The 278907-nt window shown below is 36.0% G+C and overlaps 36 protein-coding genes, 3 long non-coding RNA genes and 1 pseudogene across 69 annotated transcripts; 20 read left to right on the top strand and 20 right to left on the bottom strand.

Annotated features, from left to right (window-relative positions):
* The first annotated feature begins 191 nt into the window (after positions 1 to 191).
* Positions 192 to 17314, top strand: LOC111805123 (MUS308 and mammalian DNA polymerase-like protein). 8 transcript variants are annotated; one of them, XM_023690027.2, is made up of 27 exons: positions 192 to 347; positions 878 to 1314; positions 1408 to 1612; positions 1721 to 2608; positions 2848 to 2912; positions 4296 to 4401; positions 4515 to 4715; positions 5016 to 5216; positions 6229 to 6390; positions 6470 to 6709; positions 6787 to 6999; positions 7192 to 7542; positions 7724 to 7876; positions 9320 to 9538; positions 9818 to 10036; positions 10111 to 10228; positions 11096 to 12210; positions 12367 to 12564; positions 12709 to 12968; positions 13405 to 13594; positions 13687 to 13776; positions 14530 to 14882; positions 15444 to 15552; positions 15659 to 15793; positions 15905 to 16001; positions 16091 to 16225; positions 16376 to 17314. In XM_023690027.2, exons 1-26 carry the CDS (start codon positions 312 to 314, stop codon positions 16189 to 16191), a joined length of 6462 nt encoding a protein of 2153 aa, XP_023545795.2. In that variant the 5' UTR covers positions 192 to 311; the 3' UTR covers positions 16192 to 16225; positions 16376 to 17314. The 8 variants fall into 8 exon arrangements, with proteins under 8 accessions (XP_023545795.2, XP_023545793.2, XP_023545794.2 ...); XM_023690025.2 differs by having other exon boundaries at positions 1405 to 1612; positions 16413 to 17314; XM_023690026.2 differs by having other exon boundaries at positions 1405 to 1612; positions 16410 to 17314.
* Positions 17315 to 26030: 8716 nt separating this feature from the next.
* Positions 26031 to 29004, top strand: LOC111805964 (indole-3-pyruvate monooxygenase YUCCA6-like). The gene is made up of 4 exons (XM_023691275.2): positions 26031 to 26759; positions 27110 to 27358; positions 27688 to 27810; positions 28323 to 29004. The coding sequence occupies exons 1-4, from the start codon at positions 26031 to 26033 to the stop codon at positions 28530 to 28532; spliced, it is 1311 nt and encodes a 436-aa protein (XP_023547043.2). The 3' UTR covers positions 28533 to 29004.
* Positions 29005 to 29640: 636 nt separating this feature from the next.
* LA1 (La protein 1) lies at positions 29641 to 34352 on the top strand. The gene is made up of 10 exons (XM_087128532.1): positions 29641 to 29783; positions 29867 to 29945; positions 30088 to 30240; positions 30685 to 30827; positions 31452 to 31600; positions 32273 to 32374; positions 32468 to 32879; positions 33112 to 33259; positions 33912 to 33993; positions 34105 to 34352. The coding sequence occupies exons 1-10, from the start codon at positions 29733 to 29735 to the stop codon at positions 34196 to 34198; spliced, it is 1413 nt and encodes a 470-aa protein (XP_086984658.1). The 5' UTR covers positions 29641 to 29732; the 3' UTR covers positions 34199 to 34352.
* A 1308-nt stretch (positions 34353 to 35660) lies between these two features.
* Positions 35661 to 42605, top strand: PC-MYB1 (Homeodomain-like protein). 4 transcript variants are annotated; one of them, XM_023689778.2, is made up of 12 exons: positions 35661 to 35851; positions 36370 to 36538; positions 36692 to 36749; positions 37056 to 37113; positions 37575 to 37669; positions 37785 to 37888; positions 38105 to 38233; positions 38433 to 40014; positions 40107 to 40357; positions 40505 to 40619; positions 40998 to 41234; positions 42331 to 42605. In XM_023689778.2, exons 2-12 carry the CDS (start codon positions 36462 to 36464, stop codon positions 42460 to 42462), a joined length of 2838 nt encoding a protein of 945 aa, XP_023545546.2. In that variant the 5' UTR covers positions 35661 to 35851; positions 36370 to 36461; the 3' UTR covers positions 42463 to 42605. The 4 variants fall into 4 exon arrangements, with proteins under 4 accessions (XP_023545546.2, XP_023545544.2, XP_023545545.2 ...); XM_023689776.2 differs by having other exon boundaries at positions 36326 to 36538; XM_023689777.2 differs by having other exon boundaries at positions 36281 to 36538.
* Positions 42606 to 42933: 328 nt separating this feature from the next.
* LOC111806114 (uncharacterized) lies at positions 42934 to 45295 on the bottom strand. Its single transcript, XR_002816739.2, has 4 exons — positions 45101 to 45295; positions 44290 to 44391; positions 44133 to 44218; positions 42934 to 43106 (listed from the first exon to the last, which is right to left on the bottom strand). It is a non-coding gene; the product is annotated as an uncharacterized LOC111806114 (long non-coding RNA).
* A 755-nt stretch (positions 45296 to 46050) lies between these two features.
* Positions 46051 to 50537, bottom strand: LOC111806085 (uncharacterized). Its single transcript, XM_087128084.1, has 3 exons — positions 49666 to 50537; positions 47845 to 47925; positions 46051 to 46792 (listed from the first exon to the last, which is right to left on the bottom strand). The coding sequence occupies exons 1-3, from the start codon at positions 50039 to 50041 to the stop codon at positions 46371 to 46373; spliced, it is 879 nt and encodes a 292-aa protein (XP_086984210.1). The 5' UTR covers positions 50042 to 50537; the 3' UTR covers positions 46051 to 46370.
* A 2145-nt stretch (positions 50538 to 52682) lies between these two features.
* Positions 52683 to 57764, top strand: LOC111805411 (ENTH/VHS/GAT family protein). The gene is made up of 10 exons (XM_023690495.2): positions 52683 to 53015; positions 53530 to 53608; positions 53968 to 54066; positions 54160 to 54273; positions 54463 to 54626; positions 54736 to 54817; positions 54991 to 55076; positions 55644 to 55832; positions 56023 to 56540; positions 56802 to 57764. The coding sequence occupies exons 1-10, from the start codon at positions 52915 to 52917 to the stop codon at positions 57440 to 57442; spliced, it is 2073 nt and encodes a 690-aa protein (XP_023546263.2). The 5' UTR covers positions 52683 to 52914; the 3' UTR covers positions 57443 to 57764.
* Positions 57765 to 58872: 1108 nt separating this feature from the next.
* LOC111804967 (ubiquitin-conjugating enzyme E2 PEX4) lies at positions 58873 to 63160 on the top strand. Its single transcript, XM_023689814.2, has 6 exons — positions 58873 to 59031; positions 59252 to 59356; positions 60375 to 60494; positions 60601 to 60729; positions 61887 to 62016; positions 62906 to 63160. The coding sequence occupies exons 2-6, from the start codon at positions 59351 to 59353 to the stop codon at positions 62992 to 62994; spliced, it is 474 nt and encodes a 157-aa protein (XP_023545582.1). The 5' UTR covers positions 58873 to 59031; positions 59252 to 59350; the 3' UTR covers positions 62995 to 63160.
* A 2533-nt stretch (positions 63161 to 65693) lies between these two features.
* LOC111805734 (uncharacterized) lies at positions 65694 to 69965 on the top strand. Of its 5 annotated transcripts, XM_087128544.1 has the most exons (4): positions 65694 to 65830; positions 65954 to 66085; positions 66948 to 67246; positions 68365 to 69965. In XM_087128544.1, exons 2-4 carry the CDS (start codon positions 66081 to 66083, stop codon positions 69687 to 69689), a joined length of 1629 nt encoding a protein of 542 aa, XP_086984670.1. In that variant the 5' UTR covers positions 65694 to 65830; positions 65954 to 66080; the 3' UTR covers positions 69690 to 69965. The 5 variants fall into 5 exon arrangements, with proteins under 5 accessions (XP_086984670.1, XP_086984673.1, XP_086984671.1 ...); XM_087128547.1 differs by lacking the exon at positions 65694 to 65830 and having other exon boundaries at positions 65857 to 66085; positions 66948 to 67180; XM_087128545.1 differs by lacking the exon at positions 65694 to 65830 and having other exon boundaries at positions 65859 to 66085; positions 66976 to 67246.
* Positions 69966 to 70306: 341 nt separating this feature from the next.
* LOC111804985 (protein NRT1/ PTR FAMILY 1.2) lies at positions 70307 to 75023 on the bottom strand. The gene is given in 5 exon segments (XM_023689835.2): positions 70307 to 72311; positions 73315 to 73428; positions 73430 to 73860; positions 74394 to 74611; positions 74712 to 75023. Coding segments are annotated over 5 exon segments (1755 nt in total). The 5' UTR covers positions 74827 to 75023; the 3' UTR covers positions 70307 to 71434.
* Positions 75024 to 76123: 1100 nt separating this feature from the next.
* Positions 76124 to 80062, bottom strand: LOC111805699 (protein NRT1/ PTR FAMILY 1.2). Its single transcript, XM_023690879.2, has 4 exons — positions 79620 to 80062; positions 79327 to 79544; positions 78286 to 78824; positions 76124 to 77202 (listed from the first exon to the last, which is right to left on the bottom strand). Exons 1-4 carry the CDS (start codon positions 79720 to 79722, stop codon positions 76326 to 76328), a joined length of 1737 nt encoding a protein of 578 aa, XP_023546647.1. The 5' UTR covers positions 79723 to 80062; the 3' UTR covers positions 76124 to 76325.
* Positions 80063 to 84410: 4348 nt separating this feature from the next.
* On the top strand, positions 84411 to 88897 carry LOC111805687 (uncharacterized). Of its 2 annotated transcripts, none has more exons than XM_023690855.2 (4): positions 84411 to 84708; positions 85000 to 85128; positions 85214 to 85289; positions 88464 to 88603. In XM_023690855.2, the coding sequence occupies exons 1-4, from the start codon at positions 84586 to 84588 to the stop codon at positions 88466 to 88468; spliced, it is 333 nt and encodes a 110-aa protein (XP_023546623.1). In that variant the 5' UTR covers positions 84411 to 84585; the 3' UTR covers positions 88469 to 88603. The 2 variants fall into 2 exon arrangements, with proteins under 2 accessions (XP_023546623.1, XP_023546622.2); XM_023690854.2 differs by having other exon boundaries at positions 84412 to 84708; positions 85214 to 85284; positions 88464 to 88897.
* A 6682-nt stretch (positions 88898 to 95579) lies between these two features.
* LOC111805495 (uncharacterized) lies at positions 95580 to 96560 on the top strand. Its single transcript, XM_087128555.1, has one exon. The coding sequence runs from the start codon at positions 95652 to 95654 to the stop codon at positions 96273 to 96275; it is 624 nt and encodes a 207-aa protein (XP_086984681.1). The 5' UTR covers positions 95580 to 95651; the 3' UTR covers positions 96276 to 96560.
* Positions 96561 to 112993: 16433 nt separating this feature from the next.
* On the top strand, positions 112994 to 116704 carry LOC111805686 (carotenoid cleavage dioxygenase 8 homolog B, chloroplastic-like). Its single transcript, XM_023690853.2, has 6 exons — positions 112994 to 113271; positions 113794 to 114537; positions 114663 to 114856; positions 115721 to 115910; positions 116013 to 116115; positions 116303 to 116704. The coding sequence occupies exons 1-6, from the start codon at positions 113014 to 113016 to the stop codon at positions 116446 to 116448; spliced, it is 1635 nt and encodes a 544-aa protein (XP_023546621.2). The 5' UTR covers positions 112994 to 113013; the 3' UTR covers positions 116449 to 116704.
* A 752-nt stretch (positions 116705 to 117456) lies between these two features.
* On the bottom strand, positions 117457 to 122091 carry LOC111805004 (YebC-like protein). Its single transcript, XM_087128607.1, has 7 exons — positions 121909 to 122091; positions 121669 to 121814; positions 121498 to 121559; positions 121057 to 121213; positions 120695 to 120972; positions 120393 to 120513; positions 117457 to 117932 (listed from the first exon to the last, which is right to left on the bottom strand). Exons 1-7 carry the CDS (start codon positions 121997 to 121999, stop codon positions 117840 to 117842), a joined length of 948 nt encoding a protein of 315 aa, XP_086984733.1. The 5' UTR covers positions 122000 to 122091; the 3' UTR covers positions 117457 to 117839.
* Positions 122092 to 123798: 1707 nt separating this feature from the next.
* LOC111805587 (protein unc-13 homolog) lies at positions 123799 to 129253 on the top strand. Its single transcript, XM_087128150.1, has 5 exons — positions 123799 to 124366; positions 124819 to 125688; positions 125980 to 126435; positions 127555 to 127741; positions 127823 to 129253. The coding sequence occupies exons 1-5, from the start codon at positions 123854 to 123856 to the stop codon at positions 128755 to 128757; spliced, it is 2961 nt and encodes a 986-aa protein (XP_086984276.1). The 5' UTR covers positions 123799 to 123853; the 3' UTR covers positions 128758 to 129253.
* Positions 129254 to 130894: 1641 nt separating this feature from the next.
* Positions 130895 to 133077, bottom strand: LOC111785706 (SWIM zinc finger family protein / mitogen-activated protein kinase kinase kinase (MAPKKK)-like protein). The gene is made up of 2 exons (XM_087128152.1): positions 132965 to 133077; positions 130895 to 131734 (listed from the first exon to the last, which is right to left on the bottom strand). Exon 2 carries the CDS (start codon positions 131725 to 131727, stop codon positions 131038 to 131040), a length of 690 nt encoding a protein of 229 aa, XP_086984278.1. The 5' UTR covers positions 131728 to 131734; positions 132965 to 133077; the 3' UTR covers positions 130895 to 131037.
* Positions 133078 to 134050: 973 nt separating this feature from the next.
* Positions 134051 to 139016, bottom strand: LOC111805850 (casein kinase 1-like protein HD16). The gene is made up of 16 exons (XM_087128151.1): positions 138412 to 139016; positions 137348 to 137479; positions 137194 to 137267; positions 137034 to 137103; positions 136774 to 136829; positions 136591 to 136662; positions 136213 to 136307; positions 136050 to 136116; positions 135833 to 135962; positions 135523 to 135741; positions 135289 to 135431; positions 135044 to 135218; positions 134798 to 134888; positions 134545 to 134702; positions 134276 to 134464; positions 134051 to 134190 (listed from the first exon to the last, which is right to left on the bottom strand). Exons 1-16 carry the CDS (start codon positions 138775 to 138777, stop codon positions 134131 to 134133), a joined length of 2097 nt encoding a protein of 698 aa, XP_086984277.1. The 5' UTR covers positions 138778 to 139016; the 3' UTR covers positions 134051 to 134130.
* A 1999-nt stretch (positions 139017 to 141015) lies between these two features.
* On the top strand, positions 141016 to 141701 carry LOC111785704 (lachrymatory-factor synthase). The gene has a single exon (XM_023666086.2). It carries the CDS (start codon positions 141075 to 141077, stop codon positions 141573 to 141575), a length of 501 nt encoding a protein of 166 aa, XP_023521854.1. The 5' UTR covers positions 141016 to 141074; the 3' UTR covers positions 141576 to 141701.
* A 246-nt stretch (positions 141702 to 141947) lies between these two features.
* On the bottom strand, positions 141948 to 144961 carry LOC111806160 (uncharacterized). The gene is made up of 7 exons (XM_087128574.1): positions 144495 to 144961; positions 144202 to 144240; positions 144014 to 144084; positions 143413 to 143477; positions 142803 to 142892; positions 142628 to 142720; positions 141948 to 142531 (listed from the first exon to the last, which is right to left on the bottom strand). The coding sequence occupies exons 1-7, from the start codon at positions 144869 to 144871 to the stop codon at positions 142106 to 142108; spliced, it is 1161 nt and encodes a 386-aa protein (XP_086984700.1). The 5' UTR covers positions 144872 to 144961; the 3' UTR covers positions 141948 to 142105.
* A 2304-nt stretch (positions 144962 to 147265) lies between these two features.
* LOC111805983 (uncharacterized) lies at positions 147266 to 148066 on the top strand. Its single transcript, XM_023691295.2, has 2 exons — positions 147266 to 147560; positions 147635 to 148066. The coding sequence occupies exons 1-2, from the start codon at positions 147273 to 147275 to the stop codon at positions 147887 to 147889; spliced, it is 543 nt and encodes a 180-aa protein (XP_023547063.2). The 5' UTR covers positions 147266 to 147272; the 3' UTR covers positions 147890 to 148066.
* Positions 148067 to 151589: 3523 nt separating this feature from the next.
* LOC111805925 (GATA transcription factor 12-like) lies at positions 151590 to 152836 on the top strand. Its single transcript, XM_023691222.2, has 2 exons — positions 151590 to 152008; positions 152123 to 152836. Exons 1-2 carry the CDS (start codon positions 151688 to 151690, stop codon positions 152834 to 152836), a joined length of 1035 nt encoding a protein of 344 aa, XP_023546990.2. The 5' UTR covers positions 151590 to 151687.
* A 6328-nt stretch (positions 152837 to 159164) lies between these two features.
* Positions 159165 to 163904, top strand: LOC111805606 (NADP-dependent malic enzyme). The gene is made up of 19 exons (XM_023690737.2): positions 159165 to 159310; positions 159404 to 159524; positions 159606 to 159680; positions 160731 to 160882; positions 160963 to 161068; positions 161150 to 161215; positions 161340 to 161435; positions 161515 to 161586; positions 161659 to 161742; positions 161835 to 161933; positions 162122 to 162169; positions 162264 to 162317; positions 162404 to 162502; positions 162592 to 162681; positions 162770 to 162847; positions 162952 to 163026; positions 163129 to 163219; positions 163391 to 163519; positions 163621 to 163904. The coding sequence occupies exons 1-19, from the start codon at positions 159165 to 159167 to the stop codon at positions 163707 to 163709; spliced, it is 1770 nt and encodes a 589-aa protein (XP_023546505.1). The 3' UTR covers positions 163710 to 163904.
* On the bottom strand, positions 159808 to 163457 carry LOC111805607 (uncharacterized). The gene is made up of 4 exons (XR_015422887.1): positions 163317 to 163457; positions 162946 to 163217; positions 161610 to 162861; positions 159808 to 161504 (listed from the first exon to the last, which is right to left on the bottom strand). It is a non-coding gene; the product is annotated as an uncharacterized LOC111805607 (long non-coding RNA).
* A 429-nt stretch (positions 163905 to 164333) lies between the features above and the next one.
* On the bottom strand, positions 164334 to 170127 carry LOC111805705 (uncharacterized). 2 transcript variants are annotated; one of them, XM_023690892.2, is made up of 11 exons: positions 169773 to 170127; positions 168911 to 168990; positions 168736 to 168813; positions 167941 to 168053; positions 167782 to 167847; positions 167492 to 167593; positions 166856 to 167411; positions 166414 to 166619; positions 166101 to 166264; positions 165236 to 165385; positions 164334 to 164526 (listed from the first exon to the last, which is right to left on the bottom strand). In XM_023690892.2, exons 1-10 carry the CDS (start codon positions 169898 to 169900, stop codon positions 165250 to 165252), a joined length of 1629 nt encoding a protein of 542 aa, XP_023546660.2. In that variant the 5' UTR covers positions 169901 to 170127; the 3' UTR covers positions 164334 to 164526; positions 165236 to 165249. The 2 variants fall into 2 exon arrangements, with proteins under 2 accessions (XP_023546660.2, XP_023546658.2); XM_023690890.2 differs by lacking the exon at positions 164334 to 164526 and having other exon boundaries at positions 164914 to 165385.
* A 1273-nt stretch (positions 170128 to 171400) lies between these two features.
* LOC111805703 (nuclear poly(A) polymerase 4) lies at positions 171401 to 177552 on the bottom strand. Of its 2 annotated transcripts, XM_023690885.2 has the most exons (13): positions 176988 to 177551; positions 176792 to 176869; positions 176492 to 176599; positions 176196 to 176258; positions 175922 to 176080; positions 174937 to 175050; positions 174792 to 174854; positions 174353 to 174682; positions 174100 to 174264; positions 173075 to 174013; positions 172884 to 172979; positions 172289 to 172382; positions 171401 to 172144 (listed from the first exon to the last, which is right to left on the bottom strand). In XM_023690885.2, the coding sequence occupies exons 1-12, from the start codon at positions 177117 to 177119 to the stop codon at positions 172344 to 172346; spliced, it is 2286 nt and encodes a 761-aa protein (XP_023546653.2). In that variant the 5' UTR covers positions 177120 to 177551; the 3' UTR covers positions 171401 to 172144; positions 172289 to 172343. The 2 variants fall into 2 exon arrangements, with proteins under 2 accessions (XP_023546653.2, XP_023546657.2); XM_023690889.2 differs by lacking the exon at positions 176492 to 176599 and having other exon boundaries at positions 176988 to 177552.
* A 3980-nt stretch (positions 177553 to 181532) lies between these two features.
* LOC111805707 (early nodulin-93-like) lies at positions 181533 to 184055 on the bottom strand. The gene is made up of 4 exons (XM_023690900.2): positions 183814 to 184055; positions 183303 to 183364; positions 182092 to 182167; positions 181533 to 181852 (listed from the first exon to the last, which is right to left on the bottom strand). Exons 1-4 carry the CDS (start codon positions 183923 to 183925, stop codon positions 181752 to 181754), a joined length of 351 nt encoding a protein of 116 aa, XP_023546668.1. The 5' UTR covers positions 183926 to 184055; the 3' UTR covers positions 181533 to 181751.
* Positions 184056 to 185736: 1681 nt separating this feature from the next.
* On the bottom strand, positions 185737 to 200865 carry LOC111805058 (uncharacterized). Its single transcript, XM_023689925.2, has 22 exons — positions 199800 to 200865; positions 199430 to 199545; positions 198103 to 198311; positions 196782 to 196901; positions 195896 to 196024; positions 195686 to 195811; positions 195372 to 195427; positions 195191 to 195290; positions 194997 to 195114; positions 194314 to 194523; positions 193853 to 194189; positions 193019 to 193112; positions 191634 to 191742; positions 191138 to 191409; positions 190915 to 191042; positions 190510 to 190744; positions 187825 to 188013; positions 187433 to 187716; positions 187066 to 187279; positions 186703 to 186945; positions 186498 to 186580; positions 185737 to 186392 (listed from the first exon to the last, which is right to left on the bottom strand). Exons 1-22 carry the CDS (start codon positions 200624 to 200626, stop codon positions 186245 to 186247), a joined length of 4347 nt encoding a protein of 1448 aa, XP_023545693.1. The 5' UTR covers positions 200627 to 200865; the 3' UTR covers positions 185737 to 186244.
* Positions 200866 to 202875: 2010 nt separating this feature from the next.
* On the bottom strand, positions 202876 to 206875 carry LOC111805404 (RNA polymerase sigma factor sigC). The gene is made up of 7 exons (XM_023690487.2): positions 206603 to 206875; positions 205922 to 206091; positions 205261 to 205824; positions 204958 to 205188; positions 204604 to 204744; positions 204320 to 204517; positions 202876 to 203631 (listed from the first exon to the last, which is right to left on the bottom strand). Exons 1-7 carry the CDS (start codon positions 206694 to 206696, stop codon positions 203353 to 203355), a joined length of 1677 nt encoding a protein of 558 aa, XP_023546255.2. The 5' UTR covers positions 206697 to 206875; the 3' UTR covers positions 202876 to 203352.
* A 3027-nt stretch (positions 206876 to 209902) lies between these two features.
* Positions 209903 to 210421, top strand: LOC111805406 (EPIDERMAL PATTERNING FACTOR-like protein 2). Its single transcript, XM_023690490.2, has 2 exons — positions 209903 to 210042; positions 210120 to 210421. The coding sequence occupies exons 1-2, from the start codon at positions 209946 to 209948 to the stop codon at positions 210377 to 210379; spliced, it is 357 nt and encodes a 118-aa protein (XP_023546258.2). The 5' UTR covers positions 209903 to 209945; the 3' UTR covers positions 210380 to 210421.
* Positions 210422 to 212013: 1592 nt separating this feature from the next.
* LOC111805405 (inositol-tetrakisphosphate 1-kinase 3) lies at positions 212014 to 216104 on the bottom strand. The gene is made up of 10 exons (XM_023690488.2): positions 215712 to 216104; positions 215113 to 215194; positions 214845 to 214877; positions 213711 to 213831; positions 213524 to 213616; positions 213255 to 213374; positions 212984 to 213160; positions 212805 to 212860; positions 212624 to 212708; positions 212014 to 212552 (listed from the first exon to the last, which is right to left on the bottom strand). The coding sequence occupies exons 1-10, from the start codon at positions 215891 to 215893 to the stop codon at positions 212461 to 212463; spliced, it is 1041 nt and encodes a 346-aa protein (XP_023546256.1). The 5' UTR covers positions 215894 to 216104; the 3' UTR covers positions 212014 to 212460.
* Positions 216105 to 226424: 10320 nt separating this feature from the next.
* Positions 226425 to 229437, bottom strand: LOC111805477 (receptor protein-tyrosine kinase CEPR1-like). Its single transcript, XM_023690585.2, has 2 exons — positions 227004 to 229437; positions 226425 to 226927 (listed from the first exon to the last, which is right to left on the bottom strand). The coding sequence occupies exons 1-2, from the start codon at positions 229435 to 229437 to the stop codon at positions 226572 to 226574; spliced, it is 2790 nt and encodes a 929-aa protein (XP_023546353.2). The 3' UTR covers positions 226425 to 226571.
* On the top strand, positions 228292 to 229645 carry LOC111805479 (uncharacterized). The gene is made up of 3 exons (XR_002816675.2): positions 228292 to 228431; positions 228718 to 228887; positions 228992 to 229645. It is a non-coding gene; the product is annotated as an uncharacterized LOC111805479 (long non-coding RNA).
* Positions 229646 to 230528: 883 nt separating this feature from the next.
* On the bottom strand, positions 230529 to 231719 carry LOC111805819 (protein ZW2). The gene has a single exon (XM_023691054.2). It carries the CDS (start codon positions 231551 to 231553, stop codon positions 230840 to 230842), a length of 714 nt encoding a protein of 237 aa, XP_023546822.2. The 5' UTR covers positions 231554 to 231719; the 3' UTR covers positions 230529 to 230839.
* A 1564-nt stretch (positions 231720 to 233283) lies between these two features.
* Positions 233284 to 234887, bottom strand: LOC111805981 (protein ZW2). The gene has a single exon (XM_023691292.2). The coding sequence runs from the start codon at positions 234674 to 234676 to the stop codon at positions 233996 to 233998; it is 681 nt and encodes a 226-aa protein (XP_023547060.2). The 5' UTR covers positions 234677 to 234887; the 3' UTR covers positions 233284 to 233995.
* LOC111805494 (sucrose transport protein SUC4-like) lies at positions 234675 to 238836 on the top strand (annotated as a pseudogene).
* Positions 237270 to 246469, top strand: LOC111804914 (protein DETOXIFICATION 48). Of its 9 annotated transcripts, XM_087128698.1 has the most exons (6): positions 237270 to 237405; positions 238843 to 240819; positions 241079 to 241180; positions 241282 to 241416; positions 242589 to 244595; positions 244707 to 246469. In XM_087128698.1, the coding sequence occupies exons 5-6, from the start codon at positions 244422 to 244424 to the stop codon at positions 246243 to 246245; spliced, it is 1713 nt and encodes a 570-aa protein (XP_086984824.1). In that variant the 5' UTR covers positions 237270 to 237405; positions 238843 to 240819; positions 241079 to 241180; positions 241282 to 241416; positions 242589 to 244421; the 3' UTR covers positions 246246 to 246469. The 9 variants fall into 9 exon arrangements, with proteins under 9 accessions (XP_086984824.1, XP_086984821.1, XP_086984822.1 ...); XM_087128695.1 differs by having other exon boundaries at positions 238843 to 239153; positions 239262 to 241416; XM_087128696.1 differs by having other exon boundaries at positions 238843 to 240567; positions 240660 to 241416.
* Positions 246470 to 256330: 9861 nt separating this feature from the next.
* LOC111804915 (glutamyl-tRNA reductase 1, chloroplastic) lies at positions 256331 to 259086 on the top strand. Its single transcript, XM_023689745.2, has 3 exons — positions 256331 to 256932; positions 257121 to 257362; positions 257723 to 259086. Exons 1-3 carry the CDS (start codon positions 256674 to 256676, stop codon positions 258851 to 258853), a joined length of 1632 nt encoding a protein of 543 aa, XP_023545513.2. The 5' UTR covers positions 256331 to 256673; the 3' UTR covers positions 258854 to 259086.
* A 2448-nt stretch (positions 259087 to 261534) lies between these two features.
* Positions 261535 to 264400, bottom strand: LOC111805015 (E3 ubiquitin-protein ligase WAV3). The gene is made up of 2 exons (XM_023689872.2): positions 263713 to 264400; positions 261535 to 263607 (listed from the first exon to the last, which is right to left on the bottom strand). The coding sequence occupies exons 1-2, from the start codon at positions 264076 to 264078 to the stop codon at positions 261763 to 261765; spliced, it is 2211 nt and encodes a 736-aa protein (XP_023545640.1). The 5' UTR covers positions 264079 to 264400; the 3' UTR covers positions 261535 to 261762.
* Positions 264401 to 274115: 9715 nt separating this feature from the next.
* On the bottom strand, positions 274116 to 278707 carry LOC111805370 (auxin-responsive protein IAA8). Of its 6 annotated transcripts, none has more exons than XR_015422869.1 (8): positions 278558 to 278707; positions 276979 to 277428; positions 276687 to 276871; positions 276383 to 276609; positions 276105 to 276246; positions 275866 to 275977; positions 275042 to 275103; positions 274116 to 274581 (listed from the first exon to the last, which is right to left on the bottom strand). XR_015422869.1 is itself a non-coding variant. In XM_023690427.2 (8 exons), the coding sequence occupies exons 3-8, from the start codon at positions 277390 to 277392 to the stop codon at positions 274544 to 274546; spliced, it is 1068 nt and encodes a 355-aa protein (XP_023546195.2). In that variant the 5' UTR covers positions 277393 to 277428; positions 278301 to 278376; positions 278558 to 278630; the 3' UTR covers positions 274116 to 274543. The 6 variants fall into 6 exon arrangements, 2 of the variants coding, with proteins under 2 accessions (XP_023546195.2, XP_023546196.2); XM_023690427.2 differs by lacking the exon at positions 275866 to 275977 and adding an exon at positions 278301 to 278376 and having other exon boundaries at positions 278558 to 278630; XM_023690428.2 differs by lacking the exon at positions 275866 to 275977 and having other exon boundaries at positions 278558 to 278706.
* Between the last annotated feature and the right edge of the window lie 200 nt (positions 278708 to 278907).

Below are 278907 nucleotides of genomic sequence, written 5' to 3'. Positions count from 1 at the left end.
GCTTCAAACGCCCCGAATAGGGTTTATTGTTCGGGTTTGGATGGTAAAATTTTGTACACATCACTACAACTTTTCTTGGAGGGGTATGCCGTTGTAATTTGGAGTACATAGTTAATTAACTGCAGCAACCTCCCTGCCGGTTAAAGTTTTACCATTGCTGCACTGTGCGTTATTTAACATTTCGCACATCGGCTTTGGCGGCACGCCCGAGAATTTTAAAACTTCATTCGAATTCCGTCTTTTTTTTTGGCGCGGAGACGCTGTCTAGATCATAGCTGGAATTTCGCCAAGGTTTTCTCGATTGCTCATGAATGGCGTCCGGCTCTCCTCCTTCGCGCATCGACCAGGTATTCTTCCACTTCAATCTGTATAGAAAATACCCTAGAGGCTAGAAGTACTCACGAACACGAATTTCATTTGACTATTTCGTAATGTTTCTCTCAAAGCATGTCGAATCTTTGTGGCAAAAAATGGATGTGCATGTTCTTCTCGATGATTCAGAGGGAATCTTTTTGGTCATTCCTTTCCTCCTTCCTGTATTGGTTGTTTTCTGGTTTTCTACTGGGGAAAAGGCATGGGGAGGATTATACTGCGATATGTTTGTGCTTTGGATCTATGAATAGGGGAAATATCTACTTGGCTTCTGAGAAAATTAATAAGAGGACCAAGACGGTTCTATTTACTAATTTTTGTTTTCAATTTAGATTGATTAGAGGTCGATTGCAAACTTGTTGTCGATTATTGATGGGATGTGATACTATCTGTGTTTCTGAACATATTAATTTGATCATTTGGGCCTATCATTTTATTTGAATTTTAATTGATGGGTGACATCTAAGTGATTCTTATGCGAATGGGGTTCCTCTACTGCGTACAGTTTTATGCTTCAAAGAAAAGGAAACCTCTTACTCCCAGTCTGAAGTCAGGGAGTTACGACAAGGATGGAAAAAGGTCATTTGAAGGGTCGCCTGGTACCAAAGGTACGTTGGACAATTACCTGGTGACCTCACAGGACCTTGGCAACGATAACCCATCACATTCAGTTCGGGAAAACTTGTCTGGGCAAGACCCAGTAAAGCGAAACCTATTGTTGAAAATTAATAGCTCCTCTAGAAATGAACATGAAGAACCCACTTTGTCGAGAGGACACACTTCTGAAGCAACTGAAGGAATCAAGAAAAGAACTCTGGAAGACTCATACGAGACCAGAAGTTCAGCAGTCAAATCTATGGCAAGTGACTGGGGTGTCACACCGTGCATGGAGAAACCAGAGCTTAAACAGTTTGCAGCTGATTTCTTGTCTCTGTACTGCAGGTATATGTAAACTCTAGTTCGTTAAAATAACAAAGTCTTTTTCGTTTTTAATGTTCAACTAATAGTATAATGTTATGGCCCTATTTGTAGCAGTGAACTACAGACGACTGTTAGTTCGCCAGTAGAGCAAAAAGTAACTTTTAAGAGGCACTCCAGTCCATCTCTACTAGAGGGAGAGGCTAAATTACCGAAGAAGTTGCATTTGATGGCGGGTCCATCAAATGCCAAAGGTGAAACCGATTCCTCAAGTGCATTGAGTGATGGAAACAAGCAGTCCAATTTTTTGGTAGAAACTGGGGTATATTTTTTGGCTTCTTCTGCAAAGTTGTGATTCAGCCTTCTTTTATGGACTTATATATTTATTTGAAAAATCTGATATCCTTTCTCTGTATGTCTATTATGGCAGGATACTGACAATCACCATCCTGTTGCGCTTAAGGCATGCCTGCAGAAATGCAATAAAGCACCTATATCACCTTATTGTTTGACTGAATGCAGAACACCAGGCTTGTCGACCGCCAATGCATGTTTTCGTGAGACGCCCAAGTCTGGAAGCTCGTCATTTTCTCCTGGAGAAGCTTTTTGGAAAGAAGCAATTGTGTTTGCAGATGGTTTATGTGCTCCTAGCATTGACCTTACCAGTTACGATGCTGAAGGATCTAATCCTGCAGAGGGCCAGAGTAATACGAAGAAGCTCCTAATACCAGGGGAACCCACTCAGAAAAGGTTAAAAGGACAGTTTGGTGGAGGTAGTGGTGGAGTCCGGCTTGGGGAACCTGGTGCTTCCATAGTTTCACTGAGGAGTGATTTGAAAGAGTTAAATAGAGAAGTGTCTTCACTTCCTGTTAAGCATTTTGACTTCTCGGCTGATGATAAAAACTTGGTTGAAAGTACATCACCTTCTTGTGCTTCAAATGAATCTAAAGTTCATGCATATGAACTTAATGAGCAGTCTGATTGTCGTTATACAACTCATGACAGTCCACCAAAGCATGATGAAAAGATCTGTGACAGAGATTCTCTTACAAAAGAGAAGATACATGAAACGAAAGTAACTTCGTCTGTTCCAATAGTGACTGAAGCGAAATTAAATATATTTAGTCCCTCTGATAGTATCACATCAGACACAGTGGTTCATGAACTTAGGACTTCTACTGTTCAGGATTTTAAAGAGGGAATGACACCTTCAAGTTCAATAAGACATAAAGATTGGCTGGATCTAAGTTACTGGCTGCCTCGTGAAATTTGCAGCATTTATAAAGAGAAAGGAATCACAAAACTGCATCCTTGGCAGGTAGTGTAAAGTATTAAAAAAATTTATAGTGCTTCCTTCGCAAGTGTATAAAGATGTTTGGAGTACGTGGAATCCCTTAAGTTCTTGTTTTGGACTCCATAAAGTTTATCATTTTATACCTCAAACTTTTGTTTGTTTTTAGTGGACTCTATGAAAATAGTACATTGTTATAGATGGTACTTTTTGCTGTATGTCTGTATATTGGTAGCATTACTTTTAATTCTGCTTCACTTTTACAGGTTGAATGTCTTAATGTAGATGGTGTCTTGCAGAGAAGAAATCTTGTTTATTGTGCATCTACCAGGTATTGTAATTTAGCGTTGACTTTTTCCTTTTTCTAGAGTGTGTTATTATTTTGATTAAAAAATTTATAGTATCCAACAATGGCAGAATAGCTATTGCAGGCTAGCTTGTAGTTTAAGGATCTTGTAGGGGTGTCATTTTCATAACCGATATAATTTCTAAGGTAAGCTTTTTGAAACCTTAGTTTTGGAGTTTTTCCCAACCTATATACCTTACTAATAGACAAAAGGAAGCTTATATTTTTCAGCTGCATTACACAGTTTCATTTTGCATAGAAATTATTTGCTTTTTGGCAGTTATTTTGGAATATATATATATATTAAATTTTTTAAAACAAATGTTCAGTGAAAATATTTTGCATAAGCATAACTCATTTAGTTTAGTTTTTTTTTTTTTTTTTTTTTTTGGGTGCTCTTTTGGGATGATTTATACTTAGTAGGGATTGCAAGCTAATGATGGAAGGAGGCTCTTCCACGTCTCCCCTTGTGTGGAAAGGGATGCTTTCGTAGCAAGTTAGCTTCTTTGAATTTTTGGGTTTGGAGGAATTAGATGGTCCTTTAGGGTGTAAAGGGTTTGGAGCACTACTCATTTCGATATCTTCTTTTGAGTTTCAAAGAATAGACAATCTTGTAGGAGTATCCTTCATTTGAATCGTTAACAATGTATGTCACTTCCATTCTCCTCCACAAAATTCGGTTGTTGATTTTTTTTAAAATTGAATTAATCATAAAATTAATCTTTAAATTTTTATTAAATTGTGTAAATGTTCTTTATTCTCTTGTTTTATTTAATTTATGTATGCGAACCTTTTGTTTTTAGAAACAATTCAAGTAGTTTTCATTTGTAAACTATTGGCTTGTATATGGTAAGTTCAAGTGCTTATAATCTCAACACTTACAAGCCATTCAATTTCATTTTTAAAAGAAGTTTTAGAATAAAAGCATAAAGTTATTTGTAAACAAGTTTCCCTTACATGAGTCGTTAACGATATGTTCTTTGTAAGTGCGCGGCAAAGGAGTTGGATTCTCTGTTGTGGAGATATGAGTTCACTCTGTTAGTTTGAAATTATTTTTGGTTACTTTATCATAAGTAGTTTTAAAGAACTCGGCAGTGAGCTGCATCATCTTGGGAGTATGTGTAAGCCTCAGCCCACTCTAATGCCTTTTTGGCTGCCTACCTATTGTTAAACCTTTCTTTTTATCTAGTTTACTTTGTTGTTCTTTCACTTTTCTGAATGAAAGTTCGGTTTCTCATCAAGAAAATCATTATACACACATTTTTATGATAAGGTAATTATAATTAAAATACTTATAATAACAAATGCTAACAACAATACTTCTGATCTTACCCTATGTGTTTCTTAATTTGTCTGTATCTTCTGCAGTGCTGGAAAAAGTTTTGTTGCTGAGATTTTAATGTTAAGGCGGGTAATTTCAACTGGAAAGATGGCACTTCTTGTACTTCCATATGTATCAATTTGTGTAGAAAAGGTGATCTATGACGTTCAAATTCAATAAACTATGCAGATAAAATGATTCTGTCAATATTTTTATTCTTAAATTTGATAACTAAATGTTTTATTTGCAATTTCTAATTGTTCTAGGCCGCGCATCTTGATGTTCTTCTTGAACCTCTGGATAAGCATGTGCGTAGTTATTATGGAAATCAAGGTGGTGGAACGCTTCCCAAGGATACTTCAGTGGCTGTTTGCACAATTGAGAAGGCAAACTCTTTGATAAACAGATTGTTGGAAGAGGGTCGTTTGTCAGAAATTGGAATTATTGTGATAGATGAATTGCACATGGTAACTAAGAAAATCAATATGAAATTACAAATTCTCGATGAAAAATTTGGTATGTGGAACAGAAATAGAGGAAGACTGTTCTTATGTATAGCATGCCTGTGGCAATTCCTTTGGTGGATTTTTTAATATTTTTCTTCTTACTATCTGGCCTGTAAGTAAGTGATTATCGATATGCTAGCCTGCTAGCTCAATATTTCATGGGTACATGACTTTCCAACTTTCTTTAAGAGACCAATTTGTAGTTAAGCTATACCTTTCCACTCAGGGCATTCACCTGGATGACTCTTGTTTTGTTGATAGGTTGGGGATCAGACGAGGGGTTATCTTTTGGAACTATTGTTGACAAAACTTCGTTATGCTGGTGGTGAAGGTAATTCAGATTCTAGCAGTGGTGAGAGTTCTGGGACAAGCAGTGGTAAGTCAGACCCTGCTCATGGTATTCAAATAGTTGGCATGAGTGCAACCATGCCAAACGTGGCAGCTGTTGCAGATTGGCTTCAGGTTAGTGAAATAGTAACCCTTTTATTAGAAAAAAGCTAATATGAAATATGATTATTGTAGAGGAAACATGCACGAGTATTGTTTTTGCTGTTGTTTAGACTCGTGTAGATGCTGGTTGTTCAAATGAGAAATATCACGTGACCTTTTGTGATGTGTCTGCGAGTGCTTTTGATTAAAAAATGCTTCTATTACAAGAACCGAAAATTTTATTTTATTGTTTGGTATTAATAATTTAAAATTATTTTTTATCTTTGAAGTTCTTTTTGATTGATTAATATGAGTTATATTTTTTCCTTTAAAAAAATGAGAAATGGCTAAAAGGGATGCAATTAAAAAAAATGATATAAGTAAGAGAAAATGTGTTCGATAAGTTAGTGAGAAAATATTTGCATCAATTATTGAATGAAGCCAGAGGGAGAAAATGATTAAAAAGAGAGATTGGCAAAAGAGTGTATTTAGAAGAGAGATAGTAGGAGAAAAATTTATTGAGAAAAGTTAACAAGTACAAGTATGGATGTAGAAAGAACCCTGTGGGAGATGGTATATGATGTAGACTATAGAGAGATTAGCAAGGGAAAGATACATTCGCATATTTCTTCCTAAATAAGTAGAGAAACCTTAAGGAAGAAGAGAGGGTGAAAACCCACTCGTATTAATCCTTGCATTTCAAGAAGTCTTGTACATGTGTGAAAATTATGCATTAATAGTTTTATAATAAAATCCTAATAGAGAATCTAAATTGATTTAGAGTTTTAGTTGACTCAGTTATTAATGGGATTTGAAGTGATACAATCTCTAAAGTTTAGGTACATCTATCACTTTTTTTTTTCCCAAATAAAATATTTTCAAATTTTACTACAAGAAACACTTTACAATTTATATACAAAATTTCAGTTCTTAAGTGGTTTGGGGATTGACTGCAACAGTTATACCTTGTGAAAAATCTAAAGGCTTGGCTCTTGCATCTTATATGTCAGACTACTCCATTGTTACTTTGAAAATTTGCATGCAGGCAGCCTTGTACCATACTGATTTTCGACCTGTTCCTCTAGAGGAGTACATTAAAGTTGGGAATACCATTTATAATAAAAGTTTGGACATTGTTAGAACAATCTCAAAAACAGCTAATCTCGGCGGTAAGGATCCAGATCACATTGTAGAATTATGTAATGAGGTATGTTTTCTTTTGATTTGTTCAGTAGTACTTGTTCCTAAATTTATATTCAATAATTAATTTTTAAACTGTATTTTAGGTAGTTGACGAGGGTCACTCAGTATTGATCTTTTGCTGTAGTCGGAAAGGATGTGAATCAACAGCAAAACATGTGGCAAAATTCCTCAAGAAGTTTTCTGTCAAACTTCACAATGAGAACAGTGAGTTTGCAGACATTTCTTCGGCAATCGATGCGCTGCGAAGATGTCCTGCTGGGCTGGATCCTATATTAGAGGAAACCTTTCCATCTGGCGTTGCCTACCACCATGCTGGCCTTACTGTATATTCATCATCTCTTGTACCTACAATTACATCGTATTGTTGATCATCCTTTAATTACTCATTATTTTTCAATAGGTAGAGGAAAGGGAAATTGTTGAAACATGCTACCGCAAGGGTCTTTTGCGTGTTTTAACTGCTACATCTACCTTAGCTGCTGGAGTTAACCTGCCAGCTCGAAGGGTCATTTTCCGACAACCCAGGATTGGACGAGACTTTATTGATGGTACAAGGTATAAGCAGATGGCTGGTCGGGCTGGCCGGACTGGTATTGATACCAAGGGGGAAAGTGTAAGTATTCATTCTTAACTGAAGCGCCAGTTTCTATTGATATGCTGATTTATGAACGTATTGTATCAACCGACCTACTCTACCCTACCTCTTCTTTTTTTATTCGTTGTATTGAAACATTTTCCTTATTCTTTCACTATGACGGACCATTTTCTTTTTTCCTGACATTTTTCTTCATTTCCATCTGAGCAGGTACTCATCTGCAGACCAGAAGAGATTAAGAGAATTAATGAACTTCTTAATGAGAGCTGTCCACCACTGCAATCATGTTTGTCTGAAGATAAGAATGGAATGACTCATGCAATTTTAGAAGTTGTGGCTGGTGGGATTGTTCAAACTGCTACTGATATTCACCGATATGTAAGGTGTACTCTTCTGAATTCTACAAAACCATTTCAAGACGTGGTTAAATCAGCACAGGAATCTCTTCGGTGGTTATGCCATGGAAAATTTCTTGAATGGAACGGAGATACCAAGTTGTATAGTACCACGCCTCTTGGACGTGCATCATTTGGAAGCTCTCTTAGTCCAGAAGAATCACTAGTAATAAATCTCTCCTATAATTCCACCACCAGTTCCTATCGTGAATACACGTGTTACAAAATTACCATTTACTGTTAAGTTTTCATTTGATTCTATCAGTCAATTACTATGTAGCCCAAATGGTAATTAAGTGGACTAGAAGGCTTTCTAACTGATTATTTTATTTTGAATCTTTCCTTAGATTGTGTTGGATGATCTTTCAAGGGCCAGAGAAGGATTTGTGCTTGCATCTGATCTGCATTTGGTGTACCTAGTCACGCCGATCAATGTTGATGTTGAGCCAGATTGGGAGTTATATTATGAACGGTTTATGGGCCTGTCTTCTCTTGACCAGGTAAGGTTGGTTACTTTGCTAGTTTAGATCCCTCTCAAGTCATCAGAAATTTACAATTAGAGTCTAGTTTTTGGATCAGATTAGGTTCTTAATCCTCTCTACAATTAAGTTCTAAGATATAAGTTAATTAAATGCAAAGTAACATCAATATTTTAGGCCACATTTCAGTGACATTACCACTACCAGAAAATTTAGATGTTTGGTGCTAAACTTAGATCTCTTTTTTCTTTTGTTATCTTTGCCAACTGGAGATGTTAGATTTTGTTTCCTGGCAATGAGAGAAGATTTGTTCTCCCCTTAAATATCTCATTTTAGACCAAGTGACGTTTAGTGTCCTACAAAAATAAATACTAAAATTAGATTCAAATTTAATTACTCTCTCTGGTGCCTATTTTAGCTCTATTAACGCTTTCCCCACTTCCATCTCTCTTAAATTCTTTCTTTTGTAACGCGTCCTTCATTCCTTTCGGTAGAGTTGCCAAGTGCTTTGCTATTGAATAGATGATTGTTCACACGTGAAATTTCTTTCGCCAACAGTGAACTCTGCCAACTTTTCTTCCACTGCTTCCAATCTGTTTTCCATTTTCTTTTAATGCAATTATTCCCTCGTAGATGGAACTGCTCTAATACTACCTGTGTTGCTTCCCCTTGGTAAGCATTGGGTACGAAACTTCAATGGTCAACAGCCAAAAGAAATTCAATTTAGGAGGATTCTGCTGCAAAATTCCACTTGGATACTGCTCTCGCTCTCTCTCTTTCTGTTATGTTTTGCTAATTTACATGCCCGCAGACTCCTGTCTCTCCCCAGTTAATAGTTTATTAACCCTTATCTGCATGTGAAACTACATGTACTACTTACCTCTGTAGTCTGTCAGACCTCTTGAGATCTCACTTTTTGGTTGCCCAACTTAGAGTGTTGAAAATTTCAAAATTCTTCTTTACTATTTTTTAAAACTAGAAACAACTTCTTATTGATATAATGGAAAGGAATAAATGTTCCAGGAATACAAACTCTCAAAGGGAGTGAAAAATAAATAGTACTTACAGCAAATACAACCAAATAAAGATTAGCCATGAAAATAAACAAACCTTTAAAGAACAAAAAACTTTCCCCAAATTTCAATTAAATGACTTAAAGAGCTTGCAAATGAATGATGAAACTATAAATAAGGCCTCCACCAAACGCTGAGAACCCGATAGCATCTTCAAATCTTCCAAAGAAAACCAAGAACTGACCACCAACCAACAAAAACCTTTTAAAATCCATTGTAAAACAACCAATTGAAAGAAGCTTTCCAAGAACTATTAACCAATTGAAAGAAGCTTTGCAAGAACCATCAGTAGCAAAGAAATAAAAAATCTCCTCATGCAAGTTTGTTGAACTCTCTTCCTCATATTTTACTTTATACTTCTCTTCTAATAATTATGTGAAATGAAATGCAGTCTGTTGGGAATCGAGTTGGAGTTACAGAACCATTTTTGATGCATATGGCACATGGTGCACCAGTTCGACGTGCAAACTTATCACGAAATGGTGTCAAGGGTTTACGTACAAAGCGTGATGAACATGGGTGTATGTATGGTGACAGACCTTCAGAGGAGCAAACTATTCGAGTGTGTAAACGGTTTTATGTGGCTCTCATCTTGTCAAGACTTGTTCAGGTGTGTGGACGTGCAGTTAATCTTGCATTTATATCTACATGATTGGTAACTTTAATGCTTTGCTGTTCCCTACATTATAAAAATAAAAAACACGAATACCTCTTTTCTAAATCACCTATATATACAGAAACAATAACATTCTTTTATTTGTTCTTCATCTCAACAGCTGAGCCAATAAATTATATTCCTTCGCTTTGGTTATTCATCTTTCAATTTAGCCCAGTAATTGAACAGTTTTTGAAAGATTTCCACCTAATTTAATTCGTGCTGGTTCTGAAGGAAACTCCCATTCCTGAAGTTTGTGAAGCCTTTAAAGTTGCTAGAGGGATGGTTCAAGCATTACAAGAGAGTGCCGGAAGGTTTGCATCTATGGTCTCCGTATTTTGTGAGAGACTTGGATGGCATGATCTGGAAGGTTTGGTAGCCAAGTTCCAAAATCGTGTATCATTTGGAGTTAGAGCAGAGATTGTAGAACTTACTAGTATTCCATTTGTTAAGGTATTTTTCTGTTCCTTTGAATTTTCTTGTCACCAGCAGTGTAATGTTATTTACTTCAAGCAATTTGTTTCCAGGGTTCTCGTGCCAGAGCATTCTACAAAGCTGGTTTGCGGACACCTTTAGCAATTGCAGAAGCCTCTGATGCTGAAATAGTTAAAGCTCTTTTTGAGTCTGCATCATGGACTGCAGAAGGTGAGCTTAACGAGACACTATTATTTGTTTGTGCTGATTCTGGTTAGCAGGTAAAATTATTCTTGATATGACGCAATTTTCTCACCCAAGGAGTTTGTTCAAATTTTGTTGTTGATTTCAATGGGAGGGCGTAATGACTGTATGAGGCAATCTAGTATCAAGGAGAGTATTCTGATTGACCTTCTATTTATTGAAGATATTAACCTACCAAGTAAACTAACGGAACAACAAACCAAGATCAACAATGAAAACAAACGCAAATCAAAATTACAAATTAACTCCTAGTTACAGTACACCAGCCTTCCTGTCTATGAACTTGGGTTTAGTCATAGTTGTTCTCAACCCATTACTAATTAGTTATGACATGATCTTGGTAATATGCTGTCTTCAACACATGCTGCAAAACAACCATTATTTTTTTCTGATAGAACACAGAAGTATACTGAATAAAAAGATTATATAGCAAACATGAAGATATGGGGAGTGACATGACCTGAGAGAACTCCATGTAATACATAAGGTAAACTCACAAGCTAGATATTTTACATTCTTCACCCACCAAATGTGAAAAAAGTCCACCTTATCCAAAACAACAGTTTAAGCAGCAATCGATCAAGTAACAATTAGCTCCATGAACTGTACTTAAATATGCGCACTTGATACTCTAATGATTTCACACTTAGTTGTAGTGATTATTTGTTGAGTCATTAGGATTGCGTAGTGTGAATTCCTTCTCTATTCTCTTACTTTTCCTTTATTTTCAGATTCAAATGACTTTATTCTTGGAGATTAAATGATTTTTGGTTACTGTTATAAATGTTATCTTCCTCCACCTCCAAAATTTTAATATTGAAGTTGACTGTATAGAGAGTACAGCACAAAAACGGATGCATGTTGGAATAGCAAGGAAGATTAAGCTTGGTGCTCGTAAAGTTGTCCTGGACAAAGCTGAAGAGGCAAGGATTGCAGCATTCTCGGCTTTTAAATCATTGGGGTTTATTGTGCCACAAATTTCTCGTCCCTTGTCAGCAAGTGCAGTTGGAAATATAAGAGCACAAGTGGCTGCAATTGTTCCCTCTGAAATTGATACTTTTAACAGAGTTGTTAGCACAACTAAGTCTTGTGTTGGAGGAACTTCCAGTTCTGAAAAAATAGGTGGAAAGAACCTGAGTGAAACAGGAGCAATTTCTGTTGAAGCAAAACGGCCCACTTTTGCTGTTGAAAATGCAATGGTGAAGGTTGAAGGGTCAGCAATCCAGGAGGCAAACAGTGTTGTTGACTATGCAGGAAAGGTAGATGTTGCAATCGCTAATCAAGTGGAAAAAATTAATGATAAAGATTCTCAGAGGGAACAGTGTAGTATTAAAGTTTTGCATCCTCCCAAAAGAGACGGTCTTTCTATGAAAGGTCCTATCCATGCAGTTAGTACATCTGGCGGATTTGAATCTTTCTTGGACTTGTGGGATGCTACCCAAGAATTTTATTTTGATCTCTATTACACCAAACGATCTGAAGTGAACTCTGTTGTCCCGTTTGAATTACATGGAATAGCAATCTGTTGGGAAAATTCTCCGGTCTATTATTTGAACCTCCCAAAGGATTTGTTGTGGCCCAAGACTGGAAAAGGTTTTTATCCGGATGACAGCACACCTGGTGACCAGTTAGATGTTTCGCAATATGAACATTGGTTTGAGATTGTAGAAAAGAGATGGAAAAAGATCAATGAAATTTTTGTGAAAGAGAATGTCAGAAAGTTCGCGTGGAATTTGAAAGTTCAGATTCAGGTACTTAAATGTCCAGGAGTTTCCATCCAGAAATTGGGTTTATTGAATTCTGCTCGACGTAATATGGATCATAAACTTGTAGACGGTTCATACCTACTGCTATCCAGTGTTCACATCAGCAATGGAATTGATATGTGCATTGTAGCTTGGATTCTTTGGCCAGATGACGAGAGAAATTCAACCCCTAACCTAGAGAAGGTATGACAATCAAATCAACTAAAGCAAAAACATAACTGAAAAATAAAATTTTCCTTTTGGTGTCTATCATTTTTCAATCAAGATTACAACATGATGAATTGTCTAATATTTGATGATCTTTAATCTTCAATTGAAATTGTAATGGTGACGAAATAGGAAGTCAAGAAAAGATTATCTAGTGAAGCTGCTGCTGCTGCTAACCGAAGTGGCCAATGGAGGAATCAGATGAGAAGAGTAGCCCATAATGGTTGCTGTCGGCGTGCTGCACAGACACGAGCTCTATGTTCCGTTCTCTGGAAGTTAATAATTTCTGAAGAGCTCTTGGAAGCTCTCAACAAAATAGAGATTCCATTGGTAAATCTTGTTTTTTGTTTTGTGGGCATTTTCCTGAAGGGAAGATGACATTAAGAGTTGATTCTTCAAATGCCAATAAAAATTTGAGACAGAAGCTGTTAGTGGGTTTAGACAGAACTTGTTTAACCATTGAAATTTTTGTAGGTAAGTATTCTTGCTGATATGGAAACCTGGGGTATAGGTGTTGACATGGAGGGATGCATTCGGGCCCGTAATTTACTGGGGAAAAAACTCAGATGCCTTGAGAAGGAAGCTTATAGGCTAGCTGGCATGACCTTCTCTCTGTACGCAGCAGCAGATATTGCTAATGTTCTATATGGACATTTGAAGCTCTCTATTCCAGAGAGGTTCAACAAAGGCAAACAACATCCAAGTACTGACAAGCAATGTTTGGACTTGCTGAGGTACTAAATTGATTCTTATAATTTTTATGCTTGCATGTGAAATTGATAATAAATTCCTGGATGCAAGTTATGGTTGCTATCATTGTTTTGCACAGAAGTAAGCTCTGATTATCTACTGATATAGAACAATAAACTTTGATGTTGTTCAACCTCTCCGTTTTTCCTTCTAACTCTAAGCTAACAGGAAGAGACCTCTAATATTGTTGTGCCTTCAAATATGACTTCCCCTTAACAATACAACATAAGAGGCTCTAGGCTTAGCATTCGAATTCTGAATTCCAGGTCCTTGAATTGTGGGTTCCATCGGATTTCTTTCCTCATTTCAACTAGTAATTTTTTACCATATCCCGCAAAGTTGAACATCCTCTTTTATAGGCTAGCTGCCATCCTCTTGTGTCTAGTTTGCCAAGCATTTGATACAGATCTTATATTTCAGGAACGAACACCCTATTGTTCCAGTCATTAAAGAGCACCGGACATTGGCGAAGCTTTTTAACTGTACTTTGGGATCCATTTGCTCACTAGCCAAGCTCTCTGCGAGGACACAGAAATACACGCTACATGGACATTGGCTCCAAACATCCACAGCAACTGGTCGGCTTTCCATGGAGGAGCCTAACCTTCAGGTATGGGGTCTTTATTCCTCCTTTCCATGTATTGTTGATGAAATTAAAAATGAAACCACATGCTGAAGTTTGGATTAATTCTTGGAGTGCAGTGTGTTGAGCATGCGGTAGATTTCAAAGTGAATGAAGATGATGTTGATCATTGTAAAATTAATGCTCGTGATTTTTTCGTCTCTACTCAGGTATTTCCGTTAAATTCTGTTTACTAACCTCTTCTTAAGCATTTATGGTGGATGGGAGTTTTGTCTCCTTTTTTATTTTATTCATCAATGAATTTTGTTGTTTCTCTCTAAAAAAAAAAAAAAAAAACTCTTCTTGAGCATTATGGTTCTTTTTGGGGGGCCATGCTTCACATACATTATACATAGCATTCTGTAACAAGAAACTATACCAAGAATCCTTGTTCACTTTTTTCTGTCCAACACTTTTGATAATCCTGAGTGTGGACAGATACACGACCCAGTTTCCTTCTAAGTGGGTGTCTTTTGAGTTTGTCGCTTAGTCCTTTTTAGTTTTGTATCGTTCTGAATAGATCTATGATCTATAAGAAGATGGAAAAGTATTTTATAGAAATATGACATTGAGGATAAGATTGCTTCAATGTTTACTTTACGATTGCAATTTGGGGTCTGGCAATTTTGTATGAAAGTGTCCCATCGGTCTTTCTATGAGCAAAATGTATTTATCATAATTTACTCCTTAAAAACCGTACTTGGTTTTAATCTTGTAATAATGATATAAAATGGTCTTCGTGGTCCATGATATTTTGATACCATTTTGCCTATTAGCTACTAGCCCAACCTGGTTAAATTATGAATAATGTACAAAATACAATTTACTTAATGTTTGTGCATGAAATAGTGATGATTGTGAATTAAAGGTCCTCTATTCTCTGTGCAACCTTGGTTGAGTAAGATTTTTAATATACATTGTAGGAAAATTGGCTGCTCTTATCGGCAGATTATTCTCAGATAGAGTTGCGGCTGATGGCACATCTTTCAAAAGACCCCTCACTGATTGAACTTCTCAGCAAGCCTCATGGAGATGTGTTTACCATGATTGCTGCTAGATGGACAGGGAAGACAGAAGACTCTATTGGATCTCATGAGCGAGATCAGACCAAAAGGTTGGTATATGGAATCCTTTATGGAATGGGCGCCAAATCACTTGCATTACAACTGGAATGTAGCAGAGATGAGGCTGTGGAGAAAATTCAAAGCTTCAAAAGTTCTTTCCCTGGCGTGGCTTCCTGGCTTCATGAGGCAGTTGCATTTTGCCGTCAGAAGGGGTAAATCTTATTGTTCTCTTTGGTGTTTTTCTATTTTCATTTGTTTAGATAAGTGCTCATTCTAAATACTAGGAGGTTGCCTGTGAGATCCCATATCGGTTGGAGAGAAGCACTCTTTATAAGGGTATAGAAGCCTCTCCCTAGCAAATGTGTTTTAAAACCTTGAGGGGAAGCTTAGAAGGAAAAGCCTAAATAGGACAATATCTGTCATCAGTGGGCATGGACTGTTATAAAATTGGGGGGTCCTACATCGATTGGAGAGATGAATGAGTGTCAGCGAGGACGCTGGGCTCCGGGGGGTGGATTGTGAGATCCCACATCGGTTGGAGAAGTGTGAAACCTCTCCCTAGCAGACGCGTTTTAAAAATTTGAGGGGAAGTCCAGAAGAGAAAGCTCAAAGAGGACAATATGTGCTAGCGGTGGACTTCGGTTGCCTGTAAATGGATCCTCAACTTATGTACTTGTAAATTTGTACATGAGAGTGTATACTGAAACATGTACACTTGCTCTCGATTTCCTCTCGCTTTTGTGCACCATATTTTATATTACTCTTTATTTCAGGTATGTTCAAACTCTTAAAGGAAGAAGACGCTTCTTGTCAAAAATTAACTCTACCAATAGCAAAGAAAAATCAAAAGCACAGAGACAAGCTGTGAATTCAATTTGCCAGGTATTTCTACCGCCATTTCTCGTGTGATTACTATTATTCTGTTCTGGGGTGGCTTGATTTAAAAAGGATTCTGCATTTATGTGCTACTAGTTTTGCTTTTTACTAGGGTTCAGCGGCTGACATAATCAAAGTGGCTATGATCAACCTTTACTACGTAATCAGATCCGACGCTCCAGATCTTACAGAGTCACCTGCAGCTAACAATAATATACTGAGGGGTCATTGTCGAATTGTATTACAGGTTCATATGCAGTTTCCATTTTCAAACTAAACTTTTTCAGTTGCCATGTTCGTTACTGCTATTCCACTTCATGTAGAATCAGTTTCAGTAATTGCGAAGATTTTTACTCAGGTGCATGATGAGTTAGTGCTGGAAGTGGACCCTTCCGTCGTTAAGGAGGCAGCAACTTTGTTACAGAAGAGCATGGAAAATGCTGCCTCCCTTCTGGGTAAAATAAATATGTAGCCGCCCTTGCATTTCTCCTTTTTCTGCATTCAAAATGTTTATCACAAGATCTTTAAATGTGATTCTTTTCAGTTCCTTTGCAAGTCAAACTGAAAGTTGGACGAACATGGGGTTCTTTGGAGCCATTCTTGCTTGATCACTTCAAGATTGATGATCTTGTAACTGGATCTTGACCACGCAAAGGAATTTCCAGATAAATGGACCAAGGTCTGTTTGTTATAACCATATAAAATTCATCTATTCCAGCAAATTCACCAGAATTGAACATTAATTATATCATCTGATAGAACTTTTCTCTTGGTTTCTTGGTTCAAATTAATGATTCTTTTTTTCTTGTTGGACTGAAAATGTTCTTAGTCTGATTGAACTTGAAGGCTTTCAGTTTCTCCAGCAGAATGCTTTGTGGAAGCAGTAGAAGACCTGGTCTCAAGAAGGAAAAGTGCTTGCCATGATTCTGAGACCTTTTATCCAATGCTTCATCCACAGTTTCTTTTTAGTCAGCAGCCACCAAATCAACCGATCAATTCACTGAAAAATCTGTTGTATGGTTGCTAAGTAAATGGATGGTCTGCCTTCGACACACGATCGAGTTAACACCTCACATCGTTCTTCTGCCGCTGTTGCCTTTCCTTGAAGTCATCTTTCAGCTTCTGAGTTACTTGAGTTGATTGTGGGTCGAGGGAAGAAGCATTGTTCCTACCATCTTCTAATGATATCTTGCCCATTTGAGACTGTATTGGTAATATCCTCTCCACACAGCGGTAAGAATTATGCAAACAACATACGCAAAGAGGAGCTGCTACAGAGTGACAGCAAGAACCCGGGGGCACCATACTTTTTAAGGTACACATATCTATCTTTCCAAGAAACAGCCGCATTTGGTTCCTCATTTGATACTTCATTTCATTGAGCAAAGCGATCCAAGTCGAACATTTCGATTTGAACGGTTCACTTTTACCATTTCCAGTACCTGCTCAGTCAGTCATTCTCATGTTGTTGCTGCCAAATTTTTGGCATCCTTGTTTGCCAAGGTAATGCAGTTTGCCACCATTTCCATAAACTTATAAATTCAAAATGGGAACGTTTCGCTGTTGCATTTGGAGATGAGTTTTTTCAGTGAACTCCAATGCTTGTCTCTCTCTGCCCCCCTTTGAGTTCTCTTCCTTTTTTCTTTTGTTTCAAATTGTACATATTCATAGTGTTCTTTTTCAATTATTTAATAACATCTCATTCTTGTAATGTGCCTTTTTGTTAATCATTGAGCTATTAATGCACCTTCCCTTTGTTCATTTCCAACTGTATTGCTTTGTTTTGCCAGTAAAATGTTATTATTATGTACGATAAATAATAATATAGAAGGGAGGCGCGGGTGTAACTCCATTGTTTGAGGTTTTTTTAGCTCAATTGCTAGAACATGGATCGAACCATCAACTTGATAATAGAAATATTTGTTTTCCTGATTTTTTAGATTTGTTTTCCTGATTTTTTTAATTGGTTAGAGCATCGTCCTGTCGAGGCGTAAGTTGCAGCTGCCTGTCACACCCTGGGAATGGGTTTCGCCTGCCTGTCACACCCCCCTGGGAATGGTTTTCGCCTAAAGGATGTATAATTCAATTTCGATAGTAATATTCCCCCCTCCTGTCAAAAAAAAAAAAAAAACTGTACGTGAGAGTTTGTATGTTCTGAGAAATATTTACCATCTGAAAAGAGGAAAAAACGGAGTCAAATTGGGTACTCGATAGAAGGTCAGGAAGCATTCACTCGAGACATCCGTAAATCCAAACCTAAAATAATCGGGTTCAAAAGAAATACATGCCTCTTGTGAGTGAGTGACCATCTTTATAGGCAAGATTTAAAAGATTTGATCATTTTCCAAATTTAGGCTGCGTGGCTGATACGTAGAGCAAAAGAAGGCCCAATAACCATCCTTCTTCGCCCTTCATTTTTCTGGGCCTTTTGCTCTATCTGGATTTAAGTTACAATTATAATATGAAATAAAACCTTGCAATTTATATTTGAAAATTGAAATTATAATATTGAAATCATGTCCTTTTTTTCATTTTTTATTTTATTTTATTATTATAGAACAGAGTTTTGAGATATGTATTTGGTTAACTACAATTCATTTAAAAGTTCATTATTAATATTTTTATCTTAATTAAGCTTAATACATAAAATTATTGTTCAATTTAAATATAGCTCAATGACTCGATCCTTAGATTTATAAATGTTGAACTCAAAATATATATAATCTTTAGGGTTTCTGCAGGTAACTTCAATAAAAGTCCATATCAATAGAAATTTCAAGATCCCAGTATAAATTTTATAAAAATATTGATGAAAAATATGGTAAATTTTGATATCAAATTATAAATATAAAAATTCATAATTTTTTTCAAATGCCATTTTAAACCATTTTTTTTAATAATATAATAAAATTGGTGTTTAGTTATTAAATAAAACATTTTCTAACAGTAAATACTTGATTGGACAAGACTTTAAAGAGAAGGATAATATATATTTTTTTTAAAATGATTAAAAATGAAATAAAAAAATGACAAATTATTTGAGGTGATACTATATTTAACCTTTAAATCTATGAGCAGCATTTTTGAATAAAAATATCCGACCATATCGCTGAAACTATATTATATATCAAATATATATTAATATATCTTTTTTTTGGGAAGATTCTCATGATATATTTAATATGGTGTAAACTTTATTGTATAATCGTATATTATAAAGTTTGATTATTCTAACAAAAGAAGGGGCAAAAGGGGCTTGTAAAAATGCACTTTAAGCATGAAATTATTATCATTATTTATTATATATACGCACGAATGTCTAATCAAACTTTATGGTAAGTGAATAATACACTAATTTAAATTAATATGCTTGGAAGCTCTCCTTTGAAATTTTAAATTAATCAAAGGAGCTGAGGAAAATTATATTTTATTTTAATACATACTTTATCCTTAGGCCAAATATATTAATATTAGTGAGAGTGAAGAGAAAGTGATTCTATAATAATAATAATTATTATTATTATTAAAATAATATATATTTTTTTAGGATTTTCATTGATAATTTGAAATTTTATTCTTACTCTTTTAAATTTAAATTTTATTTTTTAAATTTTATTTTTTTATTTTTTAGTGATATATATTTAAATTAGCTAGCGAAAACTTTTACGGTATTTATTAATTTTCGTTTATAAATTTAATAAAAATTGAGATATGTTTCAAAATATTATAATAATTAATATGTGACAAATACCTAAAATAAACATTATTTTTTAAAAAAATATGAAGAGTTTCGTTATTTATTTTATAAGTAAATAAAAGTAAATACTATATAAGAAAATATCGAATTAAATAAATATAAAAGATTTAAGAATGAAAAAAAAAATTAAAATTTATAATTATTTTTGTCTTTTTTATGGGAATATAAAATGATGCTCAAAAGGGCTATTAAAAAGCTCTCTTTTGAATTTATTTGAAATTTCAACTTCAAACTCTCGACATATTTTATATGGAAGGACGAGGACGATTGTCTCTTTTTTATGCAAAAAACATATGTAATAATGAAAGACCGAAACTTTATTTTTAAGAAAGCTAATACACGTGCTTTCACTTTCACTTGTGTGGAATTCAAGCTTGTTCGACCACACACGCTGTTTGCGTGTGCATGTTCAATCATCCGTAACACAACCAACTTGCCTCTACACTAGCTAAGTCATTCGGCTCGACCTTGTCTTTACTCGAGTAACTTAGTATCTTTAGTTCAATATCATGCTCGTGGTAACATAGTAACGCACACACATACTCAAAACTACGTCATTAACAGATTAAATTTTTTAAACCTAAACGACGGCTATAAAATAGAGCAGACTTAAACGTGTAGCGACTAAAATAGAATTAAGAACTGAATGATTAGCACTAAGAAGCAAAGCCATATGATTAAAACAAACCCATTTTCTAATCGCTTCATTACCAAGTTAATTATAATTACTTTTAAATCTTTGAACCACCTTCACGTTTGTCTTTTTCACACGTGTAACATTTTAATTATTATTATCGATTCAAATGTTTAAGTATCTATATGTAACGGCTCATGTCCAGGATTTGTATCACTATCCTCACAACTAACACGAGTTCTTCCAACATGTTTTGTCATTACTCACATACATCCTAAGAAACCTCGTACGAGATCACCCAACATAGAATTGTTCAGTTTTAGAAAACGGGGGCAGAGAGATTTTGAAACAGAGTTTTGAAAGGAAGATTTGAGAAATTGAAATTTGTGTTATATGGGAATGTAAGCAAGAGGCAACAACAACGGTTTACTGCATATAACTGTCGGTAGGGAGAAGTTGACAACTAGTCATATCCCCCTATAGTACATTGTGGAGCATTTTAGCCCTTATAGGTGTAGACACAATTTTGGTGAACGGTCATACACCCTCATACTGACCAAATATGGAATGGTAAAGACCTATCTAGGATGAAAGCATGTAAAATGGGTTTGGAATGGGCATGCAACCATGGACAACACGTCCTGGACAAGCAAGACCAGGATATCTGTCATGCAACCATTGACAACACGTCTTGGACATGCATGACTGTGACATCAAGTAAAGCATATTTAATTTTGAAGTTCCTACGATTGAGCCACCGAAAAGGAAGGTACATGTCCTAGGAATTTTCCTAAGATGCGATGACAAAACATGCTAGAAAGACTTCTGTTGGTCTGTAAGAATAGTCTTCAATCTTAGAAATAAGAAGTAATTTGACCATGTTGTAGAGGACATAAGGAAATGTTGAGGTCATCAGGTGCCGAATTCGGATTCTGAATCCTAATTCGAATCGAGCCAACAATCATTATGATTTGCTCGTTCCGAAAAAATACCTTATCTCCTAGAAGATGAAGAGAATAAAGAGTCAACAGAGCAAGGAAGCAGACGAGGCAAGAGATTGGGGTGGGGTTGAGGTGTAGAACGGGAACGGGAATCTCCGTTCTCAACTCTATTTAGTTCACAGAAAGAAATCTCTTTCTACTCTCTCTCTCATTTCCCATTTAAACGACGATTTCTCACCTTATTCGAGACGGATCTCCACAAAACCTCACATCGAGAGTTCAGAATTTTAATTTATTTCAATTCTAAAATAAAAATAAATAAATAAAGTTCGAGACTTGCTAAGTACTTCTTCCGAAAGTGTTACGGGTTTGGTGTTAGAATTAATTCTATTTACTTAGGTCCCACTTTGATTCATTATGGTACATTGACTTTGTTTAATATCATATCTAAATATAGTACATTTTAACCGTATAATATATAGTTTCATTTAATAATATATTTTATGGGACAATTCCATAATTACTTTATTTATTCAATAATTAACGTCAAATCAAAATATAATAATTATGCCCATAATTAAAATTCAAATGTCAACCCCAACAAATAACACCAATATCACTTTTTATTTCGTTAAAAAAAAAAAAAAAACATATCCACGTCATCCTAATTTTTTCTTGGATAATTATACTCTTAATCCATCTAATTAAACCTATAACTATCATAATTTAATCTTATAATTACATCAATTCATTTAAATTTTTATTATTATTATTATTTTATTTATTTATTTATTTTATGAATGAACTAAAAAGCAATATATAAAAGTGAAATAATGCTCGAAGGGGATAGGCTAACAACAATTTGTCGTTTAGCACCACATTATATATTAATCATGCAAACCTAGGGAAAACGTTCCATTAATTCACTTATAAACATCCATTTATGACTTATTGGATGTTAAATTAATAAGCTTTAAACATAATTAATTAATTAAATTAGATATTAAATTGATAATTCAATAATCCAAGTCACCAATTTTATATAAACCACGTATGCTAGCCAGTGATGGTTTGAAATGACTTTATAAGTTTTAAAAAACCGTTTTAAGTTAGACCTAGATGGAGGTACTCGAGAGCCATAAATTCAAAGTTAGACCTAATTGTCTTAGAAACGAGCATGTACAGTAAAGAGGATGAGAATTTGTTCCTAGATGGAGATACTCGAGAGCCATAAATCCAAGTTAGACCTAATTGTTTTACAAACGAGCATGTATGGTAAAGAGGATGAGAATTCGACCCAGATGGAGGTACTCGAAAGCCATAAATTCAAGTTAGACCTAATTGTCTTACAAACGAGCACGTAAGGCAAAGAGGATGAAAATTTAACCCTAAATGGAGATATTCGAGAGCCATAACTTTAAGTTAGACCTAATTGTTTTACAAACGAGCATGTAAGGTAAAAAGGATGAGAATTTGACCCTCGAGTCGACAGTCACACTCAATATAAAAAGATAGATATCTTAACTGTATGCTCGTTCTAAAAATAAAATAAATGTTACGAAGGTAAGATTTGGTCATTATTTTTCTCGAGTTAATGTATCGAAACATGAAAATAATTAAATAATTTTTTTAAAAAAAATAATAAAAGAGATTAAATGGGGGCATGTATGTTTTGACTTAGTTGTTGCAAGCCTATCATTAATAGTTCTTAATTATTTATAATTGTTTTGATTTTGGCATTTTGATATCAAATCCATTTTATTATATAGTTTTTAATTAAACAAACTTTATAATAAGATCTCACATATATCCTTAATCATCATTAATCCACCACCTAAATAAATTAATGGCCCCACTAATCATATTAGCATCATTTAATTGAAGAAAAAACGATAAAAATATTCCAATAAAATTATAAATTGTATAGTCGACTAAAATAGAATAAAAAATTCATCTAAATGTAAAAAGTCTATCGGGAATTTTCTGACCTAAAAATCATTCAAACTCAATTAAAATTGAAATTTACGTGACAAAAAAAAAATACAAATGAACAGAAAATGATTATATATATACAAATTTTTCAAGTGCGGTTAGAGCTTCCTGAATATTGTAACATAAAGTTATCCGACATCAATTATGTTTATTAGGTAAAGTAGGCAAATACAATTATTATAATATTATTATTTATTTAATTATTTTTTATTTTATTTATTTAATTTGGATAGAAGTGCTACACTAGGATGAAAAAGATGAGAAAAAAAAAAGGAATTATTATACTTTTGGAATAGTTATATTTTAATTAAATGCGTTCCTAGGGACAAATAGAGGCCCACATATGTAGGCCCTGTTTTCGAGTGCCGGGCAAGCGAGCGTGCTCAGAAAAGCCCATTGGGCTTTGCCACCAACCTATGGGCCCATCTTAATATTTATTTAAAATTAAAAAATAAAACAAGCTTAGGTAACCATCTTAGTTCCCATGGAGAGGGACTGAAAATGTTGTTAAATAAGCCAACAACTTTGGGTCCCAAACTCTCTATTTTAAAAAACAAAATAAAATATATTAAATTTATTTATTAATTTATTTATTTGGAAGGTTTTTGGATCCCTAGCCTAGTAAGGCTACAACCCTATTCCCTCTAATTTGGAGTAGGCTTTTAACTTTAAAAATTTGTGAAAAAAACACAATATATTAAATTAATTATTATTTAACACTTTTATTTTTCTAATATATTATTGGTGGAATTTTTAGATTTTGTATAATATTATAATAATATTTCATTTTTTTGAAATATATTTTTTTAATTTGGTAATTATATAAATTAAGTTTATCTCCCACGTTGCTTTTGAATGTTAACGAGTCTCTATTTAGATAGCAATAAATGTATTTTTTTAATTTTTTTTAATTAAGGTTAATTTTCGAAGTTTAATATTTTACCGAAAGTATAGAGTTAATAGAATTTTTATTAATTTAGCCTATCTATCATTAATTAGTTAATGACAGTTCATGACCACATTTATTATTTATCTTGTATTTTTTTAAATATTGAAAAATCACTTTTGCTCTCTAGTTTGTGTAAATTTATATAAAAGAAGAGATTTTAATAAATAAAAATAGTTGTCAAAATATTGTTTTATTTTATTTATTTATAAAAATAAGAAGTATTGAAATGGAAATTTTGTTGGAAAAAAATATTTTGTCAAATAAATTTTTTAAATAAAACAAAATTACGGATAAAGGTTAAATATATATAACAATTATCCATAAAAAAAACAAACGGTACAAAAACTCTTTTAAAAAAACCTTATTTCAAATTAAAAATGATATAATATTATTATTTATAATATTTAAAAAAAGATTATTCATAAAAATAATAATAAAGAGGGGAAAATAAATAAATTATGTCCGTAGAATGTGCTCCCGGCACTCCTCCTCTACCCAAACCCCTATTTTTGTGTTCCCAATTTTCTCGGCAGATTTAGAGTAGTTTGTTATCTATTTTAATTTTTAGGTCCAGAAACTTTTTAAAAGTTTGTTATCTATTTTAATTTTTAGGTCCAGAAACTTTTTAAAATATTTTTAATTATAAAATTAGGTGATATATATTTCTTTTTTTAATTATAAAATTAGGTGATATATTTTTTTTAATTAAAAATATAAATTTTTATAGTCCATTTTAATTTCTTTTAAATTTTTTTTCCATATTTTCGGGAATAAAATAGTCATGATTTTATAAGGTTAAAATTTGAACAAAATATATATAAATGGGCACTATAATGTTTAACCATGACAATAATATGATTGTATTTGTAATCCTAGCCTATTTAATTTCTTATATATATATATATATATAATTTTAACATAAAGGTGCATTTAATTAATTTAAAATAAAATTTGGTGTAGTGTTATTTTAAAAAATATTTTTCATATTTTTTAAAAATAAATAAGGTCAGCACTTGAACAATTACGTAACTAAATGAATGTACATTAAATAATATTGGTATAATTATGTTCTGTCCTTTTTGGTACGGTTTTTTTTCCATCAAATTTAACACAGTACCATGTCAATCCCAATAATATATAAGGTTCAATGTACGGAAAATCCATCACATTAAATATATATATATATATATATATATACCATTTAAAAAAATTTAAAGAGTAAACCCGAAAAATCTTCAATTTGTTTTAATTAAATTATTAGATTAATAATATGAAATTAGTGTTGTTGATTACCTCATAATTCATATTTACGGATATTTTTCTTTTACAGGTATTTAAGATAAGTAGACAAATTAAACTAATTAAATTAATAATATGAAATTAGTGTTGTTGATTACGTACAAATTCATATTTAACTTGTAATAATACAGTATTAGTGTTACTTAGGTCAGATTCATTTCATAATTTATCAAAATAGTTTTCGTTCTTACCAGTATTTAAGATAAATTGACAAATTACATTCGTCAAATTCAGATAAAATTAGTGTTGTTCATTAAGTAAATATATTTACCTTGTAATAATACAATATTAGTGTTCATTACATAATTAACCTTTGGTTCTTACAAGCATTTAAGATAAGTAGACTAATTACCATGTCAGATTCGTCAAATTCGGATGATTTACAGAGATAGTTTCCTTTTTACCCGCAGTTTTTAGATAAGTAGATAAATTATTTACCATAAAACGAGGAAGATAAGTAGATAAATTACCCAGTTTGTTATAACCGTAAAATTAGGAAGATTTGTAGGGATAATTTTCCTTTTTTAAATGATAAGTGGTTAACTTATCCATGTGGTGAAGAATGTCAGATCACTCCTCTTCTCTCCAAAAAAAACAAAAATTAAAATAATAATAAAAAAAAAAACAAAAAAATAAAGAAAGTTATGGATTTTGTTATAAATATATATATATATAGAATAAAGTTGTATATATTTATATAAATTAATTATATGAACAAAAGGAATATATATATACATAATTTCTCTTTCTCTTGGTTGAATGCCCGAAATTGTTGTTCGAAATATAAATTAGAAAATTAAATTAAATTAAATTAAATTAAAAATTACTCATTCTTCTAAACGGATAAGACTCTCTTAATCCACTCCAAGATTCAAGGGATATTAGTTTCGGGGTGGACGGGGGAGGGGGGTGATGGCTTCTTATGTAAAGGAAATCGGAGGGAAGCTTTCAAACGACCCATTTCTTACAGAGGAGATAGGCGGCGGCGGAGGAGGAGGAGAAGAAGACAAGATGCGGCGAGTTTGGGTACCGGGACCGGTGATAGTGGGTGCAGGGCCGTCGGGGCTAGCGGCGGCGGTATGTTTGAAACAAAAAGGGGTACCGAGTATTGTACTGGAGAGATCCAACTGTATAGCGTCGTTATGGCAGTTGAAAACGTATGATCGCCTACGGTTGCATCTACCGAAGCAATTCTGCGAGCTGCCGTTTATGAGTTTTCCGGCGGAATTTCCGACGTACCCTTCCAAGAATCAATTCGTGAGTTATTTGGAGGTTTACGCTGAGAGATTCGATATACGGCCGAGATTCAACGAGACAGTAGCGGAGGCGGAGTACGATCACACGCTCGGGTTTTGGCGCGTGAGGAGTAAGCATGGTAATACCGACGAGATCGCGACGGTGACGGAGTACGTTTCACGGTGGTTGATTGTCGCCACCGGTGAAAATGCGGAGGCGGTGGTGCCGAAACTCGACGGAATGGACGTATTTGATGGCCCGATTAAGCACGCGAGTTTGTACAAAAGCGGCGAAGAATTTGGCGGGAAGAAAGTTTTGGTCGTCGGCTGTGGGAATTCCGGCATGGAAGTTAGTTTGGATCTCTGTGAACACAGAGCCAGCCCTTCCCTCGTCGTCAGAGACGCAGTAAGAACATAATTCTCTAATTTTCCTTATTTTTTTTCTTTTTATGTTATTAATTTTGGGTATTTATTTTCAATGGAAAATCAATAAATAACCAATATATATATATATATATATATATATATATATATATATATATATATATTGTCGTAATCAGAAATCATTTGAAATCCAATTAAAAAGTGCACTAAAAAAGGACAAAAACAAAACAGGAAACCTTAAAAACAACGAGTGGACAGTGGACACTCCACTCGATTATGGGTCGATTTGCAATTTAGGGAGAGATGAGGGGGGGAATTTGGAAGGGGGATAAAATTGGAGGGGTTGGATTGTTAATTTGTAAAATATTGAAGGTTCACGTGCTGCCACGAGAGATGCTGGGAAAATCGACGTTTGGCCTGTCCATATGGTTGCTAAAGTGGCTGCCCGTACGTCTTGTCGATGGGTTCCTGCTGATGGTGTCCAGGCTGATTCTTGGGGACACTGCCAAATTCGGATTGGACCGGCCCATTATCGGCCCACTTCGTCTCAAGAACCTGTCCGGCAAGACACCCGTCTTGGATGTTGGTACCCTTGCCAAGATCAAAACGGGACATATTAAGGTACTTGTCTGTAATATCTTAATTATAATATATATGAGATGAATTTGATATATTAATATATTAATATATTAAAGATATCTGTCTATAATAATATCTTATTTTATGAGCTGAAAATGTCTAATACATCTATAAGTGGGTATAAAATATTAATCTACAATATTTTAATTTATTTTATAAATGAAAAATGTCAAATAGATCTCTAAAATGATGTGATAAATAAAAATGTTATATAATAAATTTGTAAATTTAAAATATATTGAATAAGTTATTGGTTTATTATTTGATTATTGGCATTTGTGTGAAAAATTGTGGACCGTTGATGTGTGTAGGTACGTCCAAGCATCAAGCGGCTGAGACGTCATGCAGTGGAGTTTGTTGATGGAAGAATAGAAAGATATGATTCCGTTATAATGGCTACTGGTTATAGAAGCAATGTGCCCTCTTGGCTAAAGGTAAGCTTTCTACCTTCCACAATTTTTTATTTTTATTTATTTTTAATATTTTTTTTTCGAATTTTTAATTCAACAAATAATGCATTTTGAGGCTTAATTACAAAAAAAAAAAAAAAAAAAAAAAGTTTTAAAAATTAAAAATGACCATATTGCCCTTAATTTAGAATGGGATTGATTAGTTGTTTTGGATTCTAATTTGTAATTTTATTTTGAAATAACTTGGGTATTTTGGTAATTTAGTTTTTTTTTTTATATTGATGTAGCAAATAGTACCTATAAATTGAGGCTAAATTACAAAAGAATTACCTTTAAATTTGTCCTTCTAGTTAAAATTACCATATTGCCCTTAATCTAGAATGTGATTGATTAGTTGTTTTGTATGATAATTTCTAATTTTATTTTGAAATAACCTCGGGTATTTTGGTAATTTAGTTTTTTATATTTATGCAACCATTAAGATTAAAAGCATGTTTTTTTAATTATTACTATTATTATTATTATTATTATTTTAGGAGGGAGAAATGTTTGGGAAAGAAGATGGGTTGCCAAGGAAGCCGTTTGGGTGGAAAGGGAAAAACGGGCTATATGCTGCGGGGTTCACAAATCGTGGATTACTCGGCTCGTCAATGGATGCCAAGAGAATCGCCGAGGACATCGAACGGTGTTGGAAAGCCGACGCCAAGTTTTGTACTCCCTTCACGCAATCTCTACCCTCCACGTAGACGACTCTGACTCTACTCTTTGCAAAAAAAAAAAAAAAAAAAAAAAAAAGCCCCCAAAAAATTTTCAAAAAATCGCAGAAGTTCCATTTAATCGCTTATTCAAGAATCATCGCCTCCGCTTCTTCTTCTTCTTCAAGGAACCAGCTGGGTTATGGAGAGAATTAGCAGAGAGGAAATTACCATTCTAGCCCTCGGGAAGGAGGAAGAAACTGAAGAGTTTTTGTTCTCGTGAAGGGCAGCTAATTTTTTTTTTAATCATTTTTTTTTTGTCTCTGGTTAGAGAGAGAAAAGGGGTGTTTGGAAACGGGAGATTGTAGGGAGGAGAGAGAAAAACAAATAAACGGTGAGAGATCTGAAATAATGTGACCGACACTTGATAACCGTTAGATCGTTTAGAGAAAGATCGAATACCTTTTTTTTGTTTTCGATCCAAATTAACTGTTGTTGAGTGACAGTGACATTGTGTTTTTTATTTTTTTTATTTTTTTATTTTTTATTTAATGAAATTGTAGTTTGCTATTGTTTTTTTTAATGCTAAATTTAATATTCATTTGTGGAAAATTTCAAATTACCCATTTATTTTGTTGGAATAATTTCTACTTTAGAACAAAAAAAAAAAAAAAAAGCAATTATTTTAATTATCAAACTAACTTTAAAATATATTCAAAATCATAAATATTAATTAATTTCTTATTTTTTTTTATATAACAAATTCTTTAGAAATTATTGGTTAAGGCATATTAATTACCATTCTAAAAATAAAAAATGAAGATTTTATTTTTAAAAAAAGATGAAATATATTGTTATTTTTATGTTTGAAAATAATAAAATAGATAAAGTAATTTTCCCCTTTAATTAAGAAATATAAGAGAAATAATTAATTAAGAAAAACAAGAAAATTGGTCTAAGTATTTTTGTCGATATTGAGTATTAAATTAACTAAATGTAATTGTCAAATAAAGTTTTTGAGTTGAACGATAATTTAGCTTGATATCAAAACACGAGGTCTCGGAGGTCTCGCGTTCGAACCAATGTAATTAACATTATTTTGACAATTTACATGAAATTTTGATGTTATTAATATGCAACACCAAATGCGGCTATTATATTCCAAGCATAATAAACGAAACCCTACTCTCTGCTTCTTTTCTCTTACCGCGCGCGTTTTTTCTCCGGCTCGAACTTTTTTTCTTCCCAATCATGGAGAATTCTTCTCTCGATCAAGAGACCGCGAAGAAAGTTCTTCGTCAGGTTAAATGCGTTCAAAATCTATATTTGTTCGAGTTATAGTCGATCCTTTTCAAATGCTGACCGGTTTTATGTTTATTTTGCAGGTCGAGTTCTATTTCAGTGACAGTAATCTTCCTAGAGATGGTTTTCTTAAGAAAACTATTAGCGGAATCGCCGATGGAAGTATCCTTCACGTTCTGATCATATGTGTTTTTGCATTTTTCATCTTTGGTTCTGTTTTGTTTTAAAATGTAATTTGGATTAGTGTTATTTTTTGGATACTCCTTTCGAAGGTCTTTCGTTGTTCTTAACTGTGCAATTACAGTGGTCGATTTGTCTTTGATTTGTACGTTTTCTCGGATGAAAGGACATCTTAAATTGAAGCAGGACGTGAAACCAGAGGAGATTCCAGAAGATACTCTGAAGGCCGTCGCTGAAACTCTAAGAAGCTCCTCAACTATCAAAGTTTCTGAAGATGGTTAGTTCTTTCACAAATAAGTGATGTATTTCGACATTTATCTGAATGCTGAGTAGTTGTGGAATTTTCATTTGTTATTGTGTAGCATGAAATGCGTAGTTTGGAGTTATGGAAAAACCATTGCATTTTCTGGCCATTAGTGCATCGTTATGAATTTATCTATTGCATTGCAAAATTTCATGAGAGAAGAAGAAAACTACTTAGCAGGAGTAAAAGTTAAGGTTTCAATTTCGTGGACAGGCTGGTCTAAATGTTGGTGTCATCCATCCCGACATAATCATGAAAATAAAATAAATTAATATATTAAAAATGTTAAATGTCGAAAGTTTTCATAGAATTTCAGATTAGCACCTGCTCTATAATTACCTGTTTTATATGATTCCAATTTACAGATTGTTCTGGACTATATTATCATTATTTTGAGTTCGGGTTTGTATGGTCCAGGGAAGAAGATTGGTAGAACTACTGAACTCCCAAAGCCTGAAGAGTTAATAGAACAATTGGATGATAAAACCATAGCTGCATCACCGTTTGAATATGATGTCAAGCTAGAAGATGTAGAAGCTTTCTTTAATCAAAGTGCAAAGGTAAATATTTGTTTTTCATTGGTCATTTCTATATTTTATTCCCAATGTCATTGTCGGTATTGGTATTATTTAATGCAATGTTTTCGTTTCATTATTCGCTCCCGAATGTCCTTAGTTTTAGCTAGATTATCCAAATAGCTGTCTCTCTTCTAAACCATAAACCCTTCCTACTTAGGTTGTAATATTATCTCCCAATTAATCTAGTTATCGTCCTCGATGAATTTCTTGGGGGCACAATTGCATCATGGATTGTGATACTCTTTCCCACTTAATCTCGGTATCGTCCTGATGACGAACCGAACTTTGGACAGACTGGTAACTGATCTTCTTGAAATAATCATGCTTCAAACGAATATGGAAACTGCGCACTACTTATATGTTATACCACTAACTAACGATTTGTGGAAGTTTTAAGATATGAAATGCAATTCTATGATTCCTCCCATTTTCCTGGATCTTCAGACTTTAACCTGACTCTTTAGTTATTTTTGTTTTTCATAATACTCAAAATCCTGTTCTAACGGTTCGAATTGGGTCATTATCACGGCCCTTTGTTGGATTCCTATTTATTTATTTATTTTCACTTATATTGCTGAATGTAAGAATTTTCCTACTGTTTTTTAGGTCAACAGTGTGAGGCTGCCGCGCCATGTTGCAGATAAACGGGTTTTCTGTGGAACTGCCTTGGTAGAATTTTCTACCGAGGAAGATACAGAAAAAGTTTTGAAGGAGAGCTTGCTATATGATGGTGCCAAGTTAGAATTGAAACCAAAGTAAGTGTGTTTTGAAATACAATAAGCACGCACATCTACATTTTCTTCCTACTCTTTTGCTTCTCAATCGAACGATGAACCTCTGGGTGTATCAGTCATAAACCTCAATTTAAATAAGAACCAATAGTCATAACTTTAAAACCATGCATTATGAATTGTAAGAATTATAATTACAATATTAAAACCTTATATCCACAAACTGTTGCAATCTTAGCTTTAGATTAGTTTGTAGATTCTAAACGTTGTAGCCAATCATCAATAGGATTTGTGTATTCTTTAACCTTTTCTTCTGACCTTTTTAAAAGGCTTAATGGTAAAATAGTTATAGCCTTATAGGCTGGCAAAATGATTAATGCCAGATTCCATACTATGTTTTGGTTATATCCTTAGTTTACTTCTGTATGTTGAAAATTAGTTGTTTTTCTTTTCTTTTTTGCTTCTAGCCATCGTTGAAGTTTATCTGAACCTTAATATCTTCTTATGAGGTGCAAACCTCGAGGCTAAAAAAATGTGCCTTTTCTTAAGACTTGCCTTTTAAGCGCTGTTTTTTGTGAACTTTGATGCTATATATGTGTTTGATTACCCAAGCTTCTTTGACAATTTTAAACATGGATTTAATATTCCCTTTGACATATCATTCAATTGCGTTTGTAAAGATTATTTCCATTTCAGGAGGGATTTTGATGAGGAGAGAGCAAAAGAGACAGAGGAGTTCGAAAGTGCACGCGCAAACTCGAGTGCAAACCGCAAGAATAATATTCCCCCAGAATCAAAGTATGTAGTATAGGCTTGTAGCAAGATCCAATATTCTTAGCCATGCACACCTCCTTTTTGCACATCACATGATCTTACTCATTGTTATTGCAGCTACCCTAAAGGCTTAATTGTCGCCTTTACATTGAAAAATGTGTCATCTGGAAGTTCTGCTGAGGAAAATGGATCTCATGGTGTAGCCGCTGATAAGACCGAATGCAAACCAGACGAAAGATTAGATTCCTCAAAGAATGACTCTGAGAAAACGGAGCAAATAGGGGAAGAAGCAAATATGAGTAAAGATGAAGAGATTAAGAGTGCTGATGATAACAATGGAGAGGCTAATAAAAAAAATGGCTTAGGCAATGAAGAAAAACCCGAAGTGGAAGAGCGGACTACGAATGATACCGTCAATGAACATGAAGAGGACGAAGAAAAACCCACAGCTGCTAAATTCACAAACAACATGAATGTGGTTTCGCGCGAGGATTTGAAGGTTATTTTTCAGAAGTTTGGAAGTGTCAAGGTATCTCATAGATTCTTCTTCATATATTATGCTTAACAGAATGTTTCAATAATACTTATCTTAAATTTTTTGTTCTCTACTTTTTCTAGTTCAAAGACTGTTTGGACTTTGATCCATGCTCATGACGTTTGTATCACTTTTCTGCTTTCAATTCTCATATAAAGTTAATTTGTTCTGACACATCTGGGTTTTCCTATTTTTCCCCCTCTCTTCTTTGATTGGGATTGTCAAGTTCATCGATTTTAAGATTGGAGATGAGTCAGGCTATATCAGATTTGAAGAGCCTGAAGCTGCCCAGAAAGCTCGTGCGGCTGCAGTACTTGCCGAACAAGGGGGGCTGGCTGTGAAGAGTTTTATGGCCACTTTAGAGCCAGTGTCAGGTACCATACAAAGTTTCAATGTTCTCTTAAGTAAAGTAATGTCTATAGTTACTGGCAATGGTTTCTTTCTCTTGTTAATCATGATTGCAAGGAAGATATCTATTAGCAATATCACTTGGCGTAGTTTCTTTTAAAGCTTCTCTAAAGCACAAACTAAAATCATCAATGCCGATGAATGTCTTTTCGTCATTCAATGTTAGTATGGTCAATTCATTGCTTGTTTCTGATGTAAATTGTCATAAGTTTAGATTTGGTTTGGTTATTTGGACTAGATTTGATTTGGTTATTTGAATTAGATTTAGTCATACTAGATTAAGTTATATATCGGGATTTGGGAGAGTTCGGGTGTCACATTGTATTTGTTGAGTTACATATTGGTGAGAGTCTTTGTAGTGTGAAAGTGAGGTATTCACTTGTAACATTTGTTTATTAGTGATTGGTTGCTACCCGTGGATGTAGGGGAACTTCTTCTCTTCGAACCACGTAAATATCTTGGTGTCTCTTTGTGTAATTTCGTTTGTTGGTGTTGTGAGTACATTTGTTCCGCTATCGGCGCACAACAGTTTCCATATCCAATTGAGCTTTTTAAACTTGGTATAATTGAATTGGAGGGAGGAGGGATGGTTGTAAAGTTAAATTCCTTTGATATCAGGTGAGGCTGAGAAGGAGTATTGGAGGCTACTCCGCAGCAATCAAGAAAAGCATCATCGCGACTTTAAGGGCAACCGTGGAAGGTTTGCTTTGCTTTGCTTTATAAACAACTGTACTGAAAACTGATAATGGATGTTCGCTTGGTCTCTTACATAATCTTCCATGGTTATCTGCTGCTTGCTTTTTTTCTATAGGGGTGGTAAATTCAATAGAGGAGGTGGCAAGCATGCTCGGTCAAGAGGGGACGGCAACGACCGAGGTCGCCCGAATAAAGCACAGAAGGTGTGAGATGCTTGGAAGGGTGAAAGCTTGTGTCTTTAATGGCCGCCGGCTCTGCTACAATGAAACACTTCCTATCCGGATCTATCGGTCTTTTACTTCACTTATCAGCCTCATGCTTAGTTTAGGTTTTAATTATTTTTAATATATATATATATATATATTTAAAAAATTCCTAGTCTATATCAGTTGAACATAAAAAAGCTAACCAAAAATTTTCTCGAATATTCATAGATATTTCTAAATTTTGATCTGAAAATGTATATATAAGAATGAATCCTTTTTAAATTTGTATGCCAGTTTTTTAGTAAATGCCCGATTGAAGTGAATAAAATCATCATATCAACAAATTACATTTCTTTTATTTATCTAAACTGTTATAAAATGTAAATTATTTAAAATATATATATTTTTTCGAGTTATATATATGTATATATAGTAGCTTTAGTCTTTTTTTTATTTTATTTTATTTTTTTTATTTTTATGTATATATGTTTATAGTAACTTTAGTAAGAAAAATAAACCAATTTTTCTTACTAAAGTATCAATATTTTAGTTTACATTTAAAATATAATAGTGAAAATTACTATGCATAACTTATTCTCTATCCAACTATTTAAATATATATATATATATATATATATATATATATATGATTATGCATCGAAAATTAATATAGTAATTAAAATTTCATTATTTTTCTTAGATTAATTTTGCCAAGTTGTAATAACATCAATAATCAAGTTTTTAAGAGCTTCTATATTATTCGTTGATGTGATATGTTTGTTGACGTAAGCTAATAACTTTCTTTTATATATTATAAGAATTTAAATATGTAGACAGGAATATGACATGTTTTGAGTAAAAGAGGGGATATCTCGATCGAAAGGTTATCGGAAAACAAGAGAACCAGGAACGAAGAGCTTTCTCTCCTTTTCTACCGACTCTTTGATTTTAAGAATGTAATTTTTTTTTCGTGTGTTATGAAAATTGAATATTTGACGCTAAAAGAAAAAAAAATCAATTATTATCAAATTACAGGTAATTATTCTTTTTTTTTTTACAATAAAAATTATATAAAATATTACTTCGAATTTAACAAATGCAGTAAAAAAATTTAAAATTTGAGGACAAAATAGATTATTACCATCGCCCTTCACGGACGCATAATGTTGTGTTTAATTTTTAAATAATAAGGCAATTAACAGTTTTGCGACGGTAATGAACACACGTTTTTCAAAAGTTTGGACAAAATTAGAAATAGATGATTATTGTTTTTTAATTGGAAAAAGAAAAAGAAAAAAAAGAAAGATAATTATTAAAATGCCCGTTGAACTTGAACTTTTCGAAAAGAACCGATTGGATTTTAGGTACAAAAATGGCTATTTCTCTCATAGGCGTTATATTGAGTACCGTCCAGCATTTCAAAAAAAACTTTCATTGACTTTATAACTATAGGGTTTGAATCTCCCTGACCGCCCTCTTCGTTTTTGAATTTGGCTTCACTCTGATCTCTCTCTCTCTCTCTAGCTTGCGTCTTCTCTCTCGGATCTGCTTGTGCTTGAGGTCTGATCGATTGCCAGGTCGAGGATTTGAACATCTTCATCTTGTTCATCTGCATTTCTTTGTTAGTGAAGTAGGCGAAGAAGTTTCTATAAGTTTGTAAGTGAACATTCTTCATCTTTCTACTGAATTTTCAAGTTCGATTTACTTACGATTTTGAATTCTGTTCAATTGGCGATTTGTATCTACTTCTTTTCGTTTTTTTGATTCAATTATGATTTAGATGATAGTTTGAAAGTGGATTTCTGGAGTATTTCGTTAGTTTAATCTCTAGTTTAGCTCTAATTCGTATCCGTTGGAGCTTTAACGATTTGGTTCCTTCTGATTTTGAATTTGTTAGAGTAACTCCTTTCGAGTTTAGTTTGTACTTTGTCTTGGCGGAAATTTGTTTTTGAAACCTAGAAGCCATGGCGTCTTGTGGTTCCTTGCTCATCTTTGAATTTGAAACTCCAGATTTCCGATTGTAATGGTTTGAGACGACGATTCCGATATAGAGATTTTATAATATTTTCTGTTACTACGCCTCAGGAATTGTGTCTGACGAATTCCATCCTATATGTTCGGTTTCTGCAGTCCATCGGATTTTCGAATGAAAACTAACTGCTGGCTCTTCTTAGGAAGAGTAGAATGATTTGGAGGAAATATTCGGGCGAGAGTTGCAGTGGAGTTGGAGTTAGGCTAGGCAGCCTTACCTGCCTGAGGAAAAACTATGGAAAGGGATCCTCCGGTTTGTACTCCTTCCGATGTGCCTGGCGACAGTGGTCGGAGTATTCAAGCTCTGCACAGGTAATTTTCCTTTCTCTCTTCTAGTTTCGCGACTTCTTCTCCAGTCATTATAGTCCGTTTATCAACACTCCTTGTGTTATAATTTGCTTTGATTGAGAGGTTTAGAGCCATATTACTTATCCAAATCTGTACTCATGATTGAACGATTTTTAGCCGAAGGACAAGTGGCCCTACAAGACGTTCCACCAAAGGCCAATGGACAGCTGAAGAGGTAACCTACTATTTTCATTTTCCTCTTTAAAGTGTCTTCTTTTCATTATGATGCAGAAAAACATTTATTCATTTTGATTCTTCACAACTATTTTCTTGCTAAAGAAATTTTCTTAATCGTTTTAGGTTTTCTTCATATTCTCATCATTCCTTTCATCTCTATGAAGAGCTAAACCTTCTTCTCTAAATACCATAATTAGTTATTTACGATCTGTAGTGGGTTTTATCTTATTCCTTTGTCTTATCAGTGTTCAAATTCGCTTCCTTATATATCTTAGTCTGTATGATAAACTTCTTTCTTCATTAGGATGAAATCTTGAGGAAGGCTGTCCAACGTTTCAAAGGCAAGAACTGGAAGAAAATTGGTAATGGTTATTTTTTTTTCCTTGTACAATTATTGTTGCCTATACTTTAAACACTCCTCTTACTAATTAATCATTTGTACGTTGTGGAATTCACATATTGGTGAAGTTATCAAACTTGTTTAGATCCTTCAGCGAAGTGTCACTCTACCTAATATTAGAGAACCATTAATTACCTGTAAGAAAACCTGCTCATTGCACTACTAGCAGTAATGAGGAAGCTAAAAAGTATTTGATATAGTATTTTAGTCTTACTCAGCAAATTCATGGGTCGTCTGTAGCATGCAATTGTTATAGGATATTGATATTTGAATCTTGATAGTTGATATTTGTCGAAACCATACCTGCTCATGATCGTTTGCATCGACACTTTCTCTCTCTTGCCATTCAATGGCTATTTATTGATCCTAGCAGTTTGATGTCCTATAAGCCAGATGCCTAATCTCATATTTGATTGTATGTAGCGGAATGCTTCAAAGATCGAACTGATGTGCAATGTCTACATAGATGGCAGAAGGTTTTGAATCCAGAACTTGTCAAAGGTCCATGGTCTAAAGAGGTTGTCTGTCCATTACAGTAATTATTGTTTGTATTTATCTCTTTATAATAAACATGTCAGTTGATGCATAATTTTCTTTCATGAACTGATTAATTTATTTTGGGAATTGTTTTAGGAAGATGAAACAATTGTTGAATTGGTGCAAAAGTATGGACCTAAGAAATGGTCCACCATAGCACAGCACTTACCTGGACGTATTGGTAAGCAATGTAGGGAAAGGTATGATTAGAAGCACCTTTATTCTTACTTCCTGAAGTTAACCGTGGTGGAATGTTTCACTACTAAACTCTGAAGTCCTTTTCTGTTCTAACTCTAAAGTTCTTGTTTTACATATATAGTAATTTGTTTTGTGGGGCCCATTTATCGCTTAACTTTGTCTAGGCATTCTTTTTTTGGTAAAATCTTTACATTAACTCAAACTTTTCAATTAATCAGGTGGCACAATCACCTAAATCCAGCCATAAACAAGGAGGCGTGGACACAGGAAGAGGAGTTGGCACTCATTCGTGCTCATCAAATATATGGAAATAGATGGGCAGAGCTAACGAAATTCTTGCCTGGCAGGTTAGCAAATAGATGCTCAGATTTTCAGTATATTTCTTTCACAAAGAGCGCTTCTGTGTTATGAAATGTTACCTGCATGTTGCTTATAACTCCCTTTGAGATTCTTCATGTTCATTGATGTAATGTTTTGCTTTAGTGCATTTCATCTTCAGCACTGCTGAAATAACCATCAGAGTGATATATACTTGATTGTCAACAGGACAGACAATGCTATAAAGAACCACTGGAATAGTTCTGTGAAAAAGAAGTTGGATTCTTATTTGGCCTCCGGTTTACTTGAACAGTATCAACCCCTGCATCATCATGCACTGCAATCAAGCCTACCCATTCTTTCATCTTCAAGGGTGCAGAGCAGTATAGATGATAGCTGTCTCAGAGGGACAGAAACAGAGGACATATCTGAAGTCACTCAAACTTCAGCTACTGTTCCACGCACGAAAGAGGAATGCCAATTGGCTGAAGATGTTCTTATAAAAGAGGAAACAAACTCAACACCACATTGTCTAGAGCAATATCATGGTTCTTTGGATGACATCACGTTTTCGATTCCTGAAATGCTCCGCGAATTGGGTTGCTATGCGAAACCCCCTAACCAAAATTTGTCACAGGATTGCAGAACTTCATCAACTGGAGATAACCAATATAATTTGTACGAGTTGCCAAATATTTCTTCACTGGAATTAGGTCAAGAGTTGTCACAGTTTCAAGCAATTGGATCTCAGGAAGTAGAGAATACATCCCATCAAACTTCTGCTGGATTGAGTGCATCTACTGTCGAAAATATGGCCAGGGCTTCAGATAAACCTGAACATATGCTGATATCTGATTATGAATGTTGCAGGGTCCTTTTTTCAGATGCAATAAACAATGAATCTTTTCTTTCAGAAAGTACAACGGATGCCCGAGACATGGTTGAACCGAGTGGATATGCACATCCTTTGCAGTGCCGATCATCGAGCACCGAAATGCCAGAAAGTAATAGAAACTTATCATTGCAATCAGAGGTTCTGGATAACTCATGCTCTCAACGTTTTCTAGCTCCTCTCTTGGTTTCTGCTAATGATGATACTTATGTATATACCAGTGAAACCAGTCATTTATTTGAATCTCTCGAACAAGAGCTTGTAGGTGATGGACAAAATGGCTTTATCTACACCAATGAATCTGCCAACTCTCCTCCGAACGACGGTTTAAAGAACACAGAACTCCAAAAGCAGCAGGGTTCAAAGGATTCATCAAAGCTTGTTCCTGTAGATACTTTTAGTTCAGAACCAAAAACTGCAGAAAGTTTTCCTTCATTTAGTGGAAGAGAGAATACTCATTCAGATCAACAGGACCTTCGAGCTCTTTGTTATGAGCCTCCTCGGTTTCCACGCCTGGATGTTCCATTCCTTAGCTGTGATCTTGCACCATCCGCCAGTGATATGCAGCAAGAATATAGTCCACTTGGTATTCGTCAACTTATGATGTCTTCTATGAACTGTCTTACGCCATTTAAGCCATGGAACTCACCATCCCGTGATGATAGTCCCGTTGCTGTGCTGAAAAGTGCTGCTAAAACATTCACTAACACTCCATCGATTTTGAAGAAACGCCACAGAGAGCTCTTATCTCCTCTATCCGATAAACGATGCGACAAAAAGCAAGAAATTGATGTTGGCATTAGTAGAACATCGCAGAGTAACCCAATCAATTCTAGAAACTCCGAAGGCAAGGAAAATATCAGTCCAGATAGCTGCAGTTTCCAGGAGAACAAAATGCAAGAACTGGTTGGCCAAATAGTGAGTTGTGTTCTATGTTTTCTTCTCAAACTATCTTTGATTGACTCATAAAATCACCACAAGAGAGTCACCCTTCAAATCCCATTACGCAGGTCCAACAGCCTTCACGTATTCTTGTTGAATGTGATTCAAATGACGAAATTTCTGAAATTCCGTGTAGTAGAACCTCAACAGCTTTACAAGATCAAGAGTTCCCGAAATTCTCTAACGACCATTGTGCAGTTGCAAACTGTTCTGTTGCCAGTGGAACGAGCCACGGAAGCCGTCCTCCAACCGCAACGGTGCCCCCTGAGGTTATTGGTGATAATGCCTCGAAGGAGTCCTCTATTGAACCCGCAACCATGTAAGATTTACTTTATAACAGTTTTAATTGCTTCATCTTTCAAAACAATTATACTTTATGATGCCATCTTGCATAAATCCTTTTATCCATGGCGTTTTAAGTTGGAGTTTACTATATGGCCTCTCAGTTGACGATGTTTGTTTCTAGATTCGGTGGAACTCCATTCAATAGAAGCATTGAATCTCCTTCAGCATGGAAGTCTCCCTGGTTCATCAACTCTTTTCTATTTGGTTCAAGAATGGACACTGATGTACCAATGGAGGTATCACTATTGTCTATAATAATAATTATTATTTTTTCTTAAATTACAAAATTAGTTTTGAATTTTACATAATTACGTGTACGATAGATTCCTAAACTTACAAGTTTTTTGTCTAAAAATGTCGAATAGATCCTAAAAGACATTTAACTTTCAATTTTGTATCCAATAGATGGAGAGTTCATTAGGGTGCACACAACGGAATGCTCGAAAATCTAATAAGACATCAATTTTGTGTAAAATAGATGTCCTCTACGTGCTCAAATGATCAGAAACCTATTCATTTTGTAAAATTAATGAATAGATAAAGGCTTATTTGACACAATTATATTTTTATTTGTTTTAAGAGTCTCCTATTTTATGTTTGGAATGTATTTGCAGGATGTTGGATACTTGATGAGCCCAGGGGATAGGAGCTACGATGCAATTGGGCTGATGAAACAGGTAGGCGAACACACTGCCGCTGCGTGTGCGAATGCTCAGGAGGTTCTGGGAAATGAAACGCCACAATCCTTATTGAAAGGAAGACGTAGGAAATATGAGAACCAGACCAAGGAAAAGAGTCATTTAAGCAACTCACTACAAGGGGTCCGTTCCACTTTGACGCTGGATATTATGGTACGTTCTCTCTCTCGTTTATCAACCCATTCTGCCTATTATTTCAAATTTTCAATTAATTTAGATGTTTACAAATTAGTTAATGATAAAGTTTCATGACAAAATAGAAATTTAGCAAAGTAAAAAAACACATGTAGGAGAGAGTAATTCTTTTTTTCTATTTTTTAAAAGCGAAGTTTATAAACCAAGACATTTTGTTTTTTTTTTTTTTGGCTTTCTTACCTATTTTGTAAAAAGATTTTAAAAAACCAAGACAAATTTTCAAAACTAAATACAATTACTATGTTTGATAATTAAAATTATCCACTATTTCAATGTGTTAGTTTCTTTTTTTGTTATCCACTTTTTAAATGTGTTTTAAAAATTAATAAAAAAAACTAAGTTAAAACAAGTTTATTTATTGTATTTTAAAAAACAAAATCAAAGTTTTGAGAACTTTTTAAAAAAAAAAAGTTTTAAAAACCAAGTTAAAACAAGTTTATTTATAAATTTAGTGTTTAGTTCGAACAAAAGAAAAGAGCATAATTTTCAAACATAAACGATTAAATGTATACCTTTTCAAATCGTTAGCTTTTAAATTTTTTATTTTGTTTTCGAAATTTGATATAGAATTTATCTGTGCTTTATAAAAAAGGTTTAAGCTTAGTTATAATAAAACCAAAATAGTTATCAAATGAGACGTGAGACCTAAGAAATGAAGAGAAAAATTTTCTCTTAGGTTTTAGATGGAAATATTTTAAAATAAGATTAAATTAGAAACCAAAACATGTCATTAACTATAATTGTCAAACTAAAATTAAAAAGACTTAATAAACGACTTCTAAGTTGATTGTTTGATTTTTCATCTCTGTAATTGTCAAACTAAAATTAAAAAGAACATAAAGTCTTTACTTGCCCTATCGGTATGTATGTGTGCGAGAGTATAAAATGTCTCCTGGTAAAAAAATAATAATAATAATAATAATAATAATTTTAGAAAATCGTGTCGTAGAATTAAGAAACAGAAGGTTGTGATAAAATTTTGTGCAAAATTATTACTTTAAGTGAGGAATAAATTTGACATTACGAAAGATGGAGTAACCCCGAATTTGTGCAGACGGAGCGACGGATTCTGGACTTCAGCGAATGTGGGACACCTGGCAAAGCGACCGAAAACGGAAAATCCTCTACGTCAACGGCTAGGAGCTTCTCGAGCCCCTCTTCTTACTTACTAAAGGGCTGCAGATAGAAATTTCAAAAGGCTTAATTTATTCCATCAAATGTATGTTGTTGTTTATGATTTGTGTTTGTATGTGTCTTTTAAACGGGGAAAGGACAAACATATTGTATTCTTTATTACATATCATAATAGATAAAAATATATGTTTACTATTCTCACTCACTTCACCATTTACCATTTTTATAACTACTCTGATGTGTGAATTAACAAACAAGAAAATATAAAACAAAAAAAAATTATAAAATAAATAAAATTAATGTTTATAAACTTAATTAAAAGAAACAATAAACTTTTTTACAATCTTTTACACTTAAATCTTTGGATTTTAAAAAATAAATTATCTAATAAACCTTAAATTTCATTTTTGTATCTAAATCTATAAATTTTTTAGAAATATTATAGTCACATGTGATTTTCATGTCAGAGATTTTTAAATTTAAAGATAAAAAAAATAATGTTGACTTTTAGTTGCACATTTAGCCCTTAGCCCTTTCGTGTGTCATGTATTCCAGCGATTGTGGTTTTGTTTAATATTGTCGGTGTGCTCGTACCTCGTAAGATGACTATCGTGACCATTATTGCAACTCTTTGCTCACTTTGTTGGTGCCCATAAGAATTCAGCTCCTTCGTAAGTACCAGTCATCGAGTGCTCTCTGATCAAATTAATCATGGAGTACATAAAACTTATCAATTACACAAAGGAGGTTCAACTTTGTGTCTAATTAATCTTAGTCTCACTAGGTATTGTATCGAAAGGTTAGAAGACCTATTAGAGATAAATTAAAAAATTTTAATATGTATTAGACACTTTAAAATTTCTATGAAACAAAGACGGTTAAAAATTTAATTTTAGACCTTTTTTTTTTAATAAGGTAACCTTAAATTCTTTGTAAGAGGATTATTTTTTTATAGCTTACCAGAGATTTCAACATTACAAGAGAAAATTCAAGAATTCAATGAAAGGGAATCAGTTCACTTGGGGTTAAACTAGATTTTCTGTTTTATACAAAAGTCAATTCATTGGATATAGTTCTTCAGAATTAAATAGTAAAAAAAAATGTTAAAATTCAATAGCTCTAGATTCCATCTATGAAAAAATCACATTTTTATAGGTTTGAAATTGATCAATTCCATGAATTTGTAAATGACATCAAACCATACTCATTTAATCTATTGATTCAACTTCATCAACAACTAATAAAGAAGATGACATTTATGTAATTAAATGCATATATAATAGGCACGTTTTAAGTTTGAATTTTATAAAATAACTTTTCTTAACCATTTCAAATTTATTGAGTGTTTCCCTTTTTATATATATATATATAAATTAGTGTATCTAAGTTTTTTAATTTAATTGTGGGATAAAACAATCAAATAAAATGTTAAAAAAGTTTGATTAATACAACATATCTAAGAATAAAATTGAAGCAAACAAGGTTAGAAAAAAAAAATTCATATTTTGTAGTTTTTATTAATACAACACTTTTCAACTTTATCTTTCTTTTTTACAATGATATTTCATATTTTGTAGTTTTTTTTAATTATTATTATTTAGCAACAAAAAAAAGAGGAATAAAATTGATTTTATATTTGAGGCTTATGGCCAAAGAAATAAATAATTGTTCATATCATAAAAGAAGTGTAAAAAGGAAAAATACTTGGTTGAAGTTCATTACCTGTTAAATTTTCACCAGTTCTCCACCGGGCAGCCCTAACGGAGTATGACTTTCAGTTCGTTTCCTTTAGCTGAAATTTCGAATGGCTGTTGCTGCATTATTATAACATTTGATAGAATTAAAAATATAGCTATATCATTCAGTTCATTAGGCTTACCTTCTTGCAAGTAATGCCACCAAAATTGAGGTCAATTGGATCCAGACAATGAGATCTGTCATAAACGGCCGCCAGTACTAAAAATGAAAACCTATTAACGAACTACAAAAAGTGAATTAGTTGTGATAAATTCGTGTAGTATACCGCAAAAGAGCACAGTTATGATTTCATGGAGAAATCGAAAGAGCAGTAGAAGTTATTAATTCTGGAAAATTCGCATCTCATAAACTGTTTTTGACTTCGGCAGATTTTACGTACTCTTAAATAAAAGTATTGATATGGACATTGACCGAAAGATGCTGGTAGAAACACTAACATTTTGCCTCTTCTTCTACATTCGGATTAACGAAACTAGTAACGATTTGAAGAGAGAATATCGAGATCATCCACCTAAATATACAGTAAAAAACCTTTCGGTTTTTCTGCCGTTTTATTGTTGTTTTCAGATGAGGCAAACTTTAGATCAAGCAGCTAGAACCGGAGAAAAGAACAGAGAAATCAATCCGATAAGGATCATGCACTCAATAATCTTGGTAGAATAATAAAGAAAGATGACTACGATCGTCTTCCATCAAATTTAAGGCACAAGAAATCCACATTATCTCACTTATTATTCAATTTCCACTGATTCGGAGTTGAAAATAGGAAAATAAATCAAGAACCGAGACAGGAAAGGGAAAACGAAAACGATTTAGGTAAGAAAGGAAAAAAAAAAAATCTAAACTCCTATAGTCCTATTCGAGGAGTGTGTTCATAATCGAGCAGAGGAGACATATTTGATCAGAGTTAGAGATAGCGAAATACTGCAAACCTGCATCACGAAGATGAACTCGTACGAACAAAGAAAGCAGAGATTGAAATTGAAACTGCAAAAATTCCAGAAATCTGCATCGAGAGAAGTAGAGACGAAATCTTGTGAAAACGTCCATCAGAGAACCTCCCGTTTCCACCAATGCGTTCCGAATACTCTCCGTCTTTTGACAACCCACACTCACAACGATTCGGAAACGGCAGTTCATCTCAAGTTAAAACACGCCTTTTATACTCACTTTTTTTAGCGAAATATCTCAGTTTATTTCAAATTTCCGAAAGTGTATTAAAATAATACTCATATAATTCATACTATGATTTTAATTTTGATTATATACATATTTTATTAATACTCCCCACCGCACAATAATTTTAAGTATCTACTAAACAACCTTATAAAGTCTATGAATTAAATTTGTAATTAAAACAATCGAAATCCATTAATAAAGCTTAGAAAATGTCAATTGAATTTCGTGAATTTCGTCGAGCTAAAAAAAACAATAAACTTTAGGCGATAATCAGTAGCTGGTTCAAGAGGATAATCAGCCACACTGGGACCAAGACACGGCCCAAACTCCTACGAGAGACAGCAGTGGAAAATTTTCTGCAATGGACAAAAACCCAACAAAGCAATGCCACGTGGAGGTAGAAGGCCTACAGGTGGCGAACTTCTTTTCCCGAAGAGTCTGTCGGAAGCCAAAACTTGTTGTGTGAGACCAAGAGAAAGAAAGGACGGGGCACAACCATGCATGATACTTCTCGACCATGTCTCAAAAGGGATAATCAACTCGAATGCTACCGGATATTTTAAATAAATTCCAAAGCATCAAAGGAATACATTATGATAAAAATAATCTTGTAAGGGATGAGATTAAAAAAGAAAAATAGTAAAAAAAAAAAAAAAAAAAAAAAATCCGTTTTTTAATGGGAGTTAGGAAAGGTCCGGGGCGATAGAAACAAAGCCATAAAAAGATGGTTACAGAGAAAAGTTAAATAAAACCTAAAAGGAGAAAATTTCAACAAGTTCTTTCATCACTCTGCTCCTCAAAAGAGTGCTGCAAGGAGAGAATCGAGCAATTCTATAGACTATTCACAAGTTATCAAGATTATGGAAACAGATGATGAAACCAAATCTCAACAAAAACAGCCACTCCCTCCCTCCCTCCCATCCAATCCCCGTAATCGGTATCGAGTATATCTTTATATGGCTGCAACGGATCCTCAACGAACCGAAATTTACCTGTCGTTTCCTGTATCGAAGGAAAATTTTATCACACAATGTGCCTGTTTGAGTTAGCATGGTTCATATGGGATGCTACTTCATCGTAGCTATCGGGTTCATCTTCTTCATCAGAGGATAAGAGAGAAGATCCCATCCAAGCTTTGAATCCTTCATTGACACGCCTTTCGACATCCGGGGAGATTTCCAAAGGATTTGCTACCAACATTTCCAGGCCGAGGTTTCTTCCACCGAGGTCTCCCTCGCCGAGAATTGTAGCTGCTTTTCGTCTTAAGAAAAAGGCAGTTCCTCCATAGAGAATAACTAGACCCCATGATGAGATCTCATAGCACCAAAACAGGGGCACAGAGCAGCTGCCACCCAAGGTGAGAAGACTTGAACCAAGAAATAGTGCCAAGAGGCCAAATATGATGGCGAAAATAACATTTAGGATGGTAAGACAGCGAACGCCACCTACAAATAGCCACATAAAATAAATCTATAAATGAAAATCTGAACATGTACAGACTAACTAAGTACGACATTTGTTTTGAGGTATGAAGATTTAATCCTCAAACTTCGAGGAAAAAGTATATGTAACGGTCCAAGTCCACCGTTAGCAGATATTGTTCTCTTTGGACTTTCCCTTTCGGGTCTCCCCTCAAGGTTTTTAAAACACGTCTGCTAGGGAGAGGTTTCCACACCCTTATAAAGAATGCTCCGTTCTCCTCCCCAACCAATGTAGGGATCTCACAACAATCTACCCCCTTCGGGACCCAGTATCCTCGATGACACTCGTTCCTCTTTCCAATCGATGTGAGACCCCCCAGGGCTCAACCTCCTTGTGCTGGCACATCGCCCGATATTTGGCTCTGATACCATTTGTAACAGCCTAAATCCACCGCTAACAGACATTGTCTTCTTTGGGTTTTCTCTTTCAGGCCTCCCCTCAAGGTTTTTAAAACGCATCTACTAGGAAGAGGTTTTCACACTCTTATAAAGGATGCTTCGTTCTCCTCCCCAACCGAGGTGAGATCTCACAGTATATGTCAATCACCATTGAGCTAGGCTCACATTGACAATCACGTGGGACACTTTTTATCATATTATATTTAACAAGAAAATAAGTTGCGGATGAAATGGAAGGGTTGCTTTTGCCCCTACACCAAGAAGAGGGGAGACAATAGAGAAACCGGAAAACTGAAAAGCATCAAGCCCTCAAATTAACCAAAACTAAAAGAAGACGGAATAAAATAAGCCAGCCAAGCAGGGGACAAGACAATGCATTTTCACACCAAAAGGCAGTATGAAATCTCATATTATTTCAAAAAATAACTACATAAACCAAATAGAAAAATAAAATTTCTTTAGGCATTGAAAATTCAATAAAGCAGCAGCAAAGCAAAATCCAAACTCGAAAAGCTTTTAAACTAACATAATTCCTTCTATTATAACATCCATAATTAATGATAATAAATGACATGTTGACTTACAAAAGCTGATAAGGAGATAAGATAGGGCTTTACCTCTCCTCGATGCACAGTAGCTATTCTCAACTACCTTCAAGCAACCGTGTCTAGTTGGAGCAGAATAAGCAACAGCTATGCCTGCAATATAAGTTAATTGATTCAGAAGATGGTAGAAAGTAACCCAACACCTTTAGTGATAATTGCACTCTTAAAACAAAATAAATTTGTAGATTTCAAACAAAGGAAGGTGTGAAGTCTGATTGTGTACATCATGATAACAAATATATGGTACCCACGGATCAACACCGACTTCCATTAGCCCGTCTCTGACTGCCGTAATCGGCAAGTCATCTAAAAATTAAGAATATAACATTTCCAGAGCTTTGTTTCTAAGGTAGAATGTAGCACAAACCAATACGCAAACAATCTAAACTCTCCAAACAAAGTTTCAGTACAAACATTTGAGTAGTGACTCGGAACACAAGAGGCTCGATTATTTAGAAAAAATGAAACAAAAAACTCTTTGATGGGAGGTGGGAAAGGGGTAAGCTAAGAAATAAAATGGCACGATTCCTATACAGACAAAGGATTATCCTCAAGTTCGCATTTCACAGAGATGACAACTCATCTTGTATTATTTTTTTTTATTCAGTATTTTTCCCGTTAAAAATATCCCCCCAACACAGCACACGATGCGAATGAAACAACACAGATTGCATTCTCTATTTCTTTCTTTGGGACCCTTGCATGTTGTCATCTCCTTTGGCATTATAAGAATGCATAATAAAATTAACAATGAGAGAACTCTAAACGGCTAAGACCAAAGATAAAGGAAAAGCTAGGCAGACTTATATTTATAGCACCAATATAACAACCCAAGTCCATCACTGGCAGATATTGTTCACTTTGGCCTGTTACGTATTGTTGTCGGTCTCACGATTTTAAAACATGTCTACTAGAGAGAGGTTTCCACACCCTAATAAGGAATGTTTCATTCCCCTCTCCAACCGATATCGGATCTCACAATCCACCCCCTTCGGGGCCCAACGTCCTTGCTGGCACACTGCCCGGTGTCTAACTCTAATACCATCTGTAACAGCCCAAGCCCACTACTAGCAAATATTGTCCGCTTTGGCCCATTACGTATCGCCGTAAGCCTCACGGTTTTAATACGTGTCTACTAGGAAGAGGTTTCCACATCCTTATAAGGAATGTTTCGTTCCCTCTCCAACCGATGTTGGATCTCACAACCAATGCTCACCCTACTATTAAAGTAATTGCATATTTCTCCCCCAGCAGGTGTAAGGAAAAGCCACCAACACAACAGAAGTTCATATCTAAAATATAGATGATGGTTCTATCAAATGGAAGTTTATATGTAATTAGGGTACAGGATTGGTGCAGAGCTGGGTAACCATTGATGTAAAGATACAAATAAACAGTCAAAGAATTCTAATTCAAATAGCTAAAAAGAAACGTTAATACTAAAATAATTGCAAATCAATAGTCCTTAGTCATCAGCAATCACATGGTGATGACTAAGTTTTTTCACGACATATTGCCTTAAAGGAAATCATCCAGCCTTTCTCCCATAAGCTTCCTCGAAGGTAAGAACTGTTAATTTATCCTATATGATAACAAGTCATTGGATCTCTTAGCCAAGTTTCAATCTTAACCCATTACAGAAACTAATCAAATTTTAGTCCCTAATTCTTCAACTAACGAGAAACAAGTCAAAATCAATCATAATCAAGAACAAGTCCTCTGTTGTCCAATTCACTCGCAACGAGTCAAATCTTACTGATTGAACAAAAGAATCTAAAAATCTCGGAATCAAAATTTTCTGCTAACGCTTAAAACGTAGAAAGACTTTCTTACCTGCAATAAGATAGACAACCGATGCAAGAAATGCGAATGCTGAGGGGATGAACACGAGCATCCAAAAATAGTCCACGATTTCTTGATTGGTAAGGTAAAAAGCTCCAACAAAATGATCAGAATCGCCTCCTTTCCCGTTCATAGGGAGAGGCTGAAGCCTCCTGTCACTGCAGAACGGTCTATTTCCAATGTCGCCGGGGAAGACTATTTTCAAACTGATAGTAGTGCATACAATGATTGCGAACCCTATCAAAACCACAAAAGCCATTACCAGCGGTTTCTGAATCTTGCCCCAAGCTTTTTCTTCTTCGCGAAGATTCTCATACTCGTGCTTCGGCATGAACGCCTGGCGAAGCGCGTCTCCAATAATTGCCATTCGAGCCAGAAAGAAAAATCTTCGTCGCGAAAAATCGAACTCAACACCGATCAGGAAAAAACCTAACTGAACAGAAATCTACTTTTCAGAACCCTAAATCTTCACATTTCGCATATAAAATGGATCACACGAACCATCGATGTACATCCAGCCAGAATAAGTACCGTAATTACAACTACTTAGCAGAAAGCTTTGGCGAAATACCAATAAATTGTGGTTTCCCGAAAAGAAAATTGAAATTCAATCTTGGTTCAAGAACCTTCTGATGATCTCCGATGGACCCTAATTGAAATGGCGGTGGACGAGGAAATGCTTGCTTGCTGGAGAGATTGAAAGAGAGAAAGTGGTGAACTGGTAGCGTAGCTTACAGGTTAGATCTGCAATTTACAATCGCCAACAAATGTGGCACGATATTCGGGATTTGGCGGTTCTGTGTGCAATGATCGGCGACTTCCGGCAACCCCATCGTTAATGTTTTATTATCATTATTATTTTTTTTTTCTTCACTATGGAAATTACCCTTTTTATTAAAATAAATAAATTAAAAAAAATACTCTTATCATTAATATATTTACTGTTCATAAAGCAAAGACAGGTGGAGACTTTGAATCAGATGTTTCTTGTGGCCAAAATTAGTCGTTTTTGTTGACTTTTGATTTTTTTTTTTTAATTTTAATTTTAGAGCTTCTATGTAATTTTTTGAGTTCTACTCTAAATTTAAGTTCTTGGTCCAAAAAAATTAGTGTAAAAATTGTGGCAAAATGGTGAGTTGTTTCACGATATGTAATGAGTCATACAGGACAACATCTACTAACGATAACTTGAGCTATTACAAACGGTATCAGAGCCAAACACTAGGCGATGAGCCAGCGATGACGTTGATCCCTAAAGGGGTAGATTGTGAGATCCTACATCTGTTGGAGAGGGAAACAATATTTTTTTTATAGTAGTGGAAAAGCTTTTTTGTAACCGTCGCGTTTATAAACCCGTGAGACTGATGGTGATATATAACAAGCCAAAGTGAACAATATTTGCTAACAGTAGACTTAGATAACTTCAGAAACATTGATTATTTTAATGTTGAAATTAGTAATAGACTATATATAACGCATATGAGAGAAAAAAATAGAAGAGGAGACCATGAAATACATATAAATGGTGTTGTTTATATACGAACTATTAAGAACATTTTTTTTAAATATTTTTTGAAATATCAAGGCTATTAATACAGCATTACTGAAACGAGATATAAAGTTCAAGAGTACATACGAGTGAGGTTTAGGAAATTTTGGGGTTCTTCATTTTATCCGTAGAATCGGGATTCTCCATTTAGACTAGGAATGGAGGAGGGAGTGGGAAACATTTTTTCTGTTATATAAATGGAGTTGGGGACGAGATTATATTCCATGTTCCTGCCCCTTCCCAATTCTCCATCCCATGCTTTTATATATATATATATATAATTCTTTTTCTTCGATTAAAAACCCTACTTTAAAAATTATTAAAAATACGAAAAATAAATTTAAATACTTGAAAGGACAACAACTGATTGCTTCATGGATTTCGATAATAAGGATTTATTTATTTATTTATTAATAAGATAAATAAATTTCCATAATAAGATTTGGAATTTCGGGATATGAATTAGTGCGTGGCCTAGTTGTTGTCATTTTCATTAAAGTTTAAAAGTATGTTACTAAACCAACCCACCAATGAAAAATAGCCACGTGGAGAGCAAACTTAATGGAGTAGATTATTTACGTTGACCATCAAGTTTTTTTTTTATTATTTTTTTTAGGAGTTTCAAACCTAAAAGCGCAAGAAAATATAGAAACTGTTAAAATATTAATCCCTTTAAAAAAGGACCTTCATTAATATTTTAAAAATTAAAAAATTAAAAAATACTCTTAAAACCTTTTGTGGATTTTTAAAATAGTAACTTTTATAACAGCATTAAAAATACTTTTTATTACTATTCTCAAATTTTTTTAAATTTAAAAAATATATTTACCAGTCGAATTTTAAAAATATTTATAAACTTTAAATAATAACATTAAGATGATATATAAGATGTAGATAAATGATTTTCGTACATATATTGACAGTGTAAACTTTTTTATAAAGGTTAAAAATATTAATGCTACCTCCAAGGGATATTTTTTTAAAAAATGTAAAGTATATTCATAATATTTTTTAAAGTTTAATAGTAAGTATTTAATATATATATATTAATAGTTTAAAATTATTTTTGAGATAAAATAAACCAGTTTAAAAATATTTTTATTAATTTAACCAATTTATAATAAAAAAAAAAACTTGAAAAACTGTTTGAAATAAAAATTAAATTAATTCCGACCGTTACCTGCTAACCCAGATACCGAAAAATGTTGAGCAATGATTGGCCAGGTTCATGGTCGTGCGTCGCAGTGGATACTTTCCTGGAAAAAAGCCGGCGATCCATGTAGTGGTTAAACAAAGAACCGGAACTGCTTGATGGAGAAAAGGTCGGTCGAGCCGAAGGAATGAAAGTCTTCCACCTCAGTACTACACAACGAAAGTGGATCGTTTTATTACACGTGGCGCAATGTCACTGGCCTTCTGTTTAAGTTCCATCTAAGCCCATGGGGAGGCAAACTAAAATGCGTCGAGAAAAAAAAGAAAAAAATAAGAAAAAGGGGAAAGTTTTGTTTGTTTATCGAGAGAAAGGGGGGTTACTGGCGATCTCGCGGCCGGAGAGCGTTTTTTGAGAGAGTGGACGGTGTATTCAGCTATTTAGCCGGAAAATTATTTGCCGTCGACGGTGGAGATTTGTACGGTTGACGGAATAGGAATTTTTTCTTCCGATCCGGCAGTGTTATTTGCGCGGAAGAGAGATGGTGAATTCTGTGGTGGCGCGTGCTACGAGCGATATGTTGATTGGTCCAGATTGGGCTATGAACATCGAGATCTGTGATATGCTGAACCATGACCCTGGGTACGCATTGCATACGATTGATTGCTTCATCGTTTTTCGTTTTTCTTTCTTGTTTTTTTATAATAATTTATCAGTTTGAAGAAGCTGCGTTATCTGTTCTTATTTTCGTGTTTGGTTGCTGAGAATCTGTTCGGCACAAAAATAAATGAGTACTGGAATTCTGCTTTTGGAATTTTGAATTTGTATTTTCAAACGGAAGGTTGAAGACAAGCCGAATAGAAATTGGCATCTTCCCCGTGTTATTTTTCTGCATTCAAATGGAAATTATAATTTGCGACTCAGCCACTGACCGTTCATGCATCCCGATAAATAAATGAGTAATTTCAGCCGGTTTTGCTCCTGACTAAGGCTGAGGATTTTCTATTAGGTTTTCGTTTAATTTGATTCCTTGACGAGGAAGAATCTGACGGTGCTTCCGTTTTTTCATTGGACAATGGGCTGGATTTATCATATCTCTCTTCCAAGTTTCTAACCTTTAGGCTTGGAGTTCACTATTTCATTGGCAAATTTTCAGGCAAGCGAGGGATGTTGTTAAAGGTATAAAGAAGCGCCTTGGAAGCAAGAACGCAAAAGTTCAACTTCTTGCCCTGACGGTAATTCCTAAGTTCTGACTAATTTGTAATTTTATGCAATCGGTGGCTATTGCCTTTATTGGCATTATTTACTCTATTAATTACTTAATTTTTTTAGAGGTATCTGCTAGAGGTTTCGGTAAAAGAAACATTCTCTTTGCATAAAAACAGAACAAGTTCTTTGATAGTTGAGTACCACGCATATAGATTCAAAAGTAATGCAGGGAGTTCCTAATTTGAGTTTATTGTTCTTGCTGATCCACTTATTAAGCTTGCGTTACCTTGTTTCCTGAAGCAATGTTCAGTTAACTTAATCTTGGTATTCTATGTTTTTAGATGATTAAGTTGATTTTTGATTTTGTCATATCTCTACATTCTAGCTGTTGGAAACAATCATTAAGAATTGTGGGGACATTGTTCATATGCATGTGGCAGAGAAGGGTCTTCTTCATGAGATGGTAAAAATGGTGAAGAAGAAGGTAGGATTTTATCTAGAATGTTTTTGTTGCTTTCTTGCGTCACCCATCGTTCTTTCCTCGAATAACATCTCAGCAATTCTGAGCATGATATAGCCTGATTTTCGCGTCAAAGAGAAGATATTGACTCTGATAGATACTTGGCAAGAAGCTTTTGGAGGAGCTAGGGCGAGATATCCACAATATTATGCTGCATACCATGAATTGTTGGTAAGTGTTGAAAAACATTCTTTTAAGCCCAATGATGCTGATTGAATTCATTAGAAACACTTCATTCTTTGAACTTCTGGCATCTTCGCAAAAGTGTGCGCATCATCTCGTTCTATTTTCTCATGGATGCACCATCTTCTGCTAGTTATCATGACATGAGTATGCGAGTCGATACCTTCTTTGTTTCAGCGTGCTGGGGCAGTTTTCCCCCAGAGATCTGAGAGCTCTGGGCCTGTATTCACCCCCCCACAAACACAACCGTTGTCATCTTTTCCTCCTAGTCTGCGGAACCCCGATCGTAATCAGCAAGATGATGCTGAGACCTCAACGGAGTCCGAGTTTCCGACCTTGAGGTGGGCAAACTTCTTTTACTATCATTTTTCATCATCACATTATTCTTGTCTGTTTTATGATTATAGTTAATATGGAACTTTGAAACTGATTTTGGTTTCATTTTTTCAGCCTGACTGAAATTCAAAATGCCCGTGGCATTATGGATGTCCTTTCAGAAATGGTTAATGCATTAGAACCAGGGAATAAAGAGGTACTTTATCAGTTTAAAACGAAAGCAAAACTATGTTTTATCTCATGACATATTTGGGATGTTTTCTTTATTCTTCTGTTAATCCACATGTTCCGTGGATTTCGACTCTAAAGATGTTGGATTTCTTCTGGCCAAAAAAAAAATAAAAAATGTTGGGGTTTCGCATCTTGCAGGCTATCAGGCAGGAGGTTATTGTTGACTTGGTTGAACAGTGCCGTACTTACAAGCAGAGGGTGGTTCACCTTGTTAACTCAACCGCGTAAGACCTCATATCGCACTTATAGTTGCTGCTATTGATAGAAGAAATGTTCTACATTTTTTTTCGGCTTCACGACATTATATTAATTTTGTTGGCAAAGAGCATTAGGGACTTGTCGTCTAAATTCTTTCTGCTGTATCCTTGTCCTTTTCATATTCCCGTCCACATTTCCTTACTCATCCGTACGTTGGGAGTTTTCCAAGTTAAAACAGAGGAATCCAACAAGAAAGCTCTCAATCTCGAAGCAACGGCCTTCTTCCATCGTCCCTTTTAGTGGCACTTTATTTCACCCAGGATTTCTAGTATATGCTCCCAAAATCCTCCATCTCCTTGCCTTTTAGATTTCTTCTGACGTTTAATTTTCAGTATTAATTGGGGTTTTGTTGAGTGAGTTCGCTTGAAGTATTATGGGGTAATTCAAGTAGAGCAAGCGTTGTATGTTGCTTTCAGCTGTACTTCTTCTTGAACAACTAGTCTATGAAATCTACACTACATTAATGAATGCCAACTGGAGAGTCACATTTTATGTATGCGTGTATTTGTGTTTATTTCGTAATGCTGGTGCAGAGATGAGTCACTACTTTGCCAAGGACTTGCACTTAATGATGATCTTCAGAGGCTACTTGCGAGGCATGAATCGATTTCTTCTGGGAAACCTGTTGCTCAGAACCCAAAGTCTGGATCTGCTACAGCACACGTTGGTGGAGACCAGCCCCTTATTGACACTGGAGATAACAGCAAACAGCCTGAGACAAAGTAATTATGTCTTTTGGAGTTGATTTCTTTTTGCAGTATGCTAATTCATGGTATATTGCATGTATTTGATTTTTGAATGTCAAGATTGATGCTTGTAAAGTTTCATCGGATGCTTAAATATTTGATTCTGGTCATTTAAGTCACGACTGCCTTATGTTTGGTTGTGCATTGACGTTTAATTGTTATGCAGAGCTGCCTCAAATGCCGGTGAAGGTTCTCAAATCCTGAACCAGGGGTTGCTTCCGGCACCTGCTTCAACTAATGGTCCAGCTCCTCCAGGTAGGGTTGAACCCAGTGTGGACCTGCTAAGCGGTGACTTCAATTCACCAAAGGCAGAGACTTCATTGGCTCTTGTTCCTGTTGGAGAGCAACAACCTAATAATCCTCCTGCATCCGATCAAAATGCTCTTGTTCTTTTTGACATGTTCTCTGATGGTAACAATGCCTCTAATCCTGCAAATCCCCCTCCTATCAGTCCCGGTGGGCAATCCCCCCACCCACATGCTTCCCAATTTCAACAGCAACAGCAGCAGCAGCAGCAGCCAAATGTTCACTCCCCGCAGGCTGGATTTTATCCAAATGGGAACGTTACGAACATGGGTTCGCCTAATTATGAGCAATCGATGTACATGCAGGGCCCAGGTTCACCCTGGAATGGTCCAATTCCTCAGCAGCAGCAACTGCAGCAGCCCCCTTCACCTGGCTATGGTACTTTCATCTCATGCTCTTGCATTATTGGCTCTGATTGAAAGGCTAGATCATGATTAGAACATGGCAGAACTCTCCATCTTTGTGTTTCCATATGTGCTCAATCCTGGGAGTGACAAGTTCTCTATTTTCTTTCTGCTAATGTTCTGTTGCTTCTCTTAGTTATTGCATGAATTTCACGTACCATTTGCTTGGAATTTTTTGTTGTTCAGGGTTCGACATGAACATATGCAAGGCTTACATGATGTTTGGTTGTGACAGGTTCGCAAACAACCGGTGCATTGCCACCTCCTCCCTGGGAAGCTCAGTCTCCTGATGGTGGCAGCCCAGTATCAGGTTCTCATTACTCTCAACCAATGCAGGTTACTACTCAGGTTATTGTCTCACACGGACTCGGTGGACATCCCCAGGGACCTCAATCCATGGGGAACGAGGTTGTAGGCATAGGTATGTACATCCAGTCCATGACGAGTGGTCAAATGTCTAACGTCACTAGCCATGTTAATCCGAGCCATCAGTTGTTGCACCCACAGCAGATCCCAGGCATGCAAAATATGGTCATGGCAATGCCTCCACAGCATCCGCAAGCTAACCAGATGACACAACCTTATTACCCTCAACAGCAGATGTATGGCAACCACAACAACCAATACAACAACCCCGGCTATGGCTATGGTCATGGTCAATCACAAGTGCCCCAATATCTTGAGCAGCAAATGTATGGCCTATCAGTTGGAGACGACATGAGTATGAGCAGTTCGTCTTCTCAGACTTCTGCTTTATCCTATGTGCCTCCCATGAAGCCGGTCACTAAGCCAGAGGACAAACTTTTCGGGGATCTCGTCGACATTGCGAAATTCAAACCCGCGACGTCCGCTCCTGGCAGAGCTGGTAGCATGTGAAATCATTGCTGCACCTTTTTCCTCTGGTTATTTTATACCTCCCCCTGTTTCACATTGCATACATATAGTAGTGTTTTTGCCTTTGGCGCCCCTCATTCTTGTTGCCTGTTTGAGTATTATTGAAATCGTGTATATTTCTTGTAGAGGGATGGAAAAAGGAAAAGAGAAAAGGAAAAGGAAAAGGCCTTGGGAGACCACTTGCCTTAAAAGTGGACTTTTGTTGATTTATTTTCCCCTTCATTTTTTTTGAAATAAAAACTGTAGTGTAAAGTTCATCTCTGATTCATTTTTAGTAATTTGAGCAATAAATTTTTTTGCTTGATCTGTTATAATCATTTGTATCTTTCATTGTTTTTCTAAGAGTTCTTATCAGTTTGTGAAATATTTACATAAAACTAAGCTGTTTTCAGATTTGAATCGAAAAGACGAAATTTTTGGCGGCATTTACTTAGATGAAAATTATAATGTGAACCTTTAACATTTGAGTTGAGGTATGAATTAATTTATCTAAAAAATTAAGAATCGATAGTTAGATAAGAGAAAAAATTATCGGTGCATATATTAAACACAACATTTTCATTGGTACGAAACTTTTTTGGTGAAGTTGAAAGAGAAGTCTTGAGAGCTTGTACCCAATCTAAACGATATTATACAATTATGAAGATATGTATGTTCAATGTCTCTAATAATTGCTACTAAATTGTATCTTAAATTTTATTTTTGTCCTTGAAATCCTCAATGAATAGGAGTCTAATATGAATAAGTAGTAAATGTAACCGCCCAAACCCATTGCTAGCATATCTTGTTCGCTTTGACCCCTTACATAACGGATCAAAGCGGACAATATCTGCTAACGGTGGACTTGGGTTGTTATAAATGGTATTAGAGTCGGTCACTGGACGGTGCAAGACACTGATCGGAGTAAGGGTGTAGGCGCAAGGTACTCGTTGGAGTAAGGGTCTAGGTGCAAGGCACTAGTTAGAGTAAGAACGGGTTGGAGTAGGTCCCTTTCCATAATAAACACGTTTTAAGACTATGAGACTGACGACGATACGTAACATGTCAAAGTAGACAATATCTGTTAGTGGTGGACTTGAGCTGTTATTAGTAAAATTGTGGGTGAATTCTTAATCTCATACATGAAACTAATGTTCTTCAATTTTTTTTTAGAATATTACAAATATAAAGGTGCAAAATTTAAACTTACAAAAAAAAAAAAAAAAAAAAAATTGCCTTGACTATCATGATAGGGTGAATTATTAATTATTTTATTATTTTAATATATTATATTCGTTAAAAAAAAAAAAACTTATTTATGAGATTAGTCTTCAAATTTGTTATTATTTATCAGGCACATGGAAATATTAATGGAGAATTGGCCGAGTGCTATTAAAAACAAAAAAGAATTAAAAAATAAAATAGAAAACTAATTAAATTCCGGAGATTCGTCACCACGAGGCTACGAATTACCAAAGAAAGGCGGCCGGTAGTCTTGAAAAAGGTTGCTGATACGATACACCGCTGAGTAAGGCTTCGGCGCTTCTCCCTTTGCGCATCTCCGAGTTACCTCGAGCTGGTTTCCATTGATCGTGAGTGTTCTTGTTGTTCTGTTTTGTATGAACTCCGATTTGTTCGAATTCTTGGTTCTTCTGCTTCTCGATGTCTAGTTGCTATCGATTTCTATCAATTTTGTCTATGAATTTCTCTTTCTTCATTTCTTTTCACCTCGAGTTTCTTCGCTAGGGTTTGATATTATGCATATTACAAATCCTTACGATTTTACTAATTATGATTTATTCTTGTATGGAGTTTTCTTTTTTCGTACCGGTTGCAGTTTATCGGCCGGTAATTTTGCTGGTTTGAGAATTCTAGGCTTGAAGCAGCTTGTCTCGTCTGGGAGAATCTATAATGCAGGTTAGCCACTATACTTAGTTATGTATATAATGAGTCCACACGAAGGGATCTGACTACGAGTATGTTGAGAATTGGCCAATTTAGGGAATGATCATGTATTTATAAGCAAAATACCTCTTTATTGGTACGAGGCCTTTTGGGGAAGCCCAAAACAAAGCCATGAGAGCTTATGCTCAAAGTGGACAATATCATACCATCGTGGAGAGTTGTGATTCCTAACATGGTATCAAGCCATGCCCTAAACTTAGCCATGACAATAGAATCCTCAAATATCGAACAAAGAATTGTGAGCCTTGAAGGTGTAGTCAAAAGTGACTAAAGTGTCGAACAAAGGGTGTACTTTGTTCGAGGACTCCAAAGAAAGGAGTCGAGTCTCGATTAAGGGGAGACTTATAGTGTACTTTGTTCGAGTTGAAGATTGTTGGGAGTGAGTCCCACGTTGGCTAATTTAGGGAATGATCATGTGTTTATAAGCAAAATACCTATTGGTATGAGGCCTTTTGGGGAAGCCCAAAGCAAAGCCATGAGAGCTTATGCTCATAGTAGTCAATATCATACCATTGTGGAGAGTCATGATTCCTAACATGGTATCAGAGCCCTGCTCTAAATTTAGCCATAATAATAGAATCCTCAAATATCCAACGAAGAATTGTGAGCCTTGAAGGTGTAGTCAAAAGTGACTAAAGTGTTGAACAAAAGGTGTACTTTGTTCGAGGGCTCCAGAGAAAGGAGTCGAGCCTCGATTAAGGGGAGACTTATAGTGTACTTTGTTCGAGTTGAGGATTGTTGGGAGTGAGTTCCACATTGGCTAATTTAGAGAATGATCATGGATTTATAAGTAAAGAAATATCTCTCCATTGGTATGAAGCCTTTTTGGGAAGCCCAAAACAAAGCCAGGAGAGCTTATGCTCAAAGTGGACAATATCATACTATTGTGGAGAGTCGTGATTCCTAACAGAGTAGGGCTGAGTCAAGTAAAGTTTCCACCGATCACGCCTAAGCTTTTGTTTTTGTGTAGGCGTCAAGAGCAAGGTTGTTCAAGGAGTACAAAGAGGTTCAAAGAGAAAAGGTAGCAGATCCAGATATTCAGTTGGTTTGTGACGATTCCAATATTTTTAAATGGATAGCGCTAATCAAGGTAATCCTCTCAATGATCCAGATGAAATATGTGGTTTCAGAGTTTTTTTTTTTTTTTTTTTTTTTTTTTTTTTTGCTTACCATGATTGATATGCATTTTTATTTAGGGACCATCTGAGACTCCTTTTGAAGGTGGTGTCTTCCAGCTTGCCTTATCCGTACCTGAGCAATACCCTTTGCAACCTCCTCAAGTGCGGTTCTTAACGAAAATTTTCCATCCAAATGTTCATTTTAAGGTAGAAGTTACCCAGGTCCTTTTTCTAGATCCTATGCTGACTATGAGCCTTTAGAAAGAAAGAAGAATACACCAAAATGTAGGTGCGATACCGTGCGTTTGTGGTTTTTTCTTGTTGTAAGTGAATGCAATGAAAAGACAGATGTAAGCCACGAGAGCGGTACCAAATCGAGGCTAACTCTGAATACTAGATATGATCTCAAAATAATAGGGGTTAAGGTTGACCGGTGACATGTGGGGGATAAGCTTGATCATGGGGGAGGAAAGGGCAACGCTAGGGGAGGGGGTACCGTTGTCCAAGGGAGAGTAGTGAGCAGCAGTATTTAGGTCGTTTTTTAATTAGTTAACAAATACCGTTGAGCATCTATGCATGGAGGGGAATATGGTGGAGAATATATCGGAGAGGTAGTATGTGAGATCCCACAGAGGAATGAGTGTCAGCGAGGATGTCGAGCCCTGAAGGGATGGATTGCGAGATCCCATATCGGTTGGAGAGGGCAACGAAACATTCTTTCTAAGGGTGTGGAAACCTCTCCCTAGTTGATGCGTTTTAAAACTTCGAGGGGAAGCCCCGAAGGAAAAGCCCAAAGAGGACAATATCTGCTAGCGGTGGAGGTATATGGGAGTTGCAATGATACTAGCGGTGAAGGTACCACGGGAGAAGAGTTTACGACAAGCAACGGGGTAAAAAGGAAGTGAACTCAATAGAAAGGAAGCGACCGGGATTAGGAGTAGGAAGCTAGATATTTCGTGGACTGCTTTGTTCATATGAGAGGAGTTCTTGTTGCAGAGCAATTCGGTGCATTAGTGAGCGGCAGTCTAAAGGGAGAGGGAGAGGTTCGGTGTGATTTTGATGGGAGGCTTGGATCCCGAAAGAGGGTGATCCGGTCACGGGACGAGTTGAGAACCCGAATATTCCTTATTCCAACTTTTGCAGAAGGCCATACTCAGTGAAAATTCATGGCTCTCCGGCCACTGGCATATGAAGTGCTTGTGTAACGCCATTGATTGAAATAGTATAAGTTGCATTCTTTGCTATGAACTATATTGATGAATGGTGATCATTCAACTTCGCCGATCCCTTTTGTGATTGTCGTCTTATTTTTAATACACGAATCGAACCACACTTATACTTATCGATGTACGTCGTTCCTGCAGACGGGTGAGATCTGCCTAGACATATTGAAGAACGCATGGAGCCCAGCATGGACTCTGCAATCTGTTTGTAGGGCTATAATCGCTTTGATGGCTCATCCCGAACCTGATAGCCCGCTAAACTGCGATTCTGGTGAGTTTTCATGGATTCCTTATGATGAATTTTCCTGATTTATATGTTCATTTATTTGAATCTTTGTGATGGCGTGATAATGTAGCAAAGTGGTTAATTGATCTGAAACCTGCTTCTGGTTGGCGATTGAATTAGTTCATCATTCCTAAACCATTCTTTTAGAGAATGATTTGCATAATAGTTAGAATAGATGCAAAAATTATGAGAAGAACACCGAGCTAATCGCTTGAGTCTATAGGCTACCTCTCCTCGATCAAACAAACTCTGAATTTCATAAGAGAATTAAGATCGTAGTTGCATCAGTTTGGCTCGGGTCTAGGCCGATACTGATGTAAACTAGCTTATCGATTTATGAATATAAAAACCCAATAGGACTAAACCAAGTTGATCAGCTAATGTTTAGTTGTATATTTTTAAATTGAATCGATTGATAATGCTCGAGATATTGGAGAATTTCATTCCTTAGGAAGGTGTTGTGCATTGTAAGCCAGCTTCAAGGAGGCAACTAGAATTCGATTTATAATAATCAAGGCTCCGTTCGATAACTATTTAGTTTTTAGTTTCTAAAAAGTGTGCTTATTTTCTTCTAATTTCTTTAGAATGATTTTCGTCTTTCTAAATGCAATATTTTGGTGAAAGTTGTGTTTATAAGCTAAATTTCCAAAAATAAAAAATCGAAAAGGCTCGAACTTAGGTCTTGGGTGATTCAACTTAAGACCTTGGAGAGAACCTCCGAACATTCCAAGTACAACGGTATCATTTGGAGGTGAAATAACTAATGTGTGTTGCTCGGTTTCATAACCTTTATTCGGGATCGAACTCCGGTAACACATATAAAGCAACGCGAGTGATCTTCAATTCTTCTAACTGATTATTTGGGTGTTTACAGGAAATCTTCTGCGTTCGGGCGATGTCCGAGGTTATCAATCAATGGCAAGGATGTACACAAGGCTGGCTGCCATGCCCAAAAAGGGCTGACTTTCCATTGCTTCTTCTTAGTCAAACATTTGAATTTGAGGTTAGCTGTTGTCATCAAGGAGACCGTAGTATGTGTTAATGGCCATACCTACAAATTTGATAATCCAGACATCTTATGTAAAGTAAAGCACATTCCATCTTTTATTTTATTTTATTTTTATTTTTATTTTTATTTTTATAGTTCACTATAATGTGTTTTAATATAAGAAATCAATACTTAATTAATAAAAAAATATAAGTGAATTGGTTGTTTACCTAATTAATAAAAGTGATGAGTATAATTAAATAATGTCCATATAAAAATATTATTCTCTATTATTTAAAGTATTTATTATCAATCAAGAAAATCAATTTTGGAATGAAGACCAAAATTAAATGAATTTCTAAATTGATTATCTTAATTTTAATTTCAAACAAAGCTTAGATTGTGACCAGATATTCGTATCGTCGTTAGTTTCATAGTTTTAAAATGCATTTCTATTAAGGAGAGGTAACGCGTCTCTATTAGGAAGGGGTGGCTCTATTAGGAAGAGGTTTTCACCCATTTGGGGCCCAACATCCTCGCGCCTCTCTATTAGGGAGAGGTAAGCAAAACGTCTATTAGGGAGAGGTTTCCACCCATTAGAGGCCCAACATTGCTTGGTGTTTGGCTTTGATATCATTTATAATAGCCCAAGTGGTTTCCACCCTTTGGGGGCATTTGGGGCCCAACATCATTGTTGGCTAACTACTTACCAACATCATTGTTGGCTAACTACTTAGTGTCTGACTTTGATATTATTTATAATAGTTCAAGTCCACTGCTAACAGTAATTGTCTGTTTTAGCTCGTTACGCATTGTCGTCAGCCTCACGATTTTAAAACGCATCTACTAGGGAGAAGTTTTTCACACCCAATGTTTTATTACCTTCTCCAACCGATATGAGATCTCACAAAACAAATGAGTTTTTGTGTTCGAACAGGTAAAAATCAATCTACCCGTCAATTTTAGAAATTATACTCAAATCAGCAAGTGATTTTGGTTCAAACAGTGGTTAGTAGTTTGTGATATGGGCGATAAATTTTAACTCGAAAAATAATAATTTAGCCACATTTGGGGGAGGATTCGACTCCGATTTACCCATTTTAAAAGTTTATATGAATTTTGTATCGTACCTTTTATCTTATTTATTTTCTTTCTATTTTCAAGTTCGATTTGATTTAGGTGATTCTATTTTTGTTTTTATATGCATGGGCCTGTGCAACATCTCTACGATAGCGTTACGACCAATTAATGGCACTTCCCTAAAACAACCAATTGAATTTGTCCAAATCAAAGAAAGGCGATCTATCGCTTACATTCATCTCATAAATGAAAACTAAGCTACACGACACCAACATAACTCCTAACGTAAAAGAGTAGCCAATGCGGTGCCTACACTATTTTTATTCCTATAAAGCTTGGACCCACAACAAACTCCTATAACGCTCGGAGCCAGAACGAATATATTTTGCTTGAAGACAAAAATTTAGATCAAAGTTTACCGAGTAAAATTTATTTTGTATTGTCCAAATTCTCGATATACATGCTTCTCGAAAACGTCCAAAATCGAGCTTAATCAATTAGACCCAATATGCAATTCCTTCCATCCCCATTAATTATTTTTTTATATATTTTGAAGTATTGTTTAAATTTTAGTTAAATTTTTAAAAATAAATTTTTTTAATGCAATATTTATAGAATGTTGGTGAGGTTAATATAACGGTTAACTTATTTATTTATAATTTCTTTATAAAATATAAAATTTTTAAATAAAAACACAATTCAGCAATTAAAAAAATCAAAATTAAACTAAAATTAATGAAAAAGAGCTCCTTTACCCGATTATTCGGCTAAAAACGGAAAAAGAAAAAAGAAAAAACAGAAAACTAGGGCTTCAATAGTTGAATTCCACGGCCATTCGCAACCATATCGCGTGTTGAACACGAACCAATTACATCCCCTCCCGTATGCACCAAGGCATCATTCTTTATCGTTTATAAGACCGGCACATGGTTAAAAAGAACAACCCCCACGCTCGTCAACCCGAGCGTGTAACACACTCTTGACTTTTAGGGTTTTGTTTTCCGATGTGATAACTGTTAAGGGATCCCCCAATTTTGCTTTCCACGTGGCGAAACATTATTGGCCACCGACCTCTTCTTTCTCATGTAAGTGATCTGGCATCCGGCATGGGAAGTTTTCTTACCGGAAAACATATAAATATAAATACATATAAATAAATAAATAAATATATATATATATACACAAAATAGCCGTCCAAATACATTTTTATTAAAAATGGTAATATTTCAAAATTATTATAATTAATTTTTAAAAAAACTTGAAGGATGACCCACATTTCTATTCTAGCCGACAATCGCACAATTTTACGTCTCGGTCTTTGTTCAAAATTAACCGTTTTGAAACGTTTATAATGACTTAAATAGAGATGTTCCCGCTCTCGCCTCCAATCTCAATTTCGACAAATTATTAATCTATTTAAGTAGGATGAAAATATAAATTCCTAAATATATATATATATTAATTTAAAATAATTTTTAATAGATAATTTTTCATTTTTTGTCAGTATATAATAAATAAAAATATAATATAATATTCCATACACACATGTATAAGGTGAGGTGAGGAGGACAGAACAAATATCTGAGGATAGAGACGGAAACAGAGATTATAATCTTGGTCCGTCATGGGTTTCGTGTAGCTAACACAATCTCTCCTTACTCTCTCCCAATCCTCTATTCAAACGAGAATTCTGTTCGAGGGGTCCGGAATTTGGTGACGAAAAGGAAGATGGTAATGAGAATAAAAACCCCCACCAACATTCTTTCTCTGCAAAACAAAAAAAAACTTGTCTTGTTTTTTTGTTTCTCTCTCTTTCTCTCTCTCTCTCCCCTCAATGGGTTTTCTCTTTGATAGAGCTTCGAGCTTGAATTCTTCAATGGCGGCTGTCTAATTCCACCCTTCATTTCCGACAAAGCTTTCTTTCTCTCATAGTTTCATGGAGGATTGAATCAGAGCTCACGCCAAACGACGCCGTTTTCCGATGCAGTTCAGTAACCTCTTCGCTTCTTCTCTCTAATTTATATATATATATATATATATTCTCATCGTTTATGTTGTTTTTTTTTTTTTTTTTTGGTCTTTTAATTTTAAATTCATTTATTTATGGCTGATTTTTTAGTTCTTAAATGTTCTTAATTTTTTAATCTCGCAAAACCCTTGTTCTATTATTAGCTTATAAATTGTTAATTTACACTTAAATCAAATAATAATAATTATATATATATATATATATATATATATATATATATATATATATATATATATATATATATATTTAAATTAGGGTTTTCTTTTGTTCTACAGTATAAGAGACTGTTATTTTATGTGTCAAAGCCTGTTCTTATATATCTAATCTCTATTTTTCTTTGTTAATTTAATGAATTTGACTATATATATATATATATATATATATATATATATATATATATATATGTATGTATGTATGCATGCATGTATAGGTAGTCTTATAGTTCTTCAATTCATACATAGAATTGATGGGAGAGAATCATGATCATCATGGAACTGATTCCAAGCCTGCAAAAAAAATCCATTAAGATTGACTCTATATTAATCGATCTATTTAGCTCGGATTATAAATGCGATGATCAAAAGAGTGAAATTTTCTCCATTTGGTAAGCGTTTTACAGCTTATTTAGAGAAAATAGAGATGTCTTAATTATTGAGCTATATTTGTTCCGTGTTTTACGAGCTTTTGGGGTTAATGGGTATTTTTCGTTTTTTGGATATGTTGCGTTATAAGGGAGGGAGCTCGAGATGCGTGGTAGGGATAGCCTATAACTTAGTTAAAAGGTTAAAGATTCGAATTTTGACTGAATGTATCTAACAGTGGTTATGTATCTGATATGCACAAAAAGGATTTGAAGATGTGTTTGCCATTTGCTGATATTGATGATCTTCGTAAGATGGATGAACGCATACTCTCGGTCCCGCCGGTGTATGATTCGAGTTTCGACGAGCAGCGAGGTGAAAGACGTTGGCAAGAGAGTTCTGATATGGCTGCAGATCAAGGTTTTATCTTTGATGGCTGTCAAGATGTAATCAATGGAAGAACAATGGCTGGTAATGCTTCTAATTCCAGTTGTGATCGGAAGGGAAAGAAACTTGAAGTTGCAGATAACTGTAATGGTTGGTTCTACTTGAATTTTCGTTTGACTAGACTTCTCTCTCGTCTCTTAGTATCTGTGAGATCCCATCTCGGTTCGAGAGGGAACGAAACATTCCTTATAAGGGTGTGGAAACCTCTCCATAGCTGACGCGTTTTAAAACCGTGAGGCTGATGGCGATACGTAATGAGCTAAAACGGACAATATTTGCTAGTAGTAGGCTTGGGGTGTTATAAATGGTATAGAGCTAGACACCGAGCAGTTTGCCAGCGAGGACGCTGGCCCCCAAGGGGGTGGATTGTGAGATCCCACGTCGGTTGGAGACGGGAACGAAGCATTACTTATAAGAGTGTGGAAACCTCTCCCTAATAGACGCGTTTAAAAATCATGAGGCTGACGACAATACGTAACGGGCCGAAGTGGAAATTATCTATTAGCGGTGGGCTTGGGCTGTTACAAATGGTATCAGAGTCAGACACCGAATGGTTTGCCAGCGAAGACGCTGGCCCCCAAGGGGGATGGATTGTGAGATCCCACATCGGTTGGAGAGGAGAAGGAAACATTCCTTATAAGGATGTGGAAACCTGTAACACTCCAAGCCCACTTTAACAGATATTGTCCTCTTTCAGCTTTCCCTCTCGGGCTTCCTCTCAAAGTTTTTAAAACGCGTCTGCTAGGAAGAGATTTTCACACCCTTATGAAAAATGTTTCGTTCTCCTCCCCAACCGACATGGGATCTTACAATCCACCCTCCTTCGGAGCCCAGCGTTCTCGCTGACACTCATTCCCTTCTCCATTGAATGTGGGACTTTCAATCCACCCCACCGCTGGCAGATATTGTCCTCTTTAGACTTTCCCTTTCGAGCTTCCCCTCAAGGTTTTTAAAACGCATCTGCTTGGGAAAGATTTCCACCACCTTAGTGGGATCTCACAAAACCTCTCCCCCATAGCAGACGTGTTTTAAAACCATGAGGCTGACAGCGATACGTAACGAGCCAAAACAAACAATATCTGCTAGCGGTGGGCTTGGCCTAGCTCCTCGACATATGCTGCAAAATATGTGTCTTTCATATTGTATTTGTACCTATTAGTTACTTTTGTGTTTTGCCATAACCAAACTATTTTTGGTATCTGAAACAGTTGCTCTGATATCACAAACCGAGCCAGGTTGTGCAAGTCCTGAAGTTCATGATATTGAGCCTGAGAAAAGCCTTGCAGCTCATCTAAATGGACACTTAAACATAGACCAAGAACATCATACTGCTAAACTTCAAGAAACTGGAGATGCTTCCATGGAATCCTTTGAAAGCAAAGTTTCATCATCCGAAAGTGCTGAATCAGTCGGAAACAGTCTTCATCGTCGTCGTTATCAAGGAACGTCGCATCGTCGACGAGCCCCAAAGTTTCGTCTATTGACCGAATTGCTAGCAGAAAGTGAAAACAAGAAAGCTAAACAACCTGAAAGTTCTCCATCCAATGTCACTCCCAAGGCATCACGGCAGGCAGCTCCGAAGTCCATAAAGCCATCTCGAACAAGTAAGTATGCAGCCGATCGTGCTGCTATCTTAGCACACGACAACGAGTTTTCGAGCCGAAATTCACGGTCCACGTCGTTGAATGCCATGGAATCTAAATCTAGTACATCTAAGAATCCAAATTCAAGCAAGGAGTCTCTCAATAACTATGCCAATCTACAAAGGAACCACAAACGAATCCGTCGTGGTCGTCGTCGAGGAGAAAATGAGCAGCCATCCGACCGTGGGTCGTCCGATGACATCCCGATGGAAATCGTCGAACTAATGGCGAAGAATCAATACGAAAGACGTATTTCTGATGCAGAGAATCATATGCTTTGGCATAATGCTTCTATTCATTCTCAAGAGGAATCATCAAATGGTTATGATATACAATCTTCTGAAGGATTCATAGATCATTTACCTGTTTCAGAACAGAATAAAGAACAAGCTTGTTCATGGTCTTCTTTTGAAGCACATAGCCACAAACTTGCAGAGAGTTCATTTCCTAGCCGTCCTAACGTGGTTGAGCGTCATCAAGATCGTGTCGATTCGAACGAGTTGTACTCGGACGAAACCATATCAGCAATGCACTTGCTTAGCCTCATGGATGCCAGGACTCCATCTAATGCACCCTTCCAGCTTAGTACAGGATTTGAAACCGATACCAATTTCTCTGGTCGGGCTGTCTCTAAGTCTCGAAATGGATCGAAAATGAAATGCTCAGCTCCATCTGCGTCGAGCAACGACCGAAAGCCGTTAACAGGAACTCCGAAGAACAAGACAAGCATTTCTGAGACTGAAACATGTAGTGTCAACAAAAATCCTGCAGATTTTAGCTTTTCTGAAGCAGAAAATACATACATGATTGGAGGTAGAAGTCCTGTTTCTAAGAACAGATCTAGCTCTGTTCGTTCCGATGATCGGTCGAAACGGCCGAGGATCGTGTAGCACGATACCGAAAGGCTACATGGATCAAATAGACACAGATAAATCTGGTGCAATCCTTCCTGGAAGGATGTTTGGACATATTAAGCTTGTTTTGAGCAAATTTCTGCTAACTGAGCCATCCTTAGCATAGCAACAAGATCTTCGTGTCTTCATGGGCTATGGGGAAGGTTGCTAGAAATTCTGGCTTTTGTACTTCTAGTTTTTTATTTATAATATGTTCAGAGCATATTTGTAACAGCTTAGCTACTGCTCGTATATATTATCTGCATTGGCCTATTACGTATTATCGTTATCCTTACGGTTTTAAAACGTATCTGCTAGGAAGAGGTTTCCACACCCTTATGAAGAATGTTTCGTTTCCCTCTCTAACTGATGTGCGATCTCAAAATCCATGTCTTTTGAGATCCAATATTCTCGCTGGCACACTTTTTGGTGCCTAGCTCTAATATCATTTGTAACAGCTCAAGCCCACTGTTAGTTGATATTGTCCGCTTTGGCCCGTTACATAGTATCATCAGCCTCACGATTTTAAAAAGTATCTGCTACGAAAGGAGTTTTCACACTCTTAAAAAGAGAATGCTCCGTTTCTTCTCAAACTGATGTGGAATCTCACAATATCAAACATAAATTTATGTCGTAAGTTTTTTATTGAATATTCGATAATTAATAACATGCGATAAATAATCGATATGATACATTACAAAATTTATGCACACGGAGTGGATCTCTTCAATTCTAGCGAATGCAAAGGTTGTTGACTCCACATCGCGATATTATACATTTCTGATACACACGTTGTGACTATACGTCCTTGAGGGTTGTTGACTCCAATGTGGCTGGTATAGTCATGATGCCTCGAAGACCTTCGACTTGAAGCGCATGCGTCGCGTAGGTCTGCATGAACACAACCCAGTTAAGAACCAAGAGTGTCTGACCTTAGGCTAAAAACACTATAAAGCTACCATGACTAGTCTACATTGGTGTCGAATTCGAGGATGTCTATCGTCTAGTTAAAACGCTAACAACCAAATGCTATTTACTAATTCTAACATAGTTTATGAATTTAGCGTTATCTCATCACTCCCGAGATTTGAATTGTTAATGTAACAACTTAAACCCACCGCTAGCAAATATTGTCCTGTTTGGGTTTGGATTCCCTTCAAGGTTTTAAAATGCGTCGACTAGAAAGAGATTTCCACACCTTTATAAGGAATGATTCGTTCCCCTCTCCAACCGATATGGGATCTCACAATCCACCTCCCTTGAGGGCCCAACATCCTCGCTGGCACATCGCCTGGTGCCTAGCTCTAATACCATTTGTAACGGGCCAAGCCCACCGCTAGTAGATATTGTTCTCTTTGGGCTTGATTTCCTCTCAAGGTTTTAAAACGCGTCTACTAGAGAGAAGTTTTCACACCCTTGTAAGGAATGTTTTGTTCCCCTCTCCAACCGATATGGGATCTCACAATCCACCCCTCTTGAGGGCCCAGCGTCCTCGCTGGCATATCGCTCGGTGCCTAGCTCTAGTACCATTTGTAACAGCCAAAGCCCACCGCTAACAGATATTATCCTCTTTGGGCCTGATTTCCCCTCAAAGTTTTAAATTGTGTCTGCTAAGGAGAGGTTTCATATACTTATAAGAAATAAAAAAGGTGTATACACTCACGTGTAACCTTCACTCATCAAAATCAATAACCATCAAGGGAAAAGACAATGAAAAGATGCTAAAAAGATTGCTCCCATTCTTATGATGAAGGCAAGTTCCTATATTCAAAGTCTTCCATCTCATTTGGTTCCTTGTCTTGTCTCCCAAGAGCCCAACAACAAACAAGATATCCAAAAAAGTTTATCAAAGCCAATGCAGCACATAGCCAGTAAAAGTAGTCCAAGTGACCCTTGTTGACATTGTTATCCAACCAGCTTGTCTTATTTCCTTCTCCTGTTATGCTATTTACCATCTGCACAATGATGCTTCCCACCAAGTTAGCTACAGCCATCTCAAAAGAGTATAGAGCAACCGCGACACTCGACAACGTCTTCGGCATCTGCGAGTAGAAATACTCGACCTGTCCGACCGAGTTCAAAGCTTCAGCAACTCCCAGGACTACACATTGAGGCACCATCCATAGAGCTGACATGTTAATGACAGCATTGGGTTGGTCTTCAAAGCCTTGTTCTATGGCAACTCGACGCCTTATATATGCAACGCCTGCTGAAATTGCCATTGCGAAGAACGATAGAAGCAGACCGATTCCAATTCTTAATTTGGGACTGAGTCCACCAGCATGGCCATGTCTTGCAAGTAAAGGCACAAGTATTCTGTCATAGAACATGATCCATGAAAATAAAGAAAGGACCATGAAAATGGTGATGAATCCTGCAGGGATTTCGAAAGTACGGGTTATGTGTCTGTTCATCGTCTTGGCTTGGATCGTTCCGAATGAATTTTGGTTTAAGCAGACAAGCATGAGAATGCCTGTTGACCACATTGGGATGATTCGCAGAAAAGCTTTCAGCGACTCAACTTGATCCACAGAACATAGGTTCCATGGATTGGACACTGAGCCATCTGGGTTTAAATTGTTCTTACCGTCTTTTATAAGACAGGCCTTATTCAGACACCTACACGGGAAGAACACTACTAAATCAGATATTTCATACTCTCAGGAACAAAACTAGAAATTGTAAAATATCAAAGGGTATATGCAATGAACCAACAGTCATCAATCAAGCTTGCTTAATGTTTTAGTGTTTGTTTTAAAAACTGGTTTCAACAGCTTTCAAATAGCTTGTAAAAGTTAATATTACAGTGCATTTGAGACACTATTCACAAACCTAAGATTTTTTTAACGAAAAAACATACTATAACCGCCTAAATCCACCGCTAGCAGATATTGTCCTCTTTAGGGTTTCCCCTCAAGGTTTAAAACGCGTCTACTAGGGAGAGATTTCCACACCCTTATAAGAAATGTTTCGTTCCCCTCTCCAACCGACGTGGGATCTCACAATTCACCCTCTTGAGAGCCCAACGTCCTCGCTAGCGCCCAGTGTCTAGCTCTGATACCATTTGTAACAGCCTAAACCCACCACTAGCAGATGTTAGTCCTCTTTAGACTTTTCCTTTCGAGCTTCCCCTCAAGGTTTTAAAACGCGTCTACTAGGGAGAAGTTTCCACACCCTGATAAGAAATGCTTCGTTCCCCTCTCCAACCAACGTGGGATCTCCCAATCCACCCTCTTGAGAGCCTAGCGTCTTCACTAGCACACTGCCCGGTGTCTGGCTCTAATACCATTTGTAACAGCCTAAACCCACCGCTAGCAGATATTGTTCTCCTTAGGGTTTTCCTTTCGGTTTCCCCTCAAGGTTTAAAACGTGTCTACTAGGGAGAGGTTTCCACACTCTTATAAGGAATGTTTCGTTCCCCTCTAAAACCGATGTGGGATCTCACACAAACTCTAAGTTATTTTAACAAAGTAACAATTCATTGAAAATGACAAAGTATAAAACGGGCAGCCCAATTCCAAGGCAATGCATTAGATACCAGGACATAATTCTGAGCAGAAGAGTAATATGGATATTCATAAGATCATAATAACAGTGATAAGCATCATCCCGACTTACGTACCTCATCGAATCGGTCGGAATGGGACACTTCGGATCACGACCAAGGTAATACTGATCAAAGTTACTAAAAGGAAGCGACAATTTTCGGTTCTTAAATGCCACCACAATTACTCTAAAACCCAGTCAACAAACTCTGTGTTGGCTTCACTTTCACGTACAGAGAAGAACCCACTAGGAATATTAGAACAGAAAAAAGCATGAGAACTGCAGGAACTGCAAATCCAATTCCCCATCCAAATTGATCTTGAATGAACACAATTAGAGATAATGCAATAATCGTAGCTACTCCAATCGATGCATAATACCAATTGAAGTAGGAATCCAAGACACTATCGTTGTTGGGCTTTTCCTCCTTGGTGAGTTGGTCTGCACCAAAGGCTACAGAACATGGCCTAATGCAACCAGCTCCAATGGATATGAACACCAACGAAGAGAACAGGACAGCGAGCTGGTAAGGATTAGCAGAGTCGCATAATATACCAGAGGGGCTACAAGATGCAGGTCTCAGTTGTGGGATTATTGCTGTTAACCACAAAAGAATCATCCCCTGAAGAAATAAGTAAACTGTAAACACTATAATATACACCACATCGGTTGGGGAGGAGAACAAAACGAAGCATTGTTTATAATGGTGTGGAAACCTCTCCCTAGCAGACGCGTTTTAAAAACCTTGAGCATAAGTCCAAAAAGGACAATATCTCCTAGCGGTGAGCTTTGGTTGTTACAAATGGTATCAAAGCCAGAGACTGAGTGATGTGCCAGCGAGGAGGCTGAGCCCTGAAGCGGGTGGACACGAGGCGGTGCGCCAGTAAGGATGCCAGGGGGGTGGATTGGGGGATTCTACATTGATTGGAGAAAGGCTTTGGCTCTTATAGATCAATGACACAAGCAAGATCAATGACACAATCAAGGGGATTAAGGCCCTGAGAATCGTTACTATTCATTAGGGTTTCTCTTCAATAAGGCATCTTTCAGTATATCACCAAAGGATTCGATTCTATACTATAACAATACCACACGACAGACTACAACATCAATGGAATTGGAAACAGTTAATTTTCGATAATCAACGAGTCTTACAAGAAGGCTACTGCAGGATCCGAGAATTATAACACAGAAACGCCCCAAGTAAGAATCAGCAAGAACAGCGCCAACAATGGCTAAAGCATTGGAAGCAGCAGACCACAGAGACAGAATGATAGAAGCATCGGCGATTTGGAATCCGAAAACGTCCCTTAAGTAGAACACCATGTTAGGAGTTAGCCCCAAACTTGCAACCCTCTCAAATGTCTCATTAACTGCCACAAACAGAAGTAATCCAAAACCAAGGACACAGAGAGTTCGTCACAAATTACAAAGAACTCGATTAAATCGGCAGTTGAAAATCGAAATGAGTACCGATTATGAAGGGCATGGTTTTCAAACCACCATTTGTGTAATTTGAAGCTTGCTCGGCTCCCTCGCTGCCGCTTACGGCGATTCCGGTCTTCTCCCCATCTTCCAGAACCTCCATTAATTCGAACAATCTCGACGACCTTCTGTGATTCCTCGCCGGAACTTCCACAGATACTTACCGATGATTGGGAAGCAAACCAGTCCGATTAAACTCTAAATAAATAATGCATCGAATGAAATAATAAATAATTACCGGTTGATTTTTTTTTTTTCAGGTGACGGAGATATTCTTCCGGATGAAGCACGCCAAACACGTTTTTCACAACTGCGATATTTTTTTGGTTTTATTTATTTATTTTATTATTTCTTTTATTGAGTAATTTATTTGCTTTTAACCGTGTATCCTTTTGTTCAAAGTCGGCAAAGTCTAGCATAGTAAAAAAAAAATTAAATTAAAAAATAATCTTAAAAATATTTCTAATTTTTTTAATACTTAATTTTGAATGAAAATAGTTAATATTTTATTTTAAAAAATACTCTTACACCATTATAAAATTTTATTAATGTACTTAATTTTATTTAAAAGGTTCGAAAATACTCGGGTGTGAATAAACCTTAATTAAACAAAATTTAAAAGTTCTTACGACTCAAATTACTTATTTTTTTATTATTAGGGTGTGAATAAACCTTAAATAAACAAAGTTTAAAAGTTCTTAAGACTTAAACTACTTATTTTTTTTTATTATTAGTGTTACTGTTTGAAATATAATACTAACGTTTTTTTTATTATTATTAGTGTTACTGTTTGAAATATAATACCAACGTCCCGTTTATATACTATTTTTGAATTTTTTTTAAGTTTTAAAAGTGTTTTTTTTTTTTAAATTGAGGGTATTAATGATATTTTTTTACAAGTTCTTTTCGAACAAAGTATTGAAGATTTTCACTCAAAACTAATCGTGAAGATATATGAATGTAGCAGGTAACTAACTATCATGGTGTTAAGGTATTTTAACTACAATTTACCTATTAACTCTATTCATGTTTACTATAAATTTCAAACTCGTAGGTAAGAATCACGTTTGGCGGCCAAACACGACTCATCTATAAAACTCTTTGACAGCCATAAAGTAGCACACAACTCAACGATCAAGAATACTCATTGTCCTTAATTGAGGACACAATGAATTTGGTAGACTAATTAAGAGACATCTCGGTGACTTTTCTCTTGGATTTTAGACTCGTCTGTAAGATTTACTCTCCATCAAATACGACTCGTTTACTCAATTGCAGCCTAAAGTAACACATAGCTCAATGGTCAGAAATACTCATGATCTCTAACTTAGCACACAACGGAGTTCCAAAAGAATTAATAGACTAAATAAACTCATATACATCCCATGCTAGAATAAACTCATAAACATAGCAACAAACATACGATGAATTCTAACAAATATTACAGGTACATCTAATATACTTCAAATCTAAAGTGACATAAAACTGTACCATCAGCCTAAGCCGATGCGACCCCGGATTTTGTTGGTCTAAGAAAAAAAAAAAAAAAAAAAAAAAAACTTCCCAAATACACTTCACGCTTCACAGAAAGAAAGAAGGAAACTAATTTACATTATTGAGATCATCTTCAGCATTAGATCCACCTCTTGCTTCTTCCTTGGAAGGACCATAAGACTTGCTACAGGCAAGAAAATACAAAAAATTAGCGAACAGCAAACCAAAAAGCAGCCAATAATAATAGTCACTGTGGCCCTGGTTGATGTTGCTGGAAACCCAACTCTTTACGCCTGCTGCTTTAGTGAAATTATCGACGATAGTCACTATAAAACTAGCAGCCAAGTTGCCTACAGACATGCTCAGCCCAAAAAGAGAGGTTGCTACACTGGACATGGCTTTTGGAAGCTCATAGTAGAAGAATTCGATTTGCCCGATCACGTTGAAAGCCTCGGCCATACCTAATAAGATGTAGCGTGGTAGGGTCCAAAATGCAGACATGTTTACCACAGCATCTGGGTCGTCGGAGAAGCCTTCCTTTATGGCTAAAGCACGTCGATTACTCTCGACGACTGCCGTTACTGCCAAACTGAAGGTGCACAAAAGAATCCCAATTCCCATTCTGGTTTTCCCACTGAGACGAGTTGGTTTCCCCCTGCAACTGGATACCAGAGGGAGGATCAAGCGATCATATAACATAATCCATAATATTAGAGAAACAACAAACACTGCACCAAACGAGCCTGCAGGAACTTCGAAAGTCGGGGTAAGGTGTCGATCCATAGATGCAACCTGGAGAACATAAAATGGTTGACTCAAAGCTGCACAAACAAGGATCCCAGTAGACCACAATGCCATTATCCGGATGAGTGTTTTCAGGTCTTCAACTTGTTCCACAGTGCATAGGATCCAAGGATTTGAAGCCCTCCCGTCTGAAGCTAGCTCGTCCTCGGAATTTCTAATGATGCACGCTTTGTTCAGAAACCTTGGAATCAAACAAGGTAAAGTTGGTCTTTATCAAAATCCGAGTAAAATAGCTAATTCCTACGGTTCTATAACAGCCCAAGCGGGCTGCAAGTAGATATTGTCCACTTTGGCCCATTACATATCACTATCCGCCTCACAGTTTTAAAACACGTCTTCTAGGGAGAGGTTTCCACACCCTTGTAAGGAATGCTTCGTTCCCCTCTTCAATCAATATGAGATCTCACAATCCACCCCCTTGGGGGCCAGCGTCCTCACTGGCACATCGCCCGGTGTTTGACTGTGAATGATCCAAGCTCACCGCTAGCAGATAGTGTTCTCTAGCCCGTTACATATCGTCGTCAACCTCACGGTTTTGAAACACGTTTATAAGGAGAGGTTTCCACACTTTTATAAGGAATGCTTTGTCTCCTCTCCAATCAATGTGAGATCTCACAATCCACCCCCCTTGGGGGCCAGCGTCCTCGCTGGCACATCGCCCGGTGTTCAGCTCTGATACCATTTGTAACCGCCCAAGCTCACCGCTAGCAGATATTGTCCGCTTTGGCCCGTTACGTATCGCCGTCAACCTCACGATTTTAAAACGCGTCTATAAGGAGAGGTTTCCACATCCTTATAAGTAACGCTTTGTTCCCTTCTCCAATCAATGTGGGATCTCACAATCCACCCCCTCACGCTGGCCACATCGCCTGTGTTTGGTTCTGATACCATTTGTAACAGCCCAAGGCCATCGCTAGCAGATATTGTCTGTTTTGGCCTGTTACGTATTGTCGTCAATCTCACAGTTTTAAAAGACGTCTATAAGAGGAGGTTTCCACACTCTTATAAGGAATGTTTCGTTCCCCTCTCCGATCAATATGGGATCTCACAAGTTCCTCCTCAATGGTACCATGTATCACTTGTTAAAGTGAGTTAATTTCAAGAGCAAAATAGACGGCAGTCTAATGAACAGAAGCAAACAAAAACTCAAGTAGAATTTGGCATTATTAAAAGAACAGTTGTAAGCATCCTTAATGCGAAGTAACATGTCAGAGCATTTAACCATTGGCATTATGAATGAGACAAAAGGGCATGCACTTTGTACCTTAACTTGTCACTTGGCATGGCAAGCGGTGATCCATTTTTGTGGTGGTACATTTCAGATGTGCCAGTAGATGATACTTGCATATGCCTCTTCTTATAAGCAGCAACGAAAACTTGCACAAGCCCAGCACACCAACTACTGCTAGGCATCGGCTTCAAATATAAGGGAGAGGCCAAGAGAAAAATCACCGTAGATAATAACATGAGTGCAACAGGAACTCCAAAGCCCACCCTCCATCCCATACGATCTTGAATATACACAATACATGACACTCCTATAAGTGATCCACTAGCAGATGAAACATAATATAAGTCGAAATAACGATCCAAAATGCCTGAATTGGATTTGTTTCTCCTGTGCAATTGATCTGCGCCAAAGGCGAGGTTGGATGATTGAAGGCAGCCAGATCCCATCGACATTAGTGCATAAGACGAATATAGAAACAATAGTTGAGCTATCGATGGGGTATCACAAATGGCACCATCACAGAAAGGCCTTGCTTGGGGAATCATTGCAGTTAGCCATAAAACAAACATCCCCTGTTACAAAAATTAACAAATAAACGATACAGCATTGTCAAACCAGAAGATCAAAGCGGGGAAAAAGATAAAGAACAAGAAGTTCAGACAGAGATTCTTTCCTATGGGCAGTTACACATCCGTTTCATTTATACAGTGTTCATCATCATCTCATGGGGGGTTCTAATATCGAAAAATGCCCAAATCAGAGTTTGAATGCTTGTCTCGTGAAAGAAACTCATAGGAATCAGAGCAATTTTTTTCTTTGTGCATGCAAAATCTTCTCTACATTGAAACATAAGATGATTATGTCGCTTCAAATTCAAAGTGAGGAATGAAAATTTCCCAACCTCTCTAACTGGATCATGCTTTTAGCTAATTAATTTGAGTTGGAATGGAACATCACAATAAATCGAACAATTCGAAGTGTAGAAAATCATCAGGTCTTACAAAATCGCCGAAAATAGAGAAATGGAACTATAAATTAGGGCAAATCGGTGCAAGACAGACGAGAAAAAAGTACCAAACAGCTGATGATACAGCCAGCCGCGATCGTCCGAAACCGACCAAAATAGGAATCAGCGAGAAAAGCACAAATGATCGGAGTAAAATTTGAGGCGGCAGACCAGAGGAAGATGACATTGGAAGCATTGGCGGAGTTCATTCCATAAACCCTAGTCAAATAGAGTATCATACTCGGCGATAAACCCTGACTCGCGAGCCTCTCAAGTGCTCCATTAGCTGATAACGAAGAACGCTTAGCTAATTTAGCAACAAACACAAGAATATAAAATCAGTTCTACTACAGTTGATTACCGATAATGAAAGGCAAAGCTCTCAAGCCTCCTTTGCGATCAGAGTTGCTCAACAATGGCTCTTCCATGTCTCTATCTTCATCGGCAGCCAATGGACCTTCCATTACAGAACCAGAAACAAAATGGCGGTTAAATCATATAGAATAGTTGCAAAGTGATCAATAAATCGGACGAACAGTTCGTAATCTCCCGAAATCAGAGGAAGAAACAAGAGAAATTCATCGATTTGAATCTTCAATTCTGGCCTGCAATATTAACTTCCAATGTATCACACTCCCACAACTGATAGCGCAAATGAGAACACAAGAATTGAGCTTCTGTTTCAGACCATGATTCAAAATTCATTGAAGCAATTACGGTGAGCGTTCGCTGTCCACGTTTGGATACTCTATAGGTGTCACGACGACGATGACGAGGATGGCGGAGATTCAAGCACTACCTTCTCGGTTCATAACTGTTTTTTTTTTGTTTTCTATTTCAAAAAACTTGTACGTTTTTTAAAGCTTTATTTATTTATTTATTTATTTTTTTATACATTTAAATTCTTACCAAATTTAAAAAAAATAAAAACCAAGATTTTAAAACTATTTTTTTTAATTTCCAAATTTAGCTTTGTTTTCTAAAATATATTTTTTTTAAATTAGGTAATAAAATAGTAAACTTAATGTAATTTGGTTAAATTATAAATTTAATTTCCTTTTATGAATTTTAATTATATGTGGATAAAATTTTTTAAAAAAATTAATATAAAATTAAAATTATAAAACCTATTAAGACTAAATATGTTAAATGTATTTTTTTATACATTTAAATTCTTACCAAATTTAAAAAAAATAAAAACCAAGATTTTAAAACTATTTTTTTTAATTTCCAAATTTAGCTTTGTTTTCTAAAATATATTTTTTTTAAATTAGGTAATAAAATAGTAAACTTAATGTAATTTGGTTAAATTATAAATTTAATTTCCTTTTATGAATTTTAATTATATGTGGATAAAATTTTTTAAAAAAATTAATATAAAATTAAAATTATAAAACCTATTAAGACTAAATATGTTAAATGTTTTACGATAAAATTTCAGATTTTTAATCCAAAATATAAGGAAAATAAATATGGAGAATAATGAGTGTAAATCATTTGCTCACGAGGATTCTAGTTTAGGGCATGACTCTAATACCATGCTAGAAATCACGACTCTACACAATGATATAATATTATCTATTTTGAACATAAGAAGATAGTATTAATCACTTATAAACTCATGATCTTCCACTAAATTAATCAATGTGGGACTTAACTCCCAACAATACTCACTAGTTTTGAAAAAAAAAAAAAAAAAAAAAAAAAAAAAAACTAAAACTTTAAATTTTAAGGAACACTTCTAAATTTGGGTGTATAATTGAAATCAATTCAACTTTTAATCAATATGGCAATAACTTAATTAATTGAAATATATTTGAATTCAAATATTAAATATATGTTATATTTGTCAACTTTAAAGTAGAGATTTTTATGAGATAAGGATGCCTTCCTCCTATTTGATTTCCCACGAGAAACTCCAATAAATTTAGTATTTTTAATATTCGAGTAAATGACTGTTATAATTTTATTACGTCATTTAACTATTTTTAATTTAGTGGTTGAATCTAAAAAAATAAAATTAAATAATTTAGTTTTTTTTTTTTTTTTTTTTGTGAATTTAATAATTTAGATTAACAATCGATACATGCATGGAAAAAAAGAATATTTTATTGTGGACCAAAAGATACGGATTCAAACCAAGTTGGAATCCACGTGGCGTGGGACTGGTTGCACACGTGTCATCGCGGCGTGGGGTTGGCTGCATGACGTGCATTAGGTTTTAAAGCATAGGTCAAAAGTGGGTAATTAAATAAGTTTTGTGAAGTTCTAAAATATTTGACATATTCAATGAATATATTTATACCGAAGTTTAAATTTTGTATTTAATAAATTATTAATATTTCAATTTTATTTTTAATAAATTTGTTCAATTAAAAGTTGAAAAGTTTATCTATAATTAATATTTTATTTAAAAACTATAATGAAAAAATATCTTATATACTTTCTAAATTCTTTCTAAATTTTTTATTTTTTTCTAAACATTTAATGATAATAATATCATTTTTTAAAGTTTACGAGTATATTTTTAATGAAATAAATATCTTCTATACTTCATAAATTATCTCTAAATTTTTAATTTTTTTCTAACAATTTAATAGTATTAATATGATGTGTTAAACTTCACGACTATATTTTTAAACGTAGTATTCGTTCATATACTATCAGAATATTTTTGAATTTTTTAAAAACATTTAAGGGTGCTTCTAAAATTTAAAAAGCTTCTCAAAAAATAAAATATTTATAAATTATTTTTATTTTAACAAATTTTTGAAAATGTAAAAATAATCTTGAAGTAGTTTAAAGTTATTTTTATTAATTTGACGTTATTGTTAATTAAAAACCGGTGTATTTCATAAAATCCAGAAAAAGCCATGTGGGATATTCGTTTAATCATCGTTGTTGTTCGTTCAAATTCGACGCTCAGCGTATGAGAAGGTGTTAAGAATATTTAGTTCATAATTATAGTTTACCATATATATATCATATTTGATCTTTTGTTAAAAGCAAATATATTGTATCCATTTATTGTTATTTCCATAAAGATCATAGAGAATTTTAACACTATTCAAATATAATGGTTTTAGCAAATATTCTCAATCGGTCCCGTTTTTAGTGGTCATGTGACGGTAATCTATTCTGTTGACGACCTGACAGGAGATGATTCGGGCCGGCTTTGGTGGCCGGAGACTGGACTAATGATCATTGGGTTTAATGAATAAGGCTCTTATTGGTGGTGGGCTTGTTGGATTCTATCTATGAAAATTTCTTCACCCACAGATCTCATGTCCCTCTACAAATGGGGGAAGATGGCTATAAGATTACATTTTTAAGTTTTGAGGATGGTTGGGAGACCCGTTGACGTTGGCTAATTAAGAGAAAAATCATGAGTTTATAAGTAAGGAATACATTCATCGGTACGAGTCATTTTGAGAAAATCAAGAATAAAGTCACGAAAGCTTATACTCAAAGTGAACAATATCATACAATTGTGGAAATTCGTGGTTGATATGGTATCAGAGTCATATTTGAGAGCTCTAGATAAAGGAGTCGAGACTCAATTAAGGGAAGAGGGTTGTTCTAAGACTTCATAGGTCTCAAGGGAAGCTCTATAGTGTACTTTGTTGAAGCAGAGGATCGTTGAAAATTGTTGAGAGAGAGTCCTACATTGGCTAATTAAAGAAATGATCATAAGTTTATAAGTAAATAATACATTTTCACACGAAGTCTTTTAGGGAAACCAAATGTAAAGCGATGAGAGCTGGAATAAAAATGTAAACGTTGGATGCCACCAAGAGACATGGTGCGAGAAGTGTGTCATAACCATGGTCAATAATGTAATAGTCTAAGCTCACTGCTAACGGATATTGTCTTTTTGGACTTTCTCTCAAGGTTAAGATCTTATAAAGCGTGCCCGAACAATTGCTAATAAATTTATGAATTGTGAGATTCCACTCGGTGTCGGGCTCTAGTACGAACTGTAACAACCCAAAACCACCGCTAACAGATATTGTCTATTTTGGCGCGTTACGTATCGTTATCAGCCTCACGATTTTAAAACACGTCTACTAAGGAGCGGTTTCCATACCCTTATACATAATGTTTCGTTTCTCTCTACAATCGATGTAAGATCTCACAATCCACTCCCCCCCCCCTTCAGGGTTAGCATCTTCACTGGCACACCGCTTAGTGCCGAGCTCTAATACCAACTATAACCGCCCAAAACCATTGCTAACAGATATTGTTCACTTTGGCCCGTTACGTATCACTGTAGCCTCACGGTTTTAAAACGCATCTATTAGTGAGAGGTTTTTACACCCTTATAAGAAATGTTTCGTTCCCCTCTCCAACCGATGTGAGATCTCACAATAAACATGACAAGGAGTGATTATAGGACGGGAATGTTGAACACAACTATCTGTAGAAAATATTCGCACACTTTATTAAGATCAATCGAGAAGAGATTTACAAAACACTCTGTAGAAACTATTTTGTATTACTTGTGATTTCTTGGGATGATGAACTACTAGGATAGGGATATTTATATGGAGAACAGTCAATCTATTTCTAAAATTTCTCGACTTTTTTTTCCTAAAATACCTAAATCATTTTTCCTAAATTTATTCCTATAATCCTTAAATCATTTTCCTAAATTTATTTCTAAAATCATAAATATAATTATGGGCTTAACCCTTAGGGTAGTGATGACATTTTATCACGAACAAAGAAATAAGAACATGTAGCATATCAAATGCATTTTGCTTACAACAAAGTAAAAATATTAGACTCACACGAAGTTAGAACTCAAAAAATAATGTACCACGTATTATGAATAAATAATTTTTTTTAAAAAAAACAACAAAACCATGACTTATATTCAGGTGATTCGGGTTACCAACCTGACAAGCTAGAACTCAAAAAAAATGTCTTAATTCAATTCAATCCATATACACGGTCTATCTAGAATATTATCTCATTTCTCTAATTTTCTTATTTAAGAAAATAATAATAATAAATTAGGAGGAGACCGGACTCGACCCAACCCGACCCGACTCAGCCCACGAGACTATCGAGGTGAGTAAAATTCACCTGAGATTGTAGTTAAAAAGGAAACATGAGCATATTAATTGGCGAAATTGTGATGCTTTAAATTTATTTATGTTATTCCTATTCTGAAGCAGTTCGAACTGTAGAGATAATTCTTCAGCTTGGGAAGGAAGGAGTGTTAAGAACAAGGAGACGGGAGGAAGAAGGTTGTTTCTTCTGATACAGATCTTCTGATATATAGCCTAATCAATAGGCAAAAAACCTAAAACCTAAAACCAATTATGGTTTCAGAGCCCAAATCCACTGTTTCGAAGCAAAAACCTGGTAATCAAGATGGCGGCTCCATCAAGAACTCAAATCCATCTTCCAAACACAAATCCGTCTCTGTTGTCACTAAATCCGAGGTACTAATTTTGGAAATCTGTCGCGAATTGTTTGTTCTTTTTTTGTCTGAATTGTTTTGATGTTTTGAAACGCATCTAAGATCGGTAAGAGTAACGGATTTGGGGTAATTGAAATTTGGAGTTTGTGAGGGTTCTTTCAGTTACTTCCGATGTTCTAATTTCGTATTTCATTGGGGGATTCACCTCATTGGGCGGGCTGCTGTTCTTGGTGGCTTTGGAATTTTTTTGAATCCTTCCTTTTCTCTGATCGTTGATTTTGAATTTGGGTTTCAATTGATTTGTTTATGGAAGGTGAAGTCAAAGACAAGTTCGAGTTCTTCAAGGGCGACAACAAAAACTACTACAACTGTTACTACTGCTAAAGTGAGAGAAAAGAAAGTGTATAATTTGCCTGGTCAGAAATGTGATCCACCTGAAGAGGTTTGTACTTTAATCCTTGATGGTTTTTTGTTGTTGATATGATTGATGAACTCATCATTCTTGCTCTTTTGTATGCTATGAACAGAGAGAGCCCCTTCGGATATTTTACGAGTCCTTGTCGAAACAGATACCAGCAAGTGAAATGGCAGAGTTTTGGTGCGGTTTGTTTTCTGATATTCTTTTGAGCATTCTTTGAGGTCTTTATAAAACCATGAATATAGTATTGATTTGACCCAATCCATATGCTCCCATTTTTAATAAGATTTTGACTTAGAAGCATACAAGTCCTGTAATGTGCCTCTCTATAGATATCTGGTAATCATGTATGTAAGGGTATAATCGGTGATGAGAGCAAAAGCAATAAGAACTCCGACATAGAATGTTATTTCTAGTGCTATAGGATACGATTGATGATTGATTAGCTGATGTTTTGAAATTTGAAGTTGGTTTATTAGAACCATATAAACCGATACCAAGAGCATGAGCTTTAGGCCTATGATAATCCGTGATCGTCTCAATCAGTGAAGTTGGATGATGATTATCATCCACATAATGTACTACTACTTTAGGTTTTCTATTCGAATTGTAGGGACTAAGTGCAGTCGAAATTGTACACGAGAGGCTGCCTTTTAGGGACAGATAAGCTCTGTCAAACAACTTTACCACCAAGTGTTTCCTTTGTGTTTTGGTTATTCCAGTTTTCATGTGACACTTGCTCAGTATTTTGGTTACTCAGACAAGATGAACCATTGGGTTATGACTGAAACTTTTCATGTCTGATCCAATATTGATGATAGAAACGATAGATTGGATAAGTTGCTAGCTCTTCATATGAAAACAAATCCAACTTTATGCAAATGTCTTCCGCTGGAAGCTTATGCTTATATTCATGATGGAGTATATCAGAATTGAGTATAATAGCCTGCATTTGATCCTTCTATGTTCTTTCTACTTTCTGAATTTGTTCATTTTGTAACTTGAGTTTATGGATAAGGTATAAAGTGTGCAATGTGAGTTATTTACATGTGACTGACGTGTAGAGAGTGTGAGATCTTCATATGAAAACAAATCCAACTTGATGATAGAAACGATAGATTGGATAAGTTGCTAGCTCTTCATATGAAAACAAATCCAACTTTATGCAAATGTCTTCCGCTGGAAGCTTATGCTTATATTCATGATGGAGTATATCAGAATTGAGTATAATAGCCTGCATTTGATCCTTCTATGTTCTTTCTACTTTCTGAATTTGTTCATTTTGTAACTTGAGTTTATGGATAAGGTATAAAGTGTGCAATGTGAGTTATTTACATGTGACTGACGTGTAGAGAGTGTAAGATCCCACATCGGTTGGAGAGGGGAACGAAACATTCCTAATAAGGGTGTGGAAGACTGTTATAGTTGGTTTCAGAGCCAAACACTGGGTGATGTGCCAGTGAGGAGGCCGAGCCCCAAAGGGGGTTGGAGACGAGGCGGTATACTAGAAAGGACATTGGGCCCCAAAGGGGGGTGGATTATGAGATCTATCATCAGTCGGAGAGGAGAACGAAGCATTCTTTATAAAGGTGTGGAAACCTCTCCCTAGCAGACGCATTTTAAAAACTTGAGGGGAAGCCCAGCCTAGGACGTTTGAGGAAATTTCTCAACAAAGGTCTTGGATTCAAACCACCCAATAGGATCTTAATTAACGAAAACCTTTGAACTCTCAATGTGCTATCGTTTGGGCGGGAGAAGTCTCTCCATGGAGTCTTAGGGTTGGAATGAATTCCACATATATCTTGAAATAAACAATTAAACAAAAGTCTTCTTTTTTTTTTTTTTTTTATCATCTGTTACTGGTTTTAATGGATATATTGCGGGGCAACTGTAACGAGCTCAAGGAACTATGTTTAGGTGGAAGAGTATATTTTTCCGCCCCCAACAAGATTGCAGTTCAAAGACAATTATCTTGTTTTAGGATTGTTAAGTTACATGAGAAATGGCTGGATCATGGACTGAGTCATTTGTTTGCCAGAATGAGAATTCTTTCCCTGAGTGAAGGTCTGGTGTGATTTGTTGGCTTTTAGGAACAATGCACCAAAAATTGGTGTCTCCTGCTGGATTACTGGTTGATATTAAGGAGCGTTAACATTAAAATAAAGGTTGTATGAAGTTGATCTTCTAGGAGAGTTGAGAACAAGTTTTTTCTTTTGGTTTGAAATTCATGTGTTACTTTGGCAGTTCTTCATGCAAAAGTACTTCTAACTTACAATGGATTAAAAAAGTTGTGAGATCCCACATCGGTTCGGGAGGAGAACGAAACATTCTTTAAAGGGGGTGGAAATCAGGGTGACGCATTTTAAAAACCCTGAGGGAAAGCCCGAAAGAGAAAACCCAAAAAGGACAGTATCTGCTAGCGGTGGGCTTGGGCCGTTACAAATGGTATCAGAGCCAGACACCGGGCGATGTGCTAGCGAGGAGGCTGAACACTGAAGGGGGGTGGACACGAGATTGTGTGCCAACAAGGACATTGGGCTCCGAAGGGGGTGGATTGGGTGGGAGTTCCCACATCGATTGGAGAAAGGAACGAGTGCTAACAAGGACACTAGGTCCCGAAGGGGGGTGGATTATGAGATCCCACATCGGTTGAGAAGGAGAATGAAGCATTCTTTAAAGGATGTGGAAACCTATCCCTAGTAGGCGCGTTTTAAAAACCTTGAGAGGAAGCCCGAAAGGGAAAACCCAAAGAGGACAATATCGGCTAGCCGTGGACTTGGACTTGTTAAAAGATGAATTTGCACTTGAAGAAGATTCCAAAATTATAATGTATAAGACAGGACATAGGACCTTCTGTAGCGAAAAAACTAATTAGCTCTTGTATAGTTAAGATCAAAGCAAGGTGCTGTGGGTTTACGAATTATAAACACAAAGGTTTCGTGTTTTTTGGTACGAACAGGATTCAATCAGTGGTCTTATGTACTTAAATATCGATTTAGGGTGCTCAAATTTAGAGCTAAAAAGAAAGCTAGTAACAATCATTTGCATGTCTTGTGAAAAATATCCGAATATTTCAGGTCTTGTGAGAACTGAATTGACCCGAGTTTATGATTATGATTTTTGAAGCATGCCATTATATTTATTGATATATTCGTCGTTAACATGAGACTGTTAGCCCTTCGTTATCTCATATCAAATATTCGAATCGTGTATCCTTTTCGTTGTTTTGTTATGTCAAAACGAGATTGCTAGCACCCTTATTGTCTTTGGTTGAGAATGCATCTCTTTTCAACATTTTTATGGTTTCTGTGCATTACTCTGTTGAGAAGCCAAATGGGATAACCAGTCTAAATTTCTAGGATGATGGAACATGGCATGTTATCACCCGAAAAGGCGAAAAAGGCATACGAGAAGAAACTGAGAAGACAAAAGGAACAGAGATCCGGGACTCCGATTAAATCACCTAAACAGCCGAGCAAACCAGAGAGTTCACAGAGGCCACAACAACCCTCTAAGAATGGCGATCTAAAAGCAAAGCAAAAGGTCACGAACGATAGCGACGACGACAACTTCATTCTAAGTCCCAAGAGAAGGAAAATGTAGGGAAAACACACCCGCCCTGCTTTCGTTCTTTATTATCATACTTTTCGAGGAATTACTTATTAAAATTTCCTTAGAGTTGATGATTATAACCCAACAGTATTTACCTGGACATTCTTTTATACTCCACAGCCGTGTATGAACAATAATTTTAGAAGAGACGAGTCTTATGGTTCAAGTCCTTTTCATAGAATGTGTCATTTATCTCCTTTTCCCTAAGAGGACCTAGTCTGAAATCCAAGCCTAATTTGCCAAGAAATCTAGAACGACGGAGACATTGTGAGATCCAAATTGGTTAGAGAGGTCTCGTAAGGGTGTGGAAACCTCTCACTAGTAGACGTGTTCTAAAACAATGAGGGAAGGCGATACGTAACGGATCAAAGCGGACAATATCTGCAATTAGTGGGCTTGGGCTATTATAGATATATACTCCCATTTGCTTCATTTTAACACACGATCGAGGACATCCCATTTAAACGGTAGTTAGAACGAGCCGAGATGAATTTCACAGTCGTGACTGATGCAGCAGAGGATAACACACAGAGATCATGTTATTTGTTTGAAAGATGATGAGAGGGAACCCATTTGGGGAGGTAGAAAAGAAAGTATGGGAAGTGAGGCAGAGGGCTGTTGGAATCCATTTCTCTTTCTTTTTTTTTACCAAAAGGAAGGGACCAATTTTCCGAAAGGTAACCATCACATACACATGTCTGACAACATGTTTCATGGAGCTTGTCACTCTCTGTCTTTATTACACAAACAGCGACACGTTCTTGAAAGCTACTGCATTCAATGGAGTTTTACTTCCTCTCCATTCCCATTCCCTTCCGTTTATCAACGGGTTCGTTTGAAGATCAATAATAATAGTTCAAGCCTACTACTAGTAGATATGATCCATTTTAGCTTATTACATATCGCCGTTAACCTCACGGTTTTAAAACACGTCTACTAAAGAGAGGTTTCTGCGCCCTTATAAGGAATGTTTCATTCCCAGTGAGATCTTACAATCCACCCTTTTTTGGAGTCAGCATCCTTGCTGGCACACCTCCCGGTGCCTGGCTTTTGTACCATTTGTAATAATAGCCTAAACTCACCGCTAGTAGATATTGTCCGCTTTAGCCTGTTACATATTGCTGTCAACCTTATGGTTTTAAAACGCGTCTACTAGGGAGAAGTTTCCACACTCTTATAAGAAATGTTTCATTCCCTTCTCCAACCAAAGTGGGATCACACAATCCACCCCTCTTGGGAGCCATCGTCTTCACTGGCACACCGCCCAATGTCTGGCTCTGATACCATTTGTAACAGCTCAAATCCACCGCTAGCAAATATTGTCTACTTTAGCCTGTCACGTACCGCGTCAGCCTCATAGTTTTAAGACACGTCTACTAAAGAAAGGTTTCCACACTTTTATAAGAAATGTTTCGTTCCCCTCTTCAACCAATGTGGGATCTCACAATCAATGACCACTCTTCTTAGTTTTACAGCAGAAACAAAACATCACGACACGACACGACACGACACGGAACCCACTTGGATTCATTTAGTTGATTGTGGAGGGAGGCAATGCATGTGACAGAACCAGGAGGAACTGAGCTGCATGTTATGGCTAGCTTTGTTTTTGACCTTTCTTCATCAGTTGAGTCCCATCTGGATCTTAAGATCAAATAAGTGGCCTGAAACTACTGCTGCAATGCAAAGATGAAATATCTTGCATGTCTTGGTTCTGCATTTCAAACCTTTAGTCCTTTTGAGCTTATTAAATACACATCCAAAAGTTGGAGAACTTAGGAATTTTGCAGGCCATCAGGGAGAGGTTTGGTGTACCTAACCATATAGGAATTCATTGTGCTTTGCCCCAGTCTTCAATCCCCTTCTTCACCTCAACATTCGACCCGTTCCACAATCGATTAAAACTCGTATGGACTTTGAACTGTGTTATCCATGTCAACGACTATCCCGTTCCCTAATCAGCGTGATCTTTTTTCATTTTTGCTCAAACTTGGGTAGGATTTAAAATTCCGTTACTCAAATCAACACCCACCCTGTTTCACATTCCCATCGGGTGAAGATTTGAACCTACGACCTCATGGGAATGTTACGTTCCTTAAGATAGTACCATTATAAATCTCGGGTAGGTTTCAAGACTCGTTATCCAAATCAACAACTTTCTCGCTTCACGACTTCATGGAATTGTTTTATTGCATAGATCTGTTAAAAACTTATTCTCCAACCTCCGAATAAGATAGATGTAGGAAGTTTGTTTTGTTCCTGAGAATGTTTGCTTAATCCACTACACCAAAATGGCGTGAAAGTTATCCATTTATAATAAAATAAGGGAAAAGTAATAAATAGAAAGATACTTAAAAAGATAAATATCTAGATATTTGCCTATAATAAAATATCAACTATAATATAGATATAAATTATAATTTATTACTAAATATCTTCAACCGTTTCTCTACGTAAAAACGAGTGAACGAAGCTTTCTGGAAACAAAAGGACGAAAGATAAAAACAAACAAAAAGAGATGGGAAAAGAGTTGCATAAAATCCTTAAAACACCCAATGAATTAAGGACCAATTTGGTCCGAAAAACACAACAATTTGGTCTCATTCTCACATGGGATGACGACAAATGTGTCATCTCCTTTGGCCATTTCATTAACGCAGTCCTCGAGCTGTTGCTGTTTGGGCAGCTAAAGTGAGCTTGTTCCGGTGGAATATATATATATACTCTCTATTACCGTGTTAAATTATCAGATTAGTTTCTGAACTGTCGTGTTAAATTACCAGAGTAGTTTCTGAATTGTCGTAAAATTTTTAAATAAGTTTGACTAAATTACAAAAATACCCTTAAAAATTTTCATCGGTTTACATAAATACCCCAATTCTTTTAGACAATATATTACTTTCGACCTAATGAAAATTAAGACGTAGAACGATGTGGTAGTATTTGCGTTCCAACTTTTATTTTACGTGGTTGCCACATCATTCTATGTCTCAATTATTTTCGTCTAATATTTTAATAAATTTATATTTTAAATGTAGTTTTAAGACGTTTATAAAAAGTCGCACAAATTTTGTAAGAATGTGAATATTTTTTATAACTAAACCAATAATTATATTTGATCGAACAAAAAAAAAAATAATAATAATAATAATTAGAAAGATGAATGGGATTGAGCATCTTCTAGAATAATGAATAAAAAGATAAAATCTTTTTTATTTTGAACTCATAAAAAGAAATCTTTATTATTAAATTATCATTATTTTTTTAAAAAAAATATTAAATTATCATTATTGTACAATCATAGGCCCAGTCATTATATTTGATTAGCAAAGCTTACATTATAATCTTTATTACTCTTTTTTTTTTTTTTGTTTAATATTTTTTTACTTCAAAAAAAGTTTATCACATAAATGGCATACAAAATGACCAAATTATTTAATTTGATACACTTATAACAATTTAAGAAATTAATTGAAATAATTATATATCTCACACCATATTTGTCGAATAAAATCTAAATGAGACTTACAAAAATTTCACGTTTAAATTGATACAGTTTTAATGGATACCTTACTCAGTTTATGGGTATAAATTAATTTTTTTTTTCTCTGTATATTGTGGGTTCTTTGCTAAAATTAGTGATCTCGAATGATTTTTGTACTTTGATTATTCTCTTTTGTCGTATTTTGTGTCGACTCGCAATGATATATTTGAAAATGTTGAAAATAAAATAGGCTCGACAAAATGACCCTATAACATTAAGTTCAAAAAAGGGTATTATTATTTTCGAGAGAATGATAAAGACGGTATAAAGTTGACCCGAGATGTCACGCTACCACGACCACATAAAAACACATGGAGGGATGGTTTCAACTAGAGCTATATAAAACTGCAAATTCCCAGATATTATGAACGGTCACTAAAAATTTAAAATAACATAATTTTTTAATTAAAAAAAAAAAACATATATTTATTTCATTTTATCGCCCAAATTAAATTTCAATTGAGAAATTAAAAAATAATTTCTGAATAATAATTAATTCTATGAAGTTTTATATATTTAAAAAAAAAAAAACAAAAAAAAAAAAAAAAAAAAACAACTAGGGCGGGTCCTATAATTTGATTTTAAGTTCGTAAGGTTAGCTCGTTTTTTCAACTTTGAAGTGGGGTCGGGAATGGGGAGGGAGGGAGAAAGAAGATTTTATTTGTTCGATGAAAAATGAAATGTAATGTAAAATTCTCGACAGAGACGATGGCTATTAGCCGGACAATGAAGACGAGGACGACGACGTCTCTTTACTTCCACCCTAGCACTGCGCCCTACCACGGTGTCATCTCGAGTCGAGCACCACAAAAATATAAAGGGTGTAGAAGGAAGGTTAGAAGGTAACGTATGAATGACATTAAAAAGATTGATATATAACTCAATGGGGACCCAAAATGAGTTATGAATAATGTTTGGTATGGCTGAAAAATTTTGGTGTTCAATCCAACTACTACCATACCCCATTCTTAGATCTTCAAACATCAATAATCCGTCCCGTTTTCTTCTCGGGAAAGATAACAAGTCTATATTTTAATCTCGGGTAATAATATATGTTGGTCGATTGCAATTAGGTCTAAACTTGTGGGTTTTTGCGTCGTCTAAACGTTTTGCCAGAACTAGAACGTGTAGTTTTGTTTCGAGTTCAACCACTTTAAGAATTGGAGATTATAAATTTCGCTTTGGCTCGTTACATATCGCCATCAACCTTACACTTTTAAAACACGTCTAATAGGGAGAAGCTACTACACCCTTACAATGTTTGCTTCGTTCTCCTCTCCAATCGATGTGCGATCTCACAATCCACCCCACTTGAAAGCCAGCGTCCTTCCTGGCACACCGCTCAGTCTCTAGCTCTAATAACATTTGTAACAACTCAAACCTACCGCTAGCAGACATTGTTCATTGCATAACAAGACACATTTTAAAACAATGAAACTGACGACGATACATAATGAGCTAAAGCGACAATATCTATTAGTGATGGATTTGGACTGTTACACAAATGATTATGATTATCGATCTATCAACATTAATTATATCACTAATTAAATGGTGTGATGTCATAAGCAAACTATCATAAATCCTCCAACTTTTTTGGAGACAACAAGATAGACAATAAATTCTCCGCTCTAATTATTAATATATATTTATTACGACCTATTAGAACATCAGAGGACTAGTTTAATAATAAAATACTCTTAGTTCCGTTCGAAAAAAAATAACATAAAATACTATTTTTAACCTAAATTTTTATTTTTGTAATATTGCATAATTTTAGAAATTAAGTATATATGAAAATGATTCTTAAAAATTGTAAGCTTATATAGTAATTCAAACATAATTTTCAATTGGTATATTATAATTAAAATAAGGCATTTTTAAATATAAAGATTAGATTTTTTTAAAAAAAAAAAAGATATATATATATATATATATATATATATATATATATATATATATATAACAAAAAATGATTAAAAAAATATTAAAACTAGGTCGGTAGGTGTCATGAATATGAGGGCAATTATGATGAGCAAAAATAATGAAATAATTGGTCAATGCAATTTTGTAACGCTATAATATCTCAAGCCTTAATTTTACTTGTATTATCATTCTGATAATATTATAGTTTTTTAAAAAAATAAAAAATAAATAAATCCGTACACAGATTGAATTGGATAAATCCTTCTGAATTAACCCAAAATTTCAGGTTGGTTGGGTTAGTGGCCAAACAACACGAACAAAGTTCGCAACTAACCTAACCCAATCCTCTGTTCTTGAGTTAGGTTGGGTTGAGTTAGATTGGATTGTCGAATTTTTTTTATTATTTAAAAAAAAATCATATTTATCTACTACATATGTTACAAATGTCAAATATTCTTCATTTTCATAATAATCTTACAAGTGGAGTAGAGTTGGATTACTTCAGTGTCGTAGCGCTTGGTACTCGAACATTGGCTCGATGTATTTTCTCTACCCCTTCTTACTCTGAAAAAACAGAGGCATCTTGCGTCCTTGAACTGATAACCATCGTTCGGCTAACCTAGCCTCCTCCGTCCCTCGGGACCAACAAGGGGTAGTATAGGAATATTCACCTGTTGTCCATCGACTACGCCTTTCGGCCTGATCTTAGGCCCTGACTCACCCTCCGTGGACGAACCTCGTGAAGGAACCCTTAGGTTTTCGGGGCATTGGATTCTCACCAATGTTTACATTACTCAAGCCGACATTCTCGCTTCCGGTTGCTTCCCTCTAAGGCGGAACGCTCCCCTACCGATGCATTTTTACATCCCACAGCTTCAGCAGATCGCTTAGCCCTGTTCATCTTTAGTGCAAGAGCGCTCGATCAATGAGCCATTAAGCACTCTTTCAAGGGTGGCTGCTTCTAGGCAAAGTTGGTGACTGTCTCTGCACCCCCTACCTCCTTTTATCACTAATTGGTAAGTTGACCGGTTTAATAAAATACTAACCCACTAACCAACTTAAAATTTTCAATTTTCCAAAAATTCAAAATAACCCAAACTAAAAGAAATATAACCAATAATCTAGATTAATTAGATACTCGAGTCATACGAACAGAACTACCAAATCGTCCATAAAATAAAATAATCATCGTTATAATGTAGCCGACACCGTTATGAGAGAAGCCATCAAACTATCCGGACCGTTATTTAAAATCAAGTATCGAATTCACATCGAACGATTATTATTACCGCTACACACGAGTCGACGTCATCCTCCCCATTCTAGAGGGGGTCCCACATTGTGTATAAGAATTCTCCTTTCAAAGCTTTCTCTCTATTATAAGTGTGATTTGTAAAGCACGAGAACAAACAAATTCCAAAATCCAAAATCTCGGCTCCCTTTTTATCTCTCCCTGTCTCAAAAAATGAGCATAAACGAAAACGCCACAACAACGTGTTCATCTCCGGAGCCGAACAAGAAGCCGAAACGCATCAGAGACACAGAGGACTCGAAGCACCCACTTTACAGAGGTGTCCGAATGAGAAATTGGGGGAAATGGGTGTCCGAAATTCGTGAGCCAAGAAAGAAATCACGCATTTGGTTAGGCACTTTCCCCAGCCCTGAAATGGCTGCACGAGCCCACGATGTAGCCGCCTTAAGCATAAAAGGAAAAGCCGCAATCCTTAATTTCCCCGACCTGGTACACCTCCTTCCTCGCCCTGTTTCACTCGCCCCTCGTGACGTTCAGGCCGCCGCCGCTAAAGCCGCTCATATGCATCATTTCTCCTCTACTCATACTAATAACAACAATTCCTCCTCCTCCTCCTCCGATGCCACCGATGAGCTCACGGAAATCGTCCAGCTACCGACTCTCGGAACGAGTTACGACGGCGGCGACGGCGGATTCGGTGGTGAGTTTGTGTTTTTTGACTCGGGGCAGGAATTGGAATCTGGGTGTTGGATGTACGCGCCGCCATGGGTGCACAGCTTGGGGGATTGTGATAATGATGATTATGGTAAGTTCGAAGGATTGCTGTGGGATTATTGAAAATCAAATCAAATCAAATTAAATCAAATAAATTCATATGGTTCTTGTTGTTCTTGAGTTCTTAAGGTTAATTTCTCAAAATGTTGGGTTTTTTTTTTTGTTTTTTGTTTTTTTTTTTTTTTTAGCCTTTTTGGTTTTTTTTTTGTTCTTTGAAAGGGCTTAAAAAACTCTGTTTTCTTCTCTTTGTTTGCTTTGTTCATCTCTCTTCAATGCATACAACTGTACAGTCTTGACTGTTGAAACGAAATGAAGTGAAATCAATTTCCTTATTTATTTATTTATTTATTTTTGTCTCTTTCTATATTAAATTAGTTGGAAAATTAAAATCCCCAATTAAAATTTTAAAAAAGAAAATACGAAAATTTGTCTCATAAAATAATTTCTTTTAATTTTTATTCAATTTGGATTAAAGGAGGGGATTTTAAAATATGTTTTTATTAATTTTTTGTTTGGATTTAATAAATTAAAATAGGGTGACTGAATCAAATTCTAATGAGTGAACTGGATTAAAATTAGTTTAATAAAAATTAAATAATTTTTTAATTTTTGAATATAACTTATTAAAATCTAATGCAATCTAGCTATTTTGTTTTAATTTTAATTGTTTTCTTTGAATTAAAATAATACATATATTAAATTTACGACGTTTCTAAATTGAATTTCACATACTTATAAACGAATATAAATTAATGATTATATGTTTGAAAATCGGATAATTTTCTTTTAATGAGGTCATTTTATACCATTTTAATTAAAACTTTACCGTTACATGTTTTCCAGTAAAATTTATTCAATAAGATTGTCCTAATATAACTATTTTATAGTCATGGTTAGAGGGCGTGGTTGTGACACTCAAGTAAATGAGAGATACAAACAGTAGAAGATATGATGACTAAAAAAAGTTTAAATTAAATAAAAGTTATTACCTATACTAACAAAACGCACTTTCCCGTGTCTCAATCATATGAATTTCATCGTTAAATGTATTTTGTTTAGAATAATTCTATATTAAGCGACTTATAGTAATAATTAAATTTTTTTTTTTTTTTTTTTGGAGAACGGGAAGTTTGAGAATTCTAGTTATAGTAATAATTATTTTCATTATTATTTAAATAAATATAGTTTGCAAATACACATTATTTGTCTAAGCATGTTTTTCTAAGTTTTAAAATTCATTAATCTAAATTAAAAATGGGGGACAAAATTTAACCATAGGGTAACTTTTAATTAACTAAGATGCAAACCAGTATTAAAATTTAAACCAAAAGGGTAAAAATTGCATATACTTTACTCATTTAAACTAATATTTTGTATATTTTTTAAAAATAGAAAGAGCGTGAACTATCACAAATTTATTAAACATAAAATTAAAGTTTAATAAAAAAAATTTAAAAATTTAGAAATGAATCAGACACAAACTTAAAATTGTATGCGTCAAATAGTCGAGAAAATTTATATAATTATTTAATTTATATATATTTATTTATTTTAATGAAACCACGATTTTGCAAGATTTGGTTGGCCACACCCAATATTCTCTTCATCCACAAATAACAAATCTCACAATTAAATGTCAAAATCAACTTCCCTATCCTTGTCCAAAAATAAATAATAAATAATCTAAATTAAACATATTTACCCGACACCTCTATCACTTTTGAACGACATGATACATTATTTAAAATACTGATATCCTATATGAAATGATTTTCCAAGTTTTTAAATCGTGTTTTCAAAAACTTAATAGTTAACCATTTGATTGAATATATCAAGATACGAGCTGACGACAACTATACAACGCCTAGATAAAAGTCGGTATCATCCCGTTAAGAACAGATTTGGTTGTTTATAAAAGGAACGACAAGAGTTAATGATTTAGACTAAAAAAAAACCCAATTCGAAAGTATTAAGAGTGAAAAGAGACATTCAAACTAATTCTTTACTACCAACGGATCCCGATCACGACGTTCTTTTCACCAAAAATTCTCACGAATATATAAAGAAAAGAATATGAAACGCATAAACCTGTTAAACACAAAATTAAAATTCTTAATTTTTTTGGTACAAAAATAAATTTAGAAAATTATTAAATTTGTGTTGAGCAAGGTAAATTTTTAATTAATTTTTAAAATTAATTATTAATAAACTATCTTTATTTAATTAAAACCATATATTCGTAATAATATATGGTTGGGAAGTGGGGAAGAGTTGCCAATTTGGGAGCAATAATCAAAGTTTTATCCTCTTTTAGAATCTTCTTTAATTAAATATAAATTAAATTAAATAATATAAAAATAGGAAAAACTAATAATAGCAACAAATAACTTTTATTTAATTAGGATGATGTTTCCCACTTTCATTTAAATTTAATTATAAAACACAAGACTTTATTATATATATATATATATATATATATATATATATATATATCAAAGCAAATAAATAGTTACATATTTGATCCCTTATACCTTTTTAGTAGATTATAAAATATTTTTAAAATTATAATTAAAATAATATTTCATATAATTATATGTTGAAATGTAAAGTGTTCTTGGACTTTTCTAGACCTTTGATTTTCCCATTTTAACCCCATCTTCAAATCTCACTTACTAATTTGATTTTAGTGAGTACGTTCTAATTTTACATCACATCGTCCTTTTATACATAACATAATCATATCATATCATAACTTGTCACATAACACAATACACGTCATATAATCATTAAATATGACATGTGCTCAAATTAAGGTCAGAGAGCACGTGTCATTCATACAATATAAGCACGTCAGGGTTCAAAAGTAAAACCACGTACTTAATTGCCCTAGACCAAAGTCGTTATTATTATTATTTATTTATTTATTTTTGCCAATTTTGAAAAAAAAAACCATTAAATTGAGCAAAAATGATTGCATTGGAGAAATTAATTTAAGGTTGGCTTCGTGGAAAGTGGGACCACAACAAAAGGTTAAGTGAAGTAATGAAGCATCTAATCACGTGTTTAATCAAATTTATGTTAATCTTTTTTTCTAATAACTTTATTTTTGTATAATTTAGGATTTTTTTTAGTTAACTCTAAATTAATTCTAAAAATAATACATCCATTCACCAAATATATAAATAATATTTAAAATTAATACAATATCTACCAACCACACATTTTTATTTTTTTACTTTTTTATAATTGGTGAATATATATTTTAATATGCATAAATTTATGTAATTTTTTCGATTAATATAAAGAGTTTAAAAATTAAAATATAAAATATAATAATAGAAAAAAGACGAAAATAGGATTTTTGGGAAATTGGAAGAATATTCATTTAGGACGATTGGAATGGACGTATTTGCAAGTTGCCAAATTGGGATATTAAAATAAAATAAAAAAACAAACAATAAATAATAATAATAATAATAATCATAATAAATTGAAATACAATTTTTTTTTAAATAAATATTTAAATTTTCATTCGGTTTAAAACATAAAATTTTAATTTATATAATATATATAATAAAATTTTAATTTAATTCAATATTTTTATTGTCTTTATCCAATAAATAAATAAATATATATATTAATTAGGTAAAATAAAGTGTGACAAAATTTGTTGGCATGTAGGGATTTTGGACCTATTTTGATGCATACATAAAACCCATATGACAATAATCATAATCATATCTTCATCTTTATTAATATTATCAAAACCATATAAATAAAAATGATAATAATCAAACGTTCCATTTTATTCTAGATTCTCCTAGTCTCCTCCACCTTCGTTATGCAATTATTTCATATATATTCAATTAAATATCGCTAGCAAATATTGTCTGCTTTGACTTATTACGTATCATTGTCAACTTAACGGGAATGTCTACTATAGAGAGAGTCTAGTCCTATTCCAACCAGTGTCTCATACTGTCTACTGACTGACTCTGGTACCATTTTTAACAGCTCAAGTCCACCACTATCAGATACTACTAGAAACGGATTATTATTGTTATTATTAAAAGGGGGTGTTGTAAAGGGGAAGCCAAACAAAAATTAAAGCAATGAACTCCTTTTAAGATACAAGGCTCCACCTTTATTTAATTATTTAGATTGTGACAAATTTATCAAAATTAAAAATAAATAAATAGTATTTTATTATATATTGAATTTAGTGCCCTCGCTTCACCTCATAGATTTTATTAAATAACTTTTATAAAAAATAATAAAATTACTAAAATAATTTATTACACGTCATTGAAAATTTTGAAATTTTAGACTCTACTTTTAAAATTCTACAGACATCGAGCAGTGTACCAGTGATGATGTTAGGCCCGTAAAGAGGGTAGATTGTGAAATCCCACATTGGTTGGGGAGGAGAACAGAACATTTCTTTGAAAGGTGCGGAAACATCTCTCTAGCAAAAGCATTTTAAAACAGTTAGTGAATAAGACACCGCCGATGATTTAATCTCGGTCCAATAATTATTAAATACTAGCGATTATGGAGGCATCGAGGACCGCTATATTGACCATTTGAGACGTTGCATTTAGAAACCCTAAAAGAAATTAGACATCACTTTCAGGGTATGCTTTTTAACAACACCACCATATAATATATACACAAATATCATCAGAATCTTTCTAATTAAATCACTTTTTTTATATTAAAAAAAAATCAATTGATTTATTGTTCCCCACTTCCTTTAAATTAATTTTCCTAAAATAAAAGCTTTTAAATAAATTATGAATTTAAATAAATTAATTAAATAGAAACTAAAAAAAAAAAATAGAGCAAGTTCAGATTTATTTATTTATTATTTTTTTTTTATATACTTTTGGAAATAAAACAAAGAGGAGATTATGAAAAGATTCATTCTTTCTATCCTTTAATTACTTTTTTTTTAATATCTTTTTTCAACTTTAAAAAAAGGTTTTTGTGTACTAAAATCACACTTTTTGAGTGGTTTTTCTTTAAAAAAAAATTATCTTTCTTTCATAGGTGCTCACTACTAGTAAGTATTGTCCGTTTTGACCTATTATGTATCGTTATCAGCCTCATAATTTTAAAACGTGTATACTATGTAAATATTTTCACACTCTTAAAACATGTTTCGTTTCCTTCTCCAACAAATATGGTATCTTACATTTACGTTAAATAAATTAAAGAATTTCTCATTTTATACACAAATAAATTCAAAATTTTAAATTGAAATATAAACAATATTAAAAATATTTATCGTCTATATATTTAGGGTTAAAATATTAAGAATATAGGTGGATGTTTATACAAATAGTTGACATAATTTGTATTTGTAATATAATTAAAAGAACAATAATAAATAAATAAATAAATAATTAATTAATTGTAGAGTGAGGTGGAAATGGAAAATGGTGGCACTATCACGTAAGCAGTTGATTACTTGAAAGAAAAAGATATGTGAGAGAGACGATTACGAAGGCATTGAAAGCGACTGTCGGCACCTCCATTGCTCGACACGTGTCCCGACATTAACTATTTAATTCGTGCACTGTCAGCCTGTTATCACCACACTGTCAAATTCCCCCGTGGGTCCCACTTTTTCCCTCCCTTTTTTTAATTTAATTTTTATTTTGCATGGCCTTCTCATTATACGTCAATTCTCCACCTAATTTCATTTCATTTATCCTAAATTCCACGTACGTATGTATATATATATACACACACATATACATACATACATACATACATACACGAGCATGAAGTCTTTTTAAACTCGTTCATTCAACTTTTTATACCCACATTTGTTCCATTTACGTTAACGGATTCAATATGAGATCCCACATCGATTGAACTGGAAAACAAAGTATTCTATATAAAAGCATGAAAACCTCTCCTTAGCAGACACTTTTTAAAATCGTGAGACTGATGACGAGACGTAATAGGTTGAAGCTAACAATATTTGCTAGTGTTTGACTTATAAAGTAGATTTGCAAGATGATATTCAAATAGAATCTAATCGGAAAAATATATATATTAAAAATAAATTAATTAAATCATTAGCAAAATTGATAATGATTAAGATATGGAAGTTGTTAATAATTAAGATTCTCTATGAATTATTGTTTTGGAAATAAATATTAATTTCATATTATAAAGAAAAAGAAAAATCAGGGAAAGGCTGAATTTCAAAGATGTGATTGTGAAATTATTATTTATTTATTAATTAATGGTTGGTGTTATGATTGTGATGTCATGAGATGCCTATAAATTAATTAATTAAAAAAACCCCTAATTAATTAATTTATATATAATAATAATATCTTAAAGCAGCCAAAAATGTTTAATTTCAATAAATTAATAAAAACAACATTCTTTCTTCTTACTAATAGTGACACCTAATTTCCTAATCTAGAAACCTTTTTTAGGTCAAATATATAATATTTTCTATTTTCTTAATTAAAAAAATCTAGTATTTTGTCCGATCGCAAAAGAGTATTAGCTGATAGGATTAAAGTCGGGTATAACTCGAACGGGTAAAAAAGATAATAATATTTTTAATGTTATATTATTAATATTGTCGAGAAAAATAAATGTCCTAAAAACATGCATGGATGGATTGATTGTTGACATGGAGCTTTCGTTCCAATTTTCAACCATTTATATGATTTTCGGTGGTTGGATGCTTCCATAAAATAATAAAATAATAGTTTGATTAAACCTCCGTTCAGACTTTTAGACACTCATTTTTTTATATAATAAAATGAGCGTGAAAATTTTATAATAATTTAATTGTTGAGCTATGCTCATGTTTACGTGGTATCAGATATTAAAATTTAAATAGTAACTTTAAAGAAAATGGAAGAAGAGGGACTAAATTGAAAAGAAGTCGAAGATGAGGGACTTATTAGCAATTTTTTTTTTTTTTTTTTTTTTTTTTTATAGTTGGGGAAATTAGGGGTACTTGTTACCCTAGGGTGCAGATAATAAATATTGTCTGATCACCACACACGCATATCAAAATGTCTCGACCCATAACAAATTATTGTTCAAAAGGGACGTATCCATTTCAGAAATAATTTTTAACAATGTAAAATTACCAATTTCTCCTTATAACTGATTCTCGTAAATTCAAGATTCATAAATTTGTCGGATTCTAAAATTAGATAAACTATGAGATCCCCATTGGTTAGGGAGGAGAACGAAACACTCTTTAGCAGTCTTGTTTCAAAAACCTGGAGGGTAAGCCCGAAAGGGAATTCCCAAAGAGGAAAATATCTGCTAGCGGTGAGCTTGAGCCGTTGCAAATGGTATCAGAGTCAAACACTAGGCAATGTGCCAGTGAGGAGGTTGTTCTTGAAGGGGGTAGACACAAGGCAGTGTGCTAGCAAGGATGTTAGGTCTCGAAGGGGATTTGGTGGGATTCTTACATTGATTGGACAAAAGAACAAGTGCTAGCGAGGAGGTTGGGATGTGAGATCCCACATCGGTTGGGGAGGAGAACAAAACAATATTTATAAGGGTGTGAAAATCTCTCCCTAGCAAACGCGTTTTAAAAATCTTAAGGGTAAGCTTGAAAGGAAACGCTCAAAGAAGACAAAAAATTTTGTCGACATCCAAAAGAAAGTCCAATATTACTAAAACTTTTCCACCCATTCGCCTTTTGACTTAATGCATCAGCCTTTCACTAAAGTTGAGGGTCCATACAGAAGAGGCCACCCCTCCCTCCACTTGTAGGACACTCGCTGTGGTTGGGACAGGTTACCCTACAGAGGGCCCACCAATGTCTGGACCAATCAAAATCAGCCACGATGGTGGTAAAGAACAAAAAAACAAAAAAAAAACAAGATAATGGCGTCATATTATCCCTTTTCTGTGACAGCGACCTCCACTTTTCTTCAGGGTTTTGTCCGTACTCTCATTTAACCCATACACCAAATTTTTTTAATTTTGTATTCAGATATGTTTTAAAATCGTGAAGTTGACGACGATATGTAATCAGTCAGAGCAAAAAGCATCTGCTACTGATGAATTTGGGCTATTACAAATCGTATTAGAGCTAGATAACGGACAATATGCCAATGAGGATGTTGGATCCCAAGGAGGATGGATAGCAAGATTCCACATCGATTGGAGAAGATAATAAAATATAAATTATAAAGATGTAGAAACCGTGAGGTTGGTAGCGATACGTAACAGGCCAAAGCAGATATATCTGCTACCGATGGGTGAGCTTATACTGTTACAAATAGTATTATAGTCAGACACCGGGCGATATGCCAACGAAGACACTGCCCCCAAAGGAGGTGGATTGTGAGATCCCACATAGATTCGAGAGGAGAATAAAATATTTTTTATAAAGGTGTGAAAACTTTTGCCTAATATACCGTTTTAAAACTATGAGATTTACGACGGTACGTAATAGGCAGTATTTATTAGAAATTGACGACGATACATAATAGGCAATATCTACTAACAGTATTGATGAAATTTTATTTTAATTTTCTATATAGTTAAAAATGAAAATGAAAATTTTAAAATTTTAATGATATAATTGAAATATTCAAACTATATATTTTTCTTTTTTTTCAACGGCATAAAATATAAAATAATATTTTAATGATTACAATTTGATTTAAAATAAGAAAAGAAAAAAAAAAAAAACAAAAAATTTATTTAAAAATAAAATTAAAAATTTAAAGAATCTATTAAATATATATTTTTAAAATTTATAGATTAAATACCTCGACCAAATTTATAATTTAATAAAAGAAAATGTGTGAGTTGGAGAGAGGTGATTGGTAGGTGAGAAGTTTAATTGTCAACGACACGTTCATGAGGTACCCCGTTGAAAGGCACGTGTTCGCCCCCACTTCTTTCATAATTCTTCATATCTACGTCGTCTCAATTTTCAATTTATGTAGCTTATTTTTTACATTTAAAATTTTTTTTTGTTGGATTTTGACAATTTAAGTATGATTCAAATTTTTTATTTAATGTTAATGTCTCGGTGTAATATATTACTAACGAGCGAGATATAGATCCTTTTTACTCTATTAAAACGACGAAGGAGTGACCGAATTTGATTAAAAAACATTTATTATGATCATTAGACCGTAAAATAAATAGTGATATTTAACACATTTTTTAAAATTTAAATTGTTAAAATATTACAAAAATTCCGATAAAATATAAGAAAAAAAAAAAAAAGTCCAAAATCATAGAGTAAAAAACATATAAATCCAATCGAAAGAGACGTTTCAATAAAATATTTACGAAATGTTCATAGCCGGTTACAAATCTAGCTAGCAAACAACGAAAGGATAATAATTTCACTTTTTTCTTTTTTTGGGAAGTTGAAGCTGCAACATTAAATTCCACTGGTACGCCATAAAGAATTGAAACAATTTTAATAATGAATAACGGTTCATTTTTTTAGAATCTAGGAATATTAAAGCATGCAATTAAAGTAAGCCGAGTCTAAGCTGACCAACCTAAACATCTAGCCAACAAAATCTAGACCCCAATTGACTCTCGATAACTCATTTTATATTCCAAAATCCAATTTGGCAACCACGGTCACGAGCAAGGTGGCCTAAACTGTCTCGAGAGAGTGTATCTTACACACCCTCAAGAGACGCTATAGATCTAATTCAAACATTTTCGATTCAATCTAAATGAGAACGGGAAATATAAAGTCATTTTTAGCATAATTACACTAAATTTTCTGTTAAATATAAACTTTTATTAATTAATTTATTATGAACATACTTTATATTACAAAAAAAAAAAAATAATAATAATAATAAATAATAATAATTAGAAATTGTGGGAAAATGGAAAGACAATGATTGATATTAGGCATTTTGTCGGGTAGCTTTGTCTATTACGGGCAAAGCCAATGACTCTCCAAACACTTTCTTTTCACAGCTACCAACCATTGCACACCTTTTTTTTTTCTTTTTTTTTAATATGTTTTTTATCTTAAAAATTTTCTAGTCACCCGACATAAAGTTGCTTCAAGCTAAACACAATTAATTTTGAAGTTCTTAATGATTGAACTGTCGAAAAGGAATGTGTATCTTATTGGTATAAGTTATGAGTATCGATTCAAATAAATGTTTATTAATCATCATATTCTCAAACTCACTCTCATTTCTGTATGGTATCGATTGATTCATGTATATGTTCTTTACTCGAACGTCACAATATAGAATTGGGTAAAAAAGTTTTCTATCTTTTTCGACATGTATTTATAAAATAAACTAAAATAATTAAAATTGGATATTATACTCGTTCAAATTTTCAATTTCTATTTTTTTATTCAATTTTTGTTAATTAGTTAAAAAAAATGAAAATTTTAAGATGGCTAAAATTGGATAAAATTGAAAGTTTATGATTAAAAAAAATTAATTAAAAACTAAAATTTTATATATATATTTTTTTCAAATATATTTATAAAAAAATTATTTTTTATTTTTTTAAAAAGTATTCCGTATTGACATTTTATTTTCAAATTTTCCAATATAGAGTGCGAAGGACTTCTTTTCCTAAGCGCTAAATGATGGGCTGATTTGCGGCCCATTTAGATTTGGGCCATTTGGGCTATTCTAGACCACCCGGCCCACTTTATATATATAAAGGCACAAAAATAATTTATTATATATTTATATTATATAGAAACATATAAAAGTGTAAAAAACTAAAATTTGCGTTTGAAAAAAATTCTCCGATCCCCGAACAAAATAAATGAGAAATTTCGCAAAAATTAAAATTGAAATAAGAGGCAGAATAGAGACGAGGAAGGCTTTCCCGTCTCCACCTACCTTATCCACATCTCTAATCACAAATTCACGAAGATCGATGTCTTTAAAATATTAGGATGGTAATCAAGGGGTTCGTTTCCTCGTTTTATTATTTATTTAAAAAAAAATTCAAAAATACACTAATAATAAATTTTTTTTATATAGTTTTTTCCCCACAAAAAGACAAAAAAAACGTCTAATAGGCATGAAAGAAACTTTTCGGATATAACTAGGAGTGTTTAAAGGATCAAATGATCCGAATAATTCCGTTATTCCAACCCAAACGAACATAAATTGGATTAAATTCAAATAAATAACAATGGGAGAGTTAGTTTAATTCAACTCGAACTTTAAAAAAAAAAAAAAAAAATCTTCTATATATATTTTTTATTTGTATAAATTTTAAATCTTATTTAATTAAACGTTTGAAGATAAATAACAATATGTTTTATATATTAACACTTTGCTTTTTTTTCTAATTTTTTAAATAAATGAGTTGAATAATTTAGTGTAACAATTATTTTTGTTCTCTATCGTTCTAAAAAACGCATAGAATTTATTTCCATCGAATATTCTTTTTTCCTATTTTTTTTCTTTAATTACAAAAAAAGGCATATTCTGATCTTGTTTTTGAGTATGTCTGTTTCTAAATATTTTTTAATCACTTTATTATTAAATAATTACACTACATGCAAATTTATATTACAAAAAATACCCCTAAATGGTTCGTTTCGATTATACTCCGAATTTTTTAAAGTTTAATTTTAATACAAAAAAAGGTCTACGTCTACTTATAGGGAATTCATATCGAACAAATCTATATACATACGGAAAATAAATCTGGTGGAATAAAGGATTATTCCGAACCTACCGAGTTGTTTAGAAATAAGTTTCGAAAAATTTTACTGTTCGAGATTTAACTAAAACTCACATCTAAGCAACGAATAATTTAGGGTTTAAATTTATATAATTACTAGCTACGTTAGCTTCACACCCTTGTAAGGAACGCTTTGTTCCCCTCTCCAATCGATGTGGGATCTCACAATTCACTCCCTTTGTGAGTCCAGCACAACGTTACGCTGTTATAAGGAATGTTTTGATCCCCTCACCAATCGATATGGGTCAAGCGTTTTCATTAGCACACCACTCGATACCTAGCTCTGATACCATTTGTAACAACTCAACCCCACCGCTAACAGATATTATCCACTTTAGCCCATTACGTATTACGCTAGTCTCACGATTCTAACACGTGTCCACTGAGAAAATATTTTCACACCCTTATAAGGAATGCTTCGTACATATCTCTAACCACCGTGAGATCTCACAAATTTGGAGCTAAACTGTAATTTATATTCTACTTAAAAAGGACTAAACGGTAATTTAACTTTTTTTTTTTTTTTTTTTTTTTTTGTAAAATTAAGCACATGATTATGAAATAAAAACTTGGTTGAATTATAATATAATTGGATAATTGTGTAATGAAATTAAAAAGAAAAAAACATATAAAATGGATATGAAATTACGAATTGAGACATGAGAATAGAATAGTCAAAGTCAAACAAATTGTTGAAAGCATTCAACTCCTAATCATTTAATCCATTAAACCACTCACCCATTTTTCTTTCTAAAACAATTATATATATATATAAAATAATTCCCATTATAATTTTTCTATCGAATTTAATCATTTATATATCATACCTAATTTCATACATTCCCTTTTTCTCATTAAAATCCTTTTCAATCTTTACTTATTCTTCAACTTAGCTAACCAAATTCTTATGAATCAAATCAATATGTTATATCGATCATACTATACTTTCGTGTTAAGTTAGTCGACAAAACTAAAGTAATCGATCATTCAATTTGATATCAGTATATTGCCTCGAACCAATTCTTGATTTTGTTGGATACCCATGTTAGACAACATGTTGAATTAGTGGGCTAATGTCGAATCGAAATTAACTATTCTTTTAAAACTGTCTAATTTTGATTAGAGGTGGTCATATCACCTGATAACTTGACTTATCTAAACTACTAATACTAAATCATATCGGTTGGATTAGATTGGTTGACTTTTTGAAAATTGATTTAATTTATTGGTTGACATTTTTTTGTCAAGTCAACCTGATCACCATGGAAGTAGGGTTATAACTCAAGCTAACTCTACTTTACTTGTAAAAAGATTTAAGAATAATATTTAATGTTTAAAACCAATGTTAATGATGTTGTGTGACGTGTAAATGTTTTATATTTGAACTTTATAAGATTTTAGTTAATAATATAAAATGTACTGTGAATAAGTATGATTTTTATGAAAAAGAACAACTCGATAACCCAACTCAACCCAACCCGAAAATAGAGGGGCTAGTTGGGTTGGGTTGGGTTAGGTTAGGAACTCTATTCGGGTTGCTCAAATTACCAACCTAACTAACCTGAAATTTCAAAATGGTTCAAAAGATTTTTTTTCAACTCATCCCGTGTACTCCCCTAATTTTGATCAACAACCATTTATATTATAACAATCTGGTTTGTACATTGTACCTCTCCCTAGTAGACGTGTTTTAAAATCATGAGGCTGACAACGATACGTAACGAGCAAAAGCAGACAACAAGAACGCAGGACCCCTAAAGAAGGTGGATTTTGAGACCCTATATTGGTTGGAGAGGGAAATTAAACATTCCTCATAAGGGTATGGAAACCTCTCCCTAGTAAACACGTTTTAAAACTGTGAAGCTGAGAGTGATACGTAACAGACTAAAACAGACAATATCTACTAGTGGTGAGCTTGTACTGTTACATCTTCAAATCCATATAAGAAGAGATACCAAAGATCAACCAAGAACTCAACGTGTGAGTACTGTCGTAAACAATATATAAAAAATAGAGTGAGTGGAGATTAGAATAAATATAAAAAGGAGGGATTTTGGAGGCTCCACTATAATGGAGTAATTAGGAGTAATTAAGGATGTGATTAAGGGAGGTTAATTAGAGTTGTTGGGTGTCGTGGGGGTTTGTTAATTTTGTCTGCCACAAATTAAATTAAAATAAAAACAAAATAAAAACAAGAGAGAGTTGGAAATTATTCGTGTGGGAATCAAAGAGAGCATTGCGGAGACAACGCCCACACAACTACTCCTCCAATACCCAATTTTTTATTTATTTATTTTAATTATTTATTATTAGCCTTTCATTATCATATAATATAATACAATATTACTTTTTTTTTTTTTTAATACCAAAAATAATAATTATAATAATAATTCTCTAATCTTTCATTATTATTTCATTTGTATGCTCCCCATTTTCTACCTCTTTTCATCATGAATTTATTTATTTTTTTATTTATTTTAATATTCACCATCATATTTCATTTAACGTTCCTCTCATTTTAAATATAGATTTTAATATTATAATATAGTATATATATATATATTGTAATATTAAAATATTATTGAATTTATTACGATATTTTACATTTTTAATAGAATTTACGTAGAAAAATGAAAATTCTTTAAAATAAAAAATATTATTATTAAGTTATATATATATATATATATATATATATATATAGTCAAAAACTCTATGATTTTATTTATTAATTTTAATTTTATAATTAAAAATTGAAGAATTATTAGGTTCCATTTAATTATTATTGGTGATTAAATAAAATATTAAAAATAAATAAAGAAATAGTTGTATACGTGGGAATAGAAATTTCCCATAATATTATATAGTCAAAATGGAAAATGATTGTAATTATATATATATATATATATATATATTAATTTAATTTGTATTTGAAAATATAATTTTCCAAGGTAATGGCAACAATAACAATGATTGAAATAAACTGTGTGTTTTATGAATGAGAAGCCAATTAAAATAAAAGCTACAAACTTTTGTTTGCCATGTGGAAGCAAAATGTTTCGATCCATTAAAACGTTTTTTTTTTTTATAGTTAAATTACGAATTTAGTCTCATCAACTTTTAAAAAATATATGATAATTAAGTTTATGAACGACGTGTTTTAAAATCGTAAGGCTGATGATGATAACGGGCAAGAGCGAACAATATCTACTAATAGTGAGTTTGGGTTGTTAAATAGTTTTAGAGCTAGATACTGAGTGGTGGGTCTACGAGAGCGTTGGTTTCTCAAGTTATAAGGTAGCGTTTTTCATATTTGGAAGTTATAAGGTGGCGTTTTTCGTATTTGGCCATGGCAAACACAAGGACCCCAAAAATATAACATGTGTTGAACCCACTTTTCCATAAGAGGTATGGACTATAATAATAAAAAAAAAGTATATGGGTTTGTTTGATGGAAAACATCATAATTTAGGGTTTGTTTCATCTCCTCCACTTTGGATGGTCAAATATTCCATTCCATCCCATCTCTCTCCCATACCTACCATTATTTTATTTTTCTCGAGAAAATTGATATGTGAGATCCCACATCGGTTGAACAGGTGAACGAATCATTCCTTACAGTGGTGGTCGACGATATGTAACGGGTCAAAGTAGACAATATTTGCTAGTGGTGGGCTTGGGCTATTACAAATGATATCAAAACCAGACACTAGACAGTGTGCTAGTGAGGATGTTGGGCCCCAAGTGGGTTGGATTTTGAGATCCCACGTCGACTGGAGAGGGAACGAAGCATTCCTTATAGTGGTGTGGAAATCTCTCTCTAATAGATGCGTTTTTAAAATCATGAAGCTGACGACGACGATACGTAATGGACCGAAGAATTTTGTGTATAGTTTAATGTAATTATTTAGAATAAGGTATTTGAGTAAAACCCTAATTTTATTGGAAGTTTGGGATTTTCAAAGGTTAATTATCATGGTTGTGATGATGTAAAGGGTGATTATAAATTGAAAGTTGGAAACTTTAATTGCCAAATGGCGTCATAATCAATTACACCCTTAATTATTGTTTATTAATACTGTTATTTTTCATATTAATACTGAAGATTTCACTATAATTACTATTTTCTTAATTATTTATTATTATTATTAGTACTATAATTTCTTCATTAGTGCGCAACAATAAGTGTGTTATGGCTATCATCGGACTAAACCTAATTGTTTGGGTTGTAAATTTTTTTAATAGTCGAGACGGTGCTATAGGACATAACGTCATTCGTAAGTTGGGTTGGACCGGGTTAAAACATGTTTCAGACCAAACCCAGTTGTTGGATTGTAAATTTTTTCAACCAAAACAACTCTTATTAAATAATTTGTTTAGTTTAGGTGGTTCGATTATCCTTAAAACATGTATTTATTTATTTCCAGACGTTTAATTAAGATTTGCAACTGAATTTCAATATATATTTAGAAAACTTATCTTTCGAACAGGGAGAGGCTTCCACACTCTTATAAGTAATGTTTCGTTCTCCTCTCCAACCACTGTGAGATCTCACAACAGATCATCAATTCTCATTTGACAAGCATGCATGCATGAGAGACAACTCGTGTGGATCAATTAACCCACACTTCGACTAATCATACGAGACAATTCGTCTGATCATATAATATTTTGGTGTAAAAAAACTCGATATTATCATAGATTGTTTAGGGTTTAGAGTTTAGGGTTAGGGTTTTTATTCCTATGATTTTTTTATTTTTTATTTTTTAAGAATTTCACATTTTTTAAAAAAATATTTAAATTTTGCAAAATGAAAGTCAAATATATATATATATATATAACACCTTGCATGAGGGAGAGAGAAATTAAGAAATTAATTAATTTTTTTAAAAAAATAAAATTAAAAGACCAATGTCTTCTTGTGAAATGGAACTCCACCAATGAAGATTCCAATATGCAAAATAATAATAATAATAATAATAATAATAATTATTATTATTATTATTATTATTTTCTCTTATAAATACCTCTATTTCAACTCCTTGTCTCGTCACCATCTCTCTCTCTCTCCCAAATCATAAGCAATTCTCTCAAGATGGCTTCCATGGCCGCCGGAAGCTGCATCAACTTCAAACCCTATAATCCATGTCTTCCCCTCCACCCTCCAAAACGCACCGTTTCCAACTTCACCATCAGAAGCATAGCCAGTCCCATCCGCCCCTCGCCACCCGTCGTCGTTCCATTGCCTGATATCGACACCTCCACCCCCCCGACTCACGTTGCATGGACCAGCATTCGACAAGACCGATGGGAAGGACAACTCTCCGTCCAAGGCCAATTGCCTCGTTGGCTGGTTCGTTTCTTAACCATTGAATTAAAACGGATACGGTTTCGTGTCATGCTTAAAATCAACCTCAAACATGTTTTAAATCAATTTGTATGATACGAAAATTTTCGATCTTAAAGCTTGCATGCATATGATCAGAAAAAATTCCGTTCATATGGTGATTAATCGTTACCGGAAAATAGCTTTTTTTTTAATAATTTAAACAAATAAAAATTATTATTTTTAAAATATACGGAGGGATATTCTTTGGTTTAATTGATTTATGTTTGTTGACCGGGACACAAATACTATAAAAAAAAATATTCATAACCTAAACAATTCTTTCCGTTGTCTTTTTCAAACAAGACATAACATCGAATGAATCGTTAGATGTTGGTTAGTGTTTCATTCAAACTTTAATTGCATTAATTAATGTTAATTGTTGTACCTACATGCTTAATGAATTTCATGACATTTTTTATACTATAGATTTTAACGTTTTATTAGATGATTGTCGTATTGATTAAATTGAATCATTTTTTCATGTAGAATGGAACGTATTTGAGAAATGGACCTGGAATATGGAATATTGGAAATTATAACTTTCGCCACCTTTTTGATGGTTATGCTACCATTGTTAAGCTTCACTTTGAAGATGGTCGGTTAATTGCTGGCCACCGTCAAATTGAATCGAATGCTTATATGGCTGCCATGAAGAATCAAAAGGTTTGTTATCGTGAATTCTCTGAAGTCCCCAAGACGGATAACTTTCTTGCATATGTTGGAGAGCTTGCAAACCTTTTCTCTGGTGTATCGTTGACTGATAATGCAAACACTGGAGTCGTGAAGCTTGGCGACGGTCGAGTTGTTTGTCTTACAGAGACGCAAAAAGGGTCTATAATAATCAACCCGAGTACGTTAGAGACCATTGGGAAGTTTGAGTATAGTGACTCGCTCGGCGGTTTGATTCACTCGGCTCATCCAATTGTTACGGACTCGGAGTTTTTGACGTTGTTACCAGATCTTTTAAACCCAGGTTACTTGGTGGTTCGGATGGAACCGGGCTCAAACGAGCGAAAGGTGATCGGTCGGGTCAACTGCAAGGGCGGACCGGCCCCAGGTTGGGTCCACTCGTTTCCAGTGACGGAGAATTATGTGGTGGTGCCGGAGATGCCATTGAGATATTGTGCCCAAAACTTGCTGAGAGCAGAGCCGACGCCGTTGTATAAGTTTGAGTGGCGGCCGGAGTCTAAGGCCTTTATGCATGTCATGTGCAAAGCTAGTGGAAGTATTGTACGTCTTCCCTTTCTATCTTGTTTTGCATTATTGCTGATACCTGTACACAAATTGCAAACAAGCTTATATGATATCAAATATGACATTATTACTTATAATGCATACTTTTCAATGAAATGCAGGTTGCAAGCGTAGAAGTACCATTATTCATTACATTTCATTTCATAAATGCATATGAAGAGAGAGATGCAAAGGGAAGGATTACCGCTGTGATCGCCGACTGTTGCGAACATAATGCCAATCCTTTAATCTTAGATCGACTTAGGCTTCATAATTTGCGACGCTTCACGCTCAAACATGCTCTTCCGGATGCTAGGTTTGTTTGATCTTTTTATCATTATTATCCAAACTGTTTGGAGTTTTTACTTTCATTCTTTATTGTGTTTATTTGTAACGTCTCAAACCCACTGCTAACCGATATTGTCATCTTTGGGCTTTCCTTTTAGGCTTCCCTTCAAGGTTTTTAAAACGTGTCTGTTAGGGAGAGGTTTCCACATCCTTATAAATAATGCTTCGTTCCCCTCTCCAACCGATGTGGGATCTCACAATTCACTCCCTTTCAGATCCCAGCGTCATCGCTGGCACTCGTTCCCTTCTCCAATCGATGTGGGACCCCCAATCCACTCACCCCCCTTCAGGGCTCAGTCTCTTCGCTGACACATCGCCCGATATCTGGCTTTGGTACAGTTTGTAACGGCCCAAGTTCACCACTGGCAAATATTGTCCTCTTCGGGTTTTTCCCTTCAAGCTTCCCCTTAAGATTTTTAAAATGCGTTGGCTAGGGAGAGGTTTCTACACCCTTATAAAAAATGTTTTGTTCTCTCGGATCTTATGTATGCATGCATGCATGCAAAGGGGGCATCGTGAGCTGATGAGCTGACCAAAGCAAAAAGATATATATATATATATATATATATATATATATAACGAGGAAAGTTAATGGGATACAATGAATTGCAAAGCCGGAATTGTTGAATTTAAGAAAGAACAAAATAAACATACTCACAGCCGGAATGGTTGAATTCTTTTGAGAAAACTACTGGCTTTGGCTTTGGCTTTGGCCTTTTCTTTTGCTTTGACTTGTTTGGATTTATACTCCTCAAAGCATGCCATCAGATAACACTTAAATTCACAGAGATTAGAAGAAATGGGATGAATAATTGGAAATGGAATTGTGTAGGGTTGGAAGGTTCAGAATACCATTGGATGGGAGTGGACATGGGAAGCTGGAGGCAGCATTGGACCCAGATGAACATGGCAGAGGAATGGACATGTGCAGCTTCAACCCTGCTTACTTAGGCAAGAAATATAGATATGCTTATGCTTGTGGAGCCAAAAGACCCTGCAATTTCCCCAACACACTCACTAAGGTAACACTTCCACAACCATTTTCCCTAACCTCTGCTTCCTCTTGTCTCTGGATCTTCCACCTCAATTCACTTTTGTGCTTGTTATGAATTTGTTTGTTTCAGATTGATTTGGTGAAGAAGAAGGCCAAGAATTGGTATGAAAGCGGTGCTATTCCTTCCGAGCCCTTCTTCGTGGCTCGACCTGGTGCAACCGAAGAGGACGACGGTAAGTCATTATATCATCTTCTAAGTGAACAAATTGAATAAACATACAACCTGAAAGTTCTCGAACTCGGAATCTTTTTCACCTTCTAACTAATGTAAGACGATTTCGGAGGTAAACTATGAAATCATATCATTAGTGAAAAAGGGATGGAATGGAATGTGTCTAAAATGTATTTATGTGAATGCAGGAGTGGTGATCTCTATGGTCAGTGGGAAAAATGGAGAAGGGTATGCTTTGCTACTAGATGGATCCACATTTGAAGAGATAGCCAGAGCAAAATTTCCCTATGGTCTTCCTTATGGGCTACATGGTTGCTGGATTCCCAAGAATTAGTATCATTTCAATACCAAACTATAGCTTGTTCAATTAATCAGTATCAGAAAACACACATATATACATCATAGGCACGAGTAGAAAATACGTACATGTGGTGACTAACGATGCACCGTAGCTCTACTGAGTATTAGCATATAGCTGGAGTAGATTATAGGTACCTTGTACAGAATTTAGGTCCCTTTTTCCTCATGTATTCATCAGTTTCTCTTCCACTTTGGACCTGTGAAATTAATATATACAGCTTTTCTTTGTACACTGGCCATGAATCCATATATTGGATTCAACAGAGAGTAAATTGACAGCATAAGTTTAACAATGACAAAATGTTATGTATCATCATACACAATTTTCTTTCTGAATTCACCTTTTTAAGAAAAATGGCGTTTGAATTTGAATGTGATTTTCTATAATTTCAATTTTGAGTCGACCTACTACTTCAGAACATTTAATTTAACTAGTAGGCGCTTAAAAGCATTTTTCAAGAGGAGGAACTTTTAAAGAAGAATTATAAGTACTTTTCTAATACATGTAAAGTAATAAAAAAAAAAAAAAAAAAAAAGGAAACAGAAGAATAAAGCAAAATTCTCAGATATTATTCCTAGAAACAGTTTCCAAAAGCAAAGTCCAGTGGTCAAGAGATTTCACACGTGTGCCTCGTATTAGTCCAATCAAGTATGAATCTCATGTAATGATTGGATATTGGAAAAGAATAATGGCTGAGTTGAATGAATTCAAGGTCAACAATCTTAAATGTTTATACCTTGGGAGGACAGGCGGGGAACGCATCTGTTTTTTAGATTATAAATATATTGAAACTTCACATCACTTCACCTCCATAGATTGGCCAAACAGTAAAAGAGACAGCAATAATCTCAAGCATTAGAAATAGTAAGTATAAGTCATGGGAATCATATCAAATATCATATAACTTTTCTGACTTCAAGAGTGCGTGATTTTATTTTCCATATAATCAATGATGATGCACGACTACAATTATTCACCTCGTGGAGTAAGATCATTTTCCAATAGAACCAAGAAACAATCCTTGAATTTACTTTATATCAGAAGAATCATCCCCTCACCCACCTAAAATTTATGAAAAAGATAAAATTTGAATAATTGACATCGGAATCACTCTTGTAGGAGTATTATTCTACAATGATTTCTAAGGTCTTGAAACTAGAGGGGAAGTAAAAGGAAATCCCTGCCTCATAATGCAGTAAAAGAAAGTTCATAGCCCTTACAAACTTAAGATAACTCTCATCTGAGAAAGATCTATCAGCTTTCAAGGTGACTAGACCGAATTAAGATCGCAACCACAGATCCAATATATGGGAGAGTAAAGTACCTCTCTCCATGTTGACAGGATATTACAGAAGAAAAAATATTCACTTCTGGTCTGTATAAACAGCATCGACATCATCGAGTTCAAGCAACTTGTCCATTAGTTCTTTATTCAAGTCCATAGCTTCATCATCCACCTGAAACTCAATAATGTCACAACTTGGCAGAGCATTGAGACCCTACTGAAAAAAACACTATTTATTTGAAAGAAGGAGAATTTGTGTATAATTTAGTAATCCCCCACCCACGGACGCCAAAAAACCAAAAGAAAAAAAAAAAAGTCTGGATTGGGTTTTGACTTCTTGAACTTATATTTCAGAACTTGACTAGTGTATTTTTGAGGTTTCAAAAAATCGTCCGATTAGATTCCCATTGAACAGCTGAGGTCTTTTTCATACTGACGTATCTAGATCAATGTCTTCCGATAATAGATGCGAAGTTTCCTTATAGACTCCAAGTTGATGTATATAAATTTCCTTTTAGCAATTATAGTCTATCTTCTCTTCTCTTATATCAAATTGGAGATCTTTCTTGTAATACACCGATGGGTGGTTGGGAGTCTATTAGCTCCTTTTATTTAATTCATCAATGAAATTTGTTTCTCTTTTAGCCATTCTATGTGTTGACCTATCAAATGGGTGAAGTCCATTTTCATGGTGCCTTTCAAAGTTTTTGTGCAAGGAAGTATGTCATTCCTTTTTGTAGGCTATATTTTTCTCTTATCTTGAATAAAGATGGGCGGCACTAGATTATCTTTATCATCTGTAGGCAAGATTGAGGTCTATGAAACAGCACTCAATGGGCTTAGCCGATCTATAGTAATTATTGAGCTATTCTTTCTTTCTTAAGTAGAATTGACTAGCTAACACTCTTTTGATATTCTATCCAAAGTAGATAACTCTTAATAAAGGGCCTCGAAGAAAAATCAAGATCGACTCATTAACTCAGAAATAATCTTTGTGAACAAGTAGTCTCCAATGCAATGTTTCTCATTAATACTTTCAACAATGACAAGTCTAAATCAAGTTTATAAATCCGCTTCCTTTAGCAAACCATTGTCGGAACATTGACCACCCTATCTTCCCCTTTTATTTGATTTTAAGGGATTTGACCTTACTTAGTTTTGTCCCATTCTCTTATCCTTTACTTATTACACCAATTTATAATATAAGAAGTTCCAACAGCATTAAAAGTCAATCCTATTCAGCTCGTAGAAGGGCATTGAGAAATCAAAGAATCTAGTTTCTAAACGCGTATCTGGTAAAGTTGGTAGAGGAGACAATACTCTGCTTTGGACAGATTGTTTGATGGGTCAGTCAATTCTAAAACAGGACTTCCCCTCTTTATTTGCTCTCACACTCAACAAGGAAGCTTCCATTTCTGATTTATGGTCCACCCAAACTGCCTCTTGGAAACTCCATCAGAGAAGAGGTCTTAAGAAGATGAAATGAAGGAATGGGCTTGCCTATCCGACCTACTATCTTCAATCATCCTCACTAACCAAGAGGACACTTCGGTTTAGAACATTGATAAAGATGGAATATTCACCTCAAAGTCATTGACAAGGGCGTCATTGACAAGGGCTCTTGCTACAGCTAGAACTAGTGACAAAGAACAATTATATCAATCTATTTGGAAGGGAAAATATCCAAAAAATATCAAATTCATTATATGGGAGCTTAGTCTCTTATGTATCCTGTGACAAGCTCCACGAAGATCCCCCTGGATTACCATCTCCCCTAACTGTTGCATCATTTGTAAAAAGGCCTAAGAGACTACCATTCACCAGTCCAGCACTTATACCCATGCTACAGCTTTTTGGAATTTTAACACTTATGCTTTTGGATGGTTTATAGTTCTGCCGGGGTACATCTCTTCCTTCCTATCTCTCACTTTCACCGGCTATATTTTCAAGAACAAGAAAAAGATCTTATGGCTCCGTGTTATCTGTGCTCATTTTCGGACTATGTGGTTAGAGAGAAACTCTCATATCTTCTCAGACAAACAATAGGGCATCAAATCTTTTATTGACTCTACTACTTTTTTAGTTCTCTATTGGTGGAAATTGTTTCCACCTTTTCATAGTTGTAGTCTTGCATCTCTTATATCCCATTGGAAAAAAAAAATTGTAATCTTCCTATAGATAGGATCCTACATCTTTTGTAATTTCATTTATCAATGAAATAATTTGTTTCTTATAAAAAGAAGTAATAATAAAGAGTCAATCCTATTATCACTGATACCACAATGACTGCTAAGGTTTTGACTTTTGTCCTCTTGTTTATTCCATAATAGAGACCCCGACTTCCCCGAAGTGTCATGCATATGTACAGAAATTCTAAATTTTGAGCTTAGAAAACTTTATCAACAGTAACAAATAATTGACTGAAAAACTAATGCAAGACTTCGTTTTCTTCTTCTCTAATAATTCATTTCAAGTTGTTGTCTCGTGTTCAAAAAATTCATGTCGAGTTGAAATTTGTGATTTTAAAGTATTAATAGCCTTCCAACAAAGTGTAAATTAAGGATAAGAAGAAACTTGAAGTAACTTAAAGTGATGAGACATGAAGAAACCACATATACGTTAAAATACATACCTCAATCGAGCTTATAGGAAGTAGCTCAGAACCACTGTCAGGTTCGAACTTTATGTTTTCTTCCCGTAACTTGGATAGTATTCCCGAGTAGTTCTCGGTGGAAGTCACAATCTTGTAATATCTGCAGGAAAAACAAACGGAGATAAAATTTCTTTCAAAATAATCCTAATATTGGATATATCAAAAAAGTTTTGCTCTTCAATAATACTAAATTTCAAGTTTCATTATTGATAAAAGCATAACAACAACCGTTATGTATTGAAGAAGCAAGCAAAACTACTGATAACATGTAGAGACGCTACCTTTCCGACCTCTCTTCTTCTGTATCATCTTCATATTCCGGAGGTTCAATAACATCTTCTGCGCCAGCATCTAGAGATATGGTGAGAAGCTGGTCTTTGTCAACATCAGAGGCCTTAACATTCACAACTCGAGCACGTCTGAACTTGAACATAACAGATCCTGGATCTGCCATCTTTCCACCATAGTCCTTCACTACTTCTCTAACTGCTGCAACTGAGCGGTTTATCTTATCTGTTGAGACCTCAACAACCATACTAGCACCACCATAACCATATACCTGTAGAGATGCGGCGTTTTACAGCTAATAATCACTTCTTTTCAACACAAAGTATGAAGATAATATCACTGGCTAATTAAAAACCTCGTATATTTTCTCAATGTAAGCCTCTTGTCCTTTCTCGGAAGCCCTTTTAATGTTGCGATCAAGAATTTCTTTTGGAACATCAAGCTCCTTGGCTTTCTCAAGAAGGGCTGCCAAAAGGGTATTGGATATGGGGCTCGTTCCTCCCTTTTTAACACTATATAGTGAAGAAGATGCAAACAGATCAATGTATCATGTCATGAGTGAGGCAATGAAAAAGAGCCAAGTTCAAGCTCCTAGAGGCTCATGTTACCATATTGGCTAACATTTTACATGGCACAGATTCAAACACGGTTCAACAGTACAACCTCAAATCTCTTAACTATTTTGAATGCCATCACCAAACATTTGTCAAGAACAATAAAGAGAATTATTCTACAGCATAAGCAGCTATTAGCACAATGAAAATCATTACCGAAAGGCGAAAAAATAGCTACTTACGCAGAAACAACCTCCTTCCCAATCCTAGAGTAAAGCTTTGCCTTCTTTGCATCTTGAGCTCCCTACATGTAGTTAAGCACTCTAATAAACTTATCTATAAAGTCAATAGCACCAACAAAACATACATAAGATTTGAAAGCAATATCACATAAGATATTGAAAGGAATGTACCTTCCTACCAGCAATTTTGCTGGAACGCCTGCCCATACAGACCGGAGACATCCATATCCTTCGCATTTGATTGCCACGACATTTCATCTTACTTTCTGAACTCGATGCTTCGGCAGCCAATGATGATAATGAACACAAGCCATTTCCTAAATTTTCAAAAAAAAAAAAAAAAATCAGGAATCAGCTCAAATGGCCATGGACTCTAATTCAATACGTGCAGAGCGAGAGAGAGAGTGATACTCTGAAGATGGAAGAGACGGGGGCAGTTGTGAGTGACCGAATTTGGGGATAATTTTTGAAGGATTACTCCAAATGCTCGGAGCGAAGCCATAGTGCACCAGCTTCGGCTTTAACACAGAGCGAAGCTTTCTCGCACCCGATTGGACATGGCGGCCTCTGCAATTTTGCACCGAGCTTGATTCCATTTCGCCATCTTAAACGATGTGTAGTTTGAATTTGAAATCCAAACGACATGTCGACGTATCATTTTTTGCGTTTTCTGGGCCTTGTCTTTTTGGACCAGTACCGGCATTTAGTGGACCAGTCAGCCCAATGCTACCAATTATTATTTTTTAAATAATAATAATAAATAAATAAATAAAATTGTAAAATCTTGCCCAAATTCGTGTTATTTAAGTTAGTATTGTGAAAATGGATAAAAATATTTTTAAAATATTTTTTTAAATTTAAATTTATAACATTTTAATCGAAAATATATTTTTTAATTTTTTTTTTTTTTGTTTTTTTTTTTTTATAGTCTTGTGAGGATGACGTGGATTTTTATGGTAATTAAAATGAAAATGATGGTTTAATGAAAGTATGAAAGCTTCAATTTGAAGCACCGAAATAAATGAAAATGATGGTTGCTTGTAATTGGGATTTGCCGACAAACCTTTTGCTTTATTTATTTATTTATTTATTTATTTTAATTATTATTTTCTTTTTCTCATTTTCAAAATTATTATTATTCTATTTCTTTATATATATATATATATATAATATCGCGACTCTATACTAGTTAGTATTTATGTAGTATTATAAAATTTATGTCGTTCATGAATTATGTATTTTTTATATCTTTAAAATTATCGGTAATATATTTGATCTACAAATTATCAATAACTTAATTAATTAAAAAATTAAAAGATCAGGAACGAATTAGAAACAAAGGTAAATGATCGGAGACCAATTAAATACTTTTGAAAACGATCAAAAAAACATAAATTTCGAAGTTTAAATACTAAGATACAGTGTGTAGATTATTAGCATCAATTGTAAAGAAATTAGGAACGGACAAACTTTGGGCTAATATGTTAGAGGGATTTTGGAACATGTCGAGTTTGAAGAAAACTGTTATGATATTGATGTAATGGGTAGTTTTGGACTAAAGGGCATAATCGAGATTGAACCAGTTCAGAGACAACAATATTAAAAGATTGATGAAAACTGGGCCGAACGTAAACCCTTGAGTTGTGGTTGAGTCAACCATTTTCATGTCCAATGCATGTCATGACTCAATTGTTTCATGGTTTAGGACGATTTGAACCTCAAACTCTCATTTGTGGCTTTTAGTGTAAGTCCACCACTAGGGCTAGTGGCTTGAGGCTCAATCGAGCATCGATTCACTTTCATTTTGGACTTCTTTTCGTCTAGGTTTGATCTAGCTCAAGATTGGACCAAACTTTGAGCAACTTAGCATTTGGGGCTTTCGACGCTAAGTCAGCCACTAACGCAGGTGACTCAAGGCTCAATTGAGTCTATCTAGCTCGAGATTCGATCGAACTTTGGACAACTCAGTATTTAGGACTTTCGGTGCAAGTCAACCACTAAGGAGGGTGGCTCAAGCTCAATCGAGCCCTAATAAAAAATTACTTGCTAAATAAACAAATAAAAACATAAACTTGACGTAACAATATGTAAATACAACAATAATTTTAAAATATTCCATATGTGCATTTTGGTAAATTTACATCTCAAAATATGAAGAAAAAAAAAAAAAAAAGTTAAAAGCCGTATTATTTATTATTGTTCGACGATGAAATAAATAATCAAAATGATTATTATTTCAATATTAAAAGAAAAAAAATAAAAAAAGGGAAATTGATACCCGCTATTTTACTTATTAGTCCATCATTCTCCACTGTCGACGCGCACTCTTTCTCTCTCCTGTTTTTCTCTCTCCTCCATGGCTCACCTGTTCAGAGACCTCACTCTGGGCCATTCCAAGAGAGAGTCCACTCCTCCGCCGCCGTCTATAACGCCCGTCCGCCCTGTCATTGCGGCTCCCGATCTTCCTTCTCCACTTGGCCAACTCGATTCTCAACTCTCCGATGCCGATCTCCGCCTCACTGCTTTCGAGATCTTTGTCGCCGCCTGTCGAACCTCTTCCGGCAAGCATCTCACGTCCGTATCTTCGGCCAATTCACACGCAGACTCTCCCAATCATCACCATTCCCCGAGCTCCCCTGGATTGCAGCGATCTCTCACTTCCACCGCCGCCTCCAAGGTTAAGAAGGCATTCGGCCTCAAATCTCCCGGTTCTGGCTCCAAGAAGAGTCCTGGCTCCGGCTCTGGCTCCGGCCAGGGAAAGTCTAAGCGCCCGTTGACTGTGGGTGAGTTGATGAGGATCCAAATGGGGGTTTCTGAGACTGTCGATTCAAGAGTCCGGAGAGCGCTCCTTAGAATTTCTGCTGGCCAGGTTCTTGTCATTTTTTTTAAAATAAATTATAATTTCATGCGAAATTCGACAAGTTTTTATTATCTTATCCATTTTATTGGTGGACGTAAGGTATTATTGGTATTGGTGGAAGCCATCATCTTCCCGATCTTTTTCTTGTTCCTTTTTTACTCATTACTCTGTGATTACGATGTTGAATTCGTTGAAGTTCTTGCAATGATCTTGTGCGTCGTGCTAAAATATGATTCAGCATGGCTGATGACGATGATGATGGTTTACACATACCATGTGAAAATGTAACTAAAAATCCGGATCAGGGTTGCTAGATTACCTTGAAATTTCTGAATTTGCATGGTTTCGCTCTTGCATTAAGTGAAAACAGTATATTCATCCAATTGGAAACATCATGTGTTCCATTTGAATTCGTACATAATTTTTGTCTTTTCTGCTCCATATTTTCTTCAATTGTACAGGTTGGAAGAAGAATCGAATCAGTTGTAGTTCCTCTAGAACTATTGCAGCAGCTCAAGGCTTCAGATTTTACAGATCATCAAGAATATGAAGCTTGGCAAAAGAGGACCATGAAAGTTTTAGAAGCCGGACTTCTTTTGCATCCTAAAATACCCGTCGACAAGTCAACTGCTACAGGACAGCGGCTAAAACAAATAATTCATACAGCGTTAGATAGGCCAATTGAAACTGGGAAAAATAATGAGTCTATGCAAGTTCTTCGTAGTGCTGTTATGTCTCTTGCTTCCAGATCATTGGATGGATCACTAAACGAAGTATGCCATTGGGCAGATGGGATGCCACTGAATCTCCGACTCTATGAGATGCTGCTTGAGGCTTGTTTTGATGCACGAGATGATACGTCTTTCATTGAAGAAATTGATGAGCTCATGGAGCATATTAAGAAGACTTGGGGAATTCTTGGATTGAACCAAATGTTGCATAATCTTTGTTTAACATGGGTTTTATTTCACCGATTTGTTGCTACTGGCCAATCTGAACTGGATTTGCTTTATAGTGCTGAAGGTCAGCTAACAGAAGTTGCTAAAGATGCTAAGACCTCAAAAGATTCTGACTATGCCAAGGTTTTGAGTTCTACATTGAGCTCAATTCTGGGTTGGGCAGAGAAGAGGCTACTTGCTTATCATGATACGTTTGATTCTGGAAATATTGATACCATGCAAGGTATTGTATCGCTGGGGGTATCAGCGGCAAAAATTTTAGTTGAAGATGTATCAAATGAGTATCGCCGGAGGAGGAAAGGCGAGGTCGATGTTGCACGCAGCAGGATTGACACTTACATTAGATCATCACTGCGTACTGCTTTTGCTCAGGCAAGTTATACCTGCTCCAACATTCCTTTTTAAGTTATAAGTGATGAGATACATCGTACGTTATACTGGCATCCAATGTTATATTGTGTCTTATCTTACTAAATCTCACAATTTCCTCACCTCATGCTATGACCATTACGCCCTAAGGGCTCCCCTGTGCTTTTGAAAATGCTGATTGTGTCTATTTAAGATTTAGTATATCTCTCAGAATTCTTCGGTATCCTTGATTATGGTAAACTTTCTCGCAGTAAAGTTTATTACTTGACTTCTAGCTTTTTTTGTATTGAGTAGAAAATGGAAAAGGCAGATTCAAGTAGGAGAGCATCAAAAAGTCGGCCAAATTCTCTTCCTCTCCTAGCCATTCTTGCGAAGGACGTTGGTGATCTTGCAGTAAATGAGAAGGAGGTTTTCAGTCCCATACTGAAAAACTGGCATCCATTTGCTGCAGGAGTGGCTGTAGCTACTCTTCATGCATGTTATGGAAATGAATTGAAACAATTCATCTCGGGTGTTGGGGAGTTAACACCAGATGCTGTACAAGTGCTTAGAGCTGCTGATAAGTTGGAGAAAGATCTTGTGCAAATAGCAGTTGGAGATTCAGTGGACAGCGATGATGGTGGCAAGGCAATAATTCGCGAGATGCCACCTTATGAGGCTGATTCTGCAATTGCCAATCTTGTTAAATCATGGATGAAAACAAGATTGGACAGAATGAAGGAATTGGTGGACCAAAATGTACAACAAGAGGTGTGTGCTATAATCTTCATGTGTTTCTGTAGTATGTTGTTATTTTCCCTGGCGAAGGTACTTTATGAAATAAATAGCATGTTGACATCATGGTCCAGGGACTTATTGGCATACCTAGTTCTATTAGCTTTATCTCCCCTCTGTACTCTATTTTATGATTTACTTGCTTATGATATGTCAATAGCTAGCTGTTCTCAAATAGTGATATAACTACTTTGGTGCTTAATATTTTCATTTTTATCAATCTTCACAGTCTAGCAGTAGGTGTAATTAAAATGATAATTGTGATATCCCACATCGGCTGGGGAGGAGAACGAAACACCTTTTATAAGGGTGTGGAAACCTCTCCCTAGCAGACGCGTTTTGAAACCTTGAGAGGAAGCCCGAAAGGGAAAGCTCAAAGAGGATAATATCTGCTAGCGGTGAGCTTGGGCCGTTATAAATGGTATTAGAGCCAGATACCGGGTGATATGCCAGCGATGAGGCTGTTCCCCGAAGGGGAGTAGACACGAGACGGTGTGCCAGTAAGGACACTGGGCCTTGAAGGGGATGAATTTGGTAGGGGTCCCACATCGATTGGAGAAAGGAACGAGTGCCAACAAGGATGCTGGGCCTTGAAGGGGGGTGGATTGTGATATCCCACATCGGTTGGGGACGAGAATGAAATACCCTTTATAAGGGGTGTAGAAACCTCTCCCTAGCATATGCATTTTAAAAACCTTGAGGGGAAGTCCGAAAGGGAAAGCTCAAAGAGGACAATATCGGCTAGCGGTGGACTTGGGCTGTTACAATAATGGAACTGGTTTTCTGATTTGTGAATGCAAATAAAAGAGGCACCAATTTCTTATTTTTAAGATGCCTCTTAATTCTCATATAATAAGCATTTAGCGATCGAACATGCTTATTCCAACTAGTTGCATCCATCAATGATTGTTTGACATGGCTTGCATCAGTAATTGCTTTCAAGGTTATCGACTGGTTACTACAAGTGGTTTCCAAGTCCAACAATTTTAGTCTTTATCCTTTATATTGAATTCTTCTATGGTTTTTGATTAAAAATAAATTCTGTCATATCATTCATATTGACCAAGTGACTTTGATTCATCCCCATGATTGAAGGCTTGGAATCCAAAAGAAAATCAAGGATTTGCACCATCTGCTGTGGAGGTCCTGCGAATAATAGATGAAATATTGGATGCATACTTTCAGCTGCCGATACCTATGCATCCTGTTCTACTTCCTGATTTGGTGGCTGGCCTTGATAGATGTCTTCAGTATTATATAACGAAAGCAAGATCTGGCTGTGGTATCTTCTCCAAACATTAATTTCTTGCTGTCAGTTGATATTATCTGTGTTTTAATCTTCTCTATTTTTCTGGATCCACAGGATCGCGAAATACATATATTCCAACTTTGCCAGCATTGACGAGATGTACCATTGGATCAAAGTTCCAAGGCTTTGGGAAGAAGAAAGAAAAATTACCAAATTCTCAGAGGAAAAATGCCCAAGTTGCAACATTAAATGGGGACAATTCGTTTGGGATGCCTCATATCTGTGTTCGAATAAACACATTCCATCAAATTCGTGGTGAGTTGGAGGGTGTGGAGAAAAGAATAATCACTCATCTGAGGAATTCTGAATCTGCTCATGCAGAAGATTTTTCTAATGGTTTGGGGAAGAAGTTTGAACTCTCGCCTGCTGCTTGTGTGGAAGGAGTTCAGCAACTTAGTGAGACAGTTGCTTACAAAGTCATTTTCCACGATTTAAGTCATGTTTTATGGGATGGTCTTTATATAGGAGAACCCTCATCTTCTAGGATTGAGCCTTTCCTTCATGAGCTTGAGCGGCACTTGCTCATCATTTCTGACACTGTTCATGAAAGAGTTAGAACAAGGATTGTTACTGACATAATGAAAGCTTCTTTTGATGGATTCTTACTGGTTTTGCTTGCTGGAGGCCCTCTGCGTGCCTTTTCCCGGCACGACTCCCGAATAATTGAGGACGATTTCAAGTTACTCAAAGATTTATTCTGGGCAAATGGGGAGGGTATGCCATTAGAGTTGATTGATAAGTTCGCTACCACATTGAGAGGCATCCTTCCTCTTATGCAAACTGACACGGAGAGTATCATAGAGCGTTACAAACGTATGACAGTAGAGACATATGGATCTTCTGCAAAATCTAGGCTTCCATTACCTCCTACTTCTGGGCAATGGAATCCAACTGAACCAAACACTCTTCTTCGTGTTCTATGCTACCGGAACGACGACGCTGCTTCAAAGTTCCTCAAGAAAACTTACAATTTGCCTAAGAAGTTGTAATAGCCAGATGAATGACAGAAATGGTAACCCTTCTGCAGGAGCCTTATGAAGAACATTGCACAGGGCAAGCATTCTTAGAGAACAGTACCATCTTGTGCTGCTGTTTGGCTTTCTGGAGGGGACTGCTGAAGCTTCGTGAGAAGGTTGGTTGATATTTATTCACAATTCAATTGCTCCATCATCATTTTTAGTGCTGCTTTTTGTCTATAAGGCTATCCTTCCACTAAGCATAATAACCTCAGCAAGGTCCCTGTTAGGTAGGGGCCTTTGGTCATCCATCCCTTAATTCATTTTTATTTTTTCATTTTGTTATCATATACAATGATGCCATAGGAGATAGAATCAGTGTCGGCTGTGTATTCTATTTGTTATTTACTAACGCTATTCTGGTATTAGTGTGTATTATGTATAGCACCTATTTTTTAGCCATGTAATAGTTTCCACATGTACATCTTATAGCGCACTACAGGTGCAAATGAGAATGTGTTTGAGTCAATTGTTTGCCAAATAAATGCTGAAACCAGTTTTCTCTAGAACTTAATTGATCACCAAAGCGAAGTACACTATTCCACGGCATTGAATGTGTGAATCTGTGACTGCTCAAGTCCACCGTTAGTAAATATTATTCTCTTTGGGCTTCCTTTCTAGATAAGGAGAGGTTTCCACACCCTTATAAAAAATGGTTCGTTCTCCTTCCCAATCAACGTGGGATCTCACAATCCACCCTCCTTTAGTGCCCAACGTCTTCGCTAGTACATTGTATGGTGTCCTCCCCACTTTAGGCTCAACGTCCTCGTTGGCACATCGCTCGGTGTCCACCCCTTCAGAGCTCAATGTCCTCGCTGACACACGGTATCTGGCTCTGATACCATTTGTAACAGCTCAAGTCCACCCTAGCATATATTATCCTTTTTAGAGTTTCGCTTTCGAACTTTTCCTCAAGATTTTTAAAACGCATCTATTTTTGGATTGGTTTCCACACCTTTATAAAGAATGTTTCGATCTCCTCCCCAACCGACATGGGATCTCACAATCCACCTCTCTTTGAGGCCTAGCGTCCTTGTTGACACTCATTTCTCTCCCCAATTGTTGTCATTTCCTTGTCTAATTGATGAGAGATCTCTTCATCCATCTCCTTGGGGCCCAGTGTTCTCGCTAACTCTCGTTCCTCTCTCCAATTGATGTGGGATCTCACATAATCCTGTATGGTCAACTACTACTAATCCAAGTTCCTCCATAGAATCCAATCTCTGTAATTGATATTACACCGTCCTATACACAAGCAATTCACAGGCAGTTCCAAAGAGTACAAATAACTGACCACTCACTTAGTGAACAACCCATTAATGTAACACATGCAGAGGTGATCGTCATGTCCCATGAACTATTCCCCTCGTGCAAGGTTACACTTTGGTTGGTACTTCCCTAAGCTCCCAGACATGTTAATGAGGAACCGTACCATGTACTGATGGTGACGGATAACTGCAGCCAGGAAGCAGTCCTAGACGTCATCCTCAGCCCTCCGGGAAAGCAAGGCCGAGCCAACTAGTTTATGCATATATCATAGACTAAAATATCTAACATATGAATCTCCACCTTCACACATTGAACTAAAGAAAAGAAAAAAATCATGTTCACGTTGATAAACATATTAGTATTGAGTTCGGGCATTTTAGACATTAATGATCGAAGAAACTCCTTCAAGCTCATGGATGCTTTTCTTCATTATCTTGTCTTCATCTTCTTCCTCGCTTTTGGTTTCAGTTCCCAAATCCTGGTTAAGGGAAGGCTACAACACGATCGAGAGGGGTAAAACAATCGATAATCTTACCATTTCCAAGAACCCGGCTTCTTCCTTTGTCGCCATGACCATCGATGATATGCAACTATAACAGTATGAGCAGCCCCAGAAGCAACTTGAACAGGATCCAGAAGCAACTTTGGGGAATGTTCTTCCTTCCTACGGCCTTTATGAATGAGTAAAGCATAAAGGTATCGATATGATATGAGTTGTTTTCAAACTGATTCCTTCCTTCGAGACAACTTCAAAGAAACGGTATTTTATTAATAATTATTAAATGTCCTAAGACTCGAGGGTTGTTACTATTTTACCGAGATCAATCAAACTAACTCGAACTAACAATAAAAATAATTTACATCTTATTCCTCTAAGCTCGCTATAAATTTCCCTTTAACATTGATTTTGAAGTTGAAGTACTTGAGGATGATTTTACACTACCATCTTATTTCGAGAGATCTTAAGATGTTCGTTTGACTAGTCTAGAGATTGTTGTCAACTACGTCGTGTTTGTTGACATAGGCAGACAAATTCAAATACTTTTGTTGATCTGTCGTCTCTTTCCACCGTGCCCTACACACTACGCAACTAACCCTTCTCCTTCCCTTGCTTCGTTTCCACCTCGAGAAACAATCTTCATGAACAAGATTTCGACACGTCGAACATGCTACAACACGATCGTTCTTCTTCATATCATCCAAACAAACAGGACATGCAGTCCCTTCTTCCACAACATTTGCAGAAGAACCTCTTTCTTTTACCTGAAAGAATTGTTGATGAAATATTCTACGTATGCCAATCTCTGCAAGTGATTCTAACATTATAGGTGCAGCAAGCAAACGATTCAACTGGCAAGGTCGAAGCGTTCTCCTCTGAAGACATACGTCGTCAAGCGACATGCCCAGGGCTCGAATGTAGATAAATAGTATGTGTTTGCATGGAGTAATACGATCGGGACAAGTACACGAAGGGGTGGAGGATAGAGACACGATGTAAACATTGCCTGTGGCTCCCAACACAAAGAAGTTAGAATTGGAGCGGTAAAGGAGGTGGAGGTGATGGTGGAGAGCTCGAACAATCCGGTCAGCCACAGCTTGGGAGGGCTTGAACCGATGAAGATGAAGACGGGGGCCATCCGGTGGGGACGACGAAGTAGAGGCAACGGACTCCATGAGAATTCTGGAAGGAAAAGCAATGAATATGGGTTATAAACAGTTAGTACACATACATATATACACACAAAAACACATTTCAGGTAGGAAGATTCTTTGTGTAGTTTGAAGGGAAAGAGAGGGATTGTTTTATAAGGCGGAGAATTCAAAAGGCCGCAAGGCACGTAATGGCCAAAGAACCCCTTTTTTCTTCATTCAAAAGTCTTGAAACAGTTCATAATGATCATCAAAGTTCTATACAAACAATGTAAAGATCAAAACTGGAAACTGGGGGGGAACGAAACTCTTACGAGCCGAGGCAAATGAAGCTCGACGATCAAGATTGTATCATATTCATTTCAAATATCAGAAAGGGTGCTTATTTTTTCGTGTAAAACGAAAAGGCACACATGGGTTTTATATGTTTATGACTAGCCCAGCTTTCGAATTTAAAAGTTTTGAACTTTAATGCTTGTTTTCGAAGGCCTTTTTATCTTCGTATGTCGAAAGATTGATCTTGAAATGCAGCCATTAGTTATTAAACAAGAAAACGCCACGACGTACTACAGACAGCAGTAATCAAGATATTACACAGCAACCATCAATTTTCACCTGTCTAGAATCTTCATCGGTAAAAAAAATCAAACCCCATGAGTAATATGTTGAGGATTGTTGGGAGAGGAGTCACACATTGGCTAGAGCCTTGAAGGTGTAGTCAAAAGTGACTCAAGTGTCAAACAAAAGGTGTACTTTGCTCGGAGGAGGATTGTTGAGGATTGTTGAGAATTGTTGAGGATTGTTGGGAGAGGAGTCCCACATCGGCTAGAGCCTCGAAGGTGTAGTCAAAAGTGACTCAAGTGTGGAACAAAGGGTGTACTTTGCTCGAAGGATTGTTGGGAGAGGAGTTCCACATCGGCTAGAGCCTCGAAGGTGTAGTCAAAAGTGTCGAACAAAAGGTGTACTTTGTTCAAGAGGAGGATTGTTAGGAGAGGAGTCCCACATCAGCTAATTAAGGGGTTAAACCCATTGATATGAGGCATTTCGGGGAAACCAAAAGTAAAATCATGAGAGATTATGCTCAAAGTGGACAATATCATATCATTTAGAGAGTCGTGGTTTCTAACATACTAAGCAAGATGTTAACAAAATATCGTCAACTATCAGGGAAACCAATTACTCGAATGTCGGAATCTATTACCCAGATGACAAACTAAGCACGAAAATGAAGTTAAAGCATCCGAGCAAAACGTTAACGTACCTTCAAGCTTAAAACCCTGTCACGCACGGTGTATGTGGCTAGGCATCCGAGAGGCGTCAGCAATTATACATATAGATTGTGGAAGTGCTAATCAAAGATTCAAACACCTGCAGTTGATAATGGAAACAGATTAAGTAAAGAAACATTAAAGATTCAGACACTTGTAGTTGATAATAGAAACATGAACATAGTCAAACCACAAAGTCCATATGAACAAATATTTTAAAACGGAAAGATTTCCCTTACCACACAACACCAAACACAATAGTTCATTGAGCGCTCGGAAACCAGAAGGCAGCCATTATTCATTCTCGATGAACGATGGAGTCCCGCAATTTTTTGACTCGAACGCTAGGCCAAACACAAGAAGAGAATGGTAATAGTGAACTGCCATTACCAAATCGACAAGCTATAAGAGGCGAACTAGCTGCTAAAAGATGGTGGCTGAATCTGACCAATAAGTCCATTAGCAAAATGGCACATTCAGCCTCTGGAACACCCGAACGTAGCTGCAATTCGTGCCTCGACTATGTTCAGCTACGGAACCTCTGGTTTCATGAGAAATCTTGTAATCTACTGCAGGGGGAAGGAAACTTTATAATCCTACATAGAGACATGCCAGGGAAAAGAAACTATAGAACATTTGTCTCTAAAATGGAATTGAGAGGTAAAAGTAAAAATAACTAATGATTATATTGATAAAAATTCACTAAAAATGTCACGTAGAATATCCTCAGTTCCAAAAAGGTGGGAGATATGGATCTAAGTACAAGCAAGATGGATATGAATACCCATAGCCCACTGATGCTCGATATCTATAACGGCACATTCCCCGACGCCCCGAAAAGATGACCCTATGCTGTGGACATGCCTTCAACCAAGAACTAGTGCTCAAGACTATACAAAACCTTTAACAAATTGGTAAAAATACCCAAACCCCAGAGACATGAAAGATCTAAATTTAGCTCATACTTGAATAACATGAATGAAAGTCAGAGCATAGGTGCCTGTATCTGATGCAGTACGGTGGCGACGTTAATGACCAGTTTAGCTACATCAACTCCATTTTCCCCAGTCAACTGTGTCCTAAAAATTCGTATCCGCCCAGAGAAGAGCACCGTCTGTTAAAAATTGCAGGCTCTAAGTGGTGTCGACTTAGGGGTGTTTCATGAAACGGTTCGGCCATAGCAAATAGATGCAATATAAAGGTTCTTTGCCCATTTCTCCTGCATAAACACCAGAAACCAAGACTTTCAGAAATTTAACAATGCTAAACAAAGATATAAAGTAATGTGCGTTCGCACGACTAACCTTGACATGTGTACTAGGAAAGGCAGATGTTCGGAGTGTTTCTTGAGTTTCATCAGCGGGCTTTCGCCTTGGCACACTCAGAACAAACGCAGCCTGGTCCAAAGTTGCTGCAGTTGACGTGATGCGGTAACCATTATCCCACCTGCGATGAATACCTTCGCTAGGATACAGGAAATCTAGTTCCACAACCTGTTAAGTGATCGAAAGTCAAAATCGAAGTCAAATTGGTTTTAATCGAACAAGTTTAGTAAAACCAATTAGCCTAAGACCTGGTCCGAAAATCCTGCACCACGAGACATGACAATAGCCCATCTACTCCCGGCGGTAGCCATGGCAGTAACGTAAAATCCCTCCCTCCATTTCTTAAGTATCCACTTGAAGGGAAATGAATCGCTGACTTTATAGGATTGCTGGAGGTACTGAGTCCCTGCATTAAATTATAAGTATAAGAAGCAACACATACACACACAATACGACCGCGTTTTCTTCTAGCCATTTGGAATATGTTGAATTAAGACGAACCTTTGGACATTACTACCAATGAGCTCCCATTATTAGCTCCTGCTATTGCACTGATGTAATAGTTTTTCTCCCACTGTTCCACGATCCACTCCTAAATGAACAAACGAACGTTATTAGCCATTTAACTAACTAGAGCACGAACTCTGTTGATACGAAATAAAGTAGTCTTCAGAATCCATGGGCCAAAATGAAAAACAAACATGCAGAGTATCCAAGATAATTGTTATCTTCATGGGAAAAAGCAACCTTGTGAAGAAAGCATGGTGAGAGTTCATAAACTTGAGCAGTAAATCCAGTTCCAGCGTCCATAATAAGGGCCCAAAGGTTCGAACATGAAGCAACACAACTAATAAACAAACCATCTTCATTCCCTTTCTCGATGTGCTGAGAGAGCCTCATATCAGCAACGTTATAGTGATATCTACATCGGGCCAAGTTAATTAGTAACCTTATGATGCAATTGAGCTTCATCTTTAGAGTCGAGTGCAAACCTTTGTTTCATTGGTCTACGGGCGTTATAAACACTAATCCATTGAGTTGCAGGCATCCCCATTCTAACCTTCTTCTTCGGTTGTTCATCGTCTTCGTCCTCCATGGATAGCCTTCCTCTCTTATGCCCAACCTGAAATATAAGCTTCACATAACAAATGATGTTTTAGATAATACTCAAGTGCAAAGTTTACAATCAAAAAGTGCAATGATGAAATCAAGGGAACAGTGAATACTTTCTGAGCACCATCTGTGTTTATTGGATGGATATCGGGATTCGGACCGACAATTCCATCAAAGAGGGAGATATATCTTGCATAGTTTGGCTCTTCATCAAATTTCAAATTTACAACATACTCGACAAACTGTCTAAAAGGCTGAGGGCAAAAACAGCACAATGTTTCAGAGGACGTAGCCATCTTCTTCTTGGACACGAGGAATCCTTTATTTTCGCCCTGGAGAAAATATATACTCCGAGTTCAGAACAAATCTATCATATGTTTACACAAAGAGTTAATATCCATCAGCCCCGAAAAAAACGTAAACCTGATATCCTTGCCATGGCAGCCGACCACGAATAAGAAAAACAAGAGTGTAAGCAAGCGATTCCAAGTCATCTCTTCGACTAGCAGTTCTGCCAAGATGTGCATGCACACTAGCATACCGAACTGTTCCTCTGAATATAGAAGTAAGATGGAGTTGTTTAAGAGCCTAAATGTTATATGAGTATACAAATATCTCATCATATATACAGCTTTCGTACCGGAAAATGTCAGGCCGTTGATCATACTCAACATGTTGACCAGTCGAACTATCTCGCCACTTGGTTGCTATAAGATGGACAAATGAGACGGTAAGGTGTATTTCATATGTAAACAAAATAACATTCCACGAGATGGAAACGGTTAATAAAAAGAATGAGATACCTAAACCAAGATCTACAAGAAACAACTTTTTCTCTTCCGGGGTTCCTGGAGGACCGAGCAGAAAGTTTTCAGGCTTCACGTCACCATGCACATACCTGTCAGAGACATTGACAGAGTCATTCAAGAGCAGAAAAATAATTACAAGAACACTGCTAAATCATTCATAAGCCAGTGAATGAGCTAACTATGTAACAAATATCTAGCTTAGCCGTAGTAGATGCAAGAATCATTCATCATAGCTGGCATAATGTTTTGTGCAAAGGTATCTAGATCCGACACAGACTTAACACGTTCCTTTACAGCTACAGCATCCTAGGACCCTATGCAACTTTACTGTCCCTCCATATCAAACAAGGGAATACAGAATAAAGGCCTCACCCTCTAGAATGCATCTTCTCTAATATAGAGATCGCCTCAATTGCGATACATGCTACCATTTCAATAGACATCCTGAGATTCGAAGAAAAATTTAGACATATTACCATGCGGAAAATCAGCACGAATAAGTTACAAATAGTGGGAAAACCTAAAACAAATGATATAAAATTATAATAAACTTACGTGTGAGCATTGTTATTCCAGACATCCCAAAGACTAGGTCCAAGCATGTCCATAACCTATATCCAAAGTATCGCTATTCACAACGAAATATAAATAATAGTACAAATCTTTGGTTAATCCGAGCATGGCTCAGTAGATAAAGGCACCGATGGTAATCAATCTACCAACCCCTAATTGTTGAACTCAGAAGATTATGCAAATCTCTGATGCGCTTCAAGGCTTTAACAGAAAGTAAAAAACGTAAAGGAAACAAAGCATACCATGACAAAATAGTCACCTTGCCGACCCTTGTAATGAACTCGTGGCACACCATGGCTACCACCTAAAACGCTGAAGAACCAAGAGAAAAGTAATTAGAACACGTAATATAAATAACCTTTTGTCTAAAATATAATCCACAAGGACTGAGAAGAGCATTACTTGTAAACCTGCCACTCGTAAGGAGGTCCATAGTTGCACCCTTTACTACTTCTATGCTCAAATTTTAAGGCCACCTGTAATATGGATAGATCATATGAAATGTAGGTAACGTAAACAAAGAATTCGGTAAGCGTTACAAATAGGGATACCATACCTCCACAGCTCCCGGGCCAGATCTTTCATTCAAGCTCATAGGACCCATGCGTCGACCCACAAACACCTGTCCAAAACCTCCTTTTCCCAGTTTTCTTTCAACTTTATATAACGGAGAACCACCAACCTGAACCTGTTGCATTAAGAGGATAAAACGTTTGAAAAAGAAAAATGAAGCAAAAAAACGCCATCGTATCACTTTTATATCATTGCAGAAAAACATCTGAATGAAGATAATCATGTGCTAAGTGCAGTAGTAAGACTCATCAACAAGATAAGTTCCATGCAAAGAATTTGTCTTTGACACTCGAATACTTGCAGCTCCGCGAATTTTAAGTAGAAACTAGAACACTACCTGAAAACGATACCAAATATAGAGAATCTGTAACAGCCCAAGCCTACCGCTAGCAGATATTGTCCTCTTTGGGCTTTCCCTCATGAGCTTCCCCTCAAGGTTTTAAAACTTGTCTGCTAGGGAGAGGCTTCCACACCCTTGTGGGATCCCACAATCCACACCCTTGAGGGCCAGCGTCCTCGCTGGCACACCGCCCAATATCTAGCTCTGATACCATCTGTAACGGCTCAAGCTAACCGCTAGCAGATATAGTTCTCTTTGGGCTTTCACTTCTAGCTTTCCCCTCAAGCTTTAAAACACGTCTACTACGGAGAGGTTTCCACACCCTTATAAGAAATGCTTCGTTTCCCTCTCCAACCGACGAGGGATCTCACAAAAATTCTCGAAATGATTACCAACAATTGTTTAACACCAGATAGATGAAAGCGTATCAGACCATAGCTATGCTCCAATCTCAAACAAAGCAATCTCTAAAAGTTGCATAAGTTCATAAGTAACAAGACCAGCAGAAAAAACTTGGGGTTGCCCATTAATAACTCATACATTTCCAAAGAAATCAAAGAAATCAGCACGTAGGAACAGGGTGATAGAATTAAAGCCCCAATTTTCTTCACCAATCTCTCCCTGTTCTTTCTCAACCATCAACACAAAGCCATCGATTCAAGAAACATCAGAAAACAAACACACATCCAAGAATTAAAGAGCTTCACCTTCTCCGGAAGAGGAGTAGCCGTCCCTTCATCCTCGGCTACAGGACCCTTATCGCCGTTCCGTCCACCGGTATCAAACTCATCCATGGCTCTGCCACCAACCTTCAGTACGTCTTTATCCTTCCCCACTTCGTGTTTTCTCTCACGCAGCCTCGTTTCAATACCGATTCCAGGGTTCACTCTATCCCTCTCACCATCGGCAACGATCGCGTCCCTCCCCTGCTTAACACTCTTCCCTCCGCCGCGTTTAGCCGGCTGCCCTCGGTGGCGTGTTCTCACAGTTGACTCAATGGGTGTTTGGCGGGAAATCGGGACAGGGTCTTCGTATAGCCGGCTCCGGCGTGCTTTGCTACGGAGCTCAGGCATCGTACAGCCGGTGGTCCATGAAGGACGGCAAACTTCGCCGGAGAAGAAGACTCAGGAATCATCTACGGCCATGGGAAACCCCAAATTTGAAACTGATAACAGAGAATGTAGGAAAAATCAGAGTCCAGAGCCGACCGACAGAGAAGGCGAAGATCTGTGGAGTGCTGAACCGAAGAGTACAGTGATCTTCAAGTACAGAGCAACGAGAGAAACAGAGCTCAGCCTTCGTTTATGCAGCCCTTTTCTTTTATTTTTTTATTATTATTTAAACGAATTACAAATTTATTCCCTAAATTTTAAATTTAATTATTACACATGTTTTAATTTTTTTTGAATTCGCGTATTTTTTAAAATAAAAGTAAAATTCATATATACATTCCATGTATTATTTTATTTTTAAAATTTTTTAAAATTTATCAATTTATTATTCACAAAATCATTAATTAAATTAATATAAATGTGAGGACTAAATTGGAATTTTAATTATTATTATTATTATTTAGTTAAATAAGATTGCATTTAGGGATGATACAATATATTAATTAATCAATATTTGTTAGTTTTTTAGTATAATTTTATTATTTAATTTTTTATTAGTTACATGTCTAGTTATTTATAGACAGACTTATTGTATTGTTTCATTATTTTTAACAAAATTAAATGTTTCATTTTCTTGGTCTGATTTAATTAATTTTATTTGATATATATATATATATATATATAATGAGAATATTAGAGTATGTGTATTAGTCAACCTTGTTTCTATACAAAATTTTATTTTATAAAATTAGCGATTTTATTCTTTTACGATTTTATTTTAAATATAATAAGATTTTATTTTAAATATAAAACATCAAAGTATTAGTCAAATAAGAACAAATAAGTATTTATCCATCTTTATATTCACTCTAACAATGTTACGTAGTTCAACAACGTTAAGGTTTGTTTGACCCATAAATTTCGAACTTTTACAAAATAAAGGTATAAATGAAAATTAGGTTTCAATTCAAATTACACGAAAATGGGCCTGGGCCTGCAGAAGTCCAGCCCATTTATGTAGTACAGCACAGGTTTGTTTGGCCCATAACAGTTCTCTCCCATCCAAAAGTCAATAGTTCTTTTTATTATTATTATTATTATTATTATTATTATTATTATTATTATTATTATTATTATTATTATTATTACATAATTGATATTTTATCCAGACAAAAAAAAAAAAGCCAACTATTTATCTTTAAGACTAGTCCTAGAAAAAAAAAAAGAGAGACAATAAAGGAGAGATTACTCTGACAAGGTCGGGATTGTATTTTCCGTCCCTATTCTCACTTTTAGACGTATAAAATAAATATAGAGTAGTTTTTTTTTATATTTGTAAATTAAGAATTTCGAAAAAAATTGAAAATGAAATGGGATTATATATTTTTTAAAAGATATTTAATTATGGGAGAAAAAGTTAATATAATCATAAATATTATTTAATACTAATAAATTAATCATAATAACAATAATTAAATATTAATACATTAACATTAATTAAAGTATATTGATAATTAAATTTCATCATTTAATTAATAAAAAATAATTAAATATGAATAGTCATATTTATTTGAATAGTTAAAGATAATATAAAATATTATTTATAAACGTATCAGTAAAAGTTTAATAAGCCAAATAGTATAATTTATTTTAATTTATATATTTTCGTCTGTGTATTTTTTTAATTTAAATAAAAAAAATACAAATTATTTATTTATTTATTAAATATACACAAATTATAATTAAATTTAATTGGAAATTTAGGAGGGAGCAAGAGGGACCAAAGTCTATTTGGACCCAACATTTGTCATAAATGCGTGCACCGTCAGTGGCATGGATGCCAAATAAGAACTCCAAAAATTATTTATTTATTTATTAATAACTTTGCAATGAATTTATTCGTAATAATGGCCCTGAGGATGGTCTTAACAGTAATTTCACAATCATGTTATGTAATTTCCTTTTTTCCACGTTGTTTTTTATTTTTTATTTTTAAAACAAGATATTATTTTTAGATAAACTACAGAATATTTTTATTAATTTTACATGTTAATATTGTAACGGTAGAAACTTATAGCTTAATTCACACGCCCCATAAATGTCCCATTTCCGAATATTTTAATTACTTATTTTTAAAAAAATAAATAAATAATTGATTTTTTTTTTTAATTGTTCTGTTTATAAAAGTCAAAAGACTTGGAACTTGAAGAGAAAACAGACCAAAAGCTTTTCTCTCTCTGTCTCTCTGTCTCTCTCTCATGGAAGAACAGTTGCTGCCGCTGTCGAAGTGGGAAGGGGAAGTCTCCGCCGAGACAACCGCCGGGAAGCCTCACGAGATCTGGCCGTTGCTGGCCGATGACTTCTGCAGTCTCCACAAATGGCTTCCAATAGACACGTGTCACTACGTGGAAGGTGTAGAGGGGCAGCCGGGTCTGATCCGGTACTGCGCCACCACCGACACGACGTCGTCATCAGAACCATCGATTAAGTGGGCCCACGAGAGGCTGAAATTGATTGATCCGACCCAACATATTCTCACCTACGAGATCCTGGACAACAACGTCGGATTCAAGTCGTACGTGGCCACCATGAAGCTGCTGCCTGGCGGCGGAGACGACGGCGGCGGGTGCAAGATGGTGTGGTCGTTTGAGGCGGATCCGATTGAAGGGTGGCCGCTGGAGGAATTCGTGAAGTATCTTGAATTTTCTCTGCAGCAAATGGTGAACAAAATGGCAGAGTATTTGCAGAAAAGTCCCTGAACTTTCTTCAAATTATTAAATGAACCTATGCTCTTTGATTTCTCAGTTGCAGGTCTCAAATTAAATCATCATATTTCTTGTTAACAAATAAATAAATAAATAAATAAATATTCCTTTTTTTTTTCATGGTTGAAATTTGGAATAATCATGTGCAAGAAAATTCAATATTTGGGGTTTTAAAGGTCAGAAGGTTTCTTTTTTATATTGGTACATTCAATAATTGATATTCGATTATGATTTTTTTAAAAAAAATTAAAAAAAAAATCAGATTATTTGGAGAATATTATGTAAAGTTGACTTTGATATGATTTAAATTAAAGACAATTTTGAACGCTCGTAAAATCTATGACTAAATCGAGAGTAGACTCATAGTTAACGAGTAAAAGGGTAACATTTTAAAATTTAGTCCCGTCGAGAATGAAAGACTGATTAGGACCTAATTATTATGAGAAGTAAAGTTAGTCTATAAGATACACAAGTTTAGTAGCCACTAGAGCAAACACAATAAACTAAGACCCTGAAAGTGTTCTTCATTTTGCAAGAGTTTTGTTGGCATTTAGCCTTTTCATCAACCAATTGATTATATCCTGACCAATCTCCTCTCGCTCAGGCTCAAACAGCAAGTCGTGCAAGAACCCTTCATACAGCTTTATGTCTTTGAACTCAGAAGCTGCCTCATTGTACAGATCCTGGGATGCTACAGGATCCGTGACTTTGTCGGCTGTCCCGTGGAGGACGAAGAACGGGACGGTGACTGACTGGAGGTTTTGCATCAGGTATGATGAAATCCGCAAGATCTCGTGGCCTGTTCGGACTCTGATCGGTCCGGTGTATACTAATGGATCGGAGTATTTGGCCACGAGTGCTGCAGGGTCCCTTGAAACTGGAATGCCTCTCTTGTTTGCACCTTTGAACTGAAACTTTGGAATCACTATGGAAAAGATTGGAGCTAGAGCCTACATTATGGAAGTAGTTCAACATGAGTGTGTTTATAACTCAGAATTGCACAGTATTCTCGACGGCCAATCGACCGAAATCGGGACTATACTTACCTTGACAATAGGATGGGCGGGTTTAACTCGCAACGCAGGCGAAGTCAGTATAATTCCCTTCACCATTTTCTCTATGTGAGGGCTTAAAGCGGCCTGCATAAAATTGTAGTTAAGGAGACTGAAAATGGATATCACTTTGCCAGATGGGTTAGGGATGTTTTTTGAATTAACTGACCTTCAAAACAACGGCCCCTCCCGTGGAGTGTCCAAAGAGGAAGCATGGTGTTTCAGGGTTCTCAGATTTAATCTTTTCTAAGAATGCCCCCTGCAGAATGGAAAAACAATGAACATTCCCTTCCAAATCTAAACTAATTCCTTGAACAAATAATTCAATCCCATAAGGAAAGTGTCATCATAACGTCCATGAAAAACAAAAACACATGCATAGCGTAGTTGTATTTATTTTCTTATACTTAGGTTAGAATATGTTTTTACTTTTAATACTTATTTAGTATTTCGTTGTGTTGTTTTAAAGATGTTTTCGAACACGCAAGTCCATGATAGTGTTTTAAGATGAAGTTTAAACGCTTATTTCCGCACAAAATGATTACATTATGATGACGGTCGCGACTCTATTTAAGTAGAAATTTAGTGTCAATCATTTGATAGTAAATGTCTGTTCTAATGTGCATGAAAACAAAAAGATGGAAACATAGTTGCACTATAACAAGATGACAAGCAAGCATTAGAAATCAAAGGAATAAATTCAGCTTCTAGAAATAAAGATCAAACAAAACTTCACATCGGATTAAGTTATTGTGCAGATCAATGAAAATTGAACTTACAGTATCAGCAACAACATGGTCAAGAGAGGGAACAAATCCATGTAATCCATCACTTCCACCATGGCCTACAATAAGAACACAAGACAACAGCCATGAACACAATTAAAATCTTTCACCAAAACGACTAATTTCCAATATCATCCAAACTAAAACAAAAATCATCAACATTCATGTGGGAAAAAAACAGAGTATTGAAAACTTTTGTTAGATTGTCAGAGAAACCAAAGAACAACAATGTTGCGGTGTCTAGCCATGCACAAACTTGTTGTCAATATAGTCAGGAATATATAAACAACAAAGCAATTGATATCCTATTAACATTTAGTTTAAGCTTTTGTGTTCATAGGTGATTCAACATGATACTAAAACAGAAGGGCTTTGATTCGAACTTCTATAACGTCGTTTTCTCATCAATTAATATTAATTTCTACTTGTTAAACCTCCGGTAATGTCATTTCCTTCCCAATTACTACAACCCATCAATTAAAAGAAATGATGATATAGAGAAGAAAACTATGAAGAAATCTAAACAGAAACTAGAAAGTTTCATAAAACACCACGAGAGAGACACAGAGAGAGGTGATATGTATAGCTTAGCTACCTATCCAATCTATTGCATAAACGCCGAAGTTGCAAGAGGTTAATCGGGTGGCAAAATGAGCATATCTTCCACTGCAAACAAGCACCAAACAAAACCATTGGGAATTAAAAACAACAAATCTGACAGCAGAATCCATCCATAATAAATAAATAATTCTACATATTCATATGAAATAACTTTAAGATCACCTGTGCTCGTTAAGCCCATGGATGATGATCAAAATACCCCTGAAAGAACATCACAATACAATTTGCCGTGAGAAAACAGGGAACCTTCTAATGGATAATATAAAGTAATCAGGAATTCAAAAAACTAATCAATTCCTTTGATTCTGTATCTTCATGAGATATCAATTAGGTAAAATTTCATCGAACAATTCAACAAACGTTTCAGCTACACGAAAAGTTAATCCTAGTTTCCAAAAGGCTCCAATACAAATTTCTAACCAAGTTAAAATTAGAAAGCAAACTAAAACACTTACTTCAATTCACCGGATTCCGGCAACCAGGAGCGGCAAAACAGGGCGTTTCTCTTAACGCCATAGAACAACGAGGTACTCCAACGGCCATGAAACCCCCCGTCTCCGATGTTTTCGCCCATTTCGATGACCTCAGCCAACGCCCTCCGTCGCTGGGTATCTTCCTCCTCCATCCGCCATACCAATCGCCTCTTCTTGACAGAGGACTGAGCCGGACACGTTGACGTAGCCGGAGAACGGCGGCGGCGAGGCCAGAGGAGGAGAAGCAGAGAGAGGAAGAAGGTGTGGATGAAAATGAGAGAAGTCCTCAGAGTTTTGAAAATCGGAATAATCCGATTGCTCGCTCCGGAGGTCAGCTGGTCCATCTCGCCCCTTGACATGGCGGAGATGGAATATTTTACAGAGCGAAATCAGAGAAACGGAGACGATCAAATGAATTTCAGACCATCCACTCCGAATGAAATTCCCACCAATGGGTATAAATAGTCTATTCAAAGAGAATCAACGCCAATACGAAGACTGAAATCTAGACCGTTAGTTTCTGAAGAACATATCCAATGGTGGGAATTGATTCCTTAGAAGCACAACTCTACACCCGAATGCAGAGAACTATTTGAATGTACGGTCCACGTGTACACAATTGACGTGGATTACGAGGCATTGATCAGCCGTAGAGAATTGTGGCGGTGTTGTCTATGTTCTTTTTTTTTTTTCTTTTTTTTTTAATTAAACCTAAAATTAAAATTTATTTCATTCCATATATTAATAATTTTGATTTTCCTAATAATTAAAATTTTAATGTATAGATATATTATTTTTGGGTGTAGAGTCAAAAGTTAGCTGAGCTGGCGTATTTAAAATAATTTGCAAACAATAATAAATAATTGAATTAAATTATTTTCTCCAAAAAAAAGGTGTAGAATTAAATGTATAGAGGTAGTTGAGCGACAAATGAGACTCCACCGATTTATTAATTTATTAATTTATTTATTTTATAATGACATTATAATAAATAGATTTGAGGGTTTAATTAAATTTCCATTATTGAAATAAATTATGGATTAAAGATTTTATAATTTTTTGTTTTTATTGGCTATTAATATATCCATATATTTATTATTATTTAAATTGGTATGTATTTAATAATATATATATCTATAAAAACAATATATATTAAAAAATAAAAAAGTTGTTAGGCGAAGGGCATTAATTTTCATGGAAAAATTGGTAACAGATGCCGTTGACCAATGAAAAGTCTAGGCTTGGGAAAATTAGTGAAATATATTATAGTTTAAATTTTATAAATTATAATTTTAGGTGTGATGTGTACACGAGCGTATACGAGTTGGTTAGAAAAATCTTTTGGACCAATCAGAAATTTTGTGTTGGTTGGGTTCGTGATGCGAGTAACTCAGAGTTTACAACGAAACTCTCTATATCTTCGAGTTGGATTATGTTGTCGAGTTGTTTTTTTTTTTTTTTTTTTTTTTTTTAAGTTATATTTATATATATTGCGTTAATAATTAAAATATTATAAAATTCAAATATCAAACATTCACGAGTCACAACACATCACTAACATTAGTTACAGACGTCAAATGTTTTTAATTTTCATAATAATCTTAAAAGTAGAGTTGAGTTGTAACCCTATTTTTCATGGGTAACCGAGGTGTAACACGGTTAGGGTTGACTACCACTGCATCAGTCGAAGTTGGAGCATGCACGACACACGCACTCAACTAAAAGAAGATAATTTCCATCTGTGCCACCAAGAATACATCTCGAGAGCGATAGTAAGTATAATATAATCACTAAGAGAGTCTCGAAAGAGTACGATCGTGACATTCGTAGGTCTTACAGTGAGCCACGATATACGATAACAACGTATAGGATACAACCATTTCCATTAAATCGAGTAAAAAAGTTGGTTTCCTTTTCACCCACATAACCCCAAAAAGCTAAAAAAGCAAACCCTTTTTTCACTTTGTGTTCTAATTCAAATCCCATATCTCACTTTTTCAAGCTTTTTTGGTTCCTTCTTCTTCTTCTTCAACAAGATCCTTGGTCACTTAATGCTTTCCCCCATACTTCCCGTGATCTTATACCTCTCTTCATCATAATCAACTTCTAATTCGTTTTAAATTTAACCCAAATTTATAAAAATTCCTCCGTGAAATTTCACTAAAAAATACGACCCAGATCCACCGCTAGCCGATATTATTCTCTTTGGACTTTCCCTTCGGAGCCCAGCGTCCTCGCTAGCACTCTTTCCTTCCTCCAATCGATGTGAGACCGCCCCAAACCCACCCCTTTTGAGGCCAGCATCCTTATTGGCATACCACCTCGTGTCTACCCCCTTCGGGGAACAGTGAGAAAGCTAGTACATCGTCCAGTGTCTGGCTCTGATACCATTTGTAACGACCCAAATCCACAACCAGCAGATATTATCTAAGGGAAGGTTTCCACACCGTTATAAATGGTGGTTTGTTCTCCTCCCTAACCAACGTGGAACATTACACTAAAAAACTTTTTAAGTTTTCAAGTTCTGTCCATATATCATCGATAAAGGTATTTTTGAACTTTTTTTTAAAAGTTGAAATTTTTTAATATAAGGGTATTAATGAAACTTTCCGACCATGTTACCGAGGATACGAGTATTTTTTAAATTTTTTTTGGAAAAAAAATGCAAATTTTAAATTATTTTAAAAATAAAATACTAATTGCACTATAAATTGAGTTGTCCCATGCAACCTATTTCTTCACAAACATATCCACATCCATATGGCTCCCAACAGATTAGAAACAAAAGTAGAAGTGCAAAAGCCATCAATGCTATCAATGGAGGGTCTCCAACGAACCATATCCGACATCTCCTCCGAGCTCACAAAAACAGGTCTTACAGAAGCCGAGCCACTACCACCGATCTCCGAGGTAGAGGCTGTGACCTGCGAGTGCTGTGGCCTCTCCGAGGAGTGCACGGCGGAGTACATCAACCGTGTTCGAGGCGAGTTCATGGGGAAGATGATTTGCGGCCTCTGCGCCGAGGCCGTAAACGAGGAGATGAACAAGGTTAAATTTGTTCCATTCTTCTTCATTTGTGTGTTATATTACAAAGTAAGACTTATTGGTGTAATTTGACGCAGAGGGGTTGGAAAAAGGAGGAGTCTTTGAAGGAGCACATGAGCGCTTGTGCCAAGTTCAATAGGTTCGGGAGGGTATATCCCGTGCTGTATCAAGCCGAAGCCATTAAAGAGATTCTCAAGAAAAGCTCCACTCGAGGGAACTCGATCAGCCCTAGAGAAACCCCCACCGGTCACCGCAACGGTAGAATTGGCCGGACCTCTAGTTGTATTCCGGCTATAACCAGAGATGTCTGTGATCCAACCCTCGTCAAATGATATTATATCATATACCACAATATCTATATACGTGTGTTTATATATTTCACCGGCTATAACAAATCTCGATGTATTATTTAATTTTAGCATGTGACATTCGAGTAAAAAGTATCTAAGTCGTTCTAGTAAAAAAATTATTGTTTTTTTAATAAAGAAAAATATTGTATTTGTTAAGTAAAAAAATTTCATATTATAAAAAAAAAAAAAAAAAAAAAAAATTGAGGCCCATTAGACGAATAGCGGGCCTTTTGGTGAATATGGATTCAAGTATTTTCTGGCCCATATCGAAGTTGGGCTTACGGAAACAGGCCCACGCTATAAACATTTCCTTGTATCCCTGTTTTCCAGTTTCATGCCTGCATTACACGTGTTTTTTTTTTAATAAAAAAATTTTAAGTAAAGAAGGGAGAGTTGGGCCCAACCAATGTGGGATCGTGGTTAGCCTCACCATTCCCCACTCCACTCGACGTAGGATCTCACAATCCATCACACTTGAGACCAGCATCTTTGTTACAGAGAGATTTCCACACCATTATAAGGAATGCTTCACAATCCACCACCTTTGGGGTCAGTGTCCTCGCTAGGGAGAGGTTTCCACACTTTTATAAGAAATATTTCGTTCTCCTCTCCAATCCATGTGGGATCTCACAATCTACCCCTGAGAGGTTTTCACATCCTTATAAGGAATGTTTCGTTCCTCTCTCCAACCAATATGGGATCTCACAATCCATCCCTTTGGGGCTAGCGTCATCGCTAGGGAGAGGTTTTCATAGCCTTATAAGGAATATTTCGTTTCTCTCTCCAATCGATGTGAGATCTTATAATTCATTTCCTTGGGACAAACGTCCTCGCTAAAGAGAGGTTTTCACACCCTTATAAAAAAATGGTTCATTTCCCTTTCTAACGCGAAAGTTAAGCAGATCAATTCTATGTTGGGTGACCTCTAAATTTTGTTTTTGGACGAATAAGTGTGATTAAGAACTTAAAATAACAATTGTTTGATCCATTTTAAAAACTAATATAATATTATATATTCAATTTGAATTAAATCAAGATTTAATTGTTTTTTCATCCAAACAAACGGGACGTCAATTCAATCTAAAAAAATAAAAATAAATAAAAAAAAGTCCCCACGTGCCGTCCCCGCAAGTTTATGAGGCACGTGAGTTCTTAAGCACGTGCTATCACGTTACTGTATACTATAGGGTTTTGACCTCACATGGGTTTGTTGATGCCGACTACCACCTCCTCACGTGCATAATGGACCCCACCCTAACTAAAACTAAAAATATAAAATAAATAAAATACTAAAAAAATAACTATTTTCATTAATTCATTAATAAAATCACCCTTTTTTAACTTTGCATCTCATTCTCAACCACCATATGCATGATCGAGTAAACTAAATATAAAATAAAATATTTATTTCTATAAAAAAAAAAAAATTCAAAACAATAAAAATCATTTTTATTTAAAATAATACGTAAATATATATAATAGAAATAAAAACTATAATGCTCTGTGTCCAAGATTTGAATTTCAAATTATCTCCAATATGATCACGTTACTGCTCCTCATTTTTAAGAGTGAAAACTATCTCTATAAGCTCGAGTCCTTTTAACATGATTTGTTCTCACTCACATGTTTAAAATGTTCAGAAAGTCGTCAAGCACGAATACAAATGGATTATATTGTCCGATCTTTTTCTAGGGTTTCCTTCCAAGTGAAGAAATAATTATAAATTTTAATAAACTTGAAAAGAATGTAAAAAGGATATCTAAAAGGGAGCAATTAATATGGACATGAAAACCTTATCTTAAAATATTCATTTAATTTTTTTTTTTTAAATTTCATGATGCACCACATTAATTTCAATATCATATTAAATTAAAATTTTAATATATTTATAAAAATAAAGAGTTATATATATAACTTAAATAATATAGTTATGGATCTTTATTATGTTTTTTCATATAGTTTAGTGTATAAATAAAATTGATACATGATATATGCTATAAATGTTATATATTTCTATTTCTAGAAATTAAATTAAAAATTAAATTAAGTCCAAATTAAATACATAAAAATATAATTTGAAAAATGCCGTTAAACTTAAAAAAATTAGAGGTTGAATTTGTAATTTTATTATAATTTCCTTTATTGTCATGTTATTGCCTTCACATTTTCCCTTTCCAAACTAACCTAAATATTGCAGAATTCCAAAATTACCCCTATCAATTCCAAAATTCGTTAAAAGAAACGTTTAAATTCTAATCAAAAAAATATTTGACACAAAATGTAAAATCATTATTAAATACGACATACAATCTTAAAAGTAATAAACTTACTGTTAAAGTTTAAAGAACCGTTCAATTGAGCTTAAGATGTTTTTAAAGACTAAACTTATCTATAATTTTACTGTTAAAGGGTGTTAATGGTCAGTACTCGAGACCCCTTTTAACTCTTAATTAGCTAGTGCACGTTAAAATCCCGATAAAGAATGTGCATGTGAGCCAATTATTTCCTTTACAAATCATAGATCTAAACATAAAAAAGAGCTTTGTTAGAAAACCTTAATCAACAAGCAAAATTGATAGATATTGCGTTTGTTTAGATCCATACTCTAAACCCAAGGGTCCACAAAATCTACTTACATACCTTTCTTTTTTCCTCTCTACTCTTGATAACCAAGGGTATTATAGTAATTTCACACCAAAATTTCCAAATTTTCACGGAGGTAACAGTTTAGTCGTTCAACTCTAATTGGTAACAATTCAGTCCCTAAATATTAATACCGGACAATCCTTATCCTTTTTAATGATAGACAGTAAACTCGAGTAAAAGTAATTTTAAATTTATTTTATATTTATAATTTTTGTATTTTTAAGGAACTTCATGAAATTCCGTACTTACATACTTAACTCTTCATGGGTATAAAAGTAATTTCACTTGAAAATTTTGCTTTTTTAATTTAAAATATCACACCTCTAATCTCTAAATTTTCATCACAAAACAGTAAATTATAAATTTCATGAAATTACCAATACACACCACATTATTACAAATTTTAAATTATCAAATAAAAATTAATTTAATATTTTTAAGTGAATTTCATGAAATTCCTTACCTACATACTCGTCATGGGCATCAAACTAATTGGAATGTTTATATGACCATTAAATTTCTTACCTACATAAATCAATCCCGACACTAGATTACTACACATTTAGTCTGAACAATATTTCTTAACTTTTTTTTAAAAAAATATATCTTTAAATTTTTTAAAAGTTTAAAGAAACTCATAACACAGGGTTAAAAAACGGAACAGTAAAAAACTTCAAAAATAATTTTACACCTATGTACACATATTAACAGCAAAGAGCAGCTTGAATGCTATGTCTAGAATTTCATGGGTACTTATTTATTTATTTTTGTAAAATGAAAGGGTAGGGATGAAACTTCTTAAATTTTTAGAATAAAAAAAAGATATTTTTATTCTATTAAAAGTAATATTAAGTTAATTTAGAATTTTTAAATGAAAAAAAAAAAAAAAAAAAAATTAAGGAGAAGAGGAAGAAGAGAAGAAGAAGCAAGAAGAAGAAGAAGCAAGAAGAAGTGATAATTGGGTGTCGGGCTTTCCCCATGAAACGCAAACCAACCCATTTTCTCTCTTAGCCACTTACTCTCTCTTCCTCTCTCTCTTCCTCTCTCTCTTCCTCTCTCTCTCCCTCTCTCTCTCCCACTCCTTCTTTTCTTCTCCCAATATTTCCATTTCCCTTCCCCCAAATCCCACACCCCATGGAACCCCCTGAATTTTTCCACCTTAAAGCCTACACCGCCACCCACTCCTCCGACCACCACCACCACCACCACACCGCCGCCGCTGAACACGACCTCTTCTTCGTCGAGAACCTCCTCGATTTCTCCAACCACGCCGACGCCGACGCCGACGACCACCACGCCGACGCCGGGTTATTATCCGACAATAGTAAGAATAATCATCATAATACTAATACTCCCAGCTGCTTCCACGATAATGGGAACTCCGCCCAACTAACTTCCTTTCTGGACCACGTTAACTTACCCGACGCCCATTTCTCCGCCGAACTCGCTATTCCGGTAATCCCTCTCTCAAAACGATGCGTTTTGCTCTATTTTTTTTTAATTAAAAATATATATACTTTCAATTATTATTATTATTATTATTTTAATTTTAATTTTAATTTTGTACAGTATGATGAATTACTTGAATTGGAATGGCTTTCGAATTTCGTAGAGGAATGCGAGTACATCCAAAATTTGGAATTAATCACCGGAGTCAAAGTCAAACCCCACGAACCCACCGCCGTGTCCACCCGAAACGCCGCCGCTATCTTCAACCCGGATGTTGTTTCCGTTCCGGCGAAGGCTCGTAGCAAACGTTCACGTGCCGTCGTATCCAATTGGAACAACTCACTCCTTCTTCCTCTTTCTCCGACCACCTCCTCGTCTGAATCCGAAATTAACGCTGACCCACCGCAATTGGTCAAAAAAGCGCCGCCCAAGGCGGTGGTGACAGCGAAGAAGAAGGATAGTTCGGAGGGTGGAGTGTCTCCTGCCGGAGAGGAGCGTAGGTGCATGCATTGCGCCACCGACAAGACGCCGCAATGGCGGACTGGCCCAATGGGCCCCAAAACGCTATGTAATGCTTGTGGGGTTCGGTATAAATCCGGCCGCTTGGTGCCGGAGTACCGCCCTGCTGCTAGTCCTACTTTTGTGCTCACAAAACACTCCAATTCCCACCGGAAAGTTATGGAGCTGCGGCGGCAGAAGGAGATTATTAGAGGCCAACAACCCCAGCCATTGGTTTTGGATCATCACCACCAAGACCTCATCTTTAATGCTTCCAGCTGTGATAATTATCTTATCCATCAACATGTAGGCCCCGATTTCCGGCAGCTCATCTGACCGCGGCCGCCGTTTTCGGTAGAGCTCGGCGAATTTCATCTTTTTTACCCTTCAAACTTGTTCAACTTCTAACATTAAAATTTTCTTTTTATCTTTTTTTTTTTTTTCTTCCCATAAATATTTTTGGTTGCCGGGATAACAACAGATTAAATTATTGATGATTAAAAATAAATTAAATCCAAATTTTTAACCTAAAAAATTCAAAAAATCTAAATTTAGTTATATTTTAAATAAATCTTTAAAATAATTCATTAACTTTTTTATTTTTTAAAACATATTAATTGACATTTCCCCATAATTTTACCATTTAAAAATAGTATTTAATGGTTTAAAAACTAAAATTACAATGCAAATGAAATAATTTTCTTCTATTTTAAAAAAATAAAACCATGTTATTATTCTTCATCGATTCACCGGTATATATATCGCTCTCCTATTGGCATCAATTGCATTTATTAGGCGCAACGGATAAATATACTCCAAAGTTTGTGTCCCATCTTAATTAGTCACGTTCTGTTTGAATCAATTGCACCTCTTGAACGTAACAAACATCTATATTTGAAGAGTTGTCTCATGTAAAAAATGTGCTAACACAAGAATTTACTAAAAACGCGGAGTAAAAGAGAAAATAAAATATTCTTGTTATAGTCAAGTTTATGTAAACTGACTATGACACGTGGAATTTTGTAAACATAATTATTTGTTCAAACGCATGTACACCGTTGGATCATGTTGTTCTATATCTATAGGCCAGATCAGACTAAAATAATATCTAACTACAATTACTAAAATTTAAACAATAAATTAGATAAAATTAAAGATAAAATTTCTAAAATAATATTTAATTAAATATATCAATATTATGGTGGTTTAATTTTAAATTTATTTTTCTAAGAGAGAGTAAATTGCATTTGAATAAATTAAAAACAAAATTTGGAAGGAAATGAGACATAATTGACATGAAAATCAGTGAAATTTTTGCAGAAATTAATATTTATTTATTTTTACAGAGAATGTTTGATAAGCACATGCACAGTAACTCGTAACGGTTATTTATTTATATATTAATTTTCGTTAATTCATTAATAACAATAACTATAATTTATTAACAATGTGGAATAAGGAAATTAATTATAATAAATTCCTTTTTTTTTTTTCATCAAATTAAAAATTATTATTTGTTCATAACCCTTCGATTTTTTTCTTTTTTTGAATGCTAACCAAATTAAAATAAATAATAAATAATTATTAAATAATTATTAATGAAACCCATTATAAGGTTTAGTCTTAGAAAATTTAATAAAAAAAAAAATAAGTATTAGAAATTACATCAATTCATAAAATAAAATAAAATTTAAAATGCAGAGTCGAATTTAAATTCAAATATGACAATTACAAAGAAAATAAAAATAAAAATAAAAAATATTACAAAAATATATTCTGACATTACAAATAAATAAATAAATAAATTAGCAAAAATTGCGGGGAGATCACATGCCCCTAATTTTTTCATTACTGACTGACACATCAACTTTTCATTATTTTCTTAATTAGTAAATATTTAATTAAAGAAAAAATAAATAAATATTTGGGGTATTTTTATTTTATACAAAGTAGGAAAATAATAATAATAATATACTTTCTTCTTTATTTAAATTTGATCTATATATTTTGTCTTTATATTTTTAATTTATAAGATGGGATCAAGTTTATTAATCAAATTGAAAAAAATATATCATAAAATCATTCAATTTAATTAAAAATTACTGAATCAGATCCATTTTATATTAAATTAATTTAAAATGCACAATGCAAGAAAATGGGAATTTCACATATAAAAAATTATGTATAAGATATTATATGATTTTATTTAATTTGTTTGAATTTTTATTTTTAAAATCTACAAATTAAATCTATATTGTTGGTTGGATAATAAGTTCGAGTCGATGATTGAAAATTTTCTTTTTTTTTTCGATATTGGTTCGTGTAGTAATTCACGACAATAATTTATTGATAATCAGTAGAGATTTGAATAATAATAAAAATAAATAAATAAAATAAAATAAAATAAAAATTCTCTAATAGAGTGTTTATAGGCCTCAACCCTCAATTTGTGGGCTTGGTTTATTTTACTAAAGCCCATTGAAGGTGATGGGCCTGGCGTCCTTGAAATTGAAGATGGGCCAGGTGATGGCTTGTTTTATTCACAATGAGCTGTTATTGGGTTATTAATTTTTTTAATTATTTAAAAATTATTTAAAATGGCAAAGTTGGTAGAATTTTGGAGCATGTTTAAAACATTGTAGAGTGAAAAAGGATTTTTTTTGTTCACAAAATCTTAAAAAATGATTTAAATATGTAGGGTATAAATAATTATTTTTTATACATAAATAAATTCCAATCTCGTGGCACGTGCGATTATAAAAAGGATTTTAGATTAGTTTATTTAATTTAATTTAATTTAATTTAATTTAATTGCCACACGATAAACATCACGTCTTAGGATATAAATTAATTTTTTTCTTCTCTTTGTCACAATTTAATTAATTTTTTTCTTCTCTTTATTGAGACATGAACTCTTTCGTGTCTATGTCGAGTTATTTTTGCATATTATTTCGCAGAAAGCCTCATATACCAACCTCCAACTCAAGGGATATGGCACAATGTTGTGACACTCGTGCCATTTGATATTATCCTCGAAAACCCATTTCTAAAGGAAGACACCGAAAACACTTACCCATACCACGAGACACACATGTGTCATGGGATAGCTCTTTTGCACCACAGGGCCTAGAAGTAGTGGAGAGTTGAGGCATTTTAGTTTTACCAGGAGTATGACATGATTTTGGAGAACAATCATATGGTCTCGTGGAGCGTCTGTTGTTTGTTGTTTGACTAACACCAAATTTTTCGAGCCTTCATTTACCATATAGACAGATTTAACTTCAGAGTAAACTCAAGTAGAAAACTTCGAAGATTGAAGTTATGAGCTGGGGGCCCTACTTGCCTCTTTTCAAGTATGTCTCTGACACTCATGATGACCTCGTTGCCCCTAATCTTGCTTATTGGTGTGTTGGACGATACATTGTCCTCTTCGGTCACATCATGATACTTGTTTGTCACGGGCCTCACATGACCAGATGAGCATCACTAGCGTATCACCTCTTTGTCTGCATGTGAGGGTCACAACCTTCTCTTTTCTCAGTACCACTGTAACACTCCAAGCGAGATATTTAATGTGGTAGCCTCATCCAACATAGGATTGCTTAATACCAAACTCGCTTCAACTTTAAAATTTCAAAATTAAAATTTAAAATTGACTAAATTATTAATTTATAATTAAAATAATACCAGATTTCTAGAAGGACAACAACTTTCAAGAGAAAGGTCAACCCCTTTATATATATATATATATATATTTTTTTTAAATAATAATTATTTCGTTATATATAATAAACAATTTCTATATTTTAAAATTAGGTTTTTTAATTCATAATCTTTCATAATTTATTAAGAAAAATAAAAGTTAATAAATTTTGTACATTGGTGGATCGAATTTTAAGGATTAATAAATTCAAGCACCAACTTTAAGTCGAGAACAGGGGTGTTCGTAGACGTCACTACTTATGGACCTGAACTTGGGTGATCTATCCATGACCCGGATGAAGCTTGGGTGAAACTAAGTGGAGGTCCAAACCGATTGATGTCGAAGAATCAGCGGATAAGTTGTGGTTAGGGGTGAAATGCCACTCGAACCCAAAGTTAACTGGTTCTCCCCGAAATGCGTTGAGGCGCAGCAGTTGGCAGGACATCTAAGGGTAAAGCACTATTTCGGTGCGGGCCACGAGAGTAGTACCAAATCGAGGCAAACTCTAAATACTAGATATGATCTCAAAATAAGAGAGGTCAAGGTCGGCTAGTGAGACAATGGGTTAGGTTGTGTCGAGACATTTTTATACTTAACTCAATTAACACAACCCAACCTAACTCATCATAAAATTTTGGGGTTGAGTTGATTTGGGTTGTTCGAATTATTTATTCAAAATTTTGTTTTTATTAAATATATATATATTATATATATATTAAAAAGTTACTTTTTAAATAATTTAAAATTATTTTTGGGAAGGATTATATATATAATTGCATATTAAAGAAATAAATTTAATTAATTTAATTAGTTAAGGGGCAAGTTGTGGCCTTCCCCAGTAGAAAATAAGCTACAAACTTCAATAAAACGTCTAAATTTTGCCTTTAACAAATTGTGACATGCATGAAACCCACATTAAATATTAATTTTAAACTCCCTTCCTCTTTAAATGTATATTAATAATTAATATATATAAAATCATATAATAAACTAATAATTTTGTCAAACCTAATTTCAATTAAAAAGTAAATGCTTAAAAATAATATAATTGATTTAAAAATAATTTTATTTAAGTAATTGAAGTGAAAATGTAAATATTAGGTATGTAATATTTTTAGAAATGAAGGATTGAAATGAAAATATAGTGAAAAGGGAGGGCCAAAAGTGTAATTTTACTCTAAAGAGGGGGGCGTGGGAAACATGACGTGCAATCATATTGCTTGTTGCTTAATGCGAAGCGACGGGCAACGGGCATGAGCGGTAGGTAGCGTCAAAGATGGCGGGGGCTACCTCCACCGGCTACCTGCTTCTGCCTCGGTAATAATGTTGCATTTAATAATTTTCTACCTTATTTAAGAGAATTCATATTATTGTTTTAACAAGCTTTATCACTTTAATTACCCCACCATTTATAAAACCAGACATTTACAATAACTACCTCACATATCTTGAGTTCAAAACCGAATGGTATTTCTTTTTTTCTTTTTTTTTTCAATTATTTTAATTAATTTTTTATTAAATTCAGTAACATTGTTAAATATTTTATATTTTATTATAAATACAATGAATCAAGTAATTGGTTTGTTCTATCTGACAAATACATGTACTTAACAGTTATGCTTAATGTCGTATTTGAACCACTTAGGTCAATGTCGGTTGAGTTAACTTATATTGTATGTCTAATTGTTTGAATTATATTTAAATTGATTAGCAAAATAATACGGTCAAATGCTTAATGATTTATGTAATTATTGTTTGTGCTAATAAGTTAAAATGTACAATTGGATTTTAAAGAGAATTTTTTTTTTTTTTTTTTTTTTTTTTTTTTTTTTTTGTAACATCTAACGATTGAATGGTTTGAATTTTTGTGTAATTTAGCAAATTTATTTGAAAAATGAAAGTTAAATTATTTAAAATATCTTTTGATTTGATTGAGAAAATTACTTTTGAATTTTGAAATTTATTTTTAAAAAATAACTTCAAGATTTTTTTTTTTGTTAAAATAAAATAAAATTGAATGTAATGATTAATGTGTAATAATTGAAGAGCATATGTAACATCATTTACAACAAAGTGCTTGATACTTAAACGTTGCCTCAAGTATTTTTTCCTCCTCTTATCCTAAAAAAGTAATTTAGCATCCTCGGTCTCTCGAGCCAAAAAAGGGTAATACAAGAATATTAAGCTATTGTCCATTGATAATAGTATTTTTTTGTTTTATAGAAAATAATAACTTAAATTACAAAAAACTAATTGATTAGAAATTAATATCATAAACTTCTTAAAAAATTAAAAAAGTACCCTTCAAACTTTTTAAAATTTTCAAATAAAACCCAACAAAACCTTAATAATGTAAAAACATAATTTTTTTAAATGAGGTTACAATAATATTTTTTAACTTTGATTTTTTTTTTTTAAAAATATTAATAAAAATTTTAAACATTTAAAAGTATTTTTTGTAAATAAAATATTAACAATTCCATTTAAAACTATACCTAATTTTTTTAAAAATAGTATTATTTCAACTTTGGTAATTTTGAGTTAAAAGTGCAAAAATCATAAATATATATATTTTTTATTGGCTTAGGCCGAAAAAAAAAAAAAAAAAAAAAGATTTCACTTTTATACATATACATACATACATATATATATATATATATATATATATATATATATATATATATATTTTTTTTTTTTTTGGTGGTTGTTGGGTTCTTGAATCAATTAGTCCACGTGGGTCGTTTATGCTCTTCACATTGTGGCCATAATTGGTTGACAAAATCGGGAATAAGCAAAAAGAAATTTGCACTTTTTCGTTTTTCATTCACTATAAAGCCTGAATCTTGCTCCTTCCGTTTCCACCAAATTCTCTCTGTGTGCTGCCTGCCTTGCCTGCCTGCCCTTTTCCTTGTATCCCAGAGCCCATTGGCGTGCGGAAGAAGCAGCTTTCAGAGCAGATTCATGGAGGGCGCCATGAGGAAGACGATGAGCAGTGGTAGTGTTCATATGGAGATGGAAGACATTGACAACAAGTTTCAGGAAGCGTATGGGGAACATAACGCCACTGAAGATCAGCTCATTACCCCCTGGACTGTCTCTGTTGCTAGGTAACTTTCAAGAAACATAAACACATCTTCTTTTACGGGATTGTCTTTGATTCTCTTCTTACTTTCCCTTTCTTGTTGTTTTTGTTGTTTCAGTGGCTACTCCTTGCTGCGTGATCCCATCTACAACAAGGGCCTTTCCTTTACTGAGAAAGAGAGAGATGCTCACTACTTGCGTGGCTTGTTGCCGCCTGCACTTTTTGATCAGGAGCTTCAGGTGAGTTTGGATCTCTCTTGTTCTTTGCTTCTTTCCGGGCTTGGTTTGGATTCAATGTTTTGATGGCTTCTTGGCTAGCAGGAAAGGAGGATGATGCACAATCTTCGCAACTATGATGTTCCTTTGCACAGATATATTGCCTTGATGGATCTTCAGGTTTGGCTTAAAGCTTTGAAGGTTTTTAATGAGTAGATGTAAGGGTAAAAGCTGAGGAGTTGCTGGGTTCTTGTTCTTTAGTTCTATCATTAAACTCCCCAAGAACAACCTTATAAATCTTAGAATAAATCTTAGAATCCATGAGATGTATGATGTTAAATTTGATCAAAATCCGTACACAATCGGTAGTAACAGCTTAAACCCAAGCCTATTGACAGTAAATATTGTTTTTTTTGGGTTTTTCCTTTCGGGCTTCCTCTCAAGGTTTTAAAACACGTCTGATTAGAAGAGGTTTGCACACCCTTGTAAAGAATGTTTCGTTCCCTTCTCCAACTGATGTGGGATCTCACAATTCACTCCCTTCGGAGCCCAGCGTCCTCGCTGACACTTGTTCCCCTCTCCAATCGATATGTGATCTCACAATCCACCTCTCTTCAGGGCTTAGCATCCTTGCTGACACACCGCCCGGTGTCGGAATCTGACACCAACTGTAATAGCCAAAGCTCACTGCTAGCAAATATGGTCCTTTTTGGGTTTTTCCTTTGGGGCTTTCTCTCAAGGTTTTAAAAATGCGTCAGTTAAGGGAAGGTTTCCATACCTTTATAAAGAATGTTTCGTTCCCCTCTCCAACCGATGTGGGATCTCACAATTCACATACCTTTATAAAGAATGTTTCGTTCCCCTCTCCAACCGATGTGGGATCTCACAATTCACACTCTTTCGGGGCTCAGCGTCCTCGCTGGCACCGCCCTGTATCTGGCTTTGATACTAACTGTAACAACCCAAGTCCACTGCTAGCAGATATTGTCTTCTTTGGGCTTTTCTCTCTGGGCTTCTCCTCAAGGTTTTAAAGTGCGTCTGCTAGAGAGAGGTTTCCATACCCTTATAAAAAATGTTTCGTCTCCTCTCCAACCAACGTAGGATCTCACACAACCTATAGAGGGTTCTTTCTTTCCTTCCTAATCCCAATTCATGTCTGTACTTGTAGCTTCGTTCTACTCAGCCATACCAAAAGTTTTCCTTCATGTCTACTATCATTTGATCTTGCAGGAGAGAAATGAAAGGCTGTTCTACAAGCTTCTCATCGATAATGTTGAAGAACTGCTTCCAGTTGTGTACACTCCAACTGTAGGCGAAGCTTGCCAGAAGTATGGGAAAATTTACAGGCGACCTCAGGGCCTTTTCATCAGTTTGAAAGAGAAGTATGCCACTAAACAAGCATTTTTGATCTATGATTGGTTTCATTACTTCAGAACTGATTATCAACTATTTCCCTTTGCAGGGGAAAGATTCTTGAAGTTTTGAAGAACTGGCCTGAAAGGAACATTCAAGTTATTGTTGTGACTGATGGAGAGCGGATTCTAGGCCTTGGGGATTTAGGATGCCAGGTTATAAACTTACTTCTTTCATTCTGCTGATGAACTTTATTTACTTACGTCCTGTAGCTTACTGTTTCCATGTTCTTTCAGGGCATGGGGATTCCTGTGGGAAAGCTTTCTTTGTATACAGCACTTGGAGGAATAAGACCCTCAGCTGTAAGCAATGCTTTTAGCTTATATACTTCTGTTCAATCGCTGTCTGAATTTATCCAAGTGTTGATACCTGGATAAGTCAAGTACTAAACCAAGCAAGGACTTAAGTTTGTAGTTCTGTGTACAGTGCTTGCCGATCACGATAGACGTCGGTACGAACAACGAGCAGCTTCTGAACGATGAGTTTTACATTGGCCTTAAACATAAACGAGCCAGAGGACAGGTAAAGCAATATATTGCTCCCTTTTTACCTTCCAACTCCATGATTTCAATCCATTCATGCAGTGCTTTCCTTCATTCAGGAATACATGGAACTTTTAGATGAGTTCATGTATGCAGTAAAGAAGAACTATGGAGAGAAAGTCCTTGTACAGGTTGGTTGGTAATTTCAACTTACAGTTAGGATTGGACTTTGATTCTGTGGCTCACTTTGCATTTCTCAACAGTTTGAAGATTTTGCAAACCACAATGCATTCGAGTTGCTTGCAAGATATAGCTCGTCACACCTCGTGTTCAACGACGACATTCAGGTACAAAACATATGCATCACTTTCAGTTCACTGTTAACTTTATATATTTTGAGATTAGCTCTCTAACAAGCTTTTTCTCGTTCGACATTTAGGGTACGGCATCTGTCGTTGTAGCAGGACTACTTGCAGCTCTTAAACTTGTTGGAGGGACATTAGCTGAGCACACTTTCTTGTTCCTTGGAGCTGGAGAGGTGAGTTAAATTTTGTTCATTTACTTTGGCACATATTTCCTTGATTGATCATCTGCATATCTTTCCTGTCTTGTCTGCAAAACTTTCATTCACAAAATTATGTCCATATCCGTTCTAAGAGATCAAATAGCCATGCTTTTGTTCTCAATGGTATGCTGTTTCTTATTTCTGTCATTTGACTGTTGCAGGCTGGGACAGGTATAGCTGAGCTTATTGCTTTGGAGATTTCAAAACAGGTATGAGCCTACTTCTACTTCTACTGCTCTTCTCCTGTTGATTCTGAATCAATTAAATGCATTTATGGCTTATGATTTTGCTTGTTTTTGGCAGACTGGAGCTCCAGTTGAAGAGACTCGCAAGAACATTTGGCTTGTGGACTCAAAGGTTGTTTGGACTGGCTCGCTTCAATATTGTGCCTTTACACTCAAATGTTATTTCCTGTTCTAAAAGAATTATAACCATTGTCACAGGGGCTGATCGTTCGATCCCGCTTCGAATCCCTTCAACATTTTAAGAAGCCTTGGGCTCATGACCATGAATCTATCAAGGATCTTCACGACGTCGTCCAGGTTTGTAATTGACATCTATTCCTTCATTATTTACTCGGTTCTTCTATGAGATCTTTGTAAACTCAATCTTAAAACTTCAAATTATATAGGCAATCAGGCCGACTGTGTTGATAGGAACATCTGGTGTTGGGAAGACATTTACAAAGGAAGTTGTGGAGGCCATGGCATCCTTCAATGAGGTTCTTCCTTGTTCCCTCTAACTTTTTCATTCCTCAATTCTAAGACAAGAAGTTACTTAAGATTAACTCGAGTCTCGATTCTATGCAGAAACCGTTGATCCTTGCTCTCTCGAATCCTACATCACAATCGGAGTGTACAGCTGAAGAAGCTTATACATGGAGCCAGGTACAGTCCAAGTCCTGCAAAACAGCTAGCATCATTTATGTTTGCAGATCATATCATACCAAGAAATCACCATGTTCTTAAAACTTATCCTTTTAAACCTGCAGGGCCGGGCGATCTTTGCTAGTGGAAGTCCATTTGATCCTGTTGAATACGATGGGAAAGTTTTTATGCCGGGCCAGGTACCTTTCATACTTACAAAAACTGATCTTTCTAGTAACCATTCAATTTCAACAACTTGGTTTTATCTTATGAGCTTGCATTCTCTTCCTAATGTCATTCAGGCCAACAATGCTTACATATTCCCTGGATTTGGCTTGGGTCTGATCATGTCGGGCACGATTCGTGTGCACGATGACATGCTCCTGGCAGCCTGTAAGTGAAATTTTGGTTAATTGAGTCAACTAATGATGCTTGTTTCGTGCCAATCTTTATCAAGTACATGCTGCAATATCTATAGCTTTTATCTTACCCCCATCCAACGCATGTCGAGTATTAGTTTTGCCGGGTCAGAGCTCGATTTAACGGGTTTTTTCCTCTTTCCAGCTGCGGCTCTGGCTGCCCAAGTGAGTCAGGAAAACTATGATAAAGGATTGATTTACCCTCCTTTTACCAACATCAGAAAGATATCTGCTAACATTGCTGCTAAAGTTGCTGCGAAGGCTTATGAACTTGGTTAGCGTCTCTCCCATTTTCTTCACAATGTGATTAAATCATTCATAGATAAACCAATGAAAAACAAGTAAACTTACAGTTGCATCATATAACATTTACAGGTCTGGCTTCTCGTCTTCCTCGACCGAAGGATCTCGTAAAATACGCAGAGAGCTGCATGTACAGCCCCCGCTACCGTAGCTACCTTTAAGCAAGTATTGTAGGTTCAGTCTTTAAAAATTTTCCACACATCTGTCGTTTCTAGTCCTGGCATTAGCATAAGACATGCCTTCAAGAGGCTGTTGCTTCTGTCTCCTAATGTCCTGTTTCTGAAGTTGTCCGTCTCTTATATAACATTCATTTGATATTCAGATTGAGTAAGAATGTATTAGGCATTTCCAATACATTGCCTTATCTCACTCTTATCTTACAAACTACGTTACCATTGCATATTATATACAAAACATATAATTGGATCAATTGAAATTAGTTGATTTGAAGTATTCACCATAAATTTCTAATTGCACAGCTCAAAAAAAAAAAAAAAAAAAAAAAAAAAAAAAAAAACAAAAAAGAAGAAAAAGCAAAACCTAAAGTTTGCTATTTGTTTAAAAAATATCTATATATTTTTCAAAAGTACTAGGAGTAGAAATCCATTAGAATATTGGACAAAAAATGAAACTTAATACAGTATGTCGATGACATGGAACAAAAATTAAGACACAAACTCCGTTACGCTTAAACAAGTCATCGCCACACCCATTCCAAGTCTCAATTTCCATCCAAAATTCTAAATATATATATATATATATATATATATATATATATATATATATTTTGCAATTTGGCCTACATACCATCACCAGTTTTCTCCCATTCCTCATCTGATGGAAAACTTCAAAAAATTCTTACCATCCCTTCTTCTGATTGGAAAATTGTAATGTCTAGAGCGAAGGAGGTTCTTCCAACTGAACTATTGCTATTGAAGACCAATACTTCAAACAACGCATACAACCATCGCTACCCATCTGCAAGTAATCAGTCTCAGTGTACTCCAATAGTCATTTGAACCAATTAAGATCAATTTTTTTGTCTTCAGTGACAGAGTTGAATGAGTTGAGGATATTGAGTGCTTAACCAAATCAATTATAAAGTGGATGTGGATTTGGACATCATCCCAAAAGCAAAAGCAAAAGGATTAAATTGTATGGCTTTCTAACATATGGTCTTTGAACCAAAAAAGACTACCCATAGATAAAGAATTTATTGAAGTAAAGAAGTTAATTAAAACACTAAATTGAGAACTTAGAGATTTCTAAACACGGTTGATTTTTCAAAGACCTATCAAACATAATCTTATTAAACACTTCTTAAAATTTAAGAATTTATTAGACAGAACTCCAAAAAGCCTAAAATGCCATTTAACCGACTAATGATGATTATAATTGCACTCGTATGTTCAAAACACAAGAAAACACTAAAATATGGTCGACCCAGCAATTTCTCCTCCTATCTTGAATAGATATAGTTACAACAAACAGTTAATTATCTACAACAAACAGTTAATTACATGTCGCATATGAATATATAGTCTATCTAGATTTGAGGCAGGGCAGTTGCTCTAACGTGAACTCTTAGAAGCTGTTGCAACAGAAGCACTCATCTAAAGAAGGAAAGCATTCAAATACAAACATGAATATTCTCTATACACTTGCAAGAAGTTTAGAAAAAGCTAACCGAAGTTGACCATATTAGAGTGTGGGATCGGCTAACTGGGAACTTCGTATTCCCCAAAATGATCTGGGTTTCAGATTCCTATTTGTGGCAGTAAAAAGCCATCCTAATTGAGTTTCACAAGCGGCACAGATTGAGATTGTCCATGCGTACCTAACAGAACGAAAGTCAAGAGTCTGACATTCACGCTTGCATGAGGAAAGATTTAAAAAGGAAACATAAAACAATACAGAAATTTTCTGAATATCCATGAATATATATAAAAAAAATCTTGTTTTCTCATAACTAGTCAATATTTGCATTGGTTTCTAATTCTCAACTACATGTAAGGATTTCCACAAGAAACGCTGTCTTGATCCCACGTTTAGATCTCTAATATCATGCTCAATCTGCCTATTCATAATTATCTAGCAATAGCAATAACCTATTTGAGGTCAAAGGTTCCAGCTCCCAAACGATTTCTAAGGTCCAAGTCCAATTCTTGTCCTCCGGAGGAAAATTCAAGTGGGAACTAATCCTCGAGTGAACTTCATGCCCAAGTTTAATGTAGTGTTAGAAACAAAATCAACACAATACAATAACCTTTTGTAGATATTTTTCTTTTCAAATATTTAATTTTCTTTACATAAGATTCTAGTCTATTTATTAGTTCATTTATTAGTTCATATTCTTTGCTTAATATAGCTAGTTTCCTTTTATGTATTTTTCTGTATATTATATCTTCACGAGTTTTAGTGCATACATTGAATTTTTCTCCCGAAAACTCCACTTTTTTTGTAACCAAACCATGAACAACTTCTATTTAAGAAAGAGAGAAAAAGGACACTCATACGTTCAATGAAAAAGAAAAGCCAGATCAATCTCATACCCAGGGAACCAACTGTATTCTGTCTCAGCTCGTCCTCTAAGTGCCAAGCCATTTGCTCTGTAAAGAGTCATTATTTCATGCACATAACCATGAGGGTTCACATAAGCACCGAGAGGACCGTCAGTAGACATCACCAACATATCGCTGCGCTGGGCTATAACCGTCTGCATAAGAGGAAATTACATATAAAAACAATGGTCAGCTAAGTACTAAGAAGGTCACGGTGCAAAACGGAGGCATAAGATGAGGGCAGATGCAAAAAGTTGAACGGACGAGTACAAGCATGCATACATTCTCAGAAACAATTGACTACCTTGCAGCTTTTACATTGGATGATATCAATAGACTTCAGTAACTCAATTTCCCGACGCAATCTATATGAAATGCCATCAATCTCCAAGAGTTCCTGTCTAGTAGATTCAGAAACAGGAATCTTACTAGCAATATAGAACGCTAAGATGTCTGGATTCTTCACAAAACCATCCATGTTTGGCACCCCCACTATCTGCTTCCACATAGCTGGAAATAGTGATGATAAAGAAAGGAATCAAAAAACAGAACCAACCATTCTTGATATATTGCAGAAAAAGAATACTGTCCTGAGATATAGAAAAAACCAAGAAAAAGAAATGACAAAAAGGCCAAGAGTTTTTTTTTTTTTTTCTTTTTTTTTGGGGGGGGGGGGGTGGGGGATATAAAACAGATCAAAACGAAAGAAGAAAGGTTGGGAGTGAAGAGAGCAATTCAGGTATAACCTGCTGCTTTTTCAGCAAGACAATATGAATCATACATCGAGTAAACCCAATACGGCCAAAACGCTTTCGAAACCCCATGCATCAGAGTAAAACTTGAGTTTCTTCGACATCTTTTGAGTTCTTTCCTCTCACTAGATTCCCAAGCTGATGTAGAACTCTTTCCTATATCAGGGACAGATTTTCCATTTTCCTTCTCATGGGCAGAATGCACTGATCCTACAGAATCAGAGTCATTTAGATGTGACATCGCACGTTGGTGTTTTGCCTCTGACCCAGTTATCACCTCATCACTACAAGATTCTCTGGAATCAATTGCTGCTTGGTGGATTTTCCTCTCTCTCAATGAAAGCTCACGTTCAAAGCTTTCTTCTGAAATAGAGGCCGAATTATCCTCCTCATCCCCGGACGTAAATGATCTAGAGCAAGAAGTATATGAAGCCAATGCACATGAGAGACTGTGGTGCTGAACAGTACTCCTTGGAGTCAATTCTCCAAAAGCATCCCGTGGAGTCCTTAATGGCAAATCTTCCTGGATAATTTGAACTTCTCCACATGGCTAGAAGAAAGATTGCAATCTTATTAAACAAGGAAGAAGTAAATAATACAAATAATTCAAGAACAACAACTTGCTCTAACCACTCCTTCAACATCAATCCAACGGCGTCTAAGACGAAATCGTTGCTTCCCTCTAGCCAGAACATTAAGAGAACCATCCTCCAACCTCCGAAACTGCCGAATCTGAAATATAGAGGGTTGGTAGGTATATGGATGCATGTCATCAGAAATATGGAAGCCTTTACATTAAAATTTAGATAGAAGCTAAAAACCCCAAATCTTGGCTACAGGCCAAATTACAGAAAATAATTGCTCTTGGAATAATGCCTGAAAAGAAGAAAACCATGCAAGTCAAAATTGAGCAATAATACCTCTGCAGTTGTCCCAATATTCGCAAAATGTAGTCTCTCATTATCAGAATCCAAGGAGACGTGAACCTGAAATAAATATTGAATCTTGCTTGAGCTACCAATAAAGGATTTCAAGGAATCTTTAAAACTGTATGCCAATGCCTAAATTTGGGCACGTACCACACCTATGGTATTAGGGGTGTTAAACTGAGTTAATACTCTCTCAATGGCAGCAATAAAGTTTGATTGTATCACCCTGAGAGGTAGAGTAGCTTCTGGGAACAACACAACACCTGAGACATATGTGAATTGCACATGACATACTAATAAAAGAGACAAGATAGGAAAAGGTATCCACACGAAGGTTATATATGCCAGTTGACCAGTCTAATCATGAAAAAATTAACTTGTCCGCTCAAAGTTTGGAAAAAGCAAGGGCTCCTCAATTGAACTATTCTTCATTCTGTCAACAATTATGTCTAAACACTTGAGATAAGCATGCAGGACCTGCAGATAATCTTAACGCATCAAGCAAGAGAAAGATGATTAACAAACATATTATTTCCTCACTCCCCATGGGAGAAAAGAATGCTGCTTCAGACATTAACTAGGCATGCTGAACTATAAAATTTGAACATTTATGGTCACAGCATGAATCTATTTAATTAGCTCTCTCCAAGAAAAAGGACACCTATTTGCTCCAAGAAATTGTGCAACTTTTCCATCATACTCTAATGGAATGGTTGTATTTCGCTAATCCATGGAAGATAACAATTCTTTTTTTTTACAAGAACATTAAAATAACGATTGAACTTTAACAAAGTTGTCTAATTTGTAGAGTTTGATTCTTTAGATTACAATGATATTTGTTTTAAACCATTTTTAAAAGATAAAGATACAATTGCATATTTCAAAAAATTTAAGAGGGGGAAGTTTGTTACTATCCTAATCAGGGATGCATAAACAGATGAATACCTTCAAGATAAAATACAGGGAGGTTCAGGATGGCACCACCATCCAAGAAAGCCATCCTGTGATGAGAATCCTCAACCTCTGTTACATGCAACCACAGGAGATCTTAGTAGAACTGTATCCCAAATGGAATTAACATGAATACTCAAAATATTAATCAGAAAATAGAAACTCATACCACCAAGATACGTATGCAAAGATGTCAAGGAGGAATTGAAAGTAAATTCAGCAAAGGCCTCAGTACCACGATCCCCATTACTGCTTCGATACAGCCGGAAAAAAAAGGATGATGTCAGTGCCTTTGATGGGAACTAAAGTAGCCCACCCACTCAAAATAATAATAAATCAACAATAGTAAGAACGACAACAGCAGCAAGGACGTAAGAAAGAACGCACGAATTGCTGACATCAAATAAATTATATTGAACGCAAATAAAGCAATTCAATTCATTAATAACATCACCCTTTAATGATACGGATGACTAAATCTAGCAAACGACTAAAATAATCTTGTAATTTCAGTTGGAGAAAAACTGATGGGAGGCATGAAATCTAATAATTATGCCAGTCCGTCAATAGGAGCCCTTAACTAGATATCCGTTCTTAACTTAATGAAAGAAAATAGTCGAATCGATACTTGCATGCTCAAGTTTCCTGGTGTCTTCATAAGGAGAATGAAACGAAACATATATGATCAACATCGATTTCAACTTTTTCAAGATGTTTCGGCAATCGGCAGTGACAGGAGAAAGTAACAAAAGGTGCGCCATTGGAGAATTGGAGAAATTTTTGGAGTGAACTAAAAGGTGCGCCATGTAGTGCACCGACGCTAGCATTTTGACTTGAAACATAATCTAATCTTCAAAAAAATTTCCCAAAGCAGAAACCATTCTTCAAATTCAAATTCAGAGATTAAAGAACTATGTCTATAAGTAATTCGGATTTTTTCCAATCCAGAGCACCGCGCAAAAACCTTATGAGCGACAATCAAATGTGAAAAAGCGAGCGGCCACACATAAATGGGAGAATGTAAACATTACATAGCATCGCGATCATCGCCGGAGTGGGGGAGGGAGTCAACTTCCTGAACTTGCAACTCCTCATTATCAAGCTGAAGAATCTGCTCAATCTGATGCCTCTCTCTCTCCAACAGCCTTCGGTCCTCCATTGCTTAGGGCTCCTGTATACGCGAAACTGAGAATTTCATCGATCTACCGGAGTAGCTGAGTCGCACCGCCACCGAGCTCAGATCACCGACACATAATATAGTTTCTTCAATGGAACAAATCACAGAAAAATTCCTCCGTCGAAAGTGTGCCCGTGTTTTCCCGCATCAGCAAATGGCGCCAACTGCAGTAGTGATGCGTTTCTCCCCCTCAACTGTAAGCAAAATGAAGATATATAAAAAAGTTCGAATTTATATATAAATAATTTAATTATTTTTTAAAAGAATTCAAATTTATGAATGATTTATTAATCACTAAATTAATAATATCTTTTTCTATTAATATTTAAATAGATGCAATTAGCTTTCAAAAGATTAGAATCTCAAATTTTAAACCTATTTTATTTATTTTAAATAACGGAAGAATTTATAAATCATAAAAATGATTATTTGGTGTTTAATAAGACTCTCAACTCAATACAAAAATATACGGTTTTTATACATCATAAATCATATAAATCGATCACTTCCAGTTTTCATTTGTATAAGTCTTTCTATCGAGCTATTTCTCGCTTCAGGGAAAATAAAAATGCTACTATTTTGAATATTTTGATCTTTCTGTTTGAAGCCAAACTATACCAAACAAGTTTATCTTCACGAGAGCTTCCACTTGGTCTCAATTGTGGTGCATGTCTCGCTATTGGCCACTAACCACTCGCTTGTCAATCTCTCTAGCTTCGTGTTTCAAGTTTGTTTACCCTAATTGTCTCCTTTGCTCCACTAGGAGCTTGACCCCTTCTTCGATCTTATCTAAAGCTTTGCTTCTCGAGTTCTTACAGCTCCAACCGCTAGCTATAATAGCTTACACCTCGGGTGGTGCAGCTGAGTCAAAGTGGGCTCAGTAGTTGGCCTATGTTTCCGGACGCACGCATAAAGGCATAATTGGTTCCACAAAACTCACTGCACTGACCATAGTAAACTCCTTATGCATAGGCGTCGACAATTGACTATTTCTTTTGTAGATCGAGTTCTTTCTCTTTGACAAGTAAAGTTTATTAAAGATGATGGACTCGCCCACCCACCCCGAGAACCTAAGCTTCTAGAGTATGACCAAACAAAACTCGAAAATTCCATCCGAGTATAGCACTAACTTATGGGAGCTAAAGTCAACGAGAAAGATTGGTGTCTATAGCTTTGGGGTTGTACTCATGCCATTGATGTTGATGTTGTTCCACTCCTAGGCGCTCCTTCCTCTATAACATCAACAAGATCCTTGCTGTTTCTGGAAAAACCAGGGTGAGCAAACAAATTGTAGCTGTTTGTACGATCCAGCAGAGGTAGGGGATCAATCACATTGCTGCAAACCCAACTGTGGGAAAAATAATTGGGATTGTTCTATTTTAATGAAGGAAATACTTCTTGCAGTACTCAAACTAAAACTCAAGCTTCTCTTTGATAGCGGTCATAGGATAAGGACCTGATCGAGTTGAAGGCCATTAGGTATTGAACTTAAACGCAATTCGTATCATATAAACAGAGAGTTTCGAGAAGAACACTACACCGCAAATGTTAATTGACTGACCCGACACTCTCTTGAGATGCCTAACTAAAAGTACAAGCAACCCTCCCCCTTCTCTCTCCCTTCCCCCTCCCCTCCCCAGCCCACCCCAGCCCCCAAAGAACAGAGGAAAAAAAAACAGAGATGAAATGGAAGAAAACATGGAAACTTTCTTCGCACAATGTTCAATTGAAACTCAATATGGTTAAACTGCAAGACTGAAGGTCTCTCTCAATAAGTGTAGATTAGATTCTCTCCTTAGAAACGACCTTACGAGCAGTTCCTCCTTTTCACAAAGAAGCTGCCGTCTTCTAAACATGGGAAGAAGCTGTGACAGTAGTTCCAGTAACAGGCATCTAACATGAAATGCACCACAATCTTCAAAGCATAACTCACAAGCGCACTTATTTAAGGTCCAACAGTGCTTGCTTCTCCGGATTCCCATGTTCAAGGACAACAAACAGCATATTGGAGCTGAATTGTATGCCACGCCACCAAGCCACGCGACCCCTCCCCATGTCCGCAGGTTCATGCATGATGAACACCATCTACATCAATATCAAAGCCAGTTATTGAGGTGATACTTACCAAATATGGCTAGCTCCCGCTCTCCCAACCCATCTGCCATCCAGAAATTCCCCTCCACATGTCATGTCTTTGAGGTTCAGATTCAGTCTGTTCAAAGGATGCTAAACAGCCAAACAAGCAACATAAAGAGAAGATGATCAAAATAAACATAATAATCAGGCAACTTTAAGTACTAATCCTTTTGCCAGATTCAGAAAAACAATCCTTTTTCTAATTGAAATTGCATCGAGGCTAAATACACATGCCTTCTTGCCAGATCCTCCCGTCTCTTTTTCACCAGAATTTTGCTTAGAGTCTTATTTAGCTCCATTCTGGGACTGCCTGATCGCTGAACTTCGGCTATAAAATGAAGTTTAAAAAAGAAAAAGACTAATTAGGCAAAGATTTTCATGAGGGAAAAAAGGTAATGCGGGAAAAACTTGAGAGCAGAAATGGGTTCTTTAGCACAGTTACTGAAAATATAACACGTATAGTGGCGCAGGACCTGCCACCACATGTGCACCAGTCAGAAGATTGCCTGTGCGAAAATTTGGAATTACAAAATGATAATTAAAATGCAACAGGAAAATAGACCAACAATTATGGGTCGGAAAGAGAGAAAAGGAGAGAAGGCATGGAGAAGAGATATGGAATGAAACGAGTGCTTTTTGGCAAAAAGAATAAAAACTTAAGGTATCAAACCATAAATACGTTTATATCTTCTATCCTTCTGATTGATATCAATTAAAATCTCAGCCTCCTCTCATCTTAGATTCCTTGGTGGAAGCAAAGTCATCAGTTATAATGTGTTGTGTACTTGTATATAAAATGTAAGTAATTTAAGCAATTAGAGATTCAAACCTCCAACTCTTTAGATTGACCATTTTGAAACACTCTTCCAGTCACAACGGAACCATTTTCCAACGCCAACTCTGGATCCGTCCTGCTATCATTGCCCTGCAAATACCCGACTCACTATCTCCAGAATGCCACTTCTCTTACTGCCATTGGCTATGATTTGTAATCCAATGTAGTCAAACTCAGTCACTCACCTTGCAACTAAGGTTATGTGCATTGCAATTTGGTTGAAAGTCAACTTGGGTACTATCTTCCCCGGTCGTTTGACCAAATGTATTTGCTGACTCAGAGTCAATCCTCACAACATCCTTTGTCCAATGGAGGAAATTCCTGATGGCTACTGTCTGTGCACTTCCACCACTCATATTAGATGCGAATCCCTCAATTTTTTCCTGGTTCATCTCAATTTGTAAAGCTTCCTCGGGTTTTGAAAGACCGCCTTTATATAGATCAGACACCTCCTTCCTTGAGGAAGATCCTTCCATTACTTTAGCTAGCTCTGCCTGATCCATCGTAGGACCAGTCTCCTTGGTCAAAGTTGGAATATCCATGCCATTTCCATCAGTATCCATTCTGCTATCAGGCTGTTCAAAAGATGGCCAAACCTCAGAGTAACAATCTGCATTTGCAGATTTCAAACTCGGAAATTTCCCATCTGATCCACCACCATTAGTTTCAAGCATGGGAGATTCTTCTGCTGGTTGACTGGCAAAGGCTTGTTTCTTTTCCATCTCTGTTTCTTCATGGTCACTTTTCCTTTTTTTCCCTTTCTCAGTGATCCCAGACTGATCTTGGAGCATGTCAGCACAAACTGGGTCTGCTTGCTGCCCTTCATGCTTGACTGGCTTTGCCCGTTTGTGTCCATCAGGAAAAACAAAGGTGGGCAGTTGCTTCCTCCGCACATGAGAAACATGGATATCCATCCCTGGCTTCCAAAAAGCATACATGTTTATCTCTTGCCTGAACTCATCAACTGTTCCTCGTATGTCAAACTGCTGGCCTCCTTGGCCTCTTAATCCCTCTTTTCTCTGCAAGCCCATGAAAAAAGCACAGTGAGAACATGGCTTGGACGTGTCAGAATACTCAATAGGATAGGGATGGCACTGCAGCATCCCCCTGGTGTCTCTCTCTATCTGCAGGAAGGAAAAGTAGAATATATTAGGCTCTTGAAAGACCCTCCAACTTCAGATAGATAATAAGGAAAGAATAATAGATTTACCTTCAAGGTAAGCTGTCTAAAGCGAGATTCTACCCATCCTTTCCAAGCTAGCAAATCATCAGCATCTGCTGCAATTATGTCCACCTGTAGATAGTTTTTGTATATCTCGAAAAATAAATATGGCTCAAATAAAGCACTCCACTGGGCTTTGCTCATGTCGATCTCCTGTAAGGCACTCGGAGATGTAAGAGAAATACTATTAAGAGCAGGTTAAAATTTAGAAGATTTTGAATCCAAATAAAAATAACCTCACCTCACAGATATTATTACCACAGCGGAACTGTTCCATCATAACACGGAGAGTACTAGTTGAGACATTATAGCTAGAGTTCATGCAAGGGTAAGCAGGAGTTATTATTGGCATAAGATGAAATCGATCACGCGGATTTTTACGAGGATCCCAAACAGGAAATCCAAGTTCATTCTCTTCTATTGAACATAGCATTACAGGATTTGGCCAACGCCACTGGGTGTACACTCTGAAGAAACGAGAAACTAGCATGCTTGGAATTGCATTGGGGTAAAGCTGGCATACCTGAGCAACCAAAAGTGCCCAATTTACACCTCCAAGGAACCCAGTGACCTATACATGAAAAAAAAATAAAAAAAATAAAAAAAAACAAAAGTGAAATCTGAATTATGAAAAATATAAGTGAAGCTAAGAGGAAAAACTCCATGATCTTACAACTTACATTGGAGTATACACCCCGTCTTTTGGCCCAAAACTTTAAACATCTGAGTGTCGTGCGAAAGTGCTGCAATTGGCAATTATAGGTTACAGAGAAAATCACGAAATAGATTTATGGAAAAATAACTCAGGTTTAAAATGTGTTTCACCTCAACGTTTGGAACAAGTCTTAGAATTTGATCTGCAACTCGGCATCCATTAAGACTTCGAACAGTTTGTTCATCAACATTGCACAGCACAGATCCATGAGAGATGTTCAGCTCCTGATGATTAAGTAAATTGCAGAAAGTTTATGGGAAATAGCAACAGTTCAAAAGATCAGGGGAAAAGAGGATTGAAACAGTAGTAGTAAAACAATTAGCAAGTGATGCCACCCAATCACAGTTAAATCTACAGCAGATAAGGTTATGCAAAAATGTATCACCTGTTCAGTGTTAACACACACACACACACACACACAGTGAACAATTAGTGCACCTACACAGACTCAAGGTAACAAAACGAACTTATCAGATAATTAAAATAAAAAATGTTCGGAATGGTGTGAGGGAGAAAAAAGCAATTCCTGTTGTATATAATAGTCCTCTTTCAGGAGAGAAATTTCTCTATCCAGCCGCTAGCCATGTAAAAGATAAAATAAAATAAAACAAGAAGATAGAAGAAAGAAATCCCTGAAATTCAATCAAAACCACATTTGTCGGGAAAGGGGGGAACAAATTATACAGCTTCAGCCACAGGATATGCAAACAAGAAAAGATGGTGACTGCACTGGAGGGTACATGAAAGCTGGTAGAAACGGTTCAAATGATAAATAAAACTACAAAAATAATCCATATAAGTAATCACAATTGGCATTCATGTCCATTCACATTACAATGTTTGGCATTTAGACTTTTATCAGACAGGTAGTTCTGCATGAATTAGGAAAAAATTCGCCATAAAGCTGAATATAGAAGTAGAGAGAGAAGTAACATATAACATACAATAGTTCGAAATCTCATATGATCAACTACAATAAATAATGTAACAAAAAGAAATATGGTTACAGTTTTGTGAAAACATAAAATAAAGTAACAACAATCTGAAAACATAAAATAAATATAATAAAACTTCAAAGAAAGTGCTAGAACTTACTTCAGGAACAACCCGTACGGAAATGCTCGCATACAGAAGATCAATTGATATCCCCATAAATTTGAATCTCATTACTGGAACATGAGCATCGGGAACCGGTTGAAGATCGGTAACCTCTTCCATTTCAGCCAAAATATTATGCAAGATGATGAAGAAGTCCTCCATTAGAAAAAAAAAAAAAAAACAAATTGTCAGATCAAGAATAAGCTGAAATTTAAGCCCATATGAGAAGGCAAAAAATGTTGTTGAAGTATCAGCAATTTATACTACTCACTTCCCTATTCACGTAAGACGGTCCAACACACAATGTGTCTATGTCACTTCCTGGTCCATGTACCTGTCATATGGTTAATTTTAAGTCACATCTTTGTATGCTTGGAAGTCATATATTTGAATACAATGCACAGGCCAATAAGGCAAAAATACAGGAAGAACACAACTTTCCAAGAAATAAAGGATCATTGCTCTAAGCAATCATCCAACCAGTCCGTGACTCCAACAAAAATTACGAAGAGTTGCATAAAGTAATAAGCTTTTTTCCCCAAAAACTAAATCAAATATTATGCTTACCCCAAGACGATAAGACCCAAAAGTAAAAATTACAGCATTTGCATCCTCCACCATCTGCTCTGTATATCCTCTTAGGAGAGTTAATTGCTTGACCCAATTTTTAACAATCTAGAATGAAAGAAAATGGCTAAGGACAAGAAGTGTATGTGATAAAAGGAAGTCAAACGCTTGAATACATTAAACAATAATTAATCAACTAAAATCTCGCTTTCGTCACCGATTAGAACACTGTTTTGTTCGAGATGGCTACTGAGAACAATCCCCAAAGTAAAAGACTATTGAAGTGAAGAAGGTCTGCACCTGGTCAATGCGGCCCAAAACCTCTTCTCTTTTCGCAGCTTCTTCTTTACTTTCGTAAAGCCCCGAGTCAATCAAGAACTACCAATATGTAGAACATAATCAAAATTGAAATTCTTTTCGTTTACTGCAATTTCACACGGCACAAAAAAACAACCAAATTAATTGAGATTTAACCAATAAATAAAAGTAACAACACCTTCTCCAGTTCGATATTGCGCTGAATATCAGCATCCGTCGGTCCAGCAAGAGAAATCGGTTTCGTAACACCATAATTACTCGCCGGCTGAGGTGCCGGGTGAAAAGCAGTTGAACTGTCTGAACCCACCATTTCTCAAACAGCGAAAAAGACAGCTAACGCAAACACGACGAATCACGCAACCCTGAATCTGACCGAGAATTGACAACACAATCTGAACAAATCTAGAAGAAAAAAAGAACAAAAACTCAAGCAAACTCAGGAAAGCCTCTCTGATGTACCAGGTACCTAAATTTGAACATGAAATGGAATGATTGGGATCAAGATTTTATACGAAAGGCTGAATTAGAAAGCAAAGAGAAGCAAACGAAAGAGTGTGCAAAGAAAGACAAGGTTGAAGAAGTATGAACAGATAACAGATCGAACCCTTGATTCGTACCGGCGATAGGTTGACGGTTCGTAAACCGGTCAAACTCAGGGCTGCATAGAGAGAGAAAGAGAGAGAAAGAGAGAGAGAGAGAGATGGCGGAGAGAGGGCGTCGAAGCAGGGAAGAGGGTTTAGTCAAGGCAGTGCTTGGCCCCATAAATTTTATTATTTTCATTTTGCTAAATTTATATTCCTTTTTTATTTTCACTAAATATATATTCCAATTTTTTTAGTTATAATAGAAAAGATAATAATGAACAAAATTTATAAAGAAAAAATGAATTTGAAACGTAAAAAAATAAAAAATATAGATAACACGACTCTCCACAATGATATGATATTGTCTACTTTGAACATTGTGGGCTTTTCCTACAAGGCTTCATAACAATGAAGATAATATTTTTTTTTGTTTATAAACTCATGATCATTCTCTAAATTAGCGGATGTGGGACTTTCATCATCCAACACATATGATATTTTAATATCATCTATGACGCTCAAATAAAAGAGATACATAATGTACTGAGACTATATATTTAAATGGACGGTTACACCTTCGTTAATTAAAAATATAACTTTTACTGTAATTTGTAAATTAATTTTTGAGATTAAATTTAAAAAAAGATTAATATTTTAGAAGCTCTAGAAGATTATTAACCAAAATTGGAATGTATATGTATATATGGCTGTTTCCAGCTTGGCTTTCCACCTACCAAATTCCAATATGGCTGCCAAACTAATTTTAAATTTATTATTTTTTATAAATTTAAATTTATAATGCAGTTTCCATTTTTTAATAAAATAAAATCCAGCAAATCATTATTTTTTTAAAACAATCATAAGTTTTTTTTTTTTTTTTTTTTTTTTTTATATATATATATATATATATATTGCCCAGCAATTTATTAAAATTTCCATTCATATTTTTACATTTCTTTTTTTTTTATTATAAATAATAATTATTGATTTGAATAATCTTGTTAAATTCATAAAATTTAACTCTAAATTATCCATTTTGTATTATATATATATTTGTATTAAACCCATATAATAATACTTTTATTAAATTATACGATAATTCGATAAAATTAAGAGATAATTCAATATTTTTCTTTAACTTTCGTGTTTGTTTCTATAGTCGTAGTTGGTCCCATTAAGATAAAATATTTTTACTCTAGTTTTAGCTCGAAAGCCCAAAATTAAAATTATAAAACTTGCACATGTTCGTCTTATACTCGAAGTATATCAACAAAAAAAAAAAAAAAACAAAAAAACATTTCATCATTTTCCCGTATCAAGTAAGAACCGCCCGTTAAAATTGACACTAGTTCGAGCTTCCCTTTACTCGGGGCGAAGTGAAATGTCCATCTTAGACGCTAAGGTTGCAAGAGAGGCTCTTCCATGCTTCTTTAATATGGTAGCCTTGGGAGTAATTCGAGAGTATTTCTTTCTATAATCATTATCTCCCTTTGCTAAGTCTTCTACGCATTTCACGTCGGATAAGGATGAGAAGGTTCGTGATTTCCCTTCATAAAATTTTGACAACCCTTTTCTGCATAAGAGGTGAATTCAAGATGCCAAAAGCTTTAGAATTTGAAACAGAGCTCTACATTTTAGTTCAAAGAACATGAACTCACTTGATAGAAAGCAGCTGTCGTTCCTCACAAACTTCTCTTTGAGATAACAAAGACGACGACGAAGACGAAGATGAAAATGACGATAATGCATCGTCGTCACAGAGGCTTGACGACGACGATGACAACGATCCAATTGAACTAGTTGAATCTTCCGAACACGATACGTCGCTAAAGTGAAGAAGATGAGGGATAAAACATTTCTCATCCTTTCTATTAAAAAGACTTGTAGCAAAATCTGCATCAACTGTCAACTTCCTGAACTCCATGACTTTCCACAAAGAGAAGAATTGAAATGGATGAGTTCTTGATCTTTCAATCCTCTCTTGAGCTATATACTTGATTACTCAAGTGAGACCATGTAAAGGAAAGTATTTATAGATGAAGAAGAACATAGGGCATAGGGCATAGGGCAAGTAGGTAGCAGGGGAGAAAGAATAAATCAAATCAAATGCACAATAATTTGTCTCACTTTTTCTTTTTGAGAGGATAAAAAGGACCAAACTTTTGTAGTCTATCCTATATCCTTTTTGAGTCATTCCACATTATCATACAAGTTATATGATTTATAATACAGATTAAATGTGTATATACAAAGACATTTCTACATTATATAATAACTAAGAAAGTATAGTCAATAAATTACCATACTAGTTCCACATAATAAAACAAAAACATACCTTGTTCCTCAGCTGAGCATCTCTTGGAGTAGACAATTGTTCCCAAGGATAAGTTTGGAGCCTACAATGCATTTAGATAATAAAGTAAGTACACACAACAACAACAACAACAAAAATGCCATCAGTTGTCCTTTTGAGAATCTGTCGTCCAAGAGATAAAAACTTGGAAGTTTTAGTTAAAGCAGAGGCTGAATTGGTAGTTGTGATCATTGAGATTAAGTAACTTCCAAAGTACTTATCTAGTGAGTTTGGCTAAGGGCTTATAAAATTCCCCTCATGGCAGTTGGTTGGTGCCAAGCCACTTACTATCTTACATGGGTCATGGAAATGGATGCCTTTTTTGTTCCAAAGAGAATATACTAAAGTGAAGATGCTTGTTGGGATCATCCAATATGGAATCAAAAGGGGCTTTGTTTTTTTGTGTGCAAGTTTTTCAGGCAATATCATTCAATTCTTCTTCTCAGTTCAGATTTCAAGCAAGGTTGAAGATTTTATGGCTATGTCCATACTTTTGCATTATCATGAATAGGAACTCCCACAAAGAATCATGCCAAATTGCTATGTGTCAGTGGTGAACAATGTGGCCACGATTTCGGTTCGTAAAATCCACATTCTGATTGATTCCGAGCTGTGTTAAAAATTGAAAGGATTAATGGCTAAACAATGAAAACAAAATCAGAGTAGTATAGATTCAACTTTCTCTCAATCCATTATAAAAATGTGGCAGATTCATAAATAAATAAAAAGAACAGAAATGTTAACATAACATGTCTGGAATACTTAGATGAGTAAACAAACAAAGATAAGGTTTTCATTTTTATCCTCAAGCATATCAGTTAGCAGAAAGTTTCCTTCTAAGTTGGCTAGCCTGAATCCTTTCTAAGGATTTGACAGTGTGGTTTGGTTGGAGAAGATGAAGCCTTAAGCTAACTTCTCTAACTTTCAGTTTGAGTACACAAAAACATATCGATAAGTCTGAAGAGGTTAGATCAAATTTTCAATTCACCTACTTCAAAATACTGTCTGCTATCCTATCTCTCCCAGTTGCTCGTTAAGATTCCCCAATTATCGTCTTACTAAGCCTACTCAAAGACGGTAGCCGAAAGTACTCTTTGGGATGATTGTTACACCATAAGACAAATGAATCAACTTTATTTCACATTCGGATTCCCACTCTTCAAAACCAAACGCAATAGAATTGAACTTTTACTTGATGGAAATATAAATGTATAATGTGGATTTGAAGAGACTAATATAGAGAGCAAAGATAGGTGTAATTTTCACATACCTAATATTATGAACCAAGGAGTGAAGTTGACCACAGTTGGAATACTCATGGGAAAGCTGGATAACATTGTCTACTATCTGAAGTATCTTGTAGAATCCAGCCAGTCCATTGCACCTCTCTTTACATGAATCCAAACTAGAAGGCTCAGATTCATGTCAAGAACCAAATGCAATCCTTTGAAGCTGGCAGAAAACCCTTCTACAGAAAATAAACTAGGATATACTGAATGTAAATCAAATCCATAGCAGGGTGATAATGTACCTTAAATCTAAAGATTAAATTTTAATCCAAAAGATATCATGCTATCAGCAATCATTGGCGAAGAACTTCATTGACACTAGTATTTCAGGTTTTTAATCCAGAAACTTCATGCAACCAAAAGAAGATAAACAATCTCCAGGAAGCTTGAGAATAGTATTTCATATGAGGTAAACAAAATTCAAGAAGAATGAACGGAAACAGAGTAAATGGCCACATAAACACTACTTGCATTCCAAAATCAGAAACAGCAGAAAATATAAGCGCCCATAATGGTAGCCGGCACTAGAAGGAGATATTTTATTTTATTGTTTGTTTTACATCTAGTCCACTGAATCCAAAGAGAGTTGGTATTGGAAATTGGGAAGAAAACAAGTGAAGGACTAGATCTTAAACTGTCATTAGGCATTTTGGAGCCATTTTCCGTTATATAACATCCGAACAGACTGCTCCAACACAACGCACACAAAAGTACATTCATGATCCTTGGCGCCTCAAGGCATGCTCTAACTGAGAGTTTCTTCTTGCACATTCTAAGATGGTTTTATCAGCAGTGATGAAGTACGCAGCAATAGACGCTGTTCACAAATTAATAAAACGTTAATTCCTACAATAAGTAATACCAAGTTAATTTGACCCGTTTCTAAAGATGCTTCCATAATAGTTTTTAGCATTTTCTTTTACTTTCGTAGGGGGCAGAAAAATGGAATGGGCTCATACTTACTAGGAGTTCACAGATTTAACTCTTTAGGCTTTTCTGTGTTTGAAATAGATGATGACAATTGGTTAATAACAAGTTTGTACATAAGCACTATACCTGCAGAAATGATGAGTGCCTGAGCAGTATAATTAAGGTTTGCTTTGGCCCAAGGAACTACTCGAACAGCAACCAACTGAGGATGGAGGAGAAGAAGTATATTAAACTAAAAACATAAATTCACACACACAAAGACACACACACATCCCAAATGCTGTGAGAATAAGACTCAATTTAGCTAAGACTTGCTCAGGAAATGCCCCACACAGTACTTCAAATGGTTGTCAGTATGAGGTCTTTGTTGCAGTTGGTATCAGACTAGTTGAAGCTTGTTAACCCAGACCAGTATTTAATTTTTTATATCGGTGGAATTCCACCTTTCAACAAACCTCATCGAAGAAGTTGTGTTTCCTTTAATATAGTTTTTTATAGCTATTCCTCTATAATGCCCGAAAATGAAGACGAGATTTCTCTTATCAAAATTCAGTCTAAATCTTCACTTCCTAATAGATTTCTCTTAAACACTTACGACCTCATCAACCACACAAAGGTGATTTTCCAAAATTTTCTCCCTACTTAAATTCTGCAATTTCCTAGGCATTACCACTACCGCAAAATAGCACAAGGGACTAATAAGGTGGTATTGATACTCTGCATTTTATGTAGCAAATGGTTTGCCTGTTCAAATAAACAAGGGGGGAAAGCTGTTATTACAAAAGAATCAAGCCCCAACAAACTCTAAATTTGATTTCCAAAGAAGATATCCTTAAAGAAATAAAACCAAATAATTTTCTTCAACCCACCAGCACCGAAATAATAGTGTTTTTCTTACTATATCTACCATATGGAGATCAACAATCATATTCTACTTCTGTCTGTCTTTTCTTTCACAAACATGATGAAAGAATCAGATAGTCTACTCTTAAATCCTTTCAACTTTTTGTCTGGTAACCATTAACATGTTCGATTATCTGCACTGGCAGTTTAGACTGACCGATTCGGGAGAAGACGAAATATATGTATCTATAGAACAAGTGCAGGCAAGTAATTACATGGAATGGGCCAAAATAGAGTGCCTATACTACGAAGACATTACTCAAACCAACACAATGTAATTGGAAGAAAGCTTTAAGCTATTGATGAGCTTTATGCCTTTTGTTAATGTGCAACCTACTAATATGGTCAAATTTATGCTGTTTTAAACTACAAATACAGAAAAAACAGACATCAAAACAGATTAAACCCAAAGCTTATTATGTCAGAACGAATACCGTAGGCACTGCACTGGCCACACATGCAATAGAAGCATTCTTGAAACCAGCACGAACACCTTCTGAAAAGTATACAAAGGCTAACTAATGTCATGAACAAGAGATGATGCGATTAATAATCAAATAAAACTTGTAAATAAGCCAAATCTAAAATCATTGACTTAAAAAGAAAACAAAACATTGATCGCACTTGCATCTCCAGCTCCAAAAAAAGAAAGAAGGTGAGAGAAGCGATTATAGGAATGAATGCCCAGTAATAAACAGATTAGAAATTTCCCCAACAATTCTCATCATAATGAAACAAAACATGGAGGCAGATATTTTCACATTTTCCCTACAAATTATCCAGTGACAATTAGTACAGCAGCTAAAGAAGATCGAATCCATTGCGTTAACATCGAGATTCCATTGTTTTTAATAAGAATCCTAAATTTCAACCAACTCCACAAAGCTTAAAGGACGTGAAATCAAAGAAACGAAGGATCAAGGAACCGAGAGCGCAGTAACAGACCTTGAGTACAACGCTTCGCGTTCGATATTTTCCGTTCTTCAGCCGGCGATGGAATTACAAGAGCATTCCTTCTTTCCACCCATAGATCTCTCAAATCCGATGGAATTCCCATTATCGTCGTCGGAAACCGAATCGAAAAATTCAGCGCAGTTGAATAGATCGATTCTGTTCAAAGAACATGGTTAATTTATTTGCTCCCTTTTCATTTTTTTAATTGGAAGACATCCAATCAAATTTGGTTTCGTCTCCTAATCATCGGCGCCGCCTGTTTTTTTTTTTTTTTTCTTTTTCTTTTTAAGGTCAAATTAAGTCATGTATAAACCTTTACGCCGTCTCATTTCATATATCTATATATATATATATAGGTCTTAAATTTTCATTATATTGTAAAAGAATAATTAATAAAATATAAAAGAAAATAACAATAAAATGTCGTTTAATACAATCATAAAGTTAATAATAAATAGGTTTAAAATATTTTTGCCAACTTTTATAAAAATAATAATTTAGTTTTTCAATTTTAATAAATAACAATTTGTATGTTCTTACAGTCAATCTAAGGAAAAAAACTAGGCAGAGTAGATTATCTAAGAACGAAACGTTGGGGTTGAAATTTTTTTAGTTTGTTTAGAGGTGTGCACTGTGGTTACAAAATCGCCCGTGGAAGCCCCCTTGATTCTCTCGCCCTCCTTGCTTGCAGAGCTATATAACATAAAAAGAAAAAGAAAAAAGAATTTTTAGATTCTAGCTACACGAACAGCATATCCTGTCTCTTATGACAATTCGCTCTTCAAGGCTTACTGAGAGGTTCGTTGACCATCCAAAGTTGAATAAGTGCTCCTATAGAACAATCCTCTTTGGCATACATCAACTTTGCCCCTTCATTAGGTTTTCAAAAGGGATCTCGTCCCATTTTCAGAAGGAGTGAAACCAGCTCATCACGAACGCAAAGTGGTGAATAAGGAACCTTAGAAAAAAAAAAGTGAAATTGCTGTAACTCTGTTCTAGGTGCGTCACTGGGTCGGCGGGACGTAATCACTAACTAGCGTTCTTCTGTTCTAGGTCTTACTACTGCAAATGTGACCCGAAATCACAAATTAATCAAAAGAGCCTCTAACTGACATAAACTATCAAAGATTAGTGATTTGTATATAATTTTTTCTTCCTGATAACTTTAATTTTAATTGTGAAACATTCATTATATTTTAAAATTTAATTTCCAACCTTAGTAAAAATCTAATTAGATTATATTGTACGACGTGTCGTTCCACCAAGATTGAAGGCCATGCAACGTCGACACGTACGAATTAAAAAATCTCAAATTTCATCTCCTCCGCATGAAATTTCTATTATTTATACGTTATCCACAAAAAGACGAGCGAAATCGTATTGTCAACTCCATCAAAATCACAGCGGCGAAGCCTTCGCGATCATCATGTCCAATCAATCAAGACCGGCGACCAGTCGGACTCTCTACGACTCCCCTCCCTCCTCTCGCCACATCGTCAAGTTCTTGACGGCGGCAACCATCGGTACCATCTTCCTCGTCTCTTCTGGATTGACTATAACAGGAACAGTTCTAATCCTCATACTGTCCACTCCGATTCTCGTCTTGTTTAGTCCGATTTTGGTACCCGCCGCAACTGTTCTGGTCCTCGCGGCTGCCGGATTCTTCTTCTCAGCAACTTGTACGGTGGCAGCGATAGCGGCACTGACGTGGATGTACAGGTACGTGACGGTGAAGAGGCCGCTGGAGGCAAAATTACAGAAACGGGGAGGGAGATGAAGGAAGGAAAGGCTGAAGGTACAAAAAATGGCGTTTGTTGGAGATTTAGGGTTAGGGTTTTGAAATCGAGTGGTATAGTGTTTGTGTATCGTCTGCTTTAGTTAAGCTTCTCTGTGATGATCTGTTTAAGGATGAAATAAATCACAAATTTCAGAACCATTAGATTAGTAAAGACTCAATGCTCATAGTGTTAACAATTCAGACAGTTCTCCGCCATAGCCACTGAGCTTATTACAGTAAAAAAGGATGTTAAATCTACCAGACAGGTTGGGATTCAAAGGGAAATAACACAAATCCCAAAATATATACATCACTGTGAACAACACAAAGGAAAAGGAAAAGGAAAAGGAAGATGGTGTCTTTAGGGAAATAAAACAGAGGATTTGATTACAATTGGGAGAATGCCTTTTTTTTTTTTTTTTGTTCTTTTTTCTCTTTATCTATTTGTTTGGGTTTTAAATTTAAGATGATTTGGGTTGTTATCTACTTCTGCCCTAAGAGTCAATTGAGTGTGGGATGATGATGAAGCCTGCCAGCCAACGAGCAAACCCATGTGGTGAAGAACAACTTTCCCTCCCCCAGAAAAAAAGACAAGGTAAGAGAAAATAGAGTCTCTGTCAAGATGAGCAAATAATTATATAATCATCAGGACTGCCAGAACATATCGAACTCGTTACTGTACAAGGATCGATCTTGGATCTCCAGATTCGCAACGTGCCAATTAACGAGTCGGGATTGGAGAAATTTACAAACAACCAATCCCGCTGGGAAGATCCACCATTCACTTTCATCCCTGGAAAACACAAAAAACAAATATATCATCATATGTCCATCAGTTTGGAGTTCTGAAGAATAATGAAAGTTCACTTCTTTTCAGCTCATGGAAGAAACCTCTCACATGTTAATAGTCCATGGCTGAAAGCTTGGATGCTTGGACGATTGAGATTTTGAGTGAACATACCCACAGAGAAATGCAACCAACTGGGCAAAAGGTAAAGCAACCAATCAGATGGGATGGTCCAATGATGAAGTCATGAGTTAGTGAACACAAACAGTTTTGGCTTGAATATTCAGGTAATGGAAGTGAACGTGATGGGACTTACAACATTGACCAAGGATGTGAGGTTCCACAACGCGTAGACACGAGCGAGCCCTGCAGAACGTCTAGGTCCTTGGCTGAATAAGGCATTGATTCCAGCAGGGAATGGGAGGAGAATGCCGAGAGGCAAAATAAATAGAACTAGAAAAACGTCTGCCAACGAGAATGAGAACATCTGGAGCAGGGTAAGCAAAACCAAGCTGAAATCCCCTAGAAGTAGCATTGATATGACTAAACCAACAAGATCCTGCAATTGGCAGAAGAATAATACCAACATGTGTAAGGTCCTACATCACAAACCACCCTCCAAACTTGAAACTATAAGTTAACCATGCGTTAAAGCTTTGGACAACATTGACGTATGTACCTGGTGACCAACAGGTTTAGTATTGTGAAGCACATAAGATAGAGGGCAAGATACATCTCTCTTCTCCTCGAGCATTTGTAGGCTGCTGACATCTAAAATGCCACCATATCTCTTCTTTCGCTTTGCACTGCCTTCAGTGGAAACATGGTTCTGGCTTAAATGTGTTTCTTCCCTCGAAAGGAGAGACTGATTTTCTCTAGGAATGTTCTTTACACTGGAAAACGAGAGTAGAACATAAAATATAAACGAATCTGACCGCAGAAGTATGCAAGAAATGTGCAAATATATCTACAGCTAATCTTGTATGTCAGATAATGATCAAAACCATAAAGCATTTTTTCAACATCTCCAAAATAATATATATTACCATGAACTTTGGTCATATTGTTCATTTTCATGACTTCTTGTGGGCGGAGGACTGGTTCCTTCAGCGGCATAAATGAGGAGACCATACTGGCAATAACCACAGGCTGTAGCCTGAAACCATGCAAGATCCACACGAATGCCATGATTCCTCAAAGCAGGATTTGCAAAATTTTCCAGCCATCTAACAACAGGTAGAAATGTTGATCTAAGCTGACCACGACGAACCAACCGTAACTGTGCGTTAAGACCAGCAACCATTCGGTACCACGTCGTAGGTGGTAGAGCCTGCAAATCATAATGCAAAACCCATAGAATTCCAGGAGAAAAATCTATTTAATATGATTGTTTACACAACAGTAGGAGTAATTGAAATTCGAGTTCCTATTAGCAAACCTGACTCATGAGACTTGTAAGAATGTTGTCGTTATGAAGTGAAAAAGAAGCCATGTAACTTCCATCGCCTCCAAAGAGTAAAGACAGTGGAAATCTTTGATTCAAACGAGGAGGAAGATCAGTTCTTTTTTCGTCTCCACCCAGAAAGAAGTCCACAAATGCAAGCATTAGATCGGATGTTGCTGCGACCTATAGTTGCACAAAAATCAGCTGAAATTATCAGAGCTAAACATCATGCACTAAGCTAGCTACTTACACATGAAGGATAATGGTTTTGGAGAGAGAAAACCAAGAAAGGAGGAGCAGATAGATAATGCACACATATACGATTAATATAGCAGTAGAAAACTTGAGAGACCAGCAGGTCCAAAGTGAATTGCACATTAAAAAAAGATCATAAAATTAATCGATGACTAAAAGGAAGCAAAATTTTTAAGAAGTTTTCACATCAAATATCAATAATATCGTTTCTTTCGTAAATAGATGCTAAGGACATTCGATAACGTCCAACTATACCAAAAAGGAATGAGTAGCGGCAATCAAAAAGTTCCTGGATTAGCAAGGGAAGATTATATTGTTGAGGACAAGTTCGAGAAAACAAAGATGGGCCCCTTAATTGTTCTATCATAAACAGATCGCCCCAACATCATTGCATGCAAAAGAAACATGCTAAAAGAAAAGAGAAAACCAGAGAACAAACCCTCCAGGCTTGAGTGAAAACTACAGAAACTTGATTGGAAGTCTCTTCCACTAAAGTGAAAACCATTAGCTACACCTACTCACAATTATGAATTACCCCGTGGCATTAAAGGGACAAAGCCATTTTCCAAAGAGACTAAGACTCATACTCACAAAGTCATCCATCCAACTCCCCCCATCTGGTGCCACGCTCGTCCTCCACTTCCAAAAAAACACTTCTCAATGGCTTCTCATCGATCCATATCCTTATTGTCTTGTTTTAACTTATTTTTCCACCACCAAGTTGAAAAACTCCATTTCAAGTTTCCATTCAACAAAACTCCCCTCCCCCAAACTCCATTCAACTAAATCATTACAAACTTAATTTCCAGAACTCCCCTCCCTAGATTCAAAAAATAATCGAATATTGGAGGTGAAGCTCTAGACTCCTCGACAATAGGCGGATATAATCATAGTTGGTTATTATATCAAAATAAAAGGTTGGTTATTGTGTTGATGCCATTCCACTCGAACACAATGAAAATTTTTAATCAAACACATTCTATTGCTCAAATAAGTTTGAAGTGGAAAAATGAGATAGTGTGGGTCCAAAGATGGCAATCCCCTCCTCCCTAAAGGGTCATCTAAACCTAGCCTTTGACGATCAAACATTCATATCCTAGTTATCGATGGCATATAAACTGCGATTAAATGCAGTTAAATCAGTATTATATTCTACCATCTCAGCCCTAGGCCCGTTTATCTGTAAGATTTCCAACCAATCATTTTAAGTGCAGCTCCTCCCAAAAGTTCTTGAGAAAAGAGCTTACATTAGGATATATTAATCATTTAGGAAAAACTAGACTTTCAATGTCATTTTCTCTACAAGTTCACCTTTCCATTAGTTCATTATTTTTTCCTTCTTTTAAAATATTAATAGCTCGCCTGATCCTCTGCACACAGTACCTCCATCTAGGAATTCGTTTCAAAATTAAGTCTTGCTCACCCCATACACACGTCTAAAATGAGCAAAGCAACAACAGATGAAGTTAGAGGGCATAAAACATGTGATCTTCAGAAAGGTTGTTAAGACAATCTAAAAGAGCAATCTTGGATTGGAGTCTTATTTTTTTGGTATAACTAGTCGAACTTGGCTCCTTTTGTTGGGCTGTCTTTTTGTGCCTTCTATTTTTTTCATGTTTTTTTTTTTTTAAGAAATCGCTGCTTCTCGTAAGAAGAAGAATTCCCATATGATAGCAGGTAAAGAGTGAGTTCAACATCTACATAGACAGCAAAGATTCCAAAACCCCGAAGATATAGAAGAAACCCCATACACACGTCTAAAATGAGCAAAGCAACAACAGATGAAGTTAGAGGGCATAAAACATGTGATCTTCAGAAAGGTTGTTAAGACAATCTAAAAGAGCAATCTTGGATTGGAGTCTTATTTTTTTGGTATAACTAGTCGAACTTGGCTCCTTTTGTTGGGCTGTCTTTTTTGCCTTCTATTTTTTTCATGTTTTTTTTTTTTTAAGAAATCGCTGCTTCTCGTAAGAAGAAGAATTCCCATATGATAGCAAGTAAAGAGTGAGTTCAACATCTACATAGACAGCAAAGATTCCAAAACCCCGAAGATATAGAAGAAACCCCATACACACGTCTAAAATGAGCAAAGCAACAACAGATGAAGTTAGAGGGCATAAAACATGTGATCTTCAGAAAGGTTGTTAAGACAATCTAAAAGAGCAATCTTGGATTGGAGTCTTATTTTTTTGGTATAACTAGTCGAACTTGGCGCCTTTTGTTGGGCTGTCTTTTTGTGCCTTCTATTTTTTTCATGTTTTTTTTTTTTAAGAAATCGCTGCTTCTCGTAAGAAGAAGAATTCCCATATGATAGCAAGTAAAGAGTGAGTTCAACATCTACATAGACAGCAAAGATTCCAAAACCCCGAAGATATAGATGAAACTTATATTGGACAATAAAACATGACAAAGATACAAACCTACCTTAATGCCTTCATAAAGAGCACGAGAGCGGCAAGATCGCAAGCAAGCATGATCATATTCTGATCTAACAAATTCACGGAGACGTTGCAGCTTCAGCCTTCGACGCCATTGCTGCCATGACCATGCAAGAGGATATGCAAGGGCAGAAAGAATGCTGTAAACTGCACCCTCCCACCATTGATATGCTGCTATAGCATTGATCTCATTCACAAATGTATTAAACGCACTCTCGTATCTGATTATCAAAATAGAGGAACTCAAATGTTAATCCAGTACAAGCACCTGGCTACAGATAAAAGTATTAGATAAGAGGTCATTTAATTGATAGCGAAAAACGAAATAGTATATTGAAGACATGTTAACATCAACGAAATGCATTGAAAGCAATAAATCATTATTGCTTACACAATCTCTTTCAGTTGTTCGGGAGGGGAATGTGAAAGATGCCAGGGTTCACTAAAGGTGTTCGGACCCATAAAGTACACTCTATACACATGGCTCTGAGACTCCTCAGCTCTATTTGTTTCCAAGACCTATAACACATAAAGCACCGTATTAATAAAACTTCATTAATTTATGTATTTAGGATGAGTCAGAGGGATTAAAGGTCATTTCATTAGAGAAAAACCTCATTCAATGACTCCAAGAAAGGAAAGGAATGATCTATTTGAGATCCATGTTGAGTTGGAACAGGGCCAGGTAGCTCATCCACCCCGACAAATTTCATCCGTGCAACACTAAGCACCAATGCCAGCAGAACAAGGAGACCAAGTAGAAGACCACAAAATAGCCAAGGACCCCCAAATGTATAAATTAACTCTTCAAGAGCAGTATAACATTTTGGCATGTGGTACCTATCTGAAATGCATCTGTAAGGGCAAGGAGTTTCAGCAATGCCACCTGAAAGAAGTTAATATGAGGTTCACTGGCATCGCATATGTTGTTAACCTTGAATCTTACAATCAGTCTATAGAAGTTAAAGGAATGAAACGCATAGATTGAGGTAATCATGTTATTCTGCACGACAAGAGACCAAAGCACTCTCAAAATCCACAAAACAGTACATTCATTAGCCATTAATTCTCTGTTGAGCTCTGACCTTCAGAACATGAATAAGAAAATACCTCGAACAGATACGTAAATGGCACGGTGTGGAAGCTCATCAGGAGGACATTGTTGACAAAGAGCTCTATCAGATCCACTAACATTCTTGAAAGTACCGGCGGGACATTCCTGGAAACATTACAGATATTTATCCACTTGAGAGAGTGGTGGAGAGATTAAAAACCCTAATGGTCTAATTAAACGTATAAATTTTTCTTTTTAGAATTTATGGCTATGGCTGAACAAGGGTATTTGTTGGTATTGGTTCATTTCATGACACTGGACCTTCTTAAAGTTGAGTTCAGACATTTCTGCTTCTGAGTTTGACCTCTATTTTCCTTTTTTCTTTTTTCTTTTTTTCTTTTTTTGAAAAACCATAATTTCATAGAGAAAAACAATAGTAAATACAAAGGGGCAATACAACAAAACAGCCTAAATTAATCACCATGGGTTGGCCAAATGGTCAATATGATTACGTGTGTGGGGTTCAAGCCTAATAGATTAACCGAGTGGTCAATAAGGTCAAGAGAATGAGATTCAAGTCAGAGTGGATACCCACTTGAGACTTTTTTTGTTCATTAAAAAAACATCCACCTAGGATTATTGTTTTAGCAAGGTCTAGCCTGTTAGAATAGTGGAGGTGTGCAGAAACTTTTACATGCTGGATTGGCTAGATTCAAGTACTTCGGTACTGAATTCAAGTATTTCGGTATCGTGTGACTTCATTTTAGAATTTGGAGTAATTTGCTGGTCGGTTCAAGGATAGTTTTTAGTTGAAGCTGTACTAATTGTGTAGCATATCCAAGTTTGGAATTTTGAAGCAATTGAAAGTTTGAGATTAAACTTGACTCACTAAGAATGTATTTTCTTTGGATTTTATCCTCATCTCTTCAAATTTAGGAGATGCCAATAAACATGTGGACAATGGAGTTCAAGGAGCCACATAAACAAGGCCCAAAATGGTAGACAGAAATAAGGCATCAGAGGGGAAAAACGAAAAACAAATGAAAAGGTAAAATCATTTGAAAATAGGATTTTGACAACAACGTAATCAAGAAGACTCGCACGAAAACCTTTTTTAAAAATCTAAAACTACGTCCACCACAAAATGTCATCAAAATAAAAAGAATTTAAAAAATCCATCAAATTATTTGAAATATTTTAGAATTTCAAATAATTGATCTTTAACTGATAAAAGGAAAGGATCTACATATGCTTAAATAACATTTTAAACATTTTCTAAAATCTTCTTTCTGGAATTTGTCTGAATCAATTTCACAATATTTGGAAAGTGTGGTGTTTTCATGTCATACACGTTCATTGTTTCTGAAAAACTAAAACATAAAACATTTTTAAATCACGATCCAAACCAGGTAGTAACCTATCAAAAGGACCAAAAACAGACCTCACAAAATGTTCCGTAGAGACCTTTAGGGCACGCTCTCCCAGTCACGGTACCACTTTCACCTCCACCACCCTGTTCACCACCTGTACCTCCGCTGCAAAAAACAAGCAATCGATGGTTAAAAGAGAGGATTTATTCCTTTTGCTAAACTGTAAAAAGAGAACCCTTGAACAGCTACACCATGCAATTAAACCTGCAGAAATAAATACAGTCGTCGGCATCCTATCTAGTTATAACAAAACAAAAGCTGAGAAGGTATCACAGAGCACTATAACAGAAACAGAAAATCCAGAAGCTTTAAATATTATGTTGTGTTCTAGGTTGTCCAGGACTGGTATATATACTTCAAGGAGAGATGACACTTATATCATCCATTTACCAATCAGACAACTTCTCTTTGGTTTCTATCAACACAATTCTCATCAAGATCTTACAAGGGTATGAAATAGTTTCTTATAGTTTTCCAATCCTTAACTCTCCAAATGAACTCAAATATGAAAAATAGGAGGGTTTTATACAAGAAGCTTTTATAAGTTGATCTGAAAGGGGAACAACCCTTCATAGACGAAGTTATTCCTCTGGATTACATCCCTGGCAGCATCAAATACCATGAATAACGTACAAGAGAAGAACCCCTCCAGATTTCACCTCATGGAGTGAAGAATCCTTCTCAATCTCTCCGTTCGTTGGAATTTTGCTTCCAAAACAAAAAAAATATATCCAAAAGGAGCCAAAATACAAAATAGCAGCCTAATAATTAAGTTGACAAACATATCCCATGACATTTACGGGAATGAACCCTAACATAGAACTTAGTATGGGCAATGTACTAACCACGTATCAATGTGTCCTCTCACACTAGCAATGGGCTGGTACACATCTCCTGTAGCTATATCGGCCCAATGAAAGTGAATCCTTCCTCCGCCACCTCCACCACTTCCATTTGCTATACTATATCCACCAACACTTGAAAGAACAGCAGATGAACCAAGAGTCAGCGTACGAAGAAACAGGAGGATAGTTCCACCAGACCCTCCCCCAGGACCTGCACTATTGTCTTGCATATTAGTTAACTTCTTCACTTCTGAAGTTCCGTTGAAATTGTCTCCATCAGATGTCACCAAGCCTTCAATGGATAAGCTTGACAATGGATGCGCTAATGAGCCCATCACTGCATATATAACAAAAATGTAGTAAAGAAATTGAATGGCTGTTAAGCGAATTTAATAGAAGCTGAGTATTTATTTGGATTGAAGTCTCAAAATGGAAATAGAACATGCAAACTATAAACTCACCTATAATGCCTCCACCTGAAGAGAAACTAGCTAAACTATCATTTCCACTCCCGCTACCAAGCTCACAGGGAAGACCTGCTTCTCCATAAGAGATGCCACCTGGAACACAGTTATTATTGAAGCAACCTTCCCCACCTCTACCACCATACCCGCCACCACTGTATATTCCACTGCCTACGATATGCCCTCTTCCCACACCTCCAGTGCAGCCTGTAATTGCAAAATGTTCAAATTAAAAAATGAACAAACTATATAAAAAAAATGTTTCTTTTCCAACCGAATACAGCTACATAGAGTAGAAGCTAGAAACAAGCAAGCGAACAGAATTAACTAGTAGAAAAATAGTTCTCTAGGTAACTAAAAGAACCTAACACCCTCTCTTTGTTAGTAGCCCTCGTATGCCCTTTCCTTCATTTTTAAGGAGGGAGGAAAGGAGAGGATATAGACACCAAACAGATCTAATTGTCTCGCATGCCACTAAGTCATACACAAATTAAATTCCAATGCAAAACAGAACAGCACACTTTCTGCTAAAATATGAAAGGAATAGCTTGCCTTCCATAGTATTTTTAACTTTAAAATGTACCGGGACTTTCAGGTGTAAGTGTGAGGATGCATAGCAAAGCAAAACAAAGGAATGAAAATGAAAAAACACATAATAAGGGAAAACCTAATCAACCTACCCATCCCAGATGCACTGATCATTCCGTAAGACTGGACGATTATAGATCTTGCCCTGTGGAAATGAACAACCGAACCTTTGATAAGACCCTCTACGGTGATATCTTCAACTCTGCAGATCTGAAAAGGCAACAAAGTGTCAATTCACTACAAAAATGTAAATTCCATGCCAGACTAGTTCCATTCTAATAAGCACCTGGAGGGTGAAAGATAGTGATGAGTTCACATTGCAATCTTCTGGTGGATGGAATAGTTCAATAGGGCAATCTTGGTCTTCACAGTAGAGCTTAGGAGTCCTATAAGATGTGAAATTAAAATAAGCAGGTTTGAAAGGATAGACTATGAACGAGAGAAACAAAAGCCAAATTCAAACTTACACAGTATTTTTTGCTGCATCATCTAAAGGGCCTCGCAAAATAGATCCAGGACCAACCTTTTTTCCAAAAATAGATGGCCAAATTAATAACCAAACACAGACAGTTAACCTACCAAGCCACACATTAAGATTGGCCCACTAATGATTCCCATCAAGTAAAACAAAGGATTTAATGATTCTGCTAATTAAATAATGTACTTCAGAAAGAATATTTTATCCAACTTGAAGAGTAAGAATTCCATAGTTGATCCAACTAAGGCATAAGGTAAGTATAAAACTGACGGTCAATCAGATAGCAAATTCAGTGATACTTACATGAATACTATAGAATAGAGACAGAACTAGACGCTGTGCTTCAATCCAATCTCCAGGACCTGACAAGTTCAATAAACCTTGTCCATGGACTCCCAGGTTAGCATTAGAATGTATAACAGATGATTCCTATATGAAAAATAAAAGAATGAGATGCCTTAAAATGGAAGGCTACAAAAAAAAACTATGTCAACGAAGTGGTGATTAAATTACCCGAAGAACAATTAAGTTACTAGCCTCAAGCAAGGATGTCACAACGCCTGAATCTCCACCTCCATCTATAAGCAATTTAGAATTCCACATCAAAAACATTTTCACTGACATGCGTAGTGCCCCATACACCTGGAATTGTAGACCGAGCATTCTCACATCACAATGCAAATAAATTATAACATATCGATAATTAGCAATACCAAAGTGCTATACACCCAAAGGAAATAGAATTAATTAAACTATACCAATCATATATACAAAATATCATAAAAATACAGGAAACTGGGAGGTATATATTAGTACTACCAATGCAGTTCACCTATTTCCAGCGCTGAGAAAGGAAAAACTTTTTTTTTTTTTTCCTTGTTAAATTGCTGTATCATACCCACCACAGAAAAAAATAAAAATAAAACGAAGAAGAAGAGGAAAGAAGTTACTTTAATGAGAAGTTGATAGGTTTAGCTGAAAAAGGCAAAGTTTTATTTGTTTGCACACACACATATATGAAAAACCAAGCTTCCATTGAGAATAAGGAAAAAAAAATTAGAAGGATAATAGATAGAGTTGGCTCAAAGAGTATCAAGGTTCCCAATCCCCCTTGCTACCCATTTTCTACATATTCATGGTGTTGTGCTGTGTAGGAAAACCATTCCATAAGTTGAAAATTGACAATGAAACAAAAGTACAAGCACAAAAGATAAAACCCAAGCATACCAAAAGCGAAAAGAAAAGAGAGAGAAACGAAGACAAACCAACTCATGCATGAAACAAAAAGGTTTGACCATGATAAACATTGCTTCCCATTTCTAAATCATGAACAGACGAAAAATAGATGTACTGCAGGCATGCAAAGCATAATTGTACTACACAAAGAAAAAAGGTTTACCTTGATTTCTGAGTTGCTCATTAGAAGTTCTTCTGCCAATAGCTCAAACTCTGATGACGCATAGTGTGCCAGCCCAAAACACAAAACTCCACCAGATAAGAGACTAATCTGACCTTGAACCTAGTTTATAGTATTGAAAACCAAGATTGAGATTGTTGATAGAGCTCATCTCAACATAACCACGAGGGAGACGAAAAATATACATTAGAAGAATCAAATGAGAACTTGGCATGCACAATATGATGCTAGTTTCACTTTTTATACCAACTACCAAGCCATACACAACAAATGATAATCTACAAAACATTTCCTAAGATGCAAGGCACATAAGTTTCAGAAATCAACATCAGCTAGAATACTGGGTTCAGTAAAACTCGCCTAAATATTAGTTAATTAGGTAAAATAACAGTTCAAATAAGAAAAGGTAAAGCATCAAATATCAGAAGAGCTAGATACTTAATTCTATCACTGAAGGGGACAAATCAGAAGAGATGGTAAATTAACAGTCTTTTTCTTGCTAGTTTGGGTCCCCAATTTAAAGGAGACAAACAATAGCTGAAGAAGAGTATATTAGAAAGCGGAATTGGCCGTTATCTGTAAGGCAAGGTAAGTAGAAGAATAAGAAGAGACAATACGATCAAATTAGTTGAAAGAAAGAGAAGGAAAGCATTGTATGGCAATGAGGAACAATATACACAGAAATTCAAGGTGCACAAATGTAAAATAAACAAATTTGGCCGAGTGTTTTGCTCATGCTTCAAAAAGAATATATACAATCATGAAGGAACAAATAAAAGAAAACATCAAACAAAAGCAGAATGAGTATGGATGCATGCAATATGTCAAGGTAATATTGCATATTTCCAAGGAAAGCTAATTCTTGTCACTGAAAAAGTCATTTGTGATGTAGGATGAAATGTTAGATAATTAGCATAATTTAGTAAACAAAAGTTTAGGTGCATTTAGATTAATTAGTGCATAATTAGAAGTTTGGATTTAATTGATAATTTGTTTTATCCTATTGTAAGCCTACAAATAGCTACTTTAAGAATTGTAATGGGAGCTTTTTGAATATTATTTTGGAATAGAACATTGTTCCAGAGAGTGTTCTCTCAACCTTAGGGATGGATTCACCCCTCATTTAGCAATGGATCGGCAAAAAAATTGTGGAATATAGAGTCCCACTTGGAAAAGATATATATATGTATATGTATAGCTCAAATGAAATGGTTTGTACTACTCTGTAAAGTAGAACTTCTCCATAACCAGATTCTCGTGCCTGTATAAACAATCTAAACTATGTTTCAGGTTAATTACAAACCTGAACACGGCTCCAGAGCAAAGGAACTGAAGCCCTGGCATTATTTCGAACATAAACATTTGTCATGAGTGGTTGATTAGGAAACTCCAAAAGAAGTGTGTCCGTATCTGTTGTCAAATTATGATTGGAAATTGTAAGGCTTCGAGGAACAGCATCATACAGAGTTCCAGCACCACCAGAATTTTCTGGGCAAGCCAAACTACGTCCCCCTACATGAATAACATATATTTGGCGACAGCTTAGCAATACAACTAAATGAATTAACACAATGACATCCATAGTAAGCACAAAGTTACATTGCAAACAAGCAGTTGAAGTACAGAAGAATTATGGTAGAAAAATTGTTGAGAGATGAAAGTAGTCAGTCCAATCTCGCTTCATTCACTCGTGCTAAATACACAAGGGGAAAAAGGTTGAATACAGCATTGAACACCAGAAGGGGACCAAACATCATGAAGAGCTAAATGAAGGGAAAAAGTAAAGAACGTGGAGACTCTCAAGAAGGATGTTTCTGAAGTCCATTCTATAAATAGATATTTATGATACTATAAACAAGAATCGGTCTCCCAGTAAATAGAAAATTGAGTGGTTTTAAACAAGCTTCAAGTTTTAATACTAAACATATTTTTAAGTTCTTGTAGAATGCATCATCCACACTCCTCTGAAAATACTTTTACCCTTTTTTGCAGGAGTAAACAGTTCAATAATTTAGTGAAATAATGTTTCTTCAAAAAAATTAGAGTACAGTCTCAATAGAGCATGAAATGAGAAGGAAATAATAAAAGTTGGTAGAATATAAAATCAAATATTTCCAAGTCTCCATCCTAATGTTGTGTAAATTTTACTCCTCTTTACTCTATTTCTCAGTCTTAATGACATTTTGACCTTTTAGAGGATTTCTTATTTTGTAATCCCCCATGGCTCAGGGTTTCGCTTTCCCACACTTCGTAATATTTCATAATACCAATAAAATACTTTGTTTCCTGTCCAAAAGAAGGAGGGGAAAACACCAATCCAACAAAATAGCAAAGTATGCAACTGAAGCATACATAAATCAGCCTCTCCCCATGCATATTCTTGGAGTTCAATAAATATCTTAACATGATACTGAAGCACAGATTGAAGAACAAAATTCATGCATGCATACATACATTATATATATATATGTGTGTGTGTGTGTGTGTGTGTGTGTGTGTGTGTATGTATGTACATAGTCGTGTGTTTGTGAAATGGTAATGGGTATGTGTTTGTATACGTTGATGTGATACAGCACATTACTTCGTAACATATACAACACTGAAGTTCGCTAATTGCTTAGAACTCTCACCATGAACAAAAATTCGAGGATCATCATGCCTGCTGAAAACATCAACAGCGATTCTTCCACCACCACCTCCACCGTATCCATTACCTCCACATGCACTTATCTTGCCGTCACCAATCCTGTTCTTCACAAGAAAAATACTTTAATATTCAATTTTGTTCCATGTCCATGTTTTATGAAAACAAAAAGAACCAGATTTTTTTTTAAAAGAATGGTAAAATGGAAACCAGCTGCATTAGGCTCTCAAATATTCTCACTCATCCAACGATAAAATAATCGAACAAATAGGAGCAGATATGCACTGTTCCAATGTGAAAACAAGCTGAAATTAAAGAGAGCGAACAAACAGATGGGGAGATACGATGATAGTTACATTTTGTGAGCAAGGATATAGATGCTGCCACCCGACCCACCTCCACCTTTTGTCCCTCCATCACCCCCATCGGCAAGAACAGCCCCATCAATTACTAGAAGGTCGTGGACGTCCAACTTCACCCTCCCGCCACCCATTCCACCATAGTCCACCTCCTTGCTCGTTGAACCACCCCGGCTCCCAAAACTGCTAGGCTTCTGCAGCGACGCCCATGAGTATGCATCACCTCCCCAAACGTCTTCAGGAAGCTTAGTTTTATCCGTCAAACAACATGCTCCCCTCCCTCCATGTCCCCCACCTGCCCCATCAATAGTTTGTGGCGTCCCACTAGTCTGTGGTGGCGGATTCCCAGCTAAAGCCGTCGTATTCACCACAGACCCATTGAGAAAGCTAGCATTACCGGCGGCCAACTCAAAACTCCCGGTAAATATAGACGAATCATTGCTCAACGTAAAATTGCCAGTAATGTTAATAGTAATCGAACACCCCGGTTTAGGACAATCAAATTTCACCCCAGGCAGGATATAAAAATTCCCCTTCCCGGCTATATAAACATCATGAGTAAGGTTCAAATCGTTGACAATCTGACATGTAGTATCCAGCGAACCAACGCCATCTAAATCACGGGTGCAGGAAACCGAAGGTGGATGAGGCGGCGGTGGCGGTGGGGCCGGCGGCGAGTAATCCTGGTGAAAAAGAAACGCATCGTAATCGATAATAGAAAATTCGTCGGTGGACGTAGATGACAAGACAGAGTGAGGCTCTGTAACAAGAACAGCAACTACTACAAGCGCAACAAAAAGGAAGCGGAAGTGAAATCGAGCCATTCACTACTGTCAAAAGTCATTAGGTCAGAAGGTGCAAGGATTGAGCTGAATTATCAAATGCGATTAGGGTCAAAACTCCATCCACCATGGAAGACGAATTCATGAAATTCAGAGGTGAAAAACCCCCCCACCTCCCACTGAAAACCCTAGAAATCGCTCTGCAAGAAACCAGACAGAGAAGGTAAGATTGAGGTTTTTTTTTTTTTTTTTTTTCCAGAGGAGCGAATGAAAGAGGAAGGTGGGGGAAAAAACTAAGGAAGGGGCCTTTACTTATTTCCGGGACGACTGAAATGACAGAGAAATGTTTAAAAGCGGCTTGAGTTCAATGCGCTCACCGACGTGTCATTTTCTCATTGGTTAAGTAATCACAGTCAACTCTCCTTTTTGACTTTTCGTTGTTTTCCCGCGCGGGTGTTGGCACGTGTGGAGGTTTAATCGTGGTACTTCCTTACATTATCATTCAATAATAATAAACCCTACTCCTGTTCTAAGAGCGTGAAAACCACACGCTACCTTTAAACGACGTCGTGTAATGGCATCCGTCGTTTCTTGTCCGAGATTAATACTCTCGACTGTTTTCAACCGCGGTGGAATCGCGTGGGTGAGAGAGATTCAAGGGTTGTGATAAGTTGTTTCGGCTGAGGGATGTAATTTTGTCACCGCCCAGTAAGGATGAAACAGCTAGGAGGTTGGTCAAGGCGTTTGACTGTTTTTCAACGGAAAGGATTGTCTGTGAGATAAGATGAAGCCGGTCACTTTCGGAATGGATTTGGTGGTGATCTGATCGTTGGATTGAAATTTTTGGAAACGCGGCACCGAGCCTAGCCTACCACCAACCCAACAAATAACACTTTATTTTCCTTTTTTGGAACTCAATTTTTGAGTTCAATAATAAATTCCCATTATGAATATAAATAGAAGTGTTTGTTTTAGACTTTCCAACAAATTAATTCTACTTTCTAAATTTTATAATTTAATTATGAGTTAAAATATAATTTTGGTTATGGGTTTGTTCGGGTGCACAATGGAGTTTGTTTTCTAAAACCAAATGTAGCAGGATCAGGTAGTTTGTCTCATTGAAAACAGTCGAGATGTACACAAACTTGCCCATACACTCAAAGATATCAAATAGATAAAATAGTTTGAACTTTGTATTAGTTTGGTTCGTATGATATTATAATTTTTAATTTGGTTAAGACGATTTAGTCGAACATCACCGACTAACTATTCAATAATGTCTTCTTAAAAAATATGTATGATTATGTTGGTTGGTCGATTGTGTGCTAGTTTTTGGTTTAGGGTTGAGCTCAGTGAGATTCATTAGCAAGTAAAAATGTAACAATCGAAGTCCACTGCTAGTAGATATTGTCCTATTTGGGTGAGCTTCCCATCAAGATTTAAAAACATTCTTGCTCAGGAGAGATTTCCACACACTGAAGTCCACTGCTAGTAGATATTGTCCTATTTGGGTGAGCTTCCCATCAAGATTTAAAAACATTCTTGCTCAGGAGAGATTTCCACACACTTATAAAGAATGTTTCGTTCTCTTCTCCAACTGATGTGGGATCTCACAATTTACCCTCCCTATGGGGCCCAACATCCTCACTAGCACTTGTTCTCCCCTCCCTTCGAGACCTAACGTCTTTACTGACACTCGTTCCTCTCTCCAATCAATGTGGGATCTCACAAAAAAAACTTCACGTGAATCATTAAGTTCAACAAAACCATAATAACTAAGTTTAAGCCTTTAAAATCATAGGCATCACGTTCTAAGTCAAAAGCTAGTTACATACTAAATCGAGACCAAAGTTCAACAAAACTTGTTATTCAACCTAATCGCTGATGCGACATACTCATTAAACCAACAATCAATTATTCAAGACCTAGTGTAGCAGTGTTTGGTAAATGCTATAGATCTCTCACCATCGTCATAAAAATTTATTCGTCAAAGAAACATTATATCGCAAATGAAGATTTAAAAAAAACAATCAATTAGAAGTACAAGACGTTTGAATCTCCGACCTTAGAATAAAGAATATACGTTATACGTCGTTGTAGCTTTCCCCTCCATCAAGAAAAGCAGTTGATAACAATAAATTATAGCATTCAATTCTGAGCAGAGAAAAAAGCATATGCTTTAACCAAAGTTGTAAAACCAAACAGATTTTGTCTCTCAGCTCATTTGTTCCATTTCTTCTAAAGAAAGTAAAGTATTGTATGATCCCTCAAGTTTCTTATCAGCTAAGAAATGCATGAAAAGTCATAAACTTGGTATTAATAAATCTACTATGATCGTCCAGACATCCATCTCTACAACAATGGCATGAATTGCCCTGTATATGAAATAAAATTTAATACAATGTGGACTCATATGGCTAAAAATGGCTGTAAATATGTATATATGTTTATATATATATGGAAGGTTTGGCCATGCCCAGGTGCACATCTCTATCTACAGCTCAATTCATGCATATGATGGAAGTAAAGATCATATTTTACATCAAAAAACATGAACCACCAACCAGACGAGTCGAGTCGATGTTTCAGTGGTAATGCATCATGCAAGGAACTGTACTAACCGGTGAGAGTCGTTGAGGATTGAGATATGCTTGTTGTAACGAACACTTTGGTAGTATGGCCCGAAAGCGCGATGCCAATCTCTTGGCTTCTTTGGGCTGCTGCAAGTTTTGAAAAGACTGGAGGGAGCTGAAGCTGAAAGAAGTATATCAATCCAAATAATGGCTCAAGTTTCTCACAGTCTCTTCATTTTTAAGCTTTGTTGTGGCTTTCCTTTCGATTTTTCGAACCCATTCCTTACTTACGCGTAGTAGTTTTCCGATTTCCTCGAGCGACTTGGGTTGGGAATCCATGAGTCCGTATCGCAGCACCAGGACCTGTCTCTCCCTTGATTCCAACACTTCAAGAAGATTGAAGATGTCTTTCTTCATTAGCATCCGCTTCACAGTGTCTTCTGGGCTCTCTATTGATGTATCTGCTGTCAATTCCTGCACCATAGGAGTCACAATATGTTTAAAGAATATACTATATTAATTTATTGGTAAGTTGTAACATCTGGTAGAAGGCCGGGATATTCTAAACTTGCTCTTTTCAAATTAGCTTGTAACTGTTCAAACCCACCGCTAGCAGATATGGTCCTCTTTGGACTTTCTCTTCCAGGTTTCTCCTCAAAGTTTTAAAATGCATCTACTAGGGAGAGGTTTCCACACCCTTATAAAGAATGTTTCGTTCCCCCTCTCCAACCAATGTGGGATCTCACAATCCACCCGCCTTTAGGGCCCAGCATCCTCGTTGGCACACTGCCCAATATTTGGCTCTGATACCATTTGCAACAGCCCAAGCCCACCGCTAGCAGATATTGTCTTTTTGGGCTTTTTTCCGAGCTTCCCTTCAAAACTTTAAAATGCATCTACTAAAGAGAGATTTTCACACCCTTATAAGAAATGTTTCGTTCACCTCTCCAACCGATGTGGGATCTCACACAACTCGGCTTCACACATTGGCATGACCAATTATGAATTCATATATAAGCTTTTGATGAACAAACTTCAGTAAAAGAAAAAGGAAAAGCTCTCAATTAATCAACATAGACAAAATATGCCCAAGAATTGTCAAGAAGTTCAAAGAAAATGGGGAGCCAATGATATCCTAGACGGAAGAGCGAGAGAGTCTTACCATATATTTCATATTTAGTCCATCACCTATCTTCTGATCAACTGAACCCACAACTTTTAAACAGTTGCTAGCAACTCTAACCTTGGCCAAAGGAAGACCAGTAGCCTTGGCTATATCGTCATCCGAATATCTCCTACCACTGTTGTTCAACGCTTTTCGAGCCTTCTGTATTTGATTTATTGCCTTGGTTAATGACCACTACAAAAGAATTGTAAGGATGAGTCAGTCATACATGAATATGAAAACTTCATGAAATTAGCCTCCCAGTGAAGAAAGAATCATACTGGAATTTGAATTCCCCTTGAACTTCGTGCCACGACTCTCGACATTGATTTCCTTATCCAGTATTGAATATAGGTTGAGAATCTAAAACCCCTTTTCGGGTCAAACCTTTCCACACCTTGCAGCACGCCAATGGCTCCTGCCTACGAGTACACAGAGAAAATAAACATCAAGATGCATAGCGCCTTGCATTTTTCTTACTATACTTCTATTGAGAAATGTATGTTTCAAGGCAAGGCATCGGTATTCAACATTTGCATTCATGAAAGCAAAAAAGAAAGCGGAGTACGTATGTGTATATATATATATTGAAATTCGAAGAACCGAAGTTTCTCGTAAAATAGTAATGAATAGACCTGAACCAAGTCCTCCATTGGTAACCCGGAGCATCGATATTTCTTTGCAAGGAATATAACCAATGAATTCGTGCTCCTTAAGAGCTCATCCTGGCAGAACCAACCAAATTGTAACTGTTTCTGCAGGTCCTTTATATCAATGCTGGCTGCGTCGGCCCAGCAACTCATGCTTGCTGTTCTTCCGGATTCCTTTTCTAAAGTTTCTCTAATTCTTTCTAAATTTGCAACTACCTGCAATGAAACAGAAGCTTAGCATAAAAAGTATTGGAAGGATGGTTGTGCGAACATCAAACACGAATCAACCTTAACCCCGGTGGACATTTCAGCTTCATTTCGCGCAACAGTCGATCTTCTTTTTTTTGAATTAGATGCTTTTTTCCTAGAACTACGGAATTTTTCTTTAGCAGCTCTCGTAGCTAGCGGCCGTGAAGCAACTTTATCAGCATTATCCATTGCTCTCCTTTTTACTGATCTTCTTCCTGCTCTTTTTCCAGAGTAAACTATGATATTGTCGTTCTGGTCATCGGTTTTCTGGTTTACATTATGATCTCCACCAACCTCAATAGGTAAGTCCGACAAATCACGAAAACTTGATGATGCTTTAAGCGTCCTAGATAGACAAGCATTGAAAAACTCCAAAGCTCCAAGTTTTGTTAGTTGAAATACAATATCTCTTTCCAAGCTTAGCATGCCTGATTCAGTAAAAGTTTCCTCCAAAACATCAAGGTTTTCCATTAACATGCCAAAAGGCGACGCCCTGCCAGTAGGCAAGCTCGTACAGGAACAAAAATTGTCCTCTACCTTGGATGGCCCAGAATTTTTCGACCCGTAACGCAAATGACCGAGTGACTTCGCCCCACTGTTTATCTGAAATAACATATAAGATGCATCCCATCAAGAACAAGAAACCAAGCGAGGTCAAGCCTACAAATGGGTGTTGTGAAGTTCATAGCAAAGGGCTAACCTCTATCTCTTTCTCTTCCAAATCTAACAGACCATCGGCTAAGGTTTGTGGAGCTTCAGACAAGCAAGTGTATGTTTTCAAGGCTTCTCTAGAAATAGCCTCTCCTTCCTCACAAGTACTGGAGAAGAACGAAAGCCTTCCCGAATTAAAGGAAGCTTCCCTGCCTTTAGCTGTTTTAAAAGGCAGAACAGAACAAAATTTATAATGCATTCCCAACGCCAATAATCATCGTATAACCTTAAAACATGCTAAGAAATGAGGCTTTTCTCAGTCTAATCCAAATAAATTAAAGATAGATCGAATATTCACACTTCATAACCATTCCAGGAGAAATTTAAGAGGCCTAACAATCTCCAAAAGACTCAAAACAAGTTCACATTCATATATATATATATATATATATATATATATATATATATATATAATCATTCAGGAGCAAGAACACAAAATTCCCGAGAAATCCCAGAAACGTTCCTTATTCAAATAATCGAGATAATCGGAAAACAATTCAAAATGCCACACAAAATCGATAACAAGTAGAACAATGGCAGATTAAAATCAAGAAAACCGAACAAAGAGCAAGCGGGAACCCACGGAATTTCAGAAACAAATTAAAAACCCAGAAATGAATCGAGATTGTTCATGATTCAGCATCTTAGTTCAGAGAGAGAGAGAACTAACAGGCATAGGGAGAGAGCTTGGAAGGGGAGGCCCGGCGGGAATGAGTCTGAATTTGGAAAGCCCACTTGAGATTTGGGCGGAAACTTGTTCCCATCGTGGAAATCGGCGGCAGGGAGAGGGAGAAGATTGGTGATGAAGAAGTAATTACTCATGCAATCTGATGAGTGAAAATGTGGACGTGGAAACTGCAAATTCTCTACCACCAATTCTAAATCTCCTTCTTCTAAGAATTTGGGGGAAAAAAAAAATCAACAACATTTCTTTTTCCACAAATAAAAGTTCAAAAATATCTCCTCCCCTACGACGAGCTTCAAATGGATACTCCTTCACGGGTCGGGTCCGGAACCCCATTAACGCATCCTTTTTTAATCATTGTGGCTTACAATATCTTGGTTCTTCCATTTTGAAATTGATTAAATTTTATCTTAAATTTAGTATTGACGGTTGAATGATCATGGACTTATAAGTGAGAAATACTAACTCTACTGGTACGAGTTCTTTTCGGGAAGCCCAAAGCAAAGCCATGAGAGCTTATGACAATATCATACCATTGTGTAGAGTCGTGTTCGTCTAACATTGATTATTAGTTTATCATACCATTATTGTAATTTTTTTACCCATAGATCAACAATAGGACGGAACAAACCTCCAATGTACTTTTGGTTAACATTTTCACTAAAATTTCTACGTCAATCGAGTTTTTGTAGTTTTGATATACTAAAATACTTTCCGATATTATTTGTTGTCCACGTATACATGCCTATAACTAAATTAATTTATTTTTACAAATTTCGATCGATTCGTTATTTACTCAGTTGTGTCATAACTTGTCACATGTCGATAAGAACGACATCCAGAAGAGCATCACAAACGGTAGTGAAGAACTTGGTTGTGTAACGATTTGTCATTCAATGTGGGTTCAAGCTTGGTAATCGATCTTTAGACATGAAAAGAAAATCAAGCGTAATTTCTCTATCAAATCCCAAGCCGAAGTCTCAAACAAAAACCCGACCTTTATCGATCATTTAACCCTAATTCTAAACAACGGTCCGTTGGATTTTAAACCTTATTTTCTACAAATGATTGAACAACATATGGATTAAAAATCTGATGGTTAAAACAAGATTAAACGTTGGTTGGATGCATGCCACCGAGTGATGCAATGAATATATGTTATTCCGAAGGAGATTGAGACAGATGAAAAGAAAAACATGTTTGTCTCTTTCATTCTTGGTTTTTTACTGTCTCATTCTTGTTTTTTTACTGTCCGAAAGAGTTCATTTTTCGAGTCTCAAATCTACACCTTCTTACCTTTTTTTCTATCTATAAACTAGAAAGAACGTGAGAAACGTTAATGCAACCCTCTTCGTTGTCAACTAACCAAAACAAATCGTGTTACCGTTAGTCAACGAATGGCTATACGAGTTTATGAGCAATTTAAGAGTTATTCTCGAACTTAAGAGTAAAGCAAAGTGTTCGTTTTGAAGCTTTAGGAACAAAATAGATACTAACCCCAAACTTTACGAGCTAGAAGTGTATTTTGCCCTTTAAAAATTTTAGATAATTACAATCCACATCCTCATCCTCGATTTCTGAAACAAAAATGGAAAAATTCCCGTCCACCCTTGCCTCAACCTTTGCTCAAATGATGAATCTTTGACGTGCAAAGTTTGATACCTCTACCTGTTTGACCGGTTACATATTGCCGTCTTAAAACACGTCTACTAGTGAGAAGTTTCTCCATATTTATAAAGAATGTTTTGTTTCCCTATCCAACCGATATAAGATCTCACAATCCACCCCTTAGGAGTCCAGTGTCCTTGTTAACACACCGTCCAGTGTCTAGCTCTACTCAAATTTTGTGGCGTGAATGTCAAAGAAAAATAGGTCGGTCGTGACATTCGTGTATAATAATAATCGAACTGATATAGACAAAAGGAAAGGAAAGGGGCCAAAGAATATGGCGTGTAGAAATGGAACTGCCAAAGATTGTATGCATTAAAAGAGAAGGAAAAAGGGAAATGGGAGACAAAATGAAGGGAAAACCAAAGGGCATTCACAACGTTGGCTCATCAAACGAGGCTCATGTCCTTCCCCTTTCTTCTTTGCCTTATTGCTTGTACTACCCTTTGCCTTTTATCTTCGTAGAAACCGAGTGTAACGACCCGTTTTTCGAGCGATACGAGCCTTACTTGATGACGTAGAAATAACAAAAAAAACGAGTAAAATTTAAAACATTTAAACCCGGAATGCAATTTGAAATTTGATTAAAATAATGATAAAAAAAATATGAAATACAAACTCGAATAAGTACCTCCACCTCGACCGCTACGTTGAACTCCACTTGAAAAGAAAGTTGAAAAGCAGCTTGTTGATAGTTCGTATTTCGTTATTAAGCCTTATTGATCTTGTTCATATGTTCGGTATCTTATTCTCTTTTGGGGATTCGTTCCACTATTTTCTCTTGGTTCTTGGTCCTATCCGACCTCTCGTCCTCAAAATATTTTTAAGTTCTCTAGATATCTCTATGTCTCCTGGTTAGTAGTTTCTGCTAGTCTCTCATCATTATCATCACCATCATCATATTTTACAGTCCTCGAGGCGCGACCTCAGTATAAATCTCGTAGGGTCATGCATGTCAAGGCTCGACCAACTCTAAGGTGCAACTGTGGACCCCTACTGCTCGTAGCAACTAACAAATTTCCTAATAGTCCCCACACGACACAAATCATATATCATAAAACCATATGTCAATTCTATGGTTATCCAGACCCCTAACAATCGAGTCAGGTTCGCGATTAAAGGTTCATATAACCACATACATCATAAACATATGAAATAGAGACATAACATAGCAATCTAAACATAGACACATAGTCATGAATCTCAATTCATAAGACAACATATACATTTCAATAAACAAACATAATCACATTCAACATGTATCATCTCAACTCATTCTATACTTCATATCATAACTCAACAGTTCATTCCTCGATAAACATGCACCGTATCATCTCAACTCATTCTATACTTTATATTATAACTCAACCGTTTATTCCTCGATAAACATGTACCATAACGTTTACCGTGCTGAGAGGAGAGAGAGAGATAAAAAGTAAAAATGATGGGTCAATTTGAATTATAGAGTGGCCACTCAATCTCTGCTGACTGCAGCTGATACTCTTTTGGTTTGGTACACTTATATTATTCATCTTCCCTCTCTGCTTACCTTTTTTCTGCCACCAAAATTCCCTTTCCTCTGTTCTTATTTAAGCACTTCTTCTTCTTCTTCTGCTTCTTCTCCTTCAACACCCATTACCCTTTGTTCTAAACTGAAAACATGGGCACCACCATCACACTGCAAAGCAAACAAGCCTCAATTTACTTGCTATTCCTCTCTGTTTCCATCTTCATTCATCTCACATCCATGGCTCAAGGTAACCCACATTCATTCATTCATTCATTCTATTCACTTCTCTCCTTGAACAGATGATTGAGGTTTGGCTGCATGCAGGGTTGGTGGAGGGGCAGATGGTGAGGAGTAGCCAAATAGGGTCACGGCCGCCGAGCTGCAGGGGAAGGTGCAAGGCGTGTGGAGGGCGTTGTGAGGCGGTACAAGTACCAGTGGCGGCGCTGCGTGATTCTTCTTCACATCAGAATCAAAGAAAAAGAAGAACAACCCATTTCTCTGCTCTGTCTAGTGAAGATGAGACCTCTAATTACAAGCCTATCAGCTGGAAATGCAAATGTGGGAATTTCATCTTCAACCCATGAATTTTGTTCTTCCATTTTTTTTTTTTTTTTTTTTTTTTTTTTGTGTTTGTTTGAATAAGGATACTAATAATTGGTTGTAAAAATCAAAATCCTTTGGTTCTTGTTCTCTGTTTTTGTTGGGAATGCTTGAATTTCTGTGTTTATTTCCAGGGAAGGGAGGTGATTGGATGGATGGATGAATTATGCAAAGATTTGGGGTTAAAAAGGGGTGATTTTAATGGGATTTTGAAAGTGTTTGAGAAGAGAGAGAGGGGGAGTTATTGTGTTTATGACAGTGATGATGTGGGGGAGGTGAAGATGCAGAGGGAAATGAGGAAGGCAGTGTGGTGTCAGGTGAAATTCAGACAGTTCTGGGTTTCGTATATTACAAGATTTCTGAATCTGTCGATACAATTTCATGGCTGTCTGCTACGGTAAACCCAACAAATCCAATCCCTTTTCCCTTCTCCCTCTGTTGCAGTTCTTCTCTTGTGCTCTGTTGCAGTTCTTCTCTTGTGCTGCTCACCTCTCTTGTTCTTCTTATTCAATAGGGCCGAATAAATACCTAATAAGATTGTCCTTGCTAGCATACTGTCCAATGTCTGACTATGATATCATCGGTAACTGCTCACGGTATTATCATTTTCAGGCTTTTTTTTCCTTTTTAGTTTTCTCTCTCTTATAAAAGAATGTTTCGTTTTCTTCTCCAACCAATGGACGATCTTCATAATCCACTCCCCTTTAGGCCCAGTGTCTTTGCGACGCTGGCACTCGTTCCTCGTTCTCTTCTCCAATCGATGTGGGATCTCACAATCCACCCCCTTCCGGGTTCAGTGTGTTCCTCGTTCTCTTTTGTTTCAATCTCCTTCCCAACGAATGTGAGATCTTCATAATCCTTCCCCCTTTAGGCCCAGCGTCTTCGCGACGCTGGCACTCGTTCCTCGTTCTCTTCTCTAATCGATATGGGATCTCACAATCCACCCCCCTTCAGGGTCCAGTGTCTTCACTAGCACTCATTCCTCGTTCTCTTTTGTTTAATTCTCCTCCCCAACCAATGTGGGATCTCATAATTCACCCTCCTTTAGGTCAAGCGTCTTCGCGACACTGGCACCCATTCCTCATTCTCTCCTCCAATTGATATGGATCTCACAGTACACTCCCCCCTTCAGGGTCCGAGGTCGCTGACACTCGTTCCTCGTTCTCTTTTTCCAACCGATGTGGGATCTCACAATCCACCCACCTTTAGGATTCAGCGTCCTTGTTGTGCTGACACTCGTTCCTCGTTCTCTTCCCCAACCGATTTGAGATCCCACAATCCACCCCCTTTAGGATCCAGCGATGACGCTGACACTCATTCCTCTCTCCTATCGATATGGGATTTCACAACCCACCCCCTTTGAGGCCCAACGTCCTCGCTGGCACTCCTTCGTTTCTCCAATTATGTGAGATCTCATAGAAAATGAGTTCATCAGCATAACTAAAGGCTCATTTCTAACTAACGCCTGTAATATAAAGTTCCATGAACTTCATATTGGTGGAGGGGATCTTGTCTAGAACCCATTCAATTCTCAACCATACACAATCACCCATTTGCAAGAACCTTGCATTACTATAATTGAAATAAGATTTCGATAATCACTTGATGGGAAGAAAGATGTTATAACTTATAAGCGGTTAATTAGTTCCAAAACAAAATTTACATTCCATCCTTGACACTAAATCCATTATTTACCCCAGAAATATTTACAGTCATTCTACCAAAACTACCAACAAAAGCAGCAGCAGGGGCCCCAGAGGAAATTAGTTCAAATTTGAGTTAATTGATGCAAGTAAAAAAGGCATATTTTCACACACCTTCCAAACTGCAAACTCGTCAACTTTGTGAGCGAGCATAACACATTAGATAATGGCTAAAAACCGAAGGGCAGAGATTTAGGTAATCAATTTTGCACGAATGCACCGACTACACCTCTCCCGTCCTTCAGCCAAGTAAAGATTGTACGAGTTCCTCGAATGGCCCTTGCGCGTTTATTCTGGAGATTTGGTTGATATAATCTGGGAAGTACTGAACATGAATGACCGTACGAGTATCAAAGAATTTCTTAGTAAGTTGTTCTCTTCTTGTACTTGCTGTGCACCAGGCCCAACAGGAAATCTGTGAATATGTGTTCATATTCCGGCATTTTCCCATACCCTACAACGAGAACAAGTTTTGATATCAATGATGCAAAATTGGTATCATGTTCATAGAAGATAAACACTTACCAGGGAAGTAGTTGATATCAATGACATAATATTGATCTCTAGTTCCATACTCTCGAATAATATCGAGGTTGAATAAACGAAGCCCCTACACAGATAGCATGACCATATGAACACAATCTACTTTTCCCAACAACACATGATTTGCCCCAAGAAAGATGAGGAAACTGAGCAAAATCCCTACCAGTCTACGCCTGAGTTCCTTTGCTAGTCTCTCTAATAGAGGTCGAGGAGGAAGTTCTGCAGGGGAAAAGTATATACCAAGTTTAAAATGTTTCCAAGTCCTATCACATCTTAAACCTTTCCTCTAAATTATGGACACAATGACCGATCATGAACAAGTTTTGAAATTTGATGACTAACCAGCAACATGAGGATCAAGATCAGCATCATCAGCAGATGCTGCAGCATGAGAAACTCTTGGGAAACGGTAGATGCCAGCATTTTTCAATACCTCCCTCATGCTGACATTTGGTAAAGAAAAACGTCTGACCACTTTTATAGCTTCACCGACGATGAAGACCTTAAACATGACGCCTCCTGGCACGGTGAGTAATTGCAATTCAGAAATAAAATTCACGACTCGAATTATGATGTAACATGGAATAAAGGGAAGTAGGTTAGAATTACTCACCATGGTTGACAAACTCCTGGAGAACAAGAGGAGGCTCAAGCTTTTGGAGGGAGTACTTATCATAAGCTAAAGATAATTGATGGGATTTTTCACTTCCATCAGCAACCAACGGTTTAGCAACTGATGCCAATATGAGACAAAGAATGTAAAGATGAAGCGTAAAAATAAGAGATCAATAATACGGACATATCTAACAAAAATCACTCCCCTAGATTGCCTAAAAGATGACGCCAACGACATAGGGATCAGTATCGCCTAGATATACATACCAAGAGGAAGATTTAGCCCGACCTTCACCACTCCATCAGAAATGGTTGATGCATCTTTCTTTATGACTAATTGTTTTGGAACATCTACTCTACCTGCACAGCAGAAAGGTCCCTCCACATTCAGTACATGTCAGAGAGTAATACCCATATATACGGCGCTCAAGCAACACATATTTCCAATATTTACCATAGGATTCAGATAATTGCATGTCAGCAACAGCCTGGAGCATAGATTGGCGACTGTGTAAATGCTGTATTGCATCCGGAGGATCTAGAACGGTCACTTCTGGGTGTGTTTGCCTGTATTCCTACAAACATATGCAAAGAGGGTAAGAAAAAATTGGAGTTTATGAATTTGGAAATGTTTCGGACATATTTTATGAAACAGTTCTCTTTTAATGCAAATGTTTCCGACATATATATGGTCCATCATGACCAAATCGGCTCCAGTTAAGGTTAGGAAGCCAGAAAAAAAAAAAGATAAATAATAATAATGATTCAGCTTACAAAATGAAAAGATTAGGGTAGTTCTTCCATTCCTTTCATACATCTGCAAAAACATACTGAATCTTCTAATGACATGATATGTAGTAATTAACAACTGATGTTCAAGGGAGGAATGGTCCACGAGAGCAGGAAAACACAACAAAATCGTTCTAAATAATGTAGAATACAATTAAAAGCTAAATCTCATATGATTTCTAACCCGACCCCAAAGAATCAATTGAAAAATGACATTATTTTTCAAAAGAAAAAAAAAAACTCATTATCTACAATCCACAATCTGTTACAGGCAGGGTCTCTTGTAAGTGGAGGTAGACGGTGTATATGGACCCATTTTGAATAATTGCAAGGCTGAAATAGAGAGAATCTTAATATCTGTGAGTTGAAGTAGACTAAATTGAAAATTTGTAGGTTCCATCTTCATCAGTTTAGTCATGTATAAACATTGCTACATCAATGGAACCATGATTTCATGGAAGATCATCTCCTAAAATAAAGGCAACTAAAAATAAAATGTAAGTGGAGTCCTTACAACCATTTTTATATCAATGGAGCCATGACTCAATCATAGAAGATCATGATTCACGACATACGAGAACCAGTCTGCACATTACGCCAGATGTGGTAAGCTTTACATATCAAAGCTAGTCAGTCGGTTAGCCAATGTCAGTGATCATTCAACTCGAACAAAGTGCATAGATGTCGCATTGCCGACAAGTTAGGCATACAATATTACATTCAACAAGGTTTAAATGTCATATAAACACAATTAAAACAGTCAAACTGAAACTACATCGAAAGTCAATAGAGAACCAACCTCGAGAATCTGACGCCACTCTTTTCCTGACAACTGCGTGTAAGAAAAACAAGGACAGAAATAAGTGCTGTGACAAAGAGTTGAAGACCCATAAGCACCGCACAAAACCTACTACAGACAACTGGGCCCCAGCAAATGGTCAAAAGTTTATAAGTTGAAGAAGGCTTATGAATTGTCTTAGAAAGACATAGATGGTCCTATTCCCAAAATCATAAGGTTTATTTCCAGGAAATTCTACCATGGAGGAAAGTTCCAAAAAATGACTAACCTTGTGTAGAACAATGTCAAAAGGACCCTGATCCGACAGAGGTCTGTTTTGATCAATTGCAACGAACAATATACCCTTGTTCCTGCATTTGCCAGCGCAGATTATAAGATAAAAGTAACAATAACTCAATAAACATCGTGATGGGAGACTAATGATAGCGTAATCGATCGAATCCATTTCTTCTTTTTTAATAAAACATATCTTAGAATTTTATTTTCAGGTCCCAATCTTAATTGCAGCCTAAGAATCCACAGAAAATAAAAAAATGCAAGTTGATTTATAATATCGTTCTCGATTGCGAAATCTTTGGAACCTTCTGATCTTTGGAACAATCTTAATTGCAGGCAAAGGAAAACGACGTAAGTGGCTCTGGAATATTCCTCGGTGAAACAGCAGCCGGAAAAACAATTCATACATTCCTAAAATAAGAAGAAGAAGAAAAGGAAAAAACGAACAGCCCCTCCGCAGAAATCAAAATCGCATCGCATCGCATTCCAAGGTTTCAAAACAAAAACAACGCAAGAATAAACGATCAAACCAAACCAAACCAAACCAAATCAAATCAAAACAAAAAAAACATGGCGGAGTCTGGATTATACCTAGCCAATCCTTCAAGCTTAGGCTTCATAAAACTCTTGGTCTTCTTGGAGGTAAGAGCATAGCCAACAACAACCACCTTCCTCTGGTGCGCATTCGAATACCTAGACTGGAGCGACACCGTTTCCTCCATTTCAGACACGTCTTCGTCGGCGGTGTAAGGCAAATCCTCCTTCAACCTCATAATCTCCTCCTCCAATAATTTCACCGCCTGCAAATCGAACCACAAGAGGACCAAACAAAAACAGAAAGAACCACAGAAAATGCAGGGGATGGATTAAGGAGCTGCAGAATAATTCCAATGGCGGTAGAAAATAGAAAACGAAACGTCACGAGTAGCAGAGAAGGAGGTAAGGCCGGTAACCGGAGATGAGTTATTTTTGCACAGATTTTGGGTAGGAGTTTCACAATATATATAGACAAATAAATAAATAAATAAATATAAATAAAAATAAAAAGAATGGTTTTTCTAGCTGTACTGTTTTTTTTCTTTTTTAGTGAGTTTAAAAATATATATTTATTATTAAATAATTAATTAACTAACCGCTGTGGTCAGTTTTTCCCGTTACAAATTCTCTTAGCGTTCCGCCAAGTTTAGGCAAATCCATGGCGGTTTGCTGTTACTAACGTTTTTTTTTTTTTTTTTTTTTTTTTTTTTAATTCTAAATTTTATACACCAATAATAATATATTTATATATATAATTTCTATTCTTCTTATTTTCATTTTTTCTATTTAGGTCAGATCAATAGGATTGGTTGGTTGGCTGGAAGTTCCGCTCCAAAGAAGAACGCAATGAATTGAATTGTGAATGATTAGGAAGGACTGGACCTCTCTGTTTATGGAGGGTACCGAGCCCATCGAATACATAGAACAATCAAGCTCGAATTTCCGTGATGGAAAGGAAGAATGTGGACAAATGGAACCAAAGAGGAGCTCTCCACAGCTCTCCGTGCTTAGTGCAATCTACATTGGATTCTTAGATCATGAAGAAGGTGTCCCTGTCGAAGTTGTTATGATTATGTTGTTACGGTAAGAAACTCAAATGGTTCGATCGAGCACGTGGAACCACTAGCTTTGAAATTTGAATTTTGTCCTCTATGGGTAGAATTTGATTCTCGAGTTTTAACAAAATTACTCCTTCGTCGATGAACCGTGACTCATTGTAGAAATTATTCGAGATGTACTTAAGTTGTGACGTTTAATTTCTCGTGTCTAAAATTTAATTTTGATCAATTGAAATATAGGGTTAAATCTAAAAATAAATGTTGCAAATTATATGAGATGGCTTTCCAATGTTAAAAGGATAAGGGTGAATTTAGTAATTTCCCATTATTTGAAAATATATAATATTATTATTCCCCATTTTTAGCATTCATTAAAGAGCATTAACCATCGTATCATTATTCTTAAATTAGGAATATTTTTACTTTTCAAATAATTTATACTTTTTTTTTTAACTATTTAAGATTCTAAAAAAGTATTTAATTTTCAATTATAAAATGAAAAAAACATGTTATTATTGAATATATATATATATAAACCTTAAAATCAGTAAAAAAAAATAATGGATAGAAGAGGATAAATATTTAATATAATTTTCAAAGCCAAGATATTAAATTAATTTAAATTAATTTTTATTTTGGATAATGCTCCAATAAAATATTATATTAATATTCATTAAATTATATAAAAATTAAAAATTAAATTTGGCCACACCCACAAAATAAATAAATGTAGATAAACATTGCAAAAGAGACCAATATATATATATATAATATGATATGAGTATGAGTGGTCTTAAAAGACAACATTATTTTAATTAGTCACTATCATGTAATTAATAATAGTAATAACAATAATGTCCCAACTCTTAGTGGTGATCTTTGTATATATCTTAAAATTGCTTATCGATGTAGCGAATAGTATCTAGGAATCGAAATTTAGATTGGCTCGGACATTTATTGCATCTTCTGTAATATGACTACGTTACTTACTTCTCGTTGCTAAAAGTAAAAACTATCCCTACAAACCAATACGAGTCATTCCAGCATAATTTGTTTTCGTTCACATGTTTCCTAGTAAAATTACATAGAAACTGCTCCTCTACACGTGATTTTGAAGTTATTATAACTGAGCCACCTTGTTAGTACGAGCAGTAATTTTCATTTTTTTTTTTTTTTTTGTCTTTTTTGGTTATTTTATTTTTAGGATGGATGGTTTCAGTTCATAACATTTGGAAGGTTGTTACACGAGAAATTACTTTATTTCATTTCATGATATCACAAAATTCTTAAATTCTTTTTCGGGACGAATGAAAAAAAGGTAAAAAAAAGTAGTAAAAGATTTCCCACGTTGAGAAAATGTGTGGTTGTTCGTCCCCCCATGGTGTGGCGCTGCGCAAAGCCACAACTTTATGGCACAATGGGCATGTGTGTTATACTTTGATAAGTGAGAGAATAAGTTGAAGATGTGACGAAGGCTAATTGATACTTTGATTGTTTGTTGTGCTCGTGTTGATGAGTAGATATAAAAAAATTTATTTTCTAATAAATTTCTATAGCTTCACTCTCGTCGTGGCCATCGTTGATAGCCACAAACCACCAATGACTATGGGTGACCATGCAGTACCTCCAACGACTAGGACTAAGGATCAATGGTCAACGATTGGGACTGGGGACTGGTGATCAATGACCACTTCGGTCATGATCACCAAAGTGGTTGTTAATTACTAGTTGTTGGCCATTGATCATTGATGATCGAGACCAGGGACCAAGGATCGAAACTAGCAACCGACAACTTGTGGTCGATAATTAGGATTATCGATTGAAACAAAGGACATGTGACTTGCGATCACTTCATCAATTGGGTGTTGGTGACTAGGGATCGAGTCCAACAACTAACAAAGATTGAGGACCGGTGATCGACGACTAGGACCAAGGATAAATGATTAGCATCAACTTCGGCAACTAGCAGTCGACAACAATCACCTACAAACAACTCCTTGATGGCCACCTACCCCTAATTGGTGGCCAACGACCGAGACTCGAGTCTGGTGACCGGTGACCAGCCTTGCAAAGGTCGATTGGTTTCAATCGCCAATCACTGGTCGCATGGTCCTAGTCATTGTTACCTTTCTATGATCTTATTTGCTAATCCCTAGTCTCATCGCAAGCCACTAATAGTCAGTTTTGGTCGTTGGTCACTGTTCCCCAATCTCGATCGCTAGCCACCTATCTCCAACGACCAAGATTGGCAACCAACGATTGGGAATCGAGGCTAGTGACTAACAATCACTAGCCACATCCAACAACCAACTCTAGCAACCACTCAAACGGATCATAATGTTTAATACTCGTCTTTTACATTGAATCTAACCTGAATAGAAGCATTTTTAATAGAGCAAACCAATCCAAAACGTAACCGAACAGTTCATTCAAAGAAATATTTAAAACAAAATGCACTTCTTTCATAGCAACAGTCAGGTTCATGTCAAAATGAAAGGGAAAAAAAAGTAGTTCCAAGTGCTTTGGTTTTTCCCTTTTTCTTTTGAAAAAGATGGTTGTAAACAATAATCAAACACAAAAGTTGTGATGGTGAAAAGCATTCCCAAACATAAATTCAATATAATGCTTCTTACCCTTTTATGATATGCTCATGTTGCTTGGTTGGAGTATCCGCCTGGCCACCAATGATACTCAACACTGATAAATACAACCCAGCATGCTTCATCACCAAGCAAAAGAAAAGGGCAACCAGATCTCCAAGAACAACATTCTTGAATAATTAATGGCTAAAAGATGGTGTTCATTTCATCTCCCCCAACTTTTTCCCTTTCTTTGGCTAAAAGTTGATTGATAATGGTGTCACGTATGATAATTCAACCCATTTCTCTCTTTGCATTTGCATCTCATCTTCAATTCACACACAAACACCTTATGTCACCCACCCTCCACATCCGTTGGGGTGGAGAACCTCTCCAACAGACGCGTTGCACGTTTTTAAAACCTTGAGGGGAAATCATTCCCTCAAGTGAAAGCCCAGAGAGAACAATATTTGCTAGCGGTGGGCTTGAGCTGTTACAAATGGTATAAGAGCTCAACACCAGACGATGTGCCAGTGAAAAGGCTGAACCTCGAAGGGGATAGACATGAGATGGTGTACCAGTAAGGACGCTGGACCTCGAAGAAGGGTGGATTGGGGAGTCCCACATTGATTGGAGAAGGGAACGATTGTACGTGAGAAGGCTGAGCCTCAAAGGGAATGGATACAAGGCAGTGTGCCAACAAAGATGCCAGATCTCGAAAAGGGGTGGATTGGGGAATTCCACATCAATTGGAGAAAGGAACGATTGCCAGCGAGGACGCCATCCCCTAAAAGAGTAGATTGTGAGATCTTACATCGATTAAGAAGGAGAACCAAACATTCTTTCAAGAGCGTGACACATTCATCTTTTTCTCGCAGCAAAAGTTGACGCCCAATTCCTCCTACGCATTTCGTCGAACAGGTGGTGGGCAGTCCACAATCGTCCCCACCAGCACCCCCACCACCAACTGCCCCTTCTATACCCTAAAGCGTTATCAAATGTCAGTGCCTGAGAAGACTTGGCCGCGCCGGCGACGGCTTCGCCGGAGCCCCGCCGGCATTGAGAAGTCGGAAACTCGCAAGAATTAGAAGATTGAAGTTGTTTCTATGCCTGGTGGAATCGGACAGAAAATGAAATTCCGTCTGCATCCACCGCCGTCCGCCGCACCGAACTTTTCTCTGATCCGTCAATTCTGTGTATCGGTCCCCAGCGGCCGAGAGACAGTCGTAGATAAGTTTGTCTTTTTGTTTGGGACAAAATAGGAAAGGATGCCACGTAAGAAGATGACAAAAGGGAGTACCTATCTACCGTACAACTCATTTTATAATAATTATTACTTTTAATATTAATTAATTTCATAATTTTATCTGATATTTTTAGGAGATGTGACATATTAATTATATTATATTAACCCAAGTGAGATTAATTTGGTAGCTTTTATTTATTTATTTTTAATATGGGAAGTGGAATTACTTTGAAAAATAAATCCACTAATCTATCATCCCATCTCTATCATTTTTTTATTATTTTAATTAAAATAATAATATAAATTTAGATTTACACGTGTAAAAATTTTAATTTTATGTTTGATAAATTTTTAATATATTAAAAAGATTTAAAAATTAACTCTGATTCAAGTTCTTTTCGGTGATGATTAGTCACTCTGTTTGTTAGCTGAGAATAAATGTAAACTACGAAACCAAGTCTTTTTTTCTCTCATACTTGTTGGCATTCGAAACGAAACTAGAACCAGGGCCTCAAAATGGGGACTATTATTGCTATTACTGTTCAAGCTCATGTAGGCCAAGTAACGAACGAATTGATTATCAGCGTATAAGTAAAGACAACAGTGTCAAAGTACCACAGTAGGCTCGTGGTTCTCGCAAAGGAAACCACAATGTCACAATAGGTAAGCTACAATGTCATAATAGGTAACGAGTGATGTATGCAATAACATAGAATAGACCAAATAACTAAATGACACGTTTAGCCCTATGAATCGGCTTAATAAGAGTCAGTCATTGAAGATTAGAAGGGCATTTCAGTAATTGACTAAGCTTCGCCGCTGAACTCGAATTAGGTATTAAGTTAGCGACTTCTAATAATAATATTTATTATTATTTAATTCCCACGTCATAATGGGCTTTGGTTGACTTTGTATTCGGCCCACCATTTTTTAAATTTTTTGGATAAAAGTGTTCTTCTGTTAACTATAAACAACACCAGCCCAATAAAGGCCCACTACGACCCACCTTCGGCCCATAACGAACGGCCCAACAAGTTTTCTGGATAGGCCCAAGCGAGAACATTCAATAAATAATAATTTCTTTTTATGAAAAAATAAAATAAAATAATGGGAATTTTCATACGAGATCCGGAAATCTCTTCTTAGCATACGCGTTTTAAAACTGTGAGACTGACGGCAATACATAACGATTTGAATATAGTTCAGTGTTGCTTCATTCAGATCAACTTGTGCTCACACCAACGGTCAGACAGTATAAAATTGAAACATTATGAAGCTCGAGAATTAGGTAGGTAGCAGGTTAACGAGTACGGGAATTGAATTTAAAATTTTATAAATATATTTTTTTATATATAAATGGGGGAGAGATAGTTGAGAACACAGTAGTGTGAACACATTGTGTGTATAATTGATATTACTTTATGGTGCACATCACATGTGTTGGTTTTTATTTCATGAATTAAACCCCACAACCCATTCCAAATCCATTATTTTCAAAAGCATTTCACATGCAATAATTATAAATAAATAAATAAATATTTATTTATTTATATTTAATTTAATTTAAATGCATTAAAAAAAATATTAATAAATTTATTTGTAATGCATTCCAAGTATAATGTCACCAAATACCATTATGTGAATTATTATTAGGTGATGAGAATGTTTAGCCCACAGTCTTTTAGTGCTTTTTTTTTTTTTTTTAATTTTATTTTTTAATGGAATACATAATTATTGCCTCTATATATATAAAATTAAAAATATTTGACAGTGGTGTGTTGACTTGTGAATGTTTGATATTTGAACTTTATAAGATTTTAGTTATTAATGTAACATGGAATTTGAATAAGTTTTATTTTTTAAAAAATAAGAAAAAAGAAAAACAACTCGATAATCCAATCCATGAATTGACTTTCCTCTCCCTCTCTCAAGGCATCATAAGTGTTAGACGAACACGACTCTCCACAATGGTATGATATTGTCCACTTTGAGCATAAGCTCTCATCTCCTTCATATTCAGCCTTGAGATAATCCCAGATTTCTTTTGCTGTTTTGAGGGACATTATTCGCATGAAGATCATTTCAGATACAGCGGCAAATAGGCAAGCTTTTGCCTTTGATTTCCTTGTCTTCTTTTCCTTCTGTAATTTGATTTGTGCTACAGTAGGATTTGCTGGAAGCAGAGGGACCTCGTAATCCTCTTCTATTGCTTCCCAAAGATCCAAGGCCTCCAAATAAGTCTCCATACGAACTGCCCACATTTGATAATTGTCTCCATCGAAGACTGGTGGTGCAACAGCTGAAAAACTTGATTCTCCCATTTTGATCTCACAGATCCCTTAAGAAGATAGCTCTGATACCAATTGTGGAGAGTCGTGTTCGTCTAACATGGTATCAGAGCTATCTTCTTAAGGGATCTGTGAGATCAAAATGGGAGAATCAAGTTTTTCAGCTGTTGCACCACCAGTCTTCGATGGAGACAATTATCAAATGTGGGCAGTTCGTATGGAGACTTATTTGGAGGCCTTGGATCTTTGGGAAGCAATAGAAGAGGATTACGAGGTCCCTCTGCTTCCAGCAAATCCTACTGTAGCACAAATCAAATTACAGAAGGAAAAGAAGACAAGGAAATCAAAGGCAAAAGCTTGCCTATTTGCCGCTGTATCTGAAATGATCTTCATGCGAATAATGTCCCTCAAAACAGCAAAAGAAATCTGGGATTATCTCAAGGCTGAATATGAAGGAGATGAGAGCTTATGCTCAAAGTGGACAATATCATACCATTGTGGAGAGTCGTGTGATATTGTCCACTTTGAGCATAATCTTCTCATCAATTATTCAATAAATCCCTCTTTCACTAACAATAAGCAAAGCCATGAGAGCTTATGCTCAAAGTGGACAATATCATACCATTGTGGAGAGTCGTGTTCGTCTAACATGGTATCAGAGCCATGCCCTAAACTTAGTCGTGCCAATAGATTGATAAATCCTCAAATCCTCAAATATCGAACAAAGAACTCCTAAAGAAAAGGAGCCAAGCCCCTCCTCGAAGGCAGTCAAAAATGACTAAGACTCCAAAGGAGTCGAGCCTCGATTAAGGGGAGGCGCACTTTGTTCGAGGGGAGGTGTTGGATGATGGAAGTCCCACATCGACTAATTTAGGGAATGATCATGGGTTTATAAGTGAGGAATACTAACTCCATTGGTATGAGGCCTTTTGGGGAAGCCCAAAGCAAAGCCATGAGAGCTTATGCTCAAAGTGGACAATATCATACCATTGTGGAGAGTCGTGTTCGTCTAACAATAAGAACCCCCTATTTTTCCGAAGCACTATCCTATATGTTGTTCCAGAGTCATGTAGAACAGATGTTAGCAATGTATAGCGGTCAAATAGGATCATTTTCTGCTTGAGACAAGACATACAGACCCTTTACTCAGTCGGAACAGGCAGCAATGAGACAGACAGACCTTCTTCAATCAATCAGAAGGGAATGACTCAGAAATAAAATATTGGGTTGGGTTGTGAATTCTATTCGAGTTGTTTAGGTCATCAACCCAACTCGGGTTAATCTAAAAGATTTTTATAACCTAATTCAAGCTGTTACCCAACTGGGTACGGTCAACTTTAAATCTCAAAAAAAAAAAAAAAAAAAAAAAAAAAAAAAAATAAAAGTATATATTTTTTTTAATATTTATATGAGGATGAATATTTAATAATAGATATTGTAAAAAGATTGGAAAGTGTAGTAGCTATAAGAGACAAAGATGCAATAATTAAAGATTTGGTTCTAAAACTGTTCCTTTTGGTCAATGGTGGTTTTAAATTTTAATGGACTCTCCACCTTGGCAATGGCAACAGATGCCTCCATCAAAACATGTTTCGACGCTTCTCGACGCTAAGCTTTAGGACGTCGGGAAAGGTAATGCATTTTGGACGAGCGTAGAGAAATCCCAAATTCAATTTTCGTTCGTTCTTCTAAACGTTCATGAACGAACCATAGCTTGATTTTGAGTAGATATATAATGACCCGTTATCTTGCGGTTTAAAGAGTAATTCGTCTTTGGATTTTAATTCAATCGAATTGAAATCTAACATAACGTTGATTCTTATAAAGCAATGTCTACTTTAAAAAAATGTAAGAAATTCACGTAAGATTCGTGATTTAAATGGCTTATAGTTTGAAGACTATCTTCACAGACCAACACAATAACTATATATATATATATATTTAATATGAAACCAGTCTCATGATATAATTTCGGTTCATTCATGTATTTCTTTTTTAGCCATAAATATCTATTTAAATTAGAGACGAGAACCTAGTTCAGTGTTTCACGGCTCTAAAATTATTGGTTACATACAAATCATTTCAAGCCTCTCAAGTCTAATCACTAGGACGCGTAGGCTGGCTAGGGTTTTACTTTTCTTAATAATTGAAGCACTTTTTGGTTTACAATGATTAGTTTTATTTATTTATTTATTTTTAGTTATTTAAAAAGAATTAAATAAGGAAAATCTTATGATGGGTCGGATCATTTATCGTCACAAAGAAAAACAAATGGGTTGTATCGTGAAAGCATATATGAGCTGATAAACTTGATTGTCTGAGAGGAGTAGGCTCGGTTGATGAGAACAAGACGACCTGTGTGAGATTAGAGCATTAGAGTTTCTAGTAATGCTGATCACCGGATAGGTTGGATGGTGACGACAAAGGAAGCCCTACCTTGGTTCATCCTTCTGTTATACATTAACAGCAACAGTCTTACCCGAACGAGCTGAGCTCAAAGAAGCACAACGAAAAGCTATCACCTTTTACTTTCGGGTATCAATAGAATTGAAAGTACCACATAAAAAGATGCATTGAAAGTGGGGAATTGAATCCTTGAGAAGACAATCATGGCTATAACTAAATTATTTGAACCAAAAAGGGATATCATTGGCCAATCACCATCTTCCACCTCACCTCTCTCAAGATCTTATCTTTGAATTCTAGGACTTCTTTTTAGAAAGGAATCTTTTTTGACAATTTTAAAGGAAGAGACCATCAACAATTGTTTATTATGTGTTAAATCTTTCAATTTCATCCTTTTCTATCCACTTATCGAGTTCAATTATTTGTATTATCACGAGAAAAAAAAAACCCTAATTCGTTTAGTTCGATTGATGTAATCTTCTTTTACGACACGGAAAGAAAGATTAGGTATATCTACCGAGAATTTTAAAAGGAATTTTGTCTTATATGAATTATTACCGTTTATGCTAAGATACCCTGATGTTTATCCGTTCAATAATCTGTGAGATGAGAGATTTAAATGTTCGTTTTTTTCTTTTTTCAGATGGGTTTTGAATACCCTTTTGAAATCGTTATCGGTTTTTAAATTTTTGTATGGGTTCCCTCGTTAATTATACGAAAAGCTTTGAACTTTGACATGTGCACTAAAAGGAAGAAGAAAGTATAATATAAGAAGCTGAAAGTAACAACGTTTATCGTACGAGTGAAAGAGAGTAACTTTATATTCATTGAAACATCATAGATTCAAATCAACCGAAATCGTTGTAATTAAAATAAAATGAAATAAAAAGCACTTATCTTATCATATATTATAACTAATTCATACATAAAAGGGGAAAAAGGGTTCATCCCTTAGACTTTGGACTCAAAAAGAGTACTTTATTTGAGTGACATCATAGGTATCTCTTATTGGGTTCGTCGTTAGTCGTTCGTTCATAAATTTTTGTATGCGATATCATATCGGAGAGGTGATTACTTGGTCCACTGTTCTTTAAGATTCCCTCGTTAATTACACGAAAAGCTTTGAACTTTAACATCAGCATTGAAAGGAAGAATCAAAGGTAACAACACTCAAAAGGGAAGAAAAAATGTTGTCAAACGAGTAAAAGAGAACAAATTTTATATCCACGGAAAGATCAGACGTTCGAATCATTTACTCCAAATGATTATCGTATCATATATTATAATTAATTCATACATAAAAAAGGGAAAAAAGGGTTCATCCTTAGATTTTGGACTCAAAAAGGGTACTTTATTTGAGTGACATCATACGTATCTTCGCCCTTTTTGACCTCTTGGAGAAGCTGAACCACCTCTCCCATGGCGGGTCGGAGCGCTGGATTCTTGTAAGTGCAGCGAATGGCGATCCTCAAGGCCTTAATCATCTCATCCATGAACAACCCTTTTAATCTCTTGTCAAGAATCTCAAGAACCCCTTCTTTTGTGTCCATTTTATTCGAAACCCAGAACACAATGTTCTTGTTCTCGCCGTACTCCGCCGCAATCGGCGTCTTCCCGGTGATCAGCTCCATTAACACCACCCCAAAGCTATACACGTCGCTCTTCGTTGTCTCCTTCGATGAATATGCATATTCTGTGATTTGTTCTGAGAAATTAAACGAAATCGATAATGGGGTTTGCTGAAATTAGGAATCGATTGAGGAACTTACCGGGAGCTAAGTAGCCGTATGTTCCGGCGATTACAGAGTTCGTTGAACCTTTGGTTCCTTGAAGAACTTTGGCTATGCCGAAATCTGCTACTTTGGGTTCGTAATTTCCATCTAATAGAATGTTTGTGGTTTTGATGTCTCTGTGGATTACGGGCGGCGAGAGATCGTGGTGGAGATAGGCGAGGGCTTGCGCGATCCCCACCGCGATGCGGCGGCGCGTCGGCCAATCGAGATAAACCCACCCTTTATGAAGGGCGTCCCATAGGTTTCCGTTTGGGATGTATTCGTAAACCAGAAGGCTGCAATTTCGACCGGAAAAGTAGCTGTGGAGTTTCACGATGTTCTTATGTCTGATAGTTTCTAGGGTTTCGACCTCTGTTTTCAATTCCTTGTCGAAGAAATGTTTCGTTCTTCGATTCCATAGTCTTTTCACGGCGACGATTTCTCCGTGTCCGAGTTCGATTTTGTAAACCGTTCCCGATCCGCCATGGCCGATGATGTTCTTTTCCGCCATGGATTCGAGAATCCTGTTTTGGTCGAAGCTCTGTTTATGGAAGAACGACGAACAGAGGGTTTCTTCGTTTTCGATCTCTGGTGATTTTCTTCGTTTTAGAAACAGAACGGCGCCGGTGAAGAAAATAAGCAACGGAATTACGATTACCCAGATGAAATCTAGACGTTTTTTCAAGGAAATTTGTGAACAAATGGGGAATTTCTGATCCGATGAAATGAAATACGCCGGTGGAAGACAGAGATTTGGGTTGCCGGAGAAGCTATCGGCTAACCCTTGTTTGATCAAAGACATCGGAATCGGACCGGAAAGTTGATTGTTCGAGAAATTCAAGGAACTTGGGAACAATTTACCCAAACTTTCTGGGATTTTCCCGGATAAACGATTGTTTGAGAGATCAAGAACATTGAGGGATTTTAACGATGTCAATGAACTAGGGATTGAAGAATTCAATTGGTTTCCTTGTAACATCACCAAATTTAGCTTCTTCAGGCTACCAATCTGCGGCGGCACTGCGCCGGAGAGAAGATTGTTACTAAGATCTAGCTTCACCAGATTGGTGGCTGCTGAAATCTCCGGCGGGATAACTCCAGAAATCCTGTTTTTTTGTAAGAACAATTCCGACAAGTTTCTAGCCTGTGAGATTGAATTTGAAATGGAACCAGTGAGGTTATTATGAGCAACATCAATGATTGAAACATGGGGGAGACCAAGAACACCTTCAGGAATTGCTCCGACCAGCTGATTGAAACTAATTCTAAACCTTAAAAGTGACCGGCATTCAGCAAAACTCGCCGGAATTTCTCCGGAAAGGCTGTTTTGAAGAACAAGAAAGTAGAGCAATTCCCCTCCTCTGCATATATCCAATGGCAATGCCCCCGACAGGCGATTCTCCGACAAGTCGACGACGACCATAGGTGAGAACTTCCCCAACTTTTGTGGAATCTGTCCTGTAAGAAAATTGTCATAAAGTGATAGCATAGTTAGTGTTGTTGAGTTAGCTAATACACTTGGAATCTCTCCTGTTAGGCTATTGTTGTAAATCTGTAGAACTTTAAGCTTAGGGAGTTTGCATATAGATTCCGGAATCTCCCCTGTCAAAAGGTTCACCGACATGTCGACGTCGACGAGCTCGGTTAGATTTCCGAGCTCTTCTGGTATGTTTCCTGTGAGTTCATTGTAATAGAGTTCAAGTTGTTGCAGGTTCTTGAGCAAGGAGATTTCTTTTGGAATCTCTCCCTTGAGAAAGTTCCCACTTAGTTCGAGATCAATAAGCGACGTCATATTCCCGATCGATCGAGGGATTTCTCCGTCCAACATACATGTTGTCAACACCATAGATTTCAGCTTCTTCAATCTAGAGATCTTCTCAGGTAATTTCCATAAGTTGAGATTATAATTCTCGTTGAAATTCAGTATCTCGAGATTAACAAGGTCGAAAACCGACATGGGGAAATCTCCGGTGAACGAATTGTAGGAGAGGTCGAGTACACGGAGTTGTTTCATTTGCGATAAGTCCGGGATTGTTCCATTGAGATATAGAGAACTCATGTCAAGCTCTTGAATGAGAGAGCAGTTGGTGATTCCTGAGGGAAAACGCCCCGACAATCCGGTATCAGCGAGGCGAAGAACTCTGAGTGATGGCAGGTAAGAGCATACATCGTCCGGGAAGGTACCGGAGAGAGGGTGGCCGGAGATATCGATCCGAACGACGTGACCACGGTCATTGCAGCGGATTCCAGTGAAGTTGCAGAAGGATTTTCCTTGTGAAAGATCCCAATTGGAGAGGAGGTCACCTGAGGCAGTTGTTTGCATGAGAAGGAAGAACTGGGACTGGTTGGCTATGGCGGCAGTAAGAGCTTGAGAAGAAGCCATGGAGGAAGTGAAGAACAGAAGAAGAAAGAAGGCTGAGTGGAAAGCCATGGCTGATAATGGAGAAGGAAGGTGAGAGGAAAACTTAAATAAAAAGGAAAAGGTGCAAAGAAAAGTAGTAGATGATACACATAGCTTTGTATAAAGAAACTTTATGTTTATACTCCCCCACTATGTGTTGCTGTTGCTGTGGAGAATCTATGAACCCGGGTATCAGTCCAGCTCATCGTTAGTAGATATTGTCTCTTTTGACTTGTTACGTATCGTTGTCCGTCTCATAGTTTTAAACTGCGTTTGTTGGGGAGAGGTTTCCACACCCTTATAAGAAATGCTTCGATGTGCGATCTAACAATCCATCCCCTTGAGAGTCTAGTGTCCTTGTTGGCATATTGCTCAGCTCAAACTCATTGCTGGTAGATATTGTCAGTTGGGTATTGCTATCAGTCTCACGGTTTTAAAACGCGTATCTTAAAAAGAGGTTTGTATACCCTTACAAGGAATGTTTCGTTCTGTTCTTCAATCGATGTGGGGTCTCACAATTCACTTTCCTTGAAGGCACGACGTTATTGCTGGTATTGGTGTTTGGCTTTGGTACCATTTGTAAGAGCTGAAGCCTACTGCTATCAAATATTGTCTGCTTTGGCTTGTTACGTATCGTCGTCAGCCTCACAGTTTTAATACGCGTTTGCTAGGGAGAAGTTTCTACACCCTTACAAGAAATGCTTCATTCCCTTCACCAACCAATGTGAGATCTTGCTGGCACATCGCTTGGTGCTTGGTTATGGTACCATTTGTAACAGCTCAAGCCCACCGCTGCCAAATACTGTTCGTTATGTAATATCATTAGCCTTTTTGTTTTAAAACCCGTCTGCTAGGGAGAGGTTTTCACACTCTTATGAAAAATGTTTAGCCGTGGGTCAATTAGCAGCCCATATTCCTAAAAAAAATGACTGAATAGCAAAAGAAATGGATGGAATTCAATTTAATATTCAAGTGTTCATTCTAAAGTTGAGTCTAAAATTCTTATTCCAAGTTTCCTTTTATTCTCTTTTGTTACTTTTTTTTTCTTCCTCGAATATTGACAGACTAACAACGAATCATTTTTTGTCGTGTAATTGTAACTTTGAAATAGGTTCTAGGACTTGAGATCAAACTAATGAGTATTATTGATGAACGAGACAGAACTTCGAATCGTAAACTCATACACATAGTAATGATGAACAAGACAGAACTTCGAATCATAGACTCGTACATATGTTGTTGAACTAAAAACGACTTTGAATCGTAGACTCATACACATATTGTTGAACTAAAAACGACTTGAAAAACTAAATTTAAGACACTTGCATTAGGAACTTTGACTTTCACTTTCCCCTAGAGAATCAAAGCATTTAAGCTCACTTATTTTTATTTCATTGGTTCGCACATTCAAAGCTACCAAATTGGCGGCGATTCATGTTGTTCTTCTTCCCTGCACATCCCTCTGCACGCCCCACCGCCTTATTCGCAGCTGAAACTCCGTCGCCGCCGCTAAAAGCCTCACCGTCTGATCGGTCTTCAAAATCTCCATAACCCTTTTCATCGTCGACCCACGAAGCAAATCGGCGCTATCAAAAACACCCAACATCCCAATTTTCAGTTCCTCAATCGCATTCTCCATTTCACAAATCTCTCCGTCCACAAGCCTCCCGGCTCGCCGTGCGAGCCCCACAATCGGCGGCGCTGCAACCGTCTCCTGCAAACTAGCGAGTGCCTCCGTCAAATCCCTCTCCTTCCGCCTTACCTCCGCCTTCAGCTCCTCCACTCTTATAACCTGAACCGCCGTCAAATCCTTCACCGCCCCATCCACTAACCGGAACACGATCGAAGGCTTAAACCCAGAAATCCAAAGCAGAGTCCTCTCGTAAGAACTCAACCACGGCGCTGAAAACACCCTGAACACATCTTCTCCGGCCGCCTTGGAAATCTCCTCATGGTAATTCTGGTAATGCGCCAAAACTTGATTGATTACTCCCAATTGCTTCTCCTCCTCGTGTTCTTCGATTTGCAATACATGGAGAAGCTCCTTGAGAAACTCCCGTTGTCTCGTGAGCCATATCTCGTAAAAATTCCCGAAATTTTCGATTGCAGAAGCAGAGTGTACCATCGACCTTGATGGGTTCGACATGGTTTGTCACGGCGGCGCCACTCTGCCAATCCCCGGATGGGGTAGTGGAGGAAAGGGAGAGGGAGGGAATTATTTATAGACTGGCAGATTAGTAGTGGTGGTGGTGTTGCCGCCATTGTTGATTTCCTTGAAAGAAAAGAAGCGAAAACAGAGGAGGTTGCTTCGTTGGCAGGACTACAGAGCTGCGGCGGTGGCAGCGGCTGACGTGGACAGCCACATTGGCAGTGGAATTTGAAGGGTCCAGGTTGATGGCATTAGAAAAAGGTAGTGTCCAGTGTCCAGGCTGCAGCTGGGGTGTATACGTGGCAGTGTGGATCGACATGTGATGCAATAAACTTAGTACGGGCGGTTTCATTCTCTGTATCTGTTCCATCTCTAGATTCGTCTTCCTGCTAATGTTCTCCAAATACTTAATTTACTTTCCATTATTTATTTTTTTTATTTTTTTTTATCATTAAAAAAATATTCCATTTTTATTTAATATTTTGATATTTAAGAAGAGAGAAAAAAAAATCAACAAATAAGATAATTGAGAGTGTATTTAAGTAAAAAATTAAAATTAAAAAAGATAATAAACTGTCCAGCGAGATTCGGGTCGACAGTCACAATTGCCCCATGAAGACTCACTTTCGCTACGGCTCTAATGGGTCCCTTAACCAAGCCACTGCCTATGAGTCACCGACTCATTCTTCAACAGGCACACGGTCACAATCCTGGTCTCCTCCCACTGTTTGGAAGCTTACGGTTTCATGTTCTATTTCACTCTCCGATGGGGTTCTTTTCACCCTTTTCTCACGGTACTACTTCACTATCGGTCACCCAGGAGTATTTAGCCTTGAAAGGTGGTCCTTGCTGATTCACACTGGATTCCACGTGCCCCATGCTACTCGGGTCGAGTCATAAGTTGAAATAGATGAGTATCGTTTATGGATATTTTTTTTAACACGATATTAACAGTTTTAGTCCTATATTATTAGGGATATTTTTAATGAAATTTTATTAATAGTTTTTTTTTTTTTAAATATATAATATATATTGTTATTAATTTAGCTAATAGTGTAAAAATATTATTTATAATATAAAAAAAAAAGTAAAATTAGCAAAAATATGATTGGTTAATGATTATTATTTAATTCTTATTTATGGGACGCGTGTAGAAATATTGTTGCCAGATAGGCGTACATGTTTTTTTATGTTAATAATTTAAAACATTGGGAAACAATATCATGGGAACTTGAAAATCATGTGTAGTATTTAGTTTTTTATTTTTAAATTTTTAATTCGTGTTTGAAGGCGTTGGCGTATGGTATCTATTTGGTCCAGTTTCAACCTCCATAGGGTCCTTCGATTTTCCTAAGGTATTACTGTATTTTACGTCATATTCTCGTTTTAATTTATTAATAAATTTCCCGAGTAATCAGGAATGGTATCGAATCGTTGAGATTATTAAATTCGACTGATATTTTGGTTAGTAACAAATAGTATTATTATATCTAAAAATTGTGTTCATATTCTCGATCTATCTTTGAATTCAAACAAAATTCAAAAATTGACTTAGTTCGTTGTACGTGACTAGAAATTTTTTCTTTCTCGTTGTTTAAACTATCAATGAAATTTAGGAAGCTTCCTATGTCTCGATGTTCGTAATCACCTATATAAGTGGAGGATATTTTTAATAATGTTTAATCAAATTAAAACATAAGAATATATAACGAAATTTAGCTACTATCATGTCTGCCTCCCTTGAAAGCTCCTGATGCTACGACTATCATCAGTAAGTTGCCTCTGATCAACATCGAGATTAGAATCTACTGCAAAAGTAACTAAGTCAAGCCCTATTTGCTCTGGATCTACTAGCTTCAACGCTTGAATATATTATACTATAAATAGCGGAATATACTATTGCTGGATATTCCGTTGCTTGTTATTCTTCTCACCTCTCACTATGCCACCTCAGCAACTGGGACTAGAATGATTTCGCATCTGGCACTCTCGATTTTGTTAGCCCTAGAGGTACCAAACTAACAACGACATTCCAACTTGATACGGATCCTCACCTCCCACAACCGACCCATCATTTTTTAAGCTGGTTTTTTAGGTGGGCATAGGTGGACACACAACCAAAAATAAATCCCGCTATCACTTAATAATCATGGAATCCCTTCCTATTAGTTTAGAGACGGCTTATTCCAGCTTGTAATGAGTACCAAATTAAAGTACTCACAATTTTAATGCTAAAAAAATAAAAATAAAAAAAATAAAACTTAAATATTATTTTTTTTTTTTCATTAGAAAAGACTTTAAAATTGATTTTTTTTTTTTTTTTTTTTTTTTTTTTTTTTTTTTTTTTTGGTTTATAGAAAAAGAAAATTGAAAATATTTGAAGCATGAAATGGGCCATGGAAATGGGCCTTTGTATTGGTTGAGTTGAGCCCATTAAATTCAATCTCTCTGAAGGCCCCATCTTCTAATCCGCAATTGAAACCCGACCACCGCCGCTAAAACCCTCACCATCTGGTCGGAATTCAGAATCTCCACCACCGTCATCCCCGTCGACCCACGCAGCAAATCCGCTCTATCCGCAACCCTCAACATTCCCATCTTCAGCTCCTCTATCGCACTTTCCATTTCACAAATCTCTCCATCCACCAGCCTCCCAGCTCCGACCCGCCGCGCCAGCTCCAACATCGGCGGCGCCGCTATTGTCTCCTGCAAACTAGCCATAGCATCAGTCAACTCCCTCTCATTCCACTTGACCTCGGCTCTGACCTCGTTCAGTCTAGCCGATTGCGCTGGGGTCAAGTCGTTGACGGCGGCGAAGAGGAGGCGGATGAGGAGGGAAGGCTTGAAGCCAGAAATCCAAAGAAAGGTGCGCTCGAAAGAGGTTAGCCACGGGGCGGAGAGGACTTGGAAGATGTCTTCGGCGGCGGCCTTGGAGAGCTCGTCGTAGTATTGCTGGTAATGGGCGAGGACTTGGGCGATTAAGCGCAATTGGGCGTCTTCCTTGTCGTTGCTCTGTAAGGCTGCGGAATCGAGAAGCTGTTGGAGGAAGGATTGTTGGGTGCTGAGCCAGGATTCGTGGAAATTGTGGAAATTGGGAAGGACAGGTTGTGGGTGTGCCATGTTTCGCGGCGGAGCTGCCGGTGAAACTGGAACAGGGGAGGTGGTCGGTTGGGTTAACTGGAACAGGGGAGGTGGTTTGGGTTCGGGGATTTATATAACCAACGAAGCTGAAACGTGTAAACCGGTGATTGGAGGGTGGAGAGCTGCAGAGCGTATCGGCGCCGTGTCGGTTCGGCAATGGCGGTCGTCAAATTGGGAATATGCCTTTTGCCTTCGCCGGTTGGTTTTCGAGTTAAATCCAATTTCCTCGCTGCTTGTCGGGTTGCCGCGTCAATTCCTCTGACACGTAATTAAATCTTATTATTATTATTATTATTTTATTTTAAACAATTTTTCATGTAAATAAAATTGAATGCTTAAAATTTTATTCGAGACATATTTTTACGATTTATCTAAAAGTTTAAAAATTAATTAAATATTTTTTTAATTATAAAAATTTTATTATATAAAATTAATTAAAAATTTATTTATTGAAAAAAAATAATAATAACCGACTAAGCCATCTCAATATTTTTTTCTTTTAATTTAATTTATCTTTTGTTTTGGTGTGAAAACCATAAGACCTCTCACTTTGACTAATGAGTGTATATATAATATATATTTAATTGCTGATTGAATGACGTCATCTATATCCTCTTGAGATCCCTGCCCTCATTTCCTTTTATAAAAACTAGCTTAATTACTAAGTATACAAATATTCCTTTTATATATATATATATATATAGATTTGTTTGTATGTATATAAATTATTTTAAAGATCCAAATAACGAGTGAAACACGGAGTCTTGATGGGTGTCGAGGAAATTGTGAAAAGAACGTGCTCGAGAGAAGTAGGAGAGCAACTGGAAGGAGGTATGAGAAATTGATTCGATTGACTTTGTAATATAATACATATCATATAAAGAGAAAAGGTAGATCAGGGGTATGTGCTAGACGAACACGACTCTCCACAATTGTATGATATTGTCCACTTTGAACATAAACTCTCGTGGCTTTGCTTTGGGCTTCCCAAAAGGCCTCACACCAATGGAGAGAGTATTCTTAGATTATAAACCCATGATCATTTCTTAAATTAGCGGACTTTCATCATCCAACAATATATACGAGTGAGTTTGGTTGAATTGTTTCAGACAAACTCCACATTTTCTCATTTTTTTTATTATTTATTTTTTAAAAAATCATAGTTATTTACGTTAATAATAAAAATTTAATCAAAAGCAAATATCAAACATTCATATGTCACAATGTAACACTAACATCTGTTAGTAATATTAAGTATTTTTAATTATCATAACTATTAGACAGTAAATTTTATTTTTTGGTTGATTGAATTGATGGACAGAAATGTTAATGATTTATGAATTGAACCAAATATTTAAATTTTTAAAAAATGAACCTAACTCAAATTGACGGTTAGAGTTGAGTAGTCTGAGTTGTTCGGTTCATTTGATTTGTTTTAATCTAACAATATAAATAACAATATGATTGTATTTTTGGGTATAAGAAGAATCACATAATAATATAATACAAACAATTATTTGGATAATTTTAGCCCTTGGCTTCGTGGAAGGTGGAAACGGTGGTTCGTGTTTGTTGTTTACTTGTTTACATTTGCATGACGTGGCGTGGACTGTGTGAGCGCCGGAAATGTCAATGGGCTCAACCTCCTTGCTAGGGTCATGGCTCCTTCTGTCCCCTAAGCCCACCAATGTGCTTTTCTATTAACCAAATCCTAACATATGGACAAATGATGCATCTAAAACATACAAAATTCAAAGCCTAAAAATGAGGTAAGTGACCCGAACAAGAGCGAATTAAGCCCATTAGCTCGAGCACGACCTCGAGGGTCGATTGAGGCTTAAGAGGCCAACCCCATGTACGATCATCCTTGTGGGGTCCGCCTCGATAATATGGACAACTCTAAACGTGGTTAGCTAAAACTCATGATAGGATTACCCATTGTCAGTTGTCTATAGCGCATGTCAATCTCCTTGCATTTGCATTGTATTTTTTTATTACTTTCATTTATCATTTTTATGGTGTATAACATTTCGGTAGAATCATGTCTAGGTCTGATAAACCTGAAATGCCTCATAATGTATTCTAAAATAGTCATCAATTCTTCTTACATCGAATTATATGTTATCTAAACCGTATATATATATATATACCCTAAAACGTTGCTTTCTTCGATTTGAGACAAATCAGATTCTCCTCTGTCCCGTTTTCTAAAGTTTTTTTAAAGTAGGGCTCGAGATTTGAGCATACGTAGTCGATGGGTATTTCAGTAGTGAGAGTGCGATTATGACACATATCGTCTATATGACCGACCCCACATGGGATTGGTCATACCTAATTAAGTTGATCCCTTTGAAAGTTTGTTAGAGTCTCATATGTCCATTACGTGACCATTAATTCTCATATGAACGACCCCGCATGGGATCGGTGTTCCTCACGCTTGGTCTAGTCTCATGTGGCTCTGTGGACAGGTTTTCGGCCTCTTTGTCCAGTCGCTCGTTGGTCACATGAGCGATCGCTGCACCAGCCGATACGGATTCTTTGTGATTGGGTTGGATTCTTCGTGGTCACGTTAGGCCTCGTGCGATTGGATTCTTTGTGATTGGGTTGGATTCTTCGTGGTCACGTTAGGCCTCGTGCGATTGGATTCTTTGTGTTTGGTTTGCGGATTCTCGTCGTCGCTAAACCTCTTCTTATCGCTATGTTGTTTGGTATGACGTTTGAACTTTGATACCTCTGTTAGTGTATCATTAGTTGAAAATGTTTAGCTTCCTTCAACTGTTGTTAGGATGCCTTCCAATTTACTGAAGTAATATGCTACTAATTTTAGGATTAAGGCTGGTAGTGTGTGTTTATATTGTGATTTCTCCGTTATAATTCCAATGTATGTCATTATTAATCTCTAAGTTTCCCCGCTTGTTCCATTATTTTTGTATGTAGTCAGAAAAACTAAAGGTAGAAATCGCGATTCCATAAAACCAAGGGAGTTTAAATTCTTAAACTGTGCCAAACTGCAGAAGCTTTTAACAAGTTAGTCGCGTATAAAATATTTGTTCTGTAATGATAAATTAATGTGAATCTTGAAAGTTTATTGTTCTAACCAAAGCGATCATTTGTGGTACCTGCTTGTGGCTGTGACATATTCTATTAAACCTAAGAAAGCTCTTATGTTGTGTGGACCTTGAGACACGTATGTTTTCAAAAAATTAATGTTGTGCTAGGTAAGGATTATTGAAGGAATCGGGTGGCAAATGCTTATTTTTCTCTATTTATCGCCACTGGTAATGTTTTTGGGTATGCCACTGGATCTTTGATGGCTGGTACAATCTCTTGCTGTTTACTCTTACCTCTTAATGTTCCGTTAATTGTGAAGTCAGCTTTCTTGATTTTTATCGTGTTCATTGCAATTAGAACATATTTTAGTGTATTAGTAGCTCAAGAGCAACCTCTAGTTTCCAGGGACAGGTCCTCCTTGGTTTTGGACTTTTAGCACCTCTCTGGGTATATGCGGGTAATTTTTCTTGTCAGTTCCTTGACAAGGATGGCATGGTTTCCAGTTATAATTATTATCTTTTTAATACTGATTGGATGGGTAGAGAGCTTTATGGTGGCAAGCCAAATGAAGGACAGAGTTATAGTTCTGGAGTCAGAATGGGAGCATTTGGTATAACTCTGTTGTCCTTGGAATAGCTTCATTACTTATGGAGAAGCTGTGCAGAAAGTGGGTGCTGGTTTTATGGAGAATCTCTAATATTTTTATGGCTTTATGTTTTCTTACTATCTTGGTCATTACGTATGAGGCAAACAATGGGCTACATAGGTCATGACCTCCCATCAAATAGTATTGTATCAGCTGCATTGATTATCTTTGCTCTTCTTGGTGCCCCTTTGGCAGTAGCAGTTCCTTTCTTGTATAAAATGTGGTCGCACATGTTTTATCTTACTTCTTTTTGCCCCTTCTTTCTTGTCTTAGCACAAATAGTACTGCCATTAGATGAAAACATGGAGATTTCAAGGATAAATTTACTTGTATGTCATATTGGATTTGGAAATTTTAGTCTACATTAAATTAATCAGTTTGTGGTGACGCATGACGGAGGTTCAGATAAGCATCACTTTTATTTGTTTATTGGAATACTTCTTTGCAGATTAATTACAGTGTTCAATATGCCATGAACTCCTCGCGTGTTGAATCTTTACAACTTGATCAAGGCAGGATTGATGTTGCCTTCTTCAAATTTAAAACTAGAAGTGTTTGTTCATATTATGTAGAAGCTATGCACAATATCAACCAACATCAAAGGGACAAGTAATCTATAAATAGTCTTTATACTCACTGTTACCAAAGTCATTGACGAAATGCATGGAACCTTCTATTGCTGGAAGGGATATAAGTGCAGTTAACATGGGAAAACATGAGTCCTCTCAACTTGTATCTGCAAGAAGGAAAACACTGAAGGTTTTATTTTGAAATAATGAAGGAACATTACAGTTCGTGCGCGCTGTCTTTAATCATTTGATTTTGTTAAATGAGAAAGATTGTCAATTTTGGACTGGCCTTTTTCAGGGACATACTAAGACAAACTTCTCTTGAAAATCCAGTTGTGGATATCCCCGTTGGTCAATTTGCCTTTTGTCTTGGGAAAAGATTTGGAGATGCAGATGATATACATTTCCATGTGGAAGAGATCACAGGGAGAGGATTAGAGTTCGTCCATATCTGTAGTCCTGGACTCACTATCCAATATGTAATGGATGGTAATCGAAATAAAATGATTTGACATAACATTTTGTTGTTTCTTCAAAGCTTTTTGGTCGTTAGTGGGCCTCTCTGTAGGATTCAATCCAGCTGAAAGATTTGGCTGTTGCCTTAGGTAACATTGTCAGGAACATATTTTTATCTGTAAGATATGGTAGACTTTGAAGGCCATAGTAGTAAAACATTTTAATCTTAGCTGAACTTTTTTTTTTTTTTTTGTGTCATAAACATATGCCACATGATTCAATTTAAATTTTGAGGAAGGGACAGTTCTTCTCATAAATATGTGGTCTAGTTTTACATCTCTGGCTTAAAGATAAAAACAGTATAGCAATTCTGCGGGATAATTATGTTTCACAAAGCCATTTATTTTCTTGGTCCCATACATTGTGCTTCTGTCTGCTTCAGAACAGAACAGCAGGGTGGGGCTGGTTACTTTGTTGAGAGACAGTAATTGCATGAGACATTCTGAAGACTCAAAGCTTGTTTGGGATTGCACTTGAGTTTTTTTTCCTTTTCTCTTCTTTTTATTTAAATAATAAAAGTCAAGCATTTAGTCTCTAGTGCATGTCATGTCCTGAAAATGTTGCATATGCAGTTGTACTTGCAACCCAATTATTTTACCAGTGGAGGGATTGCATCATCTAGCATTAAGAAATTCTTTTAACTAATTGATCTAATATTGGTAAAGCTATTTATGTGAGATCTTATGTTGGCTGGAGAGGAGAATTTAGGATTTTTTAGAAGGTGTGGAAACTTCACCCTAGCAGATGCGTTTTAAAATCGTGAGACTGAGGACGATACGTAACGGGCCGAAGCGGACAATATCTGCCAGTGGTGGGCTTAGGCTGTTACAAATAATCAAAGCTAGGCATCGAGCGGTGTACCAGCGAGGACACTGAACCCGAAGGGGGTGGGATTGTGAGATCATACATCGATTGGAGAGGGGAATGAAATATTCTTTATAAGGGTGTGGAAAACTCTCCCTAACAAATGTGTTTTAAAACTGTAAGACTGACGGCGATACGTAACGGGCCGATGTGGACAATATCTGCTAGCGGTGGACTTGCTGTTACAATTTCAATCACCATATTGGCTCTCATAACAAAAAATGGTGGTAGAATGCTATTAGTAACTTGTCGTCCATTTTTTTCTTAACCATTTTGTAGTTATCTTTTTCACTAATTTTATTGTTTCTGATAATAGGTTGTGGTGTTCCTGAGATGTGGACCATAGGATCAGCTGTTTGGTGGTGGGAACTCTCCAGCTCTTGCTCTGGCAGCACTTGCAGCCTTTGCAAGTGGCCTCATTGCCATCTTGGCTCTTCCTCGGTCTAGTGCTCAGAAGCCCAGAACCCTCACATGAGGTAATCAGCTATATCCGTTTCTCTTTTTCTTTTATAGAACTTATCATCTCATTGGAAAACCGTTCAACTCATCCTACAAACTTGTAAACAGCTTTAAATAAACATTATGAGACTCTGTTTATACAGGGTTTCCCCTTTTAAAAAGTTCCCTTAGTTGATTGTCAGAATATTTAAAAAGCTTGGTTGGTGTGCATCTCATACATGATGAACAAGATAATTGATCTGAATTTTGATGCAAATTGCATTGGGTTTGGAAAAGCTTGTTTAGTAGATTTCAGTAGGAAGGAGGTGTGGTCTATACATTGGGGGAGCGCTGGTGTGATCATTGATGGGTGCTTTATATTAGTAAGCGACAGATGAGGTAAAACAAGATATTGATTAAGCAGACATACTGGCTAGTCATTGATAATTATGGAATTAGCTGTCACCAAATGCTGAGAGAGACAACTTATCTGCAAACAGTGAGGAATTTGCTTTTATGAACATCAGTCCCACCTCATGGAAATGTTGCTTTATGACAATTTTTGCGTTAAAAGTGGGGAAGCCTGAGCTGTGGATTCCAAAATTACTCCGAGGACTAGTTTCTTACCAACGAAGGTAATGCTTCTGATTGGGAATTATTCCATATGAAGTATCATTTTCTTCTAAGCCAATATTTAGTGCGTTGGTGGTTCAATCACAATGTATTGGATTCTCATTCATTTGTGCATGAATTTCTGTATGAGTATGCTGGAATGTGCTTGGTGGGCAACAGTTATTTAGTGCATTGCGCTGATTGAAACCCTGATGGGGACATTTCTTTTATGCTTTTAGTTAATTTGTTAAAGAAAGCTCAAGCGATTATGAGCGACAGTATGCTTGGATAAATTGGTTTTATTGTTATTAAATGTTCATTTTAGCTTCTCTCTGATCTTGCATCTACACGTTAGAATAAGTTCCCCATGTTTGATTCCATTGACCAACTAATGTGGTTTTCTATGCTTCCTGAAATGTATGATGAGAAGTATCATGAAATGGTTGTTTGGAGGGTAATATTCCTTTGTTCTTTGGCCATCTTAAATGGAGAGAGCATAACTACAGAATAAAATTCTTTTTAAGTGATAACATAATCAGTGCTTGAATTCAGAAAACACAGTGGGAATACAATTAATACATTTTCATTCCAGAAAAGATACTGCCATTGATGAAGAAAGCATGAGTGCTATCCAGTTAAATACATTTTTTTTTCATGTGTGGTGAAAGGAGATGTTAGGTCTAATAAGTTGTTTAGAATCTTGTTATAGAATCAAATTTTCAATTGAAAAGAACGAAGAGAGCTTGGTATGGAGGAACGATGGTGAATCTATTCCAGTGTCTGGAAGGGTATAATCTTTATTATTGGTGTCAAGTTTCCGTCTTGTCAACTTCTGCAGATCGTTTTCGAGAAACTTGTTTTGGCATTTATTATTACCTGTTTGCCATGATGCCAATCAAAATTCTGTATGATCTCCATTAGAACAACTTGGTATTGATTAATTTGCTTTCTGATTGATGAGGAAGGGAACAAGTGCATGGGCATCAACATGTGATACTTTTTGCTGCTTCTCAACTTCTTTTGCTTCAATCCTGTTTGGGATCTAGAATTTTATGGACCCCTCCCCCCACCAATTTTGCTTCCCCAAACTGCAAAAAAATTCAATCTGTAGTGTACTTACCGACCTGTTTTTTTTTTTTTCCTTTTATAATTTTTTTTTATCTTTTCTTACTTGAATTTATTTGTTTTTGTCCAGAGGGTTCTGTTGCTTGATACTTACCTTTCACCCATATCAACTGATAGAGCCAAAGACACATGGGATCTGACATTGGATTGTGTTATGAGTTTCAGAGATGTAATATCCTATACGAAGGAAAAACTGGTCCTTGTGCAGCAGCTGCTGCTGCTGCTGTTGCTGCTCAGAGGGTGGCTGGGTGGGTGGCTGGGTGATGATGATAGGGTTCTGTGCCTCAGGTAAGGACACAGTCCCCCAGCTGCTCTTCCCTCTAGAGAGACAGACTCATCTCTGTAGGGAGAAAAGGGATACATATTTAATGGTTGTAATTGGAGCACCTAAATCTGTGTGTTCCCTTTCTCCCATCTGCTCCTTCATACAGCCATTCCACTGTCACCTTCCCCATTAACATACCATCAGGTGGTCCCATTCTTATGCCCTCTTGCAGCACCACACCCATGAAGAATCCTGTTTCTATTTAATCCTCTAAAACCAACCAAATAAGATGACAAACAGTTCTTGGGGGGGATTTTTTTCCACGCCCTTTCCTTCCTCTTTTTGCATTTCTAAGCATCCTGTGGTGGATTTGACCCTGAGAAATTCACTACTCCTCCCCTGGTTTATCTGCTCTAAGCCCAAGTTACCCACCTGGAATAATAATAGGTCCAAATGAGCAAATGGAGTGCAGATGTTAACCCATTTCAAGTATATGTTAAATATTATTCCTCCCAATCCACATCCTTCACTCCTTTTTATCTCATCCCCACGACCAAACCAAAATCTGTGAAGAACAACATGAACCGTCACCACAGAATATCAAGGATAAAGTTGTTTCAGAACATATTTTGTTCTCTTTTCCCCTTCATTCTTGACCAAGATCGATAACAGTCGAACCACTTTATCGATTTTTTTCGTTGAAATTGTTACAGACACATGGAGTTGTGGTTGTAATAATGGATATGATGATTTCCCACATGGGTTGTTCAAGAATCGGACATGCATGTTGCTTTTGAACATGCAAACATCTCCTTTGCCTACGAAGATGATAGAAGCTATAAGCCAGTAATCTTCCAGAGAAAGCACCCCCAAAAGAAAAATATAAACCACCAGTTTATATGCTCCCTGTCATTTCAAAGAATTTTGTTTCTCGAACTCCTCGTCCACTTGACTTTACAAGATAAGTTTCTTTTATCCCTTTCAGCCATATTTTCAAAACTCAACCACAAGACATTGGAGTGTTAAAAAAGATTATCCACTCAGTTTCCCATTATGAATATTAATTCCCACTACTCACAATTGAATAAAATTTCCCAAATGGGTTTGTGGCGGTTTCAAAATAATCCTTTTCAATTTTCAATTGCCTTCACTTGTACCTCAAGATAAGATAAAAGAGGTTTGAAAATCTTGGCTCCCCCATATCCCATCTGTTTGTTCTTGTGATGGTATGATTTTGTGCTAATGGGGTCGAAAAGTTGATGAAGGCTTTTAAGAAGGACAGTCGGCCCCTAACCTTTTCTTTCTTGTAAACTGTCGTTGATTTATAGAGACACGTTCGAAAATAGGACGGCAGGAAATTTTGTGGGGGGTGGCAATCCCTCTATTTATTATATAAACCCATTCTCCCATTCACTCTCATCATTCCATTTCGAGAAGCTCTTACAAAGGAATACACAAAAATATCAGAGAAGAGGAGAGAGAGAAGAGGAGGGGAGAGAGAGAGAGAGAGAGAGAGAGAGAGAGAGTCATTTACTCTCAATCTTATATCTATCTATTTTATCCCTCAAATACAGATATCAGATAGAAGAAGGAATTAGAACAGAAGATTGTGGTAGCTAATAAGGTATAGGTAGAGCTATGTGTAACCCAAAACCATCTCCTCCTAACTACAAAACCAAAACCAACCTCATGACTGCTACTCCCAACAAGAATTTGGACAATATTAATTGTAGTAATCTTCATAATAACAATCTTCTCAAACCTGCTGATGATCAACTTGCTCAGCTTCATACATTTCCAACTCTTTCTGAGGTAATTTCGTACTAATAAACAGAATCTCCTCGACCCCAGAATGAAATTGTTTTCTTTCTTTACTAAAGTTTTCAACTTTGTGTTTTTTTTTTTTGTTCGTTATTTGTTCAGGCTGTGGAAGAAATGAAGGAAATAGGGAAGATTTCTGGTCCAACAGCGGTTACAGGGCTGCTTTTGTACTCGAGAGCTATGATCTCCATGCTTTTTCTTGGGTACCTTGGAGAGCTTGAACTTGCAGGGGGTTCTCTCTCGATTGGCTTTGCTAACATCACTGGTTACTCTGTTCTCTCTGGGTTGGCCATGGGGATGGAACCCATTTGCGGCCAAGCTTATGGAGCTAAGCAATGGAAACTCCTTGGCATAACGCTTCAAAGAACTGTCCTCCTCTTACTCACTTCTTCTGTTCCCATCTCCTTCATGTGGCTCAACATGAAGAGAATCCTCTTATGGTGTGGCCAAGATGAGGAAATCTCTACCGTCGCTCAAACTTTCATTCTCTTCTCAATTCCGGACCTCATTTTCCTCTCCCTTCTTCACCCACTTCGAATTTACTTGAGAACTCAAAGCATTACCCTCCCATTGACTTATTGCTCTGCTCTCTCTGTTTTGCTCCATGTTCCCCTGAATTTCCTTCTGGTTGTGCATTTCAAAATGGGGATTTCTGGAGTGGCCATTGCCATGGTTTGGTTCAATTTGAACGTCTTCTTGTTCCTTGCTTCTTTCGTTTACTTCTCTGGAGTTTACAAGGATTCTTGGGTTTCTCCAAGTGTGGATTGCCTCCATGGATGGGCTCCTCTGCTTTCTCTTGCAATTCCTACTTGTGTCTCTGTTTGCCTTGAATGGTGGTGGTACGAATTCATGATAATGCTTTGTGGGCTTCTAGGAAATCCCAAGGCCACAATTGCTTCAATGGGGATTTTGATTCAAACCACTTCTTTGGTCTACGTTTTCCCTTCCTCTCTCAGCTTTGGTGTCTCTACCAGAGTTGGAAACGAATTAGGGGCAAATCGACCAGCCAAAGCTCGCATTTCCATGATCGTCTCACTCGCCTGCGCCGCCGCACTCGGCGTGGCGGCCATGGTGTTTACCACTTTGATGAGGCACAAATGGGGCAGATTTTTCACCAACGACGCCGAGATTTTGGAACTCACAGCGGTGGCATTGCCGATTGTGGGGCTCTGTGAGCTGGGAAACTGCCCACAAACCACCGGCTGCGGGGTGTTGAGAGGAAGTGCTCGGCCGACGACGGGAGCAAACATAAATTTGGGGTCGTTCTATTTGGTGGGTTTTCCGGTGGCGATTTTGATGGGGTTTGTAGTGAAATTGGGATTTGCAGGGCTGTGGATTGGATTGCTTGCAGCTCAAGGTTCATGCGCTGTGATGATGATTTATGTACTTTGCACAACAGATTGGATGGTTCAAGTTGAAAGAGCGATGCAACTAACAAAGGCTTCTTCTAATTGCAATCCGCCATTGCTGCCAATTTCAGCTTCGTCTTCTTCTTCTTCAGAAAATCATCGTAGCAGTGAAAACGGTAAAGATGAAACTCAGAGTATGAAAAAGATGACAAATTTGGAGCAGATTTTGTGCAGTAATCATGAAACTGACCCTCTCATACCCACTGCAGCACACACTACTACTGTTCATTAAGGTCTCAGTTTTCCTTTTTCTCTTTGTAATTTTTCCTTCTTTCTAATTTTTGCCCCCTCCCGAGGAATCCTGATGTGAAAACCCAATTTATTTAACCGACCCCACCTGTTGTAGAAATCACTACTTTCTTCATTTTCTTTTTTTTGGGGTTAAATTATCAGTCTCTGCCAATGCCTATTTAGTTCTATACTTTTAATAAATTCCTAATTTCTTATGTATTTCAATTTAGGATAAATTATCCTTCTATTTTAATCTTTCCTATTTTCACATTAATTAAATAATAATCATACTTAGGAATAGACGAAAATTTTAAAATTCTAGGTTCATATTTTAACGAACGTAGATTCTTGTATAATGTACACTATCACCCAACCCGAACAACCAAATTCTACTTATACTAAAAACGTTCAACTTGAGCATAGAAAATTTAGTAAAAGTTTTTGACGTTGAAATTGTATGAACCAAAGTGAATATAATTTAATCTTTCGTTTCTTCCTGTGATCGCTTCACACAAGAGACTCTCGTGTGTGTGTGTGTGTGTATTATAAGTTGGGTCATTATTATGGGAAGGATTAGGTTATTTAGGTATGTAATGTCCATAATATATTATTAAGTATGTTAAAAAAAAAAAGGAGAAAGGAAAGGGAGAGAGTGGTAGGTTGTCGGTTGTTTGAGAGGCTTTGTATCGAAAGGAATCTAATGTATGTATGTGTGTGGTTTTGGCCAAACTTTTGTTATGGGTTTCTTTCCATATCAGGTAAGAACTTGTACAATCCCAAAAAAGGCATTGCTTTTCTCTCTTCTTTTTTTTTTCTCTATTCAAATTTCAAAAAGATAGATACTCAGCTCCTACTCTCATCACTCTCTCAAAAACCCACAAAAAAAAAAAAAAAAAAAACCTTTCGATCCGTTCATCAAACAAACAACAACTCACCCACCAACGTAACTAGTATGATATTGTACACTTTGAACATAAACTCTCGTGACTTTGCATTTGGTTTCCTAATCAATGGAGATGTATTCCTTACTTATAAATCCATGATCAACTTCTCGTATTCGCTCAAGTTTGCTCGTTTAAGCTCTCATGCATGGAGAATTGATCTCTCATGCAAAAAGAAGAAAGAGAAAGGGTGTATTATTATTGATGAAGAAGAAGAAGGAGAAGGAGATGGGTGGGGGGAGGAGGGGGGGCCTGGTTGCTTGTGAAGAAACAAAATGAAGCTAATATTAATTATTATATGTGGGGATGTGGAGTTGTTTGGTGACAAGAACTATGAGCAGTGTGTGTGTGTGTGGGTGTGGCTCTGATTCTGAGCCCTCTCTTTTCACCTCCACACAATACCCACCAATAACCCTATCTTCATTCTTCCTTCCTTCCTTCTAACCATTAACATATACCTTCAAATATCATTCTTTCTAATCTTTTTAAGACTTGTATTTTCGGATTTTCCCTCAATGTTTTTAAAACGAGGGAAGATTTCACACTTTTATAAAAAAATGTTTCATTATCCTCCCAACTAATGTGAGATCCTCCCATTCACCCCTCTTCGGGGCTCAGCGTCCTCTCTGGCACACGCCTCGTGTCCACTCTTCTTCAGGGCTCAGCCTCGTCGCGGACATATCCTCCAGTGTCTGGCTCTGATACCATTTGTAACAGTCCAAGTCCACTGCTATCACATATTGCCCTCTTTGGACTTTCCTTCTCGAGTTTCCCCTTCAAAGTTTTTAAAATGCGTCTGTTAGAAGGGAGGTTTCACACCCTTGTAATTCGTTCTCCTCCCCGACGAAGGTAGAATCTCATATTTCTTATTAAGAAGGGATGAGTTTTCTCAATGATTCAAAATAGTAAAGGTCAAATCTTTATAATAAAATCAACCTCGCTTTGGTTTCGAAATGGTAAAAGGAAGGAGAAATTGTTGAAAGAGGTGGCGAGTGACGCGCTCATCCCAGAGACTTCAGCTTAAGAAAATGGTTACTCGCGTTTACAGCCGAAGGATGGTGTGATCATTTTAACCAACGGCAAACGAAGCAAGTGAACGTCAACTGCGGCTGGGGCAGTTGTCTACCCATTTTGATTGAAACTCTATCATCAGATGGAAGAGTATACGGTAACTTTCGTACGTGCATGACACATGATACATTCTCAGATTAAATCCTAAATATATTAGTCTAATAATCACATGATCTTTTCCACGCGCTACCAACATTATTTTGATATTTAAAAATACAATTATCAAATCAAGAACAAACTTATCTCTAAAAAATAGAAAGTAGATTGTTCGAGCAATTCTCAGGATAATAAGTTCAACGTTGTTTGAGAAGGTTACTTACCCTAAAGGGGCACATTTTTCGTGGAGTACTTTTTAAGTTCAACAAACGTACAGTAAAAGATTCAAATAGTTCGACAAAATATGCCAATTATTTAGGTCATGTAGCACTGACATCCAAGCACAAATGATTGGCGTGAAAGTTCGAGACATGTTGACCAACATGGTAGCTGAGACAGTTCAACAAAAGAAGAGATGTACCCGTACCTTGTTCCATCACCTGAACTCCACGACAAATTTGTCATCACCTGACGGTCACACGTGAAATGTCGAGGTCCAGTTGACTCGATTAGATAGACAAACGAGCATTATTTGTGGGAATACTTAAAAAAAAAAAAAAAAAAAGATCTAGTACAAACTAAATTGTACTTGGAATTTACCCTAGAGGGCTTGGAAGTTATTGTCTTTAACCTAATAATAATAGAAGAAAGTTGGATAAATTGAGGACTTTAGGGTCAATGTGCCGTACATTTGGTACTGATGTCTCTCAGTTTAGGGTAAGTGAAGTGGAGGGGTACCCCTCAAAGTGGGCAGGATAAAGGACACCTTCCCCTCTCCCCAAATAAGTACTGTCCTAAATGTTTCTTTCTTCATATCTTCAACCCTATATCATCCCTTCAATATCATATCTTTACCCTTTTTCTTAAGGTACACCTGCCCTTTCTTTTTTATCTCCGATCGTACTCTATTCGTGAACATAACTATCTTCATTATTACGAGACTAACACTGTTTCGAAACGATACAACACTGTGCAAATGGGATGTAACAACTCAAGCTCACCGCTACCATATATGTTCATCTTTGAGCTTTCCCTTCTGGGCTTTCTCTCAAAGTTTTAAAATACATCTCACCCATCAGAGAGATCTTCCACGCGTACGGACACGCCTAAGGGGGAAGGACGCATGCTCACGTGCTACCATATATTGTCTTCTTTGAGCTTTCCCTTCTGGGCTTTCTCTCAAAGTTTTAAAATGCACCTCACCCATCGGAGAGATCTTCCACGCGTACGGACACGCCTGAGGGGGAAGGACGCATGCTCACGTGCTACCATATATTGTCCTCTTTGAGCTTTCCCTTTTGGACTTTCTCTCAAAGTTTTAAAATGCGTCTCACCCATTAGAGAGATCTTCCACGCGTACGGACACGCCTGAGGGGGAAGGACGCATGCTCACGTGCTACCATATATTGTCTTCTTTGAGCTTTCCCTTCTGGGCTTTCTCTCAAAGTTTTAAAATGCACCTCACCCATCGGAGAGATCTTCCACGCGTACGGACACGCCTGAGGGGGAAGGACGCATGCTCACGTGCTACCATATATTGTCCTCTTTGAGCTTTCCCTTTTGGACTTTCTCTCAAAGTTTTAAAATGCGTCTCACCCATTAGAGAGATCTTCCACGCGTACGGACACGCCTGAGGGGGAAGGACGCATGCTCACGTGCTACCATATATTGTCCTCTTTAAGCTTTCCCTTTTGGACTTTCTCTCAAAGTTTTAAAATGCGTCTCACCCATTAGAGAGATCTTCCACGCGTACGGACACGCCTGAGGGGGAAGGACGCATGCTCACGTGCTACCATATATTGTCCTCTTTGAGCTTTCCCTTCTGGACTTTCTCTCAAAGTTTTAAAATGCGTCTCACCCATCAGAGAGATCTTCCACGCGTACGGACGCGCCTGAGGGGGAAGGACGCATGCTCACGTGGGGCGTGCTAGGAACTCGAATTTCCTTATACTGATGCATGGGAAACACAGAGTCAGGTCAAGAGAACGATGTGGGTCGTGCGCGGCGTCTAGGACATTACATGGAAAAAGGTCGATTCTCTCGAACAATTTGTCATTTCACCCGACTCGAAATCATTCAGGCATATGTTTTCTATACAATCATTTTATGCTCGGAATAAATTATATATTCTATATCGCACTTTTATATGTGGGAAATTAAATTTGAGGTTAGAGAATCTCCTTTTTATAATTGGAATACCTTAATTCAAAATATGGGAAATTTCCCCCAAGTGTATATTATAAAGTTTTATATATATATATTATGATATAAAAAGTATATATTATAAAGTATGGATGGATATAGGGTGTTGTTCCCAAGAGGAATCTTCCCTAAATGTGTATTAGAATATATTGATTTAGTAACAACTTAATGGGACCCTCTCCTAACTTTAATTCTTTTAATTAGGACCATTTAATTAAAATTAAGAATTTTAATCAAAGGAATCAGATGCATATAAATTTATATATTTAATTTATTCCTATTTTAGTCTCTTTTAATTTTATTATAAAAAATAATGATATAAATTGAATAAGGTCCAATCAAAATGGAATATCATAGTTTAGGATGGAAATTGGGGACATTAATCCGACGTGGCAAAGGAGCACAACAATTTTTTAAAAGGAAAGATAAGTGGCCAATGGGAAGAGGACACGTGTGAAGGTTGGAAATTGTAGCTAAAAAAGAGTAATTTTTGCCGGGAAAGAAACATTCTTTAAGAAACAAAATATCAGACAAAGGCGACCAAATCCGACCGTCCCATTCAGCCGTTGCCATTGGTGGTAATAATGGAATCTTTAGTGCTATGGCCCACCTTTTTCTTTTCTTTAATGTAATTATTATTTTTTTTTTAAAAAAAAGAAACCCTAATCCCGTCGATATTCAATTCTAATGCTCTATGTCACGATCGTACTCTTTTGAGCCTCGTAAAGGTAGTACTTATTAGACAAGCATAACCGTGACATTGCACACTTCAAAAAGAAAAGAATTCAGACTAACTAACTTTCTAAATGTTCGTGTTGTGTGTCATAGTGACGATAACGATTGTGTCCCTTGAAGGGTATCGAGGACGATGACTAGATTAAGTGGGAGAGAGCGTCACAACCTCACTTAGATTGACAGGGGGCAATGGGCGACCTTCGATAGGCGCCCATTCGACCATGTTTGGGAGTCACAATCTACTTTCTCTCAGTGAGGTTGTGACATCGTGTGTCACAATTGCACTCTTTCGAAACTCGCAAAGATAGCACTTATTGAACAAGCATGACCGTAAAACACTCTACATTAAAAAAAAAACTCATACCAATTAACTTTGTAAATGTGTACTTCAAACACGAATATCGTAGACACAGACCAATCTCATCTTCCAATCTTAAGATAAGATATAGAATTCACGTCCCAAATGTAGATTATAGATAATATTAAATTGAGTGATTTGACGTCCCAAACAGTGACACAAATGTCTAACCTTCTTTTTTTTTCAAGATTCAATCATAGACCAAACCGATACAAAATTTAAAGTTCATGAACATAACCCATAATTACATACAACGAAACGAAACAAAAACAAAAGTCCAATACATAGCTCGATTCCTTTGAAGTTACAAGATGCTTTCACTTTCTTCCCTTGATTTAGGGTTCATGTTTTTGGTTTGACCCCTTTTTTGAGTTCATACAAAACACAAACAAAGACCCCACACCACACCACACCACACCACAATGCCTTCATTGGTCTCTATTATTGTTGTTCTTTACAATATTCTCCTCCATGCATACCCACACTCTACAAAATTCCTTCATACAATACACAATATGAAGAAGAAACATCACGTAGGATTCAAAGATGCCAATTTAGAAAGGACACCATCCATCAGAACTCGTAATGCAATGCCTTTCCAAAAGGGTCTTTGAATTGGAGCATTAATTTGCATGCCCTAGAACAAAAGATGTTTCTTTTTCTTTTACATATATTATTATTGGGTCTTTGCCCTTTTAGGGCTCTCCGACAGGCTTGTTTGTGGCAGTGGGTTTTGTGTTAAAGGGTGGTCAAGTGGGAGGCCATTTTTAGGGAACAAAAGTGGCCATTTGTAGGGCATATGAGGAAGGCTTTAGGGTATGGAGGGTTTTTGACAAATTAAGCCATCTTCTTGTCTTCTTACATCTTACTACAACCAAAGATCATTGCTTTTCTTTCTTTTCTATTCTTTTTCTCTTAATAATATCAATTTCAAACCGACCCACATAAAGGAATGTCTTTTTTTATTAAAAAAAAAAACTCACTTATGTCAATTATTTTGTTGTTTGGAACATACCCCACTTCATTAAAAAAAAAAAAAAAAAAAAAAAACACCTAGTGTTTTGTCTTTTTTTTGGTCTTTCATTCACCACTCACTCTCCCACACACACCCATTGACACGAAAGTCAATCATAGTTAACTTGGATAAGAACGAGTCATGCCACTGATCAACTATCACTTTTGCATTCCTTCGATATATTACTATACAGTAGTACATATTATCGAACGAAAAGAAGGGTATGTTTTATTTTGTAATGTAATTTGAAAGACATCAAAACTAGGGCAACCCTTAGGGTTAACTTTGTATCTTTGCCTAGAAGTGAAAACACCCAGTGTTTTGTCTTTTTTTTTGGTCTTTCATTCACCACTCACTCTCCACACACACCCATTGACACGAAAGTCAATCAAAGTTAACTTGGATAAGAACGAGTCATGCCACTGATTATCTATCACTTCTGCATTCCTTCGAGATGTTACTATACATTTCTCGTAAAACGATCAGAAAAATTTCTAGTGTTACAGTAATACATGTTATCGAACTAAAAGAAGGGTATATTTTATTTTGTAATGTAATTTGAAAGGCATCAAAACTAGGACAACCCTTAGGGTTAACTTTGTATCTTTGCCTTGAAGTGAAGATAGAGATTATAATATAAGAGAGGAAAACTAAAAAGGTTCCACTATAATAAATTGGATTGGATTCCACATTTATACTCAACCCAACCAATGAGATCTTCCAATAGAGGCATTTGAGAAAGATGGTGCTCTCTTTCTAGGGTCAAACTTCAAACTAACTTTTGTAGAATATTGAATTATCAACGTAACCACGACGTTAACGATGATGATGATGCTAATAGGTGACATTGATGGTGACGAACATCCACTACTGTAACTTATGATAGTGATAAATCAGTTATCAAACATTCAAAAATTCTAAATCGAAAAAGCAACTCACGTCTATCAGACATGTCACAAGGAAAAAAGAAGTTTGAATGTCGTTGGTCTAAGGTTTACTACGACTTCAAATACGTAATCATTATGAGCAACGAATTATCCAATAAAAATAACTCGAGAAGAAAAAAATAAAAAACCATATGAAGTTTGAGTTCAAAACGACGAGCGATGTGTATCAATTCCGAACGAATGAGGACTTGGTCATTGGCAAAAAGCAATACGGAAGCATGCTTCCATCCATTGTCATATTCATACCAATCCATTAGGTTTTGACCAATTTCCTCCCTTTTTACCCAAAATTGTTCTATTCATTAATTTTTTTTACACAAAAAAGAAAATATAATAATACCATTTAAATGTCAATTATATATATATATATATATATACCCACATATATAAATTATTATTTAATTCATTTATAAATTATTATTTAATTCATTTTTAAAATAAATAGTTTTTTTTTATATATAAAATATATTTAGAAAATAATAAATAAAAAGATTTTTATTGGGTTTGGGCCTGTAGGTTTCTGTCACTTTCATTGGTGGAATTGGAAAAATTGGGCCCCAACAACAAAATTAAATTAAATTAAATTAAATTATTCTTTTCTTGAAAAGTCTACAAATTTTTTATTGGGTTAGGCGAGATATATATATATATATATATATATATATATATATATATATATATATATATATATATATATATATTTATTTATTTATTTATTTATTTATTTTTATTTTTTAAAAATTCCTTCAATTGTCATTACGTATTTATATTTTTATTTGATGCAAAATTACAAATTTGTGCTTCATAAGCAATCAAAATTCATTCTTAAAAAAAGAATTTAAAAAAATTGGAATTCCAAAATTTTTGTTTTCTTTTTTATTTAAAAAAAATAAAAATAAAAAATATAATTAATATTCAATATTTGGAGTATTGTTTTGAAATTCGAATTTGGTTCAAATAAAAAAAAAAAGGCCCATGGTAAAGGCCCAGTTTAGTTTTCATTTGGGTTTTGGGCCCAGCCCAGCCCACGATTTTGAATTGGCCCAGTTCTTTTTGCAAAGCCCACCACCATCTTAGATGGCATACCATGCAATCTTGCCTTTGGCTAACAAGGGTAGGTAGAAAGGGCAAGCCAAGCTCGAAAATAACTATCCTACCTAATGGACCAACGGGCGAAATGAGGAGAGAACTCGATAATCCTACCCACCGCTTTCGACAAAAGCATATTCCCTTCAGATAAGACACATCGTCTATCGTCCTCTGGTTTCCTTATTTTTTATGAAAAAGAAACACAATCTCGAAGGCAGAATTATTCTCGAAAACCAGCCTCAATCAACTATACGATACCACTGTTGCCATTTTTGAAGCTATCGTTGATTATACCATATCAGCAAACTCAGCTTCTTCCACTTGAACCATTCTCCTTTTAAGATACTAGTTTCCACTTTTCTTCCCAATTTCTGTATGATATTAAGACATTGTTCGGGAAAGAATTGGGATAAGGTCTTCTAGAACGAGAGATTTGTTTATCAACCGGTTGGATTCACGGAATCTAATTACACAAACAAAAAAACTTTATTTTTTCAAAAAAGGATAGTTATTAAATTTTTATTGTTTCATATAATTTATTTTTTCAATGGTAATACTTTTGAAGTATACATGGTAGTTTCCAAAATTTCTACAAAAATTTAAAAAACATTAAAAAAAAAAAGACACGACATGTTTTAGAAACGTGAACGTCATGAAATAAGAAAATGGGATCGGGCAACAACAACTATGACTTGGAATCCACCTCAATTTTTGCTAAATTAAGAACCCAAATGAGGATTTTTTAAGCCGAAGTTTTTCTTTTTAAGGAAATCTTAAACGTTCATCAATAATCATAATGTTCTTTATTATGTACATGTGTCTATGTTTAAATGTTCCCTACTTTAGGCTTAAGAAAAGCATCTTCAATCTCTTCCGTTGTAATTATTGTGTATATTCAGTCTTTGTTCCGAGCGTGACAAATTAGGCAGAAAATAAGTAATTTTTTTAATACGAGAAATTTAGTAATATAAATAAATATATAATAATTGAGGTGAAAGGTGAGTGTCACATTGTTGTCCACGTAGGAGTTTGTGAGAAACTTGTGGCAAACACAGACCATGAAATCCTATGATTCAATCCCTATCACATATATGGAAGCTCCCCATCTCTTTGATATCTTATCTTTACTACAAAATCAAATATTCATATTCATAAATATTATTTTAATCACTTCCTTTAAATTTAATTTTCGTAAAAAATTTATTAAATAATAATAATTTTTATGTAAGAAAGGAAACACGAGAATATATTTTAATTTTTTTTTATAGAATGATTAATAAAATTTATTTATTATTAGATACCAACGGGTTGTGTGTATAACCTTCGGCCACCCAAACGGGTTGAGGAATATGATATTTTTGTATTATGAATCCAACAAAAATTGAAAGGGACGATAGTTCCAAAATTTGCCATTAAAACAAAGGGGTTTCGATTGAGTATCACAATTGCAGTGTTTTGAGACTTGTTACTTAACCGATTGTGGGTTGAAATAGACATGCAGCTAGATACAACACACCCGGGTTAAGAACGGTGTACACGTTGGACTAAGTAATAAATTGGGAATATTAATTATAATAATTTTATTTTTAAAGAAAACCCTAAAAAATGAAGAGGGTGATACCGAGGGGGAGAAGATAGAGGCTGCAAATGAGTGTGGATAAAGGCGTGTGTTCAACCCGCCAATCACAGCGCAGAGATATCGCAAATCCTTCAATTTCCCAATCTCAATTTCAAATCCATTCTTTTTCTCTCTCTGATTTGATCCAAATTTCCCAATTCCCAGTTCCCAATTTTTGTTTTTCTACCCACCAACTCTAACTTTCTTGCACAAACCACCTTCCACCACTTCTTCTTCTTCTTCTTCTTCTTCTTCTTCTTCTTCTTCTTCTTCCCATTTGACGACCTCCACCATTTTTGGTTTCTACTCCTCTCCTCTCTTTCCGCTTCGCCGTACTGGGTTTAGGGCTTCCATTCCATGGCTGTTTCAACCAGTTTTTCCGGTGCTAAATTGGAAGCCCTTTTGTTGAAATCGGCGGCGACTTCCTCTTCTTCTCACCTTCCCCTTTTCTGCAAATCCATTCGGAGCAAGAGAATCCCATTTCAGAGAAGTGGGTTTTCGTCTTTGAGGTGCGAGGTTGCTTCATCGGATGTTTTGGTTCAGAATGATGAAATTGATCGGGCGAAATCTTCCAATCTCTCTGCGCTTGAACAGCTCAAAGCCTCTGCTGCTGACAGTATGTATTTCCCCTTTTTTTCTACTTTATTGCTTGAATCGGCTATAGAATCCTAATTTCGACATTCCCAATTCATCAATGTTTAACTTGCATGATTAGCTTTTGGGTATCTGATTGAGAATTTTAGAAAATGCTATATGATTGGAAGAGTTCACTGAAGTTTTGGGTTTGCTCTGTATGGAAATTAGGATATACAAAGGAACGAAGCAGCATTGTTGTGATTGGGCTTAGTATTCATACAACACCTGTTGAAATGCGAGAAAAACTGGCTATTCCTGAGGCAGAGTGGCCTCGCGCCATTGGAGAGCTCTGTGGCTTAAACCACATAGAAGAAGCAGCTGTTCTTAGTACCTGCAACAGAATGGAGATATATGTTGTTGCTCTATCTCAGCATCGTGGAGTGAAAGAAGTGACTGAATGGATGTCTAAGGTTCCTTCTTGTCTCTTCGTTTTCTTTTAAGTTTTGGGAGCTGAAAATGAACTGTCCTGTATTCATAATCGTTCAAAACTCCTTGTTCATGTTAGAACATGCTCGTATGCTTTTGTTTTCTCTTCTTTTCAAGCATCTCCACAGCTTTTATGTTTCCAAATGTGTCATAGATTCAAATCTTAGAAGCCATCTGCTTAGAGATTATGAATATCTGGATGAGTCTTCTTTGTGTCAAAATTTCAATGCTAGATAGTTGTTTATTGAAAGTTTAGAAAAGGATTGTATCATCTGAAAGAATATGTTTTCAATTTTGATGTTATGTGTTAGAATGAAATTGTTTGAATTGCTGGTTGTTTTCAGACAAGTGGAATCCCAGTTTCGGATATTTGCCAGCACCGGTTCTTGTTGTATAACAACGATGCCACACAACATATTTTCGAAGTTTCAGCTGGCCTTGACTCCCTTGTCCTAGGAGAAGGCCAAATCCTTGCTCAGGTTAAACAAGTTGTCAAGGTTGGGCAGGGTGTTGCAGGATTTGGAAGGAACATTAGTGGCCTTTTCAAGCACGCCATCACGGTGGGTAAGCGGGTTAGGACGGAGACTAATATTGCTGCTGGAGCTGTTTCTGTGAGTTCAGCTGCTGTAGAATTGGCCTTAATGAAGCTCCCTGAACCCTCACATGCCACTGCAAGAATGCTGGTGATTGGAGCTGGTAAGATGGGAAAGCTTGTTATTAAACATTTGGTAGCTAAAGGCTGCACAAAGATGGTCGTGGTGAATCGATCGGAAGAGCGAGTCACAGCCATCCGTGAGGAAATCAAGGATGTCGAGATCATCTACAAGCCGCTCACCGAAATGCTTAGTTGTGCAGCTGAAGCAGACGTGATATTCACCAGCACAGCTTCTGAAAGCCTTTTGTTTACAAAGGAGGAGGTGAAGAATCTCCCCCCTGTTGGGCATGATGTTGGGGGCTTAAGGCTTTTCCTCGATATCTCCGTTCCTCGAAACGTCGGAGCATGCATCAATGATCTAGAAAATGTACGAGTTTACAATGTCGACGACCTTAAGGAGGTAGTTGCTGCAAATAAGGAGGATAGGCTTCGAAAAGCTATGGAAGCACAATCAATTATCACTGAAGAATCCAAACAATTTGAAGCATGGAGGGATTCATTAGAGACTGTTCCAACAATCAAGAAACTGAGAGCATATGCAGAAAGAATCAGAATGGCTGAACTCGAAAAATGTCTTTCAAAGATGGGTGATGACATCCCAAAGAAAACTCGACGAGCCGTGGACGATCTTAGTCGTGGTATAGTTAACAAGCTGCTTCATGGTCCAATGCAGCATTTGAGATGCGACGGTAGCGACAGCAGGACATTAAGCGAGACGTTAGAGAACATGCACGCGTTAAATAGAATGTTTAGCCTCGAGACAGAGATAGCAGTGTTGGAACAGAAGATCAGAGCTAAAGTGGAACAAAACCAGAAGTAATATGAAACTCTCATTTAGTTTCAGCGTCGAAAATAAGGGGAAAACTCCTCAGTCGGCTCGGTTCGTCGTGATCTCGAATTCGAATTCGTAAGTACTCTCGATTAATACCTCTGTTGTGTTGGCTTGTTCCTTGTGCATTATTATTCACTTCTGTATCTGAAATGTTGTTAAGTTTTGTAATTAAGATACTGATTTTCTTCAATATATAGAGATAATCCTTGATTCTTCTGTCATCTGTGATATCTCTTGAATCAGTATGGATATTAATTTAGTCTGAATGGTATTGGGATTGCTATGGTTTCAGTGCCATTTGTGTAAAAGAAGTATCACATGGACAGATCAAGATCAGTGTAATTTAGTGAATTTAAAACTGTTTTAGAGTTTCAATGCTCATGTGAAGCTGAAGCTTTTCTTGTGCAAAAGTTCTGTTATATTTTACTATTATCTTATTTTAACCACGTTTCTGTACACTGATTTGTACCAAAAATGGGTATAATCATGTTCTAATTAGAGTGTTTAATATAATGGAGATGGGATTTTTTTTTTTTTTTTCGTGGGGCGCGAACTAGCTATAGCCGAACTGTGAGATCTCACCTCGGTTGGAGAGGAGAATGAAGCATTTGTATGAGGGTGTAGAAATCTCTCTCTAACAGATACGTTGGTGATACGTAACGGATCAAGCAGATAATATTTGCTAGTGGTGGGTTTGGGCGGTTATTAATGGTATTAGAGCTAGACATCGGAGGGAGATCGTTGGGCCTCAAGGGAGGTGGATTGTAAGATCCCACCTTGGCTAGAGAGGGGCATGGAGTTTTCCTTATAAGGGTGTGAAAACTTTTCCCTACAAGACGCGTTTTAAAATCGTAAGGCTGATGACGATACAAATGCGATACAAATGGGTGTGGAAACTTCTCCTTAGTAGACGCGTTTTAAAACCGCAAGGCTAACGACAATACGTAACGGGCTAAAGCGGATAATATTTTCTGGCAATGGGCTTGGACCAAACGGGCTAAAGCGGATAATATTTTCTGGCAATGGGCTTGGACCATTTCAAATGGTATCAGGGTCAGCACTGTCTAGCTGATAGCGATACGTAATTGACCAAAACAAACAATATTTGCTAACAGTGGGCTTAGACGGTTACAAATGGTATGAGAGAGCTTGTCACTGGATGGTGTGAGACACTGGTTGGAGTAAGGCTAGACTCTCTCCATAGTAGACGTGTTTTAAAATTGTGAGGTTGACGATGATACGTTCAAAAGCGGACAATATCTGATAGCAGTGAGCTTGAGTTGTTACACAAGCAGCCTAGACAAGTCGAAGCCCAATCAAGTCACCCATGAGGTAACGAGAATGGCCTTACTCAATCGGCCCAAGTCGAGGAGTAAGGCCAACCATTAAAAAAAGATGTGGCCTACCGAGTTGAGTACTAACTAGGTCAAGGCTTTCCCTTACTTCTCTCCCACTATTCCGAAAATATAGTACGGTCAAGGAAACGTACAAATCAAGGGAACAATATCACAATTAAGTAACACGATTATTATCCCGGCTCAACTCACTCTTAATTAGGTATCTAAATGAAGCAGTTATAGCTTCAAATCAATACAAGTAATTGATGTGTAAATACCGAGTAAAGGACTCACCTCGTGATCATTTGATGAGATCCACGGATCTAAGATTACGTGCCATAATTTATTAATAAAATATAAAAAATTATTCAAAATATATTTTAAAAATGAAAATTGGTATATAATTGCATTTATTGTCCCACATGTATTGAGAATAATATGTTTTCATAATTATTGAATTCTAATAACTATTTTTCCCCTTCTAATAACGAAATTATATATATTTTAAAATAAAGCAAAAGATATTTAAAATTAGCCGACATCAATTAAAAAAAAACACAGATATTAAAAATATATAATTAATTAATAATATAGTTTCTAGACAAGTATTTAATGGATAATTACCTAAATTAATATTACAATGGCAACGTTAAAAAAAAAAAAAAAAAAACATGTCAATGATCGCTAAAACATGTTCATGTCACCAATTTTTTTTTTTACTATGTCAAACCTAAATTTCGCAAACATGTTTTAAAAGTTATAAATTATTGTCTATTTTCAACATACACCACATCTGTAGTGACTGTGGATAACTCGAGTCTCTCAAAACATGAGTTATTACAATATCAAAGACGTAGTGAATTAAATGGGTGTTTTTCATCTTACTAACTAGTGTTAGAAAACATGTCCACAATCAAGCCGTAACAGCCCAAGCTCACAGCTAGCCTCATGAGAAATGACTTTGTGGTTTCTCACAATACACCCACCTTCAAAATCTAGTGTTCTCGCTGGCACACCAGTTACACCTTCTTTTGGAGTCTAGCGTCCTCCCTCGCACCCTACTTACACCCACATTTGAGGTCTAGCATCCTCGCTGGCACACCACCTAGTAATTAGCTCTAATACCATTTGTAATAGCTCAAGCCCACCGTTACAACAGATATTGTCCTGTTCGGAGTTTTTCCCTTTAAGGGTCTTCTCACAAAGTTTTAAAACGTGTATATTAGGATGAAGTTTTTACATCCTTATAAAAGATGTTTCGTTCATCTCTCCAACCGACGTAGGATCTCATCCCACCAATCTCAAGTTGATATCATTTTTAGCAACGCCCCATCATTGAATCATTAGTAGTATATATATAATAAAAAAGAAGAAAAGGTGAAACTTTTGGTTGAAAAAAAAGAAAAACAAAAAGGCCCATCTTTCTCTACATGAAACCTACACAAAGCTGAGTGTAAGCATGGAATTCATGATCATGTGAAAACCCCATTTTGCCCCTACAAATCCTTCTCTCTACTGTACTTTTTTTTACCCTTTTGCAAAATCATTCCTCCCCAGCTTCTAGAACCTGGCGTTTTCGAATCCGTGCAAATCGCCGACTCTACTTCTCAGCGATTTTTTCATAATCGCCACTCTCGCCAGCTTCTCCGCCGCCCTCCACGCCGACGTCGGCGTCAACGGCTCTCCGTTTTCATCCACCATCGTCGGACCTTCCTTATCGCCGCCACCTCTCCTAACTGGCGTTGTCGTCATTATATGCTGCTGCTGCTGATGTAATTCGAATTGTTGCTGCCTTCGCCATTGGAGCTCTGCCAGCTCTACTTCCAGCTCACGCACGGACACGTCAGCACTGGTTGATCCTGAATGGATTAGTAATGCACGCGCCGACGCCAGTAAATGATGCGCGCTTGTATGATCTTCGTATTCGATTAATCTCCTGGATTCTGCAACAGCGCGAGTTGTTATGAATGTGTTTCTCAGCCGTTCGATCTTCGGAGCGGATGATCCGACGGCTATTGGTCGTGCGATGAGGATGTCTTGTTCTCGGCTATACACTACTTCTTGTGTGGATGGGTCCTTGTAGAGACACTGCATAGTCATCACGTGGTGGGTCCCAGCCGCCGATGTCGGAATCTTCAATTCCACGAGTAATTCCCTTTCCTCCTCGGCGTATAAATCGCCGAGCCGGACCGAACCCAAGCTGCAGACCGTAGGCCGTCCTGTACAGGAATATATGGCGGAGATCACGACGGGAGAGGAGCCGGTCTGGAAACCCAGCTGAATACGGAGGTCTTGAACCACCACGCTTAATAACCCGCTCACGCATTTTGCGAAGGCGTCCTCCGCCGGTTCTTGACAGTATCCGCCGCTCTTTCCAAACCCGGATGCGTGAACCGGGATTTCTATATGGGCGAACCGGGTGGATGACTCGTGCTTTCTCAAATGCCGTTGATTAGAATGGATCCGCTCGTCTTGGCCGTCGGATAGAAGCATGATACTGGCAACCGGGTTTTTCTCTCGCCGGTCCTCGAGTACTTTTGTGGCCTTTCTCAAAGCCTCCCCCACGCTGGATCCTTGGCTGCAGACCAGCGCGTCGATCACGTGCAGAGCCGCACGTTGGCCTTGAGCCGACATTCTCCTCAACGGCAACACCCTCTTGGGAGTGGCGGAGAAAGCGACGACGGCAAGTCGGTCCGACGAGCCCAACGACGAAATGACCAATCGCATGGCTCGTTTTAGCATCATCAATTTGGGCCCCGTCATACTTCCACTTACGTCTAGCACCGTCACCAAATCGATCGGCGCACGGCGGGATGGGTCTAATAAATTCGCGTTGGCTCTGTTTCTGGCCGGATGCGGTGGTGGCGCTTTTACTTTCAGAGCCACCGCGTAAGTCTCGTGGGTATGTCCGGATGAAATCAGCGCCGTTTCAGGGAGGAGTCGGACCTGAACATTGGTCCTCTGATTTGAAGATTTGACGGAACTCGAAGGCGGCTTTGGGTTAACAAAGAAGCCTTGAAATTCCTCAACATCGTCTTGGTTCTCATCGGCTTCAGGGATGGGTATAATCCGGCCGCCGGCGGTGGGGGACAAAAGAGGCTCGTCGTCATCGTAAGACCTGAATTCCAATGGCTTGGATTTAAAGGCTGTGGGGGAAGATTCAATCATGGGTTTATCCTGAATCTTGGGTTTAGAATCATGTTGGGTCAGTGGGCCCAGATTTTTATGGGCGGCGAGCAGAGGAACGTCTTTCCATGTGGTGTTGCAGACTGGACAAACAAGAGAGGCGTGGTTTCTGACATGAGCGGCTATACAAGGAAAATGAAACGCATGGCCACACTCCGCCGTGTAAATCGCCGTCCCATGTCCCGTCTTCACGCTACTCAAACAGATTCCACAGCTACTCTGTTTCAAGAAAACAGAACAGAACAGAACAAAAAACCCCATAAGTCAAATTCGTAAATTCCCTTAAAAAAAAAAAAAAAACAGACAAAACCCCAGAAATCTTACTCTAAACTTGAAACTGTTCTTGAAAAGCGAGAGTTTAAGAGGAGAACGAGGAGAAGACGGATTTGAACCCAAAATCCCTCGTTGGGATTTAGCAGATTTGGGAGTAGAAGCAGAGGAAGAGGACGTCTTGCATTGGAGCGTGGTGGACTTCTCAACAGCGTCATGGGTTGTCCGACAGCGAAGGCCAGGGCTAGTCAGTGTCTGATTAGACTGCAGCCGAGGAGTAGAAGGGTTGCTAAAGAAACCCAATCGGACACAGCTTCTAGGACTGGGATTAGCAGTGCCGGAGCTCCTCTGTTTCTCCGAATTAGAATCTGAATCTCGAGAAACAGTAGTACAGAAGGCCTTCCTCCAACCAGTACCCATTTGGGGGAAGAGAAAGAAAAGAAAAGGGTCGATGAAAATGGAGTTAGTTTAACGAAGGAACAAAGGATAGATCTGAAAAACAGAGAGAAAAACAGAGCATGGCATGAGGATCAGATCAGAGGAAGAAGAAGAAGAAGAAGAAGAAGAAGAAAGGGAAAAGGTTAATGGGTTTGTTCTTGTTGATTGGCGTTTGGAATGGGTATTTATTAGGTTTGAATGTTGGGTCTGTTCTGGTTACCAATAGGCCCAAAAAGATCTCTGTTTTTCTCAGAGAAATACAGGCAGCTCGTCTCCCTCCCTCACCTTAGGCCCTTGCATCTATGGGGATATGTATATATATAATAAATATTCATTGGAAAAGGTGAATTTCGGGTATGAAATTACCAAATTAACCTTTTATTTCTCCTTTTTTTCCTTTAAGAAAAAGGAAAGTGAAGAACGGTCAACGACCGACCCTCAACGTTAACTCCGGATCGGACAAGCCCTCTTATTCTCCATGCTCTTTGTGAGCTCATGTTTTTCACCCAATTCTATAAATTTTAACCCTTTTTTAACTTTAATATATAATAATTTACTCCACCCTTAATCAATTTTTATTAATATACATATACATATACATATATATATATATATATATATATATATATATATATATATATATATATATATATCTCGTTAAAATAAAATCTTATAAAAAAATAATAATTTATTTCTTTTATTACATATCTGAGTTATATTTTAATTTTGGAAAAATATAATTATTTATAAACGAATATAGTATTTTATTTAATTTTGTAGTTAATTTAGGTTTATATAAAGTATAATAATGTATGGTAAGGTAGAAAAGAGTATATGATGATGAGGGTGATAGTAGCCGTATGATTAGATGAGATTGATTGAGTTATGACGATCCTACGGTGGTGGAAAAAGGGGATAAAATCACGACAGTCTAGGCCTTTAGTCCTACGGAATTGCTGTGTGTGCCCTATACTAGACTATACTATACTCCCCCCACCTACGCAAGATTTCAAAAGGTTGAAAATTACGCCAAATATTTCACTTTTTTAAGAATTTTATTTATTTATTTTCTGACGTGTCCATTTCCCTAATTTACTTCCTCTCTCCACCCCCTCTTTCAAATGTCAACTCACTTCCTCAACAAAAAAGACACTTTTAGGTAAGTTGCTTCTTTCGTAAATCTTCGAGCTATCTTGCGACACACCCGAACGCTTATGAAGAACTGTTTCATTCTATTACATTTGGTTGTCAGGTGATCATCAGAGCTTTAACTCGTTTTTTTTATCTATGAGAAGAGAGCAACAAAACATTCCTTATAAGGGTGTAAAAACAAACGTCTCTCAAATGGGTGAATTGTGAGGTTCTACAACGGTTGAAGAAGAGAACAAAACGTTCTTTATAAGTATGTGGAAACTTCTCCCTACTATACACGTTTAAAACCGTAACGCTAACATCGATACATAACGGATCAAAGTAGACAATATTTATTAACCCATGATCGTTTTTGCATAGTTTTGTTGATTGCTTTAACATATGGAATTATAATGTTCGGTAATGATTTCAAAGTAATTATTGGCAGACTCGAACCAAACGTCTCTTATTCACCGCCACAAGTTTTCCCTTTTACAATGTTTGGTCCCTTCCCTTTTTCTTCAAATGTTTTTTTATTTTATTTTCTTTTTCAAAATTATATATATTATTGATTTCTTTTTTTATATATAGAGGTTTGAAAATATATTTGTCAAAGTCAACGTATCAAAAATGAATTGGTCTTGCCTTGCCTTGTCAACCTTTTGTTCCAAGTACCGAGGTGTTTAAATCTTTTAATGCACTGGATTTTCTTTAATTTAATTTTATTTAATTGGGAGAATGGTGGGCCCCCTTTTATTAGCCAACGTGGACAATAGCATTCCATGTGGGATGCCCATGTCATTACCATCTAACTTATTTTTTATCTCCACGTGGCACCACACATGTCTACTTCTGGTCAAACTCGTTGACCAGATCCTCCAAAAAATCATAATCAATCTCTTTCATTTTCCTAATAGAGAAATTAGGTTGGTGCCTTTCCGATTAAGAATCAAACTCTCATAGCACCCGTGTGTCCCAACATTCTTCTACGACATGATCATATTACATATTACTTTTTGCTTATACACGAATCTACTACATCTTATCCTATTGACTATTCTCATTCGGATGTGATCTCAGTTCATTGATGCACTCAGTGTCATCAAGCATGGTAGCTAGATTATTCTTACTCGAATGTGGTATCAGTTCATTCATGCACTCAGTGTCACCAAGCATGGTAGCTAGATTTTTCTCACTCGGTTGTGGTATCAGTTCATTCATGCACTCAATGTCATCAAGCATGGTAGCTAGATTATTCTCACTCGAATGTGGTATCAGTTCATTCATGCACTCAGTGTCACCAAGCATGGTAGCTAGATTGTTCTCACTCGGATGTGTTATCAGTTCATTCATGCACTCAGTGTCATCAAGCATGGTGGCTAGATTATTCTCACTCGGATGTGGTGTCAGTTCATTCATGCACTCAGTGTCATCAAGCATGGTAGCTAGATTATTCTCAATCAGATGTGATATCAGTTCATTCATGCACTCAGTGTCATCAAGCATAGCAGCTAGATTATTCTCACTCGGATGTGGTATCAGTTCATTCATGCACCCAATGTCATCAAGCATGGTAGCTAGATTTTTCTCACTCGGATGTGGTGTCAGTTCATTCATGCACTCAGTGTCATAAAATATCGTAGCTAGATTGTTCTCACTTAGATGTGGTCTCGGTTCATTCATATACTCATATGTCAATGAGCATGGTAGCTAGGGCGCAAAGAGACCGGTGGGGTTTAAGAATGATAAGGAGTGATTTGAGGGTGTTTGATGAAGGAAATAGCAATGACATAGCACATGACCTTAATTTAATTCAACATCCCATATGGAAGTAAGCCCACAAGAGTTTCTTTCAACTTTTTAATTATTTAATTATTTAATTATTTTATAAAAATTGGATTAAATTTGAAATTAATAAGATTCCCATCAATTTCAAAGCACCAAATCGCTCTGGATTTGTGTAATCGCCTGTATTCAATTATAACCCATGTGGCTTTCTCTGTATTTTTTGACAACCCATCTTCGACTATTTTATATTACCATATCATATTATCGAACAAATAAATTATTAATTAAATAATTAAATAATTAAATGTGGGCTTCTTATGCTCTTTTCTTCCTATGAATTTCCAAATAATTAAAATATTGAAGATTACGTCATTAATCTTTAACCCTCCTTAAATCCCATTATATTGTAATTTAGTCGTTAAAAATTATAGAAAATATCTCTAAACTTTCGACTCCGAAAAATTTCATTTTTTTTTTATTAAAATTAAATTTTTTAAAAATTAATAAAATTACTTCTCGAGTTTAAATTTCGCATCAATTGTCACGTCAATTTTCATATAATAAATGAGAAAAAAATGGTATAAGGTTGGTTAGAGAGAGAGAAAGCAAATAGTGGTGGAGGAGAAGAGTTGGTTAAAAAACGACATAAAATGTGTCGTATCATTCACATGGAAGATAACATTAAAAAAACATGTCTAGAGATAGAGAGAGAAAGAGTTGGTTTGAATTTTAAATAATATTTAAATTTTAATGAAAAAAAAAAATATATATATATATATATATATATATATATATATATATATATATATATATATATATATATATATATATATATATATATGAAAGGGCCTTCACTACTTCTGGTTGGTTGTTAAGATGCTCCCATTATTAGTCCCCATCTTTTCTTTAACTCCAAAAAAAAATTAAGAAGAAAACAACAAAAAAAATAATAATAAATTATATAAATAAAAATTCTTTTACACTTTTACCCTTTAATTTCCACGTTCTTAATTTTTTAAAATAAAATAAATTATTTATAATTAAATGAACTATTAGAACCCGACAAGAGACAGTGTACTAGCGAAGACACTGAACCCAAGAAGAGTAGACGGTGAGATCCTATATTAATTGAAGAGAAATAATATCGGCTAAGAGTGAGTTGGGCTGTTACTTTGAACCACCGACCGAGACTGATGTTAAAGCAGCTCTATAAATGTGTAGGTGGAGTGAGGGTATAAGAAGAATTTGGATAATTTAATAATTATTTAATAATGTTTGTACAATGAATGTGTGATAAGGGAGGGAACTATGACTTTGCTTTGCAATGAAGACAATTGTAGCCTTCTTTGTGGCCACTCAGATTTGAAGCAAAACTTTTATTAGATTTTTATTTATTTATTTATTTTACTAAATAAATATCCTTTTTTTAATAAATATATAAATAAAATAAAATAGAGAATACAATGAATCAAGTTTATGACCCAAGTAATGACATCTTTTGCCATGCAATTTTATTTTTTTTTATTTTTTATTTTTTATTTTTTATTTCTATTTCTTATAAAATTGTTATCAATATTTTAATAAATTGTCAATTACCGTTCAGTCTGACACTATTGTCTCTTTCGACTTTTTTTTTTTCGGATTTTTCTTTAGCGTTTTAAAACGTGTCTACTACACAGAAATTTCAATACTCTGATAAGTAATGTTTCGTTTTTCTCTCTAACTGATGTGAGATTGTGAGATCTCACAATTCACCCTCTTCTGGGTGTAGCTTTTTCGTTAGCACAATACCTGATGTCTGACTCTGATATCATTTGTAACCGTCTAAAGAATCATAATCCACCCTTCTTAGGAGTCCGGCTTCCTAGTTGGCATACCGCCCGATGTCTGGCTCTGATATCATTTGTAACCGTCTAAAGAATCACAATCCACTCCCCTTAGGGGTCTACCTTCCATGTTGGCACACCATCCAATGTCTGGCTTTGATAATATTTGTAACCGTCTAAAGAATCCCAATCCACTCTCCTTAGGGGTCTAGCTTCCTTGTTGGCACACTGCTCGGTATCTGACTCTGATATTATTTGTAACCGTCTAAAGAATTACAATCCACCCTCCTTGGGGGTCTAGCTACCTCGTTGGCATACTCCCCTGACTCTGGCTATGATATCATTTGTAACCGTCTAAAGAATCACAATCTACCATCCTTGGTGGTCCAGCTTCCTCATCGACTCACCATCCAGTGTCTGACTTTGATATCATTTGTAACCGTCTAAAGAAGACAATATATACTAGCGGTGAGCTTGAGCTATTAATTAGTGACGAAATTAATTAAAAAAAAACACAATTTTTAGAGAGAGAGAGAGAGAAATCATATTGAAGAAGAGACATTAGACAATTTAAAAAGACATTGTGGTTTGAAATGTTTGAAATGTTTGAAAATTGGAAAACCAAACAAAAAAAAAATGAGATGCTTCCATAACTTCGTACCCTTAATTAATCCTCAAACCTCTATTACTTTTTCAACTAATACCAAACAACGACACAACCCTTCCCCTTTTTCTCTTTTGTCTCTTCTTCCTATACAAAAACATATAACAAATTAACTCCCAGTTTTATCGAACGTCTACTTTCCTCTATCAATCCAACGAAAACCTGTCTCCAACGCTCGGGACCTTCTAAAAAACCTCGACTTGATTGAAGCAGTTTATGTTAACCCAATCATATTCTCGAAGACAACGATGTTGTAGCTTAGCTTGTCATGTTATTTACAAGCGCCAAAACATACCCATGTGGGATGGTCTCTTCTTGTGGGGGACGGATTGAAAGTTTCAAGCTTTTTCATCATATATTTCACCCATATACTCCTTCTATGTCTATGGATTAAGCGTTTGGATCGATGAGCTCTCTCGTAAACAAACAACCATCTTTTATTTCAATTATTTTGTAAAAATATAATTCGTCGCAATGAAATTGTTCGATAGTTAATGACTTTTCTATCTGCACATGTTGTTAGTTAAAAAAACATGAACGGAATAAGATTGAAATTTTGCTTCAGCTCAGTTCGACATTTAAGAACGAACTTAAACGAGTCAAAAGAGAAGTTTAGTTTCAACGGACATGAGCTAACCACTCCAACTGATTCTTTAATGAGTCCGACATAATATTAATTTTTAAATTAATTAGTAATTTGTTTAATAATTATGGTTGGTGATTAGCTTAATGATATTGTTGGTTCATGAACCATCACTCACAAATGTATGGAGGTTAGGAAGTTAGGAGTTGGAAGTTTTTCCATAATAATAATAATAATAATAATAATAATCATTTATTTTCTTTTCGGGATTTAGATAACCGAGTAAAAAAGGTGTATCTGAATGAACTGATATCACATTCGATCGTGAGCGATTATGAGGATAGACTGACTAAGAACGGTTTAAAAGAATTGAAAGTTATCAGCTGTAAAATTTTAATGTGAATCTCCGACCTTTTGATATTTTAACCAATTGAGCTATATTCAAGTTGACTAGTATATATAATGATAAACTACTTAAATATTAAATTATAAAGAACTAAATCGTCGTATAATAAAAGTCAACCCACGTCGTTTTAATAAGATTTTGAACGATAGAGCCGTGTGCAAATTGTTACATATTTTTTTAATTATGTAAGCTGAAGTATTATTGATTTACGATTTACGATGAATAAATAAAAATAATAATTAATGAGAGAAAATAATTGGTGAGAGAGAAAACATGGGTCCGCCAGTCTTGTTGGATTCTGCAAATGTTGTAGTAAGAAATAGGAATCTAACGTCGTTGGCACACTGTTTGGTGTCTGTGTATCATCATTAGCTTCACGATTTTAAAACGCATTGCTAAGAAGAGGATTTCACACCTTTATAAGGAACGCTTCGTTTCCCTCGTCAACCGATGTGGGATCTCACGAGAGGTGGCGACCATTCTCAAGAACCAAAAAGTCTTTGGAGTTTGGACACGGCTCTTAGGCTTACTACTCACCTTTGCTTGATCACAGATTCTCGACCTTGTTATTTAGCTTCCACAACAGTTGACCTCATTAATCCCACGTCGGTTGGAGGGTTGGAGAAGGAACAAAACATTCCTTAAACACGCGTGATTTTGGATAAGTCATAAAAGTCATAATTAACCCTCAAGCACGCGTGATTTTGGATAAGGAATCTACATATCTATATATTATCCATACTTTTTCTCTTTTAATATATTAAATATATTGGGTTCTTTACATTTTTACCATTATATTACTAAAACATTGTATAATCTTTTTTCTTTTTTTAATAGAAATGCATATAAAAATATAAAAGTTTATTAATTTAAAAAAATTTCTTTTGTTAATATTATTTTAAAATAATATTTCGCGAATAATATATGTAATTACTAATTTAATATAATTCATTTTACAAGACTGAATAGATTCACCCCAAGCCCAATGGACTTTTGTCTTATGGGCCTCCCAAATTTGAACGACCCAAATTATAATTTTTATCTTTTCTTTAAAAAATTATAGTTTTTTAATATATATATATATATATATATATATATATATATATATAATATATATATAGTTGACTTGATTAAAACGACAGTCTGTTTCGACACTAATGTAATGGAAGATGTGACGAGTAATATCGAATTTGAATTTAGTCAAAGTTCAGTTTTAAATTTTGATAACTGAAATCGTTAATTCAAAAGTAGGGATTATTATATTTTGATAATCTAATTTATTTTGATTTTCTTAATCAAATTATAATTTCCATTGATGGGTATAATGTCCTTTTAAGTAAATTAAATTGTAGTATTGGTTTGTTGGATATAAATTAATTTAATTTGGATTTGGATTTGGATTTGAGATGGTTAGGTTTGGATTAATTGAATTTAATTAAAATTTGGACAACTCAGCTGCTTGACTTGTTCGTGATTTAACGCAATGCTTTTAAGAGTTGACTAATACATGCTCTATTAACTTGATTGTTTGGTTGCAATCCTGACCCCCTTCATATAAAGTAACGTTTTCTTTTTAATTATAATAACAATTATTATTATCATTATTATTATTATTGTTATTATTATTATACAAATAACATAATTAAACTTTGTCGTTTATTTTGGTTTTATATTTTTTTAAATTAATGTCTACTTTTTTACCATTTTGTATAAGTTTTTCATATTTCTTAAAAATATTAATTAAAAAAATATATATAATAATTATCGAACAAAACCTAAATATAAAGTTTTGTAATTCATCATTTGAGGAAGAAAAAAAAATAGATATTTTACATATTAACCTAAATTAAATAAATGAGTCAACTAACCCAGATCAATTTAATCTAACCTATGAACATCTCTAACGTGAGATCTCACATTGTATTAGAGCTAAACACAGGGCAATGTGCCAGGACGTTGGGCTCCCAAAGTGGTGGATTGTGAGATTTCACATCAGTTGGAGAGGAACGAAACATTCCTCATAAGAGTGTGGAAACATCTATCTAGCAGACGGGTTTTAAAACTGTGAGGCTGGTAACGATACATAATGTATCAAAGCGGCAATATTAGTTAACAGTGAGTTTGGGCTCTTATGTCTAATGATACTAGTTGGATCCAAAATCCAATCGGGTCTTGAGTTGCATTGTGTTGAGGGCGAACATGAGTTTCCTTTTCCTTCTCACAAACATAGACCACATAAGTTATAGTAAAAAATTCCAAACTCAAATACTAAGAATTTCTATATAACTGCTAAAAGTTCTTAATGGCTTGAAGTTGGTTGAGCTGAAAAGAGACTACAATTGTAGCAAGAACAAGCATATGATCCATACTTCTTAGGATTCTATAAATTCACTGCCAAAATGAACGCAATCAACTGTATCTAGGAAATTTAATGCAGTCAACTACACCTCTCCTAGATGTCAGTTAATTACCTTTCCCTTGTTCAAAGATTCTTCCTATCCCTCGGTCGTGATGTACGGCAGGCAGGAAGGGAACCACCAATTTGTATGAGTGTAAATATTTTCATCTCTTTTCTTTTTGTTCCTATTAAAAAGATTCCAAATGTTGGATGATAAAAGTCGCTAATTTAGAAATGATTATGGGTTTTTATAATCAAAGAATACTCTCTCCATTGGTGAGGCCTTTTGGGGAAGCCCAAAGCAAAGCTACGAGAGTTTATGCTCAAAATGGACAATATCATAACATTGTGGAGAGTCGTATTCATCTAAGGGACTCTAACTGCAGTTGAGATAATGAACAATTTCATAGCAGACAAAAATATACTGTTTTCCTTACCTTACATCATCAGAGCAGGGCAATGAATGCAATATATGGGTCTCATCATTGCTCCAAAAGAATCAACATAGTCCCACTGATTCAACAAGATAAGATAGAGTCAGTGGGTCGACACAATCAGAAAGTTCCATTAGCATTCATTGCAGCATTCAATAATTTTCATGAACTCTCACTTGACTGTCTGCCATAAAAGGTATTCATTAGAAAACCTTAGTTCCCATTTTCCTAAGACTATTTGCAATCCAATAATTACAGGTTACATATTTGGTACGAAGATGGTTGACCCATAAAAGCCAACCCCACAGAGCGCGCATTCACCCTGAGATTCAAGTGATGCAATGTATCTTATGCATGCATGAATGCAATTAGGAGCAGGCAGCTTCTAGGGAAATATATAATTCTTATTTCAAGAATCAATAATGCAGACAGTTATATCAAGCAGTCACATGCAATACTCTAACAACTACCCGACAACCATAACCAAATAACTGACAAGACTGGCAATGCCTAAATTGTTATTTTAGCAATCAGTCGTTAACTGGCAGGCTTGGCATTTTCTTCAAAATTCAAGTGCTGAAAGAGACCACATTACTACAAACTTTGTTTACCTTGGAAGAATCTGGTGAAATTTCACACTACTTTTGCTACTTAATGGACTTACCCCCTTTCTGATATGAATCCATAACTTGATTGCAAACCAGTCGTTTAGTTTCGTTGCCTGAAAAAAAATGTTATAGCCTGTGAAAGCAAAGGCTAACAAAGATGCTAAAGATTAAAACATAGAAATGGTAAAAACAAAACGAACACTCAGGTTGAAGTAGGATTTGTAGGAGTCAAGTCAAATAGACTGAATGTTTACAATATTACAGAGCATTCAAAACAACACAGTTTGACAACCAATAACTTTACAAACTTTCGAGAGTGTCTTGCAGAGGGACAGGAACTTGTCCACGGATCTGCAGACTTGTTCAATAGTTTTTAAGTAGTTCAATTCACAAACTAGGACAACTGCTTAGACATCATCAAAGTAACATAAACATAATTTAGAAACAAAACATAATGTAACGAAGGGAAATGGACACAAGAACCTATCCCATCAAACACTCACTCGTTCCTCGAACCACCTTCCAAAGCCACATATGACGTACTTTTAGTTTAGATTTATCTTGTTCTAACATTTGGATGGGTAGCATCAACTGTGGCATAGCGCTTAGCTAGTTCCTGTTCCGGCACTTCTCCACCGCCCTAGGAGCTGTAAAATTAAAATGAACACAAGTGAGAACAAGTTCGAAATTCTTTTGTCACGCAAATATAAAATAGTCAAAATGAACCATCTTTATATTTAAAATTCGAAGTCAGAACCAAGGATTGCATATAGTTTTACGTTTCAACAATTTCCTACACTCGATGCATTTTGCCCTATTAATGAGTGATGAAGCATAGCACGTAACAAGAGAAGTAATAATCAACCAGTCCATAAAAGATCATCAAATCCTTCTTAGACGAAGAATGTATCACTGAACATTGGCAAATCTCCATTAGCCATAACACAAGTTTTTTAGTCTTCAATGAAATTATGCAAAAGAGCATCATTGCATGTATAGAGTTTTGTATTTTAATCCTATTATGCAGATGGAGGTGTGTGTCATATAGCAAATGCTGCAGAACCTGATGTATTCAAGAACTCATAACATATGAATCAAAGTACTCACCCAGGCCAATTGCATCCGAGCTCTTCATAATCCTCAGCCTCTTACAAGAGTCGATGAACATCCTGGATAAGGGAATTTAGAATAAGAAATCAGATGTTCGCTATTGTAATTTATCACAATTATATTATTATTATTGACCACGTATTTTGCTTTTATTCCAAGTAACAGATAATTTTATGAAGCTTCATCAATATCCAACTGCAAACATTTTGGTATTTGGCTAAATGGCATCTTCGGGTGGTAGGAAACTTACCTACTACTGGAAATATGGAAATGGTAAATGCTCAATCATTAGAGATAAACTATTCACAAAAACAGTCTCAGCTTAGGAGAACCTTTGAAAGAGGTAACTGTTGGCTCTCTTAATTATAGTCATGAGTTTACATAGAACAGGCAACATGTTTGCATGGCTTATACAGAGTTTGGTGGTTTTGATCAAGCTTGAAGCAAATAAAAGAGAGAAATGGTGAAGTGAAAGAAGGAAGACGAAGAATAAGAAACGAGGGAAGGGCTAAAATAAATGTTTCCGTCACTAGCAACCTTTAAATTCATAAACATCTACTCACGACTGTCTAACAGTAGCTTCCTGCTTTTTACCAGATTTCTTGAGTTTTTTTTTTAAGAAACTGACCTTTATTGAATTAAGAATGGAAGAATGTATATCGGCATAAAAAAAACAAGTACACAGAAATCCCAAAACTCAAAAACTCAAGAAGCTTTCCAATGCAAAAAAAAATTAAACAAAGCTGATAATTTAAAAAAAAAAAAAAAAAGCTCGATGGACAGAAATTCATTAGGACGCATTAAACCAAACATTTAACAACCTCCTCAATCCTCTTCCCAAGATCTCTTCACCCCTCCAAGATTCCTACTATTTGTCTCCCGCTAATTACCCACAAAACAGCACCAAAAAAGAACAAGCGATGCAAGTTGTGACTACAAGCAATATGAGTAGTATTTCAATTGCAGTATATAACCTAAATGAATATGAGTCATGATTGCACGTAAGAACACATAATAAAAATAAAAACAAAAACTACCAGATTCGAATGGTATAACTTACTCCCAGGGGACATCACCAACGAGCATCCAGTCACCATCTTTATCCTCATATGTTAGAACATATTCTGAGCCATGAAGAAGATCTTTCAGCTTGCTCTCACTCATTTTCTCCATGCCCAGAGCTCCATGAGCTCCATATTGACCTGCTCAATACTGAAACAACAGTAACTAGATCCACGCAAACTAGACAGATAACTTTAAGAGATTAGTTGTAAACTTAACAATACTATTTTCATCATGTGACAGTTTTTTTAATCGAGAAAGTTTCTAATAGCTCACCTATAGTAAAACAGCTGAACATTTTTTCAAGGGCAGAAGACAGCTTCTGGTATGCAGAGTAGTTCCTCAGATCTACCTTCCTCAGATAAGGAGCACCATCCATGCTAACTTTGACAAAGAGTGCACCAGGTATTGCCTTCCCATCAACTTCATCATTGTTCTTTGAAGTTGTAGCCAATGTGTTTTTTCTGAAAGATCTTATGGGCGGCCAACCGACAACCTGTGCCCTGAAAATGCAGCAGATAAGATACCATTTCTCTGAGTTGAGGGAAAACTTGTCGCCAACACTCCCGCTTTAACTTACTTAGAAACAGGTGCGCTGGTGTTGTTATTTGCAGCCTCGCTTTGAGATGGCCTAGTTTCACTATTTTCTAGAGACCTCTCTTGTACAGCCTTTTGTGTAGTTGCCTCTTTCAATTTCCCCATTTCACTTCCAAGGTTCTCTAGCAAAGAACCAGCTTTCAAGCCTATGTTAGCGTTATATTTTCCCTGCACCAGATTTAAATGGCTTCAGAGTCGAGACTCGAGACCAGACACTGAATACTACTGCAAGTCTTTCCAAAAATAAAAACAAAACAAAACATAGGCAATTTCACCTCTGAGAATTCGTTCATAGCATCTGAAAACCCCCTTTTGTTGCCTGAGACCACAGCCTTATGTGGTGAAGAGTAGCGACCATCACCTGATGGGTGCAAAGGAAATAGTGTTTTTTCATCAAGTTGAGAAGAACTACGAAAGCTGATATCTGGATCTCTCTCGGGGGATTCAGATCCAGGAATGCCTAGCCTCAATTCCGTAGCCTTGAGATTCAGCAAGTGTTTGTTCCCATTAGGCTTTGTGGCAGTCATACAGCTTTCCTCTGAAGAAGAAACAGATAATCCCATGTAATTACGCTCTTCAAATCCCAAATTGTTTTGACTGACACTCTCCAAAGAGCTCGGGGAAGCCAACAGAGTGACATTGCTGCGACTTTCCTCCCCCTCCTCAACATTAAGTAGTGGTGGAGACATCAAAATTCCAGAAAGAAAACAACCCCGATCTTATACCTGCATAAAACAGAACACTATGAATTTTCCAATTTCCATCAGAGAGCCAGACTGCATACACCCTTCTGTTCTGTCTACTTTGTAATTCATCCAGCTTACTACACTATAAGGCACTAAAGCCATCCTAAGTATCTACAAGTTCACCAATTACTTTCTTCCATCCGTCCAAGAAGATTGCACCCACAAGGAAAAACAACGCGAGAAAGAGGGGAGAAAATGGAATTTTTCATCTTCATTAACCCAAAGATACTTCTCCAGAATAACTAGAAAAGAACAGTCTACAAAGCATTGCGCTCAGTACACTGAAACGTATCAGAACTTCACAAATAACAACATTTGAGACTCAAATCAAACTGCAAAAACCTGAATTATTTGCATAAATGAAAAGAATTAGGGAGCCACTGAAAACACCCACACACACACACACAACAAATTAAAATAGAACTCCAGAAAGGAAAAAGAAAAAGAAAAAAAAAAAGAACAGTCTCGTAGCTTTTATGAGGCAGAGAATACAGAGTGCCCAAGCTAAAATAAATAAATCTGCGAACAGGAAGAAAAAAATAGACCATGTATACAGCGCTGGTATGAATGCATTCAATATACAGTAAAAACAAAGCCGAAATCAATCCAAAGATTAAAAAAAAAAAAAAAAAGTACATACAAAATTCGTTTCAACACAAAAAAAGGAAATAATGAAATTCATAAACTCTTCGGCGCCAATTCACACGTTGAAAAACGAAAGACAGACGTCGCAGATCTTAAATTCTAAAATTCTTCAGATAAAAGCAAAGTGAAAAAGGTAAGAAGAAGAAGATTCAATGGAGCAAGTCAAAACAACGCCGCAAAACAATGTAAGTTCATAAACAAATTACCTCCAGCTTCTCGAATTTTCTCAGCTGGCAAACTAGAAGATTCATCCATTCATTCATTCATTCATTCAAAAACTCCCTAAGCTCAAAGAAGATACAAATAGGAATAAACAACACAAGAAAAGTAAGATGAACACAAGCAAGAATCGAAGAATGAAGAGGAAATTGGGTAAGAAAACAGAATCAGGACGAACAAAGCTCAAACAAATTAGAAATGCAGCAAGAAACAGAAACAAAGCGCAAAATGAAAAGGATTATACCTGAATAAATCTGCAGATCAACAAAAAAAAAAAAAAAAATGGTAGCAACAGAGAGAAGCTGAAGGGTATCGAGAGAAAGAGAGAGAGAAAACTAAACAAAAGCCTTTCGATGTCCACTTTTAAAACACACTCACAAATTACAAAATTACAAAATCCTCACTATAAAATTATTCTCCTTTTTCTATTTCTCTTTTTTCTTTTTTAAATAAATAAATATATATATATATATATATATATATATATAATTCTAATAATAATTCTAAATAATGAATGAAACCAAATCATAAATTTTTTAAATTGGATTATTTTGAATGGTTTATATCATTTATTTGATTTTTTTAATAAAATAA

The sequence above is a fragment of the Cucurbita pepo genome, chromosome 11 (genome assembly GCF_057944985.1).
Source record: "Cucurbita pepo subsp. pepo isolate OVF chromosome 11, ASM5794498v1, whole genome shotgun sequence".
NCBI lineage: Eukaryota > Viridiplantae > Streptophyta > Magnoliopsida > Cucurbitales > Cucurbitaceae > Cucurbita > Cucurbita pepo.
The sequence above is the reverse complement of the archived record's forward strand: the minus strand, read 5'-3'. Positions and strand labels throughout refer to the sequence as shown.

Bases quoted from the DNA above. Each gene is read 5' to 3' on its own strand.
- LOC111804914 (XM_087128700.1), top strand. From the start codon at position 244,422: ATGTGTAACCCAAAACCATCTCCTCCTAACTACAAAACCAAAACCAAC. The intron at 244,596-244,706 runs GTAATTTCGTAC...TTATTTGTTCAG, and splicing joins CATTTCCAACTCTTTCTGAG to GCTGTGGAAGAAATGAAGGA.
- PC-MYB1 (XM_023689778.2), top strand. From the start codon at position 36,462: ATGGAAAGGGATCCTCCGGTTTGTACTCCTTCCGATGTGCCTGGCGAC. The intron at 37,670-37,784 runs GTTGTCTGTCCA...GAATTGTTTTAG, and splicing joins AAGGTCCATGGTCTAAAGAG to GAAGATGAAACAATTGTTGA. The intron at 38,234-38,432 runs GTTAGCAAATAG...GATTGTCAACAG, and splicing joins ACGAAATTCTTGCCTGGCAG to GACAGACAATGCTATAAAGA.
- LOC111805703 (XM_023690885.2), bottom strand. From the start codon at position 177,119: ATGGTGGGTTCAGACAGTTCAACTGCTTTTCACCCGGCACCTCAGCCG. The intron at 176,600-176,791 runs GTGCAGACCTTC...CTTTCATTCTAG, and splicing joins TTTTGGGCCGCATTGACCAG to ATTGTTAAAAATTGGGTCAA. The intron at 174,265-174,352 runs GTGAGGTTATTT...AGTGCCTTACAG, and splicing joins GTGGTAATAATATCTGTGAG to GAGATCGACATGAGCAAAGC.
- LOC111806085 (XM_087128084.1), bottom strand. From the start codon at position 50,041: ATGGCAATTATTGGAGACGCGCTTCGCCAGGCGTTCATGCCGAAGCAC. The intron at 47,926-49,665 runs GTAAGAAAGTCT...CTTATATTGCAG, and splicing joins GGTTGTCTATCTTATTGCAG to GCATAGCTGTTGCTTATTCT. The intron at 46,793-47,844 runs GTAAAGCCCTAT...GGCTATTTGTAG, and splicing joins CTACTGTGCATCGAGGAGAG to GTGGCGTTCGCTGTCTTACC.
- LOC111804915 (XM_023689745.2), top strand. From the start codon at position 256,674: ATGGCTGTTTCAACCAGTTTTTCCGGTGCTAAATTGGAAGCCCTTTTG. The intron at 256,933-257,120 runs GTATGTATTTCC...TATGGAAATTAG, and splicing joins CAAAGCCTCTGCTGCTGACA to GATATACAAAGGAACGAAGC. The intron at 257,363-257,722 runs GTTCCTTCTTGT...GGTTGTTTTCAG, and splicing joins TGACTGAATGGATGTCTAAG to ACAAGTGGAATCCCAGTTTC.
- LOC111806160 (XM_087128574.1), bottom strand. From the start codon at position 144,871: ATGTCAAGGGGCGAGATGGACCAGCTGACCTCCGGAGCGAGCAATCGG. The intron at 144,241-144,494 runs GTAAGTGTTTTA...ATGTTCTTTCAG, and splicing joins CCGGAATCCGGTGAATTGAA to GGGTATTTTGATCATCATCC. The intron at 143,478-144,013 runs GTAGCTAAGCTA...TTCTTATTGTAG, and splicing joins TTATGCAATAGATTGGATAG to GCCATGGTGGAAGTGATGGA.
- LOC111805406 (XM_023690490.2), top strand. From the start codon at position 209,946: ATGGGCACCACCATCACACTGCAAAGCAAACAAGCCTCAATTTACTTG. The intron at 210,043-210,119 runs GTAACCCACATT...GGCTGCATGCAG, and splicing joins TCTCACATCCATGGCTCAAG to GGTTGGTGGAGGGGCAGATG.
- LOC111805707 (XM_023690900.2), bottom strand. From the start codon at position 183,925: ATGGGAATTCCATCGGATTTGAGAGATCTATGGGTGGAAAGAAGGAAT. The intron at 183,365-183,813 runs GTCTGTTACTGC...TATACTTTTCAG, and splicing joins CGCGAAGCGTTGTACTCAAG to AAGGTGTTCGTGCTGGTTTC. The intron at 182,168-183,302 runs GTATTCGTTCTG...CTCCATCCTCAG, and splicing joins TGGCCAGTGCAGTGCCTACG to TTGGTTGCTGTTCGAGTAGT.
- LOC111785704 (XM_023666086.2), top strand. From the start codon at position 141,075: ATGGAAGAACAGTTGCTGCCGCTGTCGAAGTGGGAAGGGGAAGTCTCC.
- LOC111805477 (XM_023690585.2), bottom strand. From the start codon at position 229,437: ATGGCTTTCCACTCAGCCTTCTTTCTTCTTCTGTTCTTCACTTCCTCC. The intron at 226,928-227,003 runs GTAAGTTCCTCA...AACAAATCACAG, and splicing joins ATACGGCTACTTAGCTCCCG to AATATGCATATTCATCGAAG.
- LOC111805981 (XM_023691292.2), bottom strand. From the start codon at position 234,676: ATGGCACACCCACAACCTGTCCTTCCCAATTTCCACAATTTCCACGAA.
- LOC111805964 (XM_023691275.2), top strand. From the start codon at position 26,031: ATGGCTTCTTATGTAAAGGAAATCGGAGGGAAGCTTTCAAACGACCCA. The intron at 27,359-27,687 runs GTACTTGTCTGT...TGATGTGTGTAG, and splicing joins TCAAAACGGGACATATTAAG to GTACGTCCAAGCATCAAGCG. The intron at 27,811-28,322 runs GTAAGCTTTCTA...TTATTATTTTAG, and splicing joins ATGTGCCCTCTTGGCTAAAG to GAGGGAGAAATGTTTGGGAA.
- LOC111805411 (XM_023690495.2), top strand. From the start codon at position 52,915: ATGGTGAATTCTGTGGTGGCGCGTGCTACGAGCGATATGTTGATTGGT. The intron at 54,274-54,462 runs GTAAGTGTTGAA...TCTTTGTTTCAG, and splicing joins CTGCATACCATGAATTGTTG to CGTGCTGGGGCAGTTTTCCC. The intron at 54,627-54,735 runs GTGGGCAAACTT...TCATTTTTTCAG, and splicing joins TCCGAGTTTCCGACCTTGAG to CCTGACTGAAATTCAAAATG.
- LOC111805587 (XM_087128150.1), top strand. From the start codon at position 123,854: ATGGCTCACCTGTTCAGAGACCTCACTCTGGGCCATTCCAAGAGAGAG. The intron at 125,689-125,979 runs GCAAGTTATACC...TGTATTGAGTAG, and splicing joins TGCGTACTGCTTTTGCTCAG to AAAATGGAAAAGGCAGATTC. The intron at 127,742-127,822 runs GTATCTTCTCCA...CTGGATCCACAG, and splicing joins GAAAGCAAGATCTGGCTGTG to GATCGCGAAATACATATATT.
- LOC111805850 (XM_087128151.1), bottom strand. From the start codon at position 138,777: ATGCCTGAGCTCCGTAGCAAAGCACGCCGGAGCCGGCTATACGAAGAC. The intron at 136,830-137,033 runs GTATGCTTTGTT...CTTTGGATATAG, and splicing joins AAGGTGACTATTTTGTCATG to GTTATGGACATGCTTGGACC. The intron at 136,308-136,590 runs GTGAGGCCTTTA...TGTCTCTGACAG, and splicing joins GAGAAGATGCATTCTAGAGG to GTATGTGCATGGTGACGTGA.
- LOC111805405 (XM_023690488.2), bottom strand. From the start codon at position 215,893: ATGAGGTTGAAGGAGGATTTGCCTTACACCGCCGACGAAGACGTGTCT. The intron at 215,195-215,711 runs GTATAATCCAGA...TGGCAAATGCAG, and splicing joins AAGCTTGAAGGATTGGCTAG to GAACAAGGGTATATTGTTCG. The intron at 213,617-213,710 runs GTAAATATTGGA...TCTGCTGTGCAG, and splicing joins GCAATTATCTGAATCCTATG to GTAGAGTAGATGTTCCAAAA.
- LOC111805686 (XM_023690853.2), top strand. From the start codon at position 113,014: ATGGCTTCCATGGCCGCCGGAAGCTGCATCAACTTCAAACCCTATAAT. The intron at 114,538-114,662 runs GTACGTCTTCCC...AATGAAATGCAG, and splicing joins GCAAAGCTAGTGGAAGTATT to GTTGCAAGCGTAGAAGTACC. The intron at 115,911-116,012 runs GTAACACTTCCA...TGTTTGTTTCAG, and splicing joins TCCCCAACACACTCACTAAG to ATTGATTTGGTGAAGAAGAA.
- LOC111805819 (XM_023691054.2), bottom strand. From the start codon at position 231,553: ATGTCGAACCCATCAAGGTCGATGGTACACTCTGCTTCTGCAATCGAA.
- LOC111805983 (XM_023691295.2), top strand. From the start codon at position 147,273: ATGGCTCCCAACAGATTAGAAACAAAAGTAGAAGTGCAAAAGCCATCA. The intron at 147,561-147,634 runs GTTAAATTTGTT...AATTTGACGCAG, and splicing joins TAAACGAGGAGATGAACAAG to AGGGGTTGGAAAAAGGAGGA.
- LOC111785706 (XM_087128152.1), bottom strand. From the start codon at position 131,727: ATGGAGTCCGTTGCCTCTACTTCGTCGTCCCCACCGGATGGCCCCCGT.
- LOC111804967 (XM_023689814.2), top strand. The intron at 60,495-60,600 runs GTAATCCTCTCA...ATTTTTATTTAG, and splicing joins AATGGATAGCGCTAATCAAG to GGACCATCTGAGACTCCTTT. The intron at 62,017-62,905 runs GTGAGTTTTCAT...GGGTGTTTACAG, and splicing joins CCCGCTAAACTGCGATTCTG to GAAATCTTCTGCGTTCGGGC.
- LOC111805606 (XM_023690737.2), top strand. From the start codon at position 159,165: ATGGAGGGCGCCATGAGGAAGACGATGAGCAGTGGTAGTGTTCATATG. The intron at 161,069-161,149 runs GTTATAAACTTA...ATGTTCTTTCAG, and splicing joins TTGGGGATTTAGGATGCCAG to GGCATGGGGATTCCTGTGGG. The intron at 162,170-162,263 runs GTATGAGCCTAC...TGTTTTTGGCAG, and splicing joins CTTTGGAGATTTCAAAACAG to ACTGGAGCTCCAGTTGAAGA.
- LOC111805705 (XM_023690892.2), bottom strand. From the start codon at position 169,900: ATGGAGGACCGAAGGCTGTTGGAGAGAGAGAGGCATCAGATTGAGCAG. The intron at 168,814-168,910 runs GTATGAGTTTCT...TGCATGTAACAG, and splicing joins TTTGCATACGTATCTTGGTG to AGGTTGAGGATTCTCATCAC. The intron at 167,848-167,940 runs GTACGTGCCCAA...TATTTATTTCAG, and splicing joins CCCCTAATACCATAGGTGTG to GTTCACGTCTCCTTGGATTC.
- LOC111805734 (XM_087128544.1), top strand. The intron at 67,247-68,364 runs GTTGGTTCTACT...TATCTGAAACAG, and splicing joins AGTTGCAGATAACTGTAATG to TTGCTCTGATATCACAAACC.
- LOC111805370 (XM_023690428.2), bottom strand. From the start codon at position 277,392: ATGTCTCCACCACTACTTAATGTTGAGGAGGGGGAGGAAAGTCGCAGC. The intron at 276,610-276,686 runs GTAAGTTAAAGC...CTGCATTTTCAG, and splicing joins ACCAGCGCACCTGTTTCTAA to GGCACAGGTTGTCGGTTGGC. The intron at 276,247-276,382 runs GTGAGCTATTAG...AGTATTGAGCAG, and splicing joins GTTCAGCTGTTTTACTATAG to GTCAATATGGAGCTCATGGA.
- LOC111805404 (XM_023690487.2), bottom strand. From the start codon at position 206,696: ATGGGAACAAGTTTCCGCCCAAATCTCAAGTGGGCTTTCCAAATTCAG. The intron at 205,189-205,260 runs GTTGATTCGTGT...GTTTCATTGCAG, and splicing joins AAATGTCCACCGGGGTTAAG to GTAGTTGCAAATTTAGAAAG. The intron at 204,745-204,957 runs GTCTATTCATTA...GTGTACTCGTAG, and splicing joins CAATGGAGGACTTGGTTCAG to GCAGGAGCCATTGGCGTGCT.
- LOC111805004 (XM_087128607.1), bottom strand. From the start codon at position 121,999: ATGGCTTCGCTCCGAGCATTTGGAGTAATCCTTCAAAAATTATCCCCA. The intron at 121,560-121,668 runs GTACATTCCTTT...AACTACATGTAG, and splicing joins GCAAAATTGCTGGTAGGAAG to GGAGCTCAAGATGCAAAGAA. The intron at 121,214-121,497 runs GTAAGTAGCTAT...TTCACTATATAG, and splicing joins GGGAAGGAGGTTGTTTCTGC to TGTTAAAAAGGGAGGAACGA.
- LOC111805058 (XM_023689925.2), bottom strand. From the start codon at position 200,626: ATGGCTCGATTTCACTTCCGCTTCCTTTTTGTTGCGCTTGTAGTAGTT. The intron at 187,717-187,824 runs GTTTGCTAATAG...TATGATTTGCAG, and splicing joins TTACAAGTCTCATGAGTCAG to GCTCTACCACCTACGACGTG. The intron at 187,280-187,432 runs GTAATATATATT...CTCGTTTTCCAG, and splicing joins CAATATGACCAAAGTTCATG to TGTAAAGAACATTCCTAGAG.
- LOC111805495 (XM_087128555.1), top strand. From the start codon at position 95,652: ATGAGCATAAACGAAAACGCCACAACAACGTGTTCATCTCCGGAGCCG.
- LA1 (XM_087128532.1), top strand. From the start codon at position 29,733: ATGGAGAATTCTTCTCTCGATCAAGAGACCGCGAAGAAAGTTCTTCGT. The intron at 31,601-32,272 runs GTAAGTGTGTTT...TTTCCATTTCAG, and splicing joins AAGTTAGAATTGAAACCAAA to GAGGGATTTTGATGAGGAGA. The intron at 32,375-32,467 runs GTATGTAGTATA...TTGTTATTGCAG, and splicing joins AATATTCCCCCAGAATCAAA to CTACCCTAAAGGCTTAATTG.
- LOC111805925 (XM_023691222.2), top strand. From the start codon at position 151,688: ATGGAACCCCCTGAATTTTTCCACCTTAAAGCCTACACCGCCACCCAC. The intron at 152,009-152,122 runs GTAATCCCTCTC...AATTTTGTACAG, and splicing joins CCGCCGAACTCGCTATTCCG to TATGATGAATTACTTGAATT.
- LOC111805699 (XM_023690879.2), bottom strand. From the start codon at position 79,722: ATGGAAGGTCCATTGGCTGCCGATGAAGATAGAGACATGGAAGAGCCA. The intron at 78,825-79,326 runs GTACTTTTTTCT...TTTTTGTAACAG, and splicing joins GCTGTATCATCAGCTGTTTG to GGGATGTTTGTTTTATGGCT. The intron at 77,203-78,285 runs GTACAAAGTGCA...TTTGATTCCAAG, and splicing joins ATGCCAAGTGACAAGTTAAG to GTTTCTGAACAAAGCGTGCA.
- LOC111805687 (XM_023690854.2), top strand. From the start codon at position 84,586: ATGGTTTCAGAGCCCAAATCCACTGTTTCGAAGCAAAAACCTGGTAAT. The intron at 84,709-84,999 runs GTACTAATTTTG...TGTTTATGGAAG, and splicing joins CTGTTGTCACTAAATCCGAG to GTGAAGTCAAAGACAAGTTC. The intron at 85,129-85,213 runs GTTTGTACTTTA...TGCTATGAACAG, and splicing joins AATGTGATCCACCTGAAGAG to AGAGAGCCCCTTCGGATATT.
- LOC111805123 (XM_023690025.2), top strand. From the start codon at position 312: ATGGCGTCCGGCTCTCCTCCTTCGCGCATCGACCAG. The intron at 4,716-5,015 runs GTAACTAAGAAA...TTTTGTTGATAG, and splicing joins TGATAGATGAATTGCACATG to GTTGGGGATCAGACGAGGGG. The intron at 14,883-15,443 runs GTAAATCTTATT...TCTTTATTTCAG, and splicing joins GCATTTTGCCGTCAGAAGGG to GTATGTTCAAACTCTTAAAG.
- LOC111805015 (XM_023689872.2), bottom strand. From the start codon at position 264,078: ATGGGTACTGGTTGGAGGAAGGCCTTCTGTACTACTGTTTCTCGAGAT. The intron at 263,608-263,712 runs GTAAGATTTCTG...TTCTTGAAACAG, and splicing joins AGAACAGTTTCAAGTTTAGA to AGTAGCTGTGGAATCTGTTT.